The sequence below is a fragment of the Thamnophis elegans genome, chromosome 4 (genome assembly GCF_009769535.1).
Source record: "Thamnophis elegans isolate rThaEle1 chromosome 4, rThaEle1.pri, whole genome shotgun sequence".
Taxonomy (NCBI): Eukaryota; Metazoa; Chordata; class Lepidosauria; order Squamata; family Colubridae; genus Thamnophis; species Thamnophis elegans.
Window position 1 is genome coordinate 57,957,169 of NC_045544.1, and position 209,366 is coordinate 58,166,534.

Genomic DNA, 209,366 nt, shown 5'->3' on the forward strand with positions numbered 1-209,366 from the left:
AAAGTTGCAAACCCTTCAGCTACAAAGTCAGTGAAGTCAAATAAGGAAAGAAAGGAGATACGTTGTTTCAAAAAACCCAGCCTCTGACCTCCGAGTGGCAGTGTGCTACTTTTCACTTTCTAATATTTATCTCTGGCTTATAAGAAACAAAGTTCTTTAGATTTCTTTTAGTGAGATTTAATAACAAGTAATAGGAAGAATTGTTAAAATAAGAAGGAAGGTTTTAATCCAGAAGTCAAAAAATAAAGCAACGAAAAGCAGAAGAAAAAAATCAATCTGTTCACTTTAAGAGGAGAAATGAGAAACGTGAGCACTTCAATCCATAAAGAATAGTTACAAAGGGAAGAAAAGCTTTCCACAGCAATCCAATTAGGGTTAGTTTCGCCACTCAGTTCTTTTGCTTAAGGATCTAATTTGGCTTTAAACATTTCTTTGGGCAGTCTTTAGCAAAATAGAAAAAATACCTCACCAGATGGACTCCCTTTCTCTTTTCACTTCCTTCCTTCCGGAGCGTCCTGATTTTATCAGCCTGGGGGCTGCCTGTTAACCGACGGCTTGAAGGGCTTCCCTTGGGTCGATCAGGGACTTTGCGATGTCCTTGAAATCAGCAAGGCTTTGTCTTCCTGATCACCATCTCTACGGGACGGTTTAGGTCTCAATGGACCATCCAGCGGTAAAAGTGTCAACGGCGGTCTCGGAATATCAAGACCACATCTTGTGACATTGCGACAAGGCTCCTTCGGGATGGTTGGGGCGTCCTTATTGCCCCTCATTCTCAGGACAACTTATCATTAAAGTTCAAAGGATTTGGGAGGTCGGGTCTGGGCTAGCTGACCTCTTTCTCATTAAGGTTTCGTTTCCATGGAGATCTTTCCACGAGGCTTTTACAAACACTTAAGGAGTAAGGCTTGAAATCTGCATCAGATTTCTCTTTCTTTGTTAGGCCACATGTGTTTGCCTTAACAACAGCAGATCAGATTACATAGATTGGGAAAGGGTGGGGTTGCTTTATCATACAATTCCTGGATCCCTTTCCCTGGAGCTCAATTAGATGGAAACAAGGTCGATCTTGCTTTCAGACAAGGAGAGAGAGGAAACATGCTTTTCTAACTTTGCAGGATCTGCTTTCTCAGTGTATCAGAGAAGAACAAAAACAGGCTTTTCAGAGCAGATTGAATCAGCTAGGTGGTAGACGCTGCATTTCTCATGCAACTCTTGGCCCCTTTTTGACACATTTTCTTAATCATAACTGAGTCCTTCATCTCAGGAGAGATAATCAGCCTTTCTCACTGAAACAGGATGTTCCTCTTTGCTCCAGGCAATTTTGTTTGCTTTTGCAGCAATTTAAATTTTTCCTGTTTCTTCAGGATCTCAGGATGAACACAGCCGTCGATAACTGGGTGGAGCCTGGTGACAAAGGCGTGGCTAAAAGAGCTTATCTGACTCAGTCCAATCAAGAGGGGACAAGGTCAACCCTCACTATGGATAAATTCCCTTACAGATCACCTCATAGGATAAACCATTAATTTTCTATTATATACAGAGATGGGTGGGCTTCAGAAATTTTAGCCAGGGGTTCTCTGCCCAGTTGCTGGGTGGGCGCGGCCATGTTAGGTGTGACTTAGTTGCCCTCCTGCACCGAGGGGTGCATTTTTGCCCTCCCCAGGTTCCGGAGGATTTTTTTTGAGTCTCCAGGAGGGCGAAAATGGCTCCCCAGGCTCCAGAGACTCTCTGGAGGGTGGAAACGGGCCTGTTTCTGGCCTTTCTGAACTTCTGGTAGGCCTATTTTTGCCCTCCCTGAGCCTCCAGCATGCCCTGCACTTACCTGCATCCAAAACAGGCCATGTGGGGACTCCTGAGAAGGGTGGGGTGGGCGGGGCCAGCCAGGAGTGAAATATGGAGGTTCTCTGAACTGCACAGAATCTTAGCTAGAGGTTCTCCCAAACCCTTGCAAACCCCTGGCAGCCCACCTCTAACATAGATATGATTCTGTCTGGATTAATATGAATAAGAGTGTATTACCTATGGAAGAAACTACCCATATATGATATAGGTAGGAAATACACAGGTACATATATATGAGGCTTCTATTCTCATTTTTAATATTTAAATCTCAAGTATTTTTGAGAGCATCTCAAGGCTAATAAAATGTTCAGTGGGTCATTGGGAAAAAACACTAATCAGCTTGGGCACAGAAAAGCTTAATATTTTTGTGCACAATCATTTTACATCGTAAAAGATACAATGATCTAGCCTTACAGTTCAGGCCAGAAATTAAAATCTTAGGATCTGATTTGTAATTTAATAAAGATTAATGTTGCTTTAGAAGCAGCAGCGAAGTTAATGATTTCTTTTTTATTTTGGTGGAGGGGTGATGCAGTATGTATTTTGGCCTTTTTTTTTATTCTGTTAATTTTAAAAATGTGGTTTATGAGAAACTAGTCTTGGCCTATTCCTATATATATTGTGCGAGGCTAAAGGTTAATTAGTTAACATGTTGCTATTGTTTTTTATTAAATGAACCTTAAGAAAATACAGTTGGGAGCGCTAAATCAGGTAGGTTATTGTGGTCTCCATTCTCCTGCATGTAGGCTAAACATTATACTGCTGTAAGCAATATTTCAAAAACTGAATCAAATAATGAAAAGGAGAATATGTAGCAGTGACATTTGCTTACTAGAAGACATAATTTTGTACTCTCTAGATGGGTTCCCTGTAACTCATGATCTCCCTGGAACATAAAAACAGGACAATCTTTAGGAAGATTTTTTTCATTTACATGAAAAATCAAGCCATGGTTTGGTTTCATGCTGAAACTGAACAACTGCTTTATACATTATATTAACTTAAGATTCAAAATACTTAAATGGTACCAGCCAAAGGGAAGGATTTCTACCTGGAGTGTTTCGCATTTTCAATATTGCAAAATATGTATTTGGCAGGCGACTCAGATTACATTGAGACTGAATTTTATCTTCTGAGTTTTACAAAAATTTAAGTAGTAAAGACATAATTGGGATTCATCTCAAGTGCCCCCTTGACTGTGAGGTTGTTGCCCTCGGCATAGGACAGCTGGTTAGGTTGTTGCCCTCGGCATAGGACAGCTGGTTAGGGAAGATTGCTCTAACCCTCCCCTTTAATAAGGAAACCAGAAGCATCACTGGTTATTTATAGCTGCATCTTAAGATGAAAAATGAACACCTATTAAAGGGAAGGCTAGTATACTGTTACTGACAATTTTCTCTGCAACATGGATAATTTATCAGCTTTGTGGCAGGTCATTTACATGCTAATAAAAGCATTAGAAAGCAAGTCAATTGAAGTGACTTTATAAATTGCAAATGAAAGTAATTTTTATTACTCTACTTGAAGTGGTATCCGGCTGTTGGCACTATATTGTATAACTTTCTGCCTAGTGAGATGCCTCATTAAAACTTGAATCTTTCTAGTAATATACTCTGCCATCGATTGCAATTTATCCCACTCGCCCTGAGCAAAAATGGAACGGGGCAAATGTTGCAATAAATAAAAGTTGTCCTGAGCAGTTTTTAAAAACATTTTTTTCTAGTGAATAAAATATAAACTTTTGAAAATGTTTAATAAAAAAGAACTGTTTAAATAAGTATTTAGAAAGTCACAGGCAATTTCAGGAAAGCAAAGCTGAATTTCAGTTACTTCAAGACCAAATCATAGTCATAAATTAATCCATTCAACACCAGTAACTTCATGATGCTATTGACTCATGTATCCATTTAGACACAACAGTATTAATACATTTGACATAAATAATTCACATATTGTTTACTTCATTACATATAAATTGCCTAGTGATAGGTAAATTGTTGGAAAGTTTTTATTCTGGAAGAATAATTTATGGTGGGGTTTTTTTTCTAAATGTGTAATGTTATAACTACATAGCAATGTAATGATCAAGTATTTTTATGTTTACGACATGTCCTTTTTTAATCAGCTGCAGTAGTAAAAAAAATCAAGAGTTGCCTGAAAAAGTATATACAAAATATTATTTAGTACACACACAAAATATTACAGTAGGTAAATTACATGCTGTTTGGGGTGGGTGGAAATGGGAATGTATACTTCAGATGGCTCTGACAGTTAGAAATATTTTTTTGACACAAGGAAATGCAGCCAATTGATATGGATAATCATTTCCCCTTTGTCTACAATAGGAATCTGCTTTGCTATAAACATAGTGGCTTAATTTATCATTCTAAATCACAGACAAGGTTTACAAGGTTCTCTATAACTCCACACTATGGTTTGAAACATCTGACAATATCAGTGGTGGTTTCCAACTCACAATTATGGCAGTTGTTTTACCACTGGGATATTAAGTAAATGGAACATAAAAACAGGACAATCTTTAGGAAGATTTTTTTCATTTACATGAAAAATCAAGCCATGGTTTGGCTTCATGCTGAAACTGAACAACTGCTTTATACATTATATTAACTTAAGATTCAAAATACTTAAATGGCACCAGCCAAAGGGAAGGATTTCTACCTGGAGTGTTTCACATTTTCAATATTGCAAAATATGTATTTGGCAGGCGACTCAGATTACATTGAGACTGAATTTTATCTTCTGAGTTTTACAAAAATTTAAGTAGTAAAGACATAATTGGGATTCATCTCAAGTGCCCCCTTGAATAATCCAGCCTTTTATGCAAAATCAAGCAGCAATTCTGAATCTTTTGTTACTTCGTGCGGCATATTGGTATAAGATGACCACAGGAAAATCTGTCGTCATAGAATTAAGAAACTGCTTCAGTTTTTTGGAGTAAACAGTTCTGGGCTTATAACAGCTTTCCAAACACTGTATGATAGCAGATTTACAGTATACCCTTCTTTTCAGTTGGCATCCAGCTGCAAAAACACAGGTTAGGGTCCAAATTCATTTGTCATTACACATATTTTCTACTATATTTAAAATATCAGAATGTCTGTAAACCAATTGATATCATGCAATATGGGTGCATAAGTACATCAGCACGGGAGAGTAGATTTATGGCATTAGTGCATTTTCTCTCCAGTATGCACAATACATACAAGGTCAAGTGCTCCCATCCATCTAGTGTCAGTGACTGAATAAAGTAGTATAGGATAATCATTAATGGCATAGTAGCTTCGTTTCTATATTGAGCAGAAAACGAAGATCTCTAGATAAAACACATGCTTACAAAACAGTGAAAAAACCTTCTAGGAGCCCAGATAACTGTTTCCTTGTCAAGCATTAAATGGAACTCAAAATGAACAAAAACGCTTTGTACAATATACAACACCAGAAATACACCCACAGTTTCCCATTTGGCAATGTTTAAAAAAAAATAACAGCTTGAGTGTAATAAAACAGCCGCCCTGCCAAGGTCAGGCCTAAATTCAAAGAAAAGTTAGCATAACTGCTCCAGTAAAAGAACAAATATGCACGGTGTTGCCATTCAGTGATTTCCCAGCTGTCTTTTTAGAGACTCTTGAATAAACTTTAAGGTTTGTTGATATAGAAAAGATTCTTTGTTCTTGGGTTTGCAAATGTTGAGGTGGCTAACTTCTACCTGAATGAGTTCTCCAATGCCCAAATCTGAAACAGACATGAAAGCAAAGAGCATTAATATCACAGAAAAGAAACACATCACCTATTTACATTCAAGGGACTCCCCACCGCCTACTTTTGAAGGTCTCTAGGCAAGAAAGTAGCCTGCCTGTCTGATCTGTCTCCGCATCGGAATCAATAAAGAATTAAAAGATGATGCTTGAACCAAATTCTAGATTGGTATATAAAACAAGGTTGGAGTAGACCTGAAAATTTATTTCTGCTGCAGTAATCCATATGTTTTTTCACAGGATATCATACATAATTTACGTCTTAACTGTTTGGGGAATATGTGCACTGGTTTGAAATAACTTTTTACACCCTTTCTACACAAAGCATATTAAAAGAAAAACTGCACCTCGTTTTCAGGCCAAACAAACACAACAAAGTATAGGTAATCCTAAACTTACAACCATTTGTTTAATAGCAATAGCAATAGCACTTAGACTGCTTTATGGTCTAAGCAGTTTACAGAGTCAGCATATTGCCCCCAACAATCTGGGTCCTCCTTTCACCAACCTCTGGAGGATGGAAGGCTGAGTCAACCTTGAGCCTGGTGAGATTTGAACTGCTAAATTTCAGGCAGCCGGCAGGCAGCAGAAGTAGCCTGCAGTACTGCACTCTAACCACTGCGGCTCTGCGGTTTAATGTTCAAAGTTACAATGGCACTGAAAAAAGTGAATTATAGCAGTTTTTCACACTTACAACCTTTGCAGCATCCTCATGGTTACATGTTCAAAATTCAGACAGTTGGCAACTGGCTCATGAAGTTGCAGTATTCCAGGCTGAGTAATCACCTCTTGTGACATTCCAACAAGCAGAGCCAATGGGGTAGCCAGGTTCACTTAACAACCATACCAATTTAACAACTTCAATGATTCAGTTAACAGCCATGACAAGAAAGGTTGTAAAACAGGCAAAATTCCCTTAACAACTGTCTCGCTGAGCAACAGAAATGTTGGGTCTCAATTTTGACCTAAGTCGAGGACTACCTGTATAATATAAAAATTCCCGCAACATAGAAAAGCCAGAAGCAATAACTTCAAATTGTGAGCGAATTCAACCCTCCTATTCCTAGTTGTTTCTAAAGAACTACATTTTGTTTGATATTACAGAAACTGTCCTAATGAAAATGTTCAAAAATTAATGTCGCATTAATTAAAATGTAGCTGAGCATGTTAAAACAAAGTGAGTTAGCAAATTACCTTGGGACCTGAGGATGGTTGATCCAGTGTTCCTCAACTGGAAAACAATCATTAATTTTTTTGATTCCCCCCCCCCCATTAACTAATTTAATTTTCATTAAGATGTCTAATTTGATCTTCTTTTAAGATGTATGGAGTTCAGCTCCCAGAATCCTGCAATCAGCCATGCTGGCTGCAGGATTCTGGGAGTTGAAGTCCACAGCCTTTAAGTTGCTGAGGTAAATAAACACTGCTACAAATGACTGAAGACAGACATTTCCAAAGGGGAATGCTGAGATTGTCAAACCTGCAGATTCCACTGGCACGACATGCAGACTCAGCATTCTGCCAACTCGTGTTGGCAAAGTTTCTGCAAAGCTTAATACTGGAAAGTTCTGATTCTTGGCAAAAGAGATGAAGTCATCATTCAGTGCTTTCAGGGCAGGCGAATCTGGAAAAATGCATAAAAATGAAATGTGGTTTTCTTATTTTAGACACTGCGTTTCAGGTGGAGGTCTACATTTACCCATAATATTTTTCATCTGGAGGATGGATTTCAGTTCAGAAAGGTGGCATCTGCCTGTCAAGCATAGATTTTAAAGTCCAAGTGCCATTCTGGTATATGCAAGCAAGGGATGGTATCCCAGCCTCTATTTGTTCTGATGAAGTACATGTAACCCTCGACTGAAAATATTCATTGCAATGGCACTGACTTACAACCAGTCCTTGCACTTACAACCTTTGCAGCATTCTCACAGTCACATGATCAAAACGTGGATGCTTGGCAACTGACTTGTATTAAGATGGTTGCAGCATCCCAAGGTCACGTGGCTGCCATTTGCAATCTCCACATCTGGGAAGCCTGATTCACTTAACAACTGCATGATTCACTTAACAAATGCAGTAATTTGTTTAACAACTGTGGCAAAAAGGTTGTAAAATGGGGCATGACTCACTTAACAATCTCCTCGCTTAGCAATGGAAATTCTAGTCCCAATGGTTGTAAGTATTTCTATGTGTTGCTAGCTTCCTATTGAAAATAAACAAAGTGGCTCATGCACAAAAGATCTATCTAGCTCAAATTCTAAGAGTTCTTTTTCTATCCAGGAATACAAGGAAAGGGAAGTAGGCGGAGGAGCTCAAGGACAGAACTTCCAGTACACAATAAATTGGTGTAGGTGGGCAGGTGATGCAGAACCACAGCTGCCCAGAGTTGCCTTCAATTTAAATTTAATAAATAAATAACAGGCAAGGTGTTATGAAATGATTAGACTTTAGCTGAGTTTGAATTGAAGATACATGTGAACTTAACTAGAATTCCCTTTTGAGTTCCTATTTAATATTGGTTTCACACAGTTCCTGATACGGTCTGGGAGCAAATATTGGGATGCCTCAAATCTGAACTGGCAGGTCCTCAAAGTGATGCCATGGGACTCTGTCAGAGGCCTTTATGCTAGCCTTATTTATATTTACTGGAAACACTGATTCAGAGTCTAATGGAATCAGAACATGGATGTCATCCAACTCTACCTCCCTCTTTCTAGAGGAACACTGTAGAGGTTCTGAATGGTGGCTGGAGGCTGAATGGGTAAAGAGGTTAAATTAATTGAGACTAAAGTACTTCTGGCTCTTGCATTAAAACCCAAGCAGTGCTGGATAGAGTTGAAAATACAGTTTCATAATTTGGAGTCTTCTGAGGCCTAATCTCTAACTAGTTCCACATAAACTGGTATTCATGCACTCACCCCTGCCTTTCTTATACGTCTAACCATGTGAAACATGCTGCATATTACACAATTGGCTGTTACATCACATCTATGTTATAAGACTTTGGGCACTGTCATCATGCAACCACTTTATTGGGATAGCTGAACCAGCTTCCTATTTATTTTTGAGTGAAGGATATCAGAAAGAACACTTTCTTCTGTATAAATCTGCCATCACCAAGGCTGTTGACAGAATGGTCATGCTATGTTTCATCGTCCCAGAAGACTACCTAGCTAAGGTCAGGATAGAAGGGTTTTCATTTCTCGCTGAAGCTCCTTCCCCTCACTTGTTGACACAAATCCGTCCTGAATGCTTTTGGATCGCCTTAATAAAGCTTAAAGAATTTATTCTACTAATAAAGATGCTGGACTGAAAACAGGAAAAGCTGAGCTCTGTCCTAGCTTAGGCACAAAAGCCAGCTTGGTGATCTTAAGTTCATTCCTTCTCATTCCTAGGAAGAAGCCAAAATGGCAAACCACTTCCAAAAATATTGCCTAGAAAACCACATTTCCATTAAGCTCCATCAAAGGAATAAATAAAAATGAACCTCAGTGTTACTTTGATTAGTGTAAATAATTTGGTTTTATTGTTAATATTTATATGGGGGGGGGGAAGGGAGGAAGACAGCTATAGAAAAGAAAGCTATGTTTTAAATATATACTTTCCAGAACTACCCCCCAAAGAAACAAACCTTTGCTGAGCTCTTTGACTCCCACAGAAGGGAAGAGCAGAAATCGAATATTTACAGAATATTCAGCTAACCGGGAGCCATGGTGAGGAACACTATAAAACACAATTCCCCGTGTGCTGTCCACTATGGGAGCCATTTCAGGGTCCATGGAAGCATCCAGCAGCATTTTCTTGACTAAGAGGCCTGAAAAGAAAAGCCTCCATGAAAAGGGATCAATGCAGGGATGTGATGTACTTATTAGAGAGATACAAAACAGAAAATCACTCTCCCACAACTCCTTGAAGACGTTCTGGCTTGCTTTCTTTACAGAAAAGGAAGCTCAGTCCAACTTCCCTCCTCTGGAAAAGCAGGACCTCTTTCTACAAGCCCTAAACCACCTCTACCCAGGACAAGAGATACCAAGTTGGCCATTAGCCCAGTCTGGTTATATGCAAACGGTACAGTTATTTAGAAGCCTTATATGGCCACCCATCTTAAGCAATTCTGGGCAGCTCACAGCAACTATAAAGCTAATAAATAAAACAATCATAAAAACAATAAAAACTGTAAAACAAAAAACCTGCAACCTAAATGTTTCCCAAAGCAGGTTCAACTATCCTTCTTTCATGCCTATTATACAATCCCAGCACCTCAGTAAAATGGGAGATCCTTGAAGGAGATGGGAAGTGTGGAAACGTGACTAATAGACAGACAGACAGACAACAGATGGGCCTTAGCAAACAAATAAGCCAAATCTTAAAAGCTTTCTAAAAGGCTAGAAGGATGGAGGGCCTGTGGTAAAACACCGGCAGGAGGGCATTCCACAGGGTAGGGGCAGCCATGGCAAAGGCATGCTGCTGAGGTCCCACAAGATGGCAAGATTTCAGGGGGGGGGGGCACGGAGTGTGCGTGCCCTATCTGATTTAATGGAATGGGTGGATATTTTTAAGGAGAAGTGGTCCTGCAAATAACCAGATCCTGTGCTATGCAAAGTTGACAGAACATAGTATCTCTGGCACACAACATAATAATGCATATCTTAAGGGAAGATGGACTCTATGTACAATTGTGTGTACAATTGTGTGTACAATTGTGACAGCTTCTATATATCCTTTCCTGTAAACTGCTGAATGCCAGGAACTAGGATCTTAATATTTTAGGATAACTTGAATGCCGAATGCGCTGTTTATAATCTTCTAAAGTGCAACGGTCAAAGAGTTCAATTACTTGTAGAGGGTTTTGAAGGCTACAGAATAAAATCTGATGCCCCAGTAAGATGAAATGGGTCACATTGTGCCTCCTGGTAGACAACGTAAAAGCAGTCACATTAAAAAATAATATAACTTTCTTTTCCAAATCCTTCATGAATCTCCCTGCTTGGCTTTCAGACAAACAGCTGTGAAAGTGCAGAAACAGACTAAGGGGATGGAGGCACTTTAAGTCACATCTAGAAAGCCCATTGGCACTGTGGAGTTAATATGACATTTTTAGATAGAACTATTCTAAGTCAGTGCATGTGAAATCTTAGCTTCTCCATTCATTTTTAAGAGGTGGTGGGTTATTGATGAACAAAGGTTTGCTGGTCTCATGTTTTGACAGATATATGGTGGATTGCCTCCTGTGCCAAAGGAAAGAGCCAAGGCCCAGCACTTGAAATGTCAGTACTCAGAAAACTACAAACAAATACACTGAAACAACTATAGGGGAAAAGCCATTACTAAAAGTTGCCTCAGTTTCCAATGGAATGGATGTGGGAACAAGCAAGAGGTTATAGAGAGGTAACCAAATTACTATGTATTCATTGGTTTATTAAATGGTCAAGGTAAGCTTAGTTGCTAGATATTGTTTTCTGGCTAAACATGATGCTCTAAGGACACATAAATGTAATTCATCGATGCTTTCATTATGCCCCCAGGCCCCACAATATTTCAGCAGACACTTTGGAAACTACAAGAAAGGGCTGAGAGGGGATGAGTATTCAAAGAGATGCTTACCATCCTGTCATGCTTGAAAAGGAAATCTACCAACAAGGTGTATTGGAACACATGAAGGGTCTAGGTTGTGTTAGCAGTGCAGTTAGGAAATAAAAGAGTGCCAAAAATTAAAGGAAGTTGGGCTCATTACAGTTTGAATACATACACGCTAAAGAGGCAGATATTAACACTCCATAGTATCAGTGGGGAAGAAAGTCGGTAACTATTCATCCACGTAAGGTTTAAGACTATTTTCTGATAAGTTTGGTAGCTAAAAATCAGAATTTTCAGTAGAGAGCTACTGGAAATCCACAAAGAGCACTTTAAACATTCACTAGTGACTGAAAACACACCACATCTAAACACATATGCAGTACTATTATTGTAAATCCACATGGGGATTGCTTTCTATGTGGCTCAAATGAATCCTATGAACATTGCCTTTGAATGGAAGCAAGGTACTATATTTACAGAGTTAACAAGCTTGAAAAGGTTTGTTTTAAAGTTGATACAGAAGACAATGAATTTACCGCCCATGCTATGCGACAGCCATATGAGAGGCCTGTCTCCAATCCCAGCAGCTCTTAGTTTCTTGAGAAGCTCAGTACTTCGATACGCAAGAGATTCTCTGCAGATGAGACAGCAAAGAGAACAAGAGAGGCAGGTATAATAAGACAGCATATTCTGAAGAATCAGGTTATTTCTTGGCAGCTTTACTCTCATTTCCTTAAACTCAGCTTGTCTCCATAAAGGTTATCCCCCCACCCCCTAGCATCCTACTGAAAATGTTGGCATGTTTTAGGGCAGCAATTCTGAAACTTCTCTTATAAGTAAATCAACATCCCCTATTACTAAAAGCTTTAAGAACAGTGTCTCCTAATCTTGACAATTTTAAGACAGTGATCTTCAAGTGCTAAAATAGTTTCCAATGGCCAGGCTATCTGGGAATTCTGGGAGCTGAAGTCCACAAATCTTAAACTTACCAAGGTTAGAAGATCACCACAAAAAACAGATGTCAAAACTCAGTGCTTGTTAGCACTACAAAACAGTTGACCTTTCAAACAGATTTCATGAGACTCTAATTTAATTAAAAACATAAACAATTACTATGGAATCACTAAATCTCATCAGGTTTTTTAAGCATGATTACTGAGATTTCAGGTGGAATGCCAAGATCTGATGCAAGAATATTTTTTTTAAAAAACCTTAGATTCTATGATCTTGCAGATTCTGGCTGTACAATATTTGCTTTAAATCAAATCTTGCTTAAAATAATGGTTAGCATCCAGATAATCAAATCAATATGCTGTATTTCACATAAACATACAGAATATATACAGAATCTTACAACATGTTTTCTGGTATGCACAAAAGATTTTGACTGATATGTAAACACAATATTTAAAAGTCATGAAACAAACATGGAAATTAATGCATTACTTAATACTTTAAATAAGTATTCAAAGTACTTATTTAACATCTCTTGTTATTAATCAGCTATTTAACATCCCTTTAGATTAATATGAATATCACAGAATCACTATTCCAAATACTGCATTAAGTCAGCAGCTACAGTATTATCCAAGTCTCCTTATGGGGGAATTGAAGAAGCAATTTTGACAGCACATAATCACATTATCTGGGGGAAAAAAAATCACTGTTTTGGGAATATCAAGTCTCCCTACATATTCTTCAGGGAGCAACCACTATCTATGTATGTGGTTGCATTAGGAGTATATTGAAAAGTGTTTGACAAGATTATAGCAATTCTGCCAAAGTGTATTCAATTTCAATTGTTTCAATTATTAAACAAAACATGGATTAATGCAATGAATGAATCCACCTAAATATTTTAAGACTGATCTTAGTATACATGTACATCATGTATACAACGAAATTGGTTTTGATCTTGCTCAATCCTGACAGGGCTCTTTAAGAGTTTATATAATAAGATCAATCTGTTATCTTAATCAAATACAGGTATGAATTTAGACTGCTCACAATGCAATAAAATACATAAATGTAACATTAGTATTAAATATTAATGTAACAATGTTAATATATAAGCATTATATTCACATCTAAAATGTACAAGATGATGTGTACAAAAACATAACAGTTTCAGGTTTCTACTCCTATTCCTTACCTGTAGCTCTCTACGGGACATTTGGTTCTCCAGTCACTAAGATGGGTATCATATTCCACAGAAATAATTCTAAGAGATGGGCAGTCAGATGCTAACCAAGTCTAAATATACATGAAAACAAGACAGAAAACAATTGTGTTCAGATAAGTGTTTAGGCTTCAGGTACTACAATGAAGACCAGCAATATATTTTCAAGCGAGATGAGTGAATCAGGGGAGTAAACTATGATTGCATCTAAAGCAACTTGCTAGCAGTATCTATTACCTTAATTTCAGCAATGCAGCATTAGTCTTATAAACAACCATTGTGCCTTAAATCCATAAATATAGGGCCAAAGTACCGTTACTACGGTATCATTCTGTTTGGTGGATCCCTACCAATTAATCAAAGCCTCTGCATTTGGGTATGTTAGCAGGCTTCAAAACATATTTTAGAAAAGATCAAACTGTCACTTATGACTTGTTATTCTTCTAACAGCAGCATAAAGCAGAAATCAAGGAAATGATACCTTTTCTCAGTCCAAGTATAGTAAAAGGAAACAAGAAAATGCTTTATCAGGAGAGATTCTTAATGTACTTAATGTTTATTTGCAGCAAATAAATGTGTTGCTGATTACATAGATATAACTGAATAAAAAGCTGTTCACACAAATGCTGCTGTTTGTTATTATTTTTTAAATTGATTTTCTATAGAATACATTTCTTAGTGCTTAATAAACATCGTGTTGACTGGGTATTTAATTTGCTTAACAATACAAATTTACATTTTTAATCTCCACCCCTTTTTTCCAACCATGGTTAAAATAGATTCCATGTTTGATAATATTTTACATCTTCTTTCTGTTTAATTTTCAATGTCAATCTATCCATTTCTGCACAATCTAGTATCTTCCTGATTATCTCTTCGTCTCCCGGTATATCTTTGTTTTTCCAGTATTGTGCTGTCTGTTATTTATGTAATAACATAAATAGGGAGGAACTGAAGAAAAACAATTGGAAAAAATATGAAATATTGGGGCGTACAAACTGAAGTTGAACACTTATGGAAAAAGAAATGAATTGTTAAAGCAATCGTAATTGGAGCCTCAGAGCAATAAGTAGAGGACTTTCTTGATATCTGGCAATATTGAATCTATGGAACCCAAATAACCTAACTTTACAAAAAAACTACCCATCCTGCTTGGAATTGCCCTATAGTTTTAAATGCAATTTTAACAATTCTTAGGTTCTTGGTTAGGACTTATTAAGTTTCTTCCCGTCTTAGACTGTAGATTACTCACACATCGCCATCATTATCATCATCAACCAGTTTCAACAGCAACCAGTGACCAGGACTGCTGTTGCTAAACTATGCAGTCATAAAATGTGATGTCATGGGACCTCCTCGCATAGCAACAGCAATCCTGGCAGTCCTGGTTAGCAATAGCAATAGCAGTTAGACTTATATACCGCTTCATAGGGCTTTCAGCCCTCTCTAAGCGGTTTACAGAGTCAGCATATCGCCCCCACAGTCTGGGTCCTCATTTCACCCACCTCGGAAGGATGGAAGGCTGAGTCAACCTTGAGCCGGTGAGATTAGAACCGCTGAACTGCAGATAACAGTCAGCTGAAGTGGCCTGCAGTACTGCACCCTAACCACTGCGCCACCTCGGCTCTTGGTTCCTGTTGTAATTCAAGAGATGTGGTTAATGATTCTTACTTTTGGCCAACATTCACTGTAGTCATCTTCCGCATCCATGTCCCTGTCATCTGCAGACTGCTCAAGGTCCTGTTGTCTCCATGTTTTAAATGCTGCTCCCAAAAGGCCATGAACAAAAAGGACATCAGCTTTAATGGGCTCACTGGTAGAGAGAAGTGATAAAGAAAAATACATTATTAATGAGAGTATCTAAGTCAACAGGCTGCTTGGGAACTCCTGAAATTCTAGTCCGTGCATCTTAAAGCTGCCAAGGTTGAAAAATACTTATCTAGGCAAAGAATTCACTCTCAAATAAATGCAATAATTCCTATCCCATCTCCACTAAAATTATTAGTAATGGTAGAAACAAAAACTGATGGAATTATTCTAAATTAGATTCCAGACCAGAGCAAGGAACCAAATGTTGACTTATATCTCCTTTATTTTATGAGATGTAGTGATTCAATAGATTTTAGACTGTGTTAGTTAAAAATCCATACCGTGTACGGGTTCTGGGAAGTCGGGGGGGGGGGGGAGGAGGAGGGGGTTGGGGGGTGGAGGGAGGGAGCATACAAAAAAAATTGTACTTCAATGTTTTAATGATTGACGAATGATGAAATATTTGTGTTTTTTAAAAGAAATAAAACCTTTTTCTACAAAAGAAAGTTCCTTCCAAAACCTCAGAGGCACTTTATTTTCTGCTCTGGTTTTTTTTCAAGCTTTTTCTGCATGCTCCTTTAGCCAATTGGACTCTGGACTTCTTTCTATCCATTGTCTGAAACTATTTTGTGCCCCTTAAGGTAAAAGTTCCCCTTACACATATGTGCTAATCATTCCTGACTCTAGGGGCAGTGCTCATCTCTGTTTCAAAGCCGAAGAGCTAGCGCTGTCCGAAGACTTCTCCATGGTCATGTGGTCAGCATGACTAAACAGCAAAGGTGCACGGAACGCTGTTGCCTTCCCACCAAAGGTAGTTCCTATTTTTCTACTTGCATTTTTACAGGCTTTCGAACTGCTAGGTTGGCAGAAGCTGGGACAAGTAATGGGAGCTCACTCCATTATGCGGCACTAGGGATTTGAACCGCTGAACTGCCGACCTTTCTGATCAACAAGCTCAGCATCTTAGCCACTGAGCCACTACGTCCTTTTTGTGCCCCTTAGCAAGGTGTCAATCTTAAGCTAAATTTACATCTTTCCCTTCTCACAGTTATTAATTTTCAGAGACTTAACTTCCGCAAGACTGTATAGACTACACATTGCTGTCTTGAAGGCTTGAATGTTATGCATAATGTACAGTATTAGCATCCTAATGGTAGTCCACAATATTGTAGGTTGTTCTCAGTGGTGGGTTCCGGATCCCAGTGCAACCAGTACAGTGCAATGGGGCCTGGGGTCCACCACATGAACGCGTGCAGTATGTGTGCATGCGTGTGCGTGCATAATTACCATCTGCAACGCCTCCATGACACTCCAGCTGCTCGGTGGAGCGTCACGCAGACGCTGTACGCTCCATGCGTGTTACCCCCGAAGAGCTCAAATACTGGTAAGGCATGGGTGGGCCCTCCGGAGCACTGTACCAGAATGGTACCTGGTGCTCCTGGCAGGCACCGGTGCTCCTGGCAGGCACTGGTATGCCCATTCCGGGGCATACCGGTCGTAACCCACCACTGGTTGTTCTCAATCAGAAACCACAATTTGAACTGGCAACTCAGTCATTAAGAGAAACTGTTGCTAAGTGAAACCATGTCTGTGCTTATGATATTGATTTACAGATCTGTAAATGTGAGGATTGGATGTAAAGTCACTTTTTCATCACTATGTAGCTGCGAATAACAAAAGTCACTAAACAAGGACTATTTGTAGTATATTTATAATGCCCCTGAAACAAACATAAAGCCAAAGCAATTTACACATGTTGACAAACATCTATGAGATTTGTGCAAAAGATTTTGTCCTGCTCTTAAATTATTTGATCCATGCTGTGCATAACAAGAGCTAACTAAGGTTGAAAACATTTGCTGTCTATGCACCCAGGCAATATTGAAAATCTGCCTGCGTTTATAACAGTTGCCTGAATTTTTTCCTTTTGCTCAGAATAAAAGGAAGGGGAACAGAAAGAAAAAACTTCTCCCTGCACAAACAATTCCTCAGGCCAAACTGTTAAATCTACCGGAATACATGGTTACAGCAGCATTTGATGATTCATTAGTCAGTCTCTTACAACTGGATGTCTGAATCACCTCCACTGCAAAGAGTGGGCTGCATCAGTAGATCGAATCATGCTAAACTGTGGTTACAAACAAGTCTGAATTACAAAACAGGCTTAATGTAAGAGATAAGAGCTTGCTTACTTGGTTCGACATTGTGGGTGTAAAATGTATACACCATCTGGGTACTTTTCTTGCACCACTTCCCTGTCCAGATTAGCCAAGGCTCTCGCAGCGTGAGAGGATTCCATGACGCGTGGAGACTTCATCATAGCTGCTAATATAGAAACCCATCCTAGCATTGAATTAAAATAAAACATTGGGTCATTGTTACCTACTTGTATGCTTTATTAATGAAAGTATATTTAATATAAGTAATAAATATGTAGGAAAGTATGGTACTATATAGACTGACTGCTTTTTACCACATTTTCTCTGGCAATTCTCTGCAAAATTATTATTTGTTAGCAACTGGAAGTCGAAAAATTTAATTTCTCCTGTTCATGTTTGAGGCTATGGTGTAAGACTGATTATAACCAATAATTCATGCAGGAATATCAACAGGCAGGCAGGCGGGCAGGCAGGCACACCATGTCACTCTATGAGTAAGAGTATACTGTCTACTCAAACTTTCTGCTATAAAAACCCCTCCAGAAATAAACAGTCTTCCGGTCAGGAAAACCTTTGTTTTAATCATTCATCTATTTGATTCATTAATTCCTTCCCTTTCTTGAGAGGAATCCTGAATAGAAAAGTGTACTGCCTCACAAACTGCAGAAGTATAAGTAGTTTCTGATTACTTCCTTTTTTCCAAAGATGAATTCAATATACACCCATGGATAGTTTCTGTACTATGCTTAACCAATGAGAATATATATTTGACTAACTGAATGAATTGCCTGGAATATTAAATAATTAAATCCCAACTCTAAAGTATTGATTTCCAAAACCCTATAACTCTTGTAAGAAAAAAAAATCACAAGACAAAATATTTTAATAATTCTTTCCCAATTAACAACAAAGGCATTTGCTATTACCTGCACGTGTTATGGATGCATGAAGATGTTCGTTTAGTGCCATATTTCCAATTATGTGAATGATACTTCTTTGTATTTTGCGAGAATCTCTATGGAGGTGATACAACTTTTGTAGCAGTTGAAGTCCCTTGTTTGCTTCAATTTTATTACAATGGCTAGGGATCTGAAATGATATGGGAATTGCAATGACGAGCTGTACTTGAATGGTGTGCAAATCAAGTACAAAATTATTTCATGCCCAAAGAGTCACGGGGATTATCCAGACACTGAAATAAAATTAAAAGTGACTTGAGAATGCCTACACTGTCTCCATGGCAGTACTCTCCTATTTCCTCATAACATGACTTAAGTAGAGAATAGTACCTACACATTTTACAATCTATCTTGGGTTTTTAACAAGGCTTGAGCAGGGATTTTCTCTTCATGCCTTTACCTTGAGTCTGAGAAGGCTGCAAATAGCTGAGTTCAACTGTTTAGCGGCAAGTGTGGGTAGAGGCAGAACCCAGAATAGCGCTAAAATTAACTGGTTTGATTAAAAGGATCATTCATTTAAGAGGAAAATATTTCTTTCTTCTATTTTAAAATGAAAATCATAGCCTATTATCATGAAAAATATGAACGATGTCCAAACTCTTTGATCTTATTTTCAGCTTGTTGTCACAACTGAGATCCAAAGAGAGCTACAGGCCCAGACTGAGAAATCTCAGGCTAGGTGTTTCTGCTGCATTACCTTGGAATGTTCCACTAAAGCTTGCAGAAAGAAGAGTTCCACTGTCTTTGCTGGTATGGTACTAAGACTTTCACAATATGGAAGCCCATTACCTCCAAAACACCATAGCCCCCCCTGGAAGAAAAACAAGTTGGAAATTAATTTCAGAACAACAGAAGGAACAATGTGAAGTTTGTTTATAACAACATTTCTGTAACAATGTGTAGAATTTTGCATTTGTTTTATAAATTAAACACAAAGAGTACAGTGTACTCTAATGGGTCAAAGGAAACAATAGACCATGTCTCACTTTACAGAAAAGATGCTATAACTGAACCATATTAAAAATACTGACCAGCAAGACACTATCACCATCACTATCATAACAGTCATTGGGGCATTCTTGCTACTAACATTATTTTCCAGGCAAATTACTCAAAAGGGATGTGAAAAATTAATATTTTTTAAAGAAACATTTTATTATTCTGAAGCCAACATTTTTTCCAGTAAATAAATCCCAATAAGAATTTATTCCGCATTGTCAGTTAATTCTAGGAACTGATATAACTGTAATATGTAATCAGCTGAAAGCAAGCAAATATTACCATCTTCTCATTCCTTCTGGCTCAGACTAACCCTCTAAATTAGAAACTTACTGGCAAGACAGAATAACAGTTGAACTCATTTTCAGTTTACTTGAGAAGTAAAAATCAAAGTATAAAATCATGGTATCCAATATTGCATTTTCCACCTTTAAATATATTCAGAGACTATGTCACTTTTCATATCAAGGATTTAATAATTTATCTCTGGCTTCATAGCCCAACAAATCAGAGACCCAACATGGTGTACAAAGCTAAAATACTGTAAAAATGCAAACTAAAACTGGAATCACAAATACAATACATTAAGGAAGAAACACACAAATAGAATGCCGGTTCTAAGTACCCAGTTGACTAAAATATTGAATTCTGAATTTTTGAGAATATACCTTTTGGGCAGCTATGGTCTGGCTGCTTTCTCTTAAAGCTAAAGAAGTAAAATACTGCACACACTGGTCAAGATCTGTTTGAGGTAAAGATACCAGTAGCAGTCGAAGTTCATCTTCTAAGCAACAAGTCTGAAATATGAAACCACAAACATTCCTGTTTATTGTATCTTGTTGATGAATGACTCACATAAAAAAAGTTTTTATAGTATGAAGTAGCATGAGATTTAGTCTATAAAGTTCCAGATTAGGGGTGCAATCCTTTTCTGTTGAGACCATATTCCTTCAAGCATAATCTGATTAGGGAAGTACGCCTAAGGTGAAACCAGAGGATACTGCACAGACATAAAGTAACTCCTAACAATCACCTAGCTAACTATTTCTCTTTCTGTTTTGCTCAAATAGCAATTCTTGTGACATATGAAGGATAATTCACATAGTAAACTGAGCTGTTGGCTTGAAAAGGGTATTTGAAATTAACTAAGAACTATATCATATCATAGGGCAGGATGGACAACACTATGCAGCCTGAGATTCTGCTGCCAACATTGAGCAGCAAAATGACCAAATTTCTGTGGCACAATTTCAGGTCAGTTTTAGTTGTTTTAGGCTAGGGCTATGACATTCATTGGAAGCAGTTCAAAAGAAGTCCTGTGGAAAGCAGCTGCAATCACAGACATGAACTAGGTTTTTATTTCTTGTTCCGGAGTATCTCTTCTGGATTAAATCCAAAGTGTGGCACAGACAGTTTTAGAGGGTTTTCAGAATGTGAATGGTAGAGTTTGCCTATTGATCTCTTCTACTCCTGCGCATAGGAAAGACAGTAGCCCTGAGTCCTCTCACTGCAATTCCCATTCTTATACTCCACAAGGCCAAGTCTGGGGTTTTAAGATCATGACTTCTATTACTGTGCCTCCAGTGAACTCCTACTCAGGGAAATGGGACAATTTGCCACAGCCAACTCATTGCAGCCAACCCGCCATGGCCAACTCGCCAGGGGACAACTCACTGTTGGACAATTTAACAATTCTATTTAATTATTTTAAATAAAATTATTTTAATTTTTGCCATTCACATTTCATTCTTTCCCTTCTTTTGCATCCTTTTCTTAATGATTCTATTCCACCATTTATTTTATATTAGTGTAACTTTTGCCTTGCAACAAGTTGTCCTGTGGTAAGTTGTCCCACAGCGAGTTGGCCGTGGCAATTTGGGTGTGGCGAGTTGGCCGTAGTGGGTTGGACTCGGCGAGTTGGCCACAACGAATTGTCATAGAACCTTCCCCCCCACCCAAGACACTGATCTTCCTTTCCTATGACACCTCTGGGCTCTTCCTCACAGTCATATTCATGAGCTCTCCATCCATCCTTGAACCCGGAAGAAACTATACTGGCATACTGTAAGTTGCACTGCTCCCACAATGTATATCTCTATCACATATCACCGAGAAGGCCAGGCAGGGTTGCTGTCCTGAAACAAACTAGGGCAGGGTCCTTTCAAGACAGCAATTGTTGGATGTCTTGTTATTTCCTCTTCCACCCAGCATGGACTAGTGGTGGGGTAAAAAAAATCAGACACAGATTATTTCAGAGAGATCTTGAGGGCTGGGGAGGGCAGAAATGAGCAAAATCCAGGCCATTTTTTTGCTCAATTTCCCCCCCCCAGCCCCCAGGAGCACTCTATAAACTTCCTAATGCCATTTTTTTGACAAAAAACGGGCCCGTTTTCGTGAAAAAAGGGGCCATTTTTGCTTGGTTTTGCCCCCCTCCCCCCGGAACACTCTACAAGCCTCCTAAGGGCTATTCATGTCCTTTTTTGGGGGGGAAAACGGGCTCATTTTAGCGAAAAACAGGCCATTTTTAGCAGGTGTGCAGAGTGCAAAAACTTTTTTTAAAATTTGCCTCTTCAAAACCTTGGTGCGTCTTATACTCCAGTGCGTCTTATACTCCAAAAAATATGGTAGGTAAAACAATCTAACAGCCACAGGGACCGTCATTCATAGATTGATTAGAGATACAGAGCAGAGAAGCCCAAATCAGAAGAGAGCCCTCGGGGTTATTGGGCCTCTGGATCTTTTTTGCCTTTCTCCCTCCTGAGGTCGATTTCCCCCAGGAGTCCTTTCAGTCAGGCAAAGAACATCTTCTCTTAGTATTTGATTGGGACAGGTTGAATAAAAAAAGGATTTTAAAAATACGCCTGTCCATATGGATGCCTTCCAGGCAACTGCATTATACTACCTACCTTGGTCAATTCCAAAATATTAATTTTCAAATATCTACATAAAAGACATCACTGCAGTAAAAAGGCTGTTCAGATCTTATTGTACATACATCTTTTGGATTCAGTAAAAGATGAGGAGGCAGGAAAAATCTCAAATCAACATCGTTACTCCGAGCTAAAGCAATGGCCATTCTCTGGTCACTTGTTTGGGCAACAGTCCTGTACTGATAATCTGTACTAAAACAAATATAAAGTTAGGATTTTCACTAATCCGAAATATATTTTTTAGCAAAAATTATGTAAACAAGCAATACATCTTTGCAATTAAAAACCCAATGAGAATAAGCTATCTGTTTGGAAGGGACTCCCTGCCAAGGGATGGCAGAAATAAACAAATTCCCAATTTTGAAGAACAAGGACCTGGGTGGGTGAGGGAGATTCAGCTGTAATGCTATTAACAAAACTGTTAACACCTGAAGTTTGTATTGTGAAACAAAAGTTGCCAGTTTAATATCAGAGTCCTGTGGACAGCAATAGCATTCTTAAAGCTTTTCAATAGGAAGTCTGACCTCTCACTGTAAAACACTCATCCACTGGTTCTTAGTGAAGTAAGATATCAGAACTGAAAGGATTCTACTGTTTTTAAATAAGTTACTGTCAAGTGTTAGCCCACACCACAGGTGGCTTGCACCCGGTTTGGCCCAAATTGGGCAAACAGGTAGTAACGGCGGCGGGAAGCTCCACCCGCCCACCCAGACGCTTCTGCGCATGCACAGAAGCGTCATGTGCGTGCGAGCAAATTGGTAGTAAAAAAAATGGCAACCCATCACTGACCCACACCCTAACTGAAATTCAGCAAACCAAGAAACAAATATGCTGAGGGTCCTAATCACGGAATGGTTCTCCAGCACAAGCTCCAATTAAAATAAATGGGTTCTTGTATGGTTCCTATTTAGTCTGTAGAACTTGTATAAGAAAGCTTTCTGATATGTTGTGCTGCTATTCATTGGGTATTCTTTTCATAGTACTATGTAAGAGATAAGAGCCAACAGCAACTCTGTAGCTATCTGAATAGATACCATTACCATGCCAGTAACGATTGGCGGCCAATTCCTGCACAGCTTGTAGCCGGACCATTTTATCATTTGATTGACTTCTTTTCACAAGCAACCACAAGGCATAATCGCGCTCTTCTGCATCAAGTGTACTGAAGCGTTCTTTACCAAACATAAAATAGCACAAGATTATTATAGTCACTTCATTTCTATCTTCACATTATCATTATGATCTTAACTAAAGATCATATTTTTGGAGTATCATTTTAAAGCATGCAATTTCCTGGATCCACAATTAGGTGGCAATACCTAATTGATCTTGGCTAATCCAACAGGCTAAGGAGGTAAATTCTTGGATGATACACCTTCAGAGAACACTAGAACTACAGTCAAGATTGGGTTACAATCCCAGAAAAAGGTAATTGTAAACAACTTTGTTAAACTTGTCAAGAAACCTATACATGATTAGTATCAAGTTTGATTTGAAGGAGATTTTTCTTAATATAAATGATTGACCATTCAATTGAATGGACTGCTTTGAATCTGGAAACTGAAGTTTAGTGGCCATAATCAATAGGTTATGGACTTAAATGGGACTTGATTCTGCACAAAATTGTAACACAAGAATATATATTGAATTACATTTAAGTCATTTTTGCATTCTAGTGAGAATCCTGTAGATCCCAGAGTAGGAAGGGCCTTCAAGTTAACACCTGTTCAGTTGCAGGAATCCAAATTAAATCTTTCCTGCCAGATGGCAATCAAGTCTCTGCTTGAATGCATCCAGTGAAGCACATTACTTGACTGAACAATTGGCTCTTACTACTGCACTGATTTTAAGCCTAAATCTCCGAATAAACACTGACAAGATATTTTATTTATGAAATAGCAATTGGATTAAGAATAATTACTAACATTTAAGCATAACTAGCATGTTCAGAGCCAGTTCCAAAGACTAAGTCACTGTTCCAAATAACAAACAACAGCCAGATCATGGTAGCTTTGCACTTTAAGTGTTTGTGTGTGTGTGTGTGTGTGTGACAGGGATAAATTTATTGATTTCCCAATATGGAGAAATAGCATTGGGAGGAGGGAATGGAAAAAACTACATCTGTTTAGTTCTGCATGGTATGAAATGTTAAAGGTACAGAGCTTCTGCTTCTTTTAAAAAAAATAACAGTTTTAGATTACAGCAAGTCAATAATGACATTCCTAAAGTTTTTACCAAACCTACCATCAAAGGGCTTTTGGAAAATTCGAGCATGCATTTCTATAATTTTCTTGGCTGCACGGTGAAGTTTCTTTCTCACTTGATATATAACTCCTACAAAAACAATAGAGTTCATTTTGGTCAAATGATATATTATTGTCTGTCCTTATACATAGGCCAGAGCAGGAAACCAATTCTACAGGAAGAACTAGAACTATATTTGAGTGAAGTAGGACTTAGTAAACAATTTTTGCAAGTTTGTTTGTGCTTTCTCTTCCCTTCCCCTTTCCTCCCTGACTTATGAGTCAAGGAAAACTCAGCCTAAGTCTCTTCTAAATACTATATTATCTCCCTCCCCAGGATCAAAGAATACTTCTGTCATTTTTGTTTATAGAAGTTTCAGAATATTTGCTTCAAGGCCATCTCCCTGGCTCCCTACATATATAAATTCCTGTCAGATTCAGCAGAAAGAGAATGCCATTTGCGTCTTTCCTAATAGTGCAGCCTCACCTTCCAAATAAAACCTTGAGGCTCTGTTTGGGAAAAGGTGCATCACCAGCCAAAAAGGAATGTTACCAATACCAAACTAAATACTGATCACCAGCTAAGGATCAAGTGTTGACTTGCTCTCAGAAATATCTGAGGATTGCTACAAATGGGCTATTTGTCGGAATAGGAGAGATATATCACCAAATCAAGCTTATGGGATGGATAGCCATACTCTATTAATACAATTTCTTAATAATAGACACAAGGAGGAAAGAAAAAATAATGATTCAACTGGATTTAAAAAAAATATAGAAAACATCCTAATGGAGTCAATTTCCAGTAGAAGAGAATATTAAAAAATGGGAAAAATATTCTTATGAGGAAAAAAACCCAGAAAATCTGATAAAGTTCTAATAATAGAAGAGAACATGAGTAAATTTCTTCCATAATCTCCAGTGTAACGTTCTTCTTTAAGCATCAGGATGAATATACTAGTTCTTAATTGGTATTTCTTATATTCAAACTGTGTTTCTAATTCATTCTACTATCAACAATAACTTAGTTTTTCTTACCTTGATAGTCACTTTGATCTAAAGAAACTGTTTGTAAGTAGATGTAGGATTTCAGTTTTTCTTGTTGTACCACTTGGGTATCAAAACTGAATAATTTCCTTAAAGTCAGAACTTCATAAGTAACAAATATACAACCACTTAAAAAAGCAGAAGACAGATATCAGTGTAAGCATTAAAGTACAGATTTAAACCTGATTGTAGTTAAGTAGAAAATGAACCCATCTCTATGTAGAGTTTTCTAAAAATTTAACTTTGGAATCCAAGCTGGCAATTCTTTTCCATAGTTTTATCAGCTGAAGAATTTCCCCCTCTTGGTGGGGAAAATGTGGAGTTCTACATAGGATGCCCTGAACTCCTCATCAAAAAGAACATATTGTCTAACAAAACAAGAAGAAATATACTGATAAAGGAGAATATTCATAGCACAGGGTTGAAATGAGGGATCCTTGGTGCTCCTCTGAGCTTGGTTGTTTTCTTGCAGATGTTTAGTTACCCAGGTAACATCATCTGTGCTAGAAAAGAGCAGGGTTTGTTTTCATTTTATATATTATAAAATGAGTATATAAAAGGGAGAGCAAACCCTACCTATCCCCTTCTAGCACTGATGTTACTTAGATCAGGTAATGTAAGAAAACAGCCAAGCTTAGAAAGCACCAAGAAGAAATGTCCATTCACTTCCTTTTGCCCACTTTCTTCTCTCTCCCTCTCTTGATTCCTGTTGATATCCAAACTAGACAAATCAAGATATGCCTGTGGGATACACTTTCCTTGCTACCTTCTATCCATGCTCTATTCCATAATCATATTCTGATGCTAGAAAGTAGCAAGGCATAAATCATGCAGAGATGGAGCAGGAAGAGTATTTCAGATCAGCACAAGCCACTAAATTATCATCTCACAATCTTTATTGCTTTATAAATATAGGAAACAATAAATAAATAAATACATGAAACTGAGCAGGAAACACAATCTGCTTCTAAATTTAGATTTCAAATAAAGAAAGGCAAAACTTGTTTGTGGATTAAAACCAAGAGAGGAGAGGAGAGAAGAAGAGAGGAGAAGAGATGAGATGGGAGGGGGCCTGTCAATTCTTTCAAAACTCACAATTTCTAAAGTTTTCAGGAATGACCAATTCACATAGCTTATTATTAAAGGGCCCAAATTTTAAATGACAAACTAATGCAGGAATTGACTGCTACCATGCAATACACCGTTTCCCCAAAAATAAGACTTTCCCAGATAATCAGCCTAATTGGGCTTTTGAGCGCATGTGCTAAAATAAGCCCTCCCCCAAAAATAAACCCTCCCCCAAAATATTGCAACACAGCAACAGCCATGAGGTGACCAAACTCGCTGTCTCCTGCACCTCAAAAATAAGACGACCCTGAAAATACAACCAAGTGCTTATTTCGGGGGTCAAAAGAAAATAAGACCCTGTCTTATTTTCAGGGAAACACAGTATTAAAGAGGGTCATACTTAATTCTGCACCCGCTTTTAGTACTAGATAATATTGTCAACATTACCATATACACAGCATTTAAACAGTTACATACTATCTATCTATATCTATATCTATATCTATTCACCAGAATAGATGAAAAAAATAACACATTAAACACCTACAAACGATGATACTTTAGTTTTATTCTAAAAACAAAATGAATGTTTACCAATAAAAACTTACCCCAGAATAAGTGAGCCAGTTAACTTCACAATTTTTCCTTAAAAATTAAAAGCTTAGTATCACTGCATGTGCAAAACAGATGTTTTAGTACAAACATTATTATCAATAATGAGTTATATACAGAGGTGAATCTAACTGTACTTAGTTATTATTAAAATAAACATACAGAGTCCATTTAACTTCTAATTTAAATAGTGCGTATTTATTAGCTGTTTTTATGCCAACACAATAAAAAAAGATTCTTGGAAGTTCTCATAGAAAACTAATGGAATATAAAACAAGCCACATGCAAAAATAAAAACAATGCTGCCATAATTCAAAAAGAACAAAAATATGGTAATACTGAATTAAAATAAATTAGGGGAAGGCTCTACAATGGAATTCAATCCTTAACAGCTTGTGGAAAATCAGCAAAGAGGGATGATCTTCATAACATCAGCATTGCAATAGAAAAGCAGCGCCTTCTCTCACCACCATAACCTCCCCAGATTCTTGAAAGTGTGAGGTGCATATCAGTTTCTTATTGCTATAGCTAGTTGGTTGGTCCACAGATGGCTAGAGAATGTGGCTCAGAATATATTCAGGTAACAAGCCATGAAGGGCTTTATAGATCAAAACCGGCACCTTAAACTGGATCCTAAAATCAATTGGCAACCAATGCAGGGTCCACAACATGACAAAAAGCTCCCATACTTGGAGCCCAAAAGTGTACAATTTTTCAATATTTATAACCTGCTGGATTATAGTGAGCAGTCTAGACAGATAAGAGCATGAGGTAGTGTTATCAAGCCTTTAAGCCTCAGGTAAGACCCTAAATAATTAATTTAATGGTCATTTAATTAATTCCTATTCAAGGTTATGGAAAACGAAGTCCTACTTCTTAGGACACAAGTGGCAGCTCTGTGTAAGTCTAACCACTTAAAATTTTTTTTATAGTTGAGACTATGCCCGCTCAACGATGAGATTTTTTCTGGGAGGCATTCTTCAGACGAGAACACACAATTTGTCAAACTAACCTGGCAACAAAGTTCAAGTTGTGAATTAAGAAGAATTTACTTCTGAATAAACTTGAACAAAAACACTGGTTTCTTCCATTAGTCTTTTAGGTATGCATGATCCTCCCACCACCATTCTGAAAAATTTTATATTATGGAAGACATATCATTGGATTCATAAAATATTCTAAACAGATTTCATCATTGTAACTCATAGTTTCGTTTATATTACTAGTTTGAAAAATCAAATGGTACAGTATTAATTCTTACAGATGACTTTATCAACATTTTTCTATCTAAAATTTCTATGACATCTTTTTTAGATGGCTATCATTTCACACTATGGAAAAGTAAGCATTTCAACCTTGTGCTTAGAAAAATATTCAACTAATTCTTAAATATGGTTTAAATCTTTAAATAGTGATGCAGAGCAATGTCACTAAGATCCTGCTTAGAGATCCTATCTTCAAACAGACTTTATATTTCCATTGGTATATATATTTCCTTTTAGAGGGGAAAAAATCAATAAATCAGAAGTTCTTCATCAGTCCTACCAAATGGTGATAAATATTTCTCCAAAGGCTATCTCTAGGAAGAATACAATTGCCACCACTTATGAAATTTTGTGTAAAACCCCCCATGATTTATAGTTTTGATAAATAGACAGATTATAAAGAAGGGTGTCATGATGCAGCTTTAGAGAAATAGCTTAAATCTTAATTGTATCACTGATATGAAGAAAATGAGAAACAAGTGCTTCACATCTTTCTTTACCCTTTTTTCTTTTCCTTTTATTTGCATTTTTAGCCTTTTCCTTTTCTCTTCCTTTTTTCATTCTATTTTAGTTTGTATTATTTATTATTCTTAATAAAATTTTCAGGTAGCTAGATATAATTTGCCTACGTAGGCAAAGAAGTGATGTGCAGCAAACTCCAAATGATGAATTTATCTGGGAAATCATACAAACAAAATAATGATAGAGTCAGGCTTGTAAATACAGAATTGCACTTACTGATATCTTTCCATGATTGATCAACTTTCCATGTAGAACCTAAAGTTCCTATCTTTCTATAGCAAACCACACAATAAGCAGCCAGAGACATTCTGTAAAGGTACAAAAAACTGATTTAGCTCATCAACAGGATTTTAAAAATTATTTTATATATCAGTTATGCCCTAATCTAATACATAGCATTCTTTCCAAAAACATATATTGCAAGTTTAGTACAGGATTTCATGATGTAAAAAAAACCAAACACCCTCCAAGTATCTTTCAAAGGAAAAAAGAATTATATCATTTTCTAAACATTTTGATACGGGAAGTCTTTCCCTTCTGAATTTAAATGAGAGATGCCATTCATCTTACAATTCAAAATAATATATTGTGCTTTGCTGTATTTTTATAAAGTAATTATTTTGGCTGCCTATCTACACTGGAAAAAAGAGAGATTCAGAGACACAATAAGCAATTCACCGAAATCTAATAAGTTTGCTGCCAATCTATAGAAATATTATTGGAACCATAGATAATTATAGGGTCCTATCTATATTCTATAGATAACTATAGAATGATAATTCTGTGCAAATTCAGTACAAGGAATAGAGCAAAGAGACCAATCAAGCTTTTGGGGGGTGAGACGTTCTACTGATATGGTATCATTTGATTCAAAAAAAATCCTGTGTTTCCTCCTGTTATACCACTAAATCATGCTGTCAATAGTTTGCTGCTTATCCCATGGTTAACTTTGGGGAGTTTGTATGTTACACTTAATATTAACTAGTTTTGCTCAATAACTTAGGGTGAAATAAAGCGAGATGGTCCTTAGTTCAGTAACCACAAAGAATACTAGATTCTTTGAGTACGTATTGAGTATTTGGTATAAATCCACATGTTTGAATAGAACTTGGTTTTTTTAAAAAAATAAAACCCACACATCAGTTTTTAGATCTGGGTTTTTTAAAAATAAAATAAATAAATCTGTTTTTTTTAAATAAAATAAAAGGTATCACTCAAAATATCTAAAATGTGCTATATATGAAGATAAAAAGTTTTTTTAACCCAACTGTAAGTTGTAACCATTTTTTTTATATGCAGTACAGCCCTGGGACCATAAAAATCAAAGGCACCCGGGTTAGCAAATGAAGCTTTGTTGGTGAACAAGCTTCTTGGAAAACAACAACACTGCCCGACCATTTCAGTTTTGCAGTGACTTGTAGCTCAACCTGATTAACTGCCTTGCAGATGTTTCTGAGAACAGAACGAAGTGTGGGAGGGGTGACTAATATCATAGCTGAAGAACAACATTCACTAGGCAAAGAAATGTTTTATCCAGAATTTATTCCCTGCACATCTCTGAAATGAAAACATGCCTCCAGTACAGACTTTGAAATAAAATTGCAGCAGCGGCTCTGCCGAATGTAAAGCGCTTTTTAGCCTTTAGCGAACGTGCAAAAAAGATTGCAATTCGCAAACAGCATAGAAATGCCCCAGTTCTCACTTTAGAGGTGCGGCACAATGAAAAGGGTACGCTCTAGGCAAACGGGCTTTATGGCTAGAGTCAAGTCTATCATTGCAGGTTACAGCTATCGTTATATAATAATGGACAAATGAGTTATACGAGCATCCTTCGCAACATTACTCCTTAATTCAGGGATCTCTCCGGATAGACAAGACAGGTCCTCCAGCCCCGACTTCGCAACCACGCACCAGGCTGGCCCAAACCACCGCTTCTCTCTTCTCCTCCTGCCGCCTCCTCCTCCACCTCCACCACCCCTACCTGCCCATCTCGGATCCCCGTCCCACTGTCAACGACGAAGCCTTGCCATACCGCCCACGCTCTGACGTCAAAGCGACCCACCTGACGTCACCCGGAGGATCGCCCTTCACAAGAGCAAGCCAATCCAAAAGCAATATAGAAGGGGGCGCCTGCGCAGTTGTGGATCTTGCGTCTGAGTCGGCGCCCCTTCCGTCTCCCACTTCTTCCGGTCGGGGGAAACAGGAGTGATCCGGGGCGTTCGTCGCCAGGGCAACGTTGCCGGACGGGTGAAGCACGATACCGTGTTTTGATAGCTTGAACTGAGTGGGTTTTCTTTTTCTTGGAAGGTCTTTCTTTTTCTTTCCCAATTTCTCCCTAGTTTACCGTTTACGTATCTCTGGCACGAAAGGGGTGCCTTTCCGCAGAGCAACGTAGATGTCAGGTTTTGAGAATCCTGTGCAGCGTGAATAGTTGCAGCCACATACTCTCTTTCAACTTAGTTTTATCCGGGGGCACACTAAATCTCATCAGTCTGGCCGAGAATGATGGGAAGTGCATTTGCAACCTGCCTGGACGATGCAGCTAGTAAGGTTGCCAGATGCGCTTGCAAACCATAAGATTTCCTCTCCTCATTAGCCTGAATTAGGTTTCTCCAATGTAGGATTAGGGCAGGGGTCAGCAACCTGCGGCTCTGAAGCCACTTGTAGTTCTTTCATCCGTCTGCTGCGGCTCCCTGTCGCCAGTCGGCTCCACAATTGATAGGGCTCTTGGTTAGGACAGGTAGAGGAAAAAGGACACCGAGCTAGGAGGAGACTATGGTGGGGGAACCGGACTGCGAGTCGGTTTCAGAATTGAATGGGGGGCTTCTGGTTAGGGCCTTTGTGGCTCTTTGAGTGTTTAAGGTTGCCGACCCCTGGATTAGGGCTACCAAATCTGGGCTCCAAAAATCCCGACTACAGGGCAGACTTTTCTCTTTCTTAGTTGTCATTTAAGGCCCTTGAAATTGTTGAACCCAGATCAAAAATCTCCACAAAACAAAGTAACTTTGAATGAAGGTGGATCTAGTTCTAAACTGGTACTATAATAAGCTAGAAATAAATATGCAGATTCAAGATAGAAGTAACACATGTTATTGATAGGGCTTTTGTTTTCCTTTTTGAAATTGGAGCATATTAAAATATTGAAGTACATTCAGAATTATATTAAATAATTTATTACATTCAAAGTTACTATGTTAATTAACTGTACAGGCCTGTTCTCATTGACGTGAAAAACAATAAACCTGAATTCAGCTTAATTTTTGCTGAACTGGCTAGGACAGAAACTTCCCCATCAGGACGTTGGTATTGATTTTGTTCAGTTTAAGATTGTGTCATTTTCTACAAATAGTTTTTCCGTTTGATGTTTTAGGAATCTGACCTTGTGAAGAAGATGGTGAATGTTTTGAAAGGGATACTTATAGAATGGTAAGCAAAAATATATTGGCAGTGTAAGTGCTACCCCAAGCTTATAAGAAATTTGATAGCATGAGCAGGAAATGTTTATGTTGTGACATGGTTACAAGAAACAGTTGTGATTGTAATCAGCAAGTGACATAGCAAAAATAACATACTCTTATTTTAAAGGAATACTGAATCACTGAAATGTGATATGGTGTATTATTTATGTAACCTATGAACTATGAATATTTGGTATGCCTAATTCATATTATTAAAATGGAGATTATTCTGCCAACAGCCTCATTTTCATATTACACTTAAAGTTAACTGGCTTAAATAGCTTGTCAACATTGCCTTTAATTTCTAAAGGGGTTACTTGTTTAAATTCCAGATTGTAAAGAATTCACTTAACCAGCAGAATGGGCTGAGACAGCAATTACTATCTTCTAGTACTTTCCCCTTCATGTAAACTGAATAATGGATGTACAGTTTAATATTAATTTTGAGGACTCTAGGCCTCATGGGCAATTACCAGATTAGAACCACCATGACATGGTTCTAAAAATACCATATCCAAGATACAGCAGTCCAGATAATCGCTGGAAGTAGAATCAAATTAAGGGTTTTGTTGCATCTAATGATCATCTATTTTTTTAAAATCCTGTTTAGAATTCATTAGGAACACACAGCAGCAAAAACAAAACAGAAAAAAGGATGGGTACTAGGCTTTTTAAAAAGAGATTCACCTTCAGAAAGAGCAGTGCATGCATATAAATAATAAGGCCCAATTAAGATGAAAGTTAAATTCAGAGGAAAAAAAGCTTTGAAAGACACCAGAAGCAGGTAATTGCTTTCAGCTCAATTATTTAAAACCAGTGCAATTTTAGCTGCTTACCCACTATATACCCTAGATATCTAAATCTACCTTTGTTTGTTTTTCATACTTATTGAAAAAATTTACTCCACAACTTGGATGGGAAGTTTACATTCCTTTTACTTCCTTTCTTATAGCCAGCTACTGTAAGATTCCAGCAAACTTCTCCTTAGTATTTAATTTCAAAGGAAAGGAAGTTGTTTTGGCTCAAAGATTGGGCCAGCTGGCCTTTTACTCTACTACAGATAGACATGTGTACAGTATGATAGTAGATGTATTCAGGGAATTTCTAGGAGTTTATGTTACTATATGGCTGTGACAAAATGAATATATTTCTTAGGCCAGTGATTGCAAAAAGAAATCCAAATAGGTATTTTACAAAATGCATTAGCATAGTGCACTTTTGCTTGAAGTACTATAGCAACTGTTTGTGTATGCATTTACAAATAGCACTTTGGGGGTCATAGGAGAAGTGGTTAAACATGCAGGCCGAGTCAAAAAGAGACAGCTTTCAAAACAACCCCGTGAGCCTTGTTAAAGGTGCAGCTGCCTTAATAATTTTAAGAAAGAAAGAAAGAAAAATGGTTTCATAGATTTACTTCTCCTTCCTCACAATCTCTTCCAGATTGGGTAATGTTATTGGAAAAAGTATTCTGAGTTGATCTTACATTGAAAACTTTAGCTATTTGACCATCTGTCTCCAAATTTAACTTTTTGATTATATAAAATCTGATTAATGTTAGTGATGTCACAACCCAACTCTGATTGAATAAATAACCCAAGTTAATCTTTTCTAATTCAATGTTTTAGCCTAGTTCAGAACTAACAAAATTGCCATAGTGAATAGATTGTGCTATGAAAAGGACAATTGGAACATAGTCCTTGGATTCTTCTTGCATACATAGTCCCATTTAATAATCACCTCTTGCCTTGCAAGTATTGGGATCTTAATATTAAACTCAAGTTGATCCTGAAGGATAGAATCCAGATGATAATACCTGTTGATATTTCTCCTTGGTTTATGGTCAATGGAATCTGTAAGATTCAGTCTCGTGCATTGCAATACAGGCTTCAACAGTCATAACTCTTAATGGTTGCTGAACAACGGGTTAGGACTATAACGATGTTGAATGAGTAGTACTTACAGCTAGATGTCAGTTCTATTGATACCAGTACTAGTTTATACATACAACAGTTTCAGCATTCTGCTACACATGATTACTGTACTGTAAAGCCAGTACAGAAAGTGGCAAGTCACTCTGGTAAGTCTCCTGCACCCAGGAACAGCCAACCCCAAACTGCCCTGCTTGCACTACATTAATTTCTTGTGCACCCTGCAGAACTACACCAAGTCCTGCTCTACTGGTATCCTTATGTTCCCTCCCACACTGGGCAGCAGCCACATATTAGCCTGCCAACTTGTTTGCAAGCTGCCTGGGAATTGCAACTTGCTGCTGGCTACCCCACTGACCCTCACTTAGTGATCCACAAAGCCTCTTAATGATGACAATTGCGACTGCTGGGATTGCCGTCGCAAAGCATGACTTCATGCTTTATGACCGCTCTGCTTAGCAATAGAAATTATAGTCCCAATTATCTTTGTTAATTGAGGACTATCTGTTTTACATGAAACTGTTGGAAATTTGTCATTTAGAGACTGGCTAAAAAGTCATCACTATGCCCTTGATAGTTGCATATATTGATCTTGAGGACGTATTAAAAACCACATTTAATCATATTAAAATTTGTTTATCTGGTTGGATGAAACACCTGGGTTGAACATAATCCCAACTGTCTGCATTCAATTCCAATAGGTGGAATATATTCATTCTATTTGATTGTGGTTTAATGGTTCAGCCTTTCTTGGATAAGGTTGCGCTCCTCTCAAAATATCACATTTGACGTTGGCAGTGTTCCTTGGCTTGTATTCTCCTGCTGGAATATATCCATGAGAAGGAGCAATCTTTTCTGACCTTATACTTTAGATTTTATTTGAGGACAGGTCTTTGTTACAATTATTCATTGCTTAAATACTTCCTGGATAGAATGTTAGGTTATTTGCAAAGCTAACCTTGAAAAGTATTAGAAACTGCAGTGACGGCAAAACATATGGATCAGAATATGTTGTACTTATTTTACTAAATTCTCATTTGCTCCTAGTCTTTTTTCATCACTGATTAAATTTAACCAGTTTTGGTTCCTAGGAATCTCAACAATGCTACTTCAGGGCATTTTGTCATATAAATACGGTACCTGAGTTTTCATCTACCCAAGTCATAGCAGATTTTTTTAAAAATATGGTAGCTATCTATGAAATATCCTCCACAACTGAAGGTGGCCAAGATCCACACAGTGTAATGTTGGATGTTTGCTCAGGGTTGGATATTTGGGAGAATCCTGAAAATACTTGATCTCCTTAACAAATTAGGATGTTTTCATAAGTTTTCATTTTTTTCAATCTCATCATGTTTTATAAATTTCTGCTTGGTTGCTTTATAAGGTTTATGACGTTTAATGCATTTCATAAATGTAGTTTTATTGTATTATATTGACATTTGCATTGTAACTATTGCAAGCTTAATTCGTTGAAACATTACATGAGATTACCATAATTTTATCCTTGTCCCCACAGTGACCCAGCCATGAAGCAGTTCCTGCTGTACCTGGATGAATCAAATGCCCTGGGAAAGAAGTTCATCATACAAGACTTAGATGAGACTCATGTCTTTGTGTTGGCTGAAATGGTTAACTTCTTGCAAGAGAGAGTGGGAGAATTAATGGACCAGAACTCTTTTCCTATTACACAGAAATGAAAAATGAGGCTGGATATGGATACACATCGAATTGAAAGCCTGTAAATTTTTCTGTGAATTAATTTAAGGCAGATTGAATAATATTCACTATGAGAAGTGAGCTACATACATATCAAGAATTGTCTTTTATTGTTTTCAGTTTCATCCTGTCTTAAAACAGCAATTGTGCTAACAGCTCATTTTGTTTGCTAGTGCAAATTACTGTAGAATTTGGGATTCTTTAGGGTGTTGTTTGTAGAGGTGAATGCAATATTAATACTGATATTCAGTTTCTCTCTGTAATATTCCCTCATAGAGAAAGCTACCTTAAAATACAGTATGTACATTTTAAAATATGAAGTTGTTTTTTTTATAATTCCAAGGAAGACTGTTAAATTTTGTAATTTGAATACTCTTGCAAAAGCATAGTCCTCCCATTACAACCACAACTGAGCCCAAAATTTCAGTTCTAAGTGAGACAGGTAAATGATTTTTGTCTCATTTAACTATCCTTCTTGCCACAGCTGCTAAGTGAATCATTGCAGTTGTTAAGTTGGTAACATAATTGTTAAGTGAATCCACCTCCCATTGATTTTCTTTATCAGGTCAAAACATGTGATCACATGACCCCAGGACATTGCAACCATCATATGAAAGTCATCAAGGATCTGAATTTTGATCACATGACTATGGGGATGCTGCAAGGGTCATAAGTATGAAAAATGGTTCTAAGTCACTACTTTCAGTGTCATCGTAACTTTGAACGGTTCCTAAACAAATTCTTGTAATTTGAGGACCACCTGTACATTAATAATGTGCAGACTACATGGTGCTGAATAGAATTGTTTCATAGCCTAGTTGTTTTTAATTCACAGTAATAAATTTCACTAGGTTCACTCTTAAATTAACATGTATAGGATTCCGTTTATTCAATTTAGGCACTGTCCCATTTCAAATTGGTTCTGATAAAACAAGACACAGTAAATAATATAATAAAGATAAAGACAAAAAAAATGACAAATCTAAACAATAACCCATAAACATAAACATAGCCAATGGGCCCCACATCACTTAGCCCAAGGCCTGGAGAACAAAAGATGTAAACAGAATGGAAGCAACACAAACCTCCAGGAAAAGCTGATTCCAGGATGGCAGCTAAAATATCATTTTGAGCTGAGCTTTATTTTTAAGTTTTAATTAAATAGTAAAACTTTATACGGTAAAACTTTAAATAGTAAAATTTCAATTATTTCCTGTTTAACATTTTATTTTATTACTGTAAACCATCTTGAATAAAAATGATTTTAAAACATTCATCAATGCATGACTGTTCAGACATGCAGTGCTGTCCTATGCATATTTATTCCAGGTCCTGTTGTATATCTATCTCATTTTCCTTTTCATTGAATGATACTTCTAAATAAATATCCATATGCTTGGACTGGAGATAAGTGACATTGGTTTGGAACCAGGCTAAGTGTTGCTGGAAGTATCCATAGAAATTGCTCTCCCATTTTCTCTAGAGACAGAGCATACATTCGTAGAAAAACTAGCTTTAACTCTTATTTTTGGAAATGGTTGGAAACTATAGGGTATTTTATGTAGCCTTTTAAAAGTTTAAATCTCCAAAAATATTTATGTTGACATGGACTGCATGAAATATTTATGTTTTTATGCTTATACAGGTGTTAATTTACTAATTTATTGAGGATGTGGTTTTCTCTTTCAGTCCCAAAGGTGAAATAGGAAATATATATTTGTGACATGCAAAATGGTGTTAAATTGAAATAAACAAAAGTTCTTGAAAATATATTAATTCTAGGCAGATGTTAAAATTGACTTGTAATACTTAAAAGTGTTCATGACCCATAATAACTGAATATTTACAGCAAAGACTAAAAAAAAAATACTTGTCAAAGAGTTATGATGTCACATTGTAATTTGTTGTTAATAAATGTCAGGATGTTCCAAAAGGTTGTATATAGTATACTACATATACATTATACAAAACTCTTACCCTTAAGCCTTTGTTATCCTACCCTTTTCTGTATTATTTGTCATGCAGTCTCCAAGAGGTTTTGGAGAGTTTGAACAGAAGAAGATGATCTGGGATACTTAAGTTAAAGTCCTCCCTTAAGCATGCTGGTTGGTAGGGTAGCTTTGACTGAGGCACTTTTTCTCAATCTAACCCAACTTGCAATAAGGCAAATATTACACATATTCGCCATGTAAGACTCTGTTGCAACCCCTCCACAACAGAGCCTCTTCAAAAGTTGTAAACAAGTTGTGGTTATTAATATGGGTTTTTTTTCTTCTAGTCAGTCATGTCCTGTTCTCAGACACAAGTCGCTGCAATTTTCTTGGCTAGCTTTTTCAGAAGTGGTTTGCCATTGCCTTCTTCCTAGGGCTGAGAGAAATGACTGGCTCAAGGTCATTCACCTGGCTTTGTGCCTAAGGGATATTTCATGTTAGACCATATATAGTCTATATATTGCACTTGAGCTAAGGTTTGGTAATCAAATCGAAATCTACAAACATGGTTTGATACAGAACAGATCAACTGTGCCTCTTAAGCTTAAAACCACAAATTCTGAATATCCCATTATCGTAATAATGGGATATTATTTTTAAGGTCATATTTGGAATAGCACTTTGAAAAAAAGCAAACTTCCAGAATATGAACTGTCTACATGTCTGGAATATACAGCAGTTTGCATATTGTTTTACGCTTGGAAGCAAATCCTTACCCTTCATATTTATTTCCATCCTAATAATTAGCTTTCTATCTGAACTTATCACCAGCATAACATCAGTTTATATAGAATTCTCTAGTGCATATTAATACTAAAAAGAAATATAAACCATTGCTAGCTTATTCATTTCATTCTAAATATTCTGAAATAACAGTTTATGAAAGATAATTGTACTCCTTTGTCTTTTCCACCAGGTGCTTGATTTATTACCTTAACGTGGTCTGAAATACTGAAAAATAACACACTGAAAGTTTTGTTGAATGTTGAATTTAAACATAGCAGTTAAACCATAGTGTAGATCTTGCTTTAGACATTCCATGCCCTGTTGATTACAGCTGCATTTTAGAAGTATATTTATAAGATTAAAACAAACAATGGATTAATGGAACAGGTGGCTATAAAGAGATTAAAAAGTCTCTAGTTCAAGTCTGCTACCTTTCACTACATATTGCTGCACAAAGAGACTCTGGCTGAGATCATTTGGTTTCTTTACAGAGGATAAACATTTTCCTATGGTGACCAGTAGCATAGCATCTGTGGGACGTATTTGGGGGGTGAAGGAGTGTCCAAAGTTAAGTCTGTACATACAAATATACAGAATAGCTTAATTTCACATACCCTCTCCTTTCACATAAGATTTTTAAATATATATTTGGCACTCACTGCATCATATACTGGAATTTGCCACCTTAATTTTTGGCTAAATTCTGCTATACCATTTGGAAGAGAGAAAAAACTTGGACTCTGGAAATTGATTCCTGATTGGATAGTTTGATAAATTATGCTATGTACATAATATCATCTGTGCTTAATCACTGACCACTGTATAGCTAATTTCTGAAATCTAAAAGAGAGTAGAATATTTAAAGCCACTTCTGTAAACTTTACTCTGATGAATTTAAAATACCTTTTTTAAGTTCTTCCACTGGGCTCAAAGATTTCTTTTTAATTGAAAAGAACACCATTAATCAACTGATTATCATGGTGATCCATTACAGTTCATAATTATAATACTTGAACCACTTTAATATGCTTTATATTCTTCAAGTTTTAAAATAATAACTTAATCACATTTTACTGCTGGGAAACAGATCCTGCACTATATGTAGCTAGCAGTGTATAGGTGTCAAGATATTTCAAATAGATTCAAGCTCATTACTCTGCTTAATGAATCACATTACTATTTGCTTTACTTCCTATAATTTTTCTTTACAATTCATTTTTGTCACTTTAGCTTTCTCTTCTTGCCATGGAGGGAAAATGAATAAATCTTAAGAGAAAAAGATATTTCTTTTTCTGATATTTGATTCCTTTTTGCTTTATATCCAATCTTTTATATCTGATGTAAGACCAATTTATAGGAATCTTTTAGCCTCAGCCTTGTCACAGGGAACATATCAGGAAGAAAAACTTACTCACCTTTATTAAAAGTAAAAGAAAAGAGTGCACTGAATATCTGCGTGAGTCACACATTCATTCTTTTAAAACTTGCTTTAGAATGAAGGTAACATCTATGTTTCTAGCACTCATACTTGATCTGAGCATTAGCATTTGTCTTTTCTTAACTTTGATAAATTTTGCTTCCAAAATGCATGACACAATAGAATTTTGATGACAAATAATTTGGTATGAAAAAAGACTCCTTACTTATTATAGGAGAAGTGTTTAAAACAGAGCTAGCCATATGATAGGTCATATTGTGATTTGATTTTTCCAAGATTTGTAAATGAGAAGTATCTATTTTCCTATTATCAAAGTTTAGGTTTTATTCCATTGTTTTTTTTCTCATCTGAATTTCTCCATTTCCATCTCTCTGTTCCCATTTCCCTTTGTACATCTTGATTGGATTTCAGCAGCTATCATAAAATTAAAATCACTTGCACTTATGAAAACATCTTGCCTCTATTCTGTACCAAATATTATTAATTTAAAATTTATATCACATAAATGTATGAGATCATTCATCTAGGCAACAAAATACAACAATGTATCCATTTGTTGCTCTTCCATTGCCAAGAAAAGATAGAAAACAATTGAAAAGGAATGGAAGTGATATCCACATTCTCTAGCTTTGAAGGCAAAAACTTTCAACACAAAAGTTTGATTAAAAGTGTTCATAATTGTGTGCATTTATAAAATGTCTCATTTTTGCCTCTTTGTCAGAAGTTAGAATCGATTAATTATAGAATCTTACATTGGTCAGTAATGAAACAAAAAGATTTCATTTATATTATGTCTGTTTCATGTAGAAAACTAGTTTCTTAAGACATTTATGCATTTTTCACTTAAACATTTAAGAATTTTGCTTTTGCCTGGCTTTGTGTTTCAAACTTGGTGTAAAACATTTAAAGGTACATTTTTCTCTGAGTCAAGCTCAGTTGGTGACTTCAGGTATATATTCTTGTAATATTGTGGCCACCAATAAAGAAGTTGTTTGCCATCATCTTTGAGGCTATTTCTCCTGTTCCATTGTCTAACCTGCATGCTTGTTACTGCCTCCAACTTGACAACCATACTCTTAACTAAACACAATCCTTCTTAGCCATTCAAGATAAACCTTGAATGTTCAACCAAATTAATCCTAACAAGTAATTCTTGACCGCACAGAATTATAATGCTCAGTTTCTGTTTTGCCAATAAAGAGTCATTTGAAAGGCTGACAATTATTAAATATTGAGCCAAGTATCTGGATGCAAGTGTCCTTCTAGGAACAAATGATAATTTCCAAAGGCCCTTCCTAAGGATGATACAGTAGATTTAAAGTTTTTCACAAATGAACAAATGCACATTTTTAGACCATAAGTTTCTTCCAAGTACTTGTTCATCTCAGGAAAAATATCCATTAAGTGGAATATTGTTAAGACAGGGGAGGAGAAAAGTTTCTGGAATCCATGGTGGCGGAATGCCAAGAAGTTGTGAAGAATGAAGATAGCATACTAGCCAACTACGGTAGCAGAAAATGCATTCTGGGCAATTTCAACACAAAGTACCTAACTAATCCAATATAGTTATCCAAATTAATCCAATATAACACATTCCAAATCAGGTGTTTAAGGCTATTTATAGATGATTGATCGCGATATCTTCGATGGAATATCTCCAAGTTATTGTTTTTTACTAGCATATATTAGGCACATTTCTTTAATGCTCTCTCACCTCTACTCAACCCAATTTTGCAGGTTTCTATTGCACTTCAAGCTACCAATATCTTGTGAAAAAGTAGACAAAAAGGTTAGAACAGCAGCATACTGGTGATATATATGTTGATGTAACTTTTAAATAAATACATGCTTTATTTAAAATATTTATGTTACTTTCTATTTAAAACATCTTTACAATCTCTAGAATAACATCTGGAAGATTCATAAGAGCATAACAACATACATAATTACATAGTCACTTTATGTGTGTGTGTGTGTGTGTGTGTTGCAATTGAGCTGATAAATAAAGGGAGATTAGTATAGATCTATTTCAAGCTATTTAGCTCTCATCAGCTAGCCATAACCTTACTGGGATTTGAACCTGTGCTGTATTACATATTAGGCAGTTGTGTTAGCCACTAAGCCACAGGTTCTCCTCCTTTATCAGCTGAGCCAGGGAAATAGGTATGTATTTTGTGTCACAACCCCTGGTATGCCCAAATATGGGAGGAAGCATACTGCTTTCCTTTCTCTGTCTATCGGCTCATCTCAAGAGACCATCCAGACAGAAAGCCATTATTTTTACTGTTGCCTTTTTGTTACATTTGCGTTGCAATTGTGCTGATATAATATAATATAAATCTTTCAGGGGGGGGGGGTTGAGAAAAAAACTGAAAGAAGATGGGGAAACATATGTTCTTCTTTCAAATTATTAAGATAAATTTTAGGTTTTAAATATGATGTTTTAAGAATACAATCCCCTGTCTTGAGATGGAGAGGAATAAGAATGGAAGGGCACTGCTATTTGTAGCAATTTCTTCATTTCATTTTTTACTGTAGAATTCTGGAGGTGGAATCAGATTGGCATTGAGTGGATCCAAAATTACTCCATTTCTTCAGCTGGTCCGAAAATGGCTCCCTCCTATCTTCCCATGCGAACACTGAACAGGTATAGCTACAGTAATTATTTCACTAAGACTTCTGATAATGAGAAATGGAAGTATTTCTGGGGTGGGTGGGGATTTATTCATAGCCCATCTGGATAAATTTCCACAATTCCCAATTTTCATTACAAAAAAGAACTAGTTTCTATGCATTCTGGAACAAAGAAAAACATATATGGCAATCCTCCTTTGCCTGTTTGTAAGGGGGAATTTTTTCCTTTTCAGTGAGTTTAAACAACCAATGAACAATCTTATCAGAGGTAGACATGCACAATTGAGAGAAAGACATTTTAAAAAATGTTTCCTTCTGAGAAATGATTACTTAAAAAAAATCAGACATCTAGAGGAATTATACATTTATTCCTAAATAAAAAGTACTCTCTCTCTCTCTTCATCCATCCATCCATCCTACTATATTACTATATATGAGACTCCTTTTGTGAAGGTAAGTTCTAGGTAACTGATGGAATTGCTGCTGCTGTACATACCTCCTTGTTCACTTTTATGGAAAGGTTATAGGTAGTTTCCCAGACTTTTGCTACTGGGGTATTTTAACCTTTGATTCCCAGGTAGACTCTGAAGAGGCTCAGGATTTCATGGCCATGAGGATCCAAACATTGGCCTTCCATCAGACTGAACTTGTGTGGCCCCTTCCTGTTCATTGATTTCAAGGGATTGCCTGATTTTCAGAAGAATTTTTGGAAATAAAACAACAGAAAAGCCACCTGGAATATTGCTGGAAACAAGAGCAGAAAAATAGTCACTGTTACATTAAGGATCAAATTGCAGCATTAAGAGCAGCAGAGTAAATCCGCAGAGTGCTGGCCAGCAGCCCTGTTCAAAGTGACCTGTTAATGTTACAGAATGATCAGAGGAACATCTGCAGGCTGCTGTGACAATTATTTTAAGCAATTGATAGAGCGGGGTCATTTAGCAATAGCAATAGCAGTTAGACTTATATACCGCTTCATAGAGCTTTCAGCCCTCTCTAAGCGGTTTACAGAGTCAGCATATCGCCCCCAACAATCCGGGTCCTCATTTTACCCACCTCGGAAGGATGGAAGGCTGAGTCAACCCTGAGCCGGTGAGATTTGAACAGCCGAACTGCAGTCAGCTGAAGTAGCCTGCAGTGCTGCATTTAACCACTGCGCCACCTTGGCTCCAGTTTGAGCTGAACTCGTTTCATGTCCTTTTGAGATGAAGCACTGTCAGGGGCTATCTGGAAAAAGTCTGGGACTTTAAGTCTGGAGGATAAGTCTGGTACTGATGTATCTAGATAAGTGTTTCCCAAAGTGTGGTACGTGTACCCCCAGGGGTACGGAGTTTGGTGGGGGTACGCGTTGCACCGGAGTTTGGTGGGGATCACGTGGGAATATCCACTGCACCGTGCTTAGCTGCGCCCACAGAACAAGGAAAGAAATAGGCGCGTATTGCAGTTTTTACATGGGAACTTTCATTTATTTTGCGTGTGTACCAAAAAAAGAAAAAATAAATATATTTTGATTTTTATTAAAGCATGTTTTTTATGAGGGGTACTCAGCGTTACGAAAATTATAGAAGGGGTACACATATGTCAAAAGTTTGGGAAACACTGATCTAGATCCATATGCCTCCTGGGAAGCACTGGTGTACTTAACAGCACTGGATAATTTCCAAACAATCTCCAATCTTTTTAGAGAAGATTATAGAGAAGATTGTCAAGGGCAGTTAAAGAAAGCTCTAAAGGAAAGAGATTAATAGGATCCCTTTGAGCTGGGTTTCAGTCCTGGGCACAGTACTGAGGTGGCATTGATTGTACTTGTGGGTGACTTCTGTCTGTATGGTCTGGGATAGCTGTCACACATTCAACTAAGCATTCTTGATCTCTCAGTGATTTTGATATTAATATTCTTCTGGATTGATCCTGGCATTCTGGATTAGCTCAGGTTAGGAATGGGAACAATTAGTCCTGATCCCACTGGTAACAATATGATCCCAAAGATCTAGATGCTGGCCCAGCTGTAAATTATATGAATTGTGTGTCTGCTTCGCAATATAATATGTTTTAATTCATTGTGCTTTATCAGTTGATCAGTTTTCTTTGCATTTGATGTTTTTAAGCCTTGTTAGCTACCTAGAGTTGTCTGGCAAGTGGGTGGCTGAATTGAGCAAACAAACAATTTAAAAAACCCACATATACCCTATCTTTCCACCAGGATGCAATCAGGAGGACTAGTTCTTTGATTGGAGTGTGACTGATTGACTGACCAAAAGCAAGTAGGTCTGACTCAGTATAAGACAGCCTCCCACACTGCCCTCATAATATATGGGGTCATTTTCCTGACAAATAACGAGAAACTCAAAATATATGAAAAACATGTTGTCCCAAAATATATAGTTCACCGACAGAAAACTGGAGTTGCATACACTACAGACCTACTGTACAATACAGCTTTTGTTTCCCACCACCACCCATGATGAATTCTGGTGGATATGAATGGGTTTGGTGTGTTGTTTACTTTTTCTGCTCCTGGGGCAGAAAAACACCTGCCCCCCAAACATAGCACAGAACACATTATCTGGGATTTTAGGCGTTAAGATAATAAATAAGGCCGAATCGCATTGTTTAAACCAGTGATTCCCAAAGTGGAGCCCACGCCCCATAGGGGAGCAATTTGATTTTTAATGGGGGCAATTTGAATCTTGTTTAAACAAGTTAATGACCTTTTAGGCTTCCTCTGAGTGAGTAGAGTTTACTTTTTGAGTAAAGTAAGAATTATATGTCATGGGGAGGGGGGTATCAGGATTTTAGAGATGCTTAGGAGGGCATGGCCAAAAAAACCGGTTGGGAACCACTGATTTAAACTAAAGGGTTCATCTTCAACATACCAATTCGTTTATAAAAGCAACGAAACGGGGTCCTTTCATCGCAAAACGAAATAGGGATTCTGAAATGGAATCTTTGTCGTGCCAGGCACAGGCGTGGAGGCCGAACCCGACGAGCCGGGGGTACAGCCGCTCTCTAGTCCGCCACCCCACTCCTAACCCCCAACAACCACCCCAGGAAGGGTTTCTTGACAAGGGCCGAAGAGGAAAACGGCAACTCTATACGGGCGTGCAGAAGCCCTCGCCGGCCTTGGGTCTGTGGATCGTGTTTCTGATCTGCGCCGCTGGCCGGCCCGGAAAAGGCCAGGGCGTCCGGCTACGGTTTGGTAGCTCCTTTCTTCGCCCGCCGCAGAAGAGGAGGGGAGGGGACAGAGCCGGAGTTGTGGGAGGGCGAAGAAAGGGGGGAAAAAATAACATGTTGGGTCATGTGGTTGCATCACGTGAAAGGGGTGTCAGGCCCAGCAGCAGCAACAGCAGCAGCAGCAGCAGCAGCGGCTGAACGACCTGAGACGGAGAAACAGACAGACGTTGGACGCTTGGCTTGTCGGGAGGAGCGACAGGCACGCAGGGAGGGCGGAAGCCTCACCGGATGAGTTCCAGCAGCTACTAGCTGGCACTGCCTTGTCTGGTCTGCCGGAGAGAGGTAAGGCATTCATCCTTCCCCCAACCTTGATTGCAGCTGCCCACTCCTCTTCGCCGTTGCTGTGTAGGAGCTGGGTTCTGTCGCGCTCCTTCCTTTCTTCTTCTCTCCCTCTTTCCCCTCCCTCCATCCATCTCATCGTCCCCTTCGAAGGATGCAGGATCCGCGCGTCTGGGCGGGCGGCTCTCGGGAGGTAGCCGACGACTCCCGTCTCCTCCCCTTCCCCTCGCCTTTATGTCAGATGCTCCCGGCTGTTTGCGAAGGATGTAGCGGCTGGTGGGTCCCCCCCTTCTTTCTTGCTTTTTAGCGGTCTTTACCCCCACGAACCCTGGTGATCGGTGCTGTGAGGGTTAGGGAAGCGATATGGGGCAAAAGAGTCGGGGGGGGGGTAGCGTGGACTCCCCAAACGCAGGCTGGCCGGAGGAGTGGGTGGAAGTGCCTGGGGTCCGGGAGTGGGGGTGGCAGGAAGGATGGGCGGCGGGGGGGGGGGCGCACAGGTGGCGCGCAGGGAGTGGGTATCTCCGCCGTGTGTGTGTGTATTGTGTGTGTGTGTGTGTGTGTGTGTGTCTGTATATGTGTGTGTATGTGTGTGTGTTTTCTCTACACACCCCGGTCTATTCAGTCAGGAGGATATGTTGAAGAAAAGGCAGCATCTGGAATGGAACCCCCTCTTTTGAACGGGGAAGGGGAAAGGAAATGAAGGGTGAATGGGTGGGTGGGTGGATGGGAAGAACAGGTTTGCAGCAGAATCCTCTCTTCTTGAAACAACTTGTCTCCATCTCAGGAAGATTTGAGTCTTGAAACCTACTTTGGGATTTCAGCTTGGGGATGGACATCCAGTATTGCTAAGTGCTATCTGGCAGCCACCACTGAATGTATGGAAGTTGAGAGCTTTAGCTGATATGGGAGAAGGGAAGAACATAAACACGCCTTAATCTTTTGTATCTCCTATATCAGATTTACCCAAAGCAAGTCGTATTTAGATTTAGGTGTTTTGTTTATATAGGTAGTCTTCAACTAATGTCCACAATTGAGCCCCAAATTTATGTTGCTAAGTGAAACATTTATTAAGTGAGTTTTGCCCCTATTTATGAGCTTCCTTGCCACAGTTGCTAATTGAATCACCACAGTTGTTAAGTTGGTAACCCAGTGGTTAAATGAATCTAGCTTTCCCATTGACTTTGCTTGTCAGAGGGTCGCAGAAGTTGATCATATGACCCTGGGACGCCACAAATATGAATCAATTGCCAAGCATCTGAACATTTATCACATGCTCTTGGGAATGCTGCAACGGTTGTAAGTGTGAAAAGTGGTCATAAGTCTCTCTCTCATATGCACATTTAGATTTAGACCCTTTTGTGTTGTCATTGCTTGCAGAGCATACTAAACCTTTGTTTTCAAACATGAGTTTGAAAGCTTGGAGCCGCATATTCCAGAGAAAAAGGGAAAATGAATACCCAAGAACGAGCTTTCCTCAGAGGCCGCAAAAATGTAGCCCTCAGTTTGTGGCTCTAACCTTTCATTTCAAATGGGAAGAAGATGTGATCTTATGCAGGCTATTTCCTCTCCCTTCTCCCTGACTTTTGTTGCCTGGTGTGTTTGTATTGGGTCTGTTCTGCAGCCAATAGGAAGGAAAAGGTCACTCCAGGAGAATAGCTATACTTTTTAGAGGAAAGCCACTCTATTAACTACACCATGTTAAACACAAATCAAGCCATGAATTTATGGGGTAAAAAACCCAGATCAAAGTTTGATAACATTTCTTTAGCACCAATCACAATATCACAAGAGATGGGCAATTTTCAAGTTCTACAGAATTTAAGCAGTATGATTTTGTTGGGTTAGGAAACTTATTTTATCATACTGAATCTTGTTTGTTCCAGAAATATCCTTTCTTGACTCATATAAGGGTGCATATAATTCAGATTCAGTGCTGGCCAGATCCATTAGGATACCTTTTCAAAGACTGACTCATTAAGGTTTTAGTTTACAATAGCTTTATATCTCCTTACCCCCATCACATTTAAATGTACATAAATGTCTGTCCCATTGTAGAATAATATAAAATAAATAAAATACTTGCAACACTGAAGATGATTACAGCATTTTCCTTTTACTTGTGAAAAACTTTGCTTTTCATCTCATATTAATTTGAATAAGAAGCACCTTCGCTGAGGATTTGAATGTTAGTCCAGAAGTTTAATTGGTGATCTGTGATTTCTTGGAATTCTGATATCTTGATTTTGAATTTTTTTTTGGAATACTTATAACCTTATATAATTAAGACCATATGGTTAAAATATTGTTAGCATGGCTGTTGTGAAAACTGTAACTTTTGATGATAGTGGTTTACCTGACTTGCTATATACCAGATCTTCCTTGAAAATATATGTTCTTAGTCCTTTTTTAAAAAAGTGGCCCCATTTCTTTGATACAGGACTGAAACCAGAAATGGCTCTAATGATGTAATCTTTCCAAATGCTAAGCCATATTTAGTCAAGGTGAACTTTCTTGAAGTTTAATGCATTTTTTTTCATGATTAGAGGGCAATGTTTGTTTTAATGATCTGAGTGATCTGAAGAACAAAGCTGTATGCTGTGAAGCTAAGAAAAAGGCAATCCGTTTGTGAGATAAATTCTTAATCCCAAACATTACAGTTGAAATTTGAGCAAGAGCACCTTTCTATTTTTAATAGTTCTTAAGTCAGCCCCATGTTCAGGTATGGCCAGACAGCATTTCCCCCCCCCCCCTCATGATTCCCATAAGGAGGAGAAGAGACATTAGTCTCTTCAGTCTCTGGTTCTTTGTACCTTCCCTCAATTGGGAGGTAACACGAATTTCAAAATCATTAGATCTTGCTAGACCTGTCCTTCATGAATTTATGTATTCCCGTCTTAAATGCATCCAAGTTAATGGCCATCACCATATCATATAGTAATGAATTCCTAAGGTTAATTATATTCTGACATATATACTTTCCTTACATTGTTGGCGTTTTACATTTTAATCTTTTCTTAATAATCCCTAGCATGAAGTTTCCCTTTTCTACAATGTGGAATGTACTTGGTCAACATCTCCATTGTGCTATCCACTGTGATCCAAAATCTTTTCCCAGTTAGTTATAAGCTGCTCAGAACCCATCACTGTATATGTAAATTTTGAGGGCTAAGGGATGAGGTTCAGAAGCACTATTAGATCAAAAGGCATCCCTATAATTTGTACAGTTATTAGAGGCCTCATTTTTTAAATTTATAAGCCATTTCGTAATTATGATGCATAATTTATCTTTGCAATAAATTGGCATGCATAAAAGTGCATATTTGTCCTGTGAGCGTGACACTACTATCTCAGTAGTTCCCTGCTATTTTTCTTAGCATTTTCTAATATTTTGATTTAAAAAAAATAAGATGAATAATTTGGTTTAACCCTAAGATGAGAGATGATAACAGCATAATGACTGAGAATGAGCTGAGCATGAGATCACGCTCAGTTCATATCTCACTTCAACCATGGACTCACTCAATAGCTTTAAATAAGTCACTCTTTCACACTCTGAAGACAATTAGTATTGGGATCTAATATAGAAGAATTGTTATGATTTCTGAGCTATATTGGCGATTCAAGCACATAAGGAATATGTCATATATGTTGTGTAAAGATTATCATACTGGTAGTAATATACTATAACATGGAATCCAAAGAAAGAATGGAAAAATTGTCTTACACTTGCTTTTTCCACCTACCACCTTAATTCCTCCGAGATTTCTATCCCATAGACTGGGAGTTACAACCCTATGAGGTTCTTCTCACAGTGGGAAGGTGAAACTATAGGAAGCCCTTATTTATCTGAATTTTACCTTATAGCAATAGCAATAGCAGTTAGACTTATATACCGCTTCATAGGGCTTTCAGCCCTCTCTAAGCGGTTTACAGAGTCAACATATTGCCCCCAACAACAATCCAGGTTCTCATTTTACCCACCTCGGAAGGATGGAAGGCTGAGTCAACCCTGAGCCGGTGAGATTTGAACAGCCGAACTTCAGAACTGCAGTCAGCTGAAGTAGCCTGCAGTGCTGCATTTAACCACTGCACCACCTCGGCTCCTTATGGCATGATAATGATGATGATCATCACTTTTTGTTATTGATGTAGGTTAGTTTCCCCCCCTCAATCTGCATTCTTCAGATATGTTGGACTACAGCTCCCATAATCTCTAGCTGAAATAAAATATTGAAGTTACTGGATAGTTACACTGGAATTTTGATTCAACCCATCTGGTAGATACAGTACTAGATTAGGGAAAGTTTATGTTAAGATTGAACGGTCCTATTTGCATTTTCCCATAGTGTCAAGATGTAAATAGATGTTTGTTACTTGTTCAATTGAAGTTTTAATGCCCTACCATTTCCATAAAAATGAATTGCTCAGGAAAGAGAATAGGATTGGAAACTATAGAATTGCAGCAATAAAAATAAAAAAGTTAAGACAGTAGTAGTGGATTTTAGATAGAAGATAGATAGCTAGACAGACAGACAGCTGTAGATAGATGTATAGTATAGGTATAAAGATATGTATAATCAGTTCCACTTGTTAATTTTCTGGGTTCTCTTCTATTAATCATAATGCATGTATAAAGTTGCTGAATTCATTTGAGCTTGATCAATGTTGTTTTCAAAATCATGATTAAATAAACAGGTTTGAGATTAACACCATTTAAAAAATAGAATCATACATTATGGTCAGCTTTAGTTTATTCAGCCATGGCTTATTGAATCAATCACAGTTGGCTGAGTTTTGCATAATATGCTAATTCACACACTTTAATTTACAAGTTTACTTTCATGTAATAAACAAAAAGCGAAACAAGTCTTATAGGGATATCCTGGTTAAGATCCTAAGATGAGACTTCTCCCGACGATAGGCATTCCTCAGAGGACCACGAAGAAGGCAAATGATGGAACACAAACGCTGGCCTTTATATTCAATTTTGTATGCAAATATGAAAGAGCCAAGATGATGTTGTTAATCACAACATGCTTCAGCATTAAGTATCTTCCTGGTCACTTATGGACACATGATTTTTCCTGAGGTTTCTTTCTTGTAAAAGTAAATCCAAGGTGACATTTTCATTTTTTTTTTTAATCTAAAAAAGTTCAAATGCTTGATTCTACTTCAAATTCCCGGGGCAAGTAGCACTTTTTTTCAGGGTCCCCCCCACCCCAATGGTACATGGAAGTCAGGAAAGGCTGCTGATGAAGATAGATGCACTTCTCTGATTTTTTCACCCCTGGCTTCTGCTTTTGAGTGTTTCTGCTCCTAGCATATAAACTTCAAGTGGGTGTTAGGCAGGATGCCTAGGACCTTTTTCAGCAGCCAGGTTCCTGCAATTTATTCTACCAATTGTGTTCTGTGGCGATAGCTGTGTTTATTTTCTTTATTTATTCACCAGCATTTGAACTTCCCACAGAGGTGTAAAGAGCAATGTTATACAGAATCCACATTAAATTACCTCTGAGGCAGCACTTTCATCTGTGAAGCCATAGACGCTTTGGGTAGATAACCCATCTTGAATTAATGGATTTTCTCCAACTTCCCTCTCCCGAATCTTTGTGTTACCCATTGGAGCTGAATACGCTGCTTCCATATAATGCAATATAAAAGCCAATTAAAGTAATTTTTATGCGTGTAGGCTCATAATATGTTGGTAAAGCTGCCTAACTGGGCAGGTTGCCAACCATTTGGGGGAAAAAATTAAAATCTTATTTCTGATTTGTTTTGTAAACATTTGGGACAAGACTTGAAAGCTCACTTTTACTGATGATGTCAATATAACTTATTCTGTGTCCTTGACACATTGTTAAACGAACATTTGAAGCCAATGGGGAAGCCAATTTTGCTTAAAAACTATGTAATTTGATTAAAAACTAGGGTGATTCACCAGGACAAAAAATATTTTAAAAAGTCGGGCATGATTGTACTTAATGACTATTGCTTAAAGCTCTAGTCGCAATTGTCATAAGTTGGGGACTACCTCTAATAATGGGTATTTTTCATTTCATATGGAGAAATTTTGAATTGAACAGAATTACAGCCCAATTTAACTTCGTATAGTTAGACATGAAGAATAAATAATAAATGATAATGTCCTTACACTAGTTTTATATGTTGGTTAATTTTTAAAACTAAAATATAGAATACATTGAAGTGAGAGTGGAAAAATCTCTGTAGTTTAGGGCCTTTCACCATGTCAAGGATTACATTTTTATCAGGAATCAGACTTGGAGACAGGACACGCTTATTGCTTTAATTATTCAGTTTTATATTAAGGCAGATTATACTGATTCTGGTTACTGGTCTCTGCAACCTGGCACTGAGTGACTCTAAATCAACTTTGTTTTTCTTTGAAAGCAGCATTCAATTTCTGAGAATATGTTGATGGTGAAATTCTAAAAAAATGTTGGGGACCCCAAAATTCTGATGGGTAAAGTGGATAATGCATCCCTAATATATAATGTTAATCTATATTGTACATGTACTTCACATCAACCAATCATTAATAAATGCAATTATTTATAATTCCATTATGCACTTGAAAATGCATTGGATGTGGTAATATTTTTCAACTAATTACACACTTAAAAGTATAATAAATATATGTGTGCAATTAATCCCCATCTTACATTTTTCTCTTCTGATTCCACCCAAAGATTATTAATGTATTGAAAGAGGCAAACATCACCATTACTGTTTTTCTTAAAATTCTTCTGAAATTAACTTGCTTTCTATTTTTATGTTTGGCTTTGCCTCAAACTTGCAAACATTGTGTATTAGCTTACCATTGGAGAATGCAAGATAGCTGTCTCAGGTAGCAGATATTAAGAGACAACAGAAGAATAAAAATTATGAGATATGCAGATTTCCTTGTGTCTTCTTCAAGCTACCATACTGTTTTCAGGTGAGGCTTTCCAAGTATGTCTGTGTGTATCTGTCTGTTTGCCTGTCTGTGTGACTGCATCTGTCTGTCTATCTGTCATCTATTATCTATCTATCATCCATCTATCACATATATAGCAATTTTATTACTCTTGCTTTTTGTTGTATTTTTATTATTATAGCAGTATAAAAACATAGAGTGTCCCTATAAGTCAATTTTGACTCCTGGTAGCTGCCAAGACAACTCCTTGCAACACTTTTGGAAGTGGCTTGTCATTACATAAAGCTCTCTCTATAAATCTCTCTCTCTGATTCAGAGATGTATCTAGTTCTGTTCTGTTGATTAGTAGAATGTGCAGAGGATTTCAAATGAGAAAGGGATCTTGCCTGTAACCTTCCTCATTATTTTCCCCTGTACATCTGACCTCTGTATTCCCAGCTGGGAGTACGCGAGTTTTGGCTTGAATGTGAATAGATCCTTGCTCATTTTGGATCTGAATATTACACTTTTAGTAACCACATTACAGTGGTTACACATTACAAAAGCAACCATAGTGTCTTGTGGCATTTAAAAGATGAAGCAAGTTTATTATATAATTATTCAATAGCCCTTGCCAAATCTGTGGTAGAACAGTTTTTCAAGTGGATTATTCTCCTGTAAATTTGGATAATATAGATTCTCCTCTTTACCTGGTCAGAAGTAGCTAATGATTTGAAAATGAGATCAGAATTGGTGCGGCTTACTTTTTATACAGCAATTTCCTTCCTCCAATTGGAATGGTATTTGAACACATTAAATTATCTTTTCAGTTTATTTTTATCGATCTGTTTCTCATTTGAAATCCTCTGCAATAGTTTGCAACGTCCCAACAAAATGATTGCCAGCCTGAAATGCAACGATCTGTGGCCTGATGTCGGCTCAAGAAGTTCCAAAATTCTTAGTTCTGGTTTCAAAACACTGCTGTTTCAATGATACTGTATATGTAGCCCAGGATGGAATAAAAACAGTGTAGAGATTTATGTTTTCATTTTAATTGGTTGTTTACATATCTCTTTGGAAGAAAATAGCCTGTGGTAAAAAGAGTACAAATATATTGAAGTAGAATTTAAATATTAAATCCTTTGTAAACAGCAATAACTGCAGCAGTGTGCATTAGGGGGGGTGTTTGTCATGTGTGTATAAAAGATAAAGCTGAAGATAAAATAATGCTTTAATGATCATACGTGAAAACTTGCTTCACAGAACACACTGCACCAAAATCAAATGAACCACATTGTAGCATGAAGTAGAAAGCATTCATTTATGAAAAACAGAAATACTTATATGGCTGCCTATCTCTCAGAATTATATTAGGTAAAGCATAGCAACCAGTAAAAACAACAGCAGAAAATGCAACATACCCTCCCCACCAAGGCACCATAACAGCTCACACGACTGACCCTTGGGGGAATCATCAGTTTAAGTTCAGCATAGAGTTGTAGAAGACAACAGTATCTTGAGGACGGCATACAATTAGTTGACTGTTTCAAATTCTCAAGGGTTAATATGGCCGTAGGCAGTACAGTAATGGGAAATTGGAATCTTTAGACCAACTATAGTAAACATGGTTTTCTCCACTGAGTCTTATCTTGTAGTCCTGGCAACACTTAGTTTGAGATAATACACCTGCTTACCTAACTTGTTTTTTTCCCTTGGCTTGCATTGTATGCAATTAAGTGTGTGTCTCTATGCTCTCTTGAACCCCTGTTGTTTGATGTAGAATTTGTGTGATGTAGAATTTCCCTGGAGTCTATTGTGCTGCACTTGGAAAAGTAGCAGATATGTTATAAGCCATGCAATCATAGAAGCCAGAAGTTTCAGCCAAATGACCAAGTAAGAACAAATCTCCTCTTTTAACCTATTAATTTTACCTTAACAGGATAAATACTACAGTGATCCTCATAAAAGAATAAATGGATGTAAATTCATACTTTTTAAAAGGTAGTACTCAGAAAAGAGAGGGTGGGAAAACAGGTCTGATTGATCACTTTTGTCTGTGCCTCTCTTACTCTGTACCTTAAGATAATTTTCAAAGTCACCTTTCCAATAGGTTTACTCCAGAGCTTATGAACACTTCTCAGAGAAATTGACCTGGCAATAACATTGCCTACTTGTTTGTTATCCATGGTCTTTTAAACTCTTTAAATTTTTATTAAACTCTTTTAATCTTATTATTTTGATCCTCTATATTAACAGTATTAAATTCTTGATACATGTTAGAAACTTGGTATTTTATTAGACTGCTTGGTGATTATATTAGGTTTGTTTTTCACTTTTATATATTTAATGTGTTGGCTTTATATTTGACATTATACTATTTTACCTTTCTGTATATGATGCTTAGAAAAATTGATTTTATAAGCATCTCAATGATATAAATAAATATAGATGTTTGGACATTTTGTAACAGAGCTGAAATCTAGTCAACATGAAAGACAACTGGTTTTTTTTAAAATCCCCATTGCCAAAAACGTAAGGATCAGATATGACTACCATTTTGTTTACAATTACAATTGGTAATGATGACATATGGAAGGCAGACATGATTTACTATATATTTGTGACTACATTTAATTTTTTACCTGGCCTTGTTTGATGCTGTGCTCTATCACATAGTGTTGTAAAACATATTTCTTGTGTTTCAGCTTTCACATTTACTTAACTTTTCCCCATTTATTGCTTCTGTCTGTATTCCTTCATCAATATTTTCCTACAAACACCTTAAAGTGGATCTGATCGTAATATGTGGTTGGTTTGACAGAGAGTGAACTCAAGCTTATGTGTACCTATAAGTTACACTATTACATTGCACCTCTAAATTCTATCAATAGTGGTACTTGTGAATATATCTATTAAAATCAGCCAACTATAGAAAACATTTTACAGTTCCAATAAATAGACTCTGACGTTAAAAGCTTATACCATCAGAATGGTATTCATTTGTATAGGGCCTCAAAACTGTTTTGCTACATAGTATTAACCGAATAACCTCCTCAGGTCATGGCATAAGGCCTGGTTACTTGAGGGACCACCTGTCTTTCATAATACTTGCCCTGCAGATTTATTCTTACCCAGTTGGTACACTATGGCTTCCTTCAATTAAACAATGCCATCTACTGTGCCCATAGAAGTGCATCCTGTCTGTGACAGTGTCTGTCTTCTGGATTGAGATCCCCCACCCCCAATTTGAATTGCCTCCACCCTCCCAAATGTTTGGAAGGAAAAGAAGGAAGAAGATCTAGGTTTTCACCCAAGCATTGGTGAATATGATTGAAGCCCCTTTTCTTCTTTTTCTTTGTTCCCATCTGCATTTGTTATTTCTGCCATCTTTGCTCCTTTTTGTTTTGTTTTCTTGTTTTTACATGTTTTTAACAATTTGCAAACCACCTAAAATCATTGGGAGCATATAAATTGTATTATTATGGTTTATTACACAGTCAGCCAGAGGATTAGACTGGGTTTGGCAGTTTTACCCTACTATTGAGTCCTTTTCAAAGATCTGGGATAGGGAGATTTTGTTTGATGATATTAAAGATATTGTTGCAGGATGTAAGCTGTTCCAGGTAAAGCTGCCTTTTTCAACTGACTGATGTGGATTTTGTCAATGCTGATGGTATTCAGGTGATGCTCCAGATGTTTTGGGATTATTATTAAGTCTAGAAGATCCCTTAAAGATAATTTCTACAAGAATAGTGAGACAAGTTGCAACTTCGTTTAAAAAAGCTTTGCATAATATTTAGAAAGTAAAAGTATTTGGTTTTTTTTTCATTTGTTACAGTAGCACACTAGAATCAAAATAGCTTGAATCTTGGTGGTGTCTGTGTGTGGAGTGCTGGTGTTAAGTGGATTGATTGGCTATGTGGCTGTAGATTGTAGATTGGTGCTGATTGGTGCTGGCTGTGTGTCCATTGTTTTTTTGTGTTGTAACGGCATGCCAGACATCTTGTGTTGTAACAGCCTCCCGCCTGCCAGACATCTGGAAACCAGCCCTGGTAAACAAACGAGCCCCATCCACCACCCAGGCCATTACAAAACAAAACAACAATGGACACACAGCCAGCACCAATCAGCACCAATCTACCAATCATGATACAGCCACACAGCCAAACAATCCACTTACTGAAACAACGCCAGCACTCCACCCTCCCACCAAGATTTATAGAAAGAGGGCAATTCCGACTACGCTTTCAGCCAAAAACACCAGCCTGAGGATGGCAAGTGAGACCTCGCCAAAATTTTGATAAGACAATCTCAATCTTACACGGGAAAAGACGTGAATACAAGACTAGCATACCTACACCCGTGAAAATCTACGAAAACAAATATATATATATTTGTTACATACATACATACATACATACATACCCTACATGTGTGTGTGTGTGTGTGTGTGTGTGTGTGTGTGTGTGTTTTCCTAGATAGATATAGATATATAATGCATAAATTAGTTAGCTTGAGAATAAGTTTTGCTTTTCTGCATTATGGGCTGATCAGTTAGCATAGCAAAATGCAGCAGTTTGTTGCCAAAGCAACAAGGAGTTACCACAACATGCAACCAATTAACCTAAGATGCAATTAGGAATGTTAGGAGAATTTACCATTGGAGGCATTTTTTAATTCTGATGCCATAATTTCTGCTTCATCGTTTTCTGAATTTATTCAATTTCTTAGGTTTGCCTCACACATTGAGCTATATGGTAGTCACATTAGCTGGATTTATATAACACAACATACCTTAATCTAGTTGTCCACTTTATGATTCAGCATATCAAAACATTGAAAAGAGAAGGTACAGGGTAATATAAGATTGGTCAACCTTGTTGAGAATTCTGGGAGTTGTGGATTAATACCTCTGAAGGATGCTATCTTAGGAAATGCTGAGTGCACAGTCATAAGAAATCCTTTGTATATTTTATGTACCGATAGTTAAGGAGGCAAGTTAGGGTTAAGCAGAAGTTAGACTGAGGTTAATGATCAGGTGGTCTAGGAGTTTCTGATCCACCTGGGGCCCCATGGTTACACAGCTTCTCTTGCAATCTTGGAAATAATGACAGTTATTCAAGAGTTAGCAATCTAGTCTGGAAAAGTTAATAATAGCTAATCTCTTTGGGTAATGTGTTGTGTGGAGAGATGGGTTAACAGTTTCTAAGGGTCATAAGTAAATTTAGAGTCTTTGGTAAAATTGAAGCACTTTTCATTAAGGTCCCATCTTTTCTGCAAAATTATTCATTCAGCACCAGTTTATCACTACATTTTTAGCTAAATAGAACTCAGTCTCTTAAACTGCCAGTGAGAGTCTCGTTGTGAGGCTTCTCACTGCCACAGACTCTTAGCAAGTTGCAAGTATCTGTATATGTGATTTTTGATAATTATACCTTTCTCATGCAGAGGGGAGAGGGGGAGAAAGAAAAAGGATGACATGTTTTGATGTTTGCTTTGTGTTTTCCGTATGATGCAACTGTCTGACCTGATCCTTCTTCCTTCAGGGAGAATGTGTGTGGATTACTAGTGAATACAGCTCTGATTCAAAGTGAGTCTCTACTAGTAATGGATCCTAAGGAGAGAAGGGGTCTCTACCTCTCAGGGTTTCAGAAGCAAAAAATCAAGTGGGCAAAGAAGGGGAAAGCTGTATTCTCCTGAGTAGCTTGTGGGAGGAGTCATCAATGGGTTATTCTCATGTCCAACCCATTGATGACTCCTCCCACAAGACTCCGAGAAATGCAGTTCAGGTAAGAACAATTGTCATTCTGAGTAACACGTGTGTGTGTGTGTGTGTGTGTACGTGTACATGCATGTGCATGTGTTGGAAGAAATGTCCATCAGGGTTCAGTTCCAAGTGGGGAAAAAGACACTGGATTCATGGAAGTTGCTTGGAAAGGTTTATTGATGATGGACAGGACCACATGGTTTGAGGTCCTGGGGGAAAAAGGGAAGAAATGCTGAGAGTGCCCTGGTTTTATGCTCTCTCTGGGCTTTTGAATTTGAGCTTGTATTCTGATTGGCTGTTAGACTCCCAAGGGGACATGCGGGGCAACTCTGTAGGCTGTCCTCAGTCCCAAGCTTGGTTGAGCCTTTGCTGGATGATGATGTAATGAAAGAGCTTTGGGATTCCTATTATGAGTCTGCCTGAAGGAGATGAATCTTTGTTATGTAGAATAGACTCGCTCAGACTTAATGGCCCATTGACAAAGGTGAGGGGCTGAATTTCTGCCTCCCTTTTAGGGGAAATATTCTGTTCTTTCAATATTTCATTTTTCTAGGAGAGGGGTGGGTGCTAACTTCCTACACATGCATTGACACAAGAGCAGCAAGAAAGCAAATGGAAATGAACTATACCTTGTATTCTTTTTTCATATTTCAAAAATTCTGTTTTTGTGGGAAGTAGATCATTGTATCCATTGTGACAGGCCCTAGAATTACTCTTTTTATCAGATTATTGGATGATTTAGTTTAAAACCAAATATAGTTGGCAACTTGTGAATTTGATTGAAACTTGTTCCAAACATATAATCCAGATCTGGATCTTGAATGCCTATCTTTTAAAGTTCCCACTTTCTTCTTCAGGTATTTTTATTAACATTTAACATATAGATAAATTGGTTCTTACAATATCTTGTGTGATTTGTTACAGTATCACTTTTACGATTGTAGTCGATTCTTTAAATTGGTAAAGGTATACAACATTTTAACTGTGAGATAAGATACGAATAAATAACATCATTACTATTGTTATTTTCTTTGTAGGTTATTTTGTTTGTAGTATGGATTCTTAATCGATAAAACTGCCTTCCCCAACCGGTGTCCTTCAGATACTTTGGAATTCAATTACCAGTATCATTGATTGTACAAAGCTTCTTTAGTCTCTGAATTACTTCTTTTTTGATGGAAAACAATGAAATACTGTTTCAATTTCCACTGCGTATCAAGGTCATCAACAGATTGGACTTTTCCATGTCACAGTTAGAATAATAGCTTGCAAAGGATGTTGTGCATTTTGCATAAAAAGTAGAAACCTATATACCGGTAACTATAAGAGAGCCAGTTTGGTCTAGTGGTTAAGGCGCCTGGCTAGAAAGTGGGCGGCCATGAATTCTAGTCTGGACTTCAGCATGAGAGTCAATTGAGTGATCTTGGGCCAGTCACTTTCTCTCAGCCCAACTTACTTCACAGAGTTGTTGTTGTTGGGGGAAAATAGGAGGGGGAAGGCATGTTGGATAAGTTCGCCACCTTGAGTTATTTGTAGAAATAATAAAGGTGGAATATAAACAAACAAGGAAGAACATACTTCTCTCCTTGCAGGTGCTTGAACATCTATGAAATTGAAAGCCATTTCTTAACAAAGCCCTGACTGGTAGACAGTTTTTCTTCTTTCATGCATTGCATGTCCTTGTAGTACATTTTGTATTAATTCATTCAAAAGAATTATTATTGGTAGATCTGTACTCATAACGGTTTGAGGGAAGTTTTCTCACTTTTCTTAGCAGATAAACACAAACAATTTATAATATACCCAAAAAAGAATATAAAGTTTCAGAAATGCTTAAGAGTAATAGCCTGTAATTGAACAAACAGCAGCTGAATGAACTGCGGGAAGATGGATTTAATCTACTGTACATTAAAATTTAAGGAAAAAAATCATTTGGAGTAGAGCATTTAAAGCTTAAAGGGGAGGGATTCCCAATCTGATGTCAGGGTAGAAAAAGGCTAATGCAGATTAATACTTTTAGCTTGATATAACTATAAACAGTGTTCACTTATATCAAGCTAAAATATTAATGCAGATTAATACTTTAGCTTGATATAACTATAAACAGTGTTCACTGAAATATTGTATTCAATGTTTAAAAAGTTCTGATAACTTTTGTAGTAAAACACAAGAGATATAAACTGCAAAAGCTGTATTAGCTCTTCTTAACTATTATTAGTGAAAGATTGTTGGAAAGCTGCTTTCTTGACAAGTTTTCAATTATACTGAAGTTGGCAATATGTTTATTTACTTGTGCTGACAGCCTACACCTATTACAGATTTGGGTTTAGAAGAAAGCTCTGTTTTAAAATAAATACATATATTACATACTTAAAAATACCTATTGGTGATAAGCAGAGGTGATATTCAGCAAGTTCTGACCAGTTCTGGAGAACCGGTAGCGGAAATTTTGAGTAGTTCGGACAACCAGTAACTGGTCCCGCCTCTATCTATTTCCTGCCTTAGTCTACTGCTAAGTCTACTGCTATTGCCTCCCGAGTCCCAGCTGATTGGGAGGGAATGGGGATTTTGCACTAACCTTCTCCTGAAGTGGGGAGGGAATGGAGATTTTACTGTATCCTTCCCCTGCCATGCCCACCAAGCTATGGCACGGCCACTAAGCTACGACCACAGAACCGCTAGTAAAAATTTTTGAATTCCACCACTGGATAAAATAGTATATTATTACAGTTCAGATATCTAGCTTAGGCTAATTGCTAAACCACATTGTGTCAACCCAGCCTTTATGATTGTATGTATGTATGTATGTATGTATGTATGTATGTATGTATGTATGTAGTATTTGTGCTGATAAATAAATAAAGGGAGACTAGTATAGATCTATTTCATATTCATATATATATATATATAGGCTGCCTGTCTCTCATACGGCTATGGGCAGCTAGCTACTAAGGACCAAAGTATATGTAAAGGTATACAAAAAAAAATACAGACCAGAAGAGCAAAGTAATAAAAAATAGATCAATGTAGGAAAAGAAAAGAACAAAATGAGAACTCTATAAGCATCTTGTCTAAGGTGACCAGACGTCCCGATTTCAGCGGGACAGTTACGATTTATAACAATTTGTCCCGTGTCCTGGGGCGTTTTTAAAAAGTCCCGATTTTCTGGCTTCATGTTGAAAGCCCAGTGGATTTGCTTAAGAAATCCTAACCAGGGCAAGACAAAAGACACTCTGTCTAAACCCTCTCTCTGTCTCAGTACTTTCATTGAAGATATTAAAACATTAAAGCAAGAAAACGGACCCCTCCCGCGCTCCTTTTACCGCATTTTATAAGAAAAAATGACCGTACCATAGAGCTCCAGGAAATATTTGGCTAGAGAGGTAGCGAGTGTTCTTTCCTGGATTTTCCGGAGGGGAGGGGCACGGAGGTTGGAGGTCTGCTCGTGTGGAAAAAATGGTGGCAAAGTTTCTTTGAAAAATATTTCCCTGACTAATTTCACCATTTTAATTTGATCAGTTCTTTGTATTAACATCTACATCATTCTGGATTGACTTGGAGTGCTCACTTGTGCCTGCTGGTAAGTGAGCTGGGTTTTTTTCTTTTATTTTTTAATGTATTTTAAAATAATATTTTATTTATTGTGCATAGGATTTTTTAAAATAGATTTATTCTGTGTGGATTCTTTTTTTAAATTGTCTTAGACTATTTTAAAAAAGATTCTATCCAAAATAAATTGAAGTGAAACCATTTTTAAAAATTCAATGCACAATACTTTGAAATATATTGTGCATAGAAAGAATAGTTTGAAATGTTTTACTTCAACTTATTCTGTGTGGATTCTTTTTTTAAATTGTCTTAGACTATTTTAAAAAAGATTCTATCCAAAATACAAAATACCAGCTGCAGTTATTCACTTAAGAACTGTGGCAAGAAAGGTGGTATAATGGGCTTAGTGACCAAAGTTACAATGGCATTGAAAAAAGTGACTGATGACCATTTTTCACACTTAGCGACCATTTTCACACTTAGTGACCGTTGCAGAATCCTCATGGTCACGCGATCAAAATTTTGATGTTTGGCAACAGATTTGTATTTATGATGGTTTCAGTGTCCTGGGGTCATATAATCACCTTTTGACAAAGTCAAATGGGGAAACCAGATTCACTTATGTTACTAACTTATCAGCTGCAGTTATTCACTTAAGAACTGTGGCAAGAAAGGTGGTATAATGGGCTTAGTGACCAAAGTTACAATGGCATTGAAAAAAGTGACCTGATGACCATTTTTCACACTTAGCAACCATTTTCACACTTAGCGACCGTTGCAGCATCCTCATAGTCACGCGGTCAAAATTTTGATGTTTGGCAACTTACAATTTATATTTGTAAATTGTAGTTATGTTGAAATAAAAAAAATATTACAATACTATTTTTGCGTTGTATGAAAAATTTTGTTGCTCCGTATAAAATTTTTAATCAACCCCCCCCCCACGGGTCAAAGTGTCCCTCTTTACCAATCTGAAAATCTGGTCACCTTAATCTTGTCCCAAAGGCCTGGGAGAACAACCAGGTCACTAGATTCCTTGATTCCATAAGGATGGAGTGAAGGTGGATTTCAGATTCAGATAATGTTGTCCCTGAATTGGTGCAAATTCTCAATTTGTCTCTTGTTCAGAGAAAGTACTTTGAAAAAGCACTTTTGGGACCACTTCAAAGGAGTTTTGGATTCCTGCACTAAGCAGGGGAATGGTCTTACTAGCTCCTTTCCATTTGTATGAATTCTAATCAGCATTACAGAAGTTTAGATTGAAAAAGCTCATTGGCCAATATCAGAATTCCCTTCCTTTGTATGTGGTACTCAGGAATCATGAGAACATATCCTGCTCTCCTTGCTTGCTAGTGGAAATGACAAAGAACTTGTTATGTTAACAAACTCACATTGTCAGGAAGCATTCCTGTTCCTTATCTTCTTTGCTCATGCTAGCTTGACATTTTGTTATAGATGACTGCATGGCTTATCACCCACATATTGTGTTCTTCAATTGCCCAACAAGTTTCGTGTTTTCATATGCAACAGAAAAAGGAAAACACTGTTTACTGATTGTCTGGTTGCTAGTCAATCTAATATACATTTTACCATAATCTCAGAAGAGGATAAGATGGAAAAACAACTAAGCCAATTGTCAGTAGCTAGAGGAGAGCCATAGCATTTCTATGATCATTGCAAACAATGGAGCTTTATTTCAGAATTATCATGAAACTTTGCTCCCCCCTCCCCGAATATTATGACCACTGGCCTTCTTTGCTTTTGTATTCTTCTATCAATGATTTATCTGAACTGGTAAAGCTACAATAAGAATTTCTCAAATTTATTTTGGCTGATATCTTTGTTTATGAGTTGGGATCTTTAATAACTCTTTGCTAATCTAACAGAATGACACTAGGTCCATTTTACTAAGGTGTAGATTTTGCTTATTTGAAAAACATTTTAAGATTTTGGGTGGTCCTCCCCCACTTAATAAAATGTTGAATTACTGGGAGGCAAATACTTAGAATAGTTGCTATGATAATCCTAAATAATCTTAGATAGTTGTGTGTGGTACATTGTTGTCTGAACTCCTTTTAAAGTTCATAGTATGAGGATGGGAACCATTCTGACATCACCTGGACCAGAGTAATGCCTGAATGATTCCAATAGAAGGAGAAATATTTTGAAGAACAGTTGATTGAAAAGATATCAGTCTCTGCAGTTGAAGACACCATGTGGTCAAAAAGTAAAAAGTCTGATTCATTTGTTTATGACACAATGATATTATCTATTATCATATCTAATTCATAATATTTTGTATGGAACAAAAACAACATTTGAATCCCCTCTCAGCTTGTGCAAGTTTCATCCGTTAATTTTGTGTTGCAAGCGTAATAGAATAAATAATATCAGTAACCTGGAACAAATGCAATGAGACAGAATAGCCCAAGAAAATAGGTCATGATGTTTAACAGGTATAGAATAGGGAGAATCCAGGGGTCTGAACTGAGATGTCTGATGATCCATTTTTAGTTTACTGCCATAAAGTCTGCTTTTACTTATTTTCTCTTTGAACTGATTTTTAATTGAACAAAAAGCAACGTTTGGTCTTCATTTGAGTTGTCCAATTCATAAAATTGGCCTACAGATGAATTTCAAAGGCAGGAGAATTAACAAACTCTGTAAATTATCTCATAGCATCATATGCTAGCAAAATAATGCTTAGGATTATCCTATCAGGATCAGGGGTGTGTGTGTGTGTGTGTGTGTTTGGTAAAGCCCATTAAAAGACCCAATTATCTTGTATAGTAATATTTCTCCCATTGTAAATTTTTCTCATCTGCCATCTGAAAAATAACCACCAAATTTGCCATCTTTGCAATGTATTTCCATCAACTGACTACTGCACCTTATTATGAAGAAAATGTGGAAATGGATCTGGGGTAATCATGGGCATCAATAGCAAATCAAGATTATATTAAAATGAGATTGCATGCAGAATGATGCCTTGAAAGAAATTCCTCATCCATACAGTCTGATGGAGATACGTAAGCTGCAGTGTTTGTGTCATGATGACATGATGCATGTTGTATCACTTGTCCCTGTGATAGTAATTTATAAAACTTGTCATTTAGAAAAAGTACCATATCTCAGCTATTCTGATTTAATTCCTGATATACCAGTATTACTAGATAACCTTAACACACATATAAATAGTTTCTCTTATATTTTAAATATCTATTAGCGGTTTGCATCTCTTGCATATCATAACTTGATGTAAGAGATTTTATTTATTCTGAACAAAATGGGTTCTATATGTCTAAGCAGTATTGTGAAGGTGTTTTTCATATTTGCTTATTTCAGTGGGCAAATAAAATAAACCAAGCTGTAACATTTGTCACCACAAATTATTCACAATCACCTTTCTAAGCCTTTGGAGCAAGGCATTTATAAATCTTGTAAACATAGCAATTCAGAGTAGCTATTCATAAAAGCAATTCGTAGCCTTTTTGTTATATTTAAAATGTAAGAATGGGATTTGATATATTTTAACCGCACTAGATCCAGTCAAAGCCAATCTCAGAAGCCCAGGGGCCCTAGGCTGATTCATCCAGAGTAAATGTTGATAGTTAACATGTTCTGAAAGCAAGCATGCTAGTTATAGACTCCAGCTGTTTGGGGGCAGTGAAGATAATTATTTTTCTGAACATAGGGTCATAAAGGTTGCTTCTTTTGAAAAAAAAGAGTAATCAAATGAAAAGTACATAAACATTCTCCCCTTTCTGGCTTATCCAATTTGAAAAAAAATAGCCAGACGATTTTGTTGAAGGGAGGATTATATAAGGGTTCTTTTTCTTTTGGATTCATCAAAAGTTCTGTTGTGCCATTTCTGCTGCCATCCATTTTGGCTCTATGGTATATTTTTCTGAAAATTAGGTATAAGGTATAGGGCCGTGTTGGCGAACCTATGTTACGTATGCCACAGGTGGCACATGGAACACTCTCTGCAGGCACGCGAGCCATTGCCCAGCTGAGCTCCATCGTGCATGCACGCACGCCTCCCGCTGGCTAATTTTTGGTTCTCTGCTGCACATCTCTCCCCCCCCCCCCCGTTCCCCATTTTTGGTTTCAGGAGGCTTCAGGGAGGCCTGCTATGCCTAAAATGGGGCACAGCAGAGGTGCTGTGCCCCCCCGCCCCCATGGCCCATTTTTGGTACCAAGAAGCTTCAGAGAGGCCTACAGGCCCAGAGCGTGGGGGTGGGGGAATGTGGGTGATGTTGTGTGCGCATGTCCTGGAGGCAGGGCACATTGCATTATGGGCATGGGTGCAATTTCAGCACGCGAGGACATGCACAATTTTGGCACACGAGGACCAAAAAAGGTTGGCCATCACTGGAATAGGATATCTTTTCTCTTTTTTTCCTTCCTTTTTTTGAGTTCTTGAAGTATTTTCAAAGTAAATAGGGTTTTCCTGCTGGGTTAGCTTGGAATGCCTTTGCTTGTCTTGAGTGATTCATTTAAGTTTTCTAAAATGCATAACAGAGAAACATGTTTCCCTGTAGGTTCTGAATGGAATATTTCTCATACCTTTTTGTGTTTAGACTGTTCGATCAAAAACTCTGCTGCTGAGTACTTCTTTTATGATTGGAAAGTAACTGCTTTTTTAATACCCCCCAAAGTGCCATTAATTGTGTATCATGGGCAGATAAAGTCAAGTCTTTTAATCTTCTAAGTGTGAAGTACCTATTCAAAGAATCATTAAAAATCCTTCCATATAATCTATTTGTGTATTAAATGCACAAGGCTTCCCTTTGTTACCTCTAAGGCTAGTCCTCAATTTACGACCATAATTGGGACTGGAAATCCAGTTCTAAGTCATTATGATCGTAAGTCAAGCCACCTATGTGACCAGAAGTAATTTATCATGGCAGTTATTAAGCAAATGCCATAGTCATTAAGAAAACCCATTCATTTGAAAGGATGTTTCTCTTTGCCATCATAAATTCAAATGGTTGTAAAACAACCTGTAATAGGGCCAGTGAGGTGTTTTTTTTAAAAAGAAAAATGCCACTTTCATGATCGTCTTTTTGGGGACAAGCAGAATGCATTATTTATCCACTGGGAACAATGGTTTTCCAGAATTCTGAATTATTATATTTGCTGGATGGACCATAGTGTCATACTAGATATTATTTATACATATGGTTGCCTATTTTGTGAACATTTGGTTTAAAAATAGTATTAGGGTAAGAGATGTGGAATAGCAGTACAATTTTCTCTTATACAGTCAGATTATTTTCTTAATATTTAAAGATTTAATGATAGGATATTGCCACAAAGCCTTATAGGGCTAATTATATTAGAGGTAATATTCTCTGTATCACCAGGGCATCTTAGCTTAATGCAAGTTCTCAAGGCGTTCTCAGTATTTGCATGGAGATGCTCTCACCGTGCAGGGATACTAATTAGAAAAAGAAACCAGCTACCTTTAATGATGACATACAGGCCAGAGGGATTGATTAGAAGATTAATCAGCTGAAGGGATGTTTCCTTGTCATCAGGATTGCTATCTAAATAATGGTAGTTTATTTCCCATGCCCTTATTTAAAATCTACAGTGTGCAACAGATAATTTTTTTAACTGCATTTTCAGTCAACAGCATAGTACTATTCATGGCTGAGAATATGCTGCATATAAATATGTCAGATTTCTGTCTTAGTCTACATAGTGTTGAAGGTTCACTCAGAACGCGGCAATAAATTTCCCTCTAGAAACTCGGCTCAGCAGCTAACATTGTAAGAGTCAAGGACAAGGCTTGGATAGATCTGTTGCTTTTATTGCAGGCGCAAGAAGCCATAATAATGGGGAAGATAATGAAGATGATCTACCACTGCAGAATGAAACAGTCAGGGCTCTCTCTATATAATACCCCTAGGGTCTAAATCATATATCTTTTTCTCACTCGTGTGTTATAATGGACTTCTTGCCACTCAGTTTAGTCTGGGAATGTGCAGTGCACTTTGTAACATCCAGTAGTTCAAATAACATTTTCCCCAAACAGGCTGTTGAGAGATGAGGTGATTGGGTAGGTTGGGATTCTGAAAACTTGGTGAATAATGGATGGGCTGTCTCAAGTGCACCGGGAAGGCTGCAACCTGGGATGAAATGAGACATTTAAGAAAAAGATGTACCATCACTAATATGGTACCCAGGGGCTTGATACATAATTACAGTAATAAAGCTCAAAGAAATCATGTCCCAAGATACTTGTGGGGAGGAAAGAAGATAAAGCAGCCTGACCAGTTTGCTGATTAGAGGTTTGGTGTAGTGATGCATGTAGTGGAGAGAAGCAAAGGCCTTGATGTCTGTTCTAATGTGAGGCCATTATAAGTTGCAGAGCTGGAGGCAGGTTGTTTTAAGTACTCTGAAATGTCCCATTGCCAGCTATTGTTCTAGAATTCCCTCAAGGGAAGAGGATACAGAGCTATTGTGTTATTGTGATGCAATATTCACTCTTCTTAGGCAAATGGGAAGGGTGCCCATAAGGCAGTGGTCCCCAACCTTTTTATCGCCGCGGACCAGTCAGCCTTTGATAATTTTACCGTGGCCCGCTGAGCGCGCGCAGGGGTGGGGGGGCGTTGTTCGCGGTTTCGGTGGAATACGTCGATGACCAGCGCTAGTAGCGTAGCCTTGCGCAGGCGCAGTTCATTATGGCTAGCGTAGATAGCGTAGCACAAACTGCGCCTACGCAAGGCTACACTACTAGCGCTGTCTACGCTAGCCCTACGTAGCTGCGCAGGCGCTCTTAGGTTTTTTTCAGGAATCGGCCAACGCTGAAGCGCTGAAAAGGAATGAGAAGGGCGGCGTTGGACACAGGGGGGCGGTGGGCCGCTGGTGACGTCAGAGTGCCACCAGCGGTCCAGTAACACCCCTTGTGCCAGTTAGCCCTAATTTGCATACAGAAAGAAACTATGGCCCCCGGCCGCTGCAGCGATCATGGCCCCTGGCCGCTGCGCGGCCCGGTGCCAGGTACTCCACGGCCCGGCACCGGTCCGCGGACCGGGGGTTGGGGATCACTGCCATAAGGGATTTCCTTGAAGATCATTTTGATTTGCAACCATGAGCCTTTGTTAAGTATGGATTTGATCCCTTAGGGCGGGTATGGGGTGGGGGCAGAATGAAGGGAACCTTTAGAGTGAAATACTATTTTGCCATCACAGGCTGGGGATATGGTGTTGGTTTTTAAAATTAAAACAAAAAAACCTTTGTACTCATTTAGGTTGGCAGTCTGTGAGTTTGTTAGTAGGTGACAAACCTACACTTTTAGTCTCTTTGAAATGCATCTTCCATGGCTAAAAGTTCCTTTCTAAAAACATCATTATTCTGCTTGGCCAGCAGAAGATGGCCATGCCATCTAGATAAAGTATGCACATCGGAGCAAGCTGTCTCTAAATTTTGGCATGGATTGTAACAATACAGAAATTGGAAGTATTAGTCTGAAGAACAAAGGTGTGATGGGTTTGGAGAGGTAAAAGCTGTTCGAGTAGGATAAATGTTTGCTCAGCGTCAAAATTCCATCTAAAGAAGCCTCTTCTTGATAAGGTGACTGAGCAAGTAGAACAAAATTAGGGACAAACTTATTAAAATTAGGAAACCCTGGCATATGTTTCATGTCCTGTGGAAATGTAAAAAATGTAATTCAAGACACCCAGACCATAGATTCATTTTTTTTCTAACTTAGCTCTATATGGGCAAAGTTAAAGAATTGCCTAAAGTGTTCACTAAAGATAGCAGGATCCTCATACTACTGTAGATCAGCATTTTATCCCAGTATTTAATTAAAAACACATCAAATGAGCCATGAAAGATAGAAGCCACAAATCTTAAGATTGAGATTCCAGACAAGATGAATAGCACAGTGTCACAGCCAAACTTCTCATATACTCATATACTGGATGTCAACTATTCCAGACCCTCTGTCACGTGAGCTTGATTTAAGTTCCTCTCAAATCCAGTGATGAAAGAAATGTCCTTCTGGGTTCAGCTCCAAGTGGGGAAAAAGACACTGGAGACATGGAGGCTGCTTGGAAATATGGTTTATTGTTGGACAGGGCCACATGGCTTGAGCCCTGAACAGAAAAGGTGACCACATGCTTCAATGTTGGTGGAGAAGAAGAGAAGGGCTAAAGGAGGGGCTTGCTAGGCTTTTTATACCCTGCTTAGTCCCACCTCTCTGTTTCCTGTTCCTGTGTAAGAAATGTATTCTGATTGGTTGTCAGACTCCCATGGGGCCATGCGGGGGCTACTCTCTAGGCTGTGTTTTGAATCCAGGTATGGATGAGTTCTCAGATGCCATGTGATCAGTTGAGTAAAGTTCCAACATTCCTTTCCCCTGCAGCTGCAGTGGAGAAGTCTTTATTATATAAAAGGGACTAGTCGGCCTTCTCAATGGCCCAGTGGGGATGGGCAGGAAGCTACAGGCAACTATTCTGTCTTTTAAAACTGTTTCTTTCTTTTCACATCCAGAGAAATATTCTGCCTTTTCAATATTTCCTAGGATATTTCATTTTTCTGGGAGAGGGCTGGATGATAACTTTCCACACCAGATTGGTAAAAATGGGTGCTTTTTGCATCAATTTTGACAGTGAAGAAATGAGGGGATGAGGTTAGTGATCCCTAAGGGTTAACAGAGTTCGGGAACTTATAGCAATGGATCCTGAATCGATTCAATAGCAATAGCAATAGCACTTAGACTTATATACCGCTTCACAGTGCTGTACAGCCCTCCCAAAGTGGTTTACAGAGTCAGCATATTGTCCCCAACAATCTGGGTCTTCATTTTACCAACCTCGGAAGGATGGAAGGCTGAGTCAACCTTGAGCCTGGTGAGATTCAATCTGGCAAACTGCTGGCAGCCGGTGATCAGCAGAAGTAGCCTGCAGTTCTACATTCTAATCAGTACACCAACGCGGATTATTATTATTGTTGTTGTTTGTCACCCATCTTGCAGTTCAAAGCGACTCTGAGCAGATGGCAGGGAACCAGACTTGTTAGCAAAAAAAAAAAAAGTCCCCAATTGTTTGGGGACAAAGATAATTGGATGAAGCTCTCTGCAAGTTGTCATCAAGAATTTTTTTAGGGTAACTAATTCTGCTTCTGACACAACATAGCAGCATTTTCCAGGAATCTGTGTCCTAGGTTTATGATGCAGTCAGAGAATTGGAAGCAGAATCTTGTCTCTCCCACCTTCCAAAAAACAAATCACTACAATCAGCATTAAGATGAGAAATTCCACGTATGCTGGAATGAGCAGGAAAACGGGACTCCCAGCTGCATAAATTCAATGTTTGAAGCTTCTGCTGAACGGGCAGGAAGAAAAAGAAATTAATTATAATAGCGGCATTTCCTCTCTCGCATGTACTTTGCCGCAGTTCTTTGAGTCTTCCATTGATCCCTAAGCAGAATTGGATTAATGCGGACAAAATCTCTGAGGTCCTGTTTCATTTAATATTTCCTCTTTAAAGTAATCAGTTAATCTTTTTTTTAAAAAAAATTCCAGCCCACATCCCTAGCTAGCAATTGGAAGTCCAGGAAATATTCTCATGCAAAGCACATAACCTATTGCAGATGACACATTTAGCAGCTGTCTGTCCCCTGTTTGATGAGGTCATCAAAATTAGCCCTCTGGAAGATCAGAAAATGGGCATGGACATGTCCAGGTTTGAGTTGTTCTGCAGCAGGAGAAGGATTGTCAGTTTTATCACTTCCTCTATCAAGAGGCCAATTATAAATCCTTCATGACATGGAAATATCCTCAGGTCTTTGTGAGATGTTCACATCACATTGAGCAAAGAAGGTGGTAAACACATCATGTTTGTCAGGCAAGAAGTGTAACTGCTGCTGCCATTACGGCTGCTGGATCTGGAGCAGGAACACAGGATAACTTCACTTGCTGAACTAGTTGTTTTAATGTAAACACAAGAACCCACAATAAGGATGATAAGCTACTGACAAATCTAATAGTCAAGCCCTTTATTCAGTTTAAAGTTTATGTTTCTTTCTCCCACCCTTATATGTTAATGAAATTCTTGCCACTTATTTTATAGACAAGGATTTGAAAGGCATTTGCATCCCCCACTCTTTTTTTACAACAATCTTGTCTGGTCTTAGGTCCTTGCTAGATTCAACTCTCACATGTGAGTTCCTTGAAGACCCAAACAGGCAACAACCTCTTACAAACAGGCCTTTGAAAATAATGAAAGGATAATGAAAGGCGGTTTGACATAGGACAGCATGGGATAACTGAAATTATTCAGATATGCTTATATTTTTTAAAAAATCTTTGATCTAAGTTAGGAAGAAATTTTGATGACTGATTATATGGTACAAAATTTCTTCAAAACTTACATCAAAGCATATAATAAATACGAACAGGTCTGAAGAATTTCAAAATTATCCCATCCTGTCCCCACTTTGAACTAACATAAATAGGTGTGTACAATGAAAACCGAAGCTGCCATAACTAAAAATGAAGCAGGCACATAAGCAGAAGACAAAAAGCCTAAACGATTCCTTCAGGAGTAGATAAGAAGGAACTAAGCCCTTAAGGAAACAAAGGAAAAATGTCACTTGAACCCAGACAAAAGAAGTTGGGCCTAACACTTGGGAAAATCCTCCCCAAATTCCATCAACATCTACCAGACTTGAAAATCAACAAGGCAAGACTGGCTGGCAATCTTGTGAATGATCAAAGCAAGGACTTTGGAGGGAGGAATAAGAGGGGCCCAGAAGCCTACCCATTCTGTGAGTCTTTTTTTGATCCAAACTTGAAGGCTTCCATCCCTCTGGTTGGTGCCTGCCAGCCTAGTTGAGAAGGTTGTAGGTAAGTGTGCATGAGTGTGGGTGTATGTAAAAAAAAAAAGCAAATGTATATTGTAGCCGGTAAAATTTTGTTGTTACTTTAAATTCACTGGAGCTCTGTGTATTCCAAAGAACTGGTTGTTGGTTGAAAGTGATTTAAGTGTGGCTGTTTTCCAGGGCTGTGAGTGTTTGAGACAGTGACTATAAGCCAATCCTGGAACACTTGTAATTGCATCCATTGAAGCAGAAAGATTAGCTCTAGAACTGGCATCAGTCAATAATGTAACTGTAACTGGACCACTGAATTCTAAACATTTTCAAATGCTATACTATATGGAGCAGGGGTGTCAAACTCGCGGCCCATGGCCCCGATGCATCATGTGCTGGCCTCGCCCCCTCCAGGTTTAGCGAAGGGAGAAAAAGCCCTGATGCGTCACATGATGCTGCCATGATGACACGAGTTTGACACTCCTGGTATAGAACATGTATATATACTGTTGTGGCCCAGCAGGAGCCATTGGAGCTGCAAACAGACTCTGATAGCGAGGGACCCTATGAGTCGGCTCTGGAAGATGTGGAGGACCCTGGACAGGGTTCAGACTCCGAGCAGGGACCAGAGAGGCTGGTTGGCCACCAGGATGCACCTGAGGCATGGAGCAGCGGTGAAAGCCAAAGGGAGTGTGTCCCAGACGTCAGTCCTGGAGCAGTGGTGAAAACGTCAGGCCCTTGAGCAGTGATGAGGTTCAGAGGGAATTGGTCCTGGACGCCCGGCAGAGACGGGCGGATAAGCGCCGGCAGCAATTAAGGAGACAAAGGAGATAATTGGGCCCAGGTGGTTGTGATTAGGCTCCTCCCAAGAGAGTATATAAGAAGAGACTTTGGGAGGAGGCTGTTTACAAGATTCAACTAATATACTAAAGCTGGAGAAACTCTTGTGTGTATTTCTTATCTGTGGAAGTCTGGGTTGCTGCCGAAGTTTTGTCGGTGTGTTAATTTACTGTGAATAAATTGTCTAGCAGTAATCTTGTGTCGGCATGCCTCACCGTACGGAGGGGGGTCAGAACAGTATACCAATAGAACGTATACCATTATGGCTTGTTCTGAACCTGTAGGAATGAATGCAGTTGGTGTACCAAATTTTCCACGCCACTGCTGAAACCTTGGGTTCCACACCAAGAGTGGAGTACTTAAGTGAAGTGTAGAAAAATTAAATCCTGATTTCTGGGCCTGCTTTCTAACTGATTAGGTTAGGAGAACCTACTGCTGATTGTATGATATTAGTTTGGAACTAATCATTTTCCTTGGATTTAAATGAAAAGAGAGTGTGAAAGAATGTAATCAATATAATGATAGCAGTAAACCAAAAACCCACAGATGATTCCGCACAGTGTTTTCAGTGAGTGATAAACTGGCATTGGTCCAATAGCCACATAAAGACCTTGCAACATGAATATGATAATGCAGAAAATACCAGACAAGATGTAGGTTTTATAAAAACTATAAAAGTCTTATGATTTTTGAATCACTCTGAACACTTATGGACTTTATTATCCCTCTCTGTCTCTGTCTGTCTGTCTCTCTCTTCATTGATTCCATTTCTACAGCTACCCATGTATGCTATGGACAGCCCACAGAACAATATAAATATAAATAAAACCAACGATCAGACTACCATAATAAAACCAGTATTAAAATTCAATTCAGCTCTATAATATAATCCATTATTTCCAAAATGGAAAAAACAGTGGATATTTTGTCCAGTTTCTTATGAGTCTGCCTTTGGCTGTTTTTCTTTTTCTTTTTTTAATTCAATTGAAGATAAGCAGCAACCTCTTCTGCTACTTCTGTAATGTGGAAAATAGTATCTTCAATTAAACCAGCATTTATTTTCTAACGATATAATTTTATATATATCTATTCTGAGGAAAATCCCATAGTATGCTGGAATGTGTAGAATTGCAACCTAGAACGCTACTATATATTCATCCAATATTGTACACTACTTAAGGGTAGTGGGATTTGCACCCTTGAACTTTAATAATGCAAATTTATAATAATTTATTAAACTTGTTTGCGGCTGAGCTCTCAATAATTGAGCTCTCAATAATTTCTAGGTTTCTATTTATAACAAATTATTAATAAATGAGTGTTTGCTCAAGAGCAAACACTCAATAATGTCTTGAATAAATGGCCAGATGTTCTTAAGAAAGAATTGTCATTTGAGAAATTAATAATCAGGCACCTGCATATTATTGTTGCAAACATTTAACTCTAGTTTAATTCAAAGGTAATTTCTAGTTTGCATTTGTGTGTAACTGAGCATGGTATAGGACACAATATGAAAGTAGTTAACATTAACATCACATACATTCTCTCCTGGATGTGACTGGAGCCTCACTATTTATGAATTTTTTCCTTAGCTAGTAGAGGGAAGTACTAGTATAATTCAGCCAAGATTTTACTTTGATTCACATAAATTCCAAGGACCCCATGGTTGAGATTTAAGGGAGTTGCAGTATAAGGCACCTAGAAAGCCTTATATTGCAATTCCCTTAAGACTTTAAGAAGTCTTAAATCTTTGTAAACTCACTTAGAATGACTGTATTTATAGTAGTTACATCACCATGTGCCATTTTATATTATTAGTTGCCTTCAAAATTTTAGGTAACTTTACTGTTACTTTAGGTACTTGAATAATTATTTTTATGAATCTGCAGCATATAATGCTTTATCCTTATAATGCAATACCAAAAGTGATATAGTAAAATTCTTAACAAGGGAGCGGGCATTCTTCCAAAAGCAGTACCTAGGCATACCTGATTATAGTGTTTCAAAAGTGCAACTCCAAGTAACATTGTTATTTTAACAGAGTCAGACTTATTGATGTGCAAGCTTGGCAGCATATAAACTTGGCAATCCTGCAAACTGCCTGGGGAAATATAAAATATCAGTAAATAAGAATTTGGGAGCCACTGTATAACAGACGGTGACAGAAAGAGTTAAGGCAAAATAAGAGTTGGCTGAACAATGAAATAGACACTCCTATTTCAGGACTAAGGATTAACGCTATATTTCTGGATCCAGCTAAAACTTATTAAGGAAGCAAAGGGAGGGAGGGGATATGAAAAATGAAATTATTGTAGAAGGCAGGGCACATGATTTTTTTCTGAAACATTAAGGATCTGCCTCTGTCTGGAAAATCCAATGATGAAGTATTCCAGTTTCTATGTTTTGGGTTGGGAGTCCCCGAAAGATATAATTTGTGTTGAATTATGAAGATCAAAAACCTTTCTGGACTTACACCATACTTGTCAGGCAAAGAAAGGAAGGAGTCAGAAAATGGTGATTGAAGTTGCTTTTGCCACCACTGTTGTTACAATTCCAGATGGAATTTGTGTGACAGTCAGAGCTGGCTGTAACCCATCAGTGAGCTAGGTGGTTCACCACCTGGTTTGATTAGTTCATCTGTCACCTGGTTCTGGTACTGTGTGTGCCACTTGGTTTTGGTACAGGAGCAAGGAATTAGCAGCTGGCTCTTAGTGATGCTTCAAAAAACTAGGAAGGGTCTGAATCTAGAAACCTGAATTTGTTCTTTCCCCATAAAAGTGTTATTGCTGTAAAATAAAAACCATATTTATAGTAGATATGAGGGCCAATACTTTGGGTGGTGAGAGCATTGAACATAAGTGATTATTGCAGTGGATCACTCTTACCTCAAGCTGTTTCTTTCTCACTTTATTGGAACGATCTCTCACAGTTTCTTGCACAGTTAATCTTCTAGGTTTAAGTTTAAGTTTAATAAAATTTGTATGCCGCCCACTCCCATTGGGACTCTGGGCGGCTCACAGCAAAATAAAAGCATTTAAAAAATTTAAAAAATACAATATTTAAAATTAATACATCATTCATTCAGTCAAGTGGGGCTGGATATTAATCAACAGCCCAAGGCCTGCCGGAACAGCCAGGTCTTAATCGCTTTACGGAAGGCCGGGGGAGTGGTAAGGGTCCGGATCTCTGCGGGTAGATCGTTCTACAGGGCCGGTGCAGCTACAGAGAAGGCCCTCCCTCAGGGGGCCGCCAGCCGGCATTGTCCGGTCGACGGCACCCGGAGGAGGCCCAACCTGTGCGATCTTATTGGTCGTTGGGAGGTGAATGGCAGGAGGCGGTCTCTCAGGTAGCCAGGTCCAATACCATGTAGGGCTTTAAAAGTAACGACTAGCACCTTGAAGCGGGTCCGAAGACCAATGGGGAGCCAGTGCAGCTCACGGAGGATAGGTGTAACATGAGTGTATCTAGGTACACCCATTATCGCTCGCGCAGCTGCATTCTGGACCAACTGTAGTCTTCGAACACTCTTCAGGGGCAGCCCCATGTAGAGAGTGTTACAGTAATCCAGTCTTGAGGTGACAAGGGCATGAGTGACCATTTGAAGAGCTTCCCGGTCCAGATAGGACCGCAACTGGTGCACCAGGCGAATCTGGGCAAAGGGCCCCCTGGTCACAGCCGACAGATGGTGTTCTAACGTCAGCTGTGGGTCCAGCAGGACACCCAAATTGCGGGCTCTCTCCGAGGGGTGTATAACTTCACCCCCCAGTCTTGTCTGGGGGGTGTAAGCTTGTTCGCTCCCATCCAGACACTGACAGCCTCCAGGTACTGGCACATCACTTCAACTGCTTCACTGAGTTGGCACGGGGCTGACAGATACAATTCATCCGCATACTGATGATATTTAATCCCATGCCGGCTTATGATCTCACCCAGCGGCTTCATGTAGATGTTAAATAGGAGGGGGGACAGGACCAAACCCTGCGGCACCCCATATTTGAGGGGCCTAGAGGTCGATCTCTGTCCCCCAACCAACACCGACTGCGACCTGTCCGAGAGGTAGGAGGAGAACCACCTTAAGACGGTGCCTCCCGTAACCGTCACAGAAGGATACCATGAGAGGTCAAGAAGCATTAGGATAGAGAAATGTCCTCTATCCCTGGCCCGCCAGAGATCATCGATCAGCGCGACCAAAGCAGTTTCGGTGCCGTAACCAGGCCTGAAACCCGACTGAAAGGGATCCAGATAATCTGTTTCATCCAAGGTCCGTCGGAGTTGAAAGGCCACCACCTTCTCAACAACCTTCCCTACAAATGGGAGGTTGGAGACTGGGCGATAGTTGTTCAAGATGGCTGGATCCAGGGAAGGTTTCTTAAGGAGGAGTCTCACCACCGCATCCTTTAGAGGGTGCGGGAGGGATCCCTCCCAAAGAGAGGTGTTAACAATCCTCTGGAGCCAGCCATGTGTCACCTCCCTGCTGGACGAAACCAGCCAGGAGGGACACGGGTCCAGCAAACAGGTGGAGGCACTCACCACACCCATGGCCTTGTCCACTTCCTCAGGAGCGACAAGTTGAAACTCGCTCCATAAAATCCGATCAAGACCTTCCCCCGGCATCTCGGCTGGTACCGAGGTGCACATCAGGGGTGGGTTCCTGCCAGTTATAACCTCTTCTATAGAAGAGGTTCCACAAATCTACAGTGCCATTTAGAACCGGTTCCAGCTCCCTCTCTCCGCCCGTCCGCACATCAACAAGATGAAGAGCGAGAGGAGGAATTCTGGGAGTTGAAGTCTACAAGTCTTAAAGCTGTCAAGATTGAACACCGCTGGTTTTTTTTTTAAAGGGTTAGGGGTGCAAGGGTCTTGTAACATGACAGCTTTAAGACTTGTGTACTTCAAATGCCAGAGTTTCTGAGTCAACATTTTGGTTGCTAAGCAAGAGCTTTGTTAAGTGAGTTTCACCACATTTTACAAGTTGGCCACGGCCACCCAGTCACATGGCTGGCAAGCAACTCCCACCCAGTGACATGGCTGGCAAGCCGCTCCCACTCGGTCACATGGCTGGCAAGCCACTCCCACCCAGTCACATGGCCAGCAAGCCACTCCCACAAAGCAGGCCACACCTACAGAAGAGGTTCTAAAAAATTTTGAAACCCACCACTGGTGCGCATGCATGTGTTGGGATAAGGGACAGGGGTTTTCCAGACTTGTACACTGTTCTCTAAATTATAGGGATGTTTATTTGGTAGAGTACTTTTAGGTAAACAATTTGTGTTTATTTCTAATATATATTTCTAATATATACAGTCAGTGGTCTTAGCTTAACAAATTATACCGACATCTCTACATCAAGCTTTATACAGTTTCTTAACCGTCTTGCTCCCCCCTTTCCTGATTCACACTAGTGTTCCTTATCACAATTTTGATATAGCTTCAGTACTTTTATATTGTGGGCTTGCCTTTAGCATAGGGAGAAGAAAAGAAACAGGGAAAAACATGAATGCCACAAACTTCTTGTAATTGTAGCACTCTGTCAAGCTGTTCTGACTAACCCAGATTGTTGGGGGCAATATGCTGACTCTAAACCTCTTAGAGAAGGCTGTAAAGCACTGTGAAGTGGTACAGAAGTCTAAATGCTATTGCTAATATCTGGTCTGTCTTTTCTGAATTGTGCTGTCTTTTCTATCTGCTCTGCATACCTCTCTTTTAGATCCTGCTTGCTTCTGCAGGTCTTTATCTGCAAACTCCTCTTCCAGCTGCACCTGGTTTGGCACAGCATGTCCAGTTCACATAGGACCTTTATCAAACCAGTGATGTCTTGACAAAAACAACAGCTCATTGCCTAATATTTTTGCCCTTTATATATTTGTGCTTGCTTTGAGGTGTCTTCATTAGGTAGGAAGTTCTAAGTATCTAGGTGAGAGTTTGCCCTCCAGTAGAAAATAAATTCTTTAACCTCACGTTGCTACAGTATAATTATTTGTACTGCATTTTGGGAAGAGTACATAGTTCTGGAACAGCGCAGACGTTCTTGTTTCAAAGCAGTCAAGGGAGATTTTGTATTTTATGCAACAGTTGCTGCTAGAAATGACAAATTCTCTATTTGTAGAATTTTGGATTTATATGGTGTCAGGGTTCCAAATAGCATCCTCTAAAAAATAAAAGTCTGAGGCTAGAGTTTCCTTAAAGTTCCAATTTATTAGAAAAGCCATGTTGGCACATCTGGGAAAGCCTGAATTTGAAGCTTCCAGGTTTTCCCCACCCAGTTGAAAGTTCAAGACCCTGCCCCAGCACCCACAAGTCCATCACATGTCCAATCAGCCACTGTCACAAAGGAAGATTCCTCCCATCCCGGTCAGTCCAGGTGCAGGGACAAAACAACCTTGATACTCTGCGAAAGAATGTTATTATCGCTACACATCTCCCATGCTCCATACAATCCCCCCTCCCAGTTTCCCACAGTAGAATATGTTTGAATAAGTGGCAGGCTTGAGGCCCACTGTAAAAGATAGCTTCCAAGCCTGACACATGGACTATTCCAGAGGTTACTGGTGTGTGCATATATGTGTGTGTGTGTGTGTGTGTGTGTGTATGTGTATAAAACATACACACACACACACGCACGCATATTCTAGGATCAGCACCAAAATTGATGATTGTTTTTCACTTTTGAAAACAAACTCTTCCTTTCCTTTTTTCTTTCCCTATTCTATTCCCCCATTCCGTGTTTATTAACCCATCTTATTTCTTTTTGATGTAGTTAGAATTAAATACAAAAGGATATTATTATCATCTAATGCCAAATGCATTTGCTGTAATAAAAACTGAGTAGTGGAAGCTACTAATATTGCATCTAAATAATAGCTTGCTCGATTTTCCAATATTATGTTTAAATTCAAATAATATGGAAATGCTTTTAATATTTGGGGAGCTAATGATGCATTTTGTGATAGCTATTGCTCAAATGTATTTAGGAAGGGTTGGAAGAAAAGGCAAAACCAGGGTCTTTTGACCTTTCTCAAATGCTGTATGTCTTGGGCCTAAAAATATCTTAAAGGTGGTTATATTTCACTTTCTTCACTACTTAATCATACTCGGTCCATCTTTCCTTACTCAAAAAACAAATTTATGCTCTTTTTTTGGGCGGGGGGAAGCTTAGCTATATTTTGAAATCAATATAAAATATTTGGATTCACAAAAATCATAAATGTACACCATGCCTGTGAATATGATTAATCAGGGACTTACTAGATTGGCATTCTCCCCTGATATTTTGACAGACATGTAATTTTATTTTATTTTGTTTTGCAGAATTGAAAACATCCAGAGAATCTTGACTTTGAGTGAGTCATGACAACTGCCATAGTTAAATGGTGAAGCCAGATATAGTCCAATTGCCAAATTGAAGGTGTGATTATAATAACATATGTGTCTGTTTGTCGGTTCTTATACACAGCCACAAACATTGCTACAGCCATACAAATCGGTTGTTGCAAACTGCAAAATTTTTGCAATTTCTGAAAGTTATTGCAAGCACCAGCATAGCAACCTAACAGCATGAGGACCAAAAATCCATGAAGTACCATCTGCTGCTAGTGGTCAGCCTCCCAAATTATCTGCAACAAGTGAAGATAAAGAAAAGTGCAAAAAGCAAACAGAGCTAAACAGTCTCTGAACAGAGTAAATGGCACCAGAACATGTAAGAAAGTGATAATATTTGAGCAGGAAATAGAGTGATATTGTCATTCCCAAAGGAGGAATTATGTGAAATGATCACGTCTTTTGCTGTATTAGAATTGGAGTCACTTGGATTTAATACATTTGCCAATTAAGGAGTGACAAATAATTTTACAATAATGATTAAAGAAGAACAAGCTAAGGGGTAATGGGAACGCTCTCGACATTGACCTTCGGTGTTCACGCTTGTATTAAGCTTGACAATGGAGCTTGCTATTTTTCCTTCTCTGTTCCTTGTTAACATGGTACAAATACAAATAAATATTTGATCATCAATAGTACTCAAAGCTTTTGGAACACTTTAAAAATATACTCCACTGCCACAAATGTATTGGTTAGAATTATGCGTTTGAGCTCTAAAGAAGCCCAGTAAGGAAGGAGCCTGTTGAAGTACCAAGGAAGCAATGTGGGCAACAGCACAACAAAAGAAAAATTGGAGTTTTTTTTAATTAGACGACACTTATTCCCAATTAGCCATTTTGCCTTTTCTTCCCAACACACTTGTTCCGTAACTAAAATACTCAACCTGCTTTTAATTCTGATTCATATTTTAGCATTGAGGATATAGACTTTCCAGCAAAAGGGGAAAGTCAACAGCCCGGTTATTTTGGAGAAGGCTTCATAAGTCACCCAGGCGAACTTTCTTGCTTTAAAACCTTCAGAAAGGTTTTTTAAAGTTTTAAAAGAAAACCACCTGCTAAATGAAAAGACACTTTTGCTTTTACGCCTGTGTGCGGCAACAATTTGTGAAGAAGCAGGCAAGGCAGCGTAATAAATTGGGTCATCTGTGGAAGCGGCAAGAATGCCACCGGCTGCCGAAGAAATGGGACTTCCGTCGGATTGCAAACGGTCTGGGTGGAACAGTCAGCAGCTGAGTTTAGAAAGGGCTTTTTTCCCATCTGGCCTGGCACGTTGTTAACTGCGCTGAATTCTGGCTTGTGGTCTTGCACAGTCTGTGTGCCTTTATTCTCCCCTTTATGCAATCTTTCTCAGCTTTAGCAGCAGATATTTTGGTCTGGTGGGAATAACATGCCAGAGGGTAGATTTGGAGAAAGATAAATGAATATGCTCCAAGTTTGCAAGTCCGACAGGAGGAAACCTTTTTAAAGCCTTAAGTTACTTGAAAACCTTCCCTTCTGCAAACTTTTGTCTCTGGAATTGCGTAATGCTATACTGGAAATCTCAGGCCGCATGGTGGTTCTATCCAATTGAACAAAAAGACGGTTCACCATTTCTCGGAGCGCCTCTTCTGCAGTAGCTGTTTCTCCAAAGGACAAGTGGCCCCCTCACTCCACTGACTCCAAATCAAGATGAATCTGACCTATTTTCATTTTTTTAAGTGTTACATTTTCTTAGCCAACCGTCATCATCTTTTATAAGGAAATTTTTCACTATGCATTTGGTGGATATTTATAAAAACTGATCTTCTCTTCTGCTTCTTCTCCCCGTCGATTCTGATCTGTCTTAAGACTTTTGGTCCTATCGATAGAAAGTACAACCACAAAGAGATTTATTTATATTTGCTGCACTAGACATAGTACTTTTTCTTATGTCAAAAGGGAAAAATACAACAAAGCATGTACGCAGCAGTGGAACATGGGCCTGTTCTCTTCAGCGATTCCAACATCCTCTGCCTCTCATGGAAAGGCAGGGTTCCAAAAAGTGAAAAGGAGAAACCTGTATGCCGGAGGCGATATTACGAGGAAGGCTGGTTGGCCACAGGAAATGGCAGGGGAGTAGTGGGTGTTACCTTCACTTCCAGCCACTGTAGAAAGGACAGAAACACACCCCAGCGAATCAACTTCAATTTAAGAGGCCACAACAGTGAGGTGAGTAAACTCTCAATTGCTAATGTTCAATATAGGAAATAGAACAGTATCATCAAAGCATACAGACACAATAAGTAGATAAAAGATACTACTTGGAAGTCTGTTAAGATAGTTACATGGGTTGTAGATTTTCTTTGGCTGTGTTCATCTGTTAAGATTTATCAAGTACAATTAAATGGGGTGGGTATGCTGCGCTATTTCTACCCCTATATTTTTAGGCATTATAACTTTTGATTTTTTTTCCTTTGAAGACTGCTGGCTGAAAAGTTAAACTATGATTAACATTAGAGTAATTGTTATTATTTCAAAACCTAGTTTCTGGAGTTGGCTTCTTTAAAATAACTATCACAAATTTTTGCAACAATTTGACTGAAAATGCAAAGCAAATGTCCACTGTAAATATTGCAAGAAGCTGTTGCTTGAACTACTAAAAAGTACGTTAAAGGAAGGGGCAACAATGAATGAAACCTGGTTGGTTTTCAAGTAAGGATATTTTGTTTTTAAGACAATAGGGAATGCATGTGTGTCTTTATTTATATTTTGTACCTTTGAACTAAAAGTATGGTTGAAGGCAGTGCATTGAAGGCAGTAAACTTTACAACATCAAGAAAGTTTTTTGAAGGAAGGGGGCTTACCAGGAGATACAGCAGGTAAACCTAAGAACAATGCTAAAAGGTTCAGATGCCTATACACCAGTGGTTAGAGGATGGAGAACAAGCAGAAAGATTTTAAAACCCTAGTACAAAAGCAACAAGCAAATATGATACGGTTAGTATTATTGAAACTTGATACGATGGAACTCAAGATTGTAATTCTAAGACACCAGACAAGAAAGTTGGAGACCATACATTCTAGTCCTGCCTTAGGTATGAAAGCCAGCCATTTGATCTTGGCCTAGTCACCCTCTCTCAGCCCAACTCACAAGGTTGTTGTTGTTGGAATAATAGGAAGAGGAAGTTATGTTGGATATGTTTGCTTTTTGCATTAAATCAACCATTCCAGATATGTTCAACATTCAGATGTGTTCAGAGTAGAATTCCTAAGAATTCTGTGAGTTGATATAGCAAATCTCAAGGATAGCTAGATGGAAAACTGCTATAAATAAAAATATATTGTTATATACCGGTAAGTAGATGTGATTTATACATATGGTTGACTTAGAGTTTTTAGTTTATATAGGACTATAAACCTTGCCCAGACATAATGGGAAGCATTGCTTTTCATTGTGTAAAAAAAACAGGTATATGCTCACCTTCTCCTTTTCTCTCAGTCACATCAGATATTTTTGCCTAAGCAGAATTCTAGTTTGTTTAAAACTTGAGATGCAGAAGAGGGGAAGAAAATGTGAAGCTTGTTATTTGTTCACAAAACTGCATGTAAGAAGGTGATCGTCTTTATTATATATGTATATAAGATGATGGTTGCTTCTGATGGAAGACTGACCATGACACAAACACATTTTATTAATACGAATGAGTTGTAACTGTACAATGTGACATTTGAATATGTAGTTTGCAGAAATGGCCAAAGGACAGCACACTACCAGCAGGCAATTTTCAGATAATTTTGAGAAGCTTCTTTTTATATTTGTCAGATTTTAACTTGCTTCCTTCCATCTGGACCTTTGGTCTTACATCCCCACTGTGACTTCTGTTAAAATTGCAGCTTGCTTCTTCCTTTTTTAAAGGCAAAACAAAAAACAAAAACAAAAAACATGGCTGCTTGGATTGCTTAAAAATTTCTTGCGAAGAATCACATTTAGAAAGAGAGAATCTTAAATGTGGATGAAGAAGTAAACAGAAGGCAATCAAAATAAGTGTGTCAAATTGTAGTCCAGTCACTTCTGTTATCCAGAACCATGGATAACACTGGTGAAGTTCTTCCCTATTAGAATAATGCTTAGTGTCAGCGTTCCAAATATAATCCAAAATTAAATCAGAGTCCAAGGCAGAGCTTTCCTCAAACTTCCAATTTATTAAGAGAGACATGTTGGTTCATTTGTAGAAACCCGAATCTGAGCGTCCTGTTTTTTCCCCACCCAGTTGAAAGTTCATGATCTTGCCCCCACACCAGTGGTGGGATTCAAATAATTTAACAACTGGTTCTCTCCCCTAATGACCAGCTGGGTGGGCGTGGCTTAGTGGTCATGTGACTGGGTGGGCGTGGCCAACTCAATGTCACTTGATGGGCCCCTCACCTTAGCTGTTACAATGTAACAGAGTCAATAGGAGAGGCAGTTTCTGTAAGCAGGGCAATAAAGATTAGGCTAGAAACAACACCAGAATATTTCCTTCCTGCCTTGCTTACAGGATTAGCCCTGTAAAGTGGGAAAAAAACCAAAAGGGGATTTCTTCCAACAACTGGTTCTCCGAACTGCTTAGAAAGTTAACAGCCAGTTCTCCCGAATAGGTGCGAGCCGGCTGGATCCCACCACTGCCCCACACCCTCAAGTCCATCACATGGTCCAATCTTCCACTGCCACGCTGGTAGTTCCACCCATCCAGTTCCGGTCAGGCTCAGAGGTGTAGAGACAAAAGACGATCTTGGGCTTCTAGAAAGGACAACACATTCTACTCCTTACTATTCCCCCTCTCAATTCCCCACTAAAGAAAAAGTATAGTAAAATATTAGAGAGTGTGGTAGGCCAAAGATCCAGCAAGGAATATGACTGCAGGCCTAACACTTAGATATTTCTTTAGTAGGAAACAAAAACCATGTGGGCAGTTATATGTAATTGATACTAACATCTATCCATTTCTTCTGGAGAAGCTGAGTGATCTGTTAGAGCCCCTTTGAATTTTCAGACTTCTGGGAAAGTGGCAAACTGTGACCTCTAGCTAGGATATTCTGCCATTATTATTAAAGAGCCTGGTCTGTGTCTATTGTTGTGAGAATCATGTCCTGCATTTGGAAAGATGAGATGCGTAACAGTTGAGAACCCTGAAATTTGACTAAATGGTGAGGGATATTAATTTAAATGGTGAGGGATATGAATTCAATTTATAGGGAGAATGTTATGAGAAATTTGGTAAGGAAGGTTGAGAATGAAGGTAAGTTAAATGGTGGTGTCGAGATTTGGGTTAATGTCAGGGTTCCAAAAAACACCCCCAATGAAATAAAACTACAAGGCAACAAATTCCTCAAAGTTCCACTTTATTAGAGATGTCATGTTGGCACATCTGAGAAAACTCGAATCTGAAAGCTTCCAGGTTTTCCCCACCCAGTTGAAAGTTCACAACCCTGCCTCACATCCACAAGTTCATACATGGTCCAATCCAATCTTCTCATTCAACTGGATACAGTCTCCAGGTAGTTGCCTCCATCCAGGTGCAGGCAAGTGTCCTTGACTTTCAGAGTAAAGAATGTTGTTATGGCTAAGTTTCTACTGCTCCAACATAAAAAACCCCTCCCAATTTCCCAGGCTAAAATATGTGTCAGTCAGGAAGCAAGAAAGAAAAAATGGCTTCCAAAACTGACAGGTGGCTCATTAAGGGTATTGCATGATAAATAAATAGATATTGTTTACATCTAAGGTTAGGAAGAAGGGCGGGAGAGTAGGTCAAGAAGCACCATACTGAGGATTGCCTTGGGATGAGAATTGCATTGGATATAGAGCCTGAACTGTTTGTGTTCCAATGTAATATTGATTTCATATTAATCATGGCCAGAAAGAAATATAATAAGCAAGTTTTATAGTTGTTAATCATAGCAAGACTGTGGCAATTTTCTTAGCTTTGGAGAGTGGGGGGAGGAATACGCATTTGTTTTTTAATATGCCATTTCCCACAACTTAACCACAGTTTTTGTTGAGTTCTGTGTGCCTAGAAAATCAATCTGTCAAAGTAAAATGTAGTGTGAGGTTAGGCATATGTCTTCCCAGTGACTCCTGTCTGGGTGCAGCATATTTTCTATTTTCAGGAATTAAACCAAAGTTGTCAGTGTGCTGAATAAAACAGAAGAACTAATTTGCTTTTAACTTCTGTTCATTTGCTGAAATTGATTTCTGCAGCCATGACTTGGCATTCATTTCTGCAGGAGACAATGAGATCCCGGAGAGAGCTAGTGAGGTCTAATTAGTTGGAAATCTGTGGTCTCTCTGTTATGCGTAACCTGTTTTGAAATACCTCCCTTAATAAGTGATTTGGCTAAACTATATCTTGCCATTTAATGGCAAACATGGAAGAATAAAGTTGACCATAATGTCCCATAGGTGAAAGTTTAGTATGAAAGCTGAATCTCTCATCTACATTATATGGAATATATATTGCCTTAATTAAACTGACTTACATTATAATACATCACTTGAATAGTTAAGAACTCAATGTTCACCTGACTTACCGTGGTAAGTGAGGACAACGAACCAATGGAATAACTTGCCTTCAGAAATTGTGGCTGCTCCATCACTGGAGGTTTTTAAGAAGAGACTAGATAGTCACTTACTTTGGTCACCTAATGAGAAGGAAGGACTCACTGGAGAAGAGCTTAATGCTGGGAAAGATTGAGGGCAAAAGACGAAGGGAACGACAGAGAATGAGGTTGCTGGATGGAGTCTCTGAAGCAATCTCTGTGAGCTTAAATGGACGTTGGAGGAAGGTAGAGGACAGGAAGACCTGGAGGAATGTTGTCTAGGGGGTCACGATGGGTCCGACACGACTTCCCAACTAACAACAACAAGACAATCACTTATCTGAAATGGTATAGGTTCTCCTGCTTGAGCAGGGGACTGGACTATAAGATCTCTTAGGTCCCTTCCAGCTCTATTCTATTCTAAAAGTTATATATTTTTCGCATTTAAATGTTTCTGCATTGTAGAAACACAATTCTATCACTATTAGGTATTCTATATTTGGAATTGAACTTAATTCTAACTGCTTTGGCTATAATAAAGCAGGGCTATTACATCCTAACCTTTCTATATATTAATCCATGGATTGTCATTTAACACTAAATCAGGATTCTTAAACAATACATTATTAAATTATAATGTCCTTTTGGCTGAATTAACGCAAAACAGTAAATTAGTGTATCCATACTTCTAAAGCTACGTGTTTTCTTTAATAGTAAAGTAGCAAGCTGACTGGTGTTTATGTGTCTCTATGCGTTTGTGTGCAGGTATTTTCCAATTTTAAAACATAAAATAGAATAAAAACTGCACTTTACAGATTTAAAATCTAGATTCACCCATAGAAAGCAAATGGAATAAGAAATCTGAACAATAGATTTGGCTTTGTTTATTAATGTTATTCTTAACTGCTTTTTAATTGATTTTAACTGTTATGTGTTTTAGTGGGGTTTTTTTTTGACAAAATGCCCAATGTAGTACACTTCCTTCAGATTTTTTGTTTTTGTTTTAATCTTTGAAATTAATCGAGTATAAATGAAAAACTCAAGAGATAGAGGCTAGAGTAGAGTAGTGTAGTAGAAAAGTAAATTTAAATCTATGCAGTATCTGTGTGATGCTACTTGGAAAAACCTTTATTTAATAGGAAACCACTGTTTACATATAGGCCAGAGGTGGTATTCAGCCAGTTCTGACAGGTTCTGGGGAACCGGTAGCAGAAATTTTGAGTAGTTTGGAGAACTAGCAAATAGGCTGGCCCCACCCCTGCTGCTTTCCAGCCTCCCAGCTGATCTTTTTTTGTTGCCATGATCAGGAGTACGGAGCTGGAAAGCAGGTTAGTGGGGTGGGGAAGGAATGGGGATTTTGCAGTATCCTTCTCCTGCCATGCCCACAAAGCCACACCCGCAGAACCAGTAGTAAAAAATTTGGAATCCCACCATTGATATAGGCCAGTGGTGGGATTCAGCCAGTTTGCACCTATTCGGGAGAACCGGTTGTTAACTTTCTAAGCAGTTCAGAGAACTGGTTGTTGGAAGAAATCCCATTTTGTTTTTTCCCACTTTACAGGGCTAATCCTGTAAGGAAGGCAGGAAGGAAACATTCCGTTTGTTGTTTTTAGCCTAATCTTTATTGCTCTGCTACAGAAACTGCCTCTCCAGTGTAAACCCTTATTACATTGTAACAGCTAAGGTAAAGCGCCCATCGGAGTGATGTTGAGTTGACCATGTCCACTCAGTCACATGAACACTGAGCCCCGCCTACCCAGTTGGTCATTAGGGCAGAGAACCAGTTGTTAAATTATTTGAATCCCACCACTGATATAGGCCTACTAGATCTTCTGTATAGGCCCACTAAATCTCCATAGTGAATGCTCCTAATTTGTAGTAAGTTTTCCCAAGTTATTTAATTTTTCAATCATAAAACTCAAACAAAATAATTGAGCCTATATTTCATTCTCTGTAAATCATAGTTATACTTCACCACAGGGAAAATGCATTAAAACAATGCATTACAAATCTTATTAAGATTTAATATATGAAAACTGTGCGGCACATTAAAAATCTTCCAAATAAAACAATCACTTTAAATAAAACACTGCCCCAATTTCAGATGCAGAAGTGCATTCTTTGATTTATTGCATACAATCTGGAGGGCAATTTTCTTATTTTGTTAAGTTGCCTCAAAAAGATGTTTAAAAATACGATGAAATATTATTAATAATGCGACATACTTTCAAATTGTTTTGGTTATTATTTAGTTTAACAAAGATTCCCAGTCTTACTGGACAAAAGCTAATATCAATTATTCACATCCAAATGTTATCACCATAGAGAAACAGAAGGATTCAGATAAGTTTATTCAGGAGAGATATCATGAAAAGAAATGCAAAACCTGAAAAGCAGACTTGGCAGGAACACTTCAGGATAAATTAATCCATCCAACACAATCTGGTTTTATAAAAGAATATTAAGCATTGCATATTACTAATTAGATCTTTTGCAGCTGCCCCATTTCAAAAGACTCTGTATGCCTTGCAACATCCAAAATATGATTAAAAACAGAACAACAGAATGTAAGAAAAGATAATAGCACTGGAGACAACAAACAAACAAATCTGGTAGAGGTCCTTAAAAGCTTTCCAGGACCCTAAGAGAGTGCCCTTAATATTACTTTCTGCCTTTTCTTCTCCTTTCAGTCTTCTTCTAGGCCAGTGGTTCCCAATGTGGGACCCAGGCCACACAGGGGGACAATTAGATTTTTAATGGGAGCAATTTGAACCTTGTTTAAATCAAGGTAATGGCCTTTTAGGCTTCCTCGGTGTTAGTAGAGTTCGCTTTTTGAGTAAAGTAAAAATCATATGTCACAGGGTGGGCATCAGGATTTTAGAGATGCTTAGGTGGAGCATGGGCAAAAAAAGGTTGGGAACCACTGTTCTAGGCCAAAGAACCCATGCATTCACATTCGTCTCCTAGTCTACCACCAACCCATGAAAGGCCACTTGAATAACCACACTTACTCTTCAGAGCAGGCCTCAGAACCGTCCTCAATTGTTCCTTCCCCAAGTATTCAGGAATCAGAAGAATGGTTCACCATATGCTACCCAAGTGGGCTACCCGATGCCCACTTCCATTCCCAAATCCCAACAATTACAGCCCAAACTCAAAGTGGGTGGCTGATCCCAATGTGCCTTATGCCAAACTAAGCAGAAAACCGAGCTATTACAAGCGTTGCTGCACTGCTCCAACTTTTTCATTAATTCCTTAGTCCTTCACCTCCTACTACATTCATATTTACGTAGCTCCATATTTATTTAAACATCTTTAAAATACAAATATTACAATGCATGTTGTGTTTGTGTGAGAGGGAGAGAAGGAGGGGGGAGGAAGGAGAGGAAGAGAGATTTGTTCATATTCTGGACCAAGAGACACTCAGCAAACAATGTACAGCGGGAAATGGAATTCAGAAGGAAGAGGATCTCTTATCTACCCCAACTTCTGTCAAGCAGAAGATTGCCTACACCCAGCAACCTACACCCAGAAAAGCAGGGATTAAAACACCAGACAAACAATCAAGCAGAAAACAATACCTAAGGAACTACCAAAAAGAAAATCACATCCCCACCAACACTGGCACAGCAAGCTACTATATATAAACAGGGAATAAACCCCACATTCTTGGTGCAAGAATGATGATACAATGAAGTATATGCAAGCAAACAACTAGGCTTGGAGAGCATCAAGGCCTCTAGAGCAGTGATTCTCAACGTGTGGGTCGGGACCCCTTTGGGGGTCGAATGACCCTTTCACAGAGGTCGCCTAAGACCATCAGAAAAGACATATTTTTGAAAAAATACAGAAAACAAAAAATAATTTTATGGTTGGTGGTCACCACAACATGAGGAACTGTATTAAAAGGTCACGGCATTAGGAAGGTTGAGACCCACTGCTCTAGAAACTCCAATTTTCTTAGCATGTACAGACCTATCATCCCCAAGCATAGCTGAAATTGCTGCTGGCTTTTGCAGGTGTGTTCACATGGCACACTTGGTTTCATGGGTATTTTTTTGTGATAAATTTAACTGCTCACTTTGTTTTTTTTAATTAATCCTAGATGAAGGAATATTGATGGATAGCCTTTGATTTACCTCCCGGATACCTTTTTAACTTGTTTCACTGTCAGTTTTTCTTCCCTAGAGATTGAAGAGCTGGAATTATTGATTCTTTTTCATTCTTTTTTTCTTTAATTAAATGACAAAAGCCTGCTCTGAAAACATGATTCCATTTTAAAAGGTTTTAAAAGAATGAAAGGAAAGGGGTAACTTAGAGATCCTTCTTTGTTTCCTCAGCACGTGAGAAGGAAAGTAGATATTAAACAATTTATGTAGAGAGGGCAGTCAACACTCAATCCACATGTGGTGTCAATAGGAAGCAATATTCAAATAAGAGCCTTTCAATCATCATAAAAAGAGACGCACTCATACAATTGGAGCTTAGTAGGAGCTGGACGTGGTGGCTCAGTGGCTTAAGATGCTGAACTTGTCTATCAGAAAGGTCGGTGATTCGGCGGTTTGAATGCATAGCACCACGTAACAAAGTGAGCTTCCGTTACTTGTCCCAGCTTCTGCCAATCTAGCAGTTCAAAAACACATAAAAATTGCAAGTAGAAAAATAGGGACCACTTTGGTGGGTAGGTAACAGCATTCCATGTGCTTTTGGCGTTTAGTCATGCTGGCCACATGACCATGGAGATGTCTTTGGACAGCACTTATTCTTCAGCTTTGAAATGGAGATGAGCACCGCCCCCTAGAGTCGGGAACAACTAGCATATACGTGTGAGGGGAACTTTAACATTTATCTTTAGAAGGATGGGAGTGAGAGTGAAATATATCTTTATATTATCCTATTGCCTCCTACCATGTATACAGTGAAATCATGGACTCCACAGTTGGAGGCTAGTTGAATTTATAGAAATTTCTACGCAATTCAGAATTATCAGAGCAGAGTTCTCAGCTTAGGGGATCCTGAAACAAATCATCTTCTGCCAAAGTTCTGCAGTGAGAGGTTGGGATGGGATAGACAAGACAAAGCGAAATAGCATATTCCCCATTTCTCCTCATCAATTAATGTTTGTTTTACTGTTATTTGCTCTGGTTCAAATTTTTAGCAGATTATAATTGAGATTTCTTAAAAATAATAATCTTATGAAATTGACATTTAATATTCTGTCAGGTTTGAAGCTTTAACAGGAGCAAGGGTGAGGTGGGATCATATTGCTTTATTTAGCTTAAAACTGCATGTGCTGTCCTTCAAACCATATAATAGTTTTAATATACCAAAGTCACTTTCTATTTTCAAAATACCACATGTATATAAAATTGGGCTGATATAAAATATATTAAAAAGCAATCAAAATCCTAGAATTACAGGAATCTTTTGTCTGATTTGAAGTATTATTTCATTTGATGAAGTCTTAATGTGTAATATTTTTCTGAGGAAGGCTAGAAAACCATTATCAGTTAAAATGAAAATTATGGGGTAAAACAGCCATCTATTAGGGATGTTTATTCATAATTAATTTGTTTCTGCCTCAGTGCTGGAGGTTGAGATAATAAACCAGTTAATCTTAATATTTCATTTAAAAAAAAGAATCATTCTCTAACAGCATATTTGTAAATATGTAGCACTGGCCAGTTTTATGATGTCTGACATAAAACTATATCTACATATTTACAAATGTTTTGACAGTGTTCACAGGTTTACTGAATGTACACTGACTAAATGGCTGTCCATGCAATTAATGTAGTTTTTGTTCTCAAAGTTTTACAGGCAGAGTTTTAACAGAACTGCTATCTCTCAATAGTATGCTGACATCTAGGAGTCCTTAAATTTTTAAGTCCTCTTCAAGTCCAATTAATATCCTGATCAAGGGGTATGGTACTGATCACTTAAATCATAAGTTCTTATAAAACATCTTACATTTATTTTATTGATCTTTTTTTTATTTGGGCAAAGTAGCTAACCTGAGTACTGAATACAGCATTTATGAAGGTTACGGAGTGTCTTATTTCTGATGGTGGAATGGTCTTATATAAACTTAGTTGCTTAAGTGGGGCTGTGCTGATGTAATGGCCTAGCAACTTGTTTGTTTTTTTCAAAAATAAATTTGAACAAATGATTTTGCTGCAAAAATGGAAAACAATAGGCATTGCAGAAACAGTTTTAAAATGCTAGCAGATTTTCTGCAATTCTACCGTCTGTTTTACAAAATATCTTGTTGTAACAGAAACCAATAACAGCTGTTGTGTATGGTAACCAAGAGGAGTAGGGGTTGAATGCTAACAGGCAGTCAAAAAGAAAATCAATATAAGTGCATGCAAGGTAAATGAAATATTAGGGTTGCTTTCGTTAAATAGATGGATTGTTGCCCGAGGCCAGTCAGGATCAGCTCTGCAATTCAACAAATGGTGGCATTTGATTATCCATTGTTGGAAGAAATGTCCCTATAGGTTCAGTTCCAAGTGGGGAGAAAGACAAAGGATTCATGGAAGTTGTTTGGAAAGAAGATTTATTGATGAACAGGATCACATGGCTTGAGATGCTGGGCAAAAAGGGAAGAGATGCTGAGAATACCTCGGTTTTATGCCCTCTCTCTGCAAATTTGAATTTGAGCTTGTATTCTGATTGGTTGTCAGACTCCCATTGGGATATGCCGGGGCAACTCTGTAGGTTGTCCTGAGTCCCAAGCTTGGTTGAGCCTTGCTGGGTGATGATGTAATGAAAGGGCTTTGGGCAATTCCTACTATGGCTCTGCCTGAAATAGGTAGATGTTTGTTATGTAGAATAGACTGGTCCATGCCTCAATGTGACAAAAGTGGGGGAGGATGAGTTTTTGTCTCCCTTTTAGGGGAATATTCTGCACTTTTAATATTTCCTAAAATATCTCATTTTCCTAGGAGAGGGGTGGGTGCTAACCTCCTACACCATTCATGAGCCAAAGTTGCTCAGTCATGAGCCAATTTCTTTTCTTGTTAAAGATGTATTTGAGCTCTTTGAAGAAAAAAGATAAGGAAGCTCTGTCCTTTATGAAAAGCCAAAAACCTGGTCCAGATGATGCAGGTGAAAAGATCATCTTCTTGACATCACCATCAATGAATAAAGAAAATAAATGTATAAAAAAGAATGAATGCTGCAAAACACAATGAAAGATTCAATGTACAGGAAAAGAAGATTGCAAAGGGTTTAATCAAAGCAATCAAGGAATGGTTAAGCTTAAAAGAGGCAGAGGAAATGCAGAACTGTGGCAGGGGGAATAGCACATTGTTGGGGAAGAGTGTGAAGAGAATTAAGCAAGTACCAGCAGGGTGAATGGAAGTAATAATAAAAGTGATGAAATGATTTGGAATGAAACCGAAGCGAGATAATGTAAAAAGGACTATTTTAAACATTTATATGGGAATAAGTAGTGATATGTTGAAAAGTGAAGATGGAACAAACTCAGTAATTTGTAGTATCCAATAAAAATGATGAAAAGGAAGTCAGAAGACTGTGAAATGTTAAAAATAGCAAGGGTGCGAGAATAGCTGGTGACAGAAATGTTAAAATATGGACATGATTTCTTATGGAGAGATATGTGATTTGTTAACCAAGCAGTTCCTGTTTCCTTTTACAAAGAGGAGGATAGCAATGAGGACTGCAAAAACGAAGGGGATAAATGTGTAAATTTTTCTAGAGAAATTGTTTGATTTTGTGGATGTCAACCCCTTTTACAGCTGTGTACACATACAGGTGGTCCTTGGCTTATGTTCATTTGCTCAGCAACCATTCAAAGCAATGGTGGGGCTGGAAAAAAAGGGATGTATGGCTGGTTTCTGAAGTTCCAGCCTTCACAGCATCCTTGCTATCATGTAATCAAAATCTGGATATTTAGGTGCCTGGCTCGCAATTATAGCACAGGGAGCTAAGATCACATCAGAAGTGAATTCCTACCGGTTCAGTCAAACCGGTAGTGGTATGCCGGCCTGGGTCGCAGAACCATCAGCGACCCAGGCTGGACACGCCTCTGAACCGATTCCCCGGTTGTCACCATCTTTTTTTTTTAGTTCTGCGCATGTGCAGAACAATTTCCATTGAATTATGCATGCGAGCACAGCAAGCATCCAACGCACGCACGAGCAAACCAGCAGTAACGCCAACCAGAACCCACCCCCTGGATCACATGATCCACCACTTGTGACCTACCCTGCTGCTTTCCCACAAGCAAAGTGAGTGGAGAATACATTACAGCCTGTGAGATTTGCAAGTCACTCTAGTAAGTTGCTCCCACCTGCAGCACACCTCCTGCCCGCATGCAGCCTTCTTTGGCTCTCCAAAGCTCTCCTCCAGCCTCTCTTGACTCACACACAGACCGCATTACGTCTCCAGTCCTCCCCAGCCTCCCTTGACTCATGTGCTGCAGGGCCTCTGAAGCCCTTTCCCTACCTGCCTTCAGCACCTTTTACCTTTGACTCCCACCACTTCTTGCTTAATGACCCACACAGCTCTGGGTTATGGCAGCAATCGGGACTGTCAGAATTCCCATTGCGATGCAGGCATGTGATATCACATTTTATAACCACGTCACTTAGCAACTGCAATCCTGGCCGCCATTGCTGCTATAATCTGAGGATTACCCATTATTCAAAATAATTTGCCATGGCACATTCGAGAGCAGAAACATAGCATCTGCATGTTTGCAAATCTTTAAAGCAGCTGCATGTTTACTTTTTAGTGTTGCCGCATATTCTTCGGAAAAGGTGTGAGTGGTGTTTTGCAGAGAGATATACTATGTTTACAGCCCCACATAGTCCAATCCTTTTTGGAATTGAATCCAATGCAACTCTGTGTTATGGCTGAACTGACTTTTGTCCATATTATAGGATTGAGATAAAGCTCTCTAAGTAAAAATTATCTCCCATTTATTTCTTTGTACAATTTAGAGAGCCTCTGGGTTGCTTACAACTATTTAAAAAGGCAATCAAACCATATTAAAAATATAAAAATATAATTAAGTTAACAATATCCACAACTGGAGTTTTTTTAAAAAATTACCCTCTATGAAACCCTTTTACGGTTTTCATTACACTTCCATGGTGGCACAACCATGTTTTTAACACTTTGCAAAAGGCTAGTAGGATTGTGTCTAATTTGACATCCTGGGGTGGGGTGGGGGGAATGATTTGGGTTTGGCTAGTGTAGAGAAAAGACGGACTGGGGGACATGATAGCAGAATTCCAGTATTTGAGAGGCTGCCACAAAGAAGAGGGGGTCAACTTATTTTCCAAAGCACCAGAGGGTAGGACAAGAAACAATGCATGAGAACTAATCAAGGAGAGAAGCAACCTGGAATTAAGAAGAAACTTCCTGACAGTGAGAACAATGGACCAGTGGAACAGCTTTGCCTTTAGAAGCTGTGGGTACCTCAGAACTGGAAGTTTTGAAAAAGAGACTGGACACTCACTTGTCTGAAATGATATAGGGACTCCTGCTTGAGCAGGGGGCTGGATTAAAAGACCTCAAAGGTCCCTTCCAGCTCTATTCTGATTGATATTCCACAGTGTGGGCATCATGACAGAAAAGACTGTCCTCCTGGATTCTACAGATGACATTCTGTAGTGGGTGAAGCATGCCTCTTCTCTTGGATCAAATGCAGATTCTAATCCATTGCAAAGACAAGCATTAATTTTCTTCATTGGTTTTCTTATTTTCTGCATTTGCTCACAAGGCTAGGAAGCTAAGTGTTGTGATGAATAATTATACATTTCACATATAATTTTCAGTATGAGAAATTGACAAATTATATCCGTTCATGTTGCCAATAATTACAAATGAGATATGGTAGAGTGCGCAGTAAAAGAAAAATGTGTTGGCGGAAACAAAACTTTTGCAGAACTATTATGTTATTGTTTTTATTTTCTCGTCAATTTAATGGTAACTCCAGAGGATAAGTTGGCCCAACTTTGTTTATCCTTTGATTTGCAAAAGAAACATTAGGGTTTTCATACTATGATGTGGCATCTAACTCACAGTGGGAAACTGTTATTTTCTTTTGCTTGCTAAATTAGTTATTGGACAATGGATTTCAGTTTGTGACTATTTAGGGGCCTAATCACAGAAGGAAATGTGGGAAATTGATTAAAGTGAAGATGGACAAAAAGCATTAAGTTTCTATCCAAGGACGAAGTGGCTGGAAAATGCATTGTTTCCTCATTATATTTGTAGTTGTACAGTTGCTAAGTCAAGTCTGACTCTTCGCAATCACGTGGACCATAACACGCCAAGCACGCCTATCTTCCATGGTCTCTTGGAGTTTACCCAAATTCATGCCCTCTACATCAGTGATGCTGTCTAATCATCTCATCCTCTGCCATTCCCTTCTCCTTTTACCTTCAGTCTTTCCCAACATCAGGGTCTTTTCCAGTGACTCTTTTTCATTTCCATTCGGTGGCCAAAGTATTTGAGCTTCAGCTTTGAAAGGACATTTAGGATCCCCATGATATAGTTTTCACCAATTAATCAAGGGTCGAATAGAATTCCATAGAACAGTATATGGAAGCTCTGTGGTTAGATTTTTCTTTCTTTCTTTCTTAGGCTTAAAATAAACAAGGTCTTCCTGACTGAGGTCCTACTAGCTGGGGATACAGGGAGATATTAAACTTCTGTATCTGTGCTGTTTTTCCAATCTATCCGTTATTAGCTGTGAGGAGTAAAATGTATGTGTCGAGTCCCGGCCCTGGCCTGGGGCTCACCATTCCTAGGGGGGAGGCTATGAGCACGGCAGTGGTGGGCAGACCTTTGATGCTGGTACCCGGCTGTGGCAGCATCCTACCGGACTCACGCTGCCCAGCTGGCCAGTCACGGCAGCATCAACACTTATATTTTACTCCTCATAACTAATAACAAATAGATTGGAAAAACAGCACACAATAGTGGCTGATTTTGAAAAACTAAATCAGGTCAGACTTGATTAGTATTTGTGTAAGAGATCAGTAGAAAAATCTCAAGATTGCAGGCTAGACTGGGAAAATATTATTTTAAAAATTCCAGAAGAAGGAAATGGTAAATAATTTCTTTATTGTTGTCAACCATATGGATCTGTTCATTTAATCATTAGGAAGCAAACTCAATTCAAGGAAAATTTGCCTTCATATTACCTATGTACTTGCCTGGATTCCAAGGATTTAATTAACTCATCTGCTTACTTAATAATGATATCAGGTTCTGGTTGAGGTTCTGATAATATAGCCTTGCCTTGTTTTTTATTCTTTTCTGAAATTTTCAGTATGCTAAGAGTGATGACAAGATGGCCATCTCTGATATGTCTGCTTCTATGCTGGCTCAGATCCAGAGATGCTGTCAGATGTTACCTGGAACTTCTTTAGGGCAATAATATTCTCTATTCTTCAAATGGATTATCAGATGAGCTGTAACCCTCTTGCTTCACACTTACTCTACGTGGCTATGGAGGATTTGGTTTAGAAAACACACTTTTTTTTTTAAGTCCAGATGGATGATTACTGAAGTTGTTTGCTTATATTTTAGATCAAATGGTTAAAGAGCTGCCAGAATCTCAGTCAACATTTAAGGGGGGGAAATTATAGCTTAGTAAGCAGCCATATGGTAGTTACCTCATTTTCAAGATGAAGAATATGACTCTTGCATTTAATACTAGATTTACAAAAACAGAAAGCAAAAAGAAAATTACTCAGAAGAGAGCGAGATCTTTTCAGATGAAAAATTACATATTTGAAAGTTTATCTAGAATCAATTTAACTGCTTTGCTTTGCCTATTTGTGGGGGGCTATCAAGAGAATACATGTTCTATACCAATGGTTCTCAACCTTTAAAAGGCAAAGGTTCCCCTCGCACATACATGCTAGTCGTTCCCAACTCTAGGGGGTGGTGCTCATCTCCGTTTCAAAGCCGAAGAACCAGTGCTGTCCAAAGACGTCTCGGTGGTCATGTGGCCGGCATGACTAAACGCCAAAGGCACACGGAACACTGTTACCTTCCCACCAAAATGGTCCCTATTTTTCTACTTGCATTTTTATGTGCTTTTGTACTGCTAGGTTGGCAGAAGCTGGGACAATTAATGGGAGCTCATGCCGTTACTCAGTGCTAGAGATTTGAACCGCCGAACTGCCAACCTTTCTATCGACAAGCCCAGCGCCTTAGCCACTGACCCACCGCGTCTCAACCTTTAGACCCCTCTTTAAATATCTTTTGTGGGCATGGACCATGGCCATAAACCACCAAGACATAATTCAATATTTAAATCATAACATTTCTTCAAGCCTTCCTGAGCCCCTTATGATGGCATTACAGCACACACACACACACACACACACACACACACACACACGGGCCCCATGGACCACAGGTTGAGAACCATTGTTCTATAGAGTTTGGGAAGCAGCATGATAGTCATAAAAATTCATCTCCTATTTATTTACATTAGGTGGTTAGTTGGCTTTTCCGTTATTTAAAGTAGGGGTCCCCAGCCCATGGCCCACTAAGGGCCTTGAACCTTTTGGAACCAGGCCGTGGAAGTGGCAGGCAAGCACATGTGCGCTCATCCCCATTTGCACAAACAGTAGGCAAGCACTGGTGCACACACTCCATTTGTTTGAGTGGTGGCCGTGTATGTCTGCCGTTCGCGCAAATGGAGCTGCGTGCACTTCCCCACCACTCACGTGTTAGCATCTCCTCTTTACTCCCCCCCCCCCCAGCAGTCTGCAAAGCTGGAAAGGTTGGGGAACTGATTTAAAGGAATCTTGATCAATTGAATTGGTTAGTTTTAGCATACTAATCAATTGATTGTATGTGCATGCATAAAAATGAATTTATTTATTTAGAAAACAAAGGCATTATACTTGACTTTAAGACGGAACTCCAACGTTTCTCACAGATCCTTTCTCCAAGAGCCATTCTCAGGGACATGTAACAGGGAAAGGGAAATCTCTCTTTTATAATAGTGCCTGTCATGATTTGAATTTTAAATTTCCACATGTAATATTTCAGACAATTATTGCTTTTCTTTTTGAAAAATGCTCCTGTATTAATTGTAAATCATAAATTTTGAATTATTTTGATCACTCAGACTTCAGTTTTTCATGATTAGACTTTAGGGCAAAGTTAGCTTAGGCCAGTGTTTTTCAGTTGTAGGTCCTTGATGTTAGGCTGCCAACTCCTGTCATCTCCAATCACTGGCCTTGCTGAAGTGTGTGTGTGTGTGTGTGTGTGTGTGTAAGAGTTTTAATCCTATCACATCTGCAGGTCCTAGGTGAAATTTGTTGGCCCAGTAGGAAAGTCAAAATATATTGTTCTATTTTTAAGAGTTGGTACCCAAACAAAGAAGGGTTATAGTGAGGAATTGATTTACAGAGTAACTAAAAGCTATAAATCAACTAATTTTATCTGAGAAATACACTGTCATTCTTTCTCTTTTATTCTCCTAAGATCAACATGTGTCAGATAGCACCACTTTGCAAAGCACGTCCATATTACATCAAGATACTTATTTGGAAAAGTCTGTATATGTCATTAAGAGCTGAGCTTGACTTGAAGTTTATTTTATTCATCCATTAATATGATTCTACTCCTTCAAAACAATAGGGTCTCCCAATTAGTCCAATGGGGGACCATGCAGAAATCTTTTGTATGATTTGTGCCTCTAGCCTTAAAAGAACAGCCTGTTTTTAATTTTTCAGCAGATATGAGAGCTTTGTTACAGCAATGTGAAGCATATCTTCCATTTTTGGGAGGTGGGGAAGCAAGTGATATTTTTTGCAGATATTACAGTGCACCACTGTTATTATTTTGTCATGCTGTTGCTTGTAGTCAGTGTGTGTAATCCCCTTGCAGCAGCTAACTATGTGGTCCACAGTTTTTTCAGCTTCTTTGTAGAGGCAGCATTTGCTGTCTTTTGCTACTTTCTCAGTTCTGGCTTAGTATGCATTTGTTCTTAAGGCACAATAGCAATAGCACTTACTGCTTCCTAGTGCTTTACATCCCTCTCTAAGCAGTTTACAGAGTCAGAAATATTGCCCTCAACAATCTGGGTCCTCATTTTACCCACCTCAGAAGGATGGAAGGCTGAGTCAACCTTGAGCCTGATGAGATTCGATCTGCCAAACTGCTGGCAGCCAGTGATCAGCAGAGGTAGCATGCAGTACTGCACACTAACCATTGCGCCACTGCAGCACAATCTTGTCTATCCAGAGTTAGCCCCCTCTGTCTCATTCTTCAACTCTCCTCTTAGCCATACCCAGATGTTGTTATTTTATTTGCCTGCTAGCGTATTTATTTTTTAACATACTGGCGTATTTTTAACGTGTAATGCTTTGCCTTGCCATGACTTTTTTCCATTCTTCATTTGCTTTTTCTTGTAGATCAGTTTTGTTTCTTTGAGATTCAGTAAACCATTGTGGTGTACTAGTATCGCACCCAAATTTGACATATGTGTAGTCATTTTATTTAGCTCTCTATTATACTCATTTATTCCTCCTTCTTTCTCTCTACCGTGTAAGGGGATTTTCAGGCTCGCCGCATTCGTAAGGTGGGGGGAAGGAACAAATAGATAGTGAAGATTGTTTTGGCTAGGTGTCCTCCTTTCCCGTGGGAACAGAGGCTGCTCCTGCTGAGAATGGAAGGTGGAGTTTGAAGACACCAGGCAATGTGGATTGAGTGTTTATTTGACTTTTGAGGGATGTTTCTAACTTACCATATTATTTGTGTCAGATCCGAAATTACAACAGACTTTGCCAATTTGATGTCTACCTAAATAAAAGAAATTTGTTTTCAAAGATGGACTTTGCACATTTCTTTTTTGAATGGGTTTCATCACTTGGAAACCTGACATTTAGTAAATATTCTTCACTGTATCTTCATATATTCTCCCAATTAGTAGAAATGCTTCTGATTCACCTGAAATGGTGCCTATAATGTGGAATTCGAACTTCGTATCTGCTGATTTTCTTGCTTATAGCTGTTTTATTATTTCCATCACACACACACATACATAGCACTGTTATGTAAACAGTGCTTCTCCCCCCACCCCTCTTGTAGAAGTGGTTGATTTTTATTAAAATAGCCTCATAATTTGAGTTTGCAGAGACTATCCTCAAAGCTACTACAAGGCATCAACACAACAAAAAAAGACAGATAAAGGCTTGATAGGAAGCAGATGATCAGTTCACTGATCTGTATGCTAACACAAAAAGGTCTAAAAGGCCTGTCTCCTTTTTCTGAAACAAGTCAGGCATATGTGGGGAAATCATTGAGATGTAACACTGCATGCCTATCCTGAAGAGTTAACTGTAGAATCAGCTTTGTAAAGAACTTAGCAGCCACTTACAAATACTAAAAGTATACTTTCTCCTTTTCTTATGATGGAAAGTTGAGTATATTTTTACACTGGTCAGTAACAGTGTTGAGAAAAATGGCTTGCCTTATGTGGAAATGCAGTTAAGGTATTGCTTTGATAATGATGACATGCATTTTGTGTAATAAAAACTGTATTTGACTGCGCTGACATTTGAAAGAGCAAATAAATTCATTAGGCTTTCTTCTCACTGGAAAATCATTATTGTAGTAAAAAAATCTACTTGGCCTGGTTTGATTCCACCCCCCCTTCAAGCATCAATAAAAAAGCTGTGACTTCCTGCCGATCATTTTATTTTAAGTATGTTCTACAGGTTAATGATTAGTGCTCTAGTAACAGCTTCTACTTCTAAGGACAATTATCTACTCCATTCCCTAGCTGATGGGTAAACATAAACTGACCATACTAATGATTCCAGGTTTCAATTCTGCTTTCTTCAGTTAAGGCTGGGACACAATGTTTTCTGTGATTCTTTTATATATAAAAAGAGGCATTCATATTGGTGAAAAAGACAGGCTAGGGATGGATAGCTGTAGCAGAGATTAGATTGGCCTCATTCTTTAAAGATATATCACACAATAAAACTATTTGGATTTTTTTTTAAAAAAGAAACAATATAATTTTTTCATGATTTATCCATTGCTTTTTAAAAGTCTTTATGAAATACTAAAAGGGAAACGGTGGCTCAGTGGCTAAGAGGTTGAGCTTGTCGGATCAGAAAGGTCGGCAGTTCAGCGGCTCGAATCCCTAGCGCTGCAAAACGGAGTGAGCTCCCTTTACTTGTTCCAGTTTCTGCCAACCTAGCAGTTTGAAAGCATGTAAAAATATAAGTAGAAAAATAGGAACCACCCTTGCTGGAAAAGTAACAGCGTTCTGTGTATCTTTGGCATTTAGTCATGCCGGCCACATGATCAGACAGCGCTGGCATTTCAGCTTTGAAATAGAGATGAGCACCGCCCCCTAGAGTCGGGAACGACTAGCACATTTGTGCGAGGGAAACCTTTATATTTAGCTATGAAATACTAACTTACAGACAATGAAAGGCTTAGCAGAATGAAATAATTTTGGTATAGGAAAGAGATTTGTGTTTTTGATGTAACTTGAAATAGTATTCCAGACACTGTCATAAATGAACCCAGGATGTACTATATAAAATTATTATAACTTGATTATTATTTTATTTAATATTTAATGCTTTTAGCTTGTCCTAGAAGAGGCTTGGGGTTACCTGCTTGGATTCTTCCATGTTGCCTTAATAACAATCACAGTTGGTTTTATCGATGACCTTTATAACTAAGGACCAGTTTAAATGTTGGTTAACCTTTATTCATCTTTCTATCTATAATGCCACATTGGCAGCCAAACTGAACAGCTCCTGATTTATATTTAATAGATATAGAAATCTTTAGAGAGTGTTTTCATTGTGTTGATTCAATGATCATTTTTATAGTTTTCACCTGCTCCTTCCACATCCTAGCAATAAAACGGAGAAAATCTTAAAACACATTTTAAAGCCCATGCAACTTTTATAAGGACAAAAAGAGTATTTCTCAAGAAATAATTAATTTAACATTTGACTGTAAAAACAAAATGTGCAAGAAGGATCGCATGCAATATTTCCATTATGCTCAACCATGTGTTATGATGTGCCATGAGTTATTTGTTAAGGAATATTTGACGGGTTAAGGTACAATTGTGTAAGAGTGGGAGTAATACATTCCCCCTCCCGCCAAATGTAATGACTAGGAGCCATGAGTTTTTGGACTCCTGAAATACTGTATTATTTTTTATTTCTTTAGCTGAACTTGCTACTCTGTGTTAGAACACAGTAGAATTGCCTATTCCACTGTTGAGGTTTCTAGGCTATATTTGGTTCTGTTTTAGCACTGATTTTTTTTTCCTCAGTCAAGGTAACCTTGAAACATTCCCGGGAGTTCACAAAAAGAGAATGAAAAACATGTGAACAGGTGAAGATGTATATGTGCTTCCCAAGATATTGCTAAGTAATAGCAATTCAATTACTGACAAAAAGTTAGTGAGAAATAGAAATACAAAGTCTCTACTTAAATCCATGTGTCATAAGTGGGTTACAAGCAGGGGTGAAATCAACTTACCTTTGTTAGCGGTTCGCAAATGTGAGTGCTCGTATGACCTTCTGCGCATATGCAGAGCGTCAAAAATGGGATGTGATGACCTCCAGGTGGGTGGGTGGAGCCTCCAGCCGCTACTGCTACTGGTTCGCCCGAACTGGATAGAACCGGCTGAATTGCACCACATGTAAAAACCACATGTAGAAGTTACAAGCCCTGACAGATGTACCTTTGTGGCCAATGTGATGTGTCATAACCTTTCTTCCAAGTAGTAGACTTCTTTTACTTTCATAACTACAATTACCATCCCTTTGAGTGATTAAGCCTAGAAATATAAATTCTTCTTTATCACTGTTTTATATTTAATCTGTAACATGTGTGAGTTAACACTCACAGCAGATAATTTACACCTTACCTTGCCTTGGAAAAAAATGTTCACATATGATTTGCCTTTAGATTGGAGACCACCAAGAAATCCCAGGGATGTAGACTAGACTAGAAACTAAGAACCATCCTTGGAAAAAGCAGCAGCACTTCTAAATTGTTGAAAGAGGTACATATATGTCCAAGAAATCAAGATGAATGTCTATATTAAGCTACCAAGTGCTAAGCTCAACTCCAAGGAATTGTTTCCTTTAGAAACTGGGAATCTTTAGCAAGTTGCACTGGTTGAAACTGTTCCGAAAGGCAACAGGAAGTCTTGAAGAAAAGGGAAGTACTACTCAGCAGCATTGTTTAAAGTGATGAATTTACCAAACACTCTACTGGGTAAAATAGCATACATTTGCTTGTGATTGAATGCCAGCCTGGCAAATCAAGTTGAGATGACAGAGCCTTCATCTTGAGGAATTATCTGAGTTTGATTTGAGCCTGTGGGTATTGAGGAAGTCAATAGGGACCTCAGTGCTGTTAGCTTTGCTACCTATAGATTAGATGTCCTACTGATTGGTGACAGTGGCCGGGAGACTGGATGCAGACAAATTCAGGTAAATGGATTTGTGAGTGAGAGTGATGCTGTCAAGCCCAAAAGTGATACAACCAAGGAACAACAATCACTTGGAAAGAACTTTAATGCTAGGAGGGTCATGTAACAGAATTTTGGAAGCCTGTCAAAGCAGTTGTCCAGCTCCCATTTATATCTGGTGTAACTAAGGCAGAATTGTTCTCTTTATCTGATTCTAAACACCCCCTCCCCCAACTAGAATCTACTCTCTAAATGATCAAAATCCCTCCAGTATGGTAACATTTTGCCCTGCCCTGCATGTTTTTATTTATTTAAAATATTTATGTAGCCACCCATCTTTCAGACAACTCTGGGCAGCTCTCAATAAGATCAAATTATTCCCAAGATATAGACATCTTTCCTTCAGCCTTGTTTCCCAGCACCAAAAGCACAAAAGTGTCATGTCCCCTACTCCCCTGCAAAGGTATCTCCACAAAGACAAGTTTGAAATAAAGACACCATCAAAGTTGGAGTGTGGCCAACACTCCCCAGACTTACTTAAGTCTAAACAGTAAGTTGTGGGGCAGGGGGGGGGGCAAGAAACCTTCTTCTTGTTGCTGAAAGTCTCGTGTGGGAGGTAGCAGTTCAGGGGCACAAAGCTTCCACAGAAATTTCAAATGCAACTGGCAAAGCACTTTGGGTAGGTGTACATCTGCTACTGTTTCCCACAATCTCTGTCTAACCTCCTGCATCTAGAACCTAGGACCCAAATGGCAAACCTGTGGCCCGCAGAACCCACTCTGTGGGCACGTGAGCCGTCACCTCAGCTTAGCTTTGCTGCACATGTGTGCGCGCCTCCCGCCGGCCAGCTGGTTTTCAGGTCTCTGCTGCACAGGGCAGGTCGTGTGTACATGAACGGGAGGGGGGCATGCAGAGGGGGCGCATACATTGCATTATGGGTGTGCGCGCACGCTGTCTGCACATAGTGACGAAAAGTTTAGCCATCACTGACCTAGGATATACTCCACTTTATATTGCTCTTCCCAATCCACCAAAATTGGGGATAAGGTGGGAGTTGATCAATACAAGGGGCAAGAGGCCCGCACCCATACGTGGCTAGATTTTTTGAAATTTGAAATTTAATAAAATTTGTATGCAGCCCAATCCCGTAGGACTCTGGGCGGCTTACAGAAACAAGATAAAAAAAATATAAAAATTTAAGAATAAAAATACAGTTATTAAAATTACACACCATCCATGCTGTCTAGGTGGAGCTGGACATTAATCAACAGCCCCAGGCCTGCCGAAACAGCCAGGTTTTGGTGGCTTTTCGGAAGGCCGGGAGAGTGGTAAGGGTCGGGATCTCTACGGGTAGATCGTTCCACAGGGCCGGCGCAGCTACAGAGAAGACCCTCCCCCGAGGGGCCGCCAGCCGGCATTGTCCAGCCGACGGCACTCGGAGGAGGCCTAACCTGTGTGATCTTGTTGGTCATTGGGAGGTATGTGGCAGGAGGCGGTCTTTCAGGTAGCCAGGTCCTAAACCATGCAGGGCTTTAAAAGTAATGACTAGCACCTTGAAGCACGTTCGGAGACCAATAGGGAGCCAGTGCAGCTCGCGGAGGATGGGTGTAACATGGGTGTATCTAGGTACACCCAGTATCGCTCGCGCGGCTGCATTCTGGACCAACTGTAGTCTTCGAACACTCTTCAGGGGCAGCCCCATGTAGAGCGCGTTACAGTAGCAATAGCAATAGCAGTTAGACTTATATACCGCTTCATAGGGCTTTCAGCCCTCTCTAAGCGGTTTACAGAGTCAGCATATTGCCCCCAACAACAATCCGGGTCCTCAGTAAACCAGTCTTGAGGTGACGAGGGCATGAGTGACCATTCTAAGTGCCTCCCGGTCCAGGTAGGGCCGCAGCTGGTGCACCAGGCAAACCTGGGCAAAAGCCCCCGTGGTCACAGCTGACAGATGGTGTTCTAATGTCAACTGCAGATCCAGGAGGACACTCAGGTTGCGGACCCTCTCTGAGGGGTGTATAATTTCACCCCCCAGGCTAAGAGATGGAATATCTGGACTATCCTTGGGAGGCAGCATCAATAGCCACTCGGTCTTGTCTGGATTGAGTGCAAGTTTGTTCGCTCCCATCCAGATCCTGACAGCCTCCAGGCACTGCGACATCACTTCCACTGCTTCGCTGAGTTGGCACGGGGCGGACAGATACAATTGAGTATCATCCGCATATTGATGATATTTGATCCCGTGCCGTCGTATGATCTCGCCCAGCGGCTTCATGTAGATATTAAATAGGAGGGGGGACAGGACCGAACCCTGCGGCACCCCATATTTGAGGGGCCTAGAGGTCGATCTCTGTCCTCCAACCAACACCGACTGCGACCTGTCCGGGAGGTAGGAGGAGAACCACCGTAGGACAGTGCCTCCCACTCCCACCTCCCGTAACCGTCGGTGAAGGATACCATGGTCGATGGTATCGAAGGCTGCTGAGAGGTCAAGAAGCACTAGGATAGAGGAATGTCCTCTATCCCTGGCCCGCTAGAGATCATCAGTCAGCACGACCAAAGCAGTTTCGGTGCAGTAACCAGGCCTGAAACCCCACTAAACGGGATCCAGATAATGGTGTAACATCAGTTGTATTTTCATAGAAGCAAGAAATTGTGCATCAAAGCCCATCTGGATGGATGGAAGTAGATTGAAAGCTTCGTGGAAAACCACACCAAATTCCCCACAGGAATTCTAGTAGCTTCTTGAGTATCAACTGCCCATTTATATGCAGCCTCGGCCAAACCTAGCAGCTCGCTTAACTGGAACTGTGTTGCCTGTCTCTTTTGGAGAAAATTAGGGCTTGAAACGAAATCTTCATTCATTTCATTCATTCTTAGATCATAAACTCTTATTTCAAGACCCTTGGCAGTGATGAAATGACAGCTCTTGGTTTTCAATTAGAAGCGTATTTTGGAACTGGCTTAGCACTAAAGAAAATCCCAACCTATGTGCTGGATTCTCCTCTTGCTACACAAGGTTTCGCATGATACTGTTGTAGATGTCATGGATATATGCTGTCAGATTTGATCAAGCATTTCATCCAATGGGAAGAGATTGAGTAACAGGGAAAAATATGTTACATAAAGCAATTGAACTTATTATATACAACTGGAATAGCTTTATGGACACGGTGGCTCAGTGGCTAAGATGCTGAGCTTGGCAATCAGAAAGATCAGCAGTTCGGTAGTTTGAATCCCTAGAGCCCCATAATGGAGTGAGATCCCGTTATTTGTCCCAGCTTCTGCCAACCTAGCAGTTCGAAAGCACATAAAAATGCAAATAGAAAAATAGGAACCACCTTTGGTGGGAAGGTAACAGCATTCCGTGTGCCTTCTGTGTTGAGTTAAACTGGCCACATGACCATGGAGACATCTTCGGACAGCGCTGGTTCTCCGGCTTTGAAACAGAGATGAGCACCGCCCTCTAGAGTCGGGAACGACTAGCACATATGTGCAAGGGGAACCCTTACCTTTACCTAGAATGGTTTTGTTCAGTCTGCATTTGCAACCCACTTGTAGACCACTTCATAACTATAAGGCATTTCTGGTTTCTCTTGAAAACAAGGAGAGATATAAGTCTGCATAACTTTTAGTTCCTGACAAAATTGTGAAATCTAGCTAATGATGTAGCAGGAATGGCTTTATGAGCTTCCAGATACAATAAAGTGGATGTGGGTGGGGTGAGGAATATGTTGCTACATTGAAGCATGCTATCTAATGCTCTTCAGGTGAAGACTGTGAGAGATGAAAGCAGGCGAGGTGCTTGCCAGGTGACCTCTCTTTAAATTAGTAACATTTCCAAAAACTGACAGGAAACTTTCTTAATAAGATGTTAGTACTTTGTTGTGAGAAATGCATGTTTGTCAAAGGAGGTAAATTCTGCATTTCTGCACACACTTTCCCACCCACATCCTCCAGATACCTGTTCATGGTTTTTCCCAGTCCTGGGAAGGAGATGTGTAATTGAATATCATCTGCATATTAAAGATAACACTCCCTGAACCAGTGGATGACCGGGAGAGGACTGGTCATCTTTTAATGAAATGCTGTGGATATCACAACCGCCATCTTAGACTTATATACCACTTTACAGGGCTTTACAGCCCTCTCTAAACATTTTACAGAGTCAGCATATTGTCCCCAACAATCTGGATCCACATTTTACCAACCTTGGAAGGATGGAAGGCTGAGTCAACCTTGAGCTGGTGAAGATCGAATTGCTGACAGCCAGCAGGTCAACAGAATTAGCCTGCAATACTGCATTCTAACTACTGTGCCACCAGGACTCTTAAATTAAGCTGTTACTCTAGACCGGTGGGTCTCAACCTTCCTAATGCCGCAACCCTTTAATACAATTCCTCATGTTATGGTGACCCCCAACCATAAAATTATTTTATGTTTTCCATATTTTTTCAAAAATATGTATTTTACGATGGTCTTAAGTGACCCCTGTGAAAGGGTCATTCGACCCCCAAAGGGGTCCCGACCTACAGGTTGAGAACCACTGCACTAGACACATCTGTTGAAGTAGGAGCAAAGCCACTATTACACAGTTATCTCAGTCAGACTTGCAAGATTCTATTATTAAATCCAATCGCAATATAATAGTTTCAACCCTCCTGTGGAGATGTTTTCTTGTTTTGATCTATCCAGAATAGATTCTTAAATGACTGCAACCAGGAGTGCTGGGATAGCTGTCATTGAGCAAAGAAGCTTAACTGACATTCCAGTCCCAATTATGGTAGTTAAGTGAGAAAATATCTGTAAACAAATAAAACGACCAAACAAATTTGGAGTAATTGTCAGCTGTCCCGGTCAGGCCAGATGGGAAACACAACTAGATGAACTAATTCTAATTATGGTAACAGGTACATTAACAGAACCTTAAAAGTTGGAAAGTACAAACTTTCTATTAACACTTTTTAAAGTTTTTGATCTATTAGGGCAGATTCGTCCTATCTTTCCTTCTCTACCATTAAGCCACTAGCGCAGTGATGGTGAACCTTCTTTGCCAAAGCAAGGGGAGCGCAGGGTATGTGTGTCTGCGGGCATGCCACACATGCACATGCTTCCCTCCTCTGTGTGCATGCACATGTGATGAGCACTCCCCCTTGTTCTTGGTATTCTTTTTTCACCCTCCCCAGGCTCCTAAATCCAAACAGAAATTTGAGACTTTATTGATTTAAGAAACATAACGCTAGAGGGGACTAATGATTCCAGGATGAAAGGGAAAGGAGAAAAAAGTGGAGGGTGGGAAGCCTGTCTCTTGCCTTGCGAAATGACAGAAAACACTTTGACATTTAGAATACTTCAGGAATTTTTGAAGAATTGAGACAAAAAACAGTAGCTTTAATCTTAGCAATAATGCATGCTTCTATGAATAGATTATGTCCCAAAGACATTAAAGCAGAAATTATTGATGTGAAAGAGAACATCATGAAGATTTACAAAGTAAAGAAATAAAACAAATTTTGCCTGAATCAGAAATACTAGAACATAAAGAATTTGCAGAAATACTTAAAAATGGACTCTGAAACAGAAAACAACTAAATTCGAAATATGAATGACAAGCCAACAAATTGACTTGGATAAGGAGTTTTTACTAGACTTACAAAAGAAGTTGATTAAAGCTCTGAAGAAATAATTGAGATGAAAAAATGATACATATTTTTGAAAAGTTCTTTAGTTTCCATTTTAAAGTGTTGGAGAGAGTTGAGCTATATTACACTTGTGTTAATGAATGTTCTCAGTTGCTTTTTTTCACTTGCAGAATGTTTATGGTGAACATTTATAATTTTTGCAATCCTAATTTAAAACCTAATATTTATTTATTCTCTTCATAACAATTGAAGTTCTAATAAACTGTCTGTTGGCATCCAGAATAAAAATTGAGGAGGAAAATGTGTTTTCTGAAATATTAGGTGGTTCTCGTGCGATGGAACGAACCCTTCCAGAAGCTGGCAACTTGTGATGCTGATGGTGGAATATTTGTTTGGATTCAGTATGAAGGCAGATGGTCCGTGGAGCTTGTGAACGATCGTGGAGCACAGGTTAGTAAACACCACTTGGTTTCATCTTGGGAATTGTCTTGACTTTGAAAAGAAAATAAAGAAGGGGAAAAACTGCCCGAGGAAAGTAGGAAAACGGAATTGTTAAGAGAAATGGTTTAACTGAAAAGCCTGTAAAATTAGCATATTTTCTATAGCTTACCCTGAGGCAAGTAGCAAAAGGACAGTATGCTATTTCTGGAATACGATTTGAAACAAATGCTTATGGGTGAATTACCACAAGGACAAATGGTGCAAGAGGCTGAGTGTACTGGATATAGCTTTGGACTCCTACGCTGTTTCTACTCTGTCTATATGGATCTACCTACAGGTCATTGATAACTTTTCTGTAAACAATAATTGATCAATCATTAATACCAATGAATCTTTTGTTACTTGAGTTTTAAGTAATTATCATTCCAAGTAACAATAACATTGCATGCAACTGTGATGCTAATCCTAGCATATGTTACCAGTAGTGATTTCTTGGCGAGGAACATACGGTGAGTTCATACATTTTATTTCTCATTATGGTATTTAGGCTATAGATTCTAGTATAGTAGAATAACAACTAATTGCTAAACCAGGACACCAATTATCAATATTAAAACTAATTTAGTTATTAAATTTATTTCTATGCTGCCACAATTAAGACTCTCAATGGCTTACACAGAATATATAATACACCTTAACACATGCATGCTACAATATTATAATTCAATAATTACCGGTATATAAATAGTAACAATAAATCAGGGCAACAAAACAATCAGAATAATAATAAAGAAAATAAAAATAAATTCCTGCCTGAACAGGGGGTTGGACTAGAACAGGGATGTCAAACTCAAGGTCCACGGGCCAGATACAGCCTGCGGGGTGCTTAAATCTGGCCCACAGGACCAGCCTGGAAATAGCAAAGAACCTGCCCATGGTGCCTCTGGCAGCCAAAACTCACCTCGGTTTTGGCCTGGATGGCCTCCTGCAGCACTCTGCTGGCCAAAACGGGGGTTGAATTATAAAATGATACAATATGATGGCATTATCAAAATTATGGGCATTGAAGATGCTTACTTGTGGGCCTTTTTATAAGAGAAATTTGATGATCTTGTGAACTAGAGATCTCAGAAAATATGGGTGCTAATTGATTGAATCTGTATTATTTTTCTATGTTGCGTGATTTCAAAAAAAAGACTGGTATACATAGTCAAAATAATGCCTAACCTTTTATGTTAAGGTGAGCGATTTTACATGGAGCCATGATGGAACACAAGCACTTATATCATACAGAGATGGATTTGTACTGGTTGGATCAGTCAGTGGACAAAGACATTGGTCTTCAGAGATTAACCTGGAGAGCCAGATCACCTGTGGCATATGGACACCTGATGATCAACAGGTAATTTCCCCCCAAAACCAAGAATTGCAATTTGTCTTTTGTTGTTAACTATTGGTTTTTACTATACATCAAACAGTTAGACGTGAGATCTATTTGAGTTCCTCAGGTATATAATGCAATAAAAAAGTATTTCATGATAATACCAATGGTGTGCTTATAAACCTTCCTGTATGTATCATCTTGATCTGTTTAGAATGTTTGAAGTTGCTTGAGAGTTGTGGACATATTTAGTCAAGCCATGGCATTACTGTCTTCTTCAGTATGCCTAACTGTGTGCTTTGACCCCTTAGAGCTCAGCAGATTGTGTCATAGTTGTAGGCAAATACATTGGTGGACTCCGGTGCTATTTTAAAAGCTTTGCAAATAAATCAATCCAAAGTGTATTATCCACAGTAGATAATTTAAAGAAGTATAAATACAATGCTAGCCACGGGGATCCATAGAAACAAAGGCAGGAGGAACAAATATAAGGATGTAATGACATCATCATGCAAATGCTATGAATCAGACATCACAACACAAGTATGTCCTCAACTTACAATAAATAGTGAGTTTATGATTGGTTTTCACACGACCATTGCAGCATCACACGATCAAAATCCAAACGCTTGGCAACTGGTTCATATGTATGATGGTTGCAGGGTCCCGTGGTCATGTGATCCCCTTTTGTGATCTGACCAGCAAAGTCAATGGGGAAACCAGATTGACTTAACAACCATGTAACTCACTTAAGCACTGCAATGATTCACCTAACAGTTGTGGCAAGAATGGTAACGTGGGGCAAAAGTCACTTGTTTCACTTATCAACAAAAGGTTTGGACTCAGTTGTAGTCATAAGTCAAGGACTACCTATAATAGCAACAGTAATGGCAACAATTTCATTATGACTGCAAATGACATCAAATTTTATATTTATATCACTCTTAACAGGTATCTAGGTATCTTGGCTTTTCATTTTGATGCTGAGACAGAGGGTGAGGCGGGGGGGGGGGGAATATTCCCATTGCTTTGGCTGAACCAATTTCTATCTTGTTAGATACAAGATCAGTAAATTCTTGGTGACTTTAAGTTGTGTCCAGCTACAATTCTATCTAGCTCTCAATGAATTGAGAATGTTAAGCTCAGAACACAAATTTGCTAGCTTCCTTTGATATTAGTATCAGATTTAATAAGTGAAATACATCCTTACTTCTCTGGCCCCTGTTACATTAATACAATATTATCTCTTAAAAATCCACTGCAACCTGTATAAATGTAGGATAAATTTGCTATTGAAATATTGACACAAAACCAGATACTTTAAAATAGCCTCTGTGCAACAGATGTTTCAGCTTGATTACAGATGAAGGTGCAGGCGAAGTTAGAGAAAATATTATTTTGAGCACAACAGAATTTGGGAAGATTCAAAATGCAGGAGCAGAGTATGGTGACTTTTCAGAGCTTTAATGAATGAGCTAACTGTGAAATCTGGTTGTCTCAATTTCTTAAAGTATGTGTTATTGAGATACAAAATCTACTGTGTCTAATTTATATATGTAAAATATACACACAAGTTTAAATCATTTAATTCTGCTGTTGTGCAAAGGAATGGAGAGGTTACTCTCTCATTTTCCTCATCTATCTTTACTATAAGCTTCTCCTTACCAGAATCTTTAAAATATCATGGCCAGTAATATCAGCTGGCTGCCCAGCTTAAGAGACCTTGGGCCCTTTTTTCTAAGTGATTAGTAGAAAGAAATGCTAGTTTTCTTCTTCCTATGTTCAAAGTGGGTTTATAAGCTGCAATTTCAAATGTAGTAGCAATAGCAATAGCACTTATACTTATATACCGCTTCCCAGTGCTTTACAGCCCTCTCTAAGCAGTTTACAGAGTCAGCATATTGCCCCCAACAATTTGGGTCCTCATTTTACCCACCTCGGAAGGATGGAAGGCTGAGTCAACCTTGAGCCTGGTGAGATTTGATCTGCCAAACTGCTGGCTACCGGTGATCAGCAGAAATAGCCTGCAGTACTACATTCTAACCACTGTGCCACCATGGTATTTCTTCCAATATAAATTACAGTGTTTTAATTGTTATGACACAGAATAGCAAATAAACACAGAATAGAAAAAAAAAGCATTTGTGATAAATTACAATATATTTAATATATGTAGAGGGGCAGCAAGAGTTAAATTACTCTAGTAAAGAGTAGTTCCATTATTAGTCATATTGGTTGTCTAGAAAGTTCAGTTTTAACAAAAAAGACTTCTTGTTTGTGTAAATAAGATACACCAAGTTACCAACACATAATGTTTTGAATTATTGTAGAAAGTGTTTGTGTTGTTATTTGCGTCATTTTTTGTTATTTCAAGATAATGATTTCTGTTTGCTGATGCTTTTTTGTTGCATGTATTATTCCACTGTTTCACGTTCTGCATTGGCTACAGTAAATGGATTTCTTTCTATATTTAGAACGTTGAAACATTTATGCTAAATCACTATGAATTATAGAAACAGAGAACACTCATTCCTTCCATGCTTGATGTTTATGAGTTTGCACGATATGATTAATGAAATGAAAAAGAAGTAAAGCTAGTCTCTGGATTCTTTTTCCTTCTTTTAACTGTTTATATTAAACTGCCATTTCTTCAGCCACAAATATAATAAGGATGTTATCACAATGTGAAAACCTCCCTATATTCCAACTTATCCCAACCTGGTGTCCTCCAAATGTACTGAAATACAATTTGGTCCACTGTTGGAAGGGTGCCAGGTTAGGGAACATTTTTATATATTTAGTCCCAGTTGTTTTCAAGCAGGTCCCCTTCCTTCATCTAACTTTCGAAGATGAGTGGACTGGCACAAACGTACATAGCTGTACACATTTACTCAGAAAGAATTTGCTTGGAACAGGATTTCCACCTTAATGAATGTCCATAGCACTGGAGGGTGAATCCAGAAGAATGCTTCTTACTTAACAAACCTGATCATTGGCCATCAACATTTGTCTGGATCAATAGCCACCCACGTTCCTTTGAAATGGCTGCTCATATAAAATGCAAAATTTGAAGAAAACCATTTTTTCTCTTAAACTAAGAAGGTGGGCTTATAGCCAAATCCAAGCAATGGATTTTGAGAGACAGAGGTGGTAAATGGGATGTTGATGGATGCACTTGGATTAGAATCAAATAAAGTTTATGAATCTTTTTCTGATTACAGGAATTCTCTAAACTGAGCAAGAACAAACTTAGTTTTTTTAAAAAAAAAAAAGAATAGCAATTCCAAAATTTCATTGCTTAAGATAACCACCATGGCTAGTGTGCTTGATAATTCAGTAGTTTTCAAATTTCTTTCAGAAATCTTTTGACACTAAGCCAGTGGGTTAGACATATCAACTAATTTATCAAATAATTTATCACATACTGCAGAGGTTTCAGTATAGAACTATATTCTCTTGGGTTGCTGCATATACTCAATGTATTTTAGAATGGCCCACTGATTATTGATTGAGTAGAGACTTGGAGCTGGAGAACTGTCCTTCTAACTTTCAACTAGGGTTGTCTTCACCTGGGCCTTATCCTTTCAAACAATCTGATTGAAGTCACAAGGAGCCACAGCAGAGGGATAACAGAGCCACACGTGGCTTCAGAGCCATGGTACAGAGTCTTTTGACCCTGTATCTGTAACCAAACAATAACACAAAAGAAAGGTAGTTTATTGTTTTTCACTGTTTTTCATGGAAAGCCACTTCCTAAGTAGAGTTTGATTATGAGCTTTCTTGATTATGCCTTTCTTTTGGTGGTCCTGAATGGGCTTTTCCCCACCTCCCCTGGCAGTTGTACAGTACTTCCTATCTCACATTTGGAGAATTACTGAGTACAGTACAGTTAAAAATAATGATTAAAAACCTCTCATCAGTCAATACCTCCTATTTAATGCAGAAGTCACTGAGAAAATACAAGTCTTGTTTGAATACACCTCTACCTACCTATCAGGCTCAAAGAAAGGGAGCTACAATACCACAAGCATGCTAATTATACAGTACCCAGAGAAGCCAGAATAACATAGAATTGTCAGTGACCCTGACAATTGTAGGATTGGATGACTCAGAAGGGAGCATAGATGTTGATCCAAAATTATACCTCTCAACATTGATTCAGGCTAATATCTTTATTTGCTTCTTCCTTACCAAGGTTGGATAGATACACAGTAAAACATTTTGCATGTTTAGCTAGAAGTAAACCTATTATTATCACTTCTAGAGAATAATGCACAGATTACATTATGTCTTTAGGACCTTCCAGATATGAAATATACTGCTTATTCAAAACATTGCAATAAAACAATCCGTCAAAACAATAAGAGAATACATGCCAAGCTAATAATAGCAACAGCTATTGATTGATAATTCTTTTTTTGGTGCATTTGAGTTTAGGCACTAGCAAATGCTGTCTTAGCAAAGTTTGTGAGAAGTGGTTTGCCATTGCCTCTTTTCTAGGGCTGAGAGAGAGTAACTAGTCCAAGGTCATTCAGCTAACTTCATGCCTAAGGTGGGACTAGAACTCATAGTCCCCTAGTTTCTAGCCTGATAGATAGTTAACCACTACACCAGGTTGCCTCTCTAATAATTCTTTGGTGCTATTAATTGGGCATTGCTAATGACATAACTGATCTTTGAAGAATCCTTCAGCATTTTTAGCAATAAGTAATGAATGTTGCTTGTTCTATAAGACGTATTGAACAGTGTGTTATAGAAGTCAGAATCCTATCTCTTTAGTTCCCTTGAGCAGCCCCTGGAATATATTGAGGTTTCAAAATTCAGTATAAATGAAGTCTACCGGTATATTACAACCTGTGAAAATGTCTGTGAAAGTGGATGATGCTGTGACTTAAGTCAGCCTGTGTATTTTTTCACATGTGACCTCTCTTGTGCAGTATGTTATAAGTGTTCCAAAATCAATGAAAATATGCAAAACGATAGCTTTCACAATGCATTGGAAAACAAAAGAAACTTGATGGGGACATATTGTGTCAGGGTTCCAAGTAACACCCCTAACAAAAGAAGGCTCCGAGGTTTGAGTTTCCTCAAAGTTCTATTTTATTAGAGATGTCATATTGGCACTTCTGGGAAAACCCGAATCTGAAAGCTTCCAGGTTTTCCCTACCCAAGTGAAAGTTCAAGACCCTGCCCAGCACTCACATGTCCATCACATGGTCCAGTCATCTCATCACAGCTGCAGTGCCAGTCGACCTTGACTTTCTGAGAAAAATGTTATAATGGCTACGTATCACCCACACTCTGTATAATCCCCCCTCCCATTTCCCCACAGTAGAAAATGTAGCAGACCTGAAATCCCAAAGGTAAAAGATGACTTCCAGGTCTGACATATTGTTTGAGGCAATGCTTTAAAAAACAAAATAAAAGCTGTGCTTTATCCATATTGGAACTGACATTGTGGATGAGAACATTCCTTTATTTGTGATTGTTTAGCTTGTAGTTTTCCTATTCCATTCCAGTTTCACATGATTATTTCCTATAAATTTTCCTGCAGGGAGATGCACAGTTGGTTGCTAATTGGTCAAGTTTCTATTGTGCTTAAAAACCATAATCTATTAAATTGATCCTGTATCAGACATCTTGGTCCAGTTACTTAGTATTTTGTTATCAGGTCTCCATTTGCCTGAGGTGTTGAACTATGTAGAACATAAAGAGATGGACTAAATAGAGAAGCACCACAGAGTATGCCTTTATCCAACTGTATTATTTTAGATTCCATGCAGGAAGGCTTTTCCAATTCAAAATGTGGCATGATGGAAAAAGGTATAGGATGGCCAAATATTGAAAAATGGAAGAAAAACAGGACACTAAACACTGTAGAAATAGGGAGAAAGAAACCTTCTGTAGGAAAGGAGAGAATTGTTGAGACCTTATACTAGCATTGGTAATGTTGCCAAATTTGGTAATGAAATATCTCCAGTTCAACCCTTATCTACAAATATTCTCTTCTAAAGGAGAGAATAAACAGCAAAGAGGAAAAAGAAACTTCAGAAGGGAAAATATTAAATGTTTGTGGAAGAAAAATTATCTCTTGGCAATGCAAGAGATTATTTAAGAAAGGATAGACTTTAGTGGGAGTATGCATTTTTCAAGTGATGAGTTTATTTGAGGCCAATAGAGATTATTCTTGCAGCATCTAGTTTGTATTCATTATGAATGTGGACTATTCAGCATTTTACTATCTGAGTATTACTTGAGCTGTAAAATGGTCAAACATTGTTCCATCTTTTTAAATTTTGGTTATTTTATAATTTTACTAATGATGGTATATTTTTTCCTAGGTCTTATTTGGTACTGCTGATGGTCAGGTTATTGTTATGGATTGCCATGGCCGAATGCTGGCACATGTTCTTCTTCATGAGTCCGATGGCATCCTTAGTATGTCCTGGAATTACCCAAGTTTTTTGGTGGAAGACAGTAGCGAGAGTGACACAGATTCAGATGATTATTCCCCACCACAAGGTCATTTTTCTTTCAGTTCAGTGTTTGTATATTTTTGTCCTGCTTCTCACTGTGATAGTAAGACAATATATTGTGTGCTCCAAACATTTATATATTTCTTTTCACATCCGTGTTCTCCAAATTCATTTGGAGGAATTTTATACTGCAAGAATTGTTTAATTTTAAGTTCACAGGGATGCTAAATTACCATTACATTCTGTATGACTCATTTACCTCCTAGTTGTATATTGTAATGCATTTTTGACTATATAATGATATCTTATAAATCAGTCTTCCCCACCTTAGTGCTCTCCTAATGTCTTGGGACTACAATAGCCTGGCAATGGTGGAAATTTCAAATCTACCAGGAAAGTCCCATGTTCAATAAGATTGATAAATTAATAGCATCTTCTCAAATGTTGGGTTATCTGTTTCCCCATCTATGCCTTCTGCACATGTACATACCTGTTCTGACCCAGCCTTCACAGAAGCAAGAAGCAGATTCCGTGCAAAGAAAACCATTCTTTATTTACACATTGGGAATTAACTGCATTCACCAAGAGAAAGTCCAGGCAAGAGTCCAGCAATAAGTTAACTGAAACAATAGTCCTTATTAGCTTGTTATGATAAATGTAAGGTTGTCAGCTCCTAGCTGGGAGGCTGAAAATTAAGTCAGTTCAAACAGACAAACCTCAGTTTTGGCAAGGCAGTCTTTGTAGCACAAAACACATAAGACACAAATTTTCCAAAAATGCGAACAGTTGTCTGCAACAACCAAACCACTCCACTTTCCTCCTATTTATTCCCCAGCCAGGGAGGGGCCAGTCAGAATCCACATTTGTTTTGCTTCCCAAGCTGGCTCATTGTCCTCCATTGCTCACCTCTCATATCTGTTCTGCACATATGCTCATCTGGAACAGGTCCCAGCTGTTCCGCCTCCTCACTCTTCTCTGATTCCAAAGGCAACTGCCTCTCTGGCTCGGAAATGCCAGACGGCCCTAGCTCTATCTCTGTGTCCAATGCTGAGCATCCATCAGAGCCTTTCCCAAGCTCCAGAACTGGCCCAAGTTCTTTCCCAACCTCCTCATTGTCCGAGTCTGATGCCAGCTCTGCTGGCAGCTGGGGGGCCACAACAATACCCATATTTTTTGGCACTGTAGCTTCAGTTAGAATCCATAGTCATCTTCTAATTAGAGACCAGTAAAGTTGATTTAAAAAGTACTCTATTGACCTCTGATTTATTTTCAGGATCAACACATCTTCATAACAATTGAAAAGATTTCCAAATTCTGTAGAGCTCTTTGAGTATATTATATGAATCAAAAATATTTGATGAAAAATGCATAGATAAACTATGGAATTTGCTGGTCATTGCCACCAATTTAAATGAGTTTAAAGATGAATAACACAAACTTGGGGAAGATCAGACTATCAATAGTTATTAGTTGGAATCATACTACTTTGATTCCCCTAAGATCAAAGGCAATATGCTGCTGGATATCGGGTATTGAGGAATAACACCTGGTGAATTATTCTTGTCTTTGTATTTTTCTTTTGAAATTCTTAGTTCTAGTTCATAAGATATCTTCTTATATTTGAATATAGCAATATTTTGGCATCTGGTTCCTCTTCTAAATAACTCTAATGATGTTTTTAAAAACCCTTATTTTTGCAGTATTTTTTGAACAAGGACATTGAATGTTTATGACATCTGCAAACGGAGTAGCATAAGTTGTATATTAACTAGATTTTTACGTTTCTTCCACATCATTGCTGAGGATTGAATTTGCACATTGTACATTGCGTGCATACTTTGCTTAATTAGACACATTTTCCAGTCAAAAGCACAAAACTAAGGAATTGTTTGTCTGAAGCCATTGAACAGCTAGCTTAACTCACATTATCAGTTCTTCCATGATTTTCTATTCTCAGAACCAAAACACAAGACAATAAGCACGAATTTCAAAAGGGCAAGTACTTTACTTATTTCAAAAACTAATCTGTCGCTTGACTGCTATTAATTACAAGATTTCCTTGTTTATCAAAAGGGAAGTAGAAAGAGATAATCTCTAGCTGCCAGCCTTCCTTAGGCTACTCCAACTTACTTTTAACCAGTGGAACAATTAAAGCTGGAGTATGTGCAGCCCGCTAAAGCCATGGGTGTGGTCTCAGAGTCCTAGCAAAAAATAATGAATAGCAAAATTTAGTCATTTTTTAATGTGGTGGTAGGCTGATATCATTATTTATGATATTATTATATATGCTATTAAGGGACGTGGTGGCTTAGGGGCTAAGACGCTGAGCTTGTTGATCAGAAAAGTTGACAGTTGGCGGTTAGAATCCCTAGCGCCGCATAACAGAGTGAGCTCCCATTACTTGTCCCAGCTTCTGCCAACCTAGCAGTTCGAAAGCATGTAAAAATGCAAGTAGAAAAATAGGAACCACCTTTGGTGGGAAGGTAACTGCATTCCGTGCGCCTTTGGCATTTAGTCATGCCAGCTACATGACCATGGAGAATATCTTCGGGCAGCGCTGGCTCTTCAGCTTTGAAATGGAGATGAACACCACCCTCTAGAGTCGGGAACGACTAGCACATATGTGCGAGTGGAACCTTTACCTTACCTTTAGAATGATATTATTAGATAGATGGAAATAATTGTTAGATTCTGCCCCAACTACTTGGTTGGTCTTAGCTGTGCTTATGTTCTGACTTTCAACTCTAATGGTCCTTAATCTGAGGAACAATAGCATATCCCTCAGTTAAAACAGTTTTTTGCTCTTCCTTATACACTTTTTTTAGAGGTGCCCCAAAGAGGATCTTCCAACATCTGTGGGACCTTTCTGAAATCAAAGTTTCTTGAGTGAAGTATCTCAGATCCCCAGATTGCTTTATATTATGTCCCTTCAAGCTAAGAAGCTACAGTAGAGAGGTTATGTTAAGTAATTGCCTTTCAGTACTCAGAGTTTTGAAGGGTCTTATATTTTAGCCTGGATCCCTGTCTCTCTCACCACTATAATAAACACAGTTGCATCCTGGTTATCTGAATTGAAAAAGGAGTTGATTGACACCAAATTTAAAAGGTGGCCCTTAGAACTATGCACATTTTAGAAGAGGTCTACTGAAGTGTCTTGGCAAAATAGTGTCCCACTTCTCTTGAGAGGAGAGGGAACAAATCCTTCACTTCTGTAAGTAACAGGGGCTTCCATTATGAGTTCAGAATTCTTGCTAGAAGGACAAAGTAGCAATCAAGACAGATCCACTCCACTTCCATGAAGTCTCAAACCGAAAGGACCTCTCAAGCAGGGGTGAAATGCTACTGGTTTGGACTGGTTCACCCGAACCAGCAGTAAAAAAATGCTATTGGTTCAGGTGAACCAGTTTTTCCAACGATCAGCTGTGACACACAATTTATATTAGTGCTAATCTAATTCATGTGGCACAGCAGACCCCCCCCCCCCCGCTGTTCTACTTGCCTTTCAGGCACACTCAGTAGCAGGCTCTGCCCACCTGCCCAGTCGTCATCACATCCATTTTTGATGCTCTGTGCATGCGTGGAAGGTCCTGCGCATGCGCGGAGGTGCCTCATGCACTCACATTTGCAAACCGGTAGTGAAGGTAATTAGATTTCACCTCTGCTCTCAAGTCAAGTTGCCTTATTCTGCCCATATCCCATCAAGTAAGAGAAAACAACTTCCCTCCCAAGACCAAAGAGAGAAAGCAAAAGAGGAAACCCCCCCCCCCAAGGATTTGGTTTTCATTTTGAGCATGCAAACTCCACTATTTATGGCATCGCCAGATGAATCTATGGAAACAGGCTGCTGCTCCCAACTTTGCTGTTTCCTTTCATTGGAAAACTTCTGGTTTATAATAAATTAGGACAGGAGGTTTATTCTGAGATTGCTTTACAGTGCCATGTGCCTTGCTGTAGAAGAATAAAGCTGGCAGGTGTGTAAATTACGCTGAGTCAGTCAGCAGTGGGTGAACTTGGTTCAAGCCTACTTCTATTGAATATGCTAATCTGACATATTCTTATGAAGCATTGTGTGTTCCATTGATCTGGTTTTGACTCACTAGAAGAGTAGGAGGGAGTTGCTTGAATTAGATCTATAAAACAGTCTCAGTTATATGATACTGGTTTTCAGTTCTCCACAACTTAGCAGAATGCATCTAGAGCAGTGGTTCCCAACCTTTTTTTGGCCATGCCCCACCTAAGCATCTTTAAAATCCTGAAGCACCCCCTGTGATATATAATTCTTACTTTGCTCAAAAAGTGAACTCTACTCACATGGAGAGGGTCTAAAAGGCTGTTAACTTGGTTTAAACAAGGTTCAAATTGCCCCCATTAAAAATCTAATTGCGCCCCCCGGTTCACCGACAAAAGGGCGAACGACAAAACCGTGCCCGACTAAACCGCGTCGCTGACGTCATCAACAGGGCGACAACAGCACTGAGAAAGAAGCACGCTGTAAACCCTAAACCTAAACTTAACCCCTAACCCTAAACCTAACCCTAAACCTAATCTTAAACCTAACCCTTATCCTAATCCTAACCCTAAACCTAAACCTAAACCTAACCCTTAACCTAACCCTAACCCTAACCCTTAACCTAACCCTAACCCTAACCCTTAACCTAACCCTAACCCTTAACCTAACCCTAAACCTAACCCTAAAGCTAACCCTTACCTTAAGTTAAATCGGCTTTCTTTCGCCGCGCTATTTAAAGCGCCCTTCTTTCGACGTGCTGGCTGTTGTCGCCGCGTTGATGACATCAGTGACGCGGTTTAGCCAGACGCGGTTTTGTCGTTCGCCCTTTTGTCGGGTCACGCCCCCCCCCCCCCTGTGGGGCATGGGTCCCATGTTGGCAACCACTGATCTAGAGTGATGTTTGAAGAAGAGCTTTCTCATGCAGTGGCAGCCAGAATTAATAAGTGTTGAAGATGGTGCTACAAATATACAATATACAGTGTGTGTGTGTGTGTGTGTGTGTGTGTGTGTGTGTGTGTGTGTGTGTAAAATATATAAAGTACATATGTGAACCCCAAAGAAATAATTTTTTGGAAACATGACATTGTTTTTTAGTAGTTTCTATGTTCTCGGGATTCATCCTGTTCTGCCTGTTCATGGACAGTCATGTTCTGTTTTAAACTATGGGCTACCTAAGTATGAAACATGAATATTTCAATCTTAAGAGGTTTCAGAACTGGAGTTCTTGAGAAATGAATGGTCCCCTCCGCTATATATATATTTTCATTTCCTGAACATGGATGAATTAGTATTGAAAGAAACATTGAATAAAAGAATATGGTGTGAATATGCTGCTTTCTCTCATAATTGAAATGCAACAGGATTTTTTTCCCGCATGTTCATCAGAATATTATGAAACATGTGAGTCATAAATATTGTTGCTTCAAGAGCTAGATCTGGTCCACTAGGTTCTTATTGGCAACCTTTGGATACTGGTGGGAATAGTTCAAACACTCCAGACTTTTTTTTTCTCTTAGCATAATTGGCACTCCATACTATGCCTCTGCATTGGCCCAAGTCAGTTCCTTTTTTCTATGTGTCAGCCTGGATAGAGACAAATACTTCATGGCACTTATTGGTTTGTTTCCAAGCTATGCGAGCAAAATGTTGTGTTTTGGAAAGTTTTCTGGTGTCAAAAGTTTACAAGCAGACTTATGAAGCTACACTGCATGGGTAGAAGTCTTCATAACTTCCTGGATCAATGTGATCCATTTACAGAGTAGAGTGTAGGGGACTCTGATCATGATGTGAAATGTATTTTTAAGGGGAAACAGGTCTTCCATCAAGTAATTAAACAAGCAAATAAATAAATAAGATAAATCTAGTTTTTACAAAATGTGGCAACTTTCTCAACTAATAGATAGACCAAAAGACAGGAATCCCTTTGGAGTGGTTGCAGCAAGGCCTCTAACTGAGGAGTGGGGCAGTCTTCTCCAACCTAGTGATAATGGCAATATCCTTTGCAGCATGGGGCGAGATTAATGGAGATTGTACTCTAGTTTATCGGGAAGGCACTTGGGTTGAGGAAGAGAAACCTGGATTTTGATGGTTCATTGAGGGATCAGTATTAAGACAGTAAACGATAACAGAGATGGGACCTTGGAGGTCATCTAATCCAAACCCCTGCTCACGCAGGAGACCTGTACTAGGGATTCAAACCACCGAACTGCCAACCTTTCTGATCAACAAGCTCAGTCTCTTAGCCACTGAGCCACCTAGTGGCATTAACATTATAGATCATCCTGGAAGGAGGATGGGGTTTGTCTCACTTATCAGGACTTTCCTGTCGAACTGGAAACATCTATTTTCCTTTCTAATTTTACCATGCAGATGGTCCAGCGGTATATCCAGTCCTAGTTCAGAACACCAAACAGCTTCTCACTGTCAGCTTCACATCAGGAGATATTAGCTTAATGAACAACTATGATGACTTATCTCCTACCACCATCCGCTCAGGGTTAAAAGGTACAAAAGAGAAATTCCTTGTTTGCTTTAATTTTGATTGCTATGACAGCCTCTGTCTCATGAAGCTCAACAACTGTGCACATTTTCTCCTAGCGATAGTGACACCTACCTGTCAAAAAGGAAAACTTAACAAAGGGATTCTTTTTCAAATAAAAGGGTTGCTAGTTTTGTTGCTGTTTGTTACCCCCCCCCCCCCCAGTCTGTGGTTCAATATCTTGGACTCAGCTCAGTTATTCAGCCTCTCAAAAACTTTGACTCTATTTCCCTCACACTTCCTAAAGTTGTTAACATGGTAATTTTAAACTGTTAGAAGGGGAAAATATGTGATTGGAGAATACTCAACATTAATTGTTTTAATTAACTGTCAGTAAGATGAAGTCAAATTTATAGCTTTTCCATGATCCTTTTTCTTCATGCAAACATAAGGTCACAATGTGGGAGGTGGCCTAGCATGATTCATGAACCCAACTTCTATGGTTTAGTAATCATGGCTTATGAATTGAATGAGGGCTAAATCCAGACTTTCTGTCAAGTGAAACCCTTCAAAAAATGCCCCTTGGTGGCTGAAAGGCTTGCCTCAACATGGAGGATAAGACAGGAAGAATAATTAGGGAGGATGGACTGTTACTGTTACTTTTATAATGTTCATTCATGTGCTGTTTTGCTTATTTCTTAATTAGTGGCAGCCGCCTTAAACATTCCTGTGGTGAAGATGAGTCTAGGATAAATGTAGAGGATCTTATGAGAGGATCTATTTGCTAAGTTTCTGCTGTTTTGTGGTTTTAGATGTAGTGGCTCAGTGGTGCACACAAGGAGACTTGCTGGCTGTAGCAGGCATGGAAAAACTAAGCCAACTGGCTGAACTTAACGCTGCTTCTTTTCTGAAAAGTGCACTCGTCAAGTTCTACAATATTCATGGAGAACACATCTACACATTGGAGACCCCTGTACAGGTAAGTGTTATGCTGAAGAGCATGACCTGAGGAAGAAGGTAAAAGCCCCCCAATATATATTCTCAAATAGAAAAATTGCTAGCTTGATAGTACAGATACGAATCACTGAATTATGAATTACACAGAGTCATTGTGACTTATTTAACTACTGTTAATAACTATTGTTAACTATTGTTAATAAAATGGAGAAAAGATGGAAATGATAAGAAGGCTTCCAACCTTTCCCCTCCCGACTTTCCAGAGCAAATATAGGGTATAAATCTTTAACAATCAAGATTTTGAAGAGGTAAATTTTAAAAAAAAGTTTTTGCACTCCGCAGACCTCCCAAAAACAGCCTGTTTTTCACAAAAAAAATTGGGCATGAATAGCTTTTAGGAGGCTTGTAGAGTGCTCCTGGGGGGCGGGGAAGGGCCAAAAATGAGCAAAAAAAAGCCTGTTTTTCGCAAAAACGGGCCCATTGTTTGTCATAAACAGGGCATGCATAGCCTTTAGGAGGCTTGTAGAGTGCTCCTGGGAGCTGGGGGGGGGGGCAAAATTGAGCAGAAAAAACGGCCCATTTTTCGCTCATTTCTGCTCTTCCCAGGAGCACTCTGGAAGCCTCCTAAAGGCTATACACGGCCATTTTGGGGAAGGGGACAGGGTTTCAGGAGGCCAAAAATACTGTATTCAGTGTATAAGACACACCCAGGTTTTCACCCTCTTTTTTGAGAGAAAAAGGTCTGTCTTATACTCTGAAAAATATGGTACCTCTCAGGCCTGAGTTATGTGGAAAGGCATGTGGACAATAAAATACATCCTACTGAAAAATCTTTAAAATATGATTCATTGATACAGAAAAGTCTAAAAAATTTTTTTCCACACAGCGCCCCATAATCTCAATTTGCTGGGGTCATAGGGACTCACGTCTGCTCATGGCTTCTGGGCCTGCCCTGTATGTTGTCCGTGTAGAGCACCGAGTGTCCAGCTTACAGCTCCTGTGCCAACAAACAATTGCCAGCTCTTTGAGGGACGACAAAGATATCAGTAAATTAACCCTGCCTCCTCGGCTTTGTTCATACCTAACCACTGCCTTTACACCAACCATAAAGGTAAACAAATGGAAGGGTGATAAACTTGTCAAAATTAGTATGTGGGGTCCTTGGTGCTCTCTGACCTTGGTTGTTTTCTTGCAGATGTTTCATTCTAGGTAACATCATCAGTGCTAGGGTGTGTATAGTATAGTATGGCATGTAACTATAATATAGAATGGAAGATAAGTCTATCTTAAACTATAGAAGGGACTGACATTAAAAAATGAAGTACAGAATCACATTGTAGATTAAGGCAGCAATTTTGACAACAGTGGTGGGTTTCACAAGCACCCATATTTTGATCCTCAAAGCATTCCTGGGGTAAGGAGGTATCTAATTTTTCTAAACCACATTTGCATGTTGGAGGAGATTTTGAAAATCAATAGCCTTATTTTTTTTCCCCTTGCTATTCAAGCGGCAAAATGATTTTATGGCTTGAATGAAGACATCAGTTCTACACCACCACCCCCAAAACAGACCAGAAAGTTGGCCTCCTTGTTATGGAGATATTATAATATCACTGGCTAAGACCTCCTGTTAAATTGCCACTTCTCCTCCCTGCCTTTATTTGAAAGCAATTTCCATTGAATTCGTTGGCCTAAATTCAAGGTCTCATAAGAAGAAATCAAAGCGATGTTTAGTTTAGTAACCTGCATAACCATAAATGTAGCTCATCTCTTAGCTGAATCATAAAAGCTTTGTGCTTGGCTTTTACAGGACCTACTTTAAAAAGCTCTATTTATCTAACATCACTGTTGATTATTACACTTTTGCATACAACAAAACTTTCATTATAACTGAATAAAGTCAAAGGCTTAATTGAATTAGTTTGAAGTATGTGCAAAATCCAGAATGACATTGAGCAGGTCTTCTTGAATGATAGAAAGGTGGTGAGAGAATGAGTGGTATGACTTTTTTTTAATTCTACATTTAACCCAGCCTCCTATCCCAGACCCTAACAACATGCGAGATTTTGTTAGTTACCCAACATCTGGCAATGAAAGGCTTCACTGTACAATGAAGCGGACAGAAGATGATCCAGAAGTTGGAGGTCCTTGCTATACATTGTATTTAGAATATTTGGGTGGTCTGGTGCCTATATTGAAAGGTCGTCGAATTAGTAAACTCAGGCCTGAGTTTGTCATCATGGACCCTAAGACAGATGGAAAAGCAGGTACAGAGTTTTGAGTTGGCTGTTCTTAGATTACAGTTCTAGTTGTGACAGAGTCATGTTGTGCATGGATTTCTTACACAAATATCATGTATTAGAAATAGCATATTTTAAGATGCACAGAAGTTCTACTGTCAATCTGCTGCTCTCTAGTATCAGCCTTAAACTTGTTCATGGAAAGGATGATTAGAATGACATATAGAATTTTTTTCCTCTGCTAATCCATAAAACTAGTTTGCCTCCTTAAGAATAGCCATGCTATTTATTTCTCTTATCAGCTATTCAATTTGTCTTTTAAATTGTAGTCTCTCATAATATTATTTGACCTGACAGGAGGGCCAAGGAAATATTTAAACTGCTCAGAGCATTCCCCCCCCCCCCAATTTTGTAGAAATGCTTGTCAATTCAGATAACTGAACATTATTTGTTTGAATTCAGAGTATTCCATATTGCAGTTATATAGCAGCTACTACTTATAGAATAAGCTGTAGATGACTGAGCTATAATTGTATCTGATTTGTGAATGCTTCTGTCTTCCTTTTCCCCCCTTTTATATAATAGATGAAGTCTATGGAAACAGCTTGATTTCCACTATGATTGACAGCTGCAACTGCTCTGATTCCAGTGATATTGAACTGAGTGATGACTGGGCTGGGAAAAAATCTCCCAAAATCACTCGTGCTAGTAAATCACCCAAACTTCCCAGGTATTCTTTCTCCCATCTGTATATGAATGTATTATTCAAATGCATATGCATATATATCCTTCTGGGCATGTATTATTATGTATATGCATATGCAAAAATATTGCCCCATAAAATTAGAATAAAAAGCAGGGAGTTTGCATGGGTTTGGATGATCCTATAGCTAGGATTCTGCCCGGTTCAGCGAACCACCAAACGGGCCTGTTTCTGGCCTCCAGAAAGTCTCCAGAGCCCAAGGGAAGCAGTTTTTGCCCTCCCGGAGGCTCAAAAAAACCTCCAGAGCCTGAGGAGGGTGAAAAATGTCGTCGTCCCGCCACCATGGTGTAGGAGGCCTATTTGGCCACACCCACCATGGCCACACCCACCCAGCAGTGAACCCGTTGTTGGAATTTTTTAAGCCCACCCCTGATAAAAAGTAATATTCTTGGGGCAGAAGAAACTGGCCATTTAAGAAATGCTTGATAAGAACCTTATTTTATTTTCTGTGATTAAGGACCAAAGTAAGGTAGCCACGATTCCCAGGTTTGTAATCAAACATTCATCAAATCAGTGCACAAAGTGAACACCAAATATATTTTTTCTCTCTGCTGTTGAGCAATTTCAGATGTTTGGTGAAACGTAAAATGTGACAAGGTACTTGCCAAGTTTTTTGTTCTTTTCCAGACAATTTTTTTTCCTTTCTTTGCTCTTAATTGGGCAAATCGATTGCCCAGTTCATCAGTATTGCCAAGAGAGTTTTTATTCTGCAGTTGAATAATTTTCTGTTGCGAGGAATTTTCTCCTTTCAGTTTACTGAACTTTATAGTTTTGTTGATGTGTATTGGGCTGAACTGAGTAGTTCTTTGACTGGTTCCGGATCAGTTATTTTGAAAAGGGCAAATTAGGGCATTATCCTTCTTGAAAATTTAGTATTTCAGCCATAATGTTCCTGTTGCAGAAAACTGCCCTAGACCTCTCCTAATCCCTATTGACCTGAGAATAGTTTTCACAGAATATTAAACCTGATGCTCGTGTTTGATATGTAGGCAAAAAACTGTTCTGGATTTGAACCTGAATGTTATCCCAGAAAGAAAAAAAATGTGGTCATGTGGTATTGTTTTATATTGACTATTGTGTTGTAAAGAGATGTAGCGTATCGATTTGTGCATAAGTAACTTGAAATTTTATTGCAGAATTAATATAGAAGCTCGCAAATCTCCAAAGTTATCACGAGCTGCTCAGGAGATATCAAGATCTCCCAGATTGCCAATAAGGAAGCCCTCGATAGGATCACCTAGCTTAACTCGTAGAGAATTTCCTTTGGAAGACATCATTCAGGTACCTCATAGCCACCTATCTATGTATTTGCTTACTTACCAACATTATATCAGCCGAGAGTCCATTGGAGTTGGGTGGCTGATAAATTAAAATGTTCTTCAAGAATGCTTAAGATTCTGGACTAATAGTGGGGAGACTGAAGTTCTATCCTTTCTTAAACATGGATGCTGGTTGGATGACTTTGGTCCAGTCACACTTTCTCTGGGCTAGACTTGGAAGTCAAAATTGTATCAATCAATCAGCTCAGACTGGCCCAATATGATAAATTAGTCAATCATCTTCAATGAAGAATGCTGCATCCCATAAAAATGTTCCTTGTTTTGAGCTACGCCACAGCAGCTGAAACTTCCATTTAGATAATGGTTCTAATCCAATATCTGATTTAATAGGACTTCACCTTCAGTTTCATAGGGTGGCTTGAGACAAGCCACTGTTCCTCAGTGGCCCCACATATATTCTGGATATAATAATGCCAATCAATCTTATAGAGCTGATTGAAATAATTAAAACAATTAACAACTGAAAGGCCACACACACAACCTAGCACCACGTAAGTACTATGCATAGAACAGCCCAGTGCACACATTTTGGAGAGAGAGAAGTTCCCTGAAGATAGGCTCCACTAGGAGTCCAAACGCTTGGAAGAATAAATCTCTGATTCCAGTGACTGATTCAGATTGGATCCTGATTAAAATAATGTTTATAAACGCTCTAAAATTATTATTTTTTAATGAGCTTCTTTTTCTTATGTCTTTTCATTGCAGCACAGTTATCTTGCTCAGGTCACATCAAATATCTGGGGAACCAAATTTAAAATAGTAGGCTTGGCTGCGTTCCTACCAACCAATCTCGGCGCAGGTAAAATTTAATCTTGAACTTTACCTTCATTTCAGTTTCTTCCTAACCAGATATGCATACAGCAGTTTCTTTTTAGGAAAAACACACACATTTTTTGTTTAGAAATACTAAAAGTGTAACTAATGGAGCAGACAACAAAAACATTTTAGAATAGAAATGTCTGGTTGCATTAAAAATTGATAGTGATGTTGTCCAGATGTACTTTGTCAGGCTTGCAGGTCTGACAAGGGATTTGTCAAGTTCTGTCTTGTCTGTGGTTTGATGCCAGTTGCTATATCTCGGCAGGAAGGGAGCATTCCCATAATCATACGTTAGGTGATGAAGTTACTATGAATAGATTTTCACTGTAGTTATTTGGGGAGATGGCTAGTCTTGTAAATCAGTGGTCTCCAACCTTGGCAACTTTAAGACCTGTGGACTTCAACTCTCAGAGTTCCTCAGCCAGCTTTGCTGGCTGAGGAACTCTGGGAGTTGAAGTCCACAAGTCTTAAAGTTGCCAAGGTTGGAGACCACTGTTGTAAATGATCTGAAATGATTCTTCAAAATCTCTAGAGGCTTCTGGGTAACGCTTCAGTTCCTATTGAATTATTCACAGGTCCACATCACCCAAATCAGAAGTGCAATGATTGTTAATTCATTAAGTCTCTGTATGGCCTAAAGGGTTCAATTTTTGTTTTCAACTTTGCATTTTTGGTTTCTATTTCCTCCCTCTTTGGTCATCCTTTCTGCAGTCATCTATAAAACCAGCCTGTTGCATCTTCAGCCAAGGCAAATGACCATTTATCTCCCAGAAGTGCGGAAGATTTCTACTGATTATATCAACCTACCTGTTTTCAATCCCAATGTTTTTAGTGAAGATGAAGATGATTTGCCAGGTGAGATTTAACTTGAACACTTAGTTCCTTTACAGAGTACACAAACTATGGTTCTGCTGGAAACAAAGAGCTCAGGATACACAATTATCTTAACCTGATTTAAAGCATGTATAAGGACAATCATAAAGAGACATTGTGAGCATACTCCTTGCTTTGGAGTTTGCAACAAGGCCATGGACTCCAAAATTGATTATCTATTTTAGTGCTTCCATCAGAGACTTAACAGATCCTAAGAAGCCTTTACTGAATCCCGACCAGTGCAGATAATTCCTCCCTCTACCAACCTCCTCCTTTATATTGCTTATTGAGCTGAGAGATCTGATGAAGGCTGGGAGATGGAAGGGCCTTAAGAGCTGGATGATGTTGTACAAGGCATCTATCAATTATGGAATTTGACAGAACTTGAATTCTTGGCAGTGTCCAAGACTTTGTCAGTTCTTTCTAGTTTGTCTTCCCAAGATCCTATGAGGAATAAAGCTGGAGATATGCTAAAGAAGTCTCATGGAGCTTCTAGTTCTTATAATGTTCTGAATAGCAACATTAAGAACTAACCCAAGGGGACAAAGAAAGTTTGGCAGTCTATACATGTAAACAAGAAAGCATAAATAAAAGCTAATCTATGTATTATGTAGGCATGCTGTTAATTAATTGACTTGGTTATTAGTTATGCATAAACTAGGATTCCAATGAGATCTCCCCATTGCTAATTAAGACTTTTGGGAACTTAACAGCCATTTTAGGAACTGGGAATTTAATCATCTCCATTAGGATTACATCATTTACGAATTTGCAAATTTTCTGAGGCTAGGTTTTAATATGATTTGCAATCACAATTACTCAGGCCTGGGAAAGATAATAGCATTTCTTAATGATAAAATCAATATGCCTTAATTAAATATTATTCCTGCCAAATTATCTGGAGATTAAGCAACAACAATATTGACAGGGACTTTTAGAGATTTGTATGTTCATCTTATTTTTTCATGCCCAGGTTTTAGGAGGACAGATGATATCTTGATTTTATAGAAAGAAATATTTACATGCTGTGTAAATTGGATACCCATCATTTCAAGTTATTGAAGACCTCATCAACATGCAACTGAAACTAGAAAGAAAAAAAATCAGAATTTTTTCTTCAAATTATATTCAAGTGTCTTTAATGGTAGCATTTATTCATTTCTAGTACAACTCTATTCTTTAAAGATTGTTGAGATTAAAGTGGTGGATAGGTACATTTAAAATCTTCAAGTTATATTATTACTGTGTTTTCATAATTGCTTGGCTCTAATTATATAAATTAAAATTTAATATATGACTATTCACTTTGTTAAATTTACATCAAAGAGCCTAATTTTACCTAAATAGATTATCTGGTTTCATACCAGCCTGGTCTGTAAATCTTGATTCTTTAGTCACGTAAGCATTTATTCAGGAGTTGGCTTATTTGGCAGATGGCTCACAAACATGATTTAGTTTCTTTATTAGACAAATGGAAGTCTTAAACACATAGATTTGTCCACGACAGCACATAGAAATCAAAGCCTTTATGGATGTCTGCAGTCTAAGGTTTGAATACTAGGAAGTTAGTTCCTATGTTTATGAGTTGTTAAATAGTTAGCCATTCTTTTATGACTTTGGGGAGAAGGTATATTGTTTTATTGGCATAATGGTTCATTGGAGCTACTCATTTCTAGTCAAATTCCTCATCTTTAGTCATGCTATAAAAGAACAGTAGGTGATCGTTAATAAGGATTTATTTATATTCAAGTCTAACCTTCTGCTTGGGGCAAATTCACATTATCCTTTTTTAACCAGTTAGTTAGCACCAAGGTTTAGCAGAATTTCAGTCAATCAAGATTCACTTTAGACCATATTTGTTGTGATTAGGGGTAAAAATGCTTTGCAGGATGAATGCAAAGCATATTTGATAATTATTTGATTTGCTCCTCTTGACAAGACAATACCACACACATGCATTTGTTTGAGTAACAATGAAAATTAAAAGGGGGAGTAAGTCAAAGTATTTGCTAAGTGGTTGATTAGCAAAATGAATTATAGAGATGACAATAACCAATTTTGTTGTATTTATTTTGTACAATGACAACAAAGGCTATACTACGATAAGAGATCCTGTAAACCAGGAGTGTCAAACTCGTGGCATCACGTTGTCGTCACGTAATGTATCACAACTTTCCCCTTTGCTAAACTGGGGTGGGCATGGTCAGCACGTGACACATCCAGCCCATGGGCCATGAGTTTGACATCACTGTTGTAAACTATACTTTAAATCTGATTCTATAAGTCTAATGTATCTATTGAAAACAAACATTTCGATGCCATAATATAATACTATGTGTTTTTTTATGACAGTGACTGGAGCATCAGGAGTTCCTGAGAACAATCCACCTTGCACCGTAAACATCCCAATTGCTCCTATTCATAGTTCAGCACAAGCAATGTCACCAACTCAGAGCATAGGGTTGGTGCAGTCTTTGCTAGCTAATCAAAATGTGCAACTGGATGTCCTCGCAAATCAGACAACAGCTGTGGCAACAGCAGACCACGTGGCTGATAATGCAGTCCATTATCCAATCCCAAGCAGATACTCTAACCCTGGCCAAGTGATCTTTGGAGGAGTAGAAATGGGACGTATCCTCCAGGTCCCTCCTCAGTTACCCTTGCCACCCCAGAATGTCATCCAGATGGCAATTGTGGACCACAGAGATGGGGACAGAGATCACGAACACCTCCAAAAAGCTAAGGCTCTGCGCCCCATCCCCCAGGTGGCTGAAGGAGACACAGCTGTCTTCAGCACTGCCCAAGAAATTCAACTGAACAAAATAAACCCTCCCCCTCCATACCCTGGAACCATACCTGCGGCTCCTACCACAGCGCCTCCACCACCGCCACCTCCTCCAGTACCTCCACAACCTCCGGTAGATCTCTGTTTGAAAAAAGGTGATTTCTCACTCTACTCAGCAGCCCATTACCAGACCCCTCTTGGCTATGAGAGAATCACCACTTTTGACAGCAGTGGGAATGTCGAGGAGGTGTGCCGCCCTCGAACACGGATGGTGTGTGCCCAGAATACGTACACTCTGCCCGGGCCAGGCAGTTCTGCCACTTTACGGATTACTTCATCAGAGAAGAAGATTCAGCAGCCATGCACTAGCGCCACCTTGAACAGGCTCACAGTTCCGCGTTACTCCATTCCAACAGGGGACCCACCCCCTTATCCAGAGATTGCAGCCCAGCTAGCTCAAGGCCGGAGCATCACACAGAGGTTGGACAATAGCATCATCCATGCTACACTGCGGAGAAATAGTAGGGAAGCAGCCCTGAAAATGGCTCAGTTGGTGGACAGCCAGAGAGCCACGTTGCAGTTCCCACTGAAACTGAAGAGCAATGTTGTGGGAGCCCAGTACCAGCAGCGAGTGCCAACTGCCCTGTACACATGCAGCCAGTGCAGCAGTAACACGAACAATGGCACCAGCAACACAAACAATGGAAATGGGAACATCAGTAATATCAACGCTAGCAGCGGCACATCAGGCCTCAGCACTATGAGACCTGATGTAACCACAGGGAGCAGCTCTCAGCACAATTCAGTCATTGCACACTCAGCCAGTACATCGCCTTTGGCCTCCCAATCCTCTTACAATTTACTCAACCCACTTGACAATTCTCGGGAGCGGACCGATTACGTAAACTCTGCCTTCATGGAGGATGAGGCTCTTTCTCAGCACTGCCCTGTGGAGAAATCAGCACGCCACGTCCCTGTAGCCATGGCAGAACCTAACATCACTGTAAAAAGGCCACCTCCCTATCAGTGGGAACCTATGGTGAGCGAGGAGATATGGGTTCCTCAAGAAAGGACAGCTCATAGTACTTTGCCCAATCCTGGTAAATCCAACCCTCTAGTCATTGGCCAAGCTCAACATTTGGATATATCCCGAGCAACCTTTGTTTCTCCCAAATCTCCAACCAGTCCCACTGCCACTTTCCAGATGAGTTATGGTGTTGGAGCACCATATTTGGGAAATTATAGTATCCCTCCTCCTCCACTTCCTCCTCTTCAAGGAATGCAGGTCCCCTGTTCTCCCAAAGAAACTCTGGCCTCATCCCAAATGGTACAACAGGAACCATCTGTTGTTCTTCAGCCAGCCTATCCTTCAAACCTCTCCTATTGCCCTTTGCCTCCCATGTATCCTGGAAATAGTACTTGTTCAAGTTTACAGCTGCCACCAATGGCCTTGCATCCATGGAATTCCTATAGCACATGCCCACCTTCTGTCCAGAATACCCAGAACATTCTGCCACCCAAGGCGCTTCTTGTGGTGGACAAATCCATTATGTCTCCACCACCAGTAGAGCCTACGGGTCATGTGGGCTCTGATGTGATGGCAGAGACAGCAGATAACTTCCAAGAAGTGCTCTCCTTGACCGAAAGTCCCATTTCTCAGAGGACAGACAAGTTTGGAAAGAAGAATCGCAAGCGCCTGGATAGCCGGGCGGATGAAGGAAATATGCAGGCTATCACAGAGGGAAAAGTAAAAAAGGAGGCCAGGACCACATTGACTGACTTCAATTCCCTAATAGCCAGCCCAAGACTGGGCAGGGAGAAGAAGAAGCTCAAGAGTCAGAAAGATCAGCTGAAGTCAAAAAAGATGAACAAGATGAACGAATTTCAGGACAGCTCAGAAAGTGAGCCCGAATTGTTTATTAGCGGGGATGAACTGATGAATCAGAGCCAAGGGAGTAAAAAGGGGTGGAAAACTAAAAGGAACTTGAGGACAGCCAGTGAACTGGATGAATTTAAATGTCGGAAAGCAAATGAGAAGGAAGATGGGCGGCTGGGAAACCAGGGCTTTGTCTATGTGATGGCGAATAAACAGCCTTTGTGGAATGAGGCAACCCAGGTCTATCAGCTGGACTTTGGAGGGAGGGTGACTCAAGAATCCGCAAAGAATTTCCAGATTGAGCTGGAAGGAAGACAGGTAAGCTAACCAAGAGAAAATGGAAAACCTTTTTTTGTTTAACACGTATGTCAAGGCAAGTTTCATATGATTGGTCTTGAACAGTTCACCTATTTCCTTGCAAAGAATGACACGCACAAACGCTCACACGCACACATCATAGATATACTGCTGATACTAGAGTGAGATTTGTACCAGAAGTTAGACATGAGTTTAAGTATTGATGGGAATAAGTGTGGAACATGGCTAAGGAAACTCTAGCTCTTTAAGATGTTACTGTACCTCAACTTCAGATATTCCTCATGATTAGCCTTGCTAATTAAGGCTACTAAAAGTTATAGTTGGAGACCACAAATTTCCCACTTTTACAGTTCTTGAGATACCTGCAATTTTTGGGTATCCTGAAAGGCTTGGAACTATGTAAAAATAAATCTGTTTTGTTCCAGGAAGAGAGTGGAAGGTAAGATAACTGCTTATTTTTCCCTGGATATTTGCAATAATAAATATTACCAAGCCAAATGATTTGAAACTCGTATGGTCTGTGAGTAATACCACACTGAAATGATAAGCATTGGGAGGAATTTGGACATCTCTTACATTATCATACCATAAACACAAATGACATGAATCATGTAATTTGCTTCATTCATGTCATATTTATTGATAATATTGCATATTTATTGCTGCTCCCCTCTAAAGAGCAACCTTTCTCCCCCAGTAAGTAGATTAAAATAACAAAACATCCTCACATGCACAAACAGACCCTCATAGGAGCAAGTCAATTACAAAGGAAACTATGATTATTGAGCAATATTAAACAACCAATCACAACCCATAATGGTGACTCCCAGTTTACACTTTATCTCCTTCCAGGAGTCTCTTTAAAAAGCCAATTGTCTACAGCTTTCCTATAACTCAACAGGACACAAGATGTGACTGATGCAAATTGCATAATTTACATAGTGGAGACTTGACACCAGTCTGGCATATAAACATTTCTTTTACAAAACAACAACAGTGTGAACAGAAGTGTTAAAAAGAAAGTGTATGATATGAAATTCTGACTGTTGTTTTTCTTCACTTATAAGAGCTTCTGTATTACGTACTTTTAAGTAATAGAACTTACCTAAACATGGACACAAAGTGGTTTTCAACATTAAGCCAGTGTTTTGTTTTCTAAAAAGAGATAAATCATAATCTCTGGTTTTTAAAATGAGTTCCACACTCGACTGAAATAAGACACTTTATTGTAAATTGCTTCAAGCTTTAAAATGAAAACAAATGAGTATAAATAAAATGACTAACACAGTTTGGTTGACTTTGGGTTAATGTGGTATAGGAATCCTGCTATTGTTCCACTTCCCGATATGTAGAATTCAACTCCCAGAATTCTTAGCACAAGGTCACATTGACTGGGGAATTCTGGGAACTGAAATCCACAATCTGGAGATTGGTGAACACTGTTGATTTGGCATGTGTGTGCAAGTTCAGTTTTGACATAATCCGTAAGTAGGCCATGGTTTAATCCAGAATAGTTGTTTGAATCCATTGAAGAACCTAATGCTCCTATGACTGCCGTTCTCTTTGAAAGTCTTAGCAATGTTAGTAGAACTTTATTCCAAGGCAGCTGGATGATTTGAGCCAATAACTTTTTCTCAGCCCAATAGTGTTGTTGGGGGGGGGGGGGGGTTGAGAATAAGAGGAGAAGGAAGGAACATTAGGTATATTTGCTGCCTCAAGTTACTTATAAACCAGGTAAGGCAGAACAACAATCTAATAAATAAACATAAATATAATTCTTGGTAGAAGGCAAAGGATTGTGAGCTCCTTCCTTTAACTTTCTATTCATCTGATTTATTATTTACTCTTTCTCTTCAGCCGCTAATTTTATTCTTCTCCTCCTCTTCCCCTCCCCCAATCTTTCAGGTCATGCAGTTTGGACGGATTGATGGCAATGCCTATATCTTGGACTTTCAATATCCATTTTCAGCTGTGCAGGCCTTTGCAGTAGCTTTGGCTAATGTGACTCAGCGCCTGAAATGAAAAGAGAAAAAAAAAACAGCCTAGAGAGGATTACAAAAAAATAAAATAAAATAAAAATCCACCCCACCCAATGGAGCTTTCTCGTAAGGGCCAGCCCAGGAAATGTCAGGGTGGAAGTCTAGTAGTGTTGTGCAAAGGAATCTGAGAGGAAAGGTGGAAATGCAACTGGAAAAGTCTACAAGTGCCCGAAGGAGGGCATCAACTTTAAAACATTTGGGGGAAACGGGGTGGGGACCCTTTTGGTTTGGAGTTAAATTTATTTGAATCAATATTTTGCTGATTTTTCGGAGCAAGGGAAGGATGAGATCTATTTGGTATTATGCTGGGGAAATGTGGCTTTTGACTTGTGATGGTTCTTCTGTGTTTGCTGCAAAAAATAGCTAATGTAAGATGATAGAGGGATTTTAAAGATTGCCCTCCCTCCCCCCTCCCTCCCTCCCTTCCTTCCTTCCTTCCTTTCTTTCCTGCTGTTTTGTTCTTTCTAAAACAGAGAAATCATGGCCCCTCATTTTAGACTTGTTGGTATTATTTACATCAATTATAACAGCAAAAAAAAAAGAATGAGAAGGTTATAAGAAGGTTATAAGAAGGTTATAAGACATGTGTTTCTTCCCAGATAGCTGAGCTCTGTAGGCATTATGGGGATTTGTTGGAAATCCATATCTAATTTCTAAAATATTCTTCAAAAGAAAAGCTATTACTTTGGGGGTAGTTTGAAAATGATGCTGTGTTGAAGAAGCTAGTGATTTTTCTCCCCCCACTTCCTTTTCATTGTGATCTGTGATCTGGATTATGAGTCTGTACCAGACAGTAAAAACTAGGGGGTGGGAGGGGGGAGGCCAGGGAATGAGGCATGCAGATACATGTTGTTTTGAAATATTTGTATTGATTTTTGTATGAATGTAGGATACATATGACTTGGTGTGGCATTTAAGTAAGAGCTACATCTTCTGGTCCTCACTTAACAATGATGTTTACAAACTAAATAAATAAAAATGTAACTTTTGAGCAATTGGAGTTCCACAACATTGTAATACTAATCCAGAAGACTACTGGCAAAAACTGGAACACTTTTTGTGAATTATAGGCAACAGGTTAGATTGGTGTCTTGAGCAAACCCAAATCGGATCAGGGTCCAGCATTTGGACTGGGGTTAGGTACATTTAGCAAAGATTAGCTAAAGGTAGCTAGATTTAGCTACATTTGGCTAAGATTTAAGAATGGACACACATAAGCAAACTGTAGAAAGGGATCATCTTAAGGTTTCACTGGGGGAAATTAAGCTGAGATAATTAACAATCCAAACAATATTGTTATTACTATTGAACTTATTATGGGCAAAACTTGATATCTAACAGGATAAGATCAAAGCTAGTGTATTACACTGGAGTAAATTTCCTCTTCTTTTGCTATTCTTGCCGTATGAATTCCACTAAGGATGGCTGCTAAATTGTAAATCAGAAGGTTCCTGGTTTATATCCAGCTGAATCTGTGGTGGTTGAAAAATAAAACCAGAGTTGGAGAAAACTTCCCTTTTCTCTGTTTTTCCAATTTGAATATGACCATTTGGCAATAAATTGGAGTGACAGTGCCCCAATAAATTATTTGAAAATCAAAGCAGAGGGAGAATGTAATAGTATTTTTATTTAACTTTGGATAGCGAGAGATATTATTTCTCCTTGATAAATTGTCTATAATGTGTCAAAACCTATGACAGATGTTCCAAAAGAGATGGTTTTAAGAGGGGTGGTGGTGTATGCATGTCTGTTTTATGAACTTATTAGATTTTTATTTTCTTGGCTTTGAGTGTGCAAATCAAAATAGCTTCCATGAAATGCTGCAGATTTCAGGAAAACAACATTGTTTTTCTTGTTGGTAACTTATGCAGAAGGTTTATCTAGAAGGAAAAGCATACAGCAACCAGTTTGGTCATAAATAATCCAAATGTTATGTCCCATATTTCCCACAACTAGAATTTTTTTAAATTGCACACTTGTAGCATAAGTACATAAGTAGACTTCTTTTATTATTTAGTAGAAACAAATTCTATTAACAAAGGAATAAGTAGGGGATGGGTAATTTGGAGGAGCTGAAATTGCTGTTCACTTTTTGCATTATCCCTGGTTTCTGCAGCTTCATCCACAATTATTTCCATTTTAGAATGAAAAGACTTAAAGTTGCAAAAATAATAGTTCTATACTAAAGGGGCATTTCTTAGGATGTTGCATTGTCTATTTAATGCGACCACATGGGATGATGATCACAGAACACAAAAGTATAAATTGGTAGCTTCCCATGTTGTACTTTTCAGCCCTAGACAATCATAGTATTTGCAGATTCCTTGGGAGAAAGGTATTTGGGGATGGGGGGGAATAAGCATATTCCTTTATTGGAACCATTCATCAGACAAAGAAGCAGAACAAAAATGTTATCTAGTCCCCATACAGTGAATTCAAAGCATCCCCAACCTTTGCTTTCCCTGCAAGATACAGGCCATGTACCAACAGCTTTGCCCCCCTCCCTTTCTTGTTTAGAATTTCCTGTCCAAAGGTAATTGGCTTTTCTTGGCTTGGAACTAAAGGTATCTAGGCTCAGACACTCCCTTCTTCTTGACCCAGAGGAACATTTGCCCATTTCCTCTTTCGGCTACAGGTCCCTGGTGAAAGGGATCCTCTAATTCTGGGGAGCAGCTCTTTGGGACCCAAGATAGCTGCATTCTTTGAGCAAAACATCCAAAGAGATAACTTTATTGAAGCATAAAGGTTTCACCTGCTCAGTGTTATGTCTCAAGTTGTTCAAAGCTCAGAAGTAAGTCTGATAAAAGAAAGAAATGAATGAAACAGCAACTCTGGTTCTGACCAATCAAGAAGATTTATGTCTTTTCTAAAAGCTACATTTTTGTTAGATGCCTTGTAGATCAGATGATGGTTGTTATTGGACAAGAGATTTTCCATCAGGCTTCTTAGTCATATAAAAAATATTTTAGAATGCAGCTCTTGCTATATCCACCAGACACCATTTTATGATATCTGATGTAGAAAGTCTATCTTTTTAAATTCATAACTGAATAACACCAATTGCAAAGCACACATTTTATTAATAGGAAAATACCATCTTGGCAACAAGTTTTGGTGCAAGAACAATTTTGTTTCTTGAACACTGGATCCCCCCCTGCTATTTGGGGGAGAATAAGTCAGTCCTCATAAACAATATAGAGTAGTGATGGTGAACGTTTTAGGCACTGAGTGCCCAAATTGCGCATGTGTGCCCAAACTGCAACCTGCAGGTGCATGCTCCCCCCCCCATATGCAGCAGAGACCTGAAGACCAGCTGGCCAGCAGGAGACACGAGCACATGTGTAGCAAAGACCCAAAACAGCTGGGGAGATGGTGCACGTGCCACCTCTGACATGCGTGCCATAGGTTCACCATCACTGATATAGAGGTTAGACAGAAACCTGCCGTGTGTCCAACACTATTGGAATCCAAATCATATCAATCATAAGCAGGATTAGCAGTTAAGAATGAAAGACCTGATCGAATAGGAGTTGGAAAGCTGCAGAATTCATTTCCTTGCTGTCCTCCACCACTCTCATTTGTTGGATCCTTACTCAGTTCTAATTCCAGAGGAGAGATGGGTAACTTTTGATGACTTGAACAGATTAAAAATAAGATGGAAAAAGCTTTGATAGGGCAGAGATGCAGTGACATTGAAAGAGATTCTCAGAGATTTTTGATCCACGTACATGAAATGCATTACGCCTAAAACGAGTTACATACTGTTTTGTTTTAATTGTCCTAAACAATCAGACTCCTCTTTCTTGGCTATTTGCACATTTTGGGAGCGCCACCCAAAAAAATAAAATTTATTTCCTCTGCTCAGCCATCTTCCTTTAGCAAACTGCTGCAATTTTCTATTTTCCAATTAGTGTAAATAGCTTTTTTTCCTAGAAGATCTTTCCATGTCTAAATATTCTCCATCTAAGGCAGTGTCTCCCAACCTAATCAGTTTTATGATATGTGGAATTCAAGAATTCTCCAATAAACATGCTGGCTGGGGATTTCTTGGAACTGAAGTTCACACATCTTAAAGTTGCCAAGGTATAGAAATAATGATTTTGCCCTGAAGAAGTTGCTGAGAAAGATTTAACAACTGACATTTGCAGTAAAGTTTGGCATTATATTTTGAGACTATTTTGAACACCCTCTCATTTGGATTTACTAATAATGGCCATTCCCCTCTAAGAAATCTCTTCAGCATTGCTGCATTTGGATAATGCCTCCAACACTCCATGGTTTGAAGAAATGCCTAATGAACAAATATAATTACAGTATATTTTGGTTTACAGTGTAAAATTGAGGATTTAGGCCTAAAAGAAACTCTTAATTGGAAAAGTTTTTATTTATATAAAGCTTGATAATGTATATATTATTTTATATGCTGCTCCATTTCTGAAGGCTCTTGAATATCTTGACTTGTGGGATTTGGTATTATATACTTTTCATCATGGAAACCTATAGCTTCATACAAAATACAACAAATACACTGCTCAGAGCCCTTCTCTGAGGGAGATGGATGGTTTAGAAATAGGATGGAGACAGACAGACAGATAGACAGACACAAAACCCAGAGACAAGAACTGGCATGCTCAGAGCTTTTGTCAGCATTTGACATTAGGCAGTAATTAATTTCCAGCCATTTTGATCGTTTGCAGCATCTTTAGCTTCATCCTGAGAGACATTAATAATCTTAAGATCTTCCTTAAATGTTTGGCACTAGGTTTTCCAAGGCTGGCTTTGTTTCATCTTTCCTCAAGGAGATATCCAATGTGCAATTTTTGGATGCCAGTCTTTAGACATGACTAAGATATGACCAGCAAATTTGATTTGACATTCATTCACAGTACTTGATAAGTGTTCTAAATCTGATCTTGGATACTACATAACTTACAGTAGCCACTTGTTAATGTCCCACAGTAATTTTGAACTAGGGCTTGTAGGAAGGACAAAATCTAGTTAGTCAGACTTACAGTGCTACTTGAAATGATGCCATGGATAAATAAGACCATTAGGACTTAATGAATGACAAAAGGGCTCACCAGACTACTTTGTTTTAACTAAATAATGAGTCCTGAACATCTTAACTATGATCCAATCTAATTTCTGGAAACCCCGAACTCCCATCCCAAATGAATAAAGAAAAGCAAATGAAGGAATGTTAAGTGTTCTATGAGTTGATGTTTAAGAAAGAAAACCAAAAACAACAATGACTGCAAAGTAAATTATTAACAGTAATGGTTTGACACTACATATAAAGTAGCTGAAAAGGAACACAGGTTTATACAAGGCATTCCATTTTTTTATTGGACTGATACAAGCCTTATAATTTCTTTTTAACTCTATCTAATATTATTTCCTCCACTTTATTTTGTCTAGTGGATAAGGCACCAGATTGGAAACCAGGAGACTGTGAGTTTTAGTCTTGTATGAGGCATGAAAGCCGGCTGGGTGACTTAGGGCCAGTCACACATTCTCACAGTCCAACCCTCCTCACAGAGTTGTTATGGGGAAAATAGAAGGAGGAAGGAATATTAGATATGTTTGCCATCTTGGGTTATTTATACAAATAATAAAGGCGGGGTTAAAAAAGCTGAAAAAATATCTTTTTCATATATTTTATATAGTATTTATACATTTCCATGAGAATATAGAATCTTGAGTTTTACCACAAATATTTTATTGGAAGGGAAGTCTTTTGAAAATGTACAAAAGTTAGAAGTATTTTGGTGCGATTGTTTTTGTTGTGTTTGTGAAACTGGAAAGACCAAATAACTTAAACTTAAAATGGAGTATTGGTAAAGAAATACTATAGTAAAGGAGATCCTTCAGCACTAAGCTTATCTCTTAGGCTTCTTTGAGTAACTTTGGTAGTTCTATGCACCACTGGATTCAAAACTTTATTCAAAATTAAGTGATTTTGAGTCATTTTATTTATAGTAATGAGTTATGGTAGTGTTACAATAAAACCTCTCATCGGATTGACTAGCAAGCTGGCTCGGTACATTTTGAAGGCACTTGACACAAACATTAATACATCTAAGCATGGCTGAATAAAATCCTGCCTAGATAATAATCTTATGCTGTACTATATGGATTTTGAATAAGAAAGGATACACATAAAGTATAAAATAAATAAATCCTGCCCCCTTCAGAGAAAGTATTTGTAATATCCTGCACCGGTAAAATATACATTAAGACTTGTGGCCTTTGCTTGTTCCTTCTTTGATAATCAAGACCTGCATATACAAGATATTCTTTAGGATTTGGGGGCCTTTAAACCTGATTGAATCATTCCAGCAGTGAGATAATTATCAAGCATGCAATTAGTGGTCACCTTTGCCAATTACCTAGGGAGATTTAGGCATAATGTAACATGCCTGCATGGTTGGCCATTGCTCATTTTCTCTATCAAGATTTTTTCCACTATTTATGTAAATATAGACCTTTGTTGGCTAATCTTTTAATGGCATGGCAGGTAATCATAGACAAGTGAAGCAGCAGAGTATTTTGTCTGTCCTGTTCACAGTGTTTGGTTGCACACATTAAAAAAAAACCCAGCTCTCATATGTATCTATAAATTTAAAGAAAGAAAATAACATCAGAATCAGTTTTTGTATTAGGTGACTCCTGTGAGAGAAAGGAATACGATAGACAAGAGAAATGGTTGTTAGCTTCCAACCATTCTTCTGTTCCTTCCAGCTTTTTAGGACCAATGTACTACTACAATTGTCTTTCCTGCTTGTAGCAAAACTTCTATCCAGCGGGCACTCAAAACTAAGAAGCAGCCAGTGAAATTCAGCTGATGGTCCCTGCTTGTTATAGCGATAGAGCTAGTTAGAAATTCAATGGTGTAACAAGAATTTTTCAAGTCAAATGTTTAAAAATACAATTGAAAAAACTGAACCATTAAAACAGGTAATTTTAATGACAGCTTTCCATGTTGCAGTTGTGGGTCTTTATTGCCTACTATTTCCAAATAATACAGGAGTACAGAGGGAATAGAATCTGATTCAGGTCTAAATATAGATACAGTTTGAGTTTTCTAAACAAATACATTATATGCAACTGACCCCTGACTGAAATATATTGAAGAGTTAGGAGGCTCTTCAAATTATCCTCTCTCTCTCTCTCTTGCTCTCTTTCTCTCTCTCCACTTTGTGTCCACCCTCTCCCCAGATTTGTTCTTCCCCTCTTCTTTGTGGTGAAGAATTTTTAAAACTTGCTGTTCTCTGTAGATACAACTTTTGTATTACAGAAATGCATGGGGATATAGTTTGGTTGACGCACTGTGGTCTTTATTGAAAAATGCATTTGTTAATAAAAATGCATAATTCGGGTACTTTAATTTTGATAAATGTTTTTGAATTTATCTGCTTTGTTTCTTTTTGTGTTGTTATTTGAGGAAGAGGAGTTTTGTGGGTTTTTTTCTTTGTTTTGCTTCATCTTGGGGTTCAGTTTTCTCCATGTTTTTACAAAAGTATGTGCTTGGATAATGTAAGTTTCTTAAACATGCGTAACTTGCATGAAACTCTCAGTTCTGCAGAGAAATCGATACATTTCTCTGATTGCTGCACCTATGATATTTTTAAATGGCCCTTTGAAATAATTGGTTCATTTTTTGAAAAAAAACTTCCATTCAGATCGGATTTTCATTGTAATTATGAACTGTGCCCTGATTTGCCTCTCCTGTTATGTGCTCTGTGTAATAGATTGTGGAGAAGGTACCTAGAAAGCATTAAGTGGTTTCCCTTCAATAATGTGATTTGTTCCAACTTTTGACTGTCTACATGATTGAGATTGGATTGGTGGCCCTAATATCCTTGATGATTTGAAACTGTAAGAATTGTCCAGGTGTTGCTTATTAAATTTTTTGCAAGCTAGAGAATCTCTGATGTGGTTTTGCCTCTTATTGAGCAGCTTATCTTCATCTTCCAATGCTTTAAGTTGGACTGAAAAGTTTGAATATTTATACTAGCTAATTACTCCTAATGACTTAAATGGACTTCCATGGCCCATTCTAACCTCCCCACTGGTCAGACATAATGACACTCCTGCAAAATTTCAACTTAGAAATTTTATAATGATAATTTGTCATAATCAAATTTTGGATAACAGCCAGTTTCCTTCTCTTACAGAGAGTTGTAACCCTGCAAATTCTTAGCTCCTAAGCCAATATTAATTCTATATTCCTTCTTTTAAAATCAGGTTTAATGTCAAGGAATTGAAACTTGACACCTACTCCTAAAAAATCAATAGCAAGCGAAGGATCACCTTGTATGTTTTGTTTGTGATATAAAAAGCCCTAACACAAATGCTGACTTTATTTGATTTTCTCACCAAAAATAGGACCAAGAAGAGAATCCAATCCTGAATTAAATCTAAGAATATCGCAAAAATCCCAAATAATAAATATGAAAAGTGAAAGTATTTGTGATGGACTTGGACAAAGAGATTCCTTGTTTCCAAATTTCAACATGTTCAAATAATATCGCAATTTCTTCAAAACGTATTTGCAATGGGTATTGTTCAAAAGAGGCAAATTATTGTATAATTCAAGCATATCTAAGACTACAATTTCAAAAAAAACTTGTAAGTAATAATAAACATTTTCTTTCAGGACTTGTCAGAAGTAAAACTTCTAGAAACTATTCTAAGGGAAAAATAATATTTTTTTGTAGCAGATTTTCTTTCTAAGTAAGTTTTGTTATAACTAAACTCCAACATTTCTACGCCATTGCAATCAAACAAAGACTCTTGGCAACTGGCATTGAAAAGATGGCAGTTAAGAATATCTGTGAAAAAAACAAAACTAATAAAGCAATACAAAAATAAATACTATGCAATATTATAAAAAAGATAAGATGGATTACAGGTAATTATTGACTTAACAATTAATTTAGTAACCGAAATTACAACAGCGCTGAAAAAAAAGTGATTTTTTCACACTTATGACCCTTGCAGCATCACCATAGCCATATGATTTACATTCGGATGCTTGCAACTGACTCACATTTATGACGGTTGCGGTGTCCTGGAGTTATGTGATCACTACCTGCAACCTTCTAACAAGCAAAGTGAATGGGAGGAAAACCAGATTCACTTAACAACCATGTTACTAATTTAAGAACTGCAGTGATTCACTTCACAAATGTGTCAAGAACAGTCGTAAAATGGGATAAAGCTCATTTAACAAATTTCTCAGCAACATAAATGTGGGGCTCAATTGTGGTCATAAGTTGAGGACTACTTGTAAAGGACAGATGGTAACTTCACCTTTAATTAATGTATGATCAAAAGATTTCTAAAATGCAAAATTTAATAGGAATATAATCAATACAGTTAGGAATACATATAATAAAAATGATTGGACATTTTGCATTAGAAATTAAAGTGGCCTGGCAATATGCATGAAAACCTGTTCTTTGTGCAACTGTCAGGCCTGCAGCGGTTCCTTTAAGAATCTTTGGCCTGCCGCACTCTCTCTTCTAGCTTCATCTTTAGTATGCCTTTTCATTAAGGGGGGGAATAGCAAGAGGTGGAATGTGTTGTTTTCAAAACAAAAAATTCCTTTCTAGAAGCTCAAGGTTATTCTTTGTCTCTGCACCTCGACACCTGACTGGAACCAGCCAGGTGGAGATGCCAATGTGGAAGAAGAAGATTGGACCATGTGATGGATTTGTGGGTGTGGGGACAAGATCATGAACTTTCAACTGGGTGGGAATCCTAGGTAAATTCCAGAATTGGGATTCCACAGATGTACCAAGATGTCTGATTTATTAAATTGGAACTTTAAGGATCGTTTTGCCTTGGACTCTGATTTAATTCTGCATGATACTTGGAACGATGACAGCAGCATTCAATGGTGATGTACAGCAAGCAAGTTATGCATCACCAGATTCACAACTGTGTACACGTAGTCCACCACTTACACAAACCATTCATTTAGTGACCATTTGAAATTACGACAACACAGGAAAAAAAACATGATCTTTTTTTCACACTTATAACTGTTGCAGCATCCCCATGGTCATGTAATCAAAATTTGGACACTTGGCAACTGTCATGTGTTTATGATGGTTGCCATGTTCCCAAGGCCCTGTGATCCACTTTTGCAACCTTCTGATAAGCAAAGTCAATGAGAAATCCAGATTTACTTAACAACCATGATACTAATTTAACAATTGTGGGAATTCCCTTAACTGTGGCAAGAAAGGTCATAAAATGAGACAAAACTCAATTAACATCTGTTTTGCCTAGCAGTGGAAATTTTGGGCTCTATGACAATCCTAAGTCAATCTACCTGTGATAGGAAATGTAAGACTACCTGTGATAGGAAATGTAAGATGAAAAAGTGCAGTCCGTTCATATATAACACTGCAAGATGCAGATTGTGGAACAACTGTGAATCACAGCTGTCAAATATATGGATGAAATTCAGATCAATAAAGAATAGATGCGCCAGCTATAGATGTGACCTGTAATGCATTAACACTCAAAAAATAAAATCCACATAGCACATTCAGTATACATGCAAAAGGAAATCAGGGAGTTATGGAAAGATCCCAAAAGATATAATTATAGAACACTCACTTCCCATGTCAAGCAACAAATGTCAAGAAAAGACATTTTAAAATGTCAATGAATACGACAACAAAATACAAGAATCAAAAATGATTTTAAGAAAATAAATTATTTAGATTATAAATTACAGGAAAATAAATAGCCAGGGTAGTGATACTAAGGACTAATCAGAGGTGATCTATTAAAAAGAAATGATGTTAAGAGATAACAATACTGAAAAATTATATCGGATTCCTTTACAAATGGGTTTCTAGAGCAACAGAACCATATTCAGGAACTCTGTCCAATAGACAGTAAGGTTCAGAGACAACTGGCCATTTGTCAAAATATGGCATTTATAGATAAAACATCCTTTGGGCTGTTTAGAGTTACAGGGGAAGAGCAGCTGAAGAGCAAATAATTTCTTGTAAAATGCATACATACTCTATGGCCAGGAGGGCAAACCTATGGCAAGCGTACCCAAAGTGGCACATGGAGCCATGTCATCTGGCATGCACAGCATTGCCTGTTCCTCTTCTGGGTTCCTGACACGCATGTGCACGCGATGATCAGCTGGCCTTTGTGCGTGCGGTAGTGCTGGAAATCGGAAGATCTGGTTTTCTGTTTTCCAGTGTGAGCATGTGCACCGGCCAGCTGATCAGTGTGTGTGCATGCGCAGCAGTAACCGGAAGACTTGCTGGCTGGCACACACAAGTGCGTGTTGGAAACTGGAAGTACAGTTTCTGGCACCTGCATGCTCCCTGGGCAGCTCCTCTTCTTCGTGACGGCCCAGATAAGTGAATGTGCCCACACAAAGTGCGCCCACCCACGTGAAGTGCTTCCTTTTTGACACTTTATGCCACAGGCGCGTGCGCTCACTTCCTTTTTGGCACTTAGTGCTGAAAAGGTTCACCATCACTGTTCTATGGTCTACATATTGTAAAATATTAGTGGAAGTACTGCAAATGAATGTGAAAACAAACTGAGCCATGACACTAATTCCTTATGGAATAAATTTTTCCATAAGATCTTATAAAGAAGAATAGAGCCATACAGGTGTATTGATATGACATATGATCTTTTTTTTTTTCCCCAAAGGGGGAGAAACACATCAGATGAGCTAATTCAAGCTGGACAAGCAAGATGATTTAAAGTGATGGCAAACCAGTTCAAAAATCTTGCTAAGAAAAACGGAAGAGACTTGTCCAGGCAGTTAACAGATTGACTTAAAAGTGCACCCGTACACTTCTTTGAAGCAACAATTGGCCGAAAAAGCTTCTATATTTTAGATATGAGATATGAGAAAAAAAAAAAAAAACCAATCCCAATCCCAAAACCAATTGTGTTTGGTGAGTTAAATGAAATAGAATGATGGAAGACAATGAGCAGGAGGTGGGTGATTACTAATAATTATTATTAGTAATAAGATTACAGTATTATTATATTACTAATAAGATTACAGCACTCGCCTCAGAAAGGTTATAAATTATTGTTGGAGAGAGGTGGAGAGGGTGATTCTTAGCTCAGGTCATTACGAAGAGCTCTGTTTAAAGTTACATAGCTAATTAATCTGTCAATCCTAGTCAGCAACTGAGTTGCAGTCTTTTCCACCTAAATTCTGGAAAACTGCAGGAAGGCACTAACCCAGTAACAGTAACAGCACAAACTACATTTCTTTGTGTAAAACAAGCAAGGACTGAAGAACAAACAGGAAACCATCAACAACCAACTGAAAAGGCTGCGATGGGAGATTAATTCTAGTGTGGCTAGGTTTCAAGGGATTGGGGGGGGGGGGGACAAGGGCGTCCTCCCCTTGACTCTTAACGCCCAGGAAGGTCCGTTGCGTCCGCGCTGAGACAGGATTCCTCGGCGCTATCCTTGGTGCTGATTTCCCTCCCCCATAATTCTGCCAAGTTCGGGAATCCTAAGGCTTCCAAAGCTTGAAAGAAAGAGCGAAAGGTTAGCATAATTTTCTCGGTTCAGTTTTCGAGGCCTTTGTCAGCCTTGTTTCCATTTGTCTCTCTTTCAAAAGTCCCTCTTCCCCCAGCGCCCGGAGATAGTGCAGGCCGAGCGTCGGCTTTCCGCGAAACTCCTTTCCGCGCCAGGGGCGGCGCTGTACTTGGTGAGAAGGAGCGACCGAGGCAGAGGGAGAAGCACAAGGGAGGCGGATTTATTCCAGCGCTAGTTTCCCGGATCGTCTCTGTGGCGTTCGATGGCCCTGTCGGCAGCCCCGAGAGCTTTGCGGGTACAGGAATAAGGAGTCTTCATGGCTGAGCGAAGGAAGGGGCCGACGTCAAGGGGCTGGGGCAGGAGAGCTTTCTAATATCAGGGTGCGGAATGGAGGCCGATTATCCCGCTTTTGAAAACCCGCTCTGCGGAGAGCTCAAGCACATTTACCAAAGGATCAAAGAGACCTATAAGGAGATCAAAGAAGATCTCACTCCTTACAAGGATGATCGTTACTACAGGTAAGAGGAGAGGGCGAGGGAACGGTGCTGGGCAAATTGCATCCCCGAATCATCCTGGAAGGGAGGCAAAAGAAGCTTAGGGAAAATATTAGGGCGCCAGATGGGTGGGCCACTCACTCCCCACATTCCACCCATCTGGGGTGCACCATTTTAGTAAAGGCCAGGCAGAGAAGAGTTTTTTTTAATGTTCCCTAAGAGGATTGTGTGCATGAGCAGATGGGCCTGTGGGAAAAGCTCTTCTATTCAAGGTCCAGGAGGAATTGACTAGTGTGACATTAGCGAGCTTCTCAAGCATCAATGAGCAATTTAGGTGAGATCGTATGCTCAGGGAGCTTTTCTCATTCTGCATAGCCTTCCCTCCTTGGTCAGGATGGGGGTGAGTGGGAGATGGCGCCTGCAACAAGGTCCTCATGTCAATCTTAGAAAAGCCGCTTTGGGTTATAGTATCATGAAAAAAATTTCCTTTCATTACAAAATGGCTGTCAGGAAAGAGCTCCGATTTCTCCCTGCTGAGTTAATTTATTTTCACTGAAGATTTAAAATATTCCCTAAAAAGGGAAGGCTTTCTTAGATTTCTTGAACCTTGATGGTGATTGAAAAATATGTTCCTTATCTAAAATGTTTGGATGATAATCCCAGGTTAGAGTTCTGTCTGTGCTTGTCTATTCTGAAGGAATGTGCATTCTTGAAGCTGGGGTTTAACTTCCCAATAGGTGCATAGAAATTATGTGACAGAAAATGATACAGGAAAACTAGAATTGCCCATGCCACTTACCTACTATACAAATGTATCCCAGTAAGCACTTTCAGATGTATGTATGTATGTATGTATGTATGTATGTATGTATGTATACATACATACATACATACATACATACATACATACATACATATATATATATATATATATATATATATATATATATATATATGAAGTCAGCCTTATCCAAAAGTTTCCAAGGTGTCATGATGGAGATAAAAGTTCTCTCTTCCTCTTTGCTCTCACCGACATCCAGGGAAGGAATATTTGATTTGGAGACAAAGTTCCATTTCCATTGGACAAAATCTCTAATAACCAAATGCATTAATAATACTCTTGGTGGGGACTACAAGTGAATCAATAGTTATTTTTATGCTTAATCATAATACCTTAAAATAAAATTTAGCTTATATTACCCTATAATAAAATTTTAATGTTAACATTTATTTATAAATATATTTATTGATATAGATTTAACTGTGCCCTGGACTCATCTATTAGTCTTGATTTCTCCAATCAGTGAAACCCTGATCCTTTTTTTTTTTTCTAAAAAGGATCACACTGTAATATTTTAAAGAAAGAATCCACCCACCCCCACAATGCTCAGTCTTGAGAATGTTAATACAATGAACTTCTGTATTGGCTGAGTATTAATGTTGGCCAAAGTATAGTAATATTTTCTAGAGATGTAGCTGCACTCAAAGTAATTTGCTGCTTGTTGTGCTTGAGATGAAAAAAGAAATTGGCACCTCAGCCTCCCCTCAACTAAGTATACAAATGTATGCAATACTGCACGTCTTACTTTTTGAGAACAGACGTCCGATAAGTCATCTAGTCCCTAAAGAATCTACTTACTTTCTTTCAGTTTATTCAAAATCAATTATTTTAGTCAGTTATTGCAGAGAGTAAGAAATACGCAAGAACCATGTCCTAGGCAAAAGAGCCTGAACCATATTTTAAGACTTTATACTATTCAGAAATAGTTCAAACTTCTGAATATTATCAAGATTTATTGAAGCATAAGAAGGAGAGGAGATACAACACAATCAGGATTGCAAGGATCTGTTATTATAGCCCATCTCAATAACAGCAATTTTAGCTTTCCTTTAGAGTTGATTTACATTACCATTAAATCATCGGGAGTGAAAACATGGGAGGTTTTCACACATTAGAGACATGGAACAAGTCTACAATTGCACTAAACTTTAGCTTAATTATGGTTTATTAAATAACCTCCACTGACATATTTCACACACTGTGATAAACAGAAATCATAGTTTACAAAATCTAAAGGTAGTACATGTAACATTCTAAGCCATATTCATATAAACCAACAGTGGCAAGAGATTGAAAGAGGACACTCTAGAAATTACAGATAAAGAAATGAGACTTAGCAGAGTACAAGTTACAACAAAATATCTTTAATTTTACATGCCAGCAAAATAATGTTTAGAATTATCTGAGACAGATTAGAGTCCTACAGAGAGGGCAAAGCCAGAGGTTCAAGCTAGTTTTTGAAAGCATTGAGGAAACAGATATTATAGCTCATGCATGGTAGATAACAACAGATCCCAAATCCCCCCCCTCCGCCTCCATTCTCCCCATGCATCCTTAGGTTTGATTTTAATTATTTCTGTTTTAATTGCACATGTATTGACATATTTTTATGAGTGTAAGCCACCCAGAGTTACCCTATGGCAAGATGGGCAGCCAATAAATTTTATAATAAAATAAAATAAATAAGGAAAGAAAGAAAGAATGCCCAAAAGAAGCTAATGTTTAATGTTAAAAGTTAATGTTAAAGAAGCATGATGACACAGTGGTTAAAGTGCAGTACTGCAGGAAAATTTAGCCTACAATCTGGAGTTTGATTCTGACAGGGCTCAAGTTTGATTCAGCCTTCCATCATTCTGAGGTCAGTAAAATGAGGAGCCAGATTATGGGGAAGAATATGTAAATAATTCTTACATGGTAAACCACCCAGAGATGCTGTAAAGCACAATGGATCAGTATATAAGCCCAAATGCTATTGGTATTGTTATTAAAGTTGATTTTCTTGATTATAGAAAGGCCTTTGATTGTGTTGACCATGTGAAGTTGTGGAAAGTCTTTAGGAAAATAAGAATCCCAAAATATTTAATTTCAAAATCTCAGACACAACAGAAACCATGCTATATACAGAACCTGGCAATAGAGATGGGCTCCAGGTGGCAAAAGATTAAGACAAGGGTATATCCAGCCACTAATTTATTCAACATTCTATACTTAATAAAGGCACCAGGAAGGGCATCTGGCCAGAGAATGTTCAGCTACATCCAGTCGCCCTTACTCTATTCCAAATTAAGGGACTACAGGGTTATAAAAAGGAAAAAAACGTTAAATAATTATTGAGGTCTATTTCTTTGGAGTAGGCTGTAATGTTGGAAAGGTGGAAGGAAAGAGAAGAAGAGGACAATCAGTGGCAAGGTAATGAATGTATGGTGGAAGATATGAAAAAAATCTATTGTTTTAAAGAGACAACAATGACTTGATGGCATATAATCAAAACTGGAAGAAGCATAATTTTAAACTTAGAAGAGGAAACTTAAGTAACATGCACTATGGTGGTGATACAGCTTTAATTGTTGAAAAAATGCAAATGAACCTCTTGTGATAAAAATCAAGGTACACAGTCAAAAAAACTGAATAAGATTAAATAAGGTCAGACTAATGACAAAATTAAAAGAAACCAGCCCTAGAATTGAGAATGAAGATGCTGATATGGTCCTTAACATCTGGTTTTTATGACTGGGTATTAAGAGTAAAAGAACAAGCAATCAGGAAATATACTGCAGGTTGACACTTTAATTAGTTTACTTTATTTTCATTGCACCTCATACAACAAAATTAAGTGCCATCTTCAGTGTACATTATGCATTAAAAAATAAAAATAAAACAAAACCACACATCCTTCAAATTCTATACAATTGCATTGAAACCCCTGATATTGCATTAATATTGCACTGTACAGTAGAATTCAATAGAGCTACTGCTCTGGGATAGCATCTGTTTTCCAGCCTATTTGTCCTTGTTTTTATTATCCTGTACTGTCAGCCAGATGATAATAGTTCAAAAAAAGGATACCCAGGATGAGATGGATCTTTAAGAATGTTTTGAATGTTTTCTTAAGGCAGCGGGAGCTATAAAACTCTTCCAAAGAGGGCAGAGGACAACCAATGATCCTCTGGGCAATGATGTTAACCTCTGGAGCGCTGTCTTATTTGCCACTGTGCAATTGGCAAACCATACACAGGTGCAGTAAAACTCTCTATGGTGCAGCAGTAGAAGGTCACCAACAGTTTGTCAGTGTTGTTGTTTCCTGAGAAGTCTCAGGTAGTATAATCTGTGCTGGGCCCTTTTGACCAGTGCTGCAATGTGAGCATCCCAGGTCAGATCCTCTTTTATGATAACATCCAGAAACTTAAAACTGGCCACTTGCTCCACTTGGTCTCCATTGATAAGCAAGGGCTAGATGTCTTATCTATTCCTTCTATAGTCCACTATACGCTCCTTGGTCTTATTGGTGTTAAGGACCAAGTTATTGTCTCCACACCAAGAAAGCAACTGGTCCACCTAATCTTAATAGGCAGACACATCCCTCCTAGAGATGAGTCCCACCACTGTTGTATCATCTGCAGTCATGTACAATAAAGAGCATAGGGTGAGGGACTCAACACGCAACGCTTTGATGTACCAGTGTTAAGAATAAGGGCTGAAGAGATATGATTACATAATCTGACTCTCTGAGAACAGCCAGACAGAAAATCCATAATCCAAAGGCAGATTGAATAAGAAAGCCCAAGATCCATAAGTTTAGACACTAGTCTATGTGGAAGAATTGTGTTAAATGCAGAGCTAAAATCTACAAAAAGCATCCTCATATAGCCCCCCCCCCCCCGCTGTTCCAAATGGATCAGAGCAGTGTGAAGAGTGATGGCTATAGCATCCACTGTACATTTATTTGCTCTGTATGCAAACTGGTGTTTATCAAATTTATACGGAAGACCAGAAATGATGTGCCAGCAGACCAATTTCTCAAAGCACTTGATGATGATAGCAGTGAGTTCCACAGGTCTGTAATCATTGAGGTTATCGATAGGGAACTTCTTTCACAGCGGAACAATGATGAAAGCCTTCAAACAAGATGGAATAGTGGACTGGGATAAAACCAATTGAATAGCCAAGAAGGTCTTGGAAAAGCTATATAGATGAGTATGATCTTTATTGCAGTCATAGACTAACATAAAGAAACAAAAACAAAACAAACACAGAAGCAATCCAACTGTAACACCTTAGAGACAACATTAGTGAATGAGGGATGTATCTATAGCTACAAAGATCAGTAACATGCAGGGAATTGTTTCCCCTGTGAAGCACAAGTCAGAATTTGAAAAAGCATAAATGTTTTGGTGTTGGAAAACCCCGAGAATACCAAAAATAGTCAACACAACAGGCAAGTGGGTCAGAGGACAAATCAATAAAGAGAGACACAAATGGATATCCTCAATTTATCATTCTTTGGACATTTCATACAAAAATTCAGCTCTCTTGAGAAGTAGACTGTAATGAGGAGAAAGATGGAAGGGGCAAAAAAAAAAAAAAAAAAAAAAAGGATGGCCTGCACCAGATTGGATGGACTCAGGAGCAATGGGTGTGCCATTCGAAGTGCTGAAGGAGTAGGTTGGGTACAGAATGTCATGGACAAAATCTGGTTAAGAACTGGCACCTATTTAATAGCATCTAATCAATAAAATTAGTCAATCAATTATCTTGTGGAGAGAAGCAACCTAGAACTAAGGAGACATTTCCTGACAGTGAAGAACCATTATCCAGTGGAACGAATGGCTTGCCTCCAGAAGTTGTGGGTGCTTAAAAAAACTGGAGTTTTGTTTTTTTTTAAGAATGACTGGGCAACCATTTGTGCAGAATGGTGTAGATTCTCTTGCTTCAGCAGGGAGGGGGGGAGGTGGACCTCCAAGGTCCCTCCCAACTCTGCTGTTATTCTGGATCATTTCTTTTGGATTTAGTGTGTGAAGTCTCTGATTGTCAAGGAAGACAGAATAACTTCCTTCAGAATAACTAAAAGACCATCAGCCGCCAGAATTTCGCACCAACTTGAGGGAGATTTTTTATATTTTTAAAGGCAAAGAAGCAGGAGGAGCCTCAGAAACGAGGATTCCTGAGCCTGGTTCAGCCATTCTTTCCGTCCTAGTCCCTCCTTAGAGGTTTTCTTATTGCCGGCTGGGGCAGCGATGGAAATCTTTCCTGACAGCGCGCAGCTGCTCCCCCCACCCTTCCTCCCAAAGAGCGGCTGGGTGGGGCTCTTTCCGCCCTGTCCCTTCAGCCGGGAGGAGGGCTGGGGCGCCGCTGACGCACGCGGAAGCGGTAGGAGCAGCTGGCGGGCGGTGCTGCCACCGGGCCAGGTGGCAGTGGAGCGGCTCCTGGACTGAAGGCGAGATGCGGGCAAGGTGAAGGAGCCTTGGTGCGCATGCGCAGCCTGGACATGGAGCTGTAAGTTAGAGGGGTGGGGGCTGCGCTTAAGAACGCAACGGGGGCTTCCCAGGGAAGCTCCGAGCGGGGAGGGCGATGTAGTCAAGGGGAGAGGAAAGAGGGGGCGTTTTGCAGATGCGTCCGCAACTCTGCGTGGCTCTCGCTTAGCAACTTTGCTCCCATCCTACTGTATGTAATTCAGGCCAGCCTTTGCAAAACCCTTTCCCCGCCTGATGTGCTCCGGTTACGTTGCAAATATACCGGCCGGATTTCGTGGCCGGTTCCGAGGTTGAGGAAATTAAGCTCAGACCAAGGGTCGTTAAGAGCAGTTTGGTAGCTCCGGTCCAATCTTCCCTCTTTGTGATACTGTCCAGATTGTTCGGCGATCCTAATCGATGCTGGAACAGTGTTTCTCAACCTCAGCAACTTTTAAGACGTGTGGACTTCAACTCCCAGAATGCCTCATGCTGGTTGGGGAGTTCTGGGAGTTGAAGTTCACTCGTTTTAAAGCTACTGACGTTGAAAAAAATGCTTATCTATATAGTATGCCTTTGGAGAGCACCGGGTTGAAAAAAAGTTGATTTAGCTCAGAGGTCTTCAAACTTGGCAACTTTAAGACTTGTGGAATTCTGGCAGTTGAAGTCCACAAATCTTAAAGTTGCCAAGTTTGGGGACCCCTGATTTAGCTGATGAAAAATAGCCTTGTTTTCGACTTCCATAAAAGATTTGAATGGAGCCATAGCTTAATCAGTCACAGATAAGCAGAACTTATGTGATAAGATAATCAGAAAGCAATAGCTTGTCTTATGTAAAACGGTCTGTAATTTGTTGATTTATAATTGGGATAAGAGTTGCCAAGTCAAGAGATGTAATTTCACTGGGAGTTATGAGGTGTGTCAACTTTAATTTTAGAAGCAAGGCCCCAGGAAAGATCTCTTCCTCTCTCTCTCTATTGCTGACGTGGGAGGAAGGGACTTAACCTGTGAGCAGTTGTGCTTATGTCTTTATTAAAATTGTGGATGCTTTTAAAAAGTGTGGATTGAGACATACTGAATGTTGATTTCCTTTTTTGTATTGTATTTGTATGCAGAATGAAACATTGTTAGTTCTTAATCCCAAAGTGATATTAATGCTGGGGATAGGCAAGGTTAGATATAAATGTGTTCTGTTAGCTACATTACATTATCATGCAAGAACTAGCCATTATAATGAAAGCCGAGTCTTTTGGCTTTTTACTGAAGCATTTGAAGCAGAGGTGGTATTCAGCAGGTTCTGACCAGTTCTGGAGAACCGGTAGTGGAAATTTTGAGTAGTTTGGACAAGCGGTAAATACCACCTCTGACTGGCCCTCCTCCATCTGCCTCCTGAGTCCCAGCTGATCAGGAGGAAATGGGGATTTTACAGTATCCTTCCCCTGCCATGCCCGCCACGCCATGCCCACCAAGCCACACCCACAGAACCAGTAGTAAAAAAAATTGAATCCCATCAATGGTCTGAAGGCATAATAAGTGAAGAGACGTAGGAACATTCAAAATTTCTTCTAAATTTCTCTTCATGTAAACATCAGCGCATTAGAAAGGAAATTCAGAAATAGAAGTGTTTGGATATTTCTACTGTTTTGGATTGCTTTCTGAGTCCTTCAAGAACATCTGAGTATCAATTTCTGATTATGCACAGGGACAACGGATAAATTTGCTCAAATGTAACCCTGACCATTAAGACACAGCCTGCTTTATGTAAATCAGGAATAAAGTATCTATACATTTCCGAAGGTTGACTTATACATTTGATAAGAATGTGCTACTGTTTTAATATAAACCCTTCCAAAGAGATGTCCCAAAAAACCCCTTCAAAAACATGAATTAATGGCCACATATGTTAGACAGAAATTCTATTTAATTTTGGAATTGGTTATCTGGAAGAAAAAAGCACTCCCACTTCCGATAACATAAAGTTGCTGCTGTAAGTTTACCTGCAACTTAATTTTTTTCTCCTTGTTTGCAGACTGGCTCCAATGCGATTATATACTCTCTCCAAGCGCCACTTTGTTTTGGTCTTTGTAGTATTCTTCCTTTGTTTTGGCTTGACAGTCTTAATAGGCATTGCAGGTAAGATTTTTCACCTTTTCTTCCAGATTTTTTTTCTTGCTTCTTATTCTGTTCCTTGGCTACATTTGTGATTATGTTACTATAACAGTGAAACCACTGAAGACGTTCCTTGTTTGTATCTTGATACAAAATGGAGAAATGAATTTTAGGTGTTAGAGATCGTCCTTGATGTGCAACCACGATTGAGCCCAACATTTCCATTGCTGGGCAAGACATTTAAGTGAGTTTTCCCCCATTTTACAACTTTTCTTGCCAGAGTTGTTAAGTGAATCACCTTAGTTCTTAGGTTAGTGAAACGGTTGTTAAGTGAATCTGGCTTTCCCATTAACTTTGCTTGTCAGAGGGTCACATGACACTGGGACACTGCAACCGTCATAAATATGAGCCAATTGTCAAGTGTCCAAATTCTGATCATGTGACCATGGGGATGCTGCAATGGGTGTAAGCGAAAAACAGCTATGGGTGACTTTTTTCAGTGCCATTGTAACATTGAACAGTTGCTAAATGAATAGTTGTAAGTTGAGGACTACCTGTACTGAAAGATACATGTTTTAAGAGCAGTAATAGTTGGTGACCTTCAAGAAACGAAGTTACCCATGACCCTCAAATGTGCTCCCCCATCTTGAATTTGCACTCCGTACGATCATCCATTTAGTGACTGTTTAAAGTTATGAAAGCACTGAAAAAAGTGACTTGTGACCAATCCTCATTCTTTCAACAATCGCAGTATCAAGGACCATTCAAACGAGAGATATAAACTGGATTGGAAAAGATGGATTGACTATACTCAAAACAAATATGGGACTAAAAAATACCAGATAGCTTATGATTAGAGATCAGGAATTATAAATTATCTAGAGTTAGTCCAGCAAGGAGGAGCTAGAGTTCAATGGAAATACGTTGTTAACTATCTTTTTTGGTTTTTTTTTAACTGTACCTTAGATTCTCTTTGTTAAAGATTTATACCCTGTATTGGTTCTGGGAAGTCGGGGGAGGGGGAAGGTTGGGGGGGGTTTGGGGGGTAGAGGGTGGCTGGTGGGAACTAAACATTTGTAAAAGTTTGTGATTTTTTTCCTCAAAAATGTTCAATTAAAAAAAACAATTGCAGTATCCCCAGGTCACGTGAGCAAAATCAGGCACTTGGCAATTAGCATGTATTTACAATCATTGCAGCCTCTGGGGGTCAGGCCATTTGTGACCCTCTCAGCTGTTTTCTGAAAGCAAAGTTCTGAAGAAGCTTCTTGGATGGCAAGCGAAACGTCTTCAAAGAAAAACCAGACAGTCCAGTTGCCTCTTGAAAAAAAGCATCTTTAGACTTTTAACAAATGTCTCACTTAACAACAGAAATTTGGGCTCAGTTGTGGTCATAAGTCTAGGACTAAAAGGTAAAGGTTCCCCTCGCATATATGTGCTAGTCGTTCCTGATTCTAGGAGGTGGTGCTCATTTCCATTTCAAAGCCGAAGAACCAGCGCTGTCCAAAGACATCTCCGTGCTCATGTGGCCAGCATGAGTAAACGCCAAAGGCACAGGGAATGCAGTTACCTTCCCACCAAAGGTGGTCCCTATTTTTCTACTTGCATTTTTACATGCTTTCGAACTGCTAGGTTGGCAGAAGCTGGGACAAGTAAGGGAGCTCACTCCATTACACGACACTAGGTATGTGAACCACCGAACTGCTGACCTTTCTGATCGACAAGCTCAGCACCTCATCCACTGAGCCACCGCATCCCTTTAGTCTAGGACTACCTGTATTTAAATATAGGCTGCTCATACCTGATTTCTAAATGCACGTAAAGCATGCAGGATTCATTTGCAGTTTGCTGACGAAACCCCTTCAATACAGCTGACCTCCAGTTGACAAATGTGATCTTTGGTGTGATGTTGGAAAGGTGAACCTGACCTTTGTTATCCTGGGGAAGTAAATGCTGATGCAGATGCTTTCCTCTTACACAATTAGCCAGGACAGAGAGATTTACTGACTTGAGCCTAAGTGATTGATACACACTGTTTGCTTTTAAAGGGTGATGCAAAACTCTCTCCTTGGGTGAGGCAGACAGGTTTTTCAGGAGCTGGAAAATCTGTCTTGCTTTTACAAGAAATAGATTCAATTGTCATGCAATTGAACACAATATATTCCATAGCCTTATCTGAATGATGTGCTTGCCCTAAAAGGATTTGAGGGTGTTTTAGAAAAAAGTGATAGTTTTACAGCAGGGGTCTCAAACTCAAGGCCCATGGGCGAGATGCAACCTGCAGGATGCTTAGATATGGCCCATGGGGCTGCCCTGGAAACACCAAAGGACTGGCTTGTGGTTCCTCTGCCAATGAAAACAGAGCTCAGGAAGGCTGCATGCAGGAGGGTTGCAGGAGACTGTGGCAGCCGAAAATGGAGCTTGTGAACCCGTTTTTTTTGGAAGAGCGCTGAGGCTGCCACAGCTGTCCCTGATGAGTGATGTTGAGCTGCCTACTCCCACCCTGGCCATCCCCCCCCCCAAGGTCAAACACAACCCTGATGCAGCCCTCAATGAAATCGAATCTGACACCCCTGTTTTACAGCAACATTTCTCAACAGCATCAGCTTTAAGAGGTGTGGACTTCAACTCCCAGAGTTCTACAGCCATTCATAGATTACGTTCTGTGCCTTTATGTCTCATTCAGGTCCCAGAGTCATAGAATGTACATCAGAAATACCTCCTATAAATAATGGTTCAAAGGTAAGTCTTGTTGTCCTTGTTTTTTGGATTTGATGTATTCTGACTTTATAGGCAATTTTGAACCGGTATACAAATACTAGTACAGATAAAGTGCTATCATTCCAACAATTTCTTATATTCAGAATAATATTAACTATGGCATTGGGCTTATCTTGAGACTACAGCTTGCATAACCATTCAGTGGTTCAGTAGCAAAGGTCAAATCTCTTCCTACTGACAACCAGGCTGTAATTCAAGGTAACACCAGTTACCTTGTTCCTACGTCTGTACCAAATACAGATAGTCCTCCACTTACAACCATTCATTTAGTGACCACTCAAAAGTTATAACAGCACTGAAAAAAGTGACAACCATTCCTTGCACTTACCATGATTACAGCATCCCCATGACCATGTGATCAAAATTCAGTTGCATGGCAACTGGCATGCATTTATGACAGTTGCGGTGTCCCAGGGTCATGCCATTGCCATTGGGGACTTTCCCAGCTGGCATCTGACAAGCAAAGTCAATGGGGGATGCCAGATTCACTTAATGGCTGCATGGCTCACTCAACTGCAGTGATTCGCTTTACAACCATGGCAAAAAAGGTTGTAAAATTAGGTGTGTCTCAACCGCCTTGCTTAGTTGTGGGAATTCTGGTCTCATAGCCTTAAGCCAAGGACTACCTGTAAACTACGAACCCCTTTGTCCTAATGAAATGCAGATTTTAAAGATTTCTTAGGGATCAGAATATTTTTTATGCCTATGGACAAAACAGTGAAACTCTTAGCATTCGTGTGAGAAGCGCTGAGGGACTTCCGGGTTGAAAGGATTAACTGGTGACATCACCATTGCCTGGGGGACGTCCAGTAGGGGGCTCCTTTCATCTCCCTGGCAGGAGCTGGAGCACAGGATGGGAGCCAGTGGTGGGATTCCAAATTTTTTTACTACCAGTTCTGTGGGCGTGCCTTGGTGTGCATGCCTGGTGGGCGTGGCAGGAGAAGATTGCTGCAAAATTCCCATTTTGTCCCAATCAGCTGAGACTCGGGAGGCAGAGAATAGATGAGGGCGGAGCCAGTCAGAGCTGGTATAGTTCTCTGAACTACTCAAAATTTACGCTACCGGTTCTCCAGAACTGGTCAAAACCTACTGAATACCACCTCTGATGGGAGCTCAACCCTGACCCACAGCACCACTCGGATGTTGAACGCGGGCTTGCTAACCACCAACCCAGCATCCTAACCACCCAGCTACTGTGCACCATGAATTGCATGATACATTTTTCTTTTAACGAATTACATTTGGATAATGCTTTTAATTGTTGGAGGTGCATTTTTAATACATGCCCCTGTATTTTTGAAAATATTTTCAATTAACTTGAATCAGGTAATATTTGTACTATTAACACTTAACAGAAACTGCTAAAAAGTGGACTAGCTTATGCTTCTACTAAATGGTTTTTACTGGGAAGATTTGCCATGATTGCATCTTTGGCTTCAATTTTGTTCTAGACAAAGTCCTTTCCCTTAAGTTCGCCACCAGTATCTACTTATAATCAGCAACTATGGCTTACTTGTACTGTACACTTGGAGCAACCTTCTGGTAAGGATATTTTTTTAGTTTAATTGTAAATTGCTGTTTTACTGCATTATTTACACACACACAGACACACACACACACCTGTTAATGGTATATAGTATGGGTATTCAACCTTTTGGCTTGTTGGGGCTGCACTGAATGAAGAGGAATTGTCTTGGGCCACAAATAAGTATATATAATACAGTTAATATTTATAAAACACATAATTTAAAAGTTTATGATTGTGTAAGGCTGCATTACTTGCTCCATCACAGTGTCTTAGGTGCTTGATAACCCTGCCTCTCCCACTGTACGTATCAAGAAGCCAATAGAAATGGGGAGTTAGTAAGCAATGAATGGATTGCAACATATTACCTATTACTAATATCAAGATATAACTAGGCAATTTATGTACCAAGATTTATTGTAACTGGGGAACATATGTCAGAAAAATCTTGTTACTGAAATCAGGTTGCCAGGAAAAGATGGATTAGATTGCTTCTGTAGTTTGGGTTAACTAGGAAAATACATTTTTCCATGGAGGAAATTTCTGCTGAAGACAGACCATATTTCAAAATGTCATTTCCTTTAACTACATCAGTTGCATGTAACTGTCAGCATTTGCTGTCTGTACCATGCACATGCCAGAGTGCATATCATTATATACACATACACATACACATACACATACACATACACATACACATACACATACACATACATATACATATACATATATATGTTATTATCAAATTTATTTAGTCATCCATCTCACAAATGTGACTGGACAGCATACAACCAAACAACGTTTTAAAAAAAGTCTAATAAACACTCATGTCATTGTATAATTCTAAAAAAGGATGGAATGAGGGAAAATAAATGAGTAATAGTAGTTACCTGAAGCTTAACTTAGTGTTAAGTAGCCCATGTATTAAGCTTCTATATAGAAAAATGGGTATGTTGCTAAAGAAAGAAACCTGTTCTTAGACTGACTTATGGAAAGTAGCAACATTTAAAAATGTTTTCAAACTCCATCTCCATAAAGAGATTAGGAGAATAGGTATATAGATTACAAAATAAATAATATCCTCAGGAGATGAAAAGGTGACAAGATACTGATATATTGCATCCTTTTCTCATGCATCCTTTTTGTTTTGTCACAACAGATTAGGTTTCTAATCTGCCTTAGCTAGTAAGATTTTTCCTTCTTTAAAAATAAAGTAAATTTCGCTAGATAACAAATTATGTGACATATTTCACATATGTAAGACAAATTTGCAGATGTAGGAAATATAAACGATCCATTAATAAAAGAACTAGAATTAATGAGCACTTTTGTTGGTCCAAAATATCTGAACTAGCTGAATCTTGCCTCCAGAAATATTGAGCAAATATCAGCCTAACTCAGCCATTTGCTCTCCTGGTGCAGGTTGAACATTACAGGTGTCATCCAACATATCTGGAGAACATCTATTTGAAGAAAGCTATCTATCACAAGTCATAGAAGAGGGTTGGTAATGCTTTAAAAAATGTGGTGCCAATTTGGAAGCATATTTCAAAATGAACCAGTTTCAATAGCCTCTTGCTGACTTGATTGATTCTGTACTTGATGTTTCTTTTGATATATATCAAAAGAAACATCAACATATATATGTTGAAACATCAACACACACACACACATATATATATGTTGTATTTATCAGCACAAGTACAACCCCCCCACATACATATAATTTTCAAAACAGACACAACACAAAGAATCCTCTTTATATACTGTAGAAGGTGTATCACTTGGTTACAAAAGACTTTCATGCATCTCTTCCACAGTCATCAACCATAATTCATATTAATTCAAGTATTTTAACTCAGATACATTTATACATATTACCATCATCATACCTCTATTTTCATTTGACTATAATTGTTTAAACATCCTTCATCATAAAATATATCAAGATTAAACATAACCACATACTGGCATTTCATTTGCTATTTCTAATATCCTCCAATAACACTGAATCTTTATGGCCTATTCTGGCTAAACATCCATAATATTTAGTAACAAACATTTCTAATTCTCCTTTCCAAATCACTGTTTACAATTTACACTGTTTACAATTTACATCTCCTTTCCTTATGTTGTACCCAGGCATATATATGTTGTTATCATTATCCTTCATTTATTTGACTGTCCTTTATCATAACATTTCCCCCCTAATAAACAAAACTTAACTAAATTTAACTTAGTTCTTTTTTATTAACCTTTATATATAACCCAAAAAATCTAATTTTCCTTTCATAGATTCCATTCAATATTCATATCCAATTATTACTTATCATAGCAATACATATGTATACATTATTATCATTATCAATTATTTATTTAACTATATCTATTGTCACTAAATTTCACTAAGTTTAACTAGCTTTAGATTATACCCTTTCATCTATCAACCTGTATCTTTCCCGTAGCAAAACAATCTCATGTCTTCTGCCATTTCTGGTATCAGTCCTCTAATCATCTCTTTAATCAAATTTGTATGGACTCCTCTTTGTAACTCATTGCTTATTAAGTCCCTCATGTAGTTTCTATGCCCTTCTTCTGTTTCCTTAATCAGTTTATCTTTAATTGTCTGTGGTGTTTTCAACGATGTTTTTAACAAAATTTCTCTCTTTAAATCCATAAATTCTTTTATTTGTTCTTCTTCTGTATCTTGCCATCTGGGGTAGAGTTCCCCTCCATTTAATTCCTCTTTCCGTATTCCACTCTTTCCATTTCCAGACACAAACCAGTCACCATAGATATCAGCGGCTTTAATTTCTTTGTAGTCATTTTTCTCTTCAGTTTTTAGGACTCTAACCTCCACTTTTTCCACTTGATAAACATCTTCAACTTCTTCATCACATTTTACTATTAGATGCTCTAGATTTTCCAACTTCTTCTCCGTCCTCTCAAATGTGTTTGATAATTTCTGAATTTCTAACAATATCTTTTGCAAACTTAAAGTTTCTTTCTGCTGTTGAAATTGTGCCATTATCTCCAGCTGACAAACACTGCTGCTCTGGCTTAGAAGGTTTTTACAAGATTAAGCATACATTCACAATAAGGTTTTATTTTCACTTTTCTCTGGTTAAAGATATACTTCAAAGGAACATCTGTATGCTTTTCTTCTTATCACTCTCTGTAGACAAAACAGTGAGATCTTGAAGTGCCAAGCCAGAATAATCAGTGAGGAAAGTAAAAGTGTTTAGTTTCCAATACACAAACCTCCAGCCTCCGAGTAGCAGTGTCGTCTTCCCCTCTGTTGTTACAATGTTCTTTGTTGCTTTTTGTATCTTTTTTATTCCAAATTTTAAAAAAGTAAAATTCTTGAATGAAATAGAGAAGAAAAAGGGAAAAACACACACAGTAATGAAAAAGGAGAATTTTAGTCCATAGGTTGCAAAAAATAATAATAAAAAAGAAGAAGAATTGATTTGATTTGATTTGATTTTATTGATTTTATTGACATTTGTAGGCCGCCCTTTTCCCTGAGGGGACTCAGGGCGGCTCACATAAAATCAGGGAATGGGAAATGCAGACAATAACAAAGACACATATAATAAAAACAGTAACCAACATGCATTCATCATTCGGGAGGGGCAACTATCTTCATCCCCAGGCCTGACGGGCTAGCCAGTTCTTCAAGGCTGTGCGGAAGACCTGGACGGTGGTGAGGGTACGAATCTCCACGGGGAGTTCGTTCCAAAGGGTCGGGGCGACTACTGAGAAGGCCCTCCTCCTTGTAGTTGCCAGCCGACACTGGCTGGCCGATGGAATACGGAGGAGGCCCAATCTGTGTGATCTTATTGGTCGCAGGGAGGTGATTGGCAGAAGGCGGTCTCTCAAGTATCCAGATCCACTACCATGTAGGGCTTTATGGGTGATTAACAGCACCTTGAAGCGCATCCGGAAATCGACAGGTAGCCAGCGCAGCTCGCGGAGGATAGGTGTAATGTGGGTGAACCGCGGTGCACCCACAATCGCTCGCGCGGCTGCGTTCTGTACCAGCTGAAGACGCCGGATGCTCTTCAAGGGCAGCCCCATGTAGAGCACATTGCAGTATTCCAGCCTAGAGGTCACGAGGGCCCGAGTGACTGTTGTGAGTGCCTCCCGATTCAGGTAGGGTCGCAACTGGCGCACCAGGCGAACCTGGGCGAATGCCCCCCTAGCCACAGCCGTCAAATGGTGGTCGAACGATAGCTGTGGATCTAGGAGGACTCCCAAGTTGCGGACCCTCTCTGAGGGGTATAGAATTTGACCCCCCAGCCTGAGAGATGGAATATTGGTGGAATCCTTGGGAGGGAAACACAACAGCCACTCGGTCTTTTCTGGGTTGAGCACAAGCTTGTTAGCCCTCATCCAGTCCATAACCGCCTCCAGACCCCGGTTCATCACGTCTGCCGCTTCATTGAGTTGGCACGGGGCGGACAGATACAGTTGAGTATCGTCCGCATATTGATGGTATCTGATCCCGTGCCTGCGGATGATCTCTCCCAGCGGTTTCATGTAGATGTTGAATAGTAGGGGGGATAAGACCGAACCCTGAGGCACCCCATATGTTAGGGGCCTAGGGGACGATCTCTGCCCCCCCACTAACACCGACTGCGACCTGTCTGAGAGGTAGGAAGAGAACCACCGCAGCACGGTGCCTCCCACTCCCACCTCTCGCAGTCGTCGCAGAAGGATACCATGGTCGATGGTATCGAAAGCCGCTGAGAGGTCAAGGAGAACCAGGATGGAGGGAAATCCTCCATCTCTGGCTCTCCAGAGATCATCAGTCAATGCGACCAAAGCGGTTTCTGTGCTGTAACCGGGTCTGAAGCCTGACTGGAAGGGGTCGAGATAGTTTGCTTCCTCCAAGGACCGCTGGAGCTGAAAGGCCACCACCTTCTCAACAACCTTCCCAAGGAAGGGAAGGTTGGAGACTGGACGATAGTTATTAAGGACAGCTGGATCCAAAGATGGCTTCTTTAGGAGGGGTCTCACCACCGCCGCTTTCAGTGCGGCGGGGAAGTTCCCCTCCCGAAGAGAGGCGGTCACGACCGCCTGGATCCAGCCTCGTGTCACCTCACTGCTGCTGGTAACCAGCCATGAGGGACACGGGTCCAGTACGCAGGTGGAGGCACTCACAGCCCTCATGGCCTTGTCCACATCCCCGGGGGTAACATCCTGAAACTCAACCCAGAGATGTTCCATCTGATCCTCTTGTGCCTCGGCTGGAACTGCAGGGGTGGAGTCCAAGTCCGACCGAAACCGAGCAATTTTGTCCGCTAAGAATTGGGCATAATCCTCAGCTCTGCCCTGCAAGGGTTCCCCCGCCTCCCTTTTATTTAATAGGGAGCGGGTTATCTTAAACAGGGCGGCTGGGCGGGACTCAGCGGACGCAACCAAGGTGGCTATATGGGATCTTTTCGCTGCCCTAAGCGCTCTGGTGTATTCCTTGGTGCAGGTGGTTACCATTCGGTTTAAAAGCTTGCATAAATTCCATCCATGAAAATAACATTTAAAAGTAAGATAACCCACTGTCCAAAACCATTCAAAGCTTAATTCCACCACTTATTTCTTCTGTTCTCAAATTTAAATTAACTTTACGTTTTTTATAGGCAGTCTCTTTTAAAACGGTAAAAAATTCTCACCAGCTGGAAACACTTTCTCTTTCCGTATCCTTCCGTTTTGGAGTCGCCCCGACTTCATCAGCCTGGTGGCTGCTCCTCCTCTCCTGTACTTGATGTTTCTTGATGTATTTCTATCCTTCCTGATTTATTTTTTTCCTCTATGCTACACTATCCCTCTTATAGGAGGGGAACACAATCTGAGACCCTGGGTGACATGCTGCTTCAAAACCCTAGGGCATGGGTCCCCAATCCCTGGCCTGTTCACTGGCACTGGTCCACGGCACACCAGAAACTGGTCTACACAAACAAGCGAAGCACCATCTGCAAGATGCAGGCAGCACATGACTGCTGGCCATGACCATCACCCCCTGGTCCATGGAAAAATCTTTCTCCTCAGAGCTGGTCCCTGGTGCCCCAAAAATTGGGGTCCTTTGTTTTAGGAAATGGTTTTTGGAGCAATTCTTGAAGTTGTTAATGAATTGAATCTTTTAATGTAGAAAGGAGAAAGTATTTATGTACTTGGAAGTAGTCTTATTACCTATATTTGATTAAAACAAAATAAAAATATAGTGTTTGTCATGGCCTCTCCTAAGCTTTTTTAGAGTAGGCCTGTCAAACCGGCGGCAGGCCATGCCCATCCCAGCTCCACAAAGGCAAAAAACATTACAATATGTCACAATACGACCTGCGATGCGATCATGTTTGACACCCCTGTTTTAGAGTATCTTCCCATGCAACTGAATTGGGGGGGGGGGAGTCCATGGTTCAAAATAAGGTTCAATCACAAATATTTGATTTAATGTTTCAGATAACAAATTGGATAGCTTGAAAACTAGCTTTATTATGTCAGTTACAATACGTGGTGTACTAAAGAATGGAAGTGTACGGTACTATAACAGAGAAACTCACAACCGGACAAGGATATTTAACTGTGCTAAGGTAAGCACACTAAAAATTTTTTTCCCTTTCTTAATAATGCTAAAAAGGTAGATGTAAAACCATATACCTGTTAGACAAACCCACAAATTAATAATTGATTTATATGGGTAATCACAGGTTCAACAAGGTGCCTTTCTAGGAGGAGTGATGGCAATATGTTTGGTAGAAATTCTAAAAATATATTATTAGTAAAGAAAGACAATACTATTTTATATGGCTGAGTTCTTTGTCAGTAACATTTTAAAAAATAAGAGACTGTACCTAAACCATATGTGTTTTAGAACTATTCACACATTTCCAAATCAAAATGAAGTTAAGGCTATTATTGATGTACTTACCAATTTTCATGTCCCAATTCACAGGATTGTGATGAAATTATTGTGGTTCATCTTGGTTATTTGAATTTTACTCGTTATAATATCGTTGTTACCTTTGATAAGTTTCCTGAAAGCTACCACTTCAAGAGTTATAACTTCACAGTAAGTATATACGTATATAGTATAAATAGTAAAAGTAATCAGGAAATATAGATTCAGTTTTTTGTGGAAGTCTCTTTGTGTTGTTTTTTTACTGAAAACCCTGAAGCAGTTGACAGTAATTATAAAATCTTTCTGAGTAAGCTAGCAAGCAGAGAATTACAAATATCTGTTTGACATTATTTTTAAGAAGTGGTAGAAAATCCTTTTTTAAGGACTGAATCTAAGTAAATGACATACTAAACACGATTACAGTTGATTTGATTCTGAACCTGATATGACTTACAGGCATATGACTTGACATAAAAGACAAATTGTAAAGTGCTGATCTTAAAAAAAAAGTCTTGTGCTAAGTGTAATTTCTAAAAAAGTAAATTGGAAACACTACAGGAAAGCACAGGTAGTATAGTTGGAGACTGCAAGGAGGGATTGAGAAAATTATTTCCACATCCTTTTCCAAAATACGATAAATTCTCTTTCTTGTAATAAAACAAATAATTAAAACACCTTAAACAGTAAAGAAAATTGGGTAATCAGATAGATCAAAAGGTAAAGGTAAAGGTTCCCATCGCACATAAGTACTAGTCGTTCCCGATTTTAGTGGGCAGTGCTCATCTCTGTTTCAAAGCAAATATTGATGGGACTTCAGATTTTGGCTGTTGTTCAGGAGCAAACAATTAATTTGCCAGGGATTTGTAAACCACTGTATCTAAAGAACGGTAGACAAGTGAAGGAAACTGATCCTATCCACATGTTTCAGATGTCCTCCAAATAATTTTTGCATTGTAATGTGTGAATTGACATTTTTCTATGTGAAGAAAGCTCCACCCTATTGGTTCAGCCTAGTGGATTATCTGTGACTGAAGGGAGAATTAGCCAACCATGTTATGGTCTTTCTAGAGAAGCATTTTAAAGATGACTCAGGAATGTGCCTGAGATCTGGAAGCCCAATTGGATCAATCTGCCCAACCCAATAACTTTTTCCTGAGCTGTCAGGCTTGTTTTTTAGATCAGTAAGACAACCATGCCTAAATTCCAGAGAGCACTAACTGTAGCATGTTTTAATGTACTCCCTCTGGCAGTTCTTGAGAGAAGATAGAAACAAATTCCACATGAGCTCAGGTTGTATCCCTGTGGAGAGGGGCACAATTTTGGGAGTTGACGCCCACAAGTCTTAGATGTGCCAAGTTTGGAGATCCCTGCCATAAGCCATGCAATATTGTACTTTTTATAAGGATGAAAGGATCCATTTTTATCACTTCCCAGTTAATAAAATAACCAGGCAACTCCAATTTATTCTATACACAGCTGTTACCAGACCAGAATGGATCTACTTCTATAAATGTGGCCAAACCTTGTTATTAGGTATATTTTGATCACATCAATAATCTGTTCACAAATACAATTGCCATAATAAACATACACATCTATGTGCATTTGAAGGAGTCCTCAGTGGGAAAAGAACATTGAATGTGCAAAGTATCATTGGTATTATTTTTATTCACAAAACTTTTGGTTGACATTCTGACATCTTATTTTTTCAGTGGAAAACTTATAACCCAGTCTTCTCCCAAGTGGAAATCTGGTTCCGATTTGTCTTTGTAGTTCTTACTTTCATAGTCACAGTGAGTACAGGCTTTCTGTTTAGTTTTAATAATATATTTTGGTATGTTTGCCTGTCTTAGACAAATCAGTATCTGTTTAATTACACTTGCTGTTGATTTACTTATCTTGCTTTCCTTTGCTCTCCATGTGCCTTGATCCAGAAGATTAGAATTAGAATTGCTTGATGTTGGAATGTTTTTGTTAAACAACCAATAAACGACCAATATTACTTTATCAAGTGGTGGAGGCAAGAAAAATGTTCAGAGTTGAAGATTATACAATATACAGTACATGCAGTAAGAGAAGAAAAGAAAGTAATAGAAGAAATCTGTAATATCGTGTGTGTGTGTGTGTGTGTGTGTGTGTGTCTTCTTCATACATGATGCAGCACATACACTCAAGCTGGGTTTCAACCTAGTGGCTGTTTTATTGTTATGTATGTGACTTTCAAACATCACTGAATATTACAAATATCCCTCCTCATTGGCCATGTTGGCTAAATCTCTTTTTTATTGGTCTTTCCCGTTATCTTTAAGATATAGTCTGAGTTAAGATGGGATTTTATGGTTAGTCATTGCTTTACAATCAGGAATTCTGTTTGGGGTGTATAAATCATTCATGTTGCACATATTCTCAGATCACACATGGTAGAATAGAATAGTATAGAATAGAATATCAGAGTTGGAAGGGACCTTGGAGGTCTTCTTGACCAACCCTTTGCTCAGGCAGGAAACCCTATACAATTTCAGACAAATGGTTGTCCAAATGTTTCTTTAAAACTTCCAGTGTTGGAGAATTCATAACTTCTGGAGGCAAGTTGTTCCACTGGTTAATCGCTGTAACTGTCGGGAAATTTCTCCTTAGTTCTAAGTGGCTTCTCCCTTGATTAGTTTCCATCCATTGCTTCTTGTCCTGCCTTTTAATCTAATTTAATTATTTGTCAGTGCACAACATATGTGCAATGATTGGTTGGGCTCCCTCAGTGCATTCCTTCCAACACAATACAACTCACAGTGTTGTCTAGTTTTTTTATACATAGCATAAAGGTAAAAAAATAATATATGCAGTGATACCTTCATTTTAGGTGTCAAAAGGATTTTGTGGCTCCTGGTGTTTTTTTTTTTCCTGTGGGAGACAGGTGCAAATGGCTCTTTGGGTGTTTAAGGTTGAACTAGACATACCCAGTTCCTGCAACTGTTCTTTATATATTTTAGTCTCCAGTCCCCTAATCATCTTTGTTGCTCTTCTCTGCACTCTTTTTAGAGTCTCAACATCTTTTTTACATCCTGGTGACCAAAACTGGATGCAGTATTCCAAGTCTGGAAGCTTCCATGTTTCCACCTCTTCTCTTATGCTGAACAGATACCGCATAATTGTTACATGTTTCTTTTTCCTTCTTTTGCAGTGTCTCTTTGCTCACTCCCTACGCAAGTTCTCCATGAGAGATTGGGGGATAGAGCAGAAGTGGATGTCAATCCTCCTCCCCCTGCTACTACTTTATAATGGTATTTATTCATATTATATCCAGATATGATGGGATTTGGGGGTTATCTTAGTTTCACATGTGAGAGATCGATGAAAATTAAAATCACTTGGAAACATTAGGCTTGGCTGATCAGCATAATCTGATCGCATTTTGAGCTTTGATAAAAAGAAAAAACCTTTCATTTGGCTGTTCCCACTATTTAATACTAAAATAATTAAGAGTGTTTGAAGTAGCCAAAAAGCTTTAATACATGGAATCAAGTTAACCTCTGCTATCCCTCAGTAAAAAAAAAGCTGATTAGTGAAATAGGCCAGCAGCTTATTCTAATTAAAAAGAAGTGTTGAAAGAAGGAGGGCTTGGCAAAACCCATTTCTTCTAAAATATAATGTTCAGAGAGCCTGTGCTCATGTTGATGATGCCCCCCCCTTTTCTGGAGTGCCTTCCTATTATAGTTGTGAAAAAGTTTTGCCAAACCATGGCTTCTTAGAAAAACAATTAAGAAAATTTGGCTCATCAGAGTTGCAGTTGTTCTCAGTGTGTGGCTGTCTTGTTATTTTTCATTTTCAGTATTGTTGTACACTGCACAGTGTTTTTCTGCAAATGAGCAGAAGTAATAAATAACATACCAATTTGAATGGAGATTGATGTCTTGCTTTAAGGAGAGTTCTAGAATTTAAGGTATCCATTAGGAAGTTTCCAGTCCTTTTGCAATCATAAGCATGGCCTCTGGTGCATGATCATTTCTGAAAAAGGAACCAATAGCACTGATGCATCAGACAGTAGCCTTACATGTACTATAACTGCGGAAACAGAGATGACAATCTAACTACATTACATACATTTGTCAGTAGTTTATTTGTGTCTGTGCCTTTGAATTACTGTTGACTCCTGGTGATTGTGTGGCCTAGGCTCTGCAGTTTTCTTGGCAAGGTTTTTTGAAAATGGTTTGCCATTGCCTCTTTTCTAGGCCTGAGAAAATGTAACTCGCCCAAGGACAGTCAGCTGGCTTTGTACCTAAGGCTGGACTAAAACTCACCCAATTTCTAGCCTGATGTATTAACCTGCCTTAACCACTACACAAAATTGGTTCTCCTTGATAGACTTATTTTCAATTATTTGTTTTCCTGCTTGGTGCCCACTAGAGCAGTGATGGCTAACCTTTTGTTGTTACATGCCAGAAGCGTGCCCTTGCACACACGCAATAGTGTGCCCACACCCATAATGCAATGTGCACGCCCACCACATGTGCCCGGCCCCCCACGGGCATGCACATGTGACTCCCCCTGTGTGTGACCCACCTTTTTCCAGTTTTTGAATATTCCTGCTCAATTCCAATTCCTGGCCATCTTCAATTGAATTCTGCCATAATCAGCTGGTATGGGAGAGAAAGTCAATTTCTTTACGAATCCAGCCCAAAGTTTAGCACACGTTTTCTCAGTAAATTGCCTTTTAAAATACATTTTAAATCTGTAATAAAGTATGTTCAAATACCATATAGAAAATACTTGCCACATGCTTTACATTGTTTTCTTAAACTATTGTGATTTCATGGGGTTCAGATGTGTTGATCTACATTTTCCAGCGCGCCTGTATTATATGGTGTATTACCTGTATGTACCAATATTGGCTAGGCTAGCTTGAGTTTATGCAGCTTAATAACATCTTGGTCTTGTGTGCTGTAAAAAGGGCAGAATATTCTTGTGGGTAGTAGCAGTGATATCTTCTGACTCTCTCCCATTCTGTTACAGACCCATTTTTCCCCCTCTCATTCCTAATCAACAGCTGGTTTCCTGGAATGCTAGATGACCTCTTTCAGTCTTTGTTCTTGTGTGCATTGCTGCTGTTCTGGCTTTGTATCTACCACGGTATCAGAGTACAGGTGAGGACTGACTTTGGACTGTGAGTAAAGGTCTGGACACTGCACTCAAAATGATGCAATGGCTAGAAAAATGAAAGTAATTGGAGCTTTTCACAATTAATACAGAAAAGAAGGATGGGATTAAGGAAGTGAAATGGATAAAGTGGATAGGATCGTTCTTCTTCCTGTAAAATGGTGGAAAACTCAGGAAAGAGATAAAGGAATTACTGATTTACGTGGCGTGAAATTGAACAGTCAAATTGGGTGATGTAGATTGTAGTAATAAGGAATCAACTTTAAAAGGGGATTGTACATATTCTTGAACAACAGAAGTGAAGATTGCTGGAAAAGTTGGGTCTTTCATCTAGCACAGTTATTATGATAGGAGTAAATAATATTTCAGTGTGGTTTATGCTCTTTGATGATGCCTGTTTTGTTAAACACATAGAAAGTATAATTTTTATCTCTTCTACAAACTCTACAAAATAACTAGGCTAAAAGACGTTGGTCTAGAAATATTTCCTTAGCTTCATGGCTGAACAAGGGTCCTCCTAATCCCAAATCCTAGCTTGTCATTAAATCTTTTTGGTGAAACTTACTTGCTTCGCTTAACAACGTGTGGTACTTAACAAGTGTTGAATGCTGGTATTTTGCCAATGGAATGAACATTATTGCTGAACAGAATTCTATCCTTAGCTCCATTGCCTCTGGAGTACTGCGACAGCTTTTAGAATAAATGTAATGAAAAATTATGGGATAGGCAATGGAAGAAAAAGAGGAGGAAGATGAAAGCTTCTTTTGTTCAAGAGGAAATTTACTTATATAATTTTGGATTTAGCTTTATGTGGCCAGTAGCCCAAATAATTTCCATTATTCATAGGGTAACCAATGATATACCTTCTTTTAGTGAAGGAAGGGCTTGAAACTCTTGGCTGAGTAAATCTGTTGTTTTGGTTCTGCCCTTCTGGTCAAGTTAATTACACAGTTTATTATTTGGTGGCTCCTTCTTCAGAACGCCGGTGTCATAAATGATAACATTTTGGTTGAATAAAGTTTCTATAAGAATATGAGTGCCACAGTCAAGGGACTGAATTGTTACACTGATCATCATTTGGAGGTCCCTTTGAAGAAAATACTGGTAATATGTTTTATAATCCTGAATATAAAAAAAAACATCTTAAAACAAAGTAAGCATTGGAATGGTTTGTTGCTTCACTTCTCTCCAAAACATACAACCGTTCACAAAATTTCTCTCCTCTTCAAAAGAAAATCTGCAGCCATAAGTGAGATCCGTAAGATTTTGGAAACATTGGCAGTTGTATTTCTGCAAACAAACCGATACAGATTTGACAGCTGTTCCTTAAAGATTAATTAAACTTCAGTCTGACGTCTTCTTCTGCTATTAATAGAGAAATATTTTTGGGAGATATATATCCTCCTTGCATTTAACATCAACATGCTCTCTTTTAAATAAAAATATTTTTACAGAGTTTTAACTGATATTTGTAAATCTAATATGGTTGTCACCCTTTCTTTCTCTTTTCCATTTTTTTTAGGGAGAAAGGAAATGCATGACATTTTATTTTCCCAAATTCCTTATTGTTGGTCTCCTATGGCTGGCTTCTGTTACATTAGGCATATGGCAGACGTAAGTAATTTACTTCTTTTTGTTTGGTAGACACTAATTATTGCATTTCTAATTCAAAACAATTTACAAAATTAAGAATAGAAACAGTAATAATATTGGAATGGATACTAATATATTAATAAAATGAAAAAGGGAGTTAAAATGTTAATTTTTAAAAAGCCAGAAAGAGATCTTAGAAAACTTTTTAAAAGTTCTGGAAAAATAAAAAGCCAACTATATCAAACTCAATCCTTTATTTAGATTGTTACAGATAAATGTTTAGATTCCTGATCATAGCATTTTTTGTTTTTTTAGGGTCAATGAATTACATGATCCAACATACCAGTATGAGATTGACACAAATAATTTTCAGGTATGCTAGCATAAAGCAGTTTTGGATTTGCATAGGAAATTATGAATAAACTATCAAGTTTTGAAAATAGAGCTGTTTTTACCTGTCTATTTAACTGTGTAAAAAAAAAAAAAAAGCTTAATCCACATCTAAAATTGCTTGTGCATATTAGGGAGAATTGTACCAGAACTTAAACTTCGTTTGTTTTCAAAGGTACTACTGCAAAAGATTTTTTTAAACATTGGTTTACTTCTCTAGCAGTGCATTCTACTTTGAAGATAGCAAAATTGAGCCATCTAAGCATTTCATTTATTTGGATTCTAAATTTAAGATTTATTCTTAAGATTTTTCCTTTTTATTTATCCCAGTAAGTTTCTGATATTTCAAATATATATATTTTTGCTTTCCTCTTCTTTTTTTTCTCTTTATTTATTGCCAGTTAGGTTTTTTAAAAATCTATAAGTAACATCCATGAAAAGATCTATGAATTTTCAAGAATCGTACACATCCTCCAGAGAACTGCTCAATTTTACAAAATAAGCTGCTATTTTTTTTGCTTCTTTTCTCCATTTTAAAGCTTTTCCATATCAAAGCCAACATGCTGTGCTTCCTACCCAAAGATCATAATTTGTTAGCTTCCAAATAGGTTGGACTACCATGAGTGCTAGCTAACATGGCCTTGGTATTGGATTTAAAAAAACCAAACAGTATTATATTCTCTTCTTCTAAAACTTGTAAAGATTATGGTTTCTGGGTACAATTTGGAGGTTCTCGATGTAGTGTCATTCCCAATAACTGAAAATAAAATTTGAAATGGTCAAGACTTTACTGAAGTCTTTGGGTGAGATTATTGTAATCTTGCAAACTTGGCGATTTCCTGAATTTTCAGTGGTGTAAAGATAAGGATAGGATTCAATGCTTGATACAGTTGTCAACTCCTGGTATAATGCATGGATATGGGAGAAAGGAAGTGAAGTGCTATCAAAATAATGTTCACATAGTTTTTAAATGTCTTTTTGTAACAGGGAATGAAAATCTTCTTCCTTGTGGTGGCAACAGTATATATTTTGTACCTTTTATTTCTAATAATCCGGGCGTGCTCGGAGCTTCGGAATATGCCCTACGTTGGTAAGCTCGATTCTTCACTTGTGATTTCTGATTATATGTTGTTCTTCTAGAATAGAGGTCTTCAAATTTGGCAACTTTAAGACTTGTGGACTTCAACTTCCAGAATTTTCCATCCAGAATAGCTGTATAGCTGACTGGAGAATTCTGGAAGTTGAAGTCCACAAGTCTTAAAGTTGCCAAGTTTGGGGACCCCTGTTCTAGAAAGATACTTGTGTTATTTTTTTAAATAACTCTTTGCTCTTCTTCTCTCAGATCTCAGGTTGAAATTCTTGACTGCACTGACATTGGTAGTGCTTATCATTAGGTGAGATATTATTCACTTGAAGATAGTATTCAGTTATATCTAAAAGTGTGCAAAATGTTCCTTTTGAGGGATGGACTATGTTTGAAACACAAATTACTTACTATTTTGGAAGATATATGTCTGTGAAATGACCCAACCTGTCTTTACCCCCTCCCCCTCCTGCTCTGGAATGGCTGGGTGAACTTAGTCTGGAAGAAAACCACAATTTCTGACATTTACATTTACTTTTTGCATATTCCTAATATTCTATGTGCAATATGAAATATGTTGTGCAAAATATTAAATGCACTGGATCATTGGATCAACCTCCCTTGTAAGCAGATAAAGTGGTACCTTGGTACTCAACTGCTTTGAAACTCATTGAATTTGGTACTCAATGCATTTTGAAGCAAACATTTTGTCCTAGTATTTATTGTTTGCTTGGTACTCAACACACAAGCTATTGGCTGCCTTGTGACTCTCTATATTATTCCTTATGGGAAAAAATTGGTACTCATTGTGTCTCCTGGAATCAATTAACAATGAGTACCAAAGTACCATTGTTTATATAGAGCGCTATGGTAATATTTTCTTTTTAAGTGGTGGTACCAGAGGTGGTATTCAGCAGGTTCTGACCAGTTCTGGAGAACCGGTAGCAGAAATTTTGAATAGTCCAGAGAACCGGTAAATACCATCTCTGACTGGCCCCGCCCACATCTATTCTTTGCCACCCAAGTCCCAGCTGATCAGGAGAAAATGGGGATTTTGCAGTAACCTTCCCCTGGAGTGGGGTGGGAATGGAGATTTTACAGTATCCTGCCACTGCCATGCCAACCAAACCATGCCACGCCCACCAAGCCATGCCCGCAGAACTGATTTTTATTTAATTGCTCTTGGAATTAAAAAGGATTTTAAAATGTAGAATGAACTTTGATTTCTTTTCCTTTCTTCTTGCAGCATCGCTATATTTTATTTGCGTTTTGGAACACAGGTTCTTCAGGACAATTTTGTGGCTGAGCTTTCAAGCCATTATCATAATTATATCCTTTCACTGTGACATTCTGCTCAAAGTTTCGATCAAATAGTAGGGAAATTATAATTGAAAAGACTAATATATGAATAAGTAAGATAGGCTTTATGGTCCATTATGTAGTCTCTAAAAATCAACAGAGACAAAAAACCCTCATTACCCCAAAGCTTACAGTTAATATTCTCAGTTTATGTATCCCAAAGATGATGTTCAAAACACAACTGGACTCTCTTGGTTTTTTTTTTCTTTGAAAACATTTCACTTCTCATCTAAGAAGATTCTTCAGTTCTGGCTGATTGGTGGGGAATGGCTTCATTAGCAGATTATCAGTCAATCATTATCTGGATGACTGATAATCTCCATAGACATTTCATGTATATAAATTTAGACTCTTGTACCATGTGACATTTGGGTCACTCAAATAATATTATTATTAAGTCTTCCTGACCATTTAGTTCTTATTTGATTTATATGTTGAATACACTAATATTTAATCATCAAATATTAGCAATAGCACTTAGACTTATATACCGCTTCATAGTACTTTACAGCCTCCTCTAAATGGTTTACAGAGTCAGCATATTGCCCCCAACAATCTGGGTCCTCATTTTACCCACCTCGGAAGGATGGAAGGTGAGTCAACCTTGAGCCAGTGAGATTTGATCTGCCAAACTGCTGGCAGCCGATGATCAGCAGAAGTAGCCTGCAGTACTGCACTCTAACTACTGCACCACTGTGGCTCTCATTGACTCAAAGCTTCATTTTAAAAAATGTTTAAAATTCAATAGAAAATTAAAATATAAAAATAAACATATGTCAGAGAAAAAAGCTGATATGCACAAAGATTAAATCTGACAACTTGTAAGGCATTTGACAAGGTAGACCATAAGCTACTACTAGATAAAGTAGAAGAATGTGGGTTAGACAGCATCACCACCAGATGGATTCGTAACTGGCTGACCAACCACACTCAACGTGTAGTCCACAATGGAACTCATCTACATGGAGGGAAGTATGCAGTGGAGTACTCCAACATTCTGTTTTAGGCCCAGTACTCTTCAACATTTTCATCAATGATTTGGATGAGGGAATAAACGGGGAACTCATCAAATTTGCAGATGACACCAAGCTGGCAGGAATAGCCAATACTCCAGAAGATAGGCTTAAGATACAGAAAGATCTTGACAAACTTGAACATTGGGCACTATCTAATAAAATGGAATTCAATGGTGAAAAGAATAAGGTTCTACATTTAGGCAAGACAAACAAAATACACAGGTACAGTATAGGTGGTACCTTGCTCAATAGTAGATCTTGGAGTCCTAGTGAACAACATTTAAATATGAGCCAGCAGTGTGCAGCAGCTGCCAAAAAAAGCCAACACAGTTCTAGACTACATAAACAGAGGAATATAATCAAGATCACGTGAAGTGTTAATACCACTTTATAATGCCTTGGTAAAGCCACACTTGGAATACTGCATTCAGTTTTGGTCGCCACAATGTAGAAAAGATGTGAAGACTCTAGAAAGAGTGCAGAGAAGAGCAACAAAGATGATTAGGGGACTGGAGACTAAAACATATGAAGAACGGTTGCAGGAACTGGGTCTAGTTTAATGAAAAGAAGGACTAGGGGAGACATGATAGCAGTGTTCCAATATCTCAGGGGTTGTCACAAAGAAGAGGGAGTCAAACTATTCTCCAAGGCATCTGAGGGTAGAACAAGAAACAATGGGTGGAAACTAATCAAAGAGAGAAGCAACTTAGAACTGAGGAGATATTTCCTGACAGAACAATTAATCAGTGGAACAGCTTGCCTCCAGAAGTTGTGAATGCCCCAACACTGGCAGTCTTTAAGAAGATGTTGGATATCCATTTATCTGAAACTGTATAGGGTTTCCTGCCTAGGCAGGGGGTTGGACTAGAAGACCTCCAAAGTCCCTTCCAACTCTGCTATTGTATTGTATATTATATTAACAGGATTGGTTGTCTGCTTGTCTCTTTTTTATCCTGGTGATGAAGAACTTCATATTGAAGGCTAGGAGAATTTCCAAAGTCCGGACTTCCAAAGCGTAGTTACAACTACAGGGAAGGCCCTCCGGGCATCCCAAACAAACATAGGTTTAAATGCTGGCAGGATGTTGGCAAACTTCTGTAAAGCAGCAGCCCCCAACCTTAACCAGATAGGTTCTGTGGAGAGAGGGTCTCCGAGGTGGGGCATGGGAGGTGTAACTGATAGGATATTGTTACGGTCCAATTGCCTGGAGACTGAGGTAAATCTGAGGACACTCCCTCTGCTCCTCCTTCTGACTCCCCAGATTAACCTCAGTCTTCGGCCTAACAGGAGCTATTTAGTGACTCTCCGGATTCTTTTGTTTTCACTTCTTATTCTTCTTAATCTCCTACCTCTTTCTCTTGCGCCCCTTTACCTGCCTAAGCACGAGCTGCACTCGCTGCAACTTTGCGGGCCCCGAGCCATCGGCACCCAGTGGGGAGGGGAAACCCAGACCTCACGCGCCGCGGCTGTTCTCATCAGGATCCATCAAAGACAGCGGATTCTACAGTCAAGGCATCATGGCGAGGGAGGAGTGGCTTAGTTGGACCGCGTGGTCGGCGGTTGCCATTTTGGAACCGAGGGCACATGCGCAAAGCGAGGAGGTGCACTGGTTGCAGTCACCACAGCGCTTCAGCACCGCGTTTGCCGAGAGGACTTGTCGGGCCTGTGCTCTGCCGGTAATCTGGGGAGGGCCCAGTTTGTAATGGTGCACCAGTTTAATCTCGACCCTCAGATCGGCTGGTGGCTGAGAAGAGAGTGGATCCGAAGGAGCACCAGATCCGCGTGATAGAAGAGAGACCGGAAGTTTTTGTGAGAGGAGGTAGAGCTAGCCTATGAACCGTGAGTACTGCGATGGCGGAAAGCACCAGGAGCAGAGGAGCAGCTGCTCCAAGCTCACCAGGGGGTTCAAACCCTCCTATCATCCTCCTGAGCAGGACCTCCAACAGCAGAGGTACTCTGCTCCCAGGTATCCCAGACAGGGAGATAGGCAATTTTCTAGGGATAGATATAGGTTCCAGCAGCCTGGCAAGCGGCTCTTTCGAGGGGGGGGCCTGCTGCCCCTTCCGCAGAGCTAAGTGATTCGGGATCAGGTCACCCCATCAGCGGTCGCCTTTCCTTCTTCGCAGACCGCTGGGAGGGCATCACCACAGATGCCTGGGTCCTCCAGACAGTCAGGTTGGGGCTCCACCTGGAGTTCCGTTCCCAACCCCCCAGTAGATTCCGCACCTTTCCCTCCTCCAAGAACCTGGTCAAGCACGCTCTCATGCGCAAGGCCATCTTCTGGAGATTAATGCAGTAGAACCAGTTCCAGAGGGAGAGAAAGAGTCAGGGTTCTATTCCCACCTGTTCCTAGTCCCCAAGAGCTCGGGGGGTGGGGAGGTGGAGGGCCATCCTAGATCTCAAGCTATTAAATTCCAGGATTGTATACCGAAAATTTAAAATGGCTTCCCTCAAGTCCACCTGGAGGGGATCAGACAAGGGGACTTCCTAGCCTCCATTGATCTCACGGAGGCGTATCTCCACATCATGATTGCCCCTGATCACCGCAAGTTCCTCAGGTTCTTGTACCAGGGTTATCATTACCAGTACAGGGCTCGTCCCTTCGGGTTGGCCTCTGCCCCCAGGACCTTCACCAAGGTGCTGGCTGCGGCTGCGGCCCACCTTCGCTCTTTCTTGGTTCACTTACACTGTTACCTTGATGACATCCTCGTACTAGCCCCTTCAGCGGTTCGTGCAGAAGGGGATCTCAGTACCACCATTAATACCCTAAGGTTCCCGGGGTTCTCGATTAACCTCGAGAAGAGCCATCTAGTCCCCTCTACTAGACTTCAGCATATGGGAACCATTATTGATTCGGTGGAAGGCGACATGTTCCTATCCTAAGAGCATAGGGACAGCATTGTTGAATTGATTCAAGAGATTCGCAGGATTCAATCTGTTCCCGTAGCTCTTCTCTCCAGGCTTCTCGGGAAGTTCATCTCCTGCATCAGGATCGTTCCCTGGGCTCGCCTTCATGCCAGAGAGTTGCAGTGGTTCCTCCTTCCCCACCAGAGGAACGGGACAAGAGATGCAAGCTTCAAGGTCCTAGTGACACCCCAGGTACTTCTCTCTCTCCACTGGTGGATGTCCCCAGCTATGGCCAAGTGGAGAGAGCCGGACAGGCTGGTCCTAATGACAGACGCAAGGCCCACGTAAACAAGCAGGGAGGTACTCACTCCATGGCTCTACGCCTGTCGATCCGGGCAGAACACATCTCCGGAGTGGAGAATCAGCAGGCGGACTGGCTCAGCAGGGAGACAGTAGACCATGGGGAGTGGCAACTTCACCCCAAAATCTTCAGATCTGCCAGAGGTTCGGCCGCCCGACTGTGGATCTCTTCGCCTCACCGTCGAACACCCAGGTTCCGAGATTCATTTCGCGGTTTCCAACGCAGGGGGCGATCGACATCAACTCCCTATGCTGCAGATGGCCGGCAGGCCTTCTGTACGCCTTTCCTCCCCTTCCCCTTGTTCCCGGGGTCTTGAGAAAGCTAGTGGTAGAGAAGGCAGAGATCATCCTAGTGGACCCTCACTGGCCACGGTGGCCCTGGTTCGCGGATCTGGTGGAGTTATCGATTCTGCCTCATTGGAGAATCCCACAGTGGGAGGTGACCCTGCGCCAGGGGAGTCTGGTGCACCCAGATCCAGAGTGGCTCTAGCTGACCACTTGGCGCTTGAGCGGGAGCAACTGAGGGATGCCCAGATCTCCTCTAGAGTCATCAGGACTATTGAGGCCTCTAGGAGGAGATCCACCATCCACATCTACGATGCAAGCTAGACTGCCTTTGCGGCATGGTGTCAGACTACTCAGATAGATCCATCGATGGCTTCAGTCCCTCAGGTACTGGATTTCCTCCAGGGTGGTCTGGAGAAAGGTCTGGCCCATAGCACTCTCTGTAGGCAGGTCTCTGCCCTAGCCACTATCCTCCGGGGAGGGGGGGCTTCCAGTCCCTGTCCCAGGTCCCAGTCATTAAGAGATTTCTCCGGGGGCGGCTAATCTTCGGCCGCCAGTGATCCACTGGTTTCCCTCCTGGGACTTACCCATGGTACTCCAGGCACTCCTGGAGGCACCCTTCGAACCCCTTAGGGAGGTTAGCCTTAAATTCCTCACCCTCAAGGTGGTCTTCCTCGTGGTGATCACCTCTGCCAGGAGGGTGTCCGAGCTTAATACTCTGTCTACCAGAGCGGACCTCTGCACCTTTCACAGCAACAGGGTTGTGCTTAGGCTCGATCCAGCCTTCATGCCCAAGGTCAATTACCCCTTCCATAGGGGCCAGGAGGTAATCCTTCCGGATTTCTGTCTTTCCCCTGCAACAGAGAGAGAGAGAGGTCCTGGCACTGCCTGACGTGAGAAGGGCTCTGCATATCTACCTCAAGCACACAGCCCCCTTCAGGCATTCGGAGGCTCTCTTTGTTTCTTTCCATTCCTCGGCTCGGGGCGCTAAGGTCTCCCCGACCACCATCAGCAGCTGTATCAGGTTAGCCATCTCCAAGGCCTACGAGGCTCGAGGGCTGCCAGTGCCGCAGAGCATCACAGTTCATTCCACTAGGAGCGCTGCCATCTCGGCGGCCTGGGCCACCCAGACTCCCATCGAGGACTTCTTCTTCTTCACCTGGACCATTGGTTAATCTGGGGAGTCAGAAGGAGGAGCAGAGGGAGTGTCCTCATATTTACCTCAGTCTCCAGGCAATTGGGCTGTAACAATACCCTATCAGTGACTGCTCCCACGCCACCCTTGAGACATGCAGTTCAGGTCAGACCAACTGAAATTTTCCTGCAGACTGGAGGGGGCGTGATTTCATGTCCTGCCTGCATCCCATAGATGGGGCTTCACTTGTTTGTGCAGACCAGTTTCTGGCAGGCTGTGGACTGGTGCCGATCCACAGAGCTATAAAGGATCTTAGGAAACAGATGTGTGCAAATGTGGCTGGCTTTTTACTCGATGTTTTAATGTATAAATCACTGTTGGGTGAGGAATAAAAAGTGGGGCTCATTCAGCTTTTTGAATGGTTCTCTTTAAATCTTGATGACATGTTGAATTGATGTGTTGAATTGTTTCATATGTAATGATATCCTTGACAGTTATCACCTGCAGAATTCTTATCCTTCTATGGATTATTAAATTTCTATTTATACACATTAGCCTTTGTTTATTCACCATCAAAAAATGCCCTGTATGGTAAGTTAATTTCTGTTGTTTCTTTTGACAAAATTATGTTTTAGTTTTGTTTGAAATACAGTTTGACTGATCTATGACTAAGCTATGAAGTTTAGTATCAAATGCATAGTAAAATAATATTCTTTGTGGGCATTCAGATGTTATATTGTTTTTTTATTTTATTTTAACATTCAGAACTAAATGTGTTAGGTAATCTGAGCTTGGCATAGATTCCAGGCATTTTGAGATGAGAAATGTGTCAGTTTGTTGTAGCAATCAAATCCAGAAAGTACACACAGGTAACTGATTCATTAACTTGTCTTTATATATAATATAATACATGAGTAAATATACAATACCAAAAGTGGTTCTTCCAATGTGGTAGAGAGTACAAGCAAACACAAGAACAGCAAACTAGTTTGCAGCTTTTGCACAGAAGTTAAACTAAGACACGGCTCCTAGCTGTCTCCAGCAAATACTGTTACAGTTTCCAAACAATGCTCATTGGCTGATCTTGTTGCCTATTCCAATCTATGAATATACTCTGACAGAATGCGAGGGAAAAATGAGCCTGTAAAATTCTTGGGTATTCCATTATTCTTGGGTAACAGCAAAATCTCAAACTTCCCCTAAAATTTCAGTTCCAACCACATGTGAAGTGTGGCCCTCTCCTCTCTACAGCAATCAACAATGGCAAGGTGCCCTTGACACCCAATAGTTGCCCACTTCTGACCTATAACAATAAATAAAACACTGAAGCAAAGAGAGGAGGACTTGATGTTCATTAAAGTGGCACCGAAGAGTGACAAGAAAAGACCTGAATTAAAAGGCTTTTAATAACGTGATTGAGCTTTGGAGAAGAGAGATGCATTTATTGACCATATTCTTCAAAACACCTTTCAGAATCTCAGTTGAAAGACAACCCTGCCTTTTCCATGTTGAATGATTCAGATGACGATGTTATCTATGGGTAAGTAAGACTTGAAATAATGTCACTAATCCCACTTTTTTTCTGTATTTTCATTTTTGTTTGCCAGACCTCTCCATTTTCTACATAAAAAAAAGCTTGTCCCAGAAGTTGTTTTTATAATAAAAATAAATGATAAGGAAGTACTTCTGGAATGAATAAGTGACATAGGTAGTCATTGAGGCATAAATTGTGAAACTACTGTTGTGAGTTTTCTCCCCCAAAAAGAATAAAACTTTTATAAAAAGATGGCAAATCTAAGAAGTTCACCAGTCAGCTATTAAGTCAGTTGAATTATTAGATCTGTGTACGGGAGAATAGTGATTTTCTTGTTTGGATCTGTAAATGTAGCTTGTAAACATTGTAAAATAAAAAATAGTGTACATAGTCTGTTAGATTGGCTTGAAAGAAAGTTATTAGCATTTCCCAAAATGTAGACCTTTGGGAATGTTGTGACTGATCCTAGTCAGTCTTTTCCCAATCTTAACCTTGATTCTTTTTGGTTCATGATGATTGGCGCCTGATTTTTTTGTTGTTGTTGTTCTGAGTTTGATATCTGTAAAATTAGTTTTACAAGCTATCCATTTTTCAGGCAAGTGCAGTATAACTAGCTGTGGAATGTATCAGCCCTGTTTGAGTTGTCTGCGGCTCATTTTTTTCAGGATTTTTATTACTCTCCTGGAATCTCTATTTTTTTTAATGAATTTTGACTGTTGCTTTAAACAAATACAATTAAAATTAAATTACAGATTATACCCTGCCTCTAAAATAATTAAATTTAAAAGCATCCAAAAATAAGGGTGTTTGTATTTCCAAACAGACTGAAAGCGAATAAAGGAATATAGTTTGTTTACTTACCTGGAAAGAGCTCAGATTGAAAATAATAAAGCTAGTTTATTCCAGAATTTGAATTGTGTGGAATTATAATATTTCTACTGCTTATGTGTAAAATATCATTTCTTAAATATGTTTGGACAGGAGTGACTATGAAGAAATGCCACTTCAGAACGGTCAGGCTATCAGAGCCAAGTTCAAAGAGGAATCGGACAGTGATTAAATTTGTACAGCAGCCGCCAAGAATATGGAACAAGAGTAATGTTATCTTTCCTATAGTCAAGTGAATCTTGCTTTTGGTGGAAGTATGTCCTTTATTCCAGTCATTTTCTGTTTACAAAACTAAAATGGATGGGAGTGAGAAATGAATGTTTAGTAACATTTAAAGAAACTTGTGGTCCCCCCCCCCCCTCGCAAAACTCAGTAGCTACAGGATGCATTCAAAAATTTCTTCCTGTTGTTTTCTACTGTGGACAGAATGCTGTGGAATTAGATTGTTAAATCAATACATTTTGGGAGAGTCTTATTATGGATTAACAACTGAATAGTGGATTTCCTAATTGCTTCAGTACAGTGGTGGGTTTCAATTTATTTCACTACCGTTTTGCTCATGCTTCTGCATATGTGATGCTTCTGCGCACGCAGATCTGGAGCGAACCGGCAGAAACCCACCTCTGCTTCAGTACTAATATAAGAGAATATTTGCAGTTCAGGGTTGAACTGTGGAATCTTTGTGCTCTCTGAGCTTGGTTGTTTCCTTGCAGACATTTCATTACCCAATTAGATAACATGTTCAGTGCTAAAAGGGAGTGGGGTTTGTTCTGTTTATATAAGGTGGATTGCCCTGTCAGTGTTGGTGGGAGTATTTTCTTCTTGATTGTTCCTTGATTCAGCTGTGGTTTACTGGTTTGATTACTATGCTTCATTACTATTTATGACTGCGCTTCATTACTATTTAAATGGCAGCAATACTCTGCATTTTAAAAATGCCAAAGTAATTTATCTTGAAGTTGCATATTGTAGCATCAGGACAATACACAATCTCCCAACTTCTCTAGATTCTGAAGTTAGGTGGAAATTGGTCCATTTTTTTTTGGCTCCAAAGAAAAGAGCAGAATATTACCACAGGCATGCAGTAATGACATACTCTAGAACTCCCAATAATTCAATACATAACTGGTGTCTTGAATTCATAAAACTGAAATTTCTTCCTGTACTGTGGACAATTGATTACCACAGCAGCTCATTCTTTCTGAGATACCAGTGTAGTTGGGTTGGTTTAGAAGACAGGACAAATTGAGAAAGCGGATTTATCTTAAAATAATGCTAACATTTAAATGCATGGCAATTTTGAATTAAAAGCAAAGCTTTCTGCTGATGCTAGGTTTTTTGAAGGGAACATATATCACATACTCTTCCATCAGAAAAATATTCTGAATATTTTAATAAATTGAACATTATTAAGTACTGTAGTTTAGAAACACGCAATGTTAAGTATGATGGCTACTGAAATGAGCACTTGCTCATTTTATAACCTGGTAGGATCCAAAATGGTGGTTGATTCATTTTTATTGGATGAACGCTCCATTGGCAGAGTTAGAATTTTCAGATTTGCACAAAAGCATTCAGATAAAATAACTCTGGAAGAATTATATGAGTAAAATATGGTCATGTGACATTCTCTTAGACTGGCCTTTGCTTCGTGGCTGCTTTTTGTGTGCATTATAACGTAGGATTAATTGTTCCTATTGTACATATAGAATAGGAATGAAGAGCTCTGCAGAAAATAGCAGGTATCTGCGTATCATGATGTGATTTCTTGATTTTAATTGCAGCTATCTTGAACTGTATTTCTCAGATTTTTTTTAAATCTTATCTTCAAATATAAATAACCTCTTCTGCAAATTTCTCATCCTTGCTAGAAAAATAAACTACTGAACTTCAGTGTGATAATTGGAATGAAGATACCAGTTAACAGTGCACTAAAAATACCCTTTACTCTTAAATCTAGATGGATTCTGTGAATTAATTTCATTGTTTTAACATTATGGATCTTTATTTTCTGTGCTTTCATAGTACATCTTCCTCCTTCTCAATCACTCCAGTAACCTTCTTAAAGACATGAAGCTCTGATAACCTGTGAAATAAAACTTGAATGATATATAAGAATTAAAGCCCTGTTTAAATTACAGGTAAAATTAAATGCATTCCCAGTATTCACCCTTGAATTTTGATAGTCATTTCTTGCTTTAGGTCTTGTTCTAAGTTCAAGCTTCAGGAGCAGCCTAATTATTTAATTCCAAGGCCTCAATTAGAAAGCACTTCCCTTTGTGCTGAGGGGGGTTAGTATTCTCTGCTTCATCACATGCAAATCTGATGGTTCGTCACATGCAAGAAATTATAGTAGATGCTTAATAGGCAAGCAGGGACTGGATCCCAGACATACTCAAGTATGTAATAAAAAAAAGGATGAAGTGTGGGTTGCAGGTCAGATATTCCATGTGTATAATTATGTGATCAGCTCAGTTCTGTACTGTGTACTACTTACTGTAAATCATGTATTTGGTATATGTGAAAAGTCTAGTTTTTCTTTATGGTAATATTTTAAGTGTGCCAAGCTTATAGTGTATAAAATGATAAGGCTGAATATCTTCCTCTAATTTTTTGTATTGCTGACTCATGAAAAGTTGTTGATTTTTTAAAGTATATATTGTTTTATGTTATTTCGAGTTGCTTTTCTAAGGTTTGCATTCAATTTGTGCAAAAGGATAAAAGAAAAACTGTGGGGGTTTCCCTATCTCTCTGAGCACATTTGAAGTTGGTGACAGGGAAAGCTACAAATAGACTCTTCCAGCGATGTATTGCTGACAAATGGCATTAGATTCAACACTAAAGTGTCCAAGTTTTATTTAATATGGTTCAAAAGTTATTTTATCCTGAATTCATTTGTTTCTGCAGAATTGTGTATTCAATTCAATGCACCTAAAGTTCATTTGACCTTGAGAATTTCAGGTAGCTTTGGTTTTTGACCTGGTAATATTAGCTGTAAACTGAATATCACTGAAGTTGCCTGCACCAGTTCAACCAACTGAAAATGTCTAGTAAACATAATGCTATTTCCTTTTTCCGATTTGCAAAATGTTTGTCTGACCTTTTAATTTTTTTAGTATACAACTAGAAGTTATCCTGGATTTATTACTTTAAGGAGGCATTGTCAGCAGGAAAATCAATAATTTTCTTAAATCTCTCCTACTCATCCCACAATGATTAGAATTGTGTTGCAGGCAGTTTTGGACTTAATAACATTCATTTAATGAACTATTCAAAATTACAACGGTATAACAAAGTTACTACTAGTCCATGCACTTGCAACTGTTGCAGTGATCACAATTTTCAATCTTCCCAGCCAGTTTGCAACAAGCAAATCCAATGGGGGAAACTGGATTCACTTAACAACTGCATGATTCACTTAACATCCAGTGATTCCCTTAACTACCGCAGCAAAAATAAAGGTGGCAAAATTGGGCAGACCTCACTTAATGACCACCTCATTAGTGACAGAATGTCGTCCCAATTGGGGTCGTAAGTCAAGGTCTACCAGTACACCATTTATTTTATATAACTGAGTTAAAAGTTTTCCAATGAATTTGCCTGGATTAGTTTCTTTAAATAATTTAGTATTTAAGAGCCATGGTGGCACAGTGGCTAGAATGCAGTACTGCAGGCTACTTCTGCTGACTGCCCAGAAGTTTAGCAGTTTTAATCTCACCTGCTCAAGGTTGCTTCCATCCTTCTGAGGTGGGTAAAATGAGGACCCAGATTGTTGGGGGCAATACTGACTCTGTAAATCGCTCAGTGTGTGCTATAAAGCACTGTAAAGCAGTATATAAGTCTAAGTACTGTTACTATTGCATGGGATGAATTAGGCATCTCTTCCCTTTTCCTTTTGTTCATATGTTTGAACAGAGGCAAGCCCAATGGTGATCACTTTTGCAAGGAACAAGTGTATTATTGGCTTTTTCATATGTACTGTGGTATTTTTCAGTTTTGGAAAAGTCAAAAGGAAACTTCCAAATACATACAAAAGGACGCTTAACTGGGAAAATACAATAAAAATGAGTGCTGCTGCTCTTTTTGTACCTTGCTCCTTATTGGAAATTGAGACTATTTTTTAGACACATTATTCATCACAGAATACTTTTGTATGTACATTATGCAGTGGTGTAATGAGACAGGATCTATTTCATACTTTTAGTTGAGGCAATACTGAGAACTCCCAGTTAAGAAGATTCACTTGGATACAAATGTATTTTTCCAGTATCAAGCTAGGGAGCTATTAATAAAAAAGGGTTTTAAATACTCTCACTTACAGCTCTCAGGTTGGGGTGGTGGTGGTGATTCTCATTATAAAATGACTTATCAGTATTATGGGTACATGAGTCTATTCTTTAATTTACTCAGTTATTAGGTGGACTCCAATAATTTTCATGTTAGCAGTAGGAATTTTACCCCCTCCCAAGCCTGAAAAATTTTGTTTTAAAATGTCCTCTGACAATGCCATGTTTCCTTTAGTGAAAGCAGCTGCTCTTTTAGGAAATCGATGATTGGACAGAATAACCTGATTAAACCAGGAAAGCAGCAGATTGTGTAGGACAGGGAGAGGTTAACCACACATTATCATAAAAATATTTGAAAAGGATCAAATTGAGGCTTTTTCAGTACCACCAAGAGCAACACAAGTTAACATTAAGCATAATATACTTGGAAATTAGAAGTTAAGTGGTATGTTGAAAAAAATCAATTATTTTAATGGTGATTTTAATTCCAATTTTGTGTATGTTTATTCAGAAATACATGCTATTAAGTTTTTGGGTCAAATTTGATACAAAACCTGAGGGGGAAAAATACCTGAGATTGTGCAATCATTTTGCACATTAGCTCTATGGCTCTTTCGTTGTGTTTGTTGTCTTATGCTCCACTTGTGCCAATATATATATGGAAAAATCCTTTCAACGCGATTCAACAGATTTCAATATTTTTAAACAGCTGTGTAACAACGCAAATATAGAAAATTTTATATCAAAATGTGGCTAGTGCTTTTTTTTCAAAATGCCTATATTAATGAGTACATTTGTAAATTTAATTTTGCTTGAAGAAGGGATATGCATGGTTTATTGTAATGTGTAATCTCCGGGCTTCAGGGAATCTGCTGTTTGTAATTATGGTGAGGTTTGGAATATGAAACAGAATTTTCCCACAGCATAAAAGTAACATTCAATGTAAAGGATTTTTTTTAGCAAATACTAGAAATAGTGCAAAATAAAAATCATGAAATTCAATTTATTCATAATAAAATTTTATACTGAACTTCTGCATTAATGTCAATTAGCCTTTCTTTAATTCTGCCCATGCTTTACATGGGTATGCCAGCCAAAACAAAATGCCCAGGAAGCTAATGAGATGAAGGAATAATGATACTCTTTCAGAACTTCAGCATATTGAATACCAGACTACTAAAAGTTGGGGCAAAGATACCTTCAAACTCATTCCTGGTGATCACATGAACATACCAGTAGAATTATTTTTTTTAAATAGATGGGGCTTCCATTGGGGACCCCAAATACTATATTTGCTCTGCTTACTTTCAAAACTAGCTAAGGTCAGCCACTGCTGCAATCATGACATTATCCTCATTTCAATTTTTTTTAAAGTTTTAGGAATGAACATACACATATTCAGAGCTTCAATAATTTAATAAACAAACAAATCTAGAGTGAAAATCAGTCTTACTCACACAGGTGGAGTAAAGCTATAGAGAAGTGCAGCAAGTTTCAGGTTTTAGCACCTTGAGAAAAAGTCCTTAAAGTGTTAAGACAGAGTTTGGGTGTGAACAAGGGATCATGCTTATATAACAGTACTGAAATTTCTCTCCTGTTTTTCCTCAGAAAGAATGGGGAAGTCTTAGTTATTCACCGAATTCAACTTTAGTGGACTTAAAGCAATGACAAGATCTGAAGGATTTCAAGGCAATTATATTGCAAGTCCAAAGGCACTGACAATACAGTACATAGTCTTGTTCTCCCATCTTACAGTGCAGGCTCCTAGAAAACAAAACAAAGCAAAACAAAAAAATAGCAAGCAGTTAGTCACATAAACACAAGATATAGATTAGTGCATCTATACTGTAATCCAGGCATTTAAGTCTGTGGTAAAGCTCTTCATAAGCTTGCATAATACGTATAGACAAACTCTACTATTATTTAAACTGTTTGGAAGCACATCCATTTACAGTTTTCTGTACTGCCTATTTTGAACAGTAAGGGAGAGTAAGTCATCACAGCCATGAGTCATGATCAGGTAAAAGCACTAGAACCAAAAGTTTGTAAATGCAGTAAAAATATTTTACTCAAAAGAAAGAGCTTCCAGAATTATACATTTTTTCCCTTTAAAAAAGTTCAGCAACACCAATTTTGAAAGAGTTTTATACCATCAGCGGCATTGTCCCAGAAGCAAGAGTTTGCAGTGTGAAGTCCAGCCCCATTTTTTTGCATAATCACACAGGTCACTAGAAATTATAGAGACAAAATACTGTTAGAAAAAAAAATCATTTTTCCATGTAACACAATTATATCTGATTTTGCAAAGGATATAGAGTACATGAAGTATTACCACAAGTGTTCAGACTAATTACTATCAGAATCTCCCCACCTTTAAAATTTCAAGCTTTAATTTTCCGAAAAAATTAAAATGTCTGAAAAGCACATATTTAACTTACCAACATATTTGAATGGTTTCCCCAGTTTTGTCAACTGACTTAAAATCTGCTCCACAACAGTTGTAGTCCATTGGTTCACCTTGCTATGCAGATATGCATTGCCACCTATTGTTCCTTCTATGGCCTATAGGTAGAAAAAGATTAAGTGTAGATTACTACCAGTGGGAAGCTTGCCCTCCTATCTATGTCACTTGCTAATTATAAAAAAGGAATTGGTTCATTTGAGTACATTTATCAAATATGGCTAAACATAACACAATACAGCCCAGTTTTGTCAGAAGATACACATGCAACTATGCAAAAAAGGAACCGCCATTTTGAAACTATCTTGCAATTCAACATATTGATGCTTACATCTCATCAATTAGGAAGCTTATGGAAGAGATTCTTGTTTTAGTATGCAATGAGTTATATTCCATTCCACCATCTTGCCTCCCCTAAACTGGCTTCCACTAATAACAGTTCCATTCGTCTGGTTATTACAGTGCCTACATGGTATAGGGCCTGATTATTTGAATGTTATTGAACAGGGACAGCCTTTCCTTCCTTCCATCCAGTCTATCATTCTTGCCATCTTTCATTTTAACTACTGTAATGTTAATTTCTTTGTTTTGCAGCCAATAAGATTCTTAGCAATGGGAGAAGAAAAACAGCATAACCTACTGCATCAACTCAAATGGGATTATTCTTATTCTCTTCAAATCAAATTAAACCTTTCTATTCGTGTCTTAATGCAGACCAGCCGCAAGTAATCCCCTCTTAAAATAAAATGGGTGTTATCAGGGCATGCTTACATAGAGATTATGTTTATATATTTAGCATGCGTATAAAGTCTTTGACTGTCATTCACTGCATATTATCAAGCCTTAGTTATTAAGGGTATTTTTTCCTCCTGAAGGATTTTTAAAATTAGCAAACTATTACTCAGGGACATTTACATTTCATAAGCCTGGGAATTCACAGAAATAAGTTTGTCTCAGAGATTATTTTTATAGATTTAGCAAATTATTAACTGTAACATAATTTTTAAAAGGATGTCTTGTGCTTTCTGTATTGTAATGCTTAGCACAACAGGGCATGTTCTAAGCTTCCTCTGAATTGTTAGGGCAGTTGCTATAACAAGAGATTAGCAAATAAGACACTGGTATCTTGACAACTATTAACCAGACTATAATCTGCGCTAAAATAAGGAACTACATACATGAACTATATTAACAACAGCTTTGAAACAGAAAATGGTTTCATTCCAATGGCATAAATGGGAAGGTATAATTTTTACATTCCATCAATAAGGATTTAGACTAAACTATCCAAAAGAACATTAAGAATTTTATTACAAAATATTGAACTGAAATGGATATGGAGGAAATGGATATGGTGGAAACGCATGCATGTAGATAGCAATAACTTGAAGACACTGAAGAACCAGTTGTAGAATTGGGAGTCATGGCTAAAGAGTTTGTCAAACTTTTTGCCTAAGTATGGATTACAATTTATGACAGAATCAAAGCTACCTACAAGAAAAAAAAATTGTCATTATCTGAGAAATCTGAATCATGATGGGAAAAAAAAGATTTCATAGTTACAATTTGCTAACAATTTGTTGCTGAAGTTGGGAATTAAAAGAGCAAAATAGTCTCTTCTGCCTGAGTGAGCCACAAGCATGGAAATCAATTCCCACTACGATTTATCTAGATTTAATAGGTTACAAATTGTTAGAGGCCAGGTCTAATTACATGACAAAAAGCCCTGAGCTGGATATACTATTTCAAGCAATAGTAGTATATTTTATGAATGCAATTATTTTAGGACATCAAAAGATACATATTGGCTGGGATTCAGAAGTACCTAGGCCAGTGATGGGTTGCAGGTGGTACGCCCCGGTACAGGCATACCAGTGCCTGCCCAGGCATGATACTATTCTGGTACGGTGCTCTGGAAGGCCCACCTACCTTCTCGTCATCCTTAACTGTCTATAAACTCTTCAGCACTTCCATGCACGCGCATACAGCACTGGGCAATGCTTCACCGAGCAGCTGGAGTATCGCGGAGGTGTCGCTGGAGGGTAAGGTGCATGTGCGCGCTGCGCACGTTCCTGTGGAGGATGCCAGGCCCATTTGCAACCGTACCAGTTGCAACAGGATCCAGAACCCACCACTGACCTAGGCATGTGTCCATGAAGTTATTTTTCTGTGTTAACCAACATTATGCAACCATCAAAAATAAGTCAGAAAAGCTGGTGTTCAGAAATGGAACATACCTCTGATTTTCAGAGTTCCCCTTTTCTACTTATTCTGCCTGGCCCTTTCCTCCAAAGAAAGGAGAAGGTAACAGAGAGCTTTAAAGCCCACCTAAAATGTCATTAGAAGGAATACTCAAGGGATATCCAGAGTTTCTATCTCATTGTATGCAACTCCTTTTAAACCCTGAAAACCTACTCCTGAAGATAAAGATGCTCCATAAATGGAGAGCTTGATGCAGTTAAAACAGGAGTCCATCTCCATTTGCACAAACATTTTCCACATAAACTAAATATTGTTATGAAAGCAGCTTACCTACTTTGGTTTAGTTCCTAATGGTTTTATTTAGGAACCCTACAGCATTACTTAAAAGTGGTTTCACAGTTAGGACTATTGTGGAGCTAAATTACAATTTCTTTGAAATACCTCAAATGAAATAGCAAAAATTGTACTGAAATTTATAGGATTCTATAGAATGTGGCAAAATGTAAGCTGGACTTTGCTACCATTAGATGGATTCAGAGCGGATTAAACAACTGTATTCACTGAATGAATTTTGGCCAGGATCGTGTTTCTTCTAAAGGAGGTTGTCTGTGACTGGCTGTGGTGGGTTCCTTCAAGCTTATAATTCCTGTTTTAAAAGCAGTGGAAACCATAATCAAGGTCTGTCCAATTCCAAGTAGTGTGGGGTTTCAGACCTACCCAGAGTAAGAGGCCCTGATAATAACAACCCATATCCTGATTATGATTTTGCTGGAATGCTGCAATATGCTGACCAGCCTTTAGAAATTATCTGGAAGTTGCAGCTTCTTCAGAATCAATGAGCCAAACTACCAGCAAAGCAAACCCACTATTTTTGTCGTGTTTACTAAGAAATATTTCTATGATTATGCAAGATTTTATTCCCATTAATAAGCAGGCTTATACTTAAAATTTGGTGCAAAATTTATTCCTCAAGCTGTAGAAGTGCTAAATTCTTCTTTTGAAGGGAGACACAATGTCATGCAAACGGTTGTTTGGTACAATAAAAAATATAAACTATTAATAAAGTGTTAACTGGCAGAACCACCTTCCTAAAAAAAAACTTGACCGAGGAATACAAGAGATGTAATAACAATGCAAGATCATATTAATGTATAAGGACTTACCTCTTTTATAATGTTGCTTACTTCATCCACAATAAATGCAGTCTTTTTTTTTAAAAAAAAGCAGAAATATTTAAATTACATTATGCAAAACTAAAAATAGTGTCACGGCAATAAATACGTCACTCATTCAATTGACATAAGAGCATAGATCTGAGAGCACTTACATCTTATTTTGACTTAACAGTCATTATCACTTTCCTAGCCTCTCACAAAGAAGCAAGGAGCAAGATGCTGCATATTTCCTTAAGTATATAAATGACAGATATGCCAACGTAATAATCAACATGACAATGTTATTCCGGAGGCCCTGGTTCCCCCCCCCCCCCAAAAAAAATCATAGAGCTAGGATGAGGGTAGAGCTGAGAGGGTGTTTGATCTGCCATGGGGTGAGGGGTGGGGAATACTCTTGTCTTTAGTCATGTTTTTATGGATTGTTCTTGCTGGCTAGAATCATTTTATGAGATAGGCGGCCATATAAGTCATATAAATAAAATTTAAAAAAATGCATAAGTGCAGACATTAATCACAGAAAAAGAGCTATTTTCTCCTCCAGGATATTGTTATTTTCTGCAGGCATTACGGCTGCAACCTAACAGGTTCCCTGCATGCCTAACAGAGACATGGCTTGACTCATTGGGACAGTGAGCTATTTTTATTTTTTAATAAAACTTTGAATTCTTAACATGAGCCAAAAGCAACACTCTCATCTGGTGATAGCTGCGCAGGATGATATATATATAAAAAGGTAAAGGTTCCCCTCACACAAAGGTGCTAATCGTTCCCGACTCTAGGGGTCAGTTCTCATCTCCATTTCAAAGCCGAAGAGCCAGCACTGTCTGAAGATGTCTCCGTGGTCATGTAGCTGGCATGACTGAACGCCAAAGGTGCACGGAACGCTGTTACCTTCCCACCAAGGTGGTTCCTATTTTTCTGCTTGCATTTTTACATGCTTTCCAACTTTTAGGTTAGCAGAATCTGGGACAAGTAATGGGAGCTCACTCTGTTACAAGGCGCTAGGGATTCAAACCACCAAACTGCCGACTTTCTGATCGACAAGCTCAGTGTCACAGCCATTGAGCCCCCCCTCTCTTTATGATAATACATAGAGATATTATATATATATATATATATATATATATATATATATATATATATATATATATACATACATACATACATACATACATACATACATACATACATACATACATACATACATAATATAGGGAGGGAGGGAGCGAGGGAGAGAGAGAGAGAGGCAGACTAGACTAGAATAAGAGTTGGAAGGGACCTTGGAGGTCTACTAGTCCAACCCCCTGCTAACGAACCCATCGCCCCGCATTAATCCGGGAAAGAGCAGCGCGCCCATGAAAGGCCGCTGGGGCGTGAACGAACGACATTCCCCGCCGCCTTTTGGAAGGCGAGAAAAGCCCAGGCGTGGGCGCGTGGGGAAGAGGAGCAACAATGGGGAAGGGGCGTGTCTCCACCGGAGGGGCTACCCGGAACCTCTCTTTCTCCAAAGCTCCGCTACAGCCAGGCCTGCGACGTCCCGGGACGAAGGTCTTCCTTTTCGCTCCGGAGACGCGTTTACCTCCTCGGCAGACTGGAGCTCATCCATCGTCCTCCTCCTTCTGACTCAGCTCGGCTCCAACCCCCGCGCGTTCGTTGGCCGCTACGCGACGAACTCCCTCCCTCCTCCTCTTTTCTTTTGCGGTTGCGCACTGCGGTCGACGCGTTCAGCCAATCACTGGACGCAGACAGGCAGTCCCGACCGGGGAGGTGGGGGGGGTTGCTGGGCTACGCTTTCGGCTCGCGGGGCCCTTTCAGCTTCCACCGCTTCCCCTTTCCGGATTGTGACGTGTAGTCTCACGTGGGAGGTTGCAGGCTCTGCTTGCAACCGCCAGATAGGAGGAGATGATGGATGCTTCTTCCTTAGTTGATATTCAAGTCCTCGTGTTTCCAAGTACAGGGGTCTTTAAGACTTGTGGACTTCAACTCCCAGAATTCCTCAGCCAGAAGTTGGCGGAGGAATTCTGGGAATTGAAGTCCACAAGTCTTAAAAGTGGTCAAGTTTGGAGACCCCTGAAGTAGGATCTCCTGTTTGGGCGTGGGATTGGACTAGATGACCTACAAGGTCCCTCCCAACTCTCTTAATCTGTATCTGTAAAGTGGAAGGACGGCGGGTGCGCAGCAGTGTTTTCCCAAACTCGGCATCTTAAAGATGGGCGGGTTCCAACGCTTTGGGAGCTGAAATCCACCCGTCTGAAATTTGCCAAGTTTGAAAAAAACACCCATGTGCAGCAATCGCAAGAAGGGGCGAAGCAAACCCAACGCATTCGTGGGCAAAAAGGGTAACCGGGTTTAAGAGATCTGGAGACCTGGAAATCTGGAGCATAATTTTCACTGCTGCATTTCTCCGCGCTCCTTAAGACTAACGCTCACAGCAGATGGCAGCATCTGTCGTCTGAAATGATCCCGAGAAAGGTAAATAGAAGCAGACCAGATGGATACTTAAGTGTGGTGGGGGACGGGACCTAACAGGAGATCCCAGGGCTGTGGAAGAGATGAGGAGTTAAAGTCTCTCTCACGTGCATACACATCTAGGAAGAAAACAATATTGTATGCCTCTATCCAAATGGTAACTAGGAGTTGGTTCTAGGTCAAGGATCTTCTATATTTATTTTTAGATGATGTCTAAATAGGAAGCTACCATGTATTGGGCATCCATAATAATAACTGTTCCTTTAGTGATGTCAAAAATAATCAGCCCCATTTATGGAATTATCAGTGTATAGCTGCTTGAAAGTTGTATCTATTCCAGATCCGAGCCAGTTATGCCAGCTTTGTGCCCTCCAGACATATATTGACTTATTGACTTACAACTCCCATAGTCAATGATAATGAGGTGCATTGTTACAGATGTTAAAAGCACTGTAGTCCACAACTGAGACGAGCCAGATTGATGCAATTGCTAAAGCATCTAGCTAGAAATTGGGAGACCGTGAGTTCTAGTAAGTCCTTTAGCATGAAGTAGCTGGGTGACCTTGGGCTAGTCACTCTCTTTCAGCCCTAGGGAAGAGGCAAGGGCAAGCCACCTCTGCAAAAATCTTGACAAGAAAAAATTAGGGACTTGTCCAGGTAGTTGTCAGGAGTCAATACTCTAGTTTTGTGATTGTTGAATTTAATCTAGTTTTTATAAGCATCAGATTAGATGCTCCTCTTCCTGTTTGCCATCTTGTCTTATCAGTTTGCTTTCTGTTTAGAGACACTCATGGTTGGTGTATGCAGCACCATTCTTAGCTCCTTGCTCCATTTCTGGACAACATGTATCTGCCACCAAGTGTTATAAAATTATTCAGAGCTCAGCAAACTGAAGAGCAAAACAGATCTTAAAAAGTCCCTACTGTGAAGGTGATTTATTTCCTAGAAGTAACAATTAAGTCCATTAAGCGGGTTAAACTGTGCCTCTATTTTATCAAGTAACAGGCAAATTTTTTAAAAACAATTCTTTCAGCAAAACTAAGGCAGAGCAGTGAAATGTCAGAGCTCAGTTGAAGGAAGGCAAACAGACAGACCAAAATAAATCTTTTAGAAAAGATAATAGCAATAGCACTTAGACTTATATACCGCTTCATAGTGTTTTGCAGCCCTCTAAGTGATTTACAGAGTCAGCATATTACCCTCAATAATCTGGGTCCCCATCTTACTGACCTTGGAAGGATGAAAGGCTGAGTCAACCTTGAGCCTGATGAGATTCGATCTGCCAACTGCTGGCAGCCGGTGATCAGCAGAAGTAGCTTGCAGTACTGCACTCTAACCACTGCACCACTGCTCAGAAAGGAGTCAGCAATAGAACTGAACATTATGTGTGTGTGTGTGTGCGTGATATGTGTGTGAATGGTTTTCTTCAGCCTGACAAAATCTCTGAGCAGTGCTAAACGGGGAGGGGGATGGCAGGGAGGAGGAGAAAAGAGTCTTGTTGAGAACTGAAAATCGCATTGAGAGAAAAGCAACTGCTACATGTATGTATGGTAGATGAGAGGTTAAGGAAACAGGATTGGACAATCGTTCCTTCAGTTTATCAGTAATGAGAGCCTTCACGATGGTAACACCTGGCAAAGGGCTGCTGGAAGAGGCCATAATAGCATCTGGAACCTTATGGCCTAGAAGTGGAGAAGTGGAAAAGGATGAAATGCTTGCTAGCAAGGTGAAGAAATGGCAAGGAAGAGGCCTCTGGAAGTCATAAGTCACCTAGAATCAAGAGAGCTGAATCTCTAGCAGCTGCTACAGTCTTCAAGATGCAAGGAAGAACACTATCTCTCCTCTACTGGAATATATTTAATCTCCATCCCTGTGAGTACATGGAAAGTTCTAGAGTGGAAGAGCAGTAGTCTAGGCAGAGCTAAATGCAAAAAAACTTTAAGTAGGCACATGTCATGGGAAACAATAGTGAGTATATTGTGATGACAATGTATTTTAGGAAGATCCCATCTACGGCATTCTACCACTTCTTACTATATTCGGCAGACAGTATCAGAAGTAGAATCTTCCACGTTTTTGTATTCTATAATCTCCCAGGATTTAAAATGGACGACTAACATGAGAATCATCATTTAAAATGGACAACAAAGAATATTCTTCTTGTGTCAACTTAGGAAGTTCAGCTTGCCCCAGGAGATATTGCATATTTATAGAGGAATTGAGTCAATCATTTGTATTTCTGCAACTGCCTAGTTTAGTATAGCAACTAAACAGGATATTAGGTACAGACTCCAGCAGATAGGACTGTACAAAAAAACCATTGCAACCAGCCTGCCTTCCATAGAAGACCTGTATATTGCATGGGTCAGAAGGAGGAATACCTACTGCCCCTCACATCCTGGACATAAACTGCTTCAACTCCTCCCCTCAGGACATTGCTATAGGGCATTACATGCCCAAACAACAGAGGGATAGTTTTCCCTTGTACCATCAATCTGCTGAATATCTAATCTTCACGGTACTGTCTATTCACCCTTGTGTTGCTGTATTATTATTATTATTATACAATTGTATCACAGTGGCCAGTTGTTTCGCCGGATTTGGCATTAGTTAATAGTCGGGCCCCACCCAGGGGCCTAGGACGTTGTAACGTATTTTCGTAATATGCGTGCAGATCCAAGCAGTGCGGCTTTTTGCATTTGACTGATGGTGATTTTGTCCATTTTTAACTGTTTTAAACGTAATTCCAGTGCTTTTGGAATAGCACCCAGTGTGCCAATTACCACTGGAATTACCACTGCTGGTTTGTGCCATAGTTGTTGAATTTTAATTTTTAAGTCCTGGTATTTTGCGATTTTTTCATGTTCCTTCTCGGCGACCCTGCTATCACCTGGTATTGCGATGTCTATGATTGTGACCTTATTTTTCTCAACCAATGTGATGTCTGCGCCAGTATTTTGTCTGTATGCGAAAATCCCACAAGATCTTGACCATCTGATTTTCGGTGACTTTTTCAGGCTGATGTTCCCACCAGTTTGTTGCTGTTTTAATATTATAATTTTTGCACAAATTCCAATGGATCATTTGTGCTACTGAATTGTGCCGCAATTTATAATCAGTCTGTGCGATTTTTTTACAGCAGCTGAGTATGTGATCAACAGTTTCATCAGCTTCTTTGCAAAGTCTGCATTTGGCATCATCAGAGGATTTTTCGATTTTGGCCTTAATGGCATTTGTGCGGATAGCTTGTTCTTGCGCAGCCAGGATTAGTGACTCTGTTTCTTTCTTTAATGTACCTGTTGTTAACCATAACCAAGTTTGTTCACTGTCCACTTTATCTTTTATTTTTTCCAGAAATTGGCCATGCAGTGCTTTGTTCTGCCAACTCTCCATTCTTGATTTTATCACATCTTTTCTGTATTCTTGTTTCGTCTGTTGGGCCTTCAGTAGATTTTTGTTCTTTACTTCGATTAATAGATGTTCTTGACTTTCTTTTAAATAATCAGCCAGTGCATGTTTTTCTTCTTCAACTATTTACTTCACTTGTAATAATCCTCTGCCACCTGATTTTCAAAGTCATGTCTCCACTTTGCTTCCTTATTGTAGTCCTTTGCATTTTCCCACAATTCTTTCCAGAATTCAACTGTGGCCTGCTTTTCTGTTTTTTTACTTTTGGTGTCACCATTCACATTAAGACTTTGATAAAAACGCCGTTGGTTTGATCGAAATTGCTGATTTTGTTTATATTGGATGATTCGTGCCTCATATCTTTCAATTTTTCTAGCTGTTGCTGTTATCCGCTGTTTTACAATCTCTACAGCTTCATTGATGTTTCTTGTATCCAATCTATATCTTCTGATTAGCCGATCTATGGTTTTGTTGTTTTTAAGCTGTTGCTCATGCATGTTCTTTAAGTTACTAGCATCTGCCCTTAATCTGCCCAAACAACAGAGGGATAGTTTTCCCTCGTACCATCAATCTGCTGAATATCTAATCTTCACAGTACTGTCTATTCACCCTTGTGTTGCTGTATTATTATTATTATTATTATTATTATTATTATTATTATGTTAATTTTTGGTGAGATTCACACCCTTTGGGGCTGGTTGGTAGCTCAACAGCTCGAGTCCTAACCAAGGACCTAGGAACTGCTAAGGTAACGTCGGAGGATATAAGGTGTTCCAAGTAGGGTGGTTTTTTGTAGAATCAGAATGTTCAAGTCTGATGAATTTAAAATTTCCAAATAGTGAGGTAGCCCTTTAAGGGCTCCAATTACAATCGGGACAACACATGATTTCTTTTTCCACAGCCGCTCAACCTCAATTTGCAAGTCCCGGTACTTTGTGATTTTTTCTTGCTGTTTATCTTCAATTTGTGCATCTCCAGGTATTGCAATGTCAATGAACCATACTTTTTTTCTTTTCAATTATTGTTATGTCAGGTGTGTTGTAGGCCAAGTGGGTGTCAGTCTGGATTCTGAAGTCCCACAAGATCCTGACTTTCTCATTCTCTAAAACCTTCTCAAACTGATGGTCCAGTGGTTTTTGCTGTACTCAAATCCAAACTTTTGGCACAATTTCCAGTGAATAATCTTAGCAACGCGGTCATGGTGTTCTAGGTAGTCAGTTTCCGAAATTTTGCTGCATCTGATGATCAAGTGGTCGTCTGTCTCATCTTTCTCATTACAGAGGCAAGATTTGCTGTTGGTGGTAACATGTTGAATTTTTGCCCTCACGCAGTTTGTGGCTAAGGCTTGTTCTTGAGCTGCCAAAATAAAGCCTTCTGTTTCTTTTTTCAGTACTCCTGATCTTAACCAGTTCCAAGTTAGTTTTTGGTCAGCTTTGCCTTCAATACTTTCCAAGTATTGGCCATGCATAGCTGTGCTTTTCCAATTTTCAGCTTGCTTCTCAATTACTTCTTTCTTATATTCAGCTTTTAACTTAGTTGTCTTCAAAAGGCCTCCTTTATTTACTTCTTTAATCAATGGTTCTTCACTTTTCTGGATGTAATCATTCAAGCTGTGTCTTTCTTCTTCCACAGTCTGCTTTACTTGTAGGAGCCCTTGACCACCCTCTGCTCTTGGTAGTTACAATTGGTCAACATCACTTTTAGGGTGCAAAGCATGATTCATTGTCATAAGCTTCCTTGTTTTTCTGTCCAAATTGTCCAACTCCATCTGGGTCCAGTCAATTATTCCTGCAGAGTATCGAATCACAGGTATAGCCCAGGTATTTATAACTTTTATGATGTTTCCTCCACTCAGTTTGGACTTTAATATCTTGTGAATTTGTCAAATGTACTTGGCTGAGGTTAATTTCTTGACTTTATTATGCATTAAGTCAGAGGCCTCTAAAATCCCCAAGTACTTGTAGCCGTC

The 209,366-nt window shown here is 38.9% G+C and overlaps 5 protein-coding genes across 7 annotated transcripts; 3 read left to right on the plus strand and 2 right to left on the minus strand.

The window, feature by feature from the left end:
* Positions 1-3,581: 3,581 nt before the first annotated feature.
* On the minus strand, positions 3,582-31,020 carry SERAC1 (serine active site containing 1). Of its 3 annotated transcripts, none has more exons than XM_032216231.1 (17): positions 30,972-31,020; positions 29,207-29,298; positions 27,200-27,236; positions 25,515-25,651; positions 24,478-24,567; positions 23,274-23,405; positions 22,299-22,420; positions 19,972-20,100; positions 19,002-19,115; positions 18,272-18,434; positions 17,379-17,529; positions 15,049-15,190; positions 13,351-13,451; positions 11,735-11,832; positions 9,253-9,435; positions 7,102-7,245; positions 3,582-5,598 (listed from the first exon to the last, which is right to left on the minus strand). In XM_032216231.1, the coding sequence occupies exons 1-17, from the start codon at positions 30,977-30,979 to the stop codon at positions 5,459-5,461; spliced, it is 1,983 nt and encodes a 660-aa protein (XP_032072122.1). In that variant the 5' UTR covers positions 30,980-31,020; the 3' UTR covers positions 3,582-5,458. The 3 variants fall into 3 exon arrangements, with proteins under 3 accessions (XP_032072122.1, XP_032072124.1, XP_032072123.1); XM_032216233.1 differs by having other exon boundaries at positions 30,902-30,990; XM_032216232.1 differs by lacking the exon at positions 30,972-31,020 and adding an exon at positions 30,834-30,954.
* Positions 31,021-31,153: 133 nt separating this feature from the next.
* On the plus strand, positions 31,154-37,371 carry GTF2H5 (general transcription factor IIH subunit 5). The gene is made up of 3 exons (XM_032217032.1): positions 31,154-31,274; positions 32,361-32,416; positions 35,896-37,371. Exons 2-3 carry the CDS (start codon positions 32,382-32,384, stop codon positions 36,074-36,076), a joined length of 216 nt encoding a protein of 71 aa, XP_032072923.1. The 5' UTR covers positions 31,154-31,274; positions 32,361-32,381; the 3' UTR covers positions 36,077-37,371.
* Positions 37,372-46,219: 8,848 nt separating this feature from the next.
* Positions 46,220-149,037, plus strand: TULP4 (TUB like protein 4). Its single transcript, XM_032215326.1, has 15 exons — positions 46,220-46,400; positions 81,605-83,859; positions 112,636-112,764; positions 113,996-114,157; positions 120,478-120,658; positions 126,992-127,126; positions 127,913-128,079; positions 128,944-129,168; positions 130,090-130,324; positions 130,883-131,027; positions 132,197-132,341; positions 133,106-133,199; positions 133,931-134,074; positions 136,445-139,071; positions 140,977-149,037. Exons 2-15 carry the CDS (start codon positions 83,608-83,610, stop codon positions 141,091-141,093), a joined length of 4,758 nt encoding a protein of 1,585 aa, XP_032071217.1. The 5' UTR covers positions 46,220-46,400; positions 81,605-83,607; the 3' UTR covers positions 141,094-149,037.
* An 11,303-nt stretch (positions 149,038-160,340) lies between these two features.
* Positions 160,341-191,595, plus strand: TMEM181 (transmembrane protein 181). The gene is made up of 17 exons (XM_032216755.1): positions 160,341-160,490; positions 162,474-162,577; positions 165,237-165,292; positions 166,783-166,873; positions 173,316-173,446; positions 173,809-173,925; positions 175,467-175,547; positions 176,933-177,032; positions 178,762-178,892; positions 180,428-180,519; positions 180,814-180,871; positions 181,876-181,978; positions 182,231-182,282; positions 183,219-183,301; positions 189,476-189,565; positions 190,448-190,514; positions 191,490-191,595. Exons 1-17 carry the CDS (start codon positions 160,468-160,470, stop codon positions 191,566-191,568), a joined length of 1,458 nt encoding a protein of 485 aa, XP_032072646.1. The 5' UTR covers positions 160,341-160,467; the 3' UTR covers positions 191,569-191,595.
* Positions 191,596-195,372: 3,777 nt separating this feature from the next.
* On the minus strand, positions 195,373-203,306 carry DYNLT1 (dynein light chain Tctex-type 1). The gene is made up of 5 exons (XM_032216361.1): positions 203,100-203,306; positions 201,509-201,550; positions 198,121-198,244; positions 197,833-197,910; positions 195,373-197,446 (listed from the first exon to the last, which is right to left on the minus strand). The coding sequence occupies exons 1-5, from the start codon at positions 203,124-203,126 to the stop codon at positions 197,376-197,378; spliced, it is 342 nt and encodes a 113-aa protein (XP_032072252.1). The 5' UTR covers positions 203,127-203,306; the 3' UTR covers positions 195,373-197,375.
* Between the last annotated feature and the right edge of the window lie 6,060 nt (positions 203,307-209,366).

Bases quoted from the DNA above. Each gene is read 5' to 3' on its own strand.
- SERAC1 (XM_032216231.1), bottom strand. The intron at 27,237-29,206 runs GTAAGTGCAATT...TTAATTTTTAAG, and splicing joins TCAATCATGGAAAGATATCA to GAAAAATTGTGAAGTTAACT. The intron at 11,833-13,350 runs GTAAGGAATAGG...TCTCATCTGCAG, and splicing joins TGTCCCGTAGAGAGCTACAG to AGAATCTCTTGCGTATCGAA.
- GTF2H5 (XM_032217032.1), top strand. From the start codon at position 32,382: ATGGTGAATGTTTTGAAAGGGATACTTATAGAATG. The intron at 32,417-35,895 runs GTAAGCAAAAAT...TTGTCCCCACAG, and splicing joins AAAGGGATACTTATAGAATG to TGACCCAGCCATGAAGCAGT.
- TULP4 (XM_032215326.1), top strand. From the start codon at position 83,608: ATGTACGCAGCAGTGGAACATGGGCCTGTTCTCTTCAGCGATTCCAAC. The intron at 120,659-126,991 runs GTCATTTTTCTT...TTTACCATGCAG, and splicing joins TGATTATTCCCCACCACAAG to ATGGTCCAGCGGTATATCCA. The intron at 139,072-140,976 runs GTAAGCTAACCA...CCAATCTTTCAG, and splicing joins TTGAGCTGGAAGGAAGACAG to GTCATGCAGTTTGGACGGAT.
- TMEM181 (XM_032216755.1), top strand. From the start codon at position 160,468: ATGCGCAGCCTGGACATGGAGCT. The intron at 173,447-173,808 runs GTAAGCACACTA...CCCAATTCACAG, and splicing joins GGATATTTAACTGTGCTAAG to GATTGTGATGAAATTATTGT. The intron at 180,872-181,875 runs GTATGCTAGCAT...TTTTTGTAACAG, and splicing joins TTGACACAAATAATTTTCAG to GGAATGAAAATCTTCTTCCT.
- DYNLT1 (XM_032216361.1), bottom strand. From the start codon at position 203,126: ATGGATGAGCTCCAGTCTGCCGAGGAG. The intron at 198,245-201,508 runs GTAAGTCCTTAT...TTCTACCTATAG, and splicing joins TAAGCAACATTATAAAAGAG to GCCATAGAAGGAACAATAGG. The intron at 197,911-198,120 runs GTAAGTTAAATA...TATAATTTCTAG, and splicing joins GAAACCATTCAAATATGTTG to TGACCTGTGTGATTATGCAA.